Source organism: Mobula hypostoma, chromosome 4, assembly GCF_963921235.1.
Source record: "Mobula hypostoma chromosome 4, sMobHyp1.1, whole genome shotgun sequence".
Classification (NCBI taxonomy): domain Eukaryota; kingdom Metazoa; phylum Chordata; class Chondrichthyes; order Myliobatiformes; family Myliobatidae; genus Mobula; species Mobula hypostoma.
The window spans coordinates 109,685,483-109,973,840 of record NC_086100.1 but is presented as its reverse complement, the minus strand read 5'-3'; the positions used below and the strand labels follow the sequence as shown (position 1 = coordinate 109,973,840).

At 42.8% G+C, this 288,358-nt stretch overlaps 2 protein-coding genes across 2 annotated transcripts; both read right to left on the bottom strand.

Moving 5' to 3' along the window:
* Positions 1-84,264: 84,264 nt before the first annotated feature.
* Positions 84,265-239,849, bottom strand: egf (epidermal growth factor). Its single transcript, XM_063046350.1, has 24 exons — positions 239,341-239,849; positions 201,789-201,920; positions 195,087-195,286; positions 190,562-190,743; positions 177,007-177,237; positions 175,248-175,450; positions 157,823-157,921; positions 154,972-155,094; positions 149,018-149,140; positions 145,464-145,589; positions 144,202-144,338; positions 142,110-142,258; positions 137,131-137,235; positions 132,836-133,059; positions 132,560-132,727; positions 129,881-130,027; positions 127,055-127,225; positions 125,151-125,267; positions 119,534-119,656; positions 118,622-118,805; positions 113,725-113,889; positions 106,482-106,587; positions 89,353-89,446; positions 84,265-87,594 (listed from the first exon to the last, which is right to left on the bottom strand). The coding sequence occupies exons 1-24, from the start codon at positions 239,459-239,461 to the stop codon at positions 87,368-87,370; spliced, it is 3,657 nt and encodes a 1,218-aa protein (XP_062902420.1). The 5' UTR covers positions 239,462-239,849; the 3' UTR covers positions 84,265-87,367.
* A 31,689-nt stretch (positions 239,850-271,538) lies between these two features.
* LOC134345975 (leucine-rich repeat, immunoglobulin-like domain and transmembrane domain-containing protein 3) lies at positions 271,539-284,348 on the bottom strand. The gene is made up of 4 exons (XM_063047317.1): positions 284,233-284,348; positions 277,602-278,071; positions 273,400-273,705; positions 271,539-272,590 (listed from the first exon to the last, which is right to left on the bottom strand). Exons 1-4 carry the CDS (start codon positions 284,346-284,348, stop codon positions 271,539-271,541), a joined length of 1,944 nt encoding a protein of 647 aa, XP_062903387.1.
* Positions 284,349-288,358: the final 4,010 nt, after the last annotated feature.

Below are 288,358 nucleotides of genomic sequence, written 5' to 3'. Positions count from 1 at the left end.
GGCTTATCATCCAGTGATGAAGGCAGTGGATAGGAATTAAATAAAATAAGTAAGGAAGAGTTTAAGGAGTTGCTGAGTTTTGAATCTGCACCTGTTTCTGATATCAATCCGATTAGATTAACTGATTTGAAAAAAGCATTAGGAGCTATTGTGGGCACAAGCCCTTTAAGAGATGAAGCAGTCTTAGTGTTTTATAATGATAGGAAGCAATGTGTGAAAGCCTTATGGTTGAAAGCTTTGGAAGGAAGGTGGCAACACAAAAATATTACATTGAATGATGGTGTCTTTGGGGAGCAATCGCAGGAGTACCTCTAGATATATCCATGGACCAAGTTAAAAATAACTTAATCATGGGGAAAAGTTGTAGACACCAAATGCTTGGAAGGGTTCTGTGGTGGAGTAAGAACAGATTGCTTATTTGTATTGATTAAATTTGGTGGGAAAAAAGTTGCCAGATCAAGTTAAGTTGGGCTATATGCTATATGGTTCAAGTCTATATGCTGCCCCTGTTGAAGTGCCAGAACTTTGCTCATGTAGCAGCTGTGTGGTGGAGAATATGATCCTGATAATTGCAGGGAAGGCATTAGGAAGACAATGTCACAATTGTGGAGGGAAACATAGTTTTGCTCATGCAGGGTGCCTGTAAATAAGAAAGCTGTGGTGGTGCAGGCAACGTGGTCAGGTAGAGCTGGGCACAGCATATACAGAGGTCCTTCAGAAAGTTCAGAAGACAGTGTCAATGGGACCCATTAATATCCAGAAAACAGAGAGATTACAGTCAGTGTGTAAAATGCATGATTTTATAACAAAGGATTTTCATGTAAGATGTGGCAAATTGTACAGCACAAGCTAAAAGTGGGACAGAAAAAAAATAAAATTATATTAAAAGCTGTAGAAAATCACCTTGTGATCAAAGACTTAACTCCAGAAGTTATTTATTGTGCCTTACAAGGAGGGGTAGATCACCTTCAGACTTCAAAGAAGGATTATTAGTGTTTTCTATTTTTTTCTTTTTCTTGTTTTCTTTTCTCTCTTTTTCAAATCTTGCCATGGAATGTTAGAAGTTTGTTAGCTAATGGGCAGGGAATTTTAATGTTTGTAGTTCTATGTAGGGTTGAAGTGACACGATTGTGAAAGAGATGGCTGAAGAAGACTTCTGTGAAAATTTGGTGACCTGACCGCGAAGAAGAAGAAGACTCTCCAAGTCATTCTGTGAACTCCCACTCTGCGGACAAGTCCTGACGGCCCCACTCGCTTTTTAAAGACTGGCACCTAAAGTCCACAAGGAACAGTCTCCAACCTACTCTATGATCTCCTGTTCCGCTTTAATCCTTTGGACGTAATGCCACCATAATAATTCATATTTCTTTCATATCATATCAGTGATGGATATAATTTCATAGGTTGTACTAAAATGTTTATCCAACTGAATTGTACATAAGCTGAATTCCACTGTTTGTGCTTAAGAACCAAAATTCTAAAAACCTGAAATTAATTGATTAAATTATCAGTTATGTTTGGCCACACCACACAGGAGTTCAACTTCTTTATTTAAAACAGGAAATTGACTGCAACAATTTATCCGCAGTTGGTAGATGTTGGACTCTTGCTGTCATTTCCACAATCTGGTGCCGTTGCTTTTGATGGAGTTTCACAGTGGAGCCGGTCATGCAATAGCTGGATATGTGGTGCCACTGGCTGAAACTAAATTTCTAGGCAGACCAGCGTACCGGGCTATAAAGGAGAACTGGTATTTGGTGCGAATCATGTATCCTTCTGGGGAAAGAAATTCAAGTCTCGTTAAATTTTCAGGCATAGAGCTAATTCCTATAATATGAATAAACAGTCAATGTTTTGGGCTGAGACGCTTCTTCAGAAATGTTGACTCTTCACTTCCCTCTATAGATGCTGCTTGGCCTGTTTAGTGTGTCTTTCTCCAGGATTAAGGCCGTAAGACACAGGAGTAGAATTAGGCTATTCAGCCCATCGAACCTGCTCCACGATTTGATTAAATCTTTAAGCCTGAATGGGACAATTTAAAATTTATTATGCTGTGGATGTCTGCATATAATAATTATATTATATAATATACTGTACATGTCATTGAGGTGCATTCTGTTAAGTTGAAGTTTATAGCTAAGCAAGACGGAGTGTTGTGAATTGTTCATTAAATAATTCATTAGAGTTTTATGTAAAAATATGTGAATTACATATGTCATCACATTAACACATAAGTGTGCACCTTGCTTAAAGGAAACTCGAACTTAGACCTGCATCTCAGACTCCTGTGTCTTCCGTTGAATTAGTTTAATGTTTGGAAGGCATAAACACAATGAAGGTGAATCCGTGGAATTCATTGCCACAGGTGACTGGGGAGGCCATGTCATTGGTATATTTCAGTAGGTACATTTAATGCCAGAGAAACACTTACAATATACATCCTGAAATTCTTTTTCTTTGCAAACATCCACAAAAACAGAGGAGTGCCCCAAAGAATGAATGACAGTTAAATGTTAGAACTTCAAAGCCCCACCAGTGAAAAAGCATCGGCACCCCACCACCGAGCACTCCAGCATGCAGCAAAGCATTACTAAAGACACGGACCTGCAGTATCCCAAAGGCTATCATTCATCTGGTAATTCGACATACCACAGGCTCGCTCTCTCTCTCTCTCTCTCTAATAAGGGAAAAAGAGGTGTCCCCATTTCACAGCGAGAGGGGAGACATACCAAAGCAATTCACTGATTTATGTTGTTAAAAGTCTGTTACGTCGCTTTTTCCGAGCTCTGTGGCCAAGGAACTCGGGTGTCTGGGCACACAGCCAGCAGCCAGCTCACTGCTTTCGATTTTCCATCTCCCGCGACGCACCGGGGGCGGCACCAGCCTTGAGTCCGCCGGCCTCAAGTGCCAGGAACATCTGGCACCCTGAAGGGGCACTGCTCTTCCAGGCCGTGTCCTTGTCATATTGAAAAGCGGCCGGTCATGAGGCCCGGAGAGTGAGTCCCATTTCCGCAACGAACCAAAGTCAGTGTGTAACTCCGGGTTAGGGTCTTCAGAATCAAGTTTATTATCACCGGCGTGTGACGTGAAATTTGTTAACTTAGCAGCAGCAGTTCAATGCAGTACATAGAGAGAAAAAAATAATAAATAAACAAGTAAATCTATTACGTATATTGAATAGATTATTTTAAAATGTGCAAAAACAAAAATACTGCATATTAAAAAAAGTGAGGTAGTGTCCAAGGGTTCAATGTCCATTTAGGAATCGGATGCAGAGGGGAAGAAGCTGTTCCTGAATCGCTGAGTGTGTGCCTTCAGGCTTCTGTACCTCCTACCTGATGATAACAGTGAGAAAAGGACATGCCCTGGGTTCTGGAGGTCCTTTATAATGGACGCTGCCTTTCTGAGACACCGCTCCCTAAAGATGTCCTGGGTACTTTGTAGGCTAGTGCCCAGGATGGAGCTGACTAGGTTTACAACCTTCTGCAGCTTCTTTCGATCCTGTGCAGTAGCCCCTCCATACCAGACAGTGATGCAGCCTGTCAGAATGCTCTCCACGGTACAACTGTAGAAGTTTTTGAGTGTATTTGTTGACATGCCAAATCGCTTCAAACTCCTAATAAAGTATAGCCGCTGTCTTGTCTTCTTTATGACTATACCAATGTGCTGGGACCAGGTTAAATCCTCAGAGATCTTGACACCCAGGAACTTGAAGCTGCTCACTCTCTCCACTTCTGATCCCTCTGTGAGGATTGGTATGTGCTCCTTCGTCTTACCCTTCCTGACGTCCACAATCAGCTTTTTCGTCTTATTGATGTTGAGTGCCAGGTTGTTGCTGTGGCACCATTCCACTAGTTGGCATAACTCACTCCCGTACGCCCTCTCATCACCACCTGAGATTCTACCAACAATAGTTGTGTCATCAGCAAATTTGTAGATGGTATTTGCCCTAGGCCTAGCCACACAGTCATGTGTATACGGAGAGTAGAGCAGTGGGCTAAGTACACACCCCTGAGGTGCGCCAGTGTTGATCATCAGCGAAGAAACATAGAAACATAGAAAATAGGTGCAGGAATAGGCCATTCGGCCCTTCGAGCCTGCACCGCCATTCAGTATGATCATGGCTGATCATCCAACTCAGAACCCTGTACCAGCCTTCCCTCCATACCCCCTTATCCCTTTAGCCTCAAGGGCTGTATCTAACTCCCTCTTAAATATAACCAATGAACTGGCCTCAACTGTTTCTTGTGGCAGAGAATTCCACAGATTCACCACTCTCTGCATGAAGATGTTTTTCCTAATCTTAGTCCTAAAAGGCTTCCCCTTTATCCTCAAACTGTGACCCCTCATTCTGGACTTCCCCAACATCAGGAACAATCTTCCTGCATCTAGCCTGTCCAATCCCGTTACGATTTTATACGTTTCAATAAGATCCCCCCTCAATCTTCTAAATTCCAGCAAGTATAAGCCTAGTCGATCCAGTCTTTCATCATATGAAAGTCCTGCTGTTCCGGGAATCAATCTGGTGAACCTTCTTTGTACTCCCTCTATGGCAAGGATGTCTTTCCTCAGATTAGGGGACCAAAACCGCACACAATACTCCAGGTGTGGTCTCACCAAGGCCTTGTACAACTGCAATAGTACGTCCCTGCTCCTGTACTCGAATTCTCTCGCTATAAATGCCAGCATACCATTCGCCTTTTTCACCGCCTGCTGTACCTGCATGCCCACTTTCAATGACTGGTGTATAATGACATTCAGGTTTCGTTGCACCTCCCCTTTTCCTAATCGGCCACCATTCAGATAATAATCTGTTTTCCTATTTTTGCCACCAAAGTGGATAACTTCACATTTATCCACATTAAATTGCATCTGCCATGAATTTGCCCACTCACCCAACCTATCCAAGTCACCCTGCATCCTCTTAGCATCCTCCTCACTGCTAACACTGCCACCCAGCTTCGTGTCATCCGCAAACTTGGAGATGCTGCATTTAATTCCCTCATCCAAGTCATTAATATATATTGTAAACAACTGGGGTCCCAGCACTGAGCCTTGCGGTACCCCACTAGTCACTGCCTGCCATTCTGAAAAGGTCCCATTTATTCCCACTCTTTGCTTCCTGTCTGCTAACCAATTCTCCACCCACACCAATACCTTAGCCCCAATACCGTGTGCTTTAAGTTTGCACACTAATCTCCTGTGTGGGACCTTGTCAAAAGCCTTTTGAAAATCCAAATATACCACATCCACTGGTTCTCCCCTATCCACTCTACTAGTTACATCCTCAAAAAATTCTAAGAGATTCGTCAGACATGATTTTCCTTTCACAAATCCATGCTGACTTTGTCCGATGATTTCACCGCATTCCAAATGTGCTGTTATCACATCTTTGATAACTGACTCTAGCATTTTCCCCACCACCGATGTTAGGCTAACTGGTCTATAATTTCCATGTTTCTCTCTTCCTCCTTTTTTAAAAAGTGGGGTTACATTAGCCACCCTCCAATCCTCAGGAACTAGTCCAGAATCTAAGGAGTTTTGAAAAATTATCACTGATGCATACACTATTTCTTGGGCTACTTCCTTAAGCACTCTGGGATGCAGATCATCTGGCCCTGGGGATTTATCTGCCTTTAATCCCTTCAATTTACCTAACACCACTTCCCTACTAACATGTATTTCCCTCAGTTCTTCCATCTCACTGGACCCTCTGTCCCCTACTTTTTCCGGAAGATTATTTATGTCCTCCTTAGTGAAGACAGAACCAAAGTAGTTATTCAATTGGTCTGGAATGTCCTTGTTCCCCATAACCAATTCACCTGTTTCTGTCTGTAGGGGATCTACATTTGCCTTAACCAATCTTTTTCTTTTCACATATCCATAAAAGCGTTTACAGTCAGTTTTTATGTTCCCTGCCAGTTTCCTCTCATAATCTTTTTTTCCCTTTCCTAATTAAGCCCTTTGTCCTCCTCTGCTGGACTCTGAATTTCTCCCAGTCCTCAGGTGAGCCACTTTCTCTGGCTAATTTGTATGCTTCTTCTTTGGGATTGAAACTATCCCTAATTTCCCTTGTCAGCCACTGGGGCACTACCTTCCTTGATTTATTCTTTTGCCAAACTGGGATGAACAATTGTTGCAGTTCATCCATGCAATCTTTAAATGCTTGCCATTGCATATCCATCGTCAATCCTTTAAGTGTCATTTGCCAATCTATCTTAGCTAATTCACGTCTCATACCTTCAAAGTTACTCTTCTTTAAGTTCAGAACCTTTGTTTCTGAATTAACTATGTCACTCTCCATCTTAATGAAGAATTCCGCCATATTATGGTCACTCTTACCCAAGGTGTCTCTCATGACAAGATTGCTAATTAACCCTTCCTCATTGCTCAATACCCAGTCTAGAATGGCCTGCTCTCTAGTTGGTTCCTCGACATGTTGGTTCAGAAAACCATCCCGCATACATTCCAAGAAATCCTCTTCCTCAGCACCTTTACCAATTTGGTTCACCCAATCTATATATAGATTGAAGTCACCCATTATAACTGCTGTTCCTTTATGGAACGCATTTCTAATTTAATACCATCCCCAACCTCACTACTACTGTTAGGTGGCCTGTACACAACTCCCACCAGCGTTTTCTGCCCCTTAGTGTTATACAGCTCTACCCATATCGATTCCACATCCTCCCGGCTAATGTCCTTACTTTCTATTGCATTAATCTCCTCTCTAACCAGCAATGCTACCCCACCTCCTTTCCTTTCATGTCTATCCCTCCTGAATATTGAATATCCCTGAATGTTGAGCTCCCATCCTTGGTCACCCCGGAGCCATGTCTCTGTGATCCCAACTATATCATATTCATTAATAACAATCTGCACTTTTAATTCATCCACCTTGTTACGAATGTTCCTTGCATTGACACACAAAGCCTTCAGGCTTGCTTTTACAACACTCCTAGCCCTTAATACAATTATGTTGAAAAGTGGCCCTTTTTGATTTTTGCCCTGGATTTGCTGGCCTGCCACTTTTACTTTTCACCTTACTACTTTTTGCTTCCACCCTCACTTTACACCCCTCTGTCTCTCTGCACTTGTTCCCATCCCCCTGTTGTGAACTAACCTCCTCTCTCCTGGTCTCTTTAATTTGATTCCCAACCCCTAACCATTCTAGTTTAAAGTCACCTCAGTAGAGCTCGCTAATCTTCCCGCCAGGATATTGGTCCCCCTAGGATTCAGATGTAACCCGTCCTTTTTGTACAGGTCACACCTGCGCCAAAAGAGGTCCCAATGATCCAAAAGCTTGAATCTCTGCCCCCTGCTCCAATCCCTCAGCCACGCATTTATCCTCCACCTCATTGCATTCCTACTCTCACTGTCACGTGGCACAGGCAGTAATCCTGAGATTACTACCTTTGCGGTCCTTTTTCTCAACTCCCTTCCTAGCTCCCTATATTCTCCTTTCAGGACCTCATCTCTTTTCCTACCTATGTCATTGGTACCTATATGTACCATGACCTCTGGCTCCTCACCCTCCCACTTCAGGATATCTTGGACGCAATCAGAAATATCCCGGACCCTGGCACCAGGGAGGAAAACTACCATCCGGGTCTCTGGACTGCGTCTACAGAATTGCCTATCTGACCCCCTTACTATCGAGTCCCCTATTACAACTGCCCTCCTCTTCCTTTCCCTACCCTTCTGAGCTACAGGGCCAGAATCTGTGCCGGAGGCACGGCCACTGTCGCTTCCCCCGGGTAAGCTGTTCCCCCCCCCCCAGCAGTACTCAAACAGGAGTACCTATTGTCAAGGGGCACAGCTATCGGGGTACTCTCTATTACCTGACTCTTCCCCTTCCCCCTCCTAACCGTGACCCACTGGTCTGCCGCCCGTGGCCCCGGTGTGACCACCTGCCTGTAACTCCTCTCTATCAACTCCTCACTCTCCCTGACCAGACGAAGGTCATCGAGCTGCAGCTCCAGTTCCCTAACGCGGTCCCTTAGGAGCTGCATCTCGGCGCACCAGGCACAGATGTGGATGTCTGGGAGGTTTGGAGACTCCAGGGCCTCCCACATCCTGCACCGAGAACAACAAACTGCCCTCATACTCATACTGCCCCTCTCCTCAAATAACAACAAAAAATGAATACCAAACCTTCCTCGCCTTGCCTGTTTCCGCCTAAGCCTGTTGAGCCGAAGCCCTTAAGCCTTCACTCTGCTCCCGGCTCACTCCGCCACCTGCAAACTACGCTGCCCGCTGTATACAGCTGTGTTCCTTTTAAATCTTCCGCGCTTCACTGCCCGACGTCACACGCATGCGCAGCACCGCCTCTCTGAAGGCCGGTGGAAAAAAAAACCCGAAAAATTCAAAAATGGCTTCCTCTGCACTCCCGCTCCGATTCTCAGACTTCCTTCTCCGAATTAAACCCGAAGCATATGTTATCACCAATCTGCACAGATTGTGGTCTTCCAGATAGGAAGTTGAGGATCCGATTACAGAGGGAGGTACAGAGGCCCAGGTTCTGCAACTTCTCAATCAGGAGGAGCTGATACCCAATGATGAGCTATCGTTGATGAACAGTATCCTGACGTAGGTGTTTGTGTTGTCTGGGTGGTCTAAAGCCAAGTGAATAGCCATGGAGATTGCATCTGCCATTGACCTATTGTGATGATAGGCAAATTGCAATGGGTCCAGATCCTTGCTGAGGCAGGATTTCAGTCTAGTCATAACCAACCTCTCAAAGCATTTCATCACTGTCACTGTGAGTGCTACCCAGTGATTAAAAAAAGAGATATCAAAGATAAAAAAAGAGCTGTTTCCAAAGATGCAAGCAAAGAAGTCGTCATTAGTAGTATTTAAAGTGGAGGTTGATAAGTTCTTCATTAACAATTCCATCAATGATTGTTGGGGGAATGGGGATGAGGGGAAAAATAATCAACCATGATTGAATGATGATGCTGCAAATTCGATGGGCCAAATGGCCTAATTCTACTTCTATGTCTAAAGGAAGAATTGCCATTGCCGAAACCAACCTCCAAAAAATGAAACCCATTTTTACCAACAGAAACATTTCTATGACAACAAGGCTTAGGCTACTAAAATGTTACACCTGGTTAATCTTGCTGTATGCTTCCGAAACATGGACTATAACACCAAAACTCCAAAGAAACTTCGAAGCAACAGAAATGTGGTTTCTTAGAAGAATGCTGAAAATATCATCATATAGAGATAGGGTAACTAACGAGACAGTACTCCAACGTGCCCATATAAAAAGATCTTTAATGAGAACATTAAATGAGAGGAAACTTAAATTCCTGGGCCATGTCATCAGAAAGGGAGAAATAGAATGTCTTACATTACAAGGCCGTATGCCTGGGAAACGCGGAAGAGGAAGGAAAAGAAGAAAATATATGGACACTGTGAAAGAACTAACAGATCTAAGTGTGCGAGATATCATTGACACTGCGAGGGATCGTTCGATGTGGAGAGCCATGATCGCTCAAGCGTGTGACGCGCAAGGCACATGAAGAAGAAGAAGATGTCTAATGGTCTAATGGTAACAAAGCAAGGCAAACATGAAAATATTCAGGTGTCCAGATTAACATTTCAACCTGTTCACCTTTTATCAGAACTTGATTACTGAAAAGTCTGGCAAGGTGTCAGGAACATGATGTTGTAATAAATACTGACATTATATGTTCTAAATGACCCTCATCACCCTCTCTGCAACTGTAAGTTAATCTGTTTTCTCTTTTCCCCGTCCCAATGAAGGATCTTTAACATGACACACTAACTCGGTCCCCCTTTGCACAGATGCCGCCTGACCTCATATTGTCACAGATACAGCACAGAAATAGGCTGGAATCTGTGACGTGCATCAACTACCCATTCGAACTAGTCCTACATTAATTCCTTTTTGTTAATTATTCCCATATTCTCATCAGCTTCCCCAGGCTCTTCCACTCACCTCCACTCTAAGGGCTATTTATATTGGCCAATTAACCAACCAACCCACACATCCTCAACATTTTCTCCCTACGTGCCAGAGGCTAGTGTGTTACTTTATTCCAATGCGTCAGGTATACCCAGCTCCCGTCCAAGGTCTGGAAATGACAATATGTAAAACTTGACCTGATGTGTGAGTAAATAACACAATCTGGTGCCAATATGGTTAAGAGAAGTTACTTCTATTTGTCTGCATAAAATGAATACATAATTAATATAGTAATTGTCAACACTAAAACAGATGTTAGACCATATTCCTCATGCTGGAATTGGGTAGAACGTACGCAGCAGCAGTGTTCATCATGTTCTGCTGGCAAGGATTGCCTTTTTTCATCAGACTTATAAGGAGGCTTTAGGTTTCATTTTGCTATGGATCTTTCCTGAAAGTTAAGCTCTAAATGGCATTATTGCTGGATCCGAAAGCCTCAATTATGAAAAGTTGTGAATTTGCCATAAACTTAGTTTAGGCTTTCACCCTGAGATAAAACAATAATGTCAAATACCTTTATCCTCGCAGATTACAACTTCAAAACTTTCAATGAATTTGTTCACACTTGGCCTGAATATATGAATTTCCTGGCAGCTGCCTTCTGTCTATGAAAATATTTCTGTTCCTGGCATTTGCTAAGTAGCAGATGTATTTGCACAGCTTATGATATGATGGTATGGCTCTCTCAGTATTTTAAACTTAGCCGCTTTGTTTCAGCCTTTCTTCCCAACAATCCTCGGTTGATTTGACGTGATTGGAAACTTTTACATTGGAAGCAAAAACATTCCTTCTTTAGATCTTTAAAGCTGTTTATAATCATATAAATTTTACAGTTTTCCAATTTTCAGTGTAAATGTAGCCATCAAGTTTCTTGCAAAGAGGGGAGAAACATACCAAGGGGGATTAAGACTGAAAGGAGATTTTCAATCTGCTTTGTTATTTAATATGCCTAGTTGGTTAAGAAAATAAAATACAAATTGTGAACCTTCTCACTCTCATCTAATATTGGTTCCAATGAATATCAATTTGCAAAATAATAGTGGAGACCATAACTAAAATTAATTCCTTTCTCAGTTTGATATATTCATGAGCTAAAACAAATTAGAAGGAAGCTCGAGACCAAATAATTGTCAGAAGTGAGTGCCAGGGGTCTTCAGGCATCCGAGAGATATTTGGAAGTGATCCTTAGTGCAAAAATCCAAACAAGCAGATGGCAGCGCACGTCTAATACATATTATCTATGCTTGGTTGCATCTAAGACAAAGCAGAATTCCAAATTAAGCCTTCAGTTGTCTGTTGAGGTGAGGGTAAATAACAGATGACATGTGCTCCCAATTCTAAATATAGAAGAAAATGGTTAGTAATATTATCCTTCCACATATTAATTCAGATTTTCTTTGACAATCGGAAAAGTTTCTGTCTACCCTAATTAGGCGAAGGTAATAAAACAAAAGGCAAGTCAGAATGGAAAATGTGCATTGCACAGATTGCACTGCGAGATATCTGCAACCAAAGGGCACAATCAACAACCATTGACATTCACAACTAATGCATTTTGACTACGAGTTGGGATTATTTATTGAATGTTATTTCAGTCTATATTTATACTAAAGTAAATTCTACACTTGTATTATACTCATTAACTTTATATGTTGTATTATACGTTTTAAATGCTCACTAACAAATGCTTTCAAAGTGATGACTGTTAGAAAAATAAAACTTAGCATTGCATTTGGCTATTCTTCCGTGTTTCTCAATATGTCGAGTGGACATATTAGCACACTTATATTTGGAACAGTTCCTTAAGGTTGTCATGGATGGGGGAGGTACTGAGGATAAGCTCCCACTGCCTATTAAATGCTCCCAGTGTTGTGTGTCTCAAATAGCCTCTGACAACACACACAAAAAATGCATTCTCCCGGTTTCACCTATCACGTACCATCTTGTATTTCTTCCTCCCCTCCCCCCACATTCTTACTCTGACTTCTCATCTTTTTTTCCAGTCCCGATGAAGGGTCTCGGCCCGAAATGTTGACAGTTCACTCTTTTCCATAGGTGCTGCCTGGCCTGCTGAGCTCCTGCAGAATCTTATGTGTTACTTGGATTTCCAGCATCTGCAAATATTCTTGTGTTTCTGACAACCAAGCCTAGCTCCTGTCCTTCACATGTGGCTTAGCTCCGAAGCCAGTGGCATCATTTCTACAGAAAGTAGAAGGGGAAAAGATGGGTTACTGGCTTCTTGAAACTAGTAGCTTCAGACAAATGTGGCTTATCAGTCATGGTTGGCAGCTCATCCAAGAGAAGGAAAATTCTGATCTCAAGAAACTCCACTGCCTTGCAGCAATACCCACTCATGGGGAAGGTTTTGGGAGTAAACCCTGAGGAAAAATCCAGAGCTGGAGCCCCTAAGACAGTCCTACACTGAGTTCAATGCCGATTGGCAACTTTTGCAATGCCGCTGCTGCCAAATTGTTTCAGTCTCTGCCGTTCCTGCTGTATCGTTAACAGCTTTCTCTCCACGTCATACTGCCCTAGCTTGTATAGACAGCTAAGACACAACGTCCACAGTTGATCCCAATCAATGGAGGACCTACTGTACTGCTATTTATGGCAATGGATGGAGAATCAAGCCTCTTACATTGCAATGTTATAATAGAGAGAAATCTATAGACCATAAGACCATAAGACATAGGAGCAGAATTAGGCCAATTGGCCCATTGAGTCTGCACCGCTATTCTATCATGGCTGATCCTTTTACTTTCTCATTCTCAACCTCAGCTCCCGGCCCTCTCCTCATAACCTTTGTTGCCATGTCCAATCAAGAACTTATCAATTTCTGCCTTATAAACACCCAATGACCTGGCCTCCACAGCTGCATGTGGCGACAAATTCCACAAATTCGCCACCCTTTGGCTAAAGGAGTTTCTCCGCATCTCTGTTTTGAAAAGGCACCCCTCTATGCTGAGGCTGTGCATTCTTGTCCTAGACTCTCCCACCATGGGAAACATCCTTATCACATCTACTCTGTCTAGATCTTTCAACATTCAAAAGATTTCAATGAGATCCACCCTCATCCTTCTGAATTCCAGCGAGTACAGCCCCAGAGCCATCAAACGTTGCTCGTATGATAACCCTTTCATTCCTGGAATCATCCTTGTGAACCTCCTCTGGACCCTCTCCAATGCCAGCACATCTTTTCTAAGATGAGGGGCCCAAAACTGTGCACAATACTCATTGTGAGGCCTCATCAGTGCCTTATAAAGCCTCAGCATCACATCCTTGCTCTTGTATTCTAGACCTCTTGAAGTGAATGCTAACATGGCATTGGCCTTCCTCATCGCTGACTCAATCTGCAAGTTAACCTTTGGGCTGTTCTGCACAAGGACTCTCAAGTCCCTTTGTAGCTCAGATTTTTGGATTTTCTCTCCATTTAGACTATTTAGAAAATAGTCCACCCATTTATTTCTACTACCAAAGTGCATGACCATGCATTTTCCAACATTGTATTTCATTTGTCACTTTCTTGCCCATTCTCGTAATCTGTCTAGGTCTATCTGCATCCTACCTGTTTCCTCAATACTACCTGCCCCTCCACCAATCTTTATATCATCTGCAAACTTGGCAACAATGCCATCTATTCCATCATCTAAATCATTGATATACAGCATAAAAAGAAGCGGTCCCAACACCGACACCTGCGGAACACCACTAGTCACTGGCAGCCAACCAGAAAAGGATCCTTTTATTCCCACTCGCTGCCTCCTACCAATCAGCCAATGCTCTAACCATGTTAGTAACTTTCCTGTAATACCATGGGCGCTTAACTTGGTAAGCGGCCTCATGTTTGGCACCTTGTCAAAGGCCTTCTGAAAGTCCAAATGTACAACATCCATTGCATCCCCTTTATCTATCCTACTTGTATCTCCTCAAAGAATTCCAAGAGGTTCGTCAGGCAGGATTTTCCCTGAAGGAAACCGTGCTGGCTTTATACTATCTTGTCCTGTGTCACCAAGTACTCCATCACCTCATCCTTAACAACTGACTCTAATGTCTTCACAACCACTGAGGTCAGGCTAACTGGTCTATAATTTCACTTCTGTTGCCTCTCTCCCTTCTTAATGAGTGGAGTGACATTTGCAATTTTCCAGTCCTCTGGCACCATGCCAGAGCCCAATGATTTTTGAAAGATCATTTCTAATGCCACCACAATCTCTAACACTACCTCTTTCAGAACCCTAGAGTGCAGTTTATCTGTTCCGGGTGACTTATGTACCTTTAGGTCTTTCTGTTTTTTGAGCGCCTTCTCTCTTGTAAAAGTAACTGCACACACTACTACATCTGGCACATTGCTAGTGTCCTCCTCAGTGAAGACTTATGCAAAATACACATTTAGTTCATCAGCCATCTCCTTGTCCCCGTTATTATTTCTCCTGCCTCATTTTCTAGCGGTCCTACATCCACTCTCATTTCTCTTTTATTTTTAACATACTTGAAAAAAAACTTTTACTATCTACTTTGATATTATTTGCTAGCTTGCTTTCATATTTCATCTTTTCCCTTCTAATGATTTTTTTAGTTGCTGGCTGTAGGTTTTTAAAAACTTCCCAATCCTCTATCTTCCCACTAATTTTTGCTTTGTTGTATGCCCTTTCTTTTACTTTTACAATAGCTTTGACTTCCCTTGTCAGCCATGGTTGTACTATTTTACTATTCGATTATTTCTTCATGTTTGGAATACATATGTCCTGCACCTTCCTCAATTTTCCCAGAAATGCATGCCATTACTGCTCTGTTGACATCTCTACCAGCAGCTCCTTCCAATTTACTTTGGCCAACCCCTCTCTCATACAACTGTAACTTCCCTTACTCTACTCAAATACTGCTGCATCGGACTTTATGTTCTCCCTATCAAATTTCAAGTTGAACTCAATCATATCGTGATCACTTGCTCCTAAATGTTCTTTTACCTTAAGCTCCCTAATCGTCTTCGGTTCATTACATAACACCCAATCCAGTATAGCTGAACCCCTAGTAGGCTCAATAACAAATTGCTCTAACAAGCTATCTCTTAGGCATTCAACAAACTCACTCTCTTGACATCCATTTTCCCAATCGACCTTCATGTTAAAATCTCCCATGACTACCATAACATTGCCCTTTTGTCTCACCTTTTCTATTTCCTGTTGTAACCTGTGGTCCACCTCCCAGCCACCGTTGGGAGGTCTGTATATAACTGCCATCGATATCCTTTTACCCTTGCAGTTTCTTAACTCAGCCCACAAGGATTCAGCATCTTCCGATCCAATGTCACATCTTCCTACTGATTTGATGCCATTCTTTACCAGTAGAGCCACACTACCCCCTCTGCCTACCTTCCTATCCCTCCGATATAACTGATAACCTTAGACATTTCAGCTCCCAACTACAATCATCCTTCAGCCACGATTCAGTGATGGCTACGACATCATACCTGGCAATCTGTAATAGTACAACAAAATCATCCACCTTATTTCCTGTTCTACTTGCATTTAGATACAACACATTGAATGCTGTATTTGCTGTCCTTTCTGATTCTGCATCCGTAATGTTTTGATACTCAGCCTGTTGGCTGCAACGAAATCCCATCACCTGCCTGCCCTTCCTGACAGTCTGACTACACGATATCTTCACTTTTTTTTACCATCCTTCCTTTCCTGAGTCCCTTCACTCCGGTTCCCACTCCCTTGCCAAATTAGTTTAAACCCTCCACAACAGTTCTAACACACCTGCCCGTGAGACTATCGGTCCCCCTCGGGTTCAGGTGCAACCCATCACTTTTGAACAGAAGAGATCCCAATGATCCAAGAACCTGAAGCCCTGCCCCCTGCAACAGCTTCTCAGCCACGCATTTATCTGCCAAATCATCCTGTTTCTACCCTCACTGGTGTGTGGCACAGGCGGCAATCCATAAATTACTACCCTGGAGGTCCTGCTTCTCAGCTTTCTACCTACCTCTTTATTGAAAAGTCAAGTAAATTATGCAAACTGCTTTTGAATAGAATGACATAGAGTGTTCATGAAGATGCCGTTGCTCTCCAATTAACTTCTTGGAACAGTGAGGTGTTCTTGGTTGTAATTAGCCGTCAAGGTACAGGTTACAAGCATGTAAAGTAATTGTTTTTCATCATGATCTCAAACTGCTTGAAGATTACATGTGTTGTATTAAGCTAGGAGGATATAGAGTCCATAAAATAGTATCCAGAAACCTTTTTGGATGTGTTTGCTTTTTGTTGAGAGCTTCTGCTAGTCACTGCCTGAGCTTTGGCAATAGGGAGCTCAAAGACAATTCTTCTCTTTCTCAATAACTGATCCTAATGCACAAAATCAGACTTTTTTGATCAGAATTGTATTCACCTCCATTAACATCCCCTCCATTCTATGCTCTGAGCGTGTATGTATACTTGATTTTTGGGCTGTTGGTGATAATGTAATCTTCCTCCAGGCATACAGTTCTGATAAATGTGCATTCCACCAACTCTGTCCTCTACAGCCCTCCTCGTTCTTCGTAGCTCCACCACACATCCGTAAGCATCATTTGGCTGAAGTTTAAGGAAACAAACATATCAGTTAATGAAAAAAACAAGTTTATGAGAAGTTATCGTAAGGTGACATTTTGCTAGTGTGTTATCTGATTCACATAAGGTTAGTCTTCCAGAGAGTGAACCCAACTAAGGCACCTGGCCTGGATGGTGTCCCTGGCCTTGTCCAAAGATCTTGCACAAATCAGCTGGGTGTTTGCAGAGATTTATAACTTTTCACTGCTTTAACAAGACCATTACTGTCCCAGTACCCAAGAAAAGCAACGTAACATCCCTAAACAACTACTGCCCTGTGGCTCTGATATTCACCATAGTGAAGTGCTTCAAAAGGCTCATCATGGCACACATTAACTCCAACCTCCCAAAAATCTTGACCTACAGCAATCTGTCTACTGCTGAAACTGATGCCATCTCCCTGGCCCTACACTCATCTTTCGGGGATCTGGGCAGTAAAGGTACCAACATTAGACTATTGTTTATTAACTCCAGCTTCGCCTTCAATACTATAATTTCAAGTAAACTCATTACAAAACTCTGAGACTTAGGAGTCAATGAGTCCATCTGCAACTAGGTCCTCGACTTTCTGACCAATAGACGACAAGCTGTAAGAATAGGCTGGGACAGCTTTGCAATGGTCACTCTAAATACTGTGCTCCACAAGGCAGCATCCTCAGCCCTCTATTCTACTCCATGTACACTCATGAATGCGTGGCCAGATGTTGTTGTAACTTCATCTACAAGTTTGCAGGTGATTCCATTGTAGTGGACTTTATCTCAAGTAATGATGTTTAGTATAGGTAGGTGAGAGAGAGCTTAGTAACATGTTGTGATGACAACATTTCCCTCAATGTCTGCAAAACAATAGTGTTGGTCATTGACTTCAGGAGGGAGGGTAGGGCACATGCTTCTGTTTGCATCAATGGTGCTGAGGTTAAGGGAGTCAAAAGCCTCAGGTTCCCAAGAATGAACATCATCTATATCCTGTCCTGGTCAAACCACACAGACTCCACACCAAGACAGCTCTGTTCTCCAGGTGGCTAAAGAAATTTGGCATGTCCCCATCGACCCTTACCAATTATTATCAATGGACCATTGGAATTATCATGCCTGGATGAATCATGGCTTGATATGGCATCTGCCCTGCCCATGACCGCAAGAAACTGCAGAGAGTTGTGAACATAGCTCAGCACGTCACAAGAACCAGTGTCCCTTCTGTGGATTCTGTCTATACTTCTCATTACCTCAGCAAAATCAAAAACCCACCCACCCTCTCATTCCCACTTCTCACCTCCCCCATTGGGCAGAAGACATAAAAGCTTCAAAACACATACCACCAGGCTCAAGGACAGCTATTACCCTGCTGTTGTAAAGTATTGTATTCTTCTCTAGTACAATACAGCAAACTTTTAACCTCACAATCCACCTGATTATGATCTTCACCTTATTGTCTGCCTGCACTGCACTTCCTCTTTATTTTGTTATTGTTTTACCATGTTCCACCTCAATGCACTGTGTACTGATTTGATTGGTATGACTAGTAGGCAAGTCAAGCTTTTCATTGTATCTTGCTACGTGTGACACTATCTCTTGTTGACTATTGGCCATTGCCTGGCCTTTGTGTGAGAAGTCCTTCTCCAACAGATTCACTCTGAAAATCTGTGAACAGAATTGGGGTACAGTATCATGAAATCAAAATGTTAACAGTTACTCACCAACTGCACAGCCTCTGCCCTTTTGCCAACTGCAGTACGGGGTTGACAGCCTGTGTTATTGCAAGGTTGTGTAAGGGGTGCCAGGGAAGTAATGAACATTGACACCTAGCTGAGTGGTGCCACAGCAACAACCTCTCACTCAATGTCAAGAACAAGAAAAGGAGCTGATTATTTGCTTCAGGAGGAGGTAGCTGGAGGCCCATAAGCCATTGGAGAGGATCAGAGGTGTTGAGGATCAGCAACGTTAAGTACTTCCGTGTTATCATTTCAGAGGATCTGTCCTGGGCTCTGCACATAGTTACCATTACAATGAAAGCATGTAAGTGCCTCTACTTCCTTAGAAGTTCGCAAAGATTCGGCATGCCATATAAAACTTTGACAAACTTCTATAGACGTGTGGTGGACAGTATATTGACTGGTTGCATCATGGCCTGGTATAGAAACACCAATGTCCTTGAATGGAAGGTCCTATAAAATGTAATGGATATGGCCCAGTCCATCACGGATAAATTCCTCCCCACCATTGAGCATGTCTACAAGGAGTGCTTTTGTGTTAAAGAGGAATCCATCATCAAGGACCCTCACTACCCAGTTCATGCTTTCTGCTTGCTGCTGCCATCAAGAAGGTGGTACAGGAACCTCAGAGATCTCATCACCAGATTCTGGAACAGCTATTACCCCTCAGCCATCAGGCTCTTGAACCAGAGGGGATAACGTCACTCAACTTCACTTCCCAATCACTGAACTGTTTTCACAACCAATGGACTTACTTTCAAGGATTCTTCATTTCATGTTCTCGATTTTTATTGTCTATTTATTTATTCATTATTTGTTTTTGCACACTGGCTGTTGTCTGTACTTCTGGGTGTAGTTTTTCATTGTTTCTACTGCTTTTCTTGGATTTACTGTGAATGCCTGCAAGAAAACAAATCTCAGAGTTGTATATGGTGACATATATATACTTCGATAACAAAATTACTTTGAACTTTGTTTCTAGTGTACTTTAAAGATCCTCTAAATGGCTCATAGTCACCTCTTCTCCCACTCAATCATGAACAACCCTAAAGGTATCAACGCGTCCATTTACGTACCAGTGTCTGTGCTGATCATGGACACCCTGACATTGATGGTGGAGATAGGGCTGGGGTAGGATTAGGGTGGAATGGGGTAGGTTTAGGCTGCTGCTGATCGCTGGGTTTTCCATGTTGTCTATTGATTTCTGATGTTCAATTTGGCAATGCTGGTTGTAACTCATTATTGTGCAGGAATTGATGCTTCTGCCAATTCTGCTGACGCATCATTGATATTACCTTTGTTTCATTCTGACCTGCTTCTGCAGAAGTTTGGTTTTGTGTCGATATCGACGACCTGCCCATCTACATACTTCCAGAATGCATAATTGTAATTTTACTCATCACACACACAATGCTGGAGGAACTCAGCAGGCCAGGCAGCGTCTGTGGAAGAAGTACAGTCGACATTTCAGGCCAAAGTCCTTCGAAATGTCCTGCTGAAGTTCCTTCAGCTTTTTGTGTGTGTTGCTCGGATCTTCAGCATCTGCAGATAATCTTTTGTTCGTTAAAATTCTACTCATCCAAATATGGCAGATGACATGAGCCTCAGCAAAGTTGTGAGGGGCAGACATTTCACATGTAATATAGTGCCTGTTGAGCCTATACTGTAGAGTCTATTTCATGGTCAAGGATTTAATGTCATACTTACAGGATCAGCTCATTTCATTTCTGAGACAAAGTAATGTTGGTGAGCACATCTATGCAGAAATCAGCTTCCTCCGACAAGATTACAAAATCACTTCCTTGTAATTGGTCATAAATCTGCAATGCCATACGTCAATCATCTCCTCACTTCCAGTGAAGAAAGGTCATCTGAGGAACATCATGAGTATACATGTATCCATGTGTTAGGGTATGGTGGAAAGGAGGAGACCATGAAATCATAAGATATAGGCATAAGAATTAGTCCATTCAGCCCATCAAGTCTGCTCTGCTATTCCATCATGGCTGATTTATCATCCTCCTCAACCCCATCCTTCCGCCTTCTCCCTGTCACCTTTGACACCCTGACTAATCAAGAACCTATCAACCTCCACTTTAAATACACCCAATGACCTGGCCTCCAAAGCCATCTGTGGCAATGAATTCCACAAATTCCACCACCTCTAGCTAAAGAAATTCCTCCTCATCTCTATTCTAAAGAGACATCCTTCTATACTGAAACTGTGCCTTCTGCTCCTAGACTCCCCCACTACCCACACTACAGGAATCATCATCTCCATGTCCATTCTATCTAGATCTTTCAATATTGAATAGGTTTCAATGAGATCCCCTCTCATTCTTCTAAACTCTAGCAAGTACAGATCCTGAGCCATCAAATGTCATGCAAACATTAAACCTTTCATTTTGGGGATCATTCTCGAGAACTTCCTCTGGACTCTGTCCAATGCCAGCTCATCCCTTGGGGCCCTAAATTGCTCACAGTACTCCACATGTGGTCTGAGCAAAGTTTATAGTGCTTCGGCATTATATCTTTGATTTTATATACTAGTCCACTCAAAATGAATGCTAAAATTGTATTTGCCTTCTTCACCACTGACTCAACCTGCAAATTAATCTTTAGGGAATCCAGCATGAGAACTCTTAAGTCCCTTTGCATGTCTGATAACTGAATCTCCTCCCCATTTAGGAAATAGTCTGTGCCTTTATTTCTTCTACCAAAGTAATGACCATACATTTCCCTACACTATATTTTAGCTGCCACTTCTTTGCCCATTCCCCAATCTGTCTAAATCCTTCTGTAGACTCACAGAGTCCTCATCACTACCTATCTCTCCACCAACCTTCATATCATCCCATATCATCCACAAACTTAACCACAAAACCGTCAATTCTGTCATCCAAATCATTGATATCTAACGTGAAAAGAAGAGGTTCCAACACCGATCCCTGCAGAATACCGCTAATCACTGGCAGACAACCAGAATAGACTCCCATTATTCCCACTCTTTGCCTCCTGCCAGTCAGCCAATCTTCTATTTATTCCAGTATCTTTCCTGTAATACCATAGGCTCTTATCTTATTTAGCAGGCTCATGTGATGCATCTTGTCAAAGGTCCTTCTGACAATTGATGTGAACAACATCTACTGACTCTCCTTTGTCTGTTCTACCTTGTTAGTTCCTCAAAGAATTCCAACAGATTGGTCAGGCAAGAGTTCCCCTGAAGGAAACCATGCTGATTTCAGTTTATTTCATCATGTGCCTTCAAGTACCCCGAGGACCCAGTCTTCCTAGTGTGCATATCTCTTCGTGACTAAAGCCATTTGACAGATGAATCCAGATGCTCTTAACCTAACAAGTCAGACTTTGCTCTGGGAGGAATTTTATAAATTAAGGACTCAGAATCAGAATCAGGGTTAATATCCCTGGCACATATCGTGAAATTTGTTGTTTTGCAGCAGTACATTGCAATATATAACAACAACTATAAATTGCAATAAGAAATATATACCAAAAAAAAAGAAAATTAAATTATATAAAAAGGGCAAAGAAGAGAGGTAAAAATAATGAGGCAGTGTTCATGGGTTCATTGTCCATTCAGAAATCTGGTGGTAGAGGGGAAGAAGCTGTTCCTGAAATGTTGAATATGTCTTCAGGCTCCTGTACCTCCTCCCTGATGATAGCAATGAGAATGCCCTGGGCAATGGGGGTTTTTAATGCCATTTGATTCTGCAGAGGTTAGTGCTCATGATGGAGCTGGCTGACTTCACGACTTTCTGCAGCTTTTTCCGATCCTGTGCAATGGCCCCTCCATACTAGATGGTGATGAAACCACAGTACATTAGTAGAAATTTGCGAGTGTCTTTGGGGACATACCAATTCTCCTGAAACTCCTAATGAAATATAGGCACTATTGTGCCTTCCTTATAATTGCATCAACATGTTGAGAGCATGGAACTTGAAACTGCACACCTGTTCCACTTCGGATCCCTTGATGAGGATGGGTGTCTGCTTCCTCAACTTCTCCCTCCTGAAGTCCATAATCAATTCCTTGATCTTACTGACGTTGAGTGCCAGGTTGTTGCTGCAACTCCACTCGACCAGGTGATCTATCTCACTTCTGTACTCCTCCTCGTCACCATCTGAAATACTGCCAACAATAGTTGTGTCTTTGGCAATTTCAGAGAAGAGTCAGCATGGATTTGTGAAAGGAAAATCATGTCTGACGAATCTCTTAGAATTTTTTGAGGATGTAACTAGTAGAGTGGATAGGGGAGAACCAGTGGATGTGGTATATTTGGATTTTCAAAAGGCTTTTGACAAGGTCCCACACAGGAGATTAGTGTGCAAACTTAAAGCACACGGTATTGGGGCTAAGGTATTGGTGTGGGTGGAGAATTGGTTAGCAGACAGGAAGCAAAGAGTGGGAATAAATGGGACCTTTTCAGAATGGCAGGCAGTGACTAGTGGGGTACCGCAAGGCTCAGTGCTGGGACCCCAGTTGTTTACAATATATATTAATGACTTGGATGAGGGAATTAAATGCAGCATCTCCAAGTTTGCGGATGACACGAAGCTGGGTGGCAGTGTTAGCAGTGAGGAGGATGCTAAGAGGATGCAGGGTGACTTGGATAGGTTGGGTGAGTGGGCAAATTCATGGCAGATGCAATTTAATGTGGATAAATGTGAAGTTATCCACTTTGGTGGCAAAAATAGGAAAACAGGTTATTATCTGAATGGTGGCCGATTAGGAAAAGGGGAGGTGCAACGAGACCTGGGTGTCATTATACACCAGTCATTGAAAGTGGGCATGCAGGTACAGCAGGCGGTGAAAAAGGTGAATGGTATGCTGGCATTTATAGCGAGAGGATTCGAGTACAGGAGCAGGGAGGTACTACTGCAGTTGTACAAGGCCTTGGTGAGACCACACCTGGAGTATTGTGTGCAGTTTTGGTCCCCTAATCTGAGGAAAGACATCTTTGCCATAGAGGGAGTACAAAGAATGTTCACCAGATTGATTCCTGGGATGGCAGGACTTTCATATGAAGAAAGACTGGATGAACTGGGCTTGTACTCGTTGGAATTTAGAAGATTGCGGGGGGATCTGATTGAAACGTATAAGATCCTAAAGGGATTGGACAGGCTAGATGCAGGAAGATTGTTCCCGATGTTGGGGAAGTCCAGAACGAGGGGCCACAGTTTGAGGATAGAGGGGAAGCCTTTTAGGACCGAGATTAGGAAAAACTTCTTCACACAGAGAGTGGTGAATCTGTGGAATTCTCTGCCACAGGAAACTGTTGAGGCCAGTTCATTGGCTATACTTAAGAGGGAGTTAGATATGGCCCTTGTAGCTACGGGGGTCAGGGGGTATGGAGGGAAGGCTGGGGCGGGGTTCTGAGTTGGATGATCAGCCATGATCATCATAAATGGCGGTGCAGGCTCGAAGGGCCGAATGGCCTACTCCTGCACCTATTTTCTATGTTTCTATGTTTCTAAGATGTTTGAGCTCTGCCTAGCCACACAGTCATGGGTGTGGAGAGAGTAGAGCAGTAGGTAAGCATGCATCTTTGAGGTGTGTTGGCATCGCACCAACAGGGGAAATTACTACTAATCCGCACGGAGTGTGGTCTCCTGGTGCGGAGGTAAAGGACCTAGCTGCAGAAGGAGGTACAGAGGCACAGGTTTTGGAGCTTGTTAATTAGAACTGAAGGTATGATTATGTTGAATGCTGAGCTGTAGTTAATTGCTCTGTGGCACATAAACTAACATAGATCTCATCTCTGATATTGTGTTCATGTAGGTGTGATTTCCTACTGATGAATCCCTTATAATTTGTTTCCATGCCAGGCCATGATGCAACCAGTTAGGGTACTCTTCACCATCCATACCTAGACCTATCTGTGCATTTTTAGAAGTTTGTCAAGTTTTGGTCATATTCATTGTGATGACACTTAGGTTCTCATCCCAGGACAGACCCTTTGACATGTTGACACCAAGGAATCTAAACCTACTGGCACTGTCCATGATTGTGGACCTCTGGCTTTTTTCTTCTGGTCCCCTGATGAGTCCTTGACACGGTCCAGACCACCAACTCGAAACAGTCCCATGGCCGCTCCTCCGCATCCTGTGACCGCCTCTTTGTTGTTCTTACCTCCACTGCCTTGCTCTTTCGTTTCTGCCCATGTGCAGGTAGGAGGACAGACAAAGGTCAGAAGTCGAGGGATGGAATGGTGGGCAGCCTTAATTGTAATGTTACAGTGATCCGGTGTGTTGCGTCCTTTGGTGCTGCAGATAATTGGGGAAAGACTGAGTGAACTCCCCAGCAAGGATGCAAAAGGCATCAGGATAGTCCGTTTCTTGTAAATTTATCATGACGTTCGATGCTAGCTTGATATCTGCCTTTGTCAGTATGTATTCGGATATGGGTCCTGCCCCTCTGTTAAACAGTCAATAGAACATATGCGCAATATTTCTGCCTTCATTTGATGTGTGCTATGGTGCGCTCCATACAAGTGTGGTCAGCAGAAACTCATCTTGGGATGGCTGACGCACCAGCTCGCATTATAGTGATGCTCAGTGGGAGACATGAGATTGCACGGGGGTAGAAGAGGCTGCATAAGTAGTGACTAGCCCCAGGGCTGTGCTGTCTGTTGACACAGCTTCTGGTAAGATGTCACAACCAAAGGTGTTTTTTTCTTTGCTAAATGTCTTTTTCACAATTGCAAGTCAATGGTGCAGTCCAAGAATTTTGGGCACCGTAGGTCTACCGCATCAGTGAGCTGCTTGCTGGCGGAGGTGCTAGATTGGGTGCAGACTGCGTTGCTGCCTGCTATAAGAAGGCATCGAAGGCATTGGAGTTTTTGCACAAAGGCAGTGAACAGTGTAACCGTGGGTGATTGTCCTGGATGTTTCTCTTGCGATCACAAGATTCTGTTGGACGTTGATAATGTAAAATGCTGCAGGCCTGTTTCCCTTGTTTGGTGGTGTGACAGATGGCGGGGGAGCTGTGTGGCCTAGGTTGTAGCAAGGAATAGGCCTCAAGCTGTGGGTTTGCCTGCTGCTGCAATCCAGGAGAAGAGACACCGAAAGCATTGCAGTGTGGGGCTAACCTCTCCCATCGATGCTGCCCTCCAGTGTTCGATCAGTGGAATGACAGGCTGGATTGCATGCATATGTTTGCACACTTTGGGATATGTCACTCAGGGACTAGGACTACATAATTTTTTGCATGACTATGTGTGCTTGCTATTTTGAATGTGCTGTGTATGTTTCGCACCTTGGCTCCAAAGGAACACTGTCTTATTCAGCTGTATTCATGTATAGTTAAATGATAATTAAATGAGTTTGATTTGACTTGAGAATATTTGCAGATAGGGCACTCTATGCATGAAGAAGCCACGTGATTTTCTGGGTTTTCGATTACTAGTTGGAAGGTAGGCCTCAGGAAGCCAGCAATGCTGCCACATTCCAGTGTTCCAGTGCCTAGAATGCCATCTCATCCTCTTCGAAAATAAAGCTGCTTCAGTTTGTGGAGATTCCACACATTCTCTGGCATGAATGGAACCAGAAAGTTGCGGTGGGGGAGGTTGGAGATTGGTTGAAGGTAGAGAGATGTGGAATGGAGATCTGATGGGGGGAGGGTGTTAGAGGGGTAGAGTTGAAACCACTGGGGGTGGGTGAGGGTTTGGTTGAGAACCGATGGAGGGGAAGGGAGGGTGGGGTAGAGACCCAGTGGAGGGGAAGGGAGGGTGGGATTGAGGCCTGATAGAAGGGAAGGGAGGGTTGGAGTTAAGAGGGGAAGGTGGTTAAGAACCAATGAAGGGTGAGAGAGGGTGGGTATTGACCCAAAATATTGGCTGTCTATTTCACTCCTTGGATGGTACCTGCCTGGAGAGGCTCCTTGAGCATCTTGTTGATTGTTCTAACCAGCTCATTCTGGTTGAATTCAGTGATTGAGACAACTTAACAGGAATTAGCATGAAACATGATTTACACTCGATCAAATTAATTTTCATTTCTTTTTTCTCAAAAATCACAATGCAATGTAATTTCTAGACACGGAAAGTTATAATGAATGTAACTTAGCATCACAGAATATATGAATAAACTCTGGTTCCCATTTATGAAAATATGCAAAAATCTCTGCTAATCCAAAACCCAATATCCATTTACAAATACTGTATAATTAGAACATTAATTAAACCTTCTGTTATTCATGAAATAATTGTCAAGGCAACTCACAATCATTTTTTCCTGTGCTTTCGACTCAAACTTTACTCCCATGTGTAAAATGTGAAACATTTACCTCACAGTTCCCCAAAGTTTTCTTTATTTTGTCCCAAAGTGAGAGCAGAATATGTGAAGCAGAAGTTTGAATAAGTTAGCTCTGGACAGAGCCCAGGAATAAGGGCTTAGCTCACTCCCCAGGTAATTAAGCTTTCAACCTAAGCCTGAAATAGAAATGTGCTAAATTTGGCAAGCTAAATATGTTTGAGCGCATCTCTTGTATGATGAAGATGGACTCTTGCACTCATAATTTACTTTGATGTAGTTATTGCACCTTAATCTCTCCTGGCATCGTACTTCCTCCATAACTGGGGTAGCATGGTAGCGTAGTGGTTAGCGGATACTTCACAGTGACTTGGGTTCAATTCCCACCACTGTCCATAAGAAGTTTGTACGTTTTTCCCGCGATCACGTGATTTCCCTCCGAGTGCTCCAGTTTCCTCTCACAGTCCAAAGACATACCAGATGGTAGGTTAATTGTTCCTTGTAAATTGTCCTGTGATTAGGCTAGGATTAAATCAGGGCTTGCTGGGTGGTATGGCCTGAAGGACCGATGGGCCTATTCTGCACTGTATCTCAATAAATTAGTAAGTTCCACTAAGCTCTGCATTGCTTTAATGCTTTTTATGTGATGTACATACGTTTTGGAATGATCTGTATAGATAGCGTGCAAATCAAGGCTTTTAATCTCAATTATACACTCAGTTGCCACTTTATTAGGTACACCTGTACACTTGCTCATTAACTCAAATATCTAATCAGCCAATCATGTGGCAGCATCTCAGTGCAGACACGGTCAAGAAATTCAGCTGTTGTTCCGACCAAACATCAGAATGGGGATGAAATGTGGTCTAAGAGATTGTTGGTAATTAAGATGTTGAAGATGAAAGTTGATCCAGATAACTCTGGGCATCCGATGGAGAATCAAAAAAACGAAGAGCTCCATCTAACATGCGAATCCTTAGACGTGCAGGGTACAGCAGCGCTGGTCTTAAATCCATCTTATAGAATTCCGACATCACGGATCTGTAACGGACCCGTTGGTCCCAGATTGGTTTACTGAAATCTTCCACGAATCGGAACTTAAGATCCGAAAAATCAATGAAACCTTTAGATCGAGCGAATCGAAACAGTCTCTCCTTATCTTGAAAGTAATGAAAACGTAAGATAACATGCCTAGGTCTATCTGACCTAGACGAATATGATGGGATTCTGTGAACACGATCCAGTAGCGGTGGTTGGTCAGGAAATACAGTAGGGAATGCATCTTTTAAAAGTTGAGAGAAATATTTCATAGGGTTGTTAGCTTCCACGGCTTCCCTGACGCCAATCATTCGTAAATTCTGCCGTCGCATTCTAGATTCCAAGTCAGAGTTTTTAAAAGTCAAAAAGTCAAGTTTCTTCTTCATTACATTAATTGTTTCTTCGACTTTCCCCATCTTAAGCTCACTTTCATCTTCAACATCTTAATTGCCTTTTTTTAATTTTCTCCGTTGATCGGAGGCTGTGAATTGGTTGGTTTTAACTTTTCTGTGCCCCATTTGGGCAGAAAAGTTTACTTTCGATTTCTTAATATGGCTGCTAAACTTTCTTTTTAACTGCGTCATTTCTTTCTTTTCCCAGGGGATTCTGGGTGGTTACTTCCCTTTTGTCATCTTACGTATTTCCTGTGCGGCCTTAAATTTTGTAGTTTTTTTTAAATTTTATTCTGTTTTGCTTTTTATAATCATTTTATGTTAATAATCCTATTTTTTTTGTTGCTGTGTCTATTCATGAGTTTGAGGTTTATTGTGGTTTTTTTTAATATATACTTTCCGGCTTTTGTTCTGTTCTGTGTGTATTTTAATTGAGTTAACTTTTTTTTACTTATTTTTTACTGTTTTACAATTAGCTGATCCTTTTCATATTTATACCTTTTTTTTAGGGAGCGTATACCGGAAGTCATGGGGGTAGTTTTAGCGCTTGCTTCTTTCTGGCGGGTCTGCTTTAGATTTCGCCTTGGGGTCCTGGGGTGGGGGGCGGTGGGAGGGGCTTCACGTTTTAGTTTGTTTCTCTTTGGGCTATATACATTATTGAAGTATTGGTTACGTCCTTTTCCCCGGTATCTTTTGTATGTTCTGTTTCCTCTCCGGGTCTGTGGGTCGCGCCTATTGTCAATCCTCCTTGTTATGGGTTGACTTTAGGATTTATGGAGTCTATTATTAATTTTGTCTCCTGGAATACTAATGGTCTTAATCATCCTATTAAAAGGAAAAAAGTTTTTAAAGTGTTCCGGAGACTTAAAGCACAAATTTTATTTTTACAAGAGACCCATGTACGGAGGGGGGACAGACTACGTTTTTTCAAATTTTGGAAGGGACAACAATTTCATTCGAACTCCAATGCTAAGATTCGAGGCGTCTCTATCTTTATAGACTCCTCAGTTACTTTTATACAACAGGATATTATCTCTGATCCGAATGGTAGATTTTTATTGGTTAGTGGTTTATTATTTAATAAAAAAGTAGTTTTGGTTAATGTTTATGCTCCTAATATGGATTGTCCGGAATTTTATAAATCATTGTTTGATCAGTTTCCGAATTTGAACGAGTTTTCATTGATTTGGGGCGGAGATCTTAATACCTGTTTATCTCCAGCTTTGGACCGTTCGGCTCCTTTACGGACTTTACCTAATAAATCTGCAAATTTGATTAATTTTTTCCTTTCTGATTCTGGGTCGACGGACATTTGGCGTTTTCTGCATCCTCAGGAAAAAGATTTTTCCTTCTTTTCACATGTTCATCATTCCTATTCAAGAATTGATTATTTTTTCATTGATTCTCGTCTCATTTCTTCAGTGATTAAATGTGATTATGATTCTATAACCATTTCGGATCATGCTCCACTTAAGCTTTCTATTAAAATTATGGCCAATATACCAAACAATAGACAATGGCGTTTTAATTCGCTGTTGCTTCAGGACTCGGACTTTGTTAATTTTATGAATGAACAGATTGAGCTTTTTTTTACAATTAACCATACAGAAGATATTTCGGTTAACACTCTTTGGGACACTTTTAAAGCCTATATTCGGGGTCAGATTATTTCGTATTCCGTTGCTTTGAGGAAGAAACAGAAGCAGGAGGAGATGGTAATTGTGGACAAGATTAAAGAAATTGATAAGAAATATGTTATGGCTCCTTCTGAGGAGCTATACAAACAAAGAACTGAACTTCAAATGGAACACAGTTTACTACTCTCGTCCTCGATTGTAAACCAATTAAAGAAAACAAGAAGTGATTTTTATGTTCACAGTGATAAAATTGGCAAGCTGCTGGCTAATCAATTGAAATCTAATTATGTTAAATCTCAAATCAATCAGATTTATAACCAAAATGATCGATTGATATTGGATCATGTGGGGATTAATCAAACCTTTTGTGATTTTTATTCTTCTTTATACCAATCAGAGTCTCCTCGAGATTCTAAATATATGAATGATTTTTTAGATAAGTTAGACTTCCCTCTGATTTCACAGGATATGTCTTCTTTATTAGATACTTCCATTACAATGGATGAGATTAAGAATGTTATTTTTTCTATGAATCTGGGGAAAGCTCCTGGCCCTGATGGGTTTACCGTTGAATTTTATAAATGTTTTGCTTCTTTATTGATTCCTTGGCTCTATAAGGTTTTTGAGGCTTCTTTGAAACTTGGTAAACTTCCGGAATCTTTTAATAGAGCATCAATTTCTTTAATACTAAAGAAGGATAAAGACCCTGCTCAATGTGCATCTTATAGACCAATATCTTTATTAAATGTTGATTCTAAAGTTTTTTCTAAGTTATTAGCAAATAGACTAGAAAAAGTACTTCCTTCTATTATTTCGGAAGACCAAACGGGTTTTATTAAAGGTCGTTACTCTTTTTATAATATTCGTACATTGTTAAATATCGTTTATACTCCCTCACAAAATGTTCCTGAGTGTGTTATTTCTTTAGATGCCGAGAAAGCTTTTGATAGAGTAGAATGGCCTTATTTATTTAAGGTGCTTGAAATGTTTAATTTTAGCTTGAAATTTATATCCTGGATTAAACTGTTATATTACTCCCCTGTAGCCTCGGTTCGTACTAACTCCTTAAACTCACCTTTTTTTCCTCTCTTTCGTGGTACTCGACAAGGCTGTCCTCTTAGTCCCCTATTATTTGATATTGCATTAGAACCTCTTGCAATTGCTATTCGAGAATCTTTAAATATTACTGGGATAACTCGGGGATTAAAGTCCCATAAATTATCACTCTATGCTGATGATTTACTTTTATATATTTCTAATCCTGAGAGATCCATTCCTGCTGTTTTAGAGTTATTAGCACAATTTGGTCTTTTCTCAGGTTATAAATTAAATCTTAGTAAGAGTGAACTTTTTCCGATTAATAAACATCTTCCCTTATATTATAAATTTCCATTTAAATTGATTAATAATTACTTTTCATATCTTGGGATTAAAATTACTTGTAAACATAAAGATTTATTTAAGACTAACTTTTTACCATTAATAGACCATATTACTCAACTTTCATCTAAATGGTTTCCCTTATATTTAACTTTGATTGGTCGTATTAATGCAGTTAAGATGTTTTTTTTGCCAAAATTTTTATATGTGTTTCAGGTATTACCAATTTTCGTTCCTAAATCTTTTTTTGATAAAGTTGACTCTAAAATTTCTTCATTTATTTGGCAGAACAAGAACCCGAGACTGGGTAAAATACATTTACAGAAAGCTAAGAGAGATGGAGGTTTAGCATTACCTAACTTTAGATTTTATTATTGGGCTATTAATATTCGACATATGAAATTTTGGTTACTTGATCGGGACATACTATTTATTCCTAAATGGGTAGCATTGGAATTACAATCTGTTCAGGGTTATACACTTGGTTCTATTTTAGGTTCCTCTCTTCCTTTTGATTCGAAACGTCTTAAGCAGGTCTCTAACCCGATAGTTAAATATGCTTTGCGCATTTGGTTTCAATTCAGAAAATTTTTTGATCTTAATCAATTCGGGTTAGCGATTCCTATTTTAGGTAACATATTTTTTCCTCCCTCTTTCACGGATCGCGCTTTTCAAACTTGGAAGACTAAGGGTATTTTACGGTTTTTGGATTTATTTTTAGATGGTTCCCTTATGTCTTTTGAACAATTATCTAACAAATATAACTTATCAAGAATACATTTTTTTAGATATTTACAAGTTAGAAATTTCCTAAGTACTATACTTACTTCCTTTCCAATGCTTCCTCCTATATATATTTTAGATTCGATAATTAACCTTAATCCATGTCAGAAAGGTGCATCGGCTATGATTTATAATATTATTATGAAACTTAGGAAAGCTCCATTTGATAAGATTAGGGTAGATTGGGAACAGGAATTGGGGCTTACCATTTCTGTGGATGATTGGGGGCAGATTTTACAATTAGTTAATACTTCCTCTATTTGTGCTAAACATTCCCTAATTCAATTTAAAGTGGCTCATAGAGCACATATGTCCAAAGATAAGTTAGCGCGTTTTTACTCGCATATTAATCCTTTCTGTGATAGATGTTCGGGGCAGATAGCCTCTTTAACTCATATGTTTTGGTCTTGCCCTACTTTGGAAACTTTTTGGAGAGATATTTTCAATATTATTTCTAAGGTATTAAATATAGATATCTCTCCTCACCCTATTACTGCTATCTTTGGACTACCTAAAATTTCTAGTAATCTTTCCCCTTCAGCCCGTAGAATGATTGCATTTCTTACTTTAATGGCGAAAAGATGTATTTTACAACATTGGAAAGAGCTTAATGCTCCAACTACCTTTTTTTGGTTTTCTCAGACGATTTTATGTTTGAATCTGGAGAAAATTAGAAGTAACCTTTATGATTCTTCATTTAAATTTGAACAGATTTGGGGACCTTTTATTCGATATTTTCATTTAATGTAATATTTACCCTTCTTGTTTTCTCTTCACTGTTTTAATGGAGGTCGGGATTGAGGACGTGATTTTAAGTTTAACTCTGTTTGGTTTCAAGTTAGCCCATTGCTTTGCTTTGCTTTTAGTTAGTTGCACGGTGGGTTTTTTTTTTTGGGGTTTTTTTTTTCTTTTTTTCCATTGATATATATAAAATCTAGTATACTATTATGTTATCTTGGTTTCTTATGCTTAAATTACATTGTTTGTAGTATTTTCTTTTTGGTATTGTTATCTTTTGGAATTTTATTATACTTTAACATTGTATTAATGTTTATATGGCTTACCTTTTTTGTATACTTACTCAATAAAAAGATTTAAAAAGAAAGAAAGAGATTGTTGGTGCCAGATGGGGTGCTTTGAGTATCTGAAAAACTGCTGATTTCCTGGATTTTTCACACAAAACAGTCCCTAGAATATAGAAACATAGAAACATAGAAAATAGGTGCAGGAGTAGGCCATTCGGCCCTTCGAGCCTGCACCGCCATTTATTATGATCATGGCTGATCATCCAACTCAGAACCCAGCCTTCCCTCCATACCCCCTGACCCCTGTAGCCACAAGGGCCATATCTAACTTCCTTTTAAACATAGCTAATGAACTGGCCTCAACAGTTTGCTGTGGCAGAGAATTCCACAGATTCACCACTCTCTGTGTGAAGAAGTTTTTCCTAACCTCGGTCCTAAAAGGCTTCCCCTCTATCCTCAAATTGTGACCCCTCGTTCTAGACCTCCCCAACATCGGGAACAATCTTCCCGCATCTAGCCTGTCCAATCCCTTTAGGATCTTATACGTTTCAATCAGATCCCCCCTCAATCTTCTAAATTCCAACGAGTACAAGCCCAGTTCATCCAGTCTTTCTTCATATGAAAGACCTGCCATCCCAGGAATCAATCTGGTGAACCTTCTTTGTACTCCCTCTATGGCAAAGATGTCTTTCCTCAGATTAGGGGACCAAAACTGCACACAATACTCCAGGTGTGGTCTCACCAAGGCCTTGTACAACTGCAGTAGTACCTCCCTGCTCCTGTACTCGAATCCTCTCGCTATAAATGCCAGCATACCGTTCGCCTTTTTCACCGCCTGCTGTACCTGCATGCCCACTTTCAATGACTGGTGTATAATGACACCCAGGTCTCGTTGCACCTCCCCTTTTCCTAATCGGCCACCATTCAGATAATAATCTGTTTTCCTATTTTTGCCACCAAAGTGGATAACTTCACATTTATCCACATTAAATTGCATCTGCCATGAGTTTGCCCACTCACCCAACCTATCCAAGTCACCCTGCATCCTCTTAGCATCCTCCTCACTGCTAACACTGCCACCCAGCTTCGTGTCATCCGCAAACTTGGAGATGCTGCATTTAATTCCCTCATCCAAGTCATTAATATATATTGTAAACAACTGGGGTCCCAGCACTGAGCCTTGCGGTACCCCACTAGTCACCGCCTGCCATTCTGAAAAGGTCCCGTTTATTCCCACTCTTTGCTTCCTGTCTGCTAACCAATTCTCCACCCACACCAATACCTTACCCCCAATACCGTGTGCTTTAAGTTTGCACACTAATCTCCTATGTGGGACCTTGTCAAAAGCCTTTTGAAAATCCAAATATACCACATCCACTGGTTCTCCCCTATCCACTCTACTAGTTACATCCTCAAAAAATTCTATGAGATTCGTCAGACATGATTTTCCTTTCACAAATCCATGCTGACTTTGTCCGATCATTTCACCGCTTTCCAAATGTGCTGTTATCACATCCTTGATAACTGACTCCAGCAGTTTCCCCACCACCGACGTTAGGCTAACCGGCCTATAATTCCCCGGTTTCTCTCTCCCTCCTTTTTTAAAAAGTGGGGTTACATTAGCCACCCTCCAATCCTCAGGAACTAGTCCAGAATCTAACGAGTTTTGAAAAATTATCACTAATGCATCCACTATTTCTTGGGCCACTTCCTTAAGCACTCTGGGATGCAGACCATCTGGCCCTGGGGATTTATCTGCCTTCAATCCCTTCAATTTACCTAACACCACTTCCCTACTAACATGTATTTCGCTCAGTTCCTCCATCTCACTGGACCCTCTGTCCCTTACTATTTCTGGAAGATTATTTATGTCCTCCTTAGTGAAGACAGAACCAAAGTAATTATTCAATTGGTCTGCCATGTCCTTGCTCCCCATAATCAATTCACCTGTTTCTGTTTGCAGGGGACCTACATTTGTCTTTATCAGTCTTTTCCTTTTTACATATCTATAAAAGCTTTTACAGTCCGTTTTTATGTTCTCTGCCAGTTTTCTCTCATAATCTTTTTTCCCCTTCCTAATTAAGCCCTTTGTCCTCCTCTGCTGAACTTTGAATTTCTCCCAGTCCTCAGGTGAGCCACTTTCTCTGGCTAATTTGTATGCTACTTCTTTGGAATTGATACTATCCCTAATTTCTCTTGTCAGCTACGGGTGCACTACCTTCCTTGATTTATTCTTTTGCCAAACTGGGATGAACAATTGTTGTAGTTCATCCATGCAACCTTTAAATGCCTGCCATTGCATATCCACCGTCAAGCCTTGAAGTGTCATTTGCCAGTCTATCTTAGCTAATTCATGTCTCATACCTTCAAAGTTACCCCTCTTTAAGTTCAGAACCTTTGTTTCTGAATTAACTACGTCACTCTCCATGTTAATGAAGAATTCCACCATATACAGAAGATGGTGTGAAAAAAAACAAAAAGAAACATCCAGTGAGCAGCAGCTCTCTGAGCGACAATTCCTTGTTAATAAGAAAGATCGGAAGAGAATGGCCAGACTGTTTCAAGCTGATAGGAAGGCGACAGTAGCTCAAATAACCACACATTACAAGAATGTTGTTCAGAAGAGTATCTCTGAACTCACAACACGTTGAACCTTGAAGTGAATGGCCTACAACAGCAGAAGAACAAGAATCGAAAGGAGCTGCAGGTAGTTAGGCAGAAGGGGTGATGTAACTCTGTTGGTAAAAAATTAAATCAAATCATCAGAAAGAGGTGAAATAGCAGGTATTGAACCATTTTGGGTAGAGTTAAGGAATTGTAAGGGTTAAAAAACCCTAATGGGAGTTATATATAGACCCCCAAACAGTAGCAGGTATGTGGTCTACAAATTACAACAGGGAATACGAAATGCAAGCCAAAAGAGCAATATTAGTCATGGAGGACTTCAATGTGAAGGTAGACTGGGAAAATTAGGTTGGTGCTGGATCCCAAGAAGGGGAGTTTTTAGAGTGGCTTTTCAGAGCAGCTTGTGGTTGAGCCCACTAGGGGATCAGCTGTTCTGCAGTGGATGTTCTGCAATGAGGCCAAATTGATTAGAGAGCTTAAGGTAAAGGATCCCTTAGGGGAGGTGATCACAATATGATAGAATCCACCCTGCAATTTGAGGAGAAGCTAAAGTCAGATGTATCAAAATTACAGTGCAGTAAAGGGAATTACAGAGAGGAGTTGGCCAAAATTGATTGGAAAAGGACACTGGCAGGGATGACAGCACGGTAGCAATAGCTGGAATTTCTGGAAGATATCCAGAAGGCACAGGATATATACTGTACATCCCAAGGAGGAAGACGTATTCTAAAGGAAAGATGACACAACCATGGCTAATAAGAGAAGTCAAAGCCAACATAAAAGTTAAAGGGAAGGCATATAATAAAGCAAGATGTAGTAGGAAGTTAGAGGATTGGGAAGCTTTTAAAACCAACAGAACATAGCTAAGAAGTCATTGGATGGAATATGAAAGTAAGATAGTCAATGATATTAAGGAGGATACCAAAAGTCTCTTCAGATACATAAAGTGTAAAAGAGGTGAGAGTGGATATTGGACTGATGAAAAATGATGCTGGGAAGGGAGTAATAGGAAACAAGGAAATGGCGGATGAAGTGATTAAGTATTTTGCATCAATCTTCACTGTGGAAGACACTAGCAGTATGCTGGAAGTTTAAGGAAAAAGGGGGTAGAAGTATGTGAAGATGTCATAACTAGGGAGAAGGTTCATTGGGAAATTGAAAGGTCTGAAGTCACCTGGACCAGATGGTATACATCCCAGAATTCTGAAAGATGTGGCTGAAGAGATCATGCAGTCATTAGTAATGATCTTTCAAGAATTAATTGACTCTAGTATGGTTCCTAAGGAGTGGAAAATTGCATATGGCACTCCACTCTTCAAGTAGAGAGAGGCGGAGGCTATGGGACATTTAGTTTAACCTCAATGGTTGGGAAGATGATGAATTCGATTCTAAATAATGTGGTTTTGGGGTAATTAGTGGCAATTGATAAAATAGGCCAAAGTCAGCATTGTCTCCTTAGAGAAAAATCTTGCATGACGAATCTGTTGGAATTCTTTAAAGAAATAACAAGCAATACAGACAAAGGAGAATTGATAGATGTTGTGTACTTTGATTATCAGAAGGCTTTTGTCAAGGTGCCACACATGAGGCTGCTTAACAAATTAACAGCCCATGGTATTACAGGGAAGATACCAGCACAGATAGAGCCTTGACTGATTGGCAGGCAGCAAAGAGTGGGAATAAAGGGAGCCTTTTCTGGTGACTAGTGGTGTTCTGCAGGGGTTTGTGTTGGGACCGATTCTTTTTACATTATATTTCAGTGACTTGGATGATGGAATTGATGGCTTGGTTGCAAAGTTTGTGGATGATATGAAGATAGTCATAGTCATACTTTATTGATCCCGGGGGAAATTGGTTTTCGTTACAGTTGCACCATAAATAATAAAATAGTCATAGAACCATAAATAGTTAAATAGTAATATGTAAATTATGCCAGTAAGTTATGAAATAACTCCAGGACCACGCTATCGGCACAGGGTGTCTGACCCTCCAAGGGAGAAGTTGTAAAGTTTGATGGCCACAGGCAGGAATGACATCCTATGACGCTCTGTGCTGCATCTCGGTGGAATGAGTCTCTGGCTGAATGTACTCCTGTGCCCACCCAGTACATTATGTAATGGATGGAAGACATTGACCAAAATGGCATGCAACTTAGACAGCATCCTCTTTTTAGACACCACCGTGAGAGAGTCCAGTTCCATCTCCACAACATCACTGGCCTTACGAATAAGTTTGTTGATTCTGTTGGTGTCTGCTACCCTCAGCCTGCTGCCCCAGCACACAACAGCAAACATGATAGCACTGGCCACCACAGACTCATAGAACATCCTCAGCATCATCCGGCAGATGTTAAAGGACCTCAGTCTCCTCAGGAAGTAGAGACGGCTCTGACCCTTCTTGTAGACAGCCTCAGTGTTCTTTGACCAGTCCAGTTTATTGTCAATTCATATCCCCAGGTATTTGTAATCCTCCACCATGTCCACACTGACCCCCTGGATGGAAACAGGGGTCATCGGTACCTTAGCTCTCCTCGGGTCTACCACCAGCTCCTTAGTCTTTTTCACATTAAGCTGCAGATAATTCTGCTCACACCACGTGACAAAATTTCCTACAGTAGCCCTGTACTCAGCCTCATCTCCCTTGCTGATGCATCCAACTATGGCAGAGTCATAGGTGAAGGAGCAGATAGTTTTGAGGAAGTGAAGAGTTACAGAAGGACTTTGACAGATTAAGAGAATGGGCAAAGAAACGGCAGATGGAATACAGTGTCGGGAAGTGTATGGTCATGCACTTTGGTAGAAGAAATTAAAGGGTTGTTATTTTCTAAATTGGTGTGGCACATGGCCAAGTGGTTAGGGCATTGGGCTCACGATCTGAAGGTCGTGGGTTCAAGTCTCGGCCAAGGCAGCGTGTTGTGTCTTTGAGCAAGGCACTTAACCACACACTGCTCCAGTCCACCCAGCTGAAAATGGGTACCGGCAAATGCTGGGGGTTAACCTCGTGATACACTGGCATCCTATCCGGGGGGGGGGGGGGGGAGTCTTGTACTCTCAGTCGCTTCACGCCACAGAAACTGGCATAAGTACCGCAAGGCTCGGGACAGACTTTGACTTTGATTTTCTAAATTGAGAGAAAATACAAAATTCTGAGATGCAAAGGGACTTGGGAGTCCTTGTGTAGGATTTCTGAAAAGTTAATTTGCAGGTTAAGTCAGTGGTGAGGAAGGCAAATGCGATGTTAGCATTTGTTTCCTGAGGACTAGAACATAAGAACAAGGATGTAATGTTGGGGCTTTATAAAGCACTGGTGAGGCCTCACTTGGAATTTTGGAAACAGTTTGGGCCCCTTATCTAAGAAAAGAGTTGTTGACATTGGAGAGGGCTCAAAGGGGGTTCACAACAATGTTTCTGAAATTGAACGGCTTGTTATATGAAGAGCCTCTGATGGCTCTGTCCTGGTACTCACTGGAATTCAGGAGAATGAGGGGTAACCTCATTGAAACCTATTGAATGGTGAAATGCCTAGATAGAGTGGATGTGGAGAGGATGTTTCCTATGGTGGGAAAGTCAAAGACTAGAGGACACAGCCTCAAAATATAGGGCCTGTCCTTTGAGAATGGTGATGAGGAATAACTTCTTTAGACAGAGAGAGGTGAATCTATGGAATTCGTTGCCACAGGTGGCTGTGGAGGCCAAGTTATTGGGTATATTTAAGGAAGAGGTTGATAGATTCTTGAATAGTCAGGGCATGAAAGAATACTGGGAGAAGGCAGGAGGCTTTCCCCAGAGGAAAATTGGATCAGCCATGATGAAATGTTGGAGCAGACTTGATGGGCCAAATAGCCTAATTCTGCTCATATGTCTTACCGTCTTGTATACTCACTGATTACTTTATTAGATACAGGAGATACCTAATAAAGTGGCCACTGAATGAATGTGACAACAATCAACCAGTTACCAATTCTATGATATAGAGGTAAGCACCAATTTATATTCATATAGTTTTGTTCTTTCCTTCTTCATTCCAGAATCTTCCAGAAATAGTAGGGGACAGAGGGTCCAGTGAGATGGAGGAACTGAGCGAAATACATGTTAGTAGGGAAGTGGTGTTAGGTAAATTGAAGGGATTGAAGGCAGATAAATCCCCAGGGCCAGATGGTCTGCATCCTAGAGTGCCTAAGGAAGTAGCCCAAGAAATAGTGGATGCATTAGTGATAATTTTTCAAAACTCGTTTGATTCTGGACTAGTTCCTGAGGATTGGAGGGTGGCTAATGTAACCCCACGTTTTAAAAAAGCGGGGAGAGAGAAACCAGGGAATTATAGACCGGTTAGCCTAACGTCGGTGGTGGGGAAACTGCTGGAGTCAGTTATCAAAGATATGATAACAGCACATTTGGAAAGCGGTGAAATGATCGGACAAAGTCAGCATGGATTTGTGAAAGGAAAATCATGTCTGACGAATCTCATAGAATTTTTTGAGGATGTAACTAGTAGAGTAGATAGGGGAGAACCAGTGGATGTGGTATATTTGGATTTTCAAAAGGCTTTTGACAAGGTCCCACACAGGAGATTAGTGTGCAAACTTAAAGTACACGGTATTGGGGGTAAGGTATTGATGTGGGTGGAGAATTGGTTAGCAGACAGGAAGCAAAGAGTGGGAATAAACGGGACCTTTTCAGAATGGCAGGCAGTGACTAGTGGGGTACCGCAAGGCTCAGTGCTGGGACCCCAGTTGTTTACAATATATATTAATGACTTGGATGAGGGAATTAAATGCAGCATCTCCAAGTTTGCGGATGACACGAAGCTGGGTGGCAGTGTTAGCTGTGAGGAGAATGCTAAGAGGATGCAGCGTGACTTGGATAGGTTGGGTGAGTGGGCGAATTCATGGCAGATGCAATTTAATGTGGATAAATGTGAAGTTATCCACTTTGGTGGCAAAAATAGGAAAACAGATTATTATCTGAATGGTGGCCGATTAGGAAAAGGGGAGGTGCAACGAGACCTGGGTGTCATTATACACCAGTCATTGAAAGTGGGCATGCAGGTACAGCAGGCGGTGAAAAAGGCGAATGGTATGCTGGCATTTATAGCGAGAGGATTGGAGTACAGGAGCAGGGAGGTACTACTGCAGTTGTACAAGGCCTTGGTGAGACCACACCTGGAGTATTGTGTGCAGTTTTGGTCCCCCAATCTGAGGAAAGACATCCTTGCCATAGAGGGAGTACAAAGAAGGTTCACCAGATTGATTCCTGGGATGGCAGGACTTTCATATGAAGAAAGACTGGATGAACTGGGCTTGTACTCGTTGGAATTTAGAAGATTGAGGGGGGATCTGATTGAAACATATAAAATCCTAAAGGGATTGGACAGGCTAGATGCAGGAAGATTGTTCCCGATGTTGGGGAAGTCTAGAACAAGGGGCCACAGTTTGAGGATAAAGGGGAAGCCTTTTAGGACCGAGATTAGGAAAAACTTCTTCACACAGAGAGTGGTGAATCTGTGGAATTCTCTGCCACAGGAAACTGTTGAGGCCAGTTCATTGGCTATATTTAGGAGGGAGTTAGATATGGCCCTTGTGGCTACGGGGGTCAGGGGGTATGGAGGGAAGGCTGGGACGGGGTTCTGAGTTGGATGATCAGCCATGATCATAATAAATGGCGGTGCAGGCTCGAAGGGCCGAATGGCCTACTCATGCACCTATTTTCTATGTTTCTATGTTTCTATTCCTGTTCCTTTTCACTTTCCAAAGTCCACCTGTGAAATAAAAATGGAAAGCTGGAAACATACCCAGGTCAGCCAGAAGGAGAAACAAAGTGAACCTTTCAGGTTAAAAGATCCTTCTTTGAAACTGGGAATGAGAGAAAACAAGTTATTTTAAAGTTGTTTTCAGCATCGGTAAGTTTTCATGCAGATGTGAAGATTTGTTTTGCAATGACTACATTTGAAGAATAAATGTCCCGAAATTTGGAAATTCAAATCTGTTTTGTAAGTCTCCCATAAATGGGAGATAACTTAAGCTTCTTAACAGTTTTCCTTTCTTTGTCAAAATACTGGAGCAAGATCTCCTTTTAATACTTCCTGCTACAAATGAAAAAACAAAACCCCAGCTTAACCAAAAGGTTCAAATCCATGACAACAAGGAAAGCATTTGTAACTCTGATTTATTTTTGAGTTTGTGAACTGAAGTATCTTTAATACTTAATGCATTTGCATCAAGTTGCTGAATTGTCACCCTTCTTCAAGTAGAGCCCAAGGAAAGTCAGAATTTATTAATTTTTTCAACAATTTCCCAATAAGCATGGACCTTTGTCAGGTGTTCTCCCTTTAGACAAGGGGAGAGGTTGACGTTTTCTTGAAATTTTTCCCAAAACTACAAGGTTTATTTTTTCTTCCAAATATAATATTCACAGTATAAGCATTTTAAACCACCATATGAATCAGTAATCCCACTGCCTCCATAACTGCACAACCACAACACTCTCATAGGACCATGTCTTGATATTTATGCTTCTTTGTCTAATTAATGTTATTTATTTCACGTGAAGAACCTTTTACCAATGTGCTCTCTAGGCTCAAAAGTTATCTGCTGTTGCCTGCATTGAGAAGTCACAGGTTATTTCCTAGACATGTCTAAATAACCACTCACAGCAGGTGAGACTTTACACCAAGAATCAACATATATAAATAAGCAAGTTTGCATAAACTGAATATACCTGTGGGAAATGAATTGAAATAACTTATGTTACTAACAGAAACAATTTGCTTCTGAATTGCTTGGAACTCAATTATGATCTATACTCAAGGGATCTACAGTACATGTTCATCATGTTAACAATCTGTCATCAGGCCTTCAACTTTCTAGGCTCGTTCAAAAGCCATGCTTCACACAAACAGCAAAAAGAAAAACTCTAAATGTTTGCTAAGTGAACTTCCTAGACAATTTTTACTCGTTTATCTCTGCAACTTTACAGCTTTTCATTAGTCAATTGTGTGTATGAATAGTGTGATTTAATTAGTTATATTAACCTGTTCTTTGATGTATATGAATCCAAGAATGTTTTGCATGGTTTAGTATGCGGAGACATGGAGTGAATAATAACGAACAATAGACAAGAAAAAGAATAATAATTAGACATGACACTGCAGATTGTGACCTTAGGACAAGCAGGCTGTATTCAATCATAACTTAACTCATCCTGCTAAATCAATATTGCTATTTGATTGGAATTCTTATTGCAGACTAATCATTAGCAATACATGCACACCCAATACACTTCGGGGTTAACAGTTTAATGTGACTTAAATCATTTAAAATAACTCAATTAGCAGTCCCATAAAGCAATTTTACATTGATATCTTCAATGTTCTATAAATTACAGTTAGATTCACAGAAATTTTAAACACCGATGGAAGCCATCTGTGCCTTTGATCCTCCACCATTTGAGAAAGACTAATTCCACCTTCTAGTGTTTGCTCCTCAGCCCCGAAGACTGTAAACACCCAAGTACTGCAAAATGTGATAAAGGTTACTGTCTCTCCTATGATTTCAGACAGTGTGTTTCAGATCCTTGCCAATCTCTGAGTAGAAACAACTTTTCTTATCTTCCCTTTATTTCTTACAACAACTTCTTGAAGCTTATGCCCCCTTTTTCATTAATAAACTCTGCTAGGGGAAATAAGACCTTCCTATTTACTCTGCCTAAGCATTTCATCATTTGATGTAGCTCAGTTAAGTTTTTCGCAGCTTCCCCTGTTCAAAGAAACCCCACCCTATGCAGTCTTCCCTCATAGCTACCACTACATGAAAATCCTGTGGAGTCTTGGCAGGGTCAATTTCAAGGACTCAAAGTTCAAGATTCAAAGCACATTTATCATCAAAGAATGTATAAATTATACACCTTCAAATCTGTCTGTTTACAGGCAGCTTCAAAGCAAGAAACCCGAATAACCCAATAAAAAGTCCAAAAACCACTGCGCAGAGAGAGAGAGAGAGAGAGAGAGAGAGAGAGAGAAAACACATATCATGCAAACAATAGAAGCAAGCCAGCAGCATCCCGAGCCAGACTGAGTCCTAGGTCCGCTCCCATAGCAACCGGAGTGGGCCCAAACATCGGTCTCCAGTTCATCAAACCAGGGGGATAGAAATGCACAGCCACCAGATCAGTTCACAGCCTCGGCGCCGCAGAGAAAAGGGATAAACGTTCGTGAGTGAGTGAGTGAAATCAGCCCGACGCTCTCCTCCATTCCCAACATCCGGCTTCCAGAATATCTGTGCCGGTGTTTAAATTGTCCAAGCACTGAACTGTGCACTTTCTAGAATCCAGATCCCAGCATCCCGTTACATCTGGGCCACCCACCCGAAGCTGTTCTTGATCTCACCAAATCGGCTCGGCGGTTGGAGCAATCGAAACTCACATCGGGTTAAGTGGATGAGCATTGAAACTCTTCTGCATCGACTCCTCTCCATCTCTGACACAAACTCTCTCAGCAGCTCCACCTGGAACATGTTGTGCCTCGCAATGCCCCAGAATGGCTCATCCCCCAAACCAGCCTCGCCTGCACCTGCCTCCTCACTGTCTGCACGGATAGTTCACCACAATTTTCTTCAGAAAAGATGTTATAAGTGACTGTTTTTAGTCAAATCTCTTGCTTTATGACTTACCAGTAAGCTGTTGCATAACTTCAATAGTGACATCTTAAACCTCTCTTTGGAAAGAAAGTTTTCTCCTGTAGCAGAATAAAAAGTCTTCTTCTCCTTTCTCAGAAGGCTTCATTCTCAGAAACATCCTCATAAATTTGGTGTTGTATGAAGTTACTTCTCCGTTGTTATGTTCCATGTCTCAATTTTTCAAGAAAACCAAGTATATGTCTTCTTAGCCAATTTAGTTACCTGTCCCACTAAATTCAAGGATCTGTGAACCTACTCTTCGAGGCTCCTGTGATTTTCGGTACCCCATAGTATTCTTCTATTTATGTATTCCTTTGACTTGTTGCACCCCTCCAGATGGATTGCCTCTCACTCCTCCAGACTAAACTCAACCTGCCATCTTTTCATCCCTAGCCAGATTATCTAGGTCTGAATTTCCCTCCTCAGAGTCAAGGACATGGCCAATTTTTTATCGTCTGCTCTTTTGTTATCATGCTCTCTACATTCAAGTCTAAATCATTAATATGCAAAACAATATTTTAGGTGTAACTATGAACATTTTATTACTATGCATTATGCATCCTCACTAGGAATGGCCTTGCAATCATTTTTAAAAGATTATCATAGGAATTAGGAGTGGGAGTTGGCAACTCATCCGCTCAAGTCTTCTCGAACATGGAACAAGATTGTGATAGATCTAACTGTAACCCTGATTCAGCATTCCCAGCTATCCTCCGTAACCATTCCTACCCTCATATCTCCCTGCATTTGCCTTAAAAATATTCAAGTACTCTGCCTCCACTGCCCGTTCAGGAAGACATCTGAAGACTCACAATCTTCTGAGAGAAAGCTTCACACCTGCTTCTTTGCATGATCTCGAATTTCTAAACTGTGGCACCTGATTTTAGCTTCTACAACAAAAGGAACCCTTTTCTAGTGCCAAGACTGCTCAGGTCTTCCAGGTTTTAACTACATCCCTTCCCGCTCTTCTAAACTCCCACAGATAGAAATTCAGCCTTTCCATTATTAAGGACGAGGTTCTAGCATAGTTGGAAGCACATGACGAAAAAGGCTGAAGTTATCAAGGTTTGCTTTTAGCCTGATAGGGGAAATCTTTTTCTGACAAGCTTGTTGGAATTCTTTGAGGAAATTACAGACAGGATAGACAAAGAGGAGTCAGTGGATGTTGTTTATTTGGATTCTCAAAAGACCTTTGACAATGAGGTTGCTAAACAAGATAAGAGCCCATGGCCTTACTGGACAGACACTAGTATGGATAGGTGAATGGCTGACTGGGAGAAGGCAGATTGGGAGTTTAGATAGCCTTTCCTGGCTGGGTGCTGGTGACCGGTGGTGTTTCACACAGCTCGATATTTGACCTGCTATTTCTCACAATATATGTTAGTGGACCTTCTGGACAAGAGCAATACCCATGTCCCTCATCCATCATCCCTCAGTACAATCAGCAAGCTTTAAAGCCTGTCCCCTGTGTCTAGATCCTTGACTTTCTCGTCAGAAGACCACAGTTACTACAGATGGGAAATAACATCTCCTCCTTTGTCAATCAGTACCAGCACACTTCAAGGATGCATTCTCAGCCCACTGCTCTGCAATCATGACTGAGTGGCTGGGTGCAGCTCAAATGTCATCGGTAAGTTTGCTGATGACACAACCGTTGTTTGCAGAGCCTCAGATGGTGATGAGAAGGCATACAGGGGTGAGCCAGATTAGCTGGCTGAGTGGTGTCGCAACATCAACCTTGCACTCAGTGTCAGTGAGACCAAGGAAATGATTGTGGACTTTCAGCAAGGGGAAGTTGAGGGAACACACCCCGGTCTTCATTGAGGGAACAGCAGTGGAAAGGGTGAGCAGTTACACGTTCCTGAGTGGCAGCATCAAATCAAGACAAATCACGTTTAATTGTTATTCAAACCATACATAGATACAGCTGAAAGAGATAGCATTCCTCTCAGGCCATGGTGCAAACACATGCACCCCCATTTAAAATAAAGAGAAAGGGGGAAAATGAACATAGTCACATAAGAAAACTAATTTTTAGACAAAGTTCCTGAGCGACAAGTCCTGTAAGTTGATGGTTCGCAGCAGTCCAGCCTGTAATTGCACTGATCCACCACTGGAGGGAAACACCAACGAGAGAGGACACCCCCCCCCCCCGCCCACCCCCCCACATACGAGATGAGATGCCACGCTGCAAAGCAAGCCTGAGGACTGAGGCTTAGTCCTAGCTACAACCGAGGCAACACTGTTGCCTTGCCGCCTGTCTCACCACTAAACAAGGGAAGCAGGCCTGCAGCAATCAGTGTCCACCAGGGTCTTGTGATCGCAAAAGAAACATCCAAGACAGTCACACCAACTCGAAGGCGCCAATTCCAAGTGCCTCCAAGTAAAGGACAGCAGCATGGCCTCCACCTAGGTCAGCTGTTTTGAACCCAATTTGGCTTTTCCTGTGGCACGAAAGCCGGGCTCAAATCCCCACGGCCGATGCCCTAGCTCAAATCCCTCAGCCCAAAGGACTGATTCAAAATCTCCAGCCCTACGGCCTGTCTTGACCTCCCCAGCCCGATGGCTCAATATGACATTCTCGGCCCAACGGCCCAATTTGATCTCCCCGGCCTGACATGCTGACTCACCTTCTCTGAACCACCGGCAATGAGCAGCCCACTAATGTGATGAATCTACTGTACAGGTAGTTATTGGACAAAAGAATAGTCTTACTATGTAAAAAGAACACTTTTAACATGAAATAAAAACACCTTTGGTTGGCCCCCTGGAGGCCGCTGCGTGGATAGAGACCACCATCTTACTGCCATCTTTGAAGGTCTGTCCTGGGCCCAACACATTGACGCAATTATGAAGAGGCATGTCAGCGACAATATTTCATTAGGAGTTTGAGGAAATTTGGTATGTCACCAAATTTCTACAGATGTACTGTGGAGAGCATTCTAACTGGGCTGCCTTTCGACTGGAGGATAAGATGGCTCTCAGGTCTCCAAGAGCTGTGCTTTCCCACTCCATCAGTAAGGCAAAACAGGATTATTCTCAGAGAATGTACAGCTATTTTTTAAACACAAGACGCATGTGGTAGGCTATTCGTACCATAGTGATCCACCTTGTGCGTCAATGATAGTAATGCCTCTCTTCCTGATTGGCTGAATGGCTTTTACGCAAGGTTTGATGCATGGAACGATGTGCCAGAGAGGAAGGCCACCTGCACCCCCCCCCCCGAAGATCAGTCACTCTGGCCACAGCTGATGTGAGGAATGCCCTATCCAGGGTCAACCCGTGTGAAGTTGCGCGGTCTGAAAACATACCTGGTCAGGTGCTGAGGGAGTGTGCAGACCATTTAACTAAGGTTATAACAGACATCTTCAACATCTCTCTGGAATAGTCCACTGTCTCCGCAGGCTTGAAAGCAGCCACCATCATCCCGGTGTGCAAAGAGGGCAGTAGTAACCTGCCTTCATGTCCACTGTGCAGTGGCACTGACTTCTACAGTGATAACATGCTTTGAGCGGCTGGTTATGGATTGCATTTTCTTGCAAGACCAGATCTATTCCACTTTGCTTATCACTCAGATCAGTCCTCTGATGCCATAGCCTCTGCCCTCCACTCCATTTTGTCCCTCCTGGAAAATGATGCCTCCTACGCCAGGATGCTGTTTATTGACCAGTCTGGTGTTCCATATCATCATCCCTTAGGAACTGATGAGTGAACTGTCCTCATTGGCCTCGTTGGGTCTCAACGCCTCTCTCTAGTTGGATCTCAGACTTTCCTAGAACATAGAACATAGAAGAGTACAGCACCAGGAACAGGCTATTCAGCCCACAAATGTATGCCAAACCAACTAAAAGCAAATCAAAAACACCCAAACACTAATCCTTCATACTTACAACATGCCATATTCCTCCATCTTCCTCACGTCCATGTGCCTATCCAAATGACTCTTAAAAGTCTCTAATGTAGTTGCCTCTACCACCATACCAGGCAGCGCATTCCAGGAATCCAGGACTCTCTGAATGAAAAACTTACCCCTCACATCCGCTTTGAACCTACCCCCTTTCACCTTCAATGCATTCAACTCTGGGAAACAGATACTCTCTGTCCACTCTGTCTATGCCCTTCAATCTTATAAACCTCTATCAGATCTCTCCTCAGCCCCTGATGCTCCAGAGCAAGCAACCCATTTATCCAGCCTCTTGTGTTAGCACATGCCTTCTAAGCCAGACAGCATCCTGGTAAACCTCTTCTGCACCGTCCCCAAAGCATTGATATCCTTCCTATAATGGGGCACCAGAACTGTATGCAATATGCCAGATATGGCCTAACCAGAGTTTTATAAAGTTGCAACATAACCTCTTAAGTTTTGAACTTAATGCCTCGACTAATAAAAGCAAGCATTCCATAAGCCTTCTTAACCACCTTATCGACCCGCGTAGCCACTTTCAAGGAGCTGTGAACTTGGATCCCAAGATCTCTCTGCTCTGCAACACTGTTAAGGATCTTGCCTTTAAAAGTGTACTGTTTCCTTGCACTTGCCCTACCAAGGTGCAAGACCTCACATTTATCTGAGTTAGATGCTATCTGCCATTTCTCAGCCCTTATCTGCAACTGATCTATATCCTGCTGTATTCTTTCCAGTCTTTGACACTATCTACAACTCCACCAATCTTGGTATCATCTGCAAACTTACAAACCCAACCATCTACATTTTCATCAAGGTCATTTATATACATCACAAACAGCAGAGGTTCCAGCACAGATCCCTGCGGAACTCCACTAATTACAGACTTCCTGCTCAAATAAGTCCCTCTGTCTTCTATGCGTAAACCAGTTCTGAATCCAAGCAGCCAATTCACCGCGGATCTCATGTATCTTAATCTTCTGGATTAGCTTCCCATGAGAGACTTTGTCAAACACTTTACCAAGATCCATGTAGACACCATCCACTTCCCTACTTTCATCAATCTCCTTGTCAAAAAACTCAATCAAATGGCTAAGACACAAACTGCCCCGCACAAAGCCATGCTGGCTCTCCCTAATTAGGCCATGGGTTCCAAGTGCTTCTATATCTTATCCCTAAGAATTTTCTCCTGTAATTTCCCTACAACTGATGAGACATAGAACATAGAACATAGAATAGTACAGCACAGTACAGGCCCTTCAGCCCACAATGTTGTGCCGACCCTCAACCCTGCCTCCCATATAAGCCCCCACCTTAAATTCCTCCATATACCTGTCTAGTAGTCTCTTAAACTTCACTAGTGTATCTGCCTCCACCACTGACTCAGGCAGTGCATTCCACGCACCAACCACTCTCTGAGTAAAAAACCTTCCTCTAATATCCCCTTTGAACTTCCCACCCCTTACCTTAAAGCCACGTCCTCTTGTATTGAGTAGTGGTGCCCTGGGGAAGAGGCGCTGGCTATCCACTCTATCTATTCCTCCTATTATCTTTTACACCTCTATCATGTCTCCTCTCATCCTCCTTCTCTCCAAAGAGTAAAGTCCTAGCTCTCTTAATCTCTGATCATAATGCATACTCTCTAAACCAGGGAGCATCCTGGTAAATCTCCTCTGTACCCTTTCCAATGCTTCCACATCCTTCCTATAGTGAGGTGACCAGAACTGGACACAGTACTCCAAGTGTGGCCTAACCAGAGTTTTATAGAGCTGCATCATTACATCGCGACTATTAAACTCTATCCCTCGACTTATGAAAGTTAACACCCCATAAGCTTTCTTAACTACCCTATCCACCTGTGAGGCAACTTTCAGGGATCTGTGGACATGTACCCCGAGATCCCTCTGCTCCTCCACACTACCAAGTATCCTGCTATTTACTTTGTAGTCTGCCTTGGAGTTTGTCCTTCCAAAGTGTACCACCTCACACTTCTCTGGGTTGAACTCCATCTGCCACTTCTCAGCCCACCTCTGCATCCTATCAATGTCTCTCTGCAATCTTTGACAATCCTCTACACTATCTACAACACCACCAACCTTTGTGTTGTCTGCAAACTTGCCAACCCACCCTTTATACCCCCACATCCAGGTCGTTAATAAAAATCACGAAAAGTAGAGGTCCCAGAACAGATCCTTGTGGGATACCACTAGTCACAATCCTCCAATCTGAATGTACACCCTCCACCCCCTGCCTTCTGCAGGCAAGCCAATTCTGAATCCACCTGGCCAAACTTCCCTGGATCCCATGCCTTCTAACTTTCTGAATAAGCCTACTGTGTGGAACCTTGTCAAATGCCTTACTAAAATCCATATAGGTCACATCCACTGCACTACCCTCATCTATATGCCTGGTCACCTCCTCAAAGAACTCTATCAGGCTTGTTGGACACGATCCGCCCTTCACAAAGCCATGTTGACTGTCCCTGATCAGACCATGATTCTCTAAATGCCTATAGATCCTATCTCTAAGAATCTTTTCCAACAGCTTTCCCACCACAGACGTAAGGCTCACTGGTCTATAATTACCCGGACTATCCCTACTACCTTTTTTAAACAAGGGGACAACATTCGCCTCCCTCCAATCCTCCAGTACCATTCCCGTGGACAACGAAGACATAAAGATCCTAGCCAGAGGCTCATCTCTTCCCTCGCCTCGTGGAGCAGCCTGGGGAATATTTCGTCAGGCCCTGGGGACTTATCTGTCCTAATGTATTTTAACAACTCCAACACCTCCTCTCCCTTAATATCAACATGCTCCAGAACATCAACCTCCCTCATATTGTCCTCACCATCATCAAGTTCCCTCTCATTGGTGAATACCGAAGAGAAGTATTCATTGAGGAACTCGCTCACTTCCATAGCCTCCAGGCACATCTTCCCACCTTTATCTCTAATCGGTCCTACCTTCGCTTCTGTCATCCTTTTTTCTTCACATAATTGAAGAATGCCTTGGGGTTTTCCTTTACCCTACTCGCCAAGGCCTTCTCATACCCGCTTCTTGCTCTTCTCAGCCCCTTCTTAAGCTCCTTTCTTGCTTCCCTATATTCCTCAATAGACCCATCTGATTCTTGCTTCCTAAACCTCATGTATGCTGCCTTCTTCCACCTGACTAGATTTTCCACCCTTCACCCTACCATTCTTTATCTTCCTCACTGGGACAAATTTATCCCTAACATCCTGCAAGAGATCCCTAAACATCGACCACATGTCCATAGTACATTTCCCTGCAAAAACATCATCCCAATTCACACCCGCAAGTTCTAGCCTTATAGCCTCATAATTTGCCTTTCCCCAATTAAAAATTTTCCTGTCCTCTCTGATTCTATCCTTTTCCATGATAATGTTAAAGACCAGGGAGCGGTGGTCACTGTCCCCCAGATGCTCACCCATTGAGAGATCTGTGACCTGACCCGGTTCATTACCTAGTACTAGACCTAGTATGGCATTCCCCCTGGTCGGCCTGTCCACATACTGTGACAGGAGTCCGTCCTGGATACACTTAACAAACTCTGCCCCATCTAAACCCTTGGAACTGGTCAGGTGCCAATATATAGTCTATAGTTCCCAGGATTTTCCCTTGTTCCCTTCTGAAATAGAGGTACAAAATTAGCTACTTGCAAGTGCTCAGAGACCTCGCCTGTGGCTGGAGAGGGCACAGAGATACTGGGCAAGGGCCCAGCAATCTCATCTCTTGCCTCCTTCAATAAGCTGGGATAAATCCCACCAAGCTCTGTGGACATCCAACTTAATACTCACTCAGAGGTCCAAAACTTTCTCCTCCTTGACCTTTAAATGCCCTAACATATTTATACTCTCAGCCCTGATCTCCTGGTCTTCCATATCCTTTTTCTTGATAAATACTGAAGCAAAGTACTCATTAAGTACCTCACTCACATATTCCACATCCAAGCAAATGTTCCCCCCTTTATCCTTGAGTGGGCCCACCCTCTCCCTCTTTATGTAAATATAGAATGTGTTGGGATTCGCCTTAATCCTTCTTGCCAAGGACTTTCTATGGATCCTCCTAGCTCTCCTAATTCCCTTTCATTCTTTTCTGACTTCTTTGTACTCCTCACATGTTTCATTTGATCCTAACTTCGGAAGCTCTACAGACCTATCCCTTTCCTTCTTGAATAACAGTCATCACCTCTCTGGATATCCAAGGTACTCTTATCTTTCCATCCCTGTCCTTCCTTCTGAAAGAAACATACCTTTCCTGTACTCTGTGCAATTGATCATTAAACACCCTCCATATGTCTGATATGGATTTGCCACAGAAAAGGTGTTCCCAATTAACACTTCTTAGTTCTTGCCTAATGCCCTCATAATTTCCCTTCTCCAGTTTAAAGTACTCCCACAACCAACCCATGAACACCATCTCTCTCTTTTTGCACTAGTTATTTAATATTATTTTTAAAACAGTGTATATTTCTTATTGTAACTTATAGTTTTTCTTATGTACTGCTGCAGCAAAACAACAGATTTCATGATCTATGTCAGTGATATTAAACTTGATTCTGATGATCTGGATGATGGAATTGGTGTTTTTGTGGCCAAGCTTGCTGACGATGTGAAGATAGGTGGAGGGCAGGAAGTATTGAGGAAGCAGAAGGACTTAGAGAGATTAGGAGAACGAGCAAAGGATGGAATTCAGATGGAATGCAGAGAAGTGTATGGTCATGCACATAGTTAGCAGGAATAAAGGCGTAGACTATTTTATAAATGAGGAGTGAACATGCACAAATCAGAGGTGCAAAGGGACTTGGGAGTATTAGTTCAGGATTCCTCAAAGCTTAACTTGCATGTTGAGTTGGTAGTAAGGAAGGTAAATACAATGTTAGCATTAATTTCGCTAAGACTAGAATATATGAAAACAAAGATGCAATACTGATAATTTATAAAGCATTGGTCAGATCACTTTTGGGGTATTATGAGCAGTTTTGGGCCCCATATTCAAAGATTTAAAGATTCAAAGAACATTTATTATCAAAGTATGCATAAATTATACAACCTTGAGATTCGTCTGTTTACAGGCAGCTGCAAAGCCAGAAACCTGAAAGAACCCAAAAAATAAAAAATTAAGAGCAACCCCCATGTGCAGAGAAAGAGAAAGAAAACAAATCATGCAAACAATAGGAGCAAGCAACAACAGCAGCATTCCGAACCAAATTGAGTTCTTAGACCCAAATCGTTGAACAGCCCGGATTGGGCCGGAAGCCTCAGTATCCAGTTCATCATATTAGTGTGGCAAAAGGCTGCAAAGTTCACAGACACGAAGCACAGCAGCCAGGTGCCGCGGACAGAAGAGCCCCCAGACTATCTGTGCTGGCGTTTAAATTGTCCGAATGGCATATCGTACCTCACGTTAGGACCCGGGCTCTGCCATATCTAAGAAATTATGTGCTGGCATTGGAGAGGGTCCAGAGGAAGTTTACAAGATTGATCCCAGCAATGAAAGGGTTAACATATTAGGAGCACTTGATGGCTCTGGGCCTGTATTCACTGGAGTTTAGAGTAACGAGGCGGGCATCCCATTGAAACCTACCGAATATTGAAAAGCCTAAACAGAGTGAAGATGGACAGGATGTTTCTGATCGTGTGGGACCAGAGGGCACAGCCTCAGAATAGAAGGAGGTTCCACCTTTTACCAGAAGGTGGAGAATCTATGGAATTCTTTCCCTCAGGTGACTGTGGAGGCCTAGCCTTTGGGCATATTTAAAGCTGAGGTTGATAGGTTCTTGATTATTTATTTACTGATTGAGCTACAGTGCGGAATAAGCCCATCAGGCGCTTTGAGTTGCATTGCCTAGCAACCCCTGATTTGACCCTAACCTACTTACAGACAATTTACAATGACCAATTAACCTACTAAGTGGTACATGATTGGTCTGTAGGAGAAAACCGGAGGAAATGGAGAAAACCCATGGATTCCACAGGGAGGATGTATAGACTCCGTACAAATGATGTCAGAATTGAACTCTGAACTCTGATGTCCCGAGCTGTGATAGCATCGCACTAACTTTCATGAACTTCGGTTCTGAATTCTATTTGCTTACTTTTATTGTTTGCACAATTGTGTTTTTTCTCTGCACATTGGGTGTTCAACTGTCCTCTTTTGTTTTAATCGGTTTGATTGTATTTCTTTGTTTCGTATCGGCCTGTTAGAAGATGACTCTCAAGGTTGTATAAAGTATGCATACTTTGATAAATAATGTACTTTGAACTTTGAACTAACCACTACGGTACTGTAAGGGCATAAAATGTTATTAGATTAGATTAGATTAGATTATGAGGACACTCAGTCCTCGTTTATTGTCATTTAGAAATGCATGCATTAAGAAATGATACAATGTTCCTCCAGTATGATATCACAGAAACACAGGACAGACCAAGACTAAAACTGCCAAAAAACCCATAATCTGACAAAGGGTCTCGGCCTGAAACGTTGATTGTACCTCTTCCTAGAGATGCTGCCTGGCCTGCTGCGTTCACCAGCAACTTTGATGTGTGTTGCTTGAATTTCCAGCATCTGCAGAATTCCTGTTGTTTGCATTATAACATATAGTTACAACAGTGCAAAGCAATACCGTAATTTGATAAAGAACAGACCATGGGCATGGTAAAAAAGTCTCAAAGTCCTGATAGCCCATCATCTCACGCAGACGGTAGAAGGGAGAAACGCTCCCTGCCATGAACCTCCGGCGCTGCAAACTTGCCGATGCAGCACCCTGGAAGCACCCAATCACAGCCGACTCTGAGTCCATCCGAAAACTTCGAGCTTCCGACCAGCCCTCCGACACCGAGCACTGAGCACCATCTCTGCCGAGCGCTTCGACCCCGCCCCAGCTGCCGAGCAACAAGCAAAGCTGAGGACTCGGGGCCTTCTCCTCCGGAGATTCTGGATCACACAGTAGCAGCGGCAGCGAAGCAGGCATTTCAGAAGTTTCAACAGATGTTCCTCCGAGCTCTCACTTCTGTCTCCATCAAATCAGGATTGTGCACGGCACCCTACTTGACAGATAACAGATATTCATCACCGGAGTGGCTGCTGCGCGCTGCGAGGCGCAGCCATCTTCTCCTCTTCAGATGTTATGAGGAATACCATAGATTGAGATTCAGAGGAAAATAAATCAGCCATGGATGAATAGCAGAGCAGACTTGATTGACCAAATGGCTAACTCTGCTTCTATGTCTTATGGTCTCAGTATAATAGAAAGTCCTCAAGAGGACCACAATCTTATTGTGGAGTTTGCCTTAATGACCTGGAGAGATATGTTGGCTGGAGCCAGGGTCTTGTGCTTTGGCTCTTGGTAGGGTCACCCATGACAAACAGGTCAAAGGGTAGAGACCAGACTAAGAGTGGTCCACCAGTCCTCCAGGTTTAGAGGTTCAGCTCAGGGTTAACAACCCTGACTGGTTAAAAAAATTGTTATGGACACAACAATGAAAAATCCTTCTACGTCTGTGTATGACCGTATGGACAGACTGAGATGGAGGACCTTCATTGCTGCCTTAAGTGCCAGTGGTGTAAAGGACAGTAAGTAAGAAACAAATGGAAAATAAGGCTGATATGTTTTTTTGTGCCAAATCTGACTCCTCAAATATGATTAGTTCAGTCATGTTTATCTCTGTGTTTGTACATTTGCAGGATCAATAGCTAGAGTTCAATTTCTCTTAGGGAATGCAGTTTTAGAAATATCCCGTTCATTTTATGTTAAGAGCTTTTGACATTAATTTATTTCAATTAAATAACTGTTTTCACAATTTTATTTTTATTTTTCAATTTGCAAAGGGAAGTAGGAAGCAAATGAGCTGCTCTATTTATTTCAGCTACTTTTTAGAATAATTTGTTGGTAAATAAGGGATTGAAAACTTGTAATAAAACCAAGATTTAAAAAGAAATCAAGGTATCAGCAAGATAAACAGCATAATGGTCTCTAGCTCTTGAAGTGTGGAATGCAAGGGTGAGGAATTATTCTTCACTTACGTATGTCATAGTCAGATCCCATCTGGCGTACTGGGCACTCACTACTTGGAAGGACAAACAGATGTATAAGAAGCTAAATTCTAGCCAGGCAGAGTGAGCTGGTTGGTTAAATTCTCTGTCACTAGGATGGAGAGAGAAGAGTCACTGAAATGAATGCTCTGTTTAGGCAGAAAGGAGAGTTAGCTAATTGTGCCATTCGTCAATCCCACTCTGCTGTGATTGGGATTGATTTTATGTATATAATCTCAATGAAATTAGCTATTTACTGCAGATTTGGGGGAGAATGGCTCCTTTTATGGGAAAAAACTTACTTTTTCTCCCTGCTGTTCGAGCAGACTTTGCTATGTAAATTTACTTGCTGTATAATAGACTTCCAGCGGTTTGTTGAGTCTTACACCTCACCCATCTCTAACACATTAGTTGACATGGTGCTGTCAATAAGTATTCTTATTACTAAAAACCCATGACCTAAAGAGAAAATGGTGGATGATAAGAGTCAGGAGGCTCAGCAACTCATTGACAACCATGATAAATGTAGGTTTTTCAGAGCTGTAAAAGCCATCAACAGCTCAAACACTCAAGGCCCTCTGAGAACCAAGAATGGGAGTGCATTTATCAGGGACAAAGAGATGGTTAACATCTGCTAGAAGGAACTTCAATGAATTCCTCAACTGTGTCTCAGCTCTTGGCACGAGCACACTTGACTCCATCCATGGCAACCTATAGGACCATAAGATATAGGAGCAGAACTAAACCATTTGTCCAAGTTAGTCGGCTCCACCATTTTGTCATGGCTGATCTATTTTCCCTCTCAGCCCCAATCTCATGCCTTCTCCTCGTATCCCTTCATTCCCTGACTAATCATGAATCTATCATCCTCTGTTTAAATATACCCAATGACTTGGCCTTCACAGGCGCCTGTGGAAATGAGTTGCACAGATTCACCACTCTCTGACTAAGGATCTCATCTCTGTTCTAAAAGGACGCTCCTCTATTCTGTGGACCTAGCTTACAATCATTTCTGACTGACAAGAAGTCGAGAGTTCTGTACACAGGCCTAGAAATAAAAATGCCTTAGGATCAAATGCAGAAACCCTAAAACCTTGGCAGTGAAAATGTTCAGTCATGAATTCATGAATCCACAGCCTTATCATTTACATCCAGAAAGTGGAGGACATTCCAAACGTCCTCAATAATGTTATGATTATCACCATTATCAAAAAAGGTGGCAACTCCAAATGTGGTAATATTTGAAGTATTTTTGGGCTGTTCACCACAGAAAAAGTCAATGTCAGGTTCTTCATCAACTGCATAAATTCTATTTAATAAAGTTTCAGTGGGTACTCCCTGCACACGCCAACTCCAAGAGCCAGTGTCCCAAGTTGACATGCAAGCCATGATACAAACCAACAGGAGAACCACTCTCAGAGAAGGCTGTGTCAAACAAAGTCTGCCACATTTCCCCAATGCTTTTCTCAATCTTTCTTGCCAGAAATTTGCAACACATCTCCAACAATGCTCCCATGGGCATAGACCTACTCTTCAGAACTAATGAGAAGCTGTTGAACCTATGGCAATTATACTCCAAATGCAATACCTGTGTTCCTGGACACTCAGAGGCTGAACTCCAAGCCATGATTAATGCTTTCAATATCTACATTCAATATTTTCCATTTTGTACCTACCTCACTATATTGGCCTGTAATAATAAGAGTTGATGGCAATCCGGGAAATCATGGAAAACTTTCCATATTTCAGGAGCCATCTCTTGGCAAAGGTAGTGATTGATGATGAAATTCATCATCTTCTTCAAAGTGCCAATGCAGACTTTGAGGAAAATGGGATGTGAGATCAAGAACTAGGACATGGTCAATGAGTGACAGCGACCCCTGTTCTCTTGGACACGGATGGAGTCACAGAATCCTACAGCATGGAAACAGACAATTGGGCCACTTTGCTCATCTGTATTGATCCCATCTTCTGTCACTTTGTCCAAACCTTTAAATGCATGGGAAATTCAAGGCTTGTTCAGCCGCTTCTTAAATGCTGTCGGTGACTTTGCTTCCTCCACTCTCTCAAACCATGTAATCCAGGTATTCACCACTATGAGTGAAAAAGATGCTTCTCAGATTGACTCTAAAACTCTTAATCCTAAGAGCCCTAGTTTAATTTACCGCTGTCTCGTTTGTCTGTATTCATGAGTATTCGTATATGGTTGAATGACAATTAAACTTGAAATAAATTGAATTGAAAAATCTCCTCTGCTGAATGGAAAACAGACCCAGTGTCTCTAGTCTCTCTTGTTAACTGAAACACTGCACCCCAAGCAAAATTTCAATAAATCTCCATTTCACCCCCTCGATTGCCATTACAATCTTACGAATGTGTGGCGATCAGAACTGCATATGGTATTGCAGTTGAGTTCTGACCAATATCTTATAGTTAGACATAAACTCCCCGTTCTTGTGTCTAATACTCTGACTAATGAAGGCCAATATCTCCTATGTTTTCTTAACCATATTATCTACCTGTACTGCCACCTCCAAGGATTTTTGTTCCACAATACTCCCTAAATCCCTATCATTTTTGATGCATATCCTAACCTCATTAGTACCTTGAGAATGTATCTCCTCACACTTATCTGGATTATATTCCATATGCCATTTCCCAGCCCATTTTCACCAAAGCATCAATCTAGTGTTACCAAATCTACTCTCCACACTATCAATAACTGCACAAATTGGAGGGAAATGGGGAATTGCTGCGTTCTCTGTTTCACAGAGACATGGCTCATTCAGGACATGCTGGATATGTCAGAAAGACCTGAGGGGTTCTTCATACACAGGATGGATTGACTGCTGACGTGGAGAAGGTAAAAGATGTGAATTTGTGTTTCATGACAAACTCATTGCCGTCTTATCACACTCTTGTTTCTCCAGTCTGGAATATCTAATGATAAAGCGCTGACCATTTTACTTATCAAGAAACTTTTCTTCCATACTGTACCACCAAAGACCGTTGTTAAGCAGGTGCTCGATGAATTGAATGTTGTCATCAGCAAACAAGAAACAGCCTACCACAACACCTTTCAATTCATAACCGGGAAATCCAATCAGGCTTGTTTGAAGAAATCTCTGCTCAATTATCAACGTATAACCTGTAGCACCAGGGATCCCAATACACTCAAACGCCATTGTAATAGGATTAAGAATGCCTACCATTCCATGCCCCGACTTCATTTCAGGAAATCAGATCACTTGGCTGTCCTCCTCCTCCCTGCAAACAGGCAGAAGCTAAAGAGAAAAGATCCAGAGATATGGACAACAAAGAGGTGGACGCGGGAGATAGAGGAGAGGCTATGGGTTTGCTTCGAGTCAGTAGATAGGGCTATGTTCAAGGACTCATCAGAGGATCTGAATGAATACACCACAATTACCACTGATTTCATAAAAACAGCCGTAGACAAATGTGTCCTTACAATATCATTTAGAGTCTTCCCCAACCAGAAACCCTGGATAAACCATGAGATCTGTAATCTGCTGAGGGCCAGATTAGCGGCATTCAGGTATGGTGCCCAAGTAAATTACAAGATGTCCAGGTACAATCTCTGGAAAGCCATCTGAGGTGTGAAGTGTCAATTCTGGATGAAACTTCAATCACGGATAGATGGTTGACAGCTGTGGCACCTCCTACAAAGTGAAACCAGGAGACACAGATGACAGCAAGGCTTCACCTGATGAGCTCAATGCCTTTTATGCTCACTTATACTGGCCAAACCCGGAGGAACTTTCACAAACTCTCACAGACCCGATAACCCTGTAATTTCAGTCTCAGAGGCCAACGTGAGAGTACGTTTCAGGAGGATAAACCCACAGAAAGCATTTGGGGCAGACAAGGTATCTGGCTGAGTACTAAAGAGCACCTGTACTGATCAACTGGCTGGAGTGTTCACCAATATCTTTAAGCTCTCACTTCAGCAGTCTGAGGTACCCACCTGTTTCAATTATACCGATGCCTAAGAAGAAGGTGGTAACCTGTGTCAATGACTATTGTCCAGTAGCATTGACATCCACTGTGATGAAGTGTTTTGAGAGATTGGTGATGAAACACATCAACTCCTGCCTGAGAAGTGGTTTGGATCCTCTCCAGTTTTCCCACTGTCACAACAGCTCAACAGCAGATACCATTTCATTGTCTCTTCGTTCAACTTGGAACACCTGGACAGTGAAGATGCATACATCAGGATGTTCTTCATTGACTGCAGCTCAGCGTTCAATTCCATCATCCCTCAAAACTAATCAATAAACTTCATTCACTCTTTGCCCGACTGGATCCTTGAATTCCTCACTTGTAGACCCGGATTGGCAACATCTCCTTCACAATCTCCATCAACACAGGTGAGTCACAGGATTGTGTGCTTAGCCCCTGAACTACTTGTTTTATACTTAGGACTGTGAGGTTAAGCACAGATCCAATGTCGTATTTAAATTTGCTGATGACAGCACTGTCTTTGACCAAGTCAAAGGGGGTGATGAATCAGCATATAGCAGGGGGATTGGAAATCTGGCTGAGTGGTGCCACAACAACGACCTCTCACCCAATGTCAGCAAGACCAAGGAGATGATTATTGACTTCAGGAGGAAGAAACCGGAGGTCCATGAGCCAGTCCAAGACCTCGTGGGTTATCAGAGGTGGAGAGGGTCAGCAAATTTAAGTTCCCTGATGTTATCATTTCAGAGGATCTGTCCTGTGTCCAGCACATAAGTGACATTATGAAGAAAGCATTATAGTGCCTCTACTTCCTTAGGAGTTTGTGAAGATTCAGCATGGCATCTAAAACTTCGACAAACTTCGGTAGATGTGGGGTGGAGAGTAGATTGACTAGTCGCATCACAGCCTGATATGGAAACACCAATGCCCTTGAATGGAAAATCTTACAAAAAGTAATGGATATAGCTTTGTCCATGACAGGTAAAGCCCTCACCACCACTGAGCACATTTTCATGGAGCGCTGTTGCTGGAAAGCAACATTCATCACCAATGACCTCCACCATCCAGACCATGCTTGCTTCTCACTGCTGCCATCAGGAAGAAGGTACAGGAGCCTCAGGACTCACACCACCAAGTTCAGGTACATTTATTTAACTCAACTCAACTTCACTCGTCCCATCACCAAACTGTTCCCATAACCTATGGACTCACTTTCAAGAACTCATCATCTCATGTTCCCAATATTTATTTCTTATCTATTACTTCTTCCTATTATTTTTTCTTTTGTATTTGCACAGATTGTTGTCTTTTGCACATTGATGGTTTGTCCATCCTGTTGGGGGAAGTCTTTCATTGATTCTATTATGTTTCTTGTATTTACTCTGAATGCCCACCAGGAAACAAATCTCAATATTGTATCTGGTAACACATATGTACTTTGATAATAAATTGACTTTAAATTTTAAATCTTCATGTTATCTGCAAACTCTTTGATCATGCATATATATTACAAACAGAAACGGCAAGGGTACCAGTATCAATCACTGTCGAACACCACTGGTTACAGGCATCCAGTCACAAAAATAACTTTCTACTGCTGCCTTCTGTCTGCTCTTGACAAGCTATAGGCCTTAACCATTTGGACCAGTCTCCCATGTGGGATCATATCCAAAGCAATGTTGAAGTATTACATGCTCCAGGAACATTGTCAGCCTGCAGAAGGCATCTTCAGACACTGCCTTCACAAAACCCTCCGGCTTTACTGCTAAGACATATGAACTATTCCTCAAGACTAACATCCTTAGCTCCAAAGCCCTGGTTACCCTCAGTTGGCTACAATAGGCAGGCCACCTCTTTTGTGCGTCCGGCACCAGATTCCTAAACTAGACACTATTCCAACCTCTGTCAAAGGAAGTGCTTGCAAAACAGAGAGAGGGAGAATGCTCAGTTCCTCCTTGAGGAGATGTGATGTCCTCACTGATCACTAAGAATCTTTGTCCAAAGTGAAAAAGGAACGCATGTGATGGTTTTGAGAACTTCAAGACCATGCATTAAGAGCACATAGAAGCTCGGAAGGGGCGGAAATGGTGGAACAGCCTACACTCAACTTCTCAGACTCTTCCACTCCCTGTGTTGAAGAATCTGTGAGACCCACAGTTACTCATGGGTCACCCTAGAACCCTCAAAATTGGAGAGAAATTAAGTCATTGCCAATCCTAGTTCCTGACTACAGGACTAATAGTATATCAGAGATCAAAGGATCAGTTACATTAACTTATCTTTTATTTAAACAGGGCGTTTACAATGAGGCTTTTAGACAATCACGGGCACAGACAGTAAGTAGGATACAGGGTTGTCCTATCAGATGTCTGTGAGGCGATGGCTCTACTAGATGCCTGACAGCAAATGCACCATGTACAGTAGATGGGATTAGTTTAATTGGCACCATGGTTGGCGCACACATTGTGAGCTGAAGGCCACGTTGCTGTTCTGCAGTGTTCTTTGTTCCACACTTTATCAGGTAGCTCCTGCACATAATGAAGTGGCCACTGAGTGTATGTTTGTGTCCACTGGCTGCTGTAGCCCATCCAAGACCCGATCTGACGTGTTGTACAGTACTGTGTAAAAGTCTCAGGCAAGGTGCCACACATTAGGCTACTTAACAAGGTAAGAGCCCATGGAATTACGGGAAAGTTATATACATGGATAGAGCATTGGCTGATTGGCAGGAAACAGAGAGTGGGAATAAAGGGATCCTATTCTGGTTGGCTGCCAGTTACCAGTGGTTTTCCACTGTGTCAGGGGTCCGTGTTGGGGCCACTTCTTTTTACATTGTACATCAACGATTTGGATTATGGAATAGATGGCTTTGTGGCTAAGTTTGCTGACGATATGAAGATAGGTGGAGGGGCCGGTAGTGCTGAAGAAACGGACAGTCTGCAGAGAGACTTGGATAGATTGGAAGAATGAAGAGAGAAGTGGCAAATGAAGTACAATGTTGGAAAGTATATGGTTATGCACTTTGGCAGAAAAAATAAACAGGCAGACTATTATTTAAATAGGGAAAGAATTCAAAGTTCGGAGATGCAATGGGACTTGGGAGTCCTCGTTCCGGATAGCCTTAAAGTTAACCTCCAGGTTGAGTCAGTAGTGAAGAAGGCAAATGCAATGTTGGCATTCATTTCTAGAGGAATAGAGTATAGGAGCAGGGATGTGATGTTGAGGCTCTATAAGGCGCTGGTGAGACCTCACTTGGAGTACTGTGGGCAGTTTTAGTCTCCTTATTTAAGAAAGGATGTGCTGACGTTGGAGAGGGTACAGAGAAGATTCACTAAAATGATTCCGGGAATGAGAGGGTTAACATATGAGGAACGTTTGTTCGCTCTTGGACTGTATTCCTTGGAGTTTAAAAGAATGAGGGGAGACCTCATAGAAACATTTCGAATGTTGAAAGGCATGGACAGAGTGGATGTGGCAAAGTTGTTTCCCATGATGGGGGAGGCTAGTATGAGAGGGCATGACTTAAGGATTGAAGGGCGCCCATTCAGAACAGAAATGCGAAGAAATTTTTTCAGTCAGAGGATGGTGAATCTATGGAATTTGTTGCCACGGCAAGCAGTGGAGGCCAAGTCATTGGATGTATTTAAGGCAGAGATTGATAGGTATCTGAGTAGCCAGGGCATCAAAGGTTATGGTGAGAAGGCAGGGGAGTGGGACTAAATGGGAGAATGGATCAGCTCATGATAAAATGGCGGAGCAGACTCGATGGGCCAAATGGCCGACTTCTGCTCCTTTGTCTTATGGTCTTATGGTCTTATATCTTTCCCTGGGTGCCTTAGACCGTTGAACAGTACTGCAGTAATTTTATGTATTCCACTGTACTGCTGCCTTGAAAAAAGAACTAATTTCTTGACATATGTGAGTGATGATAAACCCTATTCTGATATGAGTCTCTATTGTGGACTGAGAGTAGGAAGGGGGCAGGGAGAGGGGAATCATGGTTGGGAAAAGGGGAAGGGAGAGGGGAGGGAACAGGAAGCAGCAGAAAAATTTTCTGTAGTGATCAATAAACCAATTTGCAATCATGTGACCTTGCCAGCTGTTTCAGGGCTAGGTTCGTCTGCACCCACATCCTCGCCTGCCCCAGCACTCATTCCCTGCCATCTGTCCCACACCTCTCTGTGACACTCCACCATCACCATTCCCAACATCAGACTTACAAACTCTCCCTCTGCTCCACTGACAAATACAGCACTGTGCAAAAGTCTTAGACACGCCAGCTATATATATTGTATGTGCCTAAGGGTTTTGCACGGTACTATTCATTCAGAGATGCTCTTCTGCACACCACTATTGTAATGCCTGGTTACTTGAGTTACTGTCGCCTTCCTGTCAGCTTGACCTGGTTTGGCCATTCTCCTCTGACCTCTCTCATTAACAAGGAATTTTTGGCCACAGAACTGCCGCTCACTGGAAGTTTTCTATTTTGTTTTTCACACTAGTCTCTGTAACCCCTAGAAACTGTTGTATGTGAAAATTCCAAGAGATCAACAATTTATGAGATATTTAAACCTCACCGCCTGTCACCAACAATCATTCCATGGTCAAAGTCACTTAGATCACATTTCTTCCCCATTCTGATGCTTGGTCTGAACAACAGCTGAACCTCTTGAACATAACTGCATGCTTTTATGGATGGAGTTGCTGCCACATGATTGGTTGATAAGATATTTGCATTAACAAACAGGTGTACAGGTGTACCTAATAAAGTGGCCACTGAAGGTATGTCCGAGAAACTTGCTGTGTTACAGTATTTTCTTCTTGAAATTGCTTAATTATTGACAATCTCCCCTTGAAATGCCAAGGGACAGGAAATGTTCAAGATAAGTAGTAACTATAGAGTAACATATAATACTTATCACTGATTAATTTTCCCTTTGTGGAACAGAATGTACATGAATATTTCACATTCTGTGATAACTTGCAACATATTTTTAATCTAGAAGATAAAACTGCGTAACTTGAATAGAACTTGCAGCAAGTGTTGTCAGGTAATTGTCAAGTTAAGTGTTGTTAGATAATTTCAGGGTGCCGTGCAGTCTTCGCTGAATTTCTGAGGAAGGTGAACTGCCTCAAAAAACTACTGGGGACAGGATGGTTTCACTTTCCAGGAGCGTGGTTAATACCTGGAACTTGCTGCACAGGAGGTCATCAAGAGATAAAGTACCCAAATAGGCCTTTCAATTTAAGGCCCATTCTAACCACCAACTCCCCATTTGCCCTAATCCTACATTAATTGCAGTCTTTTTCCTTACGTTCTCATCAATTTTCATCAGCATCTACCATTCACCAACACACTAGGAGCAATTCACAGTGACTAAATTGTGTCTTTGGGGAAGGTGAGGAAATGAAACACTTAGAGCACACCCACACGATCACAGGAATAACCTGCAAATTCCAGACACATGGCACTCAGGGTCAGGACTAAACCCAGGTCTCTGGTACTGGTTCTACCGGATGCTTCACAGCATCAACACAACACCTTTCTTGCTTGAGGAACTACAGTTACAAGCCACTTTATGAGGTAGTGTCTCTGTCAAAGTGCACAGCAGTGGTAGGCAAGTCTTCTACAGGAAGACCTACCAGTCTCAAATAAAGCAAACTGATGTTAAATCTGTCTTTAATAACGTTGGTTAAAGAGGACTTGCATTCCAGAACAATGGATTGACTCCCTGGTAGAGTCATAGAAAACTAAGCACAGAAATAGGCCATTCACCTCATCTAATCTGTGCTAAACTATTCTGTTGGTATTATATCCCATCAAGCTTCACCCAAACCATAGCCCTCCATATCCACACCCATGTGCAGTACCTACCAAAATTTATCTTAAATGTTGAAACCAAACCTGCCTTCAACACTTCTGCTGGCAGTTTATTCTGCAGTCCCACCACACTCTGAGTGGAGAAGTTCCTCCTCAGTTTTCCCTTAACTATGTCACCCCTCACCCTTAACCCATGACCTGTAGTTGTAATCTCACCCAACCTCAGTGGAAAAGGCCTGCTTGCATTTACTCTATCTACACTCTTTTATCAAATCTCCCCTCATTCTCTGATCCCCCAGGGAATATAATCCTAATCTATTCAACCTCTAAATTCAGTGTCAGAAAGACCAAGGAGCTGGTTATTGACTTCAGGAGTCATGACTGAGCACAACTACACTGAGCGTTGTCACAAGAAAGTAGCATCCATCATCAGGGACCCCCACCACCCAGGTCATGCTCTCTTCTCACAGCTGCCATCAGGAAGAAGGTACAGGAACCTCAAGACTCACATTACCAGGTTCAGGAACAGTTATTACCTCTCATCCATCAGGCTCTTAACTTAACTCTACTTCATTCGCCCCATAGCTGAAGTGATCCCACAACCTATCAACTCACCTTCAAGGACTCTTCATCTCATGTTCTTGATATTTATAACTTATTCATTTATTATTTTTCTCAGCTCAAACTGGTAAAACCTGAGGTCTCTCTGTGACTGCATGAGTTTCCTCCAGGTGCCCTGGTTACCTCCCACAGTCCAAAGACATAACGGTTGGTAGGTTAATTGGTCACTGTAATTTGTCCCATGATGGGACAAGGGTTAAATCGGGGGTTGCTGGCCAGCGCGACTCGAAGGGCCAGAAGGGCTTAATCTGCGCTGTATCTCAATCAATCAATAAACAAACAAACAAGCAAATAAACAAACACATAAATAAATAAATAAGATTTGTCTTTCCTACAATATTCTCGGAGTCAGACATTTAAGAAGGGAATTTCAACAAGTGGCTCACCAAATTAGATAAATTAAAGATAATTTGAAACCATCAATGTTTGCCCTGATACCGTTTCTCCATGACTGCAACGTCCTGGTGAAATCTTTCACCAAGCTCGTTACTGACAGCGCCAAGAATTGCAGGGAAGAAGTCTAAATGGGAATGTAGAAAATGAACCTTTAGTGACATATTGTACTTCAGTGTTTTGTATGCTTGTAGCACATTGTCAGCCAGCTGCATGTAGTTTGGAACTCTGTAATTGCCAAGAAAATTTTCAACAACATCCTTGAATGCCTTTCGTGTGATTTTCTCTGGTCCCACTAGAAGTTCTTTCAATTGTCTGTTATTGATGACCTGTTTGATTTGTGGACCAATAAAAATACCTTCCTTAATCTTGGCATCAGTCATTCTGACTTGAATTATGAATTGAAATAACAAATATTGGAGATTTCAAAAAAATGATGTGCTAGGGAAATTTCACAGTGATTTTCATGATCAGCACCCCAAATTCCATAAGGCACACCCAGAAGTACTCAGGAATAAAGCCTTTGCTGTCCAGTGTTATCAGTGGTCAGTAAGTTTGAGAAAATTTGTAAAGATTCGGCTGATTAGTATTAGAATAAATCAGTTCCATTGGTGTTTAAATTTGGTGAAGCAATGTCATTGCACAAGCCCTGAAGAAAAGGAAGAACAGGCCAGATTAGAAGTTTTCATGATCAAGTGTGTTTTAAAGCAGAAGATATCCCTCACTCAACACTGCAGATCATGATCACAATGTAACTTCTGTCAGCTGGTTACAACAGTGACAGCACTTCAAAAGCACATCAGTAACTCTGAAGCACACCGTGCATTCCGAATTGACTTGAAAGGTGCTATAGAAATGCACTCTACATTTGAAATACATTTTTTCAAGTACTCATAGCAAATTTAATTGGATGAGTGGCCTGCCTCCACTGAACTGAGTATTATTTAAACTGCTGAATGATTTCTCCAGGTCAGCGAGCATCACCCATTGATGGACTTCACAACGATCTCCGCATTGCCATCAGGTTTGCTGGATTTGCAAGCTGAATTCAAAGCCCAATAGCTACACCTAGTGACAGAAACCTCCTACAGGCAAAGAGCTGACACCAGCAATGTTCATTCAGTTTGGCCCTACCCCGTACTTAATTTTATTGCAGGTGAGAGGAGGTTAATCTGCAGTCACACCTGGTCAGAACCAAACATCAGATGTGACTTTGGGTGTTCATTGTGCATTGCTTTCATTTTAAAAAGCAGAACGACGATTTCGTTGTCAGCACTAAACATACCAATAAGAAATTTATTGGTCTAGCCTCTGTGATATTTATGAATGTGTTACCTTTGTCTGACCAAACAAAATAACATCTTCATTTGAACGTACTTACTTCAGAAATCATTTATTTCAGTTTTTCAGACCTAATGAATTTTGCTCTGGTGCCTTGACCTGATGTTGATTTTTCGATCGTTATTTGACTAGGCTTGATAACTATTAAATTCCCAGTAGGTCTGCAGCCCAGAGCACCCTGTAGTGTGAGAGTTATGACCACGGCAGTGGTTTATCTTTTATTATTTTCTTAATCTGATGGTGCAATAGCAAAGAAAGAGGTCAACTGTGTGATTGCTAACTTAACCTTCCTGCAGAACAGTAATTCAACCAAAATCAGAAACCCATCTGCACCGTAAACTGTACAATATTAGTTTAAAATGTTGTTTTAAACCACTCATTGATTTTCGTGAACAAATTGGAAAAAGTATTTAGAAATAAAACAATCGCAGCATTTTAGTGTAAAACTTTAACGGCGTTATTGTCATTCTTTTCAAAGTCTTTCACAGCATTTTATCTGTATTAGATACAGTGCCTTGAAAAAGTATTCAGCCCCCAACCCTTTGTTCACATAAATAAGTATTACAACCAGGATTTTCATCAATTTAACTGAGAATTTTTATTTGTGAGCCCAAAAATCAGGGAAAATTGTAAAGCATGAAAAACTACAAATTTGAAACCTGAAATGTCAGCAGTTCGAGAGTATTCATCTCCCTTTGCTCAGGTCTTGGTTGAACCACCACTCGCAGCTATTACAGCCAGTAATCTTTTTTGGATAATTCTCTATCAGCTTTGCACAACGTGATGGAGCAAGACTTGCAAAATTGCTCAAACTGTGCCAGGTTAGTTGGGGAGATGTGGACAGCAACCTTGAAATATTGCCAGAGATTTTCGATTGGGTTAAGGTCAGGACACTCAGGGACATCAAATTTCTTCATTTGAAGCATCTCTATAGTTTCTCTGGCAGTGTGCTTTCAATCATTATTCTACTGAAAGACAAAATTACTCCCCAGTTTATGCTTTCTGGCAGAGGTTAGCAGGTTTTTATCTGGGATCTCTCTGTGTTTAGGGGCATCCATTTTCCCATCAGTCCTGACCAGATTTCCAGTCCCTGCTGCTGAAAAGCATCCCCATTGCATGACATTACCTCCTTTATACTTTACAGTAGGGATGGTGACACCTGGCTGACGCACAGTATTAGATTTACACAACACATACTGCTTACTGTGGAAGCCATAAAGTTCCACTTTAGTCTCATCCAACTACAAGACCATCTTCCACATCTTTACAGTATCTTTAGAGTGACGCTTTGCAAAGTCTTTACAGGCAAGGATTTTTTTTAAGCCAGGGCTTCTTCTTTGCCACTCTTCCATAAATACCAATTTTGTGCAAAGCCTTAGAGATTGTGGAACCATGAACTTCATCTCCAGTTGCAGCCACTGACTTCTGCAGCTCACTCAGAGTGACAGGTGGTGTCACAGTCGCCTCCGTTACAAGTGCCATTCTTCTCTGGTGACTAAGTCTAGAGGGGATGGCAGCGTAGCAGTGGTTTCATACTTTTTCCACTTTTCACAATGGACTGTACTGAGCTCAGGTGTATATTCAGTGCCTTTGAGATGGTCTTGTACTCTTCCCCAGATTTGTGCTTCTCTACTATTATTTCCCTGACGTGTCTTGAATGTTTTCTTATTCTTGTGGGATAATGTCTTCCCAGACGGGGTGGGGAGGGGAGGGTCACTCTGTTCAGTGGGTGAGACTTGTGAACAGTCCTAGGTTCAGGGGCCTCCTCCATGGTGGTTGTTGGAGTGACTCTGGGACTGCAGTTAGTGGTTCTGGCAGCTCTGACCACATTTCTTCTCTAACAACTGACTCTGCTCTCCTCAACTGATCAATGTGTCATCTCCAGATGACATCGGACTCGATCTCCACCATGTAGGAGAGTGGTCCAGTTCTGTCCTTAATCTTTCTGAGTACCCACTTTTGATCAACTCTGTAGTCCCTCACCAGGACTGCTTGATGAGGAGTGAAACATCGAACCTCCTTGTTTGAGGTGTCTTCAATTTGTCTCCACTGTTTGTCCTGCACACTTGTTCTGAGATTGGGTTTAAGGAGGTCCAAGTTTGAGCTTAAGGGACGACCCAGGAACAGCATTGCCAGTGGGTTGTTGGTTGTGGAGTGTGTTGCATTGCGATATTCAAGGAGGAAATTGGTGAGCTTCTGATTCAGTGTCAGCATTGTGTGTTCTGCTGACATTGCTCACAGTGTGTTCTTTAGATCCTGGACAAACCTTTCATTTGTCATTGGGTGGTAAGGTGCAGATGAATATGTCTTATTCTGTTCATTTTCAGGAATGAATGAAACTGTTCCAAAACAAACTGTGGTCCATTGTCACTGACTAAGTGTTCTGGAACACCAGTCCTTGCAAAGAGGCTTCTCAACACAACAACAGTGTGCGAGGCTGCAGTGGAGGCTATTGGGAACACATCTAGTCACTTTGTAGCTGCATCTGCTACTACCAAGAAACTTGTGACCATGAATGGTCCAGCAACATCCACATGAATCCTCTGCCAGGGTAATACAGGCCATTTCCGGGGATGGAGAGGTGCTGATCTTGGCATTTTATGGACGTGTTGGCATCCCAAACAGTGCATGGCAAGCTGCTTGATCTGCTGATCTATCCCAGGCCGCCAGACAAAGCTTCAAGCCAATGCGTTCATTTTGACCACACCTAGATGACTGGTATGTAGTTCCTCCAACACTTTGACTCTTAGCTTGGATGGTACAACAACTCTCAATCCCCACATAAGGCAACCCCCATCCTGGCACTGGTAAAGATGGGGCAACTGTAATTTCTGCTGCACGTTCCAGCCATTTTGTGTGGTCATATAGGCCTGAAACAGTGTGGGGACTGCTCTGGTTTCCCTTTGCATCATCTCTGCCGTAGTAGGGAGACTTCCAATTTGTGCCCGGGAGAATACATCAAGAGGAGTGTCCTCTTGTAAATTTTTCAGATATCTCCTTTTCCAAGTTCAACTGGATAATCCATTCACATTTCCATGATTAGTTGTCCTCTTGAATTTGATCTTGTAATTGTGTTCTCCGGGAAACAGAGCCCAACTCTGCATTTCTGCTGCTCCTGTCAGTGGAACACCCTTCCGTGGATTGAAAATGGACACTAGTGGTCAATAATCAGTAAGAAGGGTAAACTCTCTCTCATACAAGTACTGGTTGAAATGTTTTACACCTCAAACCAAATTCAAGGCTCTCAGTCAATCTGTGTGTAATTTTTCTCTGTAGTGGTAAGGAAATGTGATGCAAAGACTATGGGAATTCACATCTATCTCTCATAACACATCACATGACTGCACCTATACCATAAGGTCAGGCATCACAGGCAAACTTCACTGGGTAGTGTGGATTATAATGTGTGAGTGCAGTGTTTGACATCACCATTTATTTTACCTTTTCGAAAGCCACCACACACTGCTTTGTCCATTGCTATTTCTTCCCGTACTCTAGTAATGAGTTCAAGGGGTGGAGCACAGAGGCCAGGTCTGGCAGGAACCTGTTATGTAAATCCTAATTGACAAATCCTAACAAGGACTGCAACAGTGATACGTCCTTAGGCTTTGCAGTATCCACCACTGCTTGATTTTGACCGCAGTAAATGATGCTTGGTTTAAAGAATTCACACTTATCGTGTCATGCTTTGAGCCCATAATCTTCTCATCTTTTTTTGCACTGTCTTGAAATCTTTAGAGATTTTCCTTGTCATCTTTACTGGTAATAATGATGTCATCCAGGTATCACTGAGTTCCTGGGCAGTCTTGCAGACCTGGTCCACATCTTTATGCCAGAGTGCAGGTGTAGATGCCCTTCCTCAACTAACCTGGCACAGCCTGGGTAATAAAGCCACTGTGTGAGTCTTAATGGTGAAACACGCTTTGCCCTCCTCTTCCATCTCCCTTTGTAGGTAGGCCTCAGCCGTCCACTTTGCTGAAGTGTTTCCCTCTGGAAAGGTTTGTAGAGATATCCTCCATCCTAGTCAGAGGGTATTGATCTACTTTCAGTACTAGGTTGATGGTGACCTTAAAATCACCACAGATCATGACAGACCCCATTCTTCTTGGCTATTGAGCTCTTCAATTTTTATTTACCAGAGACTGTACGATTGCCAGCAAGATAGTCAGTACTAGGAGTCAAAAACTACTCTTCCTTAAATGCCCGGCATCCTCTCTTCTGCTGTCTTAAAAGGGAAACGTGCCAGCGCCCAGAGACTGTTCCAGTTCTGTCGATTTTAAGTAGTGCTAGATTTTGTAATCACGTTAGAACATGTTACTAACTGTACAGACCTTAGGTAATTGTGGTTCTCAGCTGTGCAACAGACTGAAATGGGAGTATTTAAAGGTTTTGGTAGGAACTGCTTGCACGAGTCACCTTCCTGATGGCGTCCCTGGGACCACTGGCATTGCCCATGGGCTCCACTCCACCTTGGAAAGAATTCCTTCAGCCTCCATGTGATCCAGCTCACTGGATACTTTTTCACGATGGAATAAGGAACCGGATGGGCTTTGTAAAACTTGTGTGTGCTGTTTTCATTTAATACTATTTTACCCTTGATATGTTTGAGTTTTCAAATGCCATCCTTGAACACTGCTGTGGCATCATACAATATCTTTCTTAATTCACTTTCAGTTGACTCTGTTGCAGGGGATGTGGCATGCCAATGGTGGATGGATCTCCAATCAAGTTGTAGTTGTCTCAACTAATCATGACCCTCTCAAGGCTGACTTTCCTGTTTCTACCATCTAGAACTCTAATATAACTTGTTGGTTGTTGCATCTCACTGTTATGAATGTCATTCCCACAGGAGTCGTCTTTTCTCCAGTATAAGTTTTTAGCTGGATACCTGCAGGCTTCAGTTCAATATCTTCAAATGATGTTCAAAATCTTTTTGTGGAATGATTGAAACAGCTGAGTCGGCATCCAATTCCATTTTAATTAATTTGCCAACCACTTCTGGTGTAAGCCATATTGCTTGTCTATTGTAAGTTTTCACACTTCAAATCTCAAGGCTACCCATTCCTGTATAACTCTCATCATTAACAGATTTTTCATCAACAGCATGCAGGTTAGAGCTCTTCTTGAAACTGGAACTCGACATTTTTAATTTTATCTCTTCCCTGTGCAGTCCATTTATTTTTGTCTGCCCAAATGCTCTTTGTATGTGTCCTACCTTGTTGCATTTTCTGCAAATTTGGCCTTTAAATCGGTAGTGATGAGGTGTATGTGAGCCCCTGTCACAATGGAAACACAATTTGTTCAGCCAGGCAGGTTTCTGTTTAGATGTTGCAATTTTGTTCACACTCATTTCTGTTCTTGACTGCAACTCAGTTGTGTCTCTGTCTGCTGTTTCCATTGGTACAGCTATTTCAACTATTCTTTTAAATGTAATGTGCTTTAGTTAGGAACTTTCTTGTAAGATTCCACAAACTAAATGATCACTCAATGCATTATTAAGCCATCACTCAACTGCAAATGCAATTCAGGCACATAAGCTAAAATAGACTCCCCTTCCTATTGCTTATGAAACTTAAATCATTTTGCAATTAACAATGGTTTAGGTTCATAATATTCCTGCTTTACTTTCATGATATCAGCAAAGATCATTTCAACAGGGTAGGTTGCAGAATGAAACCACGAGACAACCAGTATGTTAAGTTTAACCTCCAGGCTGAGTCAGTGGTGAAGAAGGCAAATGCAGTGTTGGCATTTATTTCTAGAGGTATAGAATACAAGAGCAAGGGATGTGATGTTGAGGCTCTATAAGGCACTCGTGAGACCACACTTGGAGTATTGTGTGCAGTTTTGGGTTCCTTATTTTAGAAAGGATATACTGACATTGGAGAGGGTTCAGAGAAGATTCACGAGAATGATTCCAGGAATGAAAGGGTATACCATATGAGGAACTTCTGGCAGCTCTTGAGCTGTATTCCCTGGAGTTCAGGAGAATGAGAGGGGGATATCATAGAAACATTCTGAATGTTAAAAGGCCTGAACAGATTAGATAAAACAAAGTTGTTTCCCATGGTAGGGGAGTATAGGACAAGAGGGTATAACTTCAGGATTGAAGGATGTCCATTTAGGACAGAGATGCAGAGAAATTACTTTAGTCAGAGGGTGGTAAATCTGTGGAATTTGTTGCCATGAGTGGCTGTGGAGGCCAAGTCATTGGGTGCATTTAAGGCTGAGATAAACAGATTGTTGATTAGCCAGGTCATCAAGGGGTATGTGGAGAAGGCAGGGGAGTGGAGATGACTGGAAGAATTGGATTGAATGATGGAGCAGACTTGATGGGCCGAATGGCCTACTTCTGCTCCTATGTCTTATGGTCTTATGGTATGCTCTTCCACCCAACATACTCAGCAAAACTGGTACCCGTTTCTCATCAGCTATTCCATTTTCTATGAAATACTGCTCAATTCACTTAGTACACAATATCCAATTATCACTTGTGAATCTGAACACATCTATTTTTTTGATGTAGCCAACCACTTCTGCTTTTTTAAAACTTATTTATGATTATTATCACCCATGAATTTGTATGTTCCCTGCCTTTTTTTAAACTCTTTCTGTTTCTGACCCTTCCCCGAAGAAACACGTACTGCGCTGTTTTACTCACAGTTTCTCACTGCACTTTTTTAAAACTCAAATGTCTTGCTGCATTTTAACTTGAATGTCTCACTATACTTCAACAGGTCTGCAGCTGCCTCAGGTTAATTTTCAAAATGTACTCGTTGCCACTGTTATGTTTTGTAACTTCAAACATAAAACCAATTGAAAGGGAAACATGGATCCAGGAATGTGTGTCTTAGTTTCATTTTTACTTTAAGCAAGGCACATGCAAATACATGGTGGCGTGATTACATATGCCATGTAACCCACAATGCATTATGTAAAGAATAAAGAATGCTTAATGCTTGTTGTCCATTATCTTGCACTTTTGATATGCATCATTATTCCTTCTACATTCCATCTTTATCTTTGTCTTTCCTCCCTTTTACTTTTCCCTGTATTTTAAACTTCATACTTCTAACTTTTCCAAGTTCAGAGGGACCATCAGTAGCCCAAAGCTATAACTCTGTATATTTCAAGAGTTCATGAGCTGCGAAGTAATATTGCAGCTATATAAAACCCTGATTAGACCACACATGGAATATTGTGTTCAGTTCTGATCACCTCATTATAGGAAGGATGTGGAAGATTTAGAGAGATTTACTGGCAAGCTGGATTGGAGAGCATGTCTTAGGAGGATAGGATGAGCGAGCCTGGTCTTTTCTCTTTGGAGCGAAGGGAGGGTGAGAGGTGACTTGACAGATGATAAGAGGCATAGATCGAATGGACAACCAGCGACTTTTTCCCAGGGAGGAAATGGCTAGTACGAAGGGGCATGATTTTAATATACTGGAGGTAAGTATGGGGGTGGGGAATGTCAGAGTAAAACTTTTTACAGAGAATGGTGAGTGCCTGAAATGTGCTGCCAGAGGTGGTGGTAGAGTCAGGTACTTTAGGGACATCTAAGAGACGTTTAGATAAACACATAGATGACAGAAAATTGGAGGCTTATGTGAGAGGGAAGGGTTAGATTGACCTTGGAGTAGGTTAAGGATCTGCACAACATCATGGGCCGAAGGGTCTGGACTGTACTAAGATGTTCTATGTTCTATGTTCTCTAAATGTTGACTGACCAATTGGGTATTTTCGGCACTTTCTGTTTTTATTTCCCACATCTGCAGTATTTTGCCTCAGTTTTTACTAAATATTCCTTTTGAAATGCAGTGCTGTCTAAAATAGAACAGGGGCTTGTCACTTCAAAGTGCACTGATTCATTTGAAAGTCATTCTTAAGCCCAAGGTACAAAATTACCTGCCTTGAAGGATATCCCTTACAATTGTTTGCATTGACATTGACTACTGCACAAATATCTAAACAGAATAACAATTATTTTTAGTTTTGAATTTGAAATTCTAGGTCCCAGATCCACTGCAACAATGAAAGAAGGGAACAAAACAATTTTCTTAATTTATCCTTTCAATTTCTCAACTTGAAAGCCCCCTGAAATCCCACAGATGTTAAAATATTTACACAAGGATATCTACTTAGTGATCATTTATCAGCTGTTCAATATTATGGCTCCAAAAGAATGGGCTAATAGAGCTCTCCCTACCATATGTGGAATTATCTTTAGGACACAATTTCTTCCTTCTATTTTATCTAAATCTAGTTCATCTGCTAGAACGCGCTGAAAGGTTGGTGCCAAGGAGACCAGACCATGACCTCAAGGATCAAAACAAAGCCTTTGAGTGAACACTTAATAGCCTTTTTACTACATCATTTGTGAAGACTGAGGAGAGAGAAAAGAAAACCCTCACTTAAGGCCAACTGCTGCTATTTGAGTGATCAGTAATGATGTGAGCTCCTGCAGCAAGCCAAGCCGAGCAATGGTCAATTCTCTTTCGATAGATTAACCTTTATCCCTTACTTTAAGTCTGAACAGCTGAACCAAAGCCACAAAGAAGCCACACTTACAGGAAAGAGCCTGGTAATTTACTATTCCACAGACCATAAAGAAAACACATAATTTCAATTAAAGTCTCTGATGCTGAAGAGGGAATAACTCCCATTCAACTCTTGATATCTCACAGAAATACTCCCAAATTTTAATTTCAGTTTACACTCTTTTTCCTTCCACTAGAAGCTTTTTAAAATTATCTGACATCTTAAAGATGATCAGATTTGAAAAATATACTCTATGATAAAGCATAACTATTTTCATTAATAAAACAATAACTTGTGAAGTGATAGTCCAATTACCACTGCAATGTATATATTCAGGATTTCTGCACTAACATTTATAAGTTCAACAAAAAAGTCACCTTTTGTTCTATTTTGAAATTTCAAGTTGTCAGGTCATATTATAAAGGTTTTAAAGGAAAAACAAAATTAATGATGTTGCATATCTGTAGAATGTTGGCATGAGACAATTTACAGATGCCTTGGAATTAACGTTTGTAATTGCTTCCTTCACCTTTGCATTCACATCTGCTTCTTAGCCCTTTTTATCTCTAGTCTGCACGGAGATCAGGTCATGGGATTGCACCTTACATATTGTTATTAGGACATAAAATGGAATTACGTTTCTGGGGAGAGGCAAATCTGAGAAGGAGTCACCATCATTCCTCCTGGTTAATGGAGGTGATGAGTTCCAGGCAGGCAGGCAAGCCGTAGCTGGTGTTGCTCCCTACAATTTTCTTGGATTTGGTCTGTGGTGAATGTCATGTCTTGATGGATGGAAATGGCCTTGAATTAGGGAGGAACCCTTAGACCATGCAGAGGAAAAGATTAAGAGGACCTTGGCAATGACTTTTCCTGTGGCAAGGAGAAGAAAGACACATCTGTAATTAATCTAACTTATCTTTCTTGGAGATGGTCTCTTCAGCTTTTTTACAGGCTGGGAAATTCTAAGATTGTAGTGACCACAGGAATACATTTAAGTTCACTCTTGTCAAAGACAGAATTGAGGAGATCTTTGGAGTTCTCTTTCCAATGGGACTCCTTGCCCCTCTGAGCTTGATAAGCTTTTCTCTGCTCTTAGCTTTCAGTGGTGTGGCTCTTTTGGTGTCTGAGCTGTGGACGGTCTTGACAATGAGGAACAATCCATGTGATCATTGTGATTATTGGCATATTGAAGATAATCAGTTCTCTTTCCACCTACCATCTGCTCTAGATGTTTTTTATTGGACATTGACCTTCTGGGTCTTTTCGATTTACATGTTCGTCCTTAAGACATTATGGTATTACCATCTGTTAAGGATTAAATTAGTCCCTAGACATCCTGGTCATAATAAAATAAGCAGTGCTGGTGAGTTGTAGTCCTGAAGCCAAGAGTCCAAGGAGCTGATCACTGAGGATTTCTGAACGCTCTGAATACTGCATAGTGCTTGTTGCTTAGCAGTTGTCAGGTTGCCTGTGAAGCAGTGGCCAATCAGAAGCCCCTGTAGAGGATCACTGCATCCTTTAACTTTGATCTTTCTGTAACAGCATTTCTGCTGCCTTTGCTGAAGAGAATGACTGACAGTCTTGTTCCAGATGGTTGCTCCTAGCATTCATAAACAAAAGATGCTGATTTTTCAGTGATCCCAGAATCCAATAACAATGTAATGTTACAAGTGTCACAACGTTCGAATGTGGCCCAAGTGTGGAGCGAGAGACACAGACTTTAATGGAAACAGAGTTAGGGGATAAAGAAAACAATAAACGCTAGGCCAAACTGGACTGTTAACTAAAACTCTCAAATGGAAAACGGAGCCAACACTGCAGCTGAAAGTAACAACTAAATATAAAACAAATACCGCTAGTCTTCAGAGTCAGTTGACTCGACGGTCTGATTTCTCAGGCAAGGCCAAATGCAAGCAGGCAGTGAAACGTTGCTGTGCTTTGCTCAGGTCTTGACAAGCACTATGATGAAAAGAATGGAGTTAAGTACCATCAGATGAAATAATAAGAAGCTGACACACACACACAATCATGAGCGCAGTTGTTGTATCTGCACTGCCAAATCTGTGTTTGTGACAACAGGTGCCAATACCTGTCTCCAGAGTCTTGCCATTGCTTCTTGTTCTTACTTTTCTGATGAAATGGTGTTTGTTAAGATAAGATTGCATTGCAAGCACAGATCTCTTACAGGCACAAACTGCGGTGTCCAAGAACTGTTTTAAATTGCTGCTATGGAAATAGTGGGCTGTTGGATTCTTTAACTTTCCACACAAGCTGTTGCCCCAATTTCAGATTTTACTCTAATAAAAAAAGAAAATTCTGAAAATATTTAATACTTTAAATACTTTATACTTTATTGACGCCAAACAATTGGTGCTAGAACATACAATCATCACAGCGATATTTGATCCTGCGCTTCACACTCTCTGGATTACAAATATTAAACATTGAAGATATTAAAAATAGTTAAAATTAGTAAATATTAAAAATTTAAATTATAAATCATAAATAGAAAATAGAAAAATGGGAAGTAAGGTAGTGCAAAAAAAAAACCGAGAGGCAGGTCTGGATATTTGGAGGGTACGGCCCAGATCCAGTTCAGGATCCGTTCAGCAGTCTTATCACAGTTGGAAGCTGTTCCCAATTCTGGCCGTTCCAGTCTTCAAGCTCCTGAAACTTCCCCCGGAGGGAAGAGGGATGAAAAGTGTGTTGGCTGGGTGGGTCGTGTCCTTGATTATCCTGGCAGCGCTGCTCCGACAGCGTGCGGTGTAAAGTGAGTCCACGGAGGGGAGATTGATTTGTGTGATGTGTTGCGCTGTGTTCACAATCTTCTGCAGCTTCTTTCGGTCTTGGAGAGGACAACTTCCATGCCAGGTTGTGGTGCACCCTAGAAGAATGCTTTCTACGGTGCATCTATAAAAATTAGTGATGGTTTTAGGGGACAGGCCAAATTTCTTTAGTTTTCTCAGGAAGTAAAGGCGCTGGTGGGCATATATAGGTCATATATCTGTAAGAAGAGAAATAGAGTTAATGTTTCAAGTTAAAAACCCTTCATCAGAACTGGGAAGGAGACAACTCAACTCTGATAAATACTCTTCAACTGTCTCCTTCCCCGTTCTGACAAAGATTCTCTGACTTAAAACATTAAGTCTTTTACTCTTTCTCTAAATATTACCTGGCCTGTTGAGTGTACTCAGCAATTTATGTTTTTATTTTAGATTTCCAACATCTGCATGTTTTTAATTTTTAGCTTTTACTCCTGTTACTTGTTTTCACTGGTGAACTTGATGCTACAAAGTTCAGCTGTTACACCGGACCAAAAAAAATTGTTTGACCATGTTGCTTTCTCAGAATTTTTTTGTGATTTTGATAGATCACTTGAATCTGAACACAAATATAATTTCAGACTACTTGCTTCACATAGGAATTTGGAGAAACAAGAAATTAACTTTTATTGCATAACGTGTTTAATTGCATAATGTTGTTGTTGCTTTGCAATAGATCAACAAAGCTAAAAATGTTTTGTTGATGACTTTTATGTGTATTCAGTGTCTGAGGCTTCTTGCTTAAGTATCTAACAATAATCAGCCAGCACTGATGGATTCCAGTTGCCCTGATACTGTTTCTCCATGACCGCAATGTCCTGGTGAAACCTCTCATCATGCTTGTCACTGACAGTGCCATGATTTGCAGGGAAGAAGTCTAAAGGGAATGCAGAAAATGTATCTTTAGTGACATGGTGTACTTTGTAGTTTTGTATGCTTGAAGCTGCACATAGTTTGATGCTCTGCAGTTGCCAAGAAAATTTTCAGCAACATCCTTGAATGCCTTCCATGTGATTTTCTCCAGTCCCACTAGAAGCTTTTTGACTACCCTGTCATTGATGATCTGTTTGATTGTGGACCAACAAAATTGCTTTCCTTAATCTTGGCATCAGTTATTTTAACTTGAATTGTGAATTGAAATAATAAATATAGGTGATGTCAGAAAAATGGTGTGTGATAGGGAAATTTCATGGTGATTTTCATGGTCAGTAGCCCAAAATCTATAAGATAAACCCAAAAGTATTCAGGAAGCAAAATCTTTGTTATCCAGTGTTATTGGGGATAAACAAAAAGGAAATATGTATCACTGAGTTCAAAAAAAGTTTAAAGATTCAATTTATTATCAAAGTATTTACACAGAATACAATTCTGAGATTCATGTTCTCCAGACAGCCATGAAATACAGAAAAATTATGGAAGTCATTGAAAGAAAAGACATCAAGCCCCCCCCCCCCCGGAACAAAAAAGAAAGAGAAACAAAACTCACGCTCCAAATCCCAAAACCTCAACCTCTCCCTCAGCTAAAAAGGTAACATATCGCCCACCTGTTAGTCAGCAACAAGAGAGAAAACACAGGAAAACTGTAAGAGACCAACATAAAGTACAGTCCACACCAATAATCACATACGTCTCAGAAGTTCAAAAACATCCTCCGTCAGGATCGAACTCAGTCCTTCCATGGGGCCTTCATCTGCTGAGGCCTAACGCAGCCTCCCGTGGGGAGTGACCTCCAACCTGACGCAGCCTCCCGTGGGGAGTGACCTCCAGCCTGACGCAGCCTCCCGTAGGGAGTGACCTCCAGCCTGACGCAGCCTCCCGTGGGGAGTGACCTCTAGCCTGACGCAGCATCCCGTGGGGAGTGACCTCCAGCCTGACGCAGCCTCCCGTGGGGAATGACCTCCAGCCTGACGCAGCATCCCGTGGGGAGTGACCTCCAGCCTGACGCAGCCTCCCGTGGGAAGTGACCTGTGGCCTGACGTAGCCTCCCGTGGGGAGTGACCTCCAGCCTGACGCAGCATCCCGTGGGGAGTGACCTCCAGCCTGACGCAGCCTCCCGTGGGGAGTGACCTCCAGCCTGACGCAGCATCCCGTGGGGAGTGACCTCCAGCCTGACGCAGCCTCCCGTGGGAAGTGACCTGTGGCCTGACGTAGCCTCCTGTGGGGAGTGACCTTCAGCCTGACGCAGCCTCCCGTGGGGAGTGACCTCCAGCCTGACGCAGCATCCCGTGGGGAGTGACCTCCGGCCTGATGCAGCCTCCCGTGGGGAGTGACCTCCAGCCTGACGCAGCCTCCCGTGGGGAGTGACCTCCAGCCTGACGCAGCATCCCGTGGGGAGTGACCTCCAGCCTGACGCAGCCTCCCGTGGGGAGTGACCTCCAGCCTGACGCAGCATCCCGTGAGGAGTGACCTCCAGCCTGACGCAGCCTCCCGTGGGGAGTGACCTCCAGCCTGACGCAGCCTCCCGTGGGGAGTGATATCTAGCCTGACGCAGCCTCCCGTGGGAAGTGACCTCCAGCCTGACGCAGCCTCCCGTGGGGAGTGACCTCCAGCCTGACGTAGCCTCCCGTGGGTAGTGACCTCCAGCCTGACGCAGCCTCCCTTGGGGAGTGACCTCCAGCCTGACGTAGCCTCCCGTGGGAAGTGACCTGTGGCCTGATGCAGCCTCCCGTGGGGAGTGACCTCCAGCCTGACGCAGCCTCCCGTGGGGAGTGACCTCCAGCCTAACGCAGCCTCCCGTGGGGAGTGACCTCTGGCCTGATGCAGCCTCCCGTGGGAAGTGACCTCCAGCCTGACGCAGCCTCCCGTGGGGAGTGACCTCCAGCCTGACGCAGCCTCCCGTGGGGAGTGACCTCCAGCCTGACGCAGCATCCCGTGGGGAGTGACCTCCAGCCTGACGCAGCCTCCCGTGAGGAGTGACCTCCAGCCTGACGCAGCCTCCCGTGGTAAGTGACCTCCAGCCTAACGCAGCCTCCCGTGGGAAGTGACCTCCAGCCTGACGCAGCATCCCGTGGGGACTGACCTCCAGCCTGACGCAGCCTCCCATGGGAAGTGACCTCCAGCCTGACGTAGCCTCCCGTGAGGAGTGATCTCTAGCCTGACGCAGCCTCCCGTGGGAAGTGACCTGTGGCCTGACGCAGCCTCCCGTGGGGAGTGACCTCCAGCCTGACGCAGCATCCCGTGGGGAGTGACCTCCAGCCTGACGCAGCCTCCCGTGGGGAGTGACCTCCAGCCTAACGCAGCCTCCCGTGGGAAGTGACCTGTGGCCTGATGCAGCCTCCCGTGGGGAGTGACCTGTGGCCTGATGCAGCCTCCCGTGGGGAGTGACCTCCAGCCTGACGCAGCATCCCGTGGGAAGTGACCTCTGGCCTGACGCAGCCCCCCATGTGGAGTGAGCTTCGGCCCGATGCTGGGAATGCAGCAACTTAATTGCATAGTGCTGTAATAAGGTTCAACTTACCTTCTTTTCACATTCCTCAAAGAAAATACACGGAGTGAATGTCACCATTCCCCAGGGAATGCAGAATTATTCAGGAGATCCTGCTAATGACCGTTTTTGAGTAGTACAGGACTGTGATGGGTTTAGCTTTAGAGGATGCATTAAGTGGGATGATTGTGGTTGTGTTTGCTGGGGAGGTGAGGAAAAATGAAGAAGGACTGTAGGATTTCAGAAAACAAAGTGAGTTTGCATGTTATCTTATTATTTAAATGATATGGGTATGTCATTGGAGCTTCCACTTGGCATGTGTGAAGGGAACATACACTTGCTTTGTCTTTGCAGGTTTCAACAGGGTTCTCGTTCTTGAGAACTGTTCATAATTTGAACAGATTGCAAGTCAAAAAAGCAAATGTGAACTGAGTTCTCATATGGCAGAAATTGCGTGCGGCCTAATACAGATAGTAAGTTCATCCCAACGGGCTCCCAAATGCATATTTGTATGTATTGGTTGTAAATAAGTCTGGCATTCGTAAGCTGGGAAGGAGCTGTAGACATTATTTCTGTGCGGTTCTTGCTGGCTAACCCCAGCTGGGAGTATTTCTTCACCTACACTGAAATAAATTATTCTTTGTTATGTTACATGACTTCATAACTTCCAAGTGAAATAGTCAAATTGATCAGAAACTAATGATACTAATGATTCATATATCAATGAAACTAATGATTCATACTCAAGGTGTAATTGTTCAAGAAAGAAATATTCTATTGTTTATAAATGATCCTTTTGTGAGAAATGCATTTTAAAGAGATCGTCATTAAAAAACCACACCAGATATCACTAATTCTAGCTGGCAGGATTAGTAAGAGGATCTCCAATGAGTATTTTCAAGTTGTGAACTTGCAATCTATGTTATTTTATACTGAGTTTCTGCCAAAAGTATAACATTTTGCAAGAGCTAACTATTGTAATCAGTTGTGCAAAATGTCAGTCATATCAAGACAGACCTAACTTGTAGTACAGTTGTATCACCAGGGTGATAGAAGGCCTTGATCTATTCCTATCTAGTCTGAGTATTCTTTTTACTGGGAACAGAGATTGGAAACAGGACTCATGTACAGAATACCTCCTGGAAAACTGAAGCAAAGCTAAGAATTAACTTTTCAAATTATTTTAAAGTAAAAGTTTTGGTCCCTTTTAATTAATACAAAGAAAGCTTTCAAATGTAATGTTTTATTGGATTTTTAACATGGTAATAAATATAGTATTAAAAGAAGGAAAATAAGTTACAATCTGTACTTAGTGGATTAGTGACGTAACGTCTAAATGTGCCTTCACTGAGGAGTTTTACATCAAAGTTCTGTGCTCTGTGGTGTCACATCATCATACAACTGAGAAAAAGGCTCTTTGGCTGCCAAGTTCATGCCAGTATTATTTACTAATCCCAGTTTTCAGTACTTAACCTGCAACCTTCTATGCCATGGTGATTCATACTTGTTGCACAGATACACCAAATTAAATAAAAGCACGCATGCAGGAGATGGCTTTAACTGGTGTATTCACGTTGCAGTGAGACAGAGAGAGAGACAGACAGACAGAGAGAACAAGATGAATGCATAGACAACAGTCCATACATAGTGCTAAGGGGAGTCATTGCTCTAAAAGAAATATATCCATACATTACAAAATCTCTTTTAAATCTATCATTTATCTCTAACTTTAAATCTATGTCCTCTGGGGAAATATTCCTTACTGTCCACCATATCTATTTCCTTCATAATTTTGTATACCTCAGTCAAGACCTCATCCGGTCTAAACTCCTCCAGAGAAAAGAAACTTAACCTAATCAGTCTTTCCATACAATAGAAGCACACCAACTCAGACAACACTCTAGTGAACCACTTCTGCACCCTCTCCTGGGTGTCATCTTCCTCATGATGTGGCATCCAGAACATGCACTGTACTCCAATGGGTGCTTTGACTATCAAAAATCCAGGCAGCAATGGAAAATAAGTAAAACATCTATGTATGAAAAATAAACACCCACTGCATTTATGTTTTGTGCACTATCCTACTTCAATCTTTTCTTCTTTGGCAGCAATATCTTAAAACCAATTTTTTTTATATATAAAAGAGAGAGTGCTTGTTGAAATCAAATAAAAAACTATACTATAAAATGCCAGAAAAGTATTTCTTTTCCATTTAACTGTTTACTTGAACATAAATATACAAAGCACTAGGACAAGAAGACATGGTAGCTTATCATTAATTCAAGATATCTTTGCCAACTTTATTCTCATACATAAACTCTTTCAGATCAACTATACCTGCAGCTAGTCCAATTACACCTTATGATTAGAACTAAAGATCAGTTTTGTTAATTCATGGTAATGACAGAACAAGTTAATGCTTCTGGCATAAGTCCTAACATCTAATGGCTATTTTTATTGCCACACAATAATCTCTTTCAAGAACTAGACATTCCTGTAAAACTATTGTGTACATATGGTACTTCATGACACCATGAGGGCTGTATTTCCCTATGATACTGATCTACTAATAGAGGTGTGGCAAAACAAGACAGCTACCCTTTACATGCAACCACTTACATACCTGGGATCAGATAAACATTATTAATAAACTGTAATATACTTCATGTCAACCAGGGAACAATCTCTAATAGTCGAAAAAAGGAAAATGTGGAAGAGTGACAGGATCTGGCAGGGCAACTGGAATAATTGGACCTGGATGGAGATTTGGACTGAAGCCCTGGCCACAGTCAGGAATCTGTCTCATTTTATTCTCCACTCTCCAAAGTGATGCAGGCAATTTGTGTACTGGCTACCATCAGCTGTTTCACCATAGACCAAGTTTGAAGTCCAAACAATGGAAGGGCTCTTCAATGTATAATAAAGGATTAAACTTGTTTGACAGGTAGCATTACCTTTCAACAAGTGGTACTGAGAGAAAATAAGAGTATTCAGGTCAGGAAAGAACTTTGATGTCTAGCCATCTTATTCCTAAGCACACTCTCCTCCAAGATGTTTCATTTATAACTTTAAAAATGTGATTAATATTAAAAATTAACTGTTTTTGTGTCACACTGCAGCTCTGGACTTGAGCTTCTATCTTGTCTGTCTATCCTTGACTGCAGAGTGACAAAGATGGTGGTTAAATTCAGCAAGATAAACAACACAATATGAAAATGCTGCTTGCAGTGAAACCGGACCTGATGTGCTACACTGCTTGTGCTACATCTACAAACTGCATTTTTATAACCAAGCAATACAATCGTAACAAGTCATTGTTCAACTCATGAACTATGGAAACAGGCTGATCACATCTTTGAATTCGACCAAGAATTTTTCACTGAAACCAAAAATTAGTAATGTATTTTCACTAATAGCCGGAGAAATAGTTTGTCTTCACCAGTGGACACAAGGAATCTGTCTTTATGTAGTCAATCCAGTTACCACTCCCTTCAAATTACTGAAATGAAAATGCGAAGATCTCCACAATGGACAGTCGAGGTGAAAATTTACTTCCATATATCTAGCTATCATTTCACTCTATACACCATTTGAATAGCAATGGATGATATTTCTTTGAGGTAGCAGTATTTGCAAGTACCTTTTACAACCTGTAATTCTTCTCTCATCCTATTCTGACGGGGCTTTTGACCTGATACATGAAATCTGCTGTTTCTCTACAAATGCTGCCATCTGATTTCTGAATTTCGGATATTGAACCCATGAACACTAACTCACTACTTTTTAAAACATTTTTATTATTGCACTATTTATTTAATTTTACTATTTAATATATATATATTTATATACTTACTGCAATACACAGGTTTTTTCTCTATTATTATGTATTGCATTGTACTGCTGCGGCAAAGACAACAGATTACATGACATATGCCGGTGATATTAAAGTTGATTCTGATTCTGGTCCTGGTGAATGTGTCCACCAGTATTTGCGTATGTTTCCAGTCCCATTGTTCTTCAACACCGCGAACAATCTCCTTGTTCTGCCTATACTTTCACCCACTTTGTCCCAGGAACAATTGAATTACTAATCATGAACATTCACTAGGAGAACAGTGAGCATTATTGTCAACAGTACTGGCAATCTGCTGGAATAAATGCACTTAACCTTAAAAATTGCAAAACTGATGAGAAGACTAGTTTATGAACTGACCAGCAAATGAAGGAAATTATCTGTAGCAGGATGACTCCCAAAGGTGATATCCCAAGGATTTAATTTACATAAATGAATATAATCAGCAATCTTATTCATTGTCTTCATGAAGACTCTCCATCCTAATGGATTCTGCTTAAATGAGTGTCCTTGGTTCATGGTTCTGTGAAGTCATCCCGGTGGTTGCCGAGATAATAAGGCTGGCTTCTTGTGATAACGAGGATCCAGTAGAGGTGTGCATAGGATACGTTGCTGACTTTTTCATGTGATTGTATGGCAATTGTTGGTGAAGACATTGACCTTTCATCTTCTTTAAATGACAACCAGCTCCATCGTGACACACTGCAAGCATTCCACATTGTACTGGTAACACAATAGAAATAAGTATGTTTAGGGTCAAATTGAATGACGCATATCATTACAGTTCCTTTTTATTACTATTTCCAAATATTGTAAAAAATTTCCATCTCAAAAATAAAATATAGCTATCCTCATTGGTTTTAGTAGTTTGGATATAGGTTAAAGGCGAATAACAATAGTATTATTTAGAAGATCAAAATGAATGAAGGTTTCAGCTTTATTTTACACCATAAAACCATAAGATATAGGAGCAGAATTAGGCCATTTGACCTATTGAGTCTACTCCACCATTTCTTCATGGCTGATCCAATTTCCTTCTCAGCCGCAGTCTCCTGCCTTCTCCCTGTATCCCTTCATACCCTGACTAATCAAGGGGAGGGAATGTCGACTCAGACCATAAGAGGCCTGCATCGGGCATTTTCATGCCTTACAAGGTGCAGATTGGAAGTCTGTGTGGGGCGCCACTCCTCGCACAACTAATCAAGACTCTGCTTTAAATGTACATAACGACTTGTCCTCCACAGCCTCCTGTGGCAAAGAATTCCACAGATTCACCACTCTCTGACTAAAGAAATTCCTTCTAATCTCTGTTCTAATAGGACACCCGTCTATTATGAGGCTGTGTCCTCTGGTCTTAGACTCTCCCACCATAGGAAACATCCTCTCCACAGCCACTTTATCAAGGCCTTTCACTATTTGATAGGTTTCAAAGAGGTCTCCCCTTATTCTTCTGAATTCTGGTGAATACAGGCCCAGAGCCATCAAATGCTCTTCATATGACAAGCCATTCAATCCTGGAATCATTTTTATGAACCTCCTTTGAACGACTTCCAGTTTCAGCACATCCTTTCTAAGATAAAGGGCCAAAACTGCTCACAATACTCCAAGTGAGGCCTCACCAGTGCTTTGTGAAGTCTTTCCCTTTTGTTGGTTATTTGATAGATTGAAATATAGGACTTCAATCACATTTGATAAAATTCAATTATAACAGACTGACATTATATCTGGACTTGTTAATTGCATGCTTGAAGTGTACACAGTGGTGTGAATTTTTACAATTCTCTGTCTAGGTGGGCAATGTTTTTTTAAATTATCTGAAAATATCATTTACACTATAATTTCCTCCAGTTTTAGTAATGCTACATTTATTTCTTCATTGCAAAGAATCTCAAATGTGTTTGTAATACATTATGCAAAAAAATTATCACTTTTACAAATGGAAAAACAGATATAGATCTGTCAAGAGTATTTAAAGGGAAACAAAATCCATTATCTTGTAATTTAGTGTGAGTTATTATGTTATTTTCCTACATTGAATACCTACATTTCATTTTTACATCAATGTTAATTAAACTTTAATTACAAATTTAAAGATTAAAAGTCACACTGGACATCAAAGATTTTACTTACTGAATACTTTTGGGTGTATCTTATAGATTCTGGGCTGATTATCATGAAAATCACTGTGAAATTTCCCTATCATGCATCATTTTTAAAAAAAAATATGTTGCCCACAATGCAAGCTGAAAAGCTTCCTATCTTGTTAGGTCAAAACATGATGAGCTAAAAAATAGAAAGAGAATCAATCCCACCCTAGAAATCTCACATATAATTCCAACTTCAAAAACAATTTCTAAAGCAACACACCCAAAATGCTGGAGGAACTCAGCGGGTCAGACAGCATCTATGGAAAGGAATAAACAGTGATGTTTGGGCTGAGACCCTTCATCAGGACTGGAAAGCAAGGGGGAAAATGCCAACCTGATTCTGCAGCATGGTCCTGAGTTTCAACTCTGATAATGTGGACAATACTTGTGTCTCCAAGCTTCCAATTAGATTCCACTCCTGTGAAAGACTGGAACAGTAATGGAGTAGATGTTAGATCCAATAAGATATGGCAAATACAGCTCATGGAACTCCCTATCCAGCAGCACTCTGGGTGTACCTCCACTTCAGTTCATTGTACTAATTTCTCAAAAGGCAATTAGAGATGTGAAATAAATGCAGGCTCTGCCAGCAACATCCAGATCCCAAAGGTAATTGAAAACCACATTATTGGTGCTGAATGTTCATGCAGATGATGGTGGTTGGTTGCAATTACCTCTGCACATATGCATAAATGTCTGCAATTGATATCCAATGGTCTTGCATCTGCCAACAATCAATGTTGAACTTTTCTCTTTGCAAATTCCATCAAAATCCAAAAAAAAACTTAGACCAGGGACCTCAATGCAGGTAATGCAAGTGATGTTCAAAGTCACTGTACTTAGACATAACACATGTTTGCTCACCCAGCAATTAGGAAAGCTATCCAAAAACTGGAACAAAAGGCAAGTTAAATAGCATAAAATAGACCACAGGGACAGAGCTTTAAGGAATTATCTATTAGATGTTAGTTATTCTACACTCTATGTTAGTTAATGAACAAACAATTCTCTATATAGTTTGGAGCAAATGGACACCTGGGTGTGATTAGTGAAATAGTGCCACTGCGGTAGTGAAAGAAGAGAGCAAAGCTTTAGCAGTTTATAACTGAGCACAAAATTAAATTACAGGCTTGTAAATGATCCTGTAGTTCTCCTGGGTTTTTGATACAGTCTTTGGAAGGAACTGAATGGTTTCATTCTACCTTTAAATTTATTTTCTTTACCCATAGCCATAGTATGGAGAATCAAAATCAGGTTTGATTCTGGTTTGATATAGTTTAAAAAATGTACGTATTATCAGAGCAAAAATATTACCTTGAGATTAATTTTCTTGAAGGGATTTGCAGGAAAATAAAGTATAATAGAATTATAATAATCTGTACATAAATATAGACTGACAAACAACCAATGTGCAAAAGACATGTTGTGCAAATTAAAAATAGATAGATAAATAATACTGAGAACAAAAGTTGTAGGGTCCTTGAAAGTGAGTCTGTAGGTTGTAGAATCAGTTCAGAGTTGATGTGAGTGAAATTATCCACCCTAGAAATCTGATGGTGTAGGGTAATAACTCTTCGTAGATGTGAGGAGGGCTTTTCCTATGGTGAAATGGGCTGTATCCCCCACTTCTTGTAGGCTTTTCCATTCTTGGACACTGGTATTTCCATACCAGACTGTGATGCAAATGTCCAGGATACACTCTCCTGTGCATCTATAGAAGTTTGTCAAAGTTTTAGATAACTTGCCAAATCTGCGCAAACTTCTAAGAAAGAAGTGGTGCTGCCATGCTTTCTTTGAAAGAGCATTTACACACTGATCCCAGGACAGATTCTCCTCGTGTTCTATCTGGGTAACTTGGACTTGTTCATAAGAGGACTTTGCAGCAGTGGAACTGGCCAGACATTATGCTGATCTGCCACACGGTGCACCTTTAACGTGTCAGGAGGGAGGGAGAAAGGTAAGAAAGTGAAAGTGGGCAGTGAAGTAGCACAGCTAATGTGAAGTAGTTGGCACAATCGCTTCCTAGCGCCAGCTGTAAGACCGGGGTTCAATTCCTGCTGCTGCCTGTAAGGATGTGAGTTTCCTCGTGTGCTCCGGTTTGTACATGAGTTTCCTCATGTGCTCCAGTTTGTATGTGAGTTTCCTCGTGTGCTCCAGTTTGTACGTGGGTTTCCTCGTGTGCTCCGGTTTGTACGTGAGCTTCTTCGTGTGCTCCGGTTTGTACGTGAGTTTCCTCGTGTGCTCTGGTTTGTACGTGAGTTTCCTCAAGTTTTCCGGTTTGTACGTGGGTTTCTTCGTGTGCTCCAGTTTGTACGTGAGCTTCCTCATGTGCTCCAGTTTGTATGTGAGTTTCCTCGTGTGCTCAGGTTTGTACGTGAGTTTCCTCATGTGCTCCTGTTTGTTCGTGAGTTTCCTCGTGTGCTCCGGTTTGGTCGTGGGTTTCCTCGTGTGCTCCAGTTTTTACGTGAGTTTCCTCATGTGCTCCGGTTTGTACGTGGGTTTCCTCATGTGCTCCAGTTTTTACGTGAGTTTCCTCAAGTTTTCCAGTTTGTATGTGGGTTTCCTCGTGTGCTCCAGTTTGTACGTGAGTTTCCTCGTGTGCTCCGGTTTGTACTTGAGTTTCCTCGTGTGCTGCTGTTTGTACGTGAGTTTCCTCATGTGCTGCTGTTTGTACGTGAGTTTCCTCGTGTGCTCCAGTTTGTACGTGAGTTTCCTCATGTGCTCCGGTTTGTACATGAGTTTCCTCATGTGTTCCAGTTTGTACGTGGGTTTCCTCGTGTTCTCCGGTTTGTATGTCGGTTTCCTCGTGTGCTCCGGTTTATACGTGGGTTTCCTCGTGTGCTCAGGTTTGTACATGAGTTTCCTCGTTTGCTCCGGTTTGTACGTGAGTTTCCTCGTGTGCTCCGGTTTATACGTGGGTTTCCTCGTGTGCTCAGGTTTGTACATGAGTTTCCTCGTTTGCTCCGGTTTGTACGTGAGTTTCCTCGTGTGCTCTGGTTTGTACGTGAGTTTCCTCAAGTTTTCCGGTTTGTATGTGAGTTTCCTCGTGTGCTCCAGTTTGTACGTGAGCTTCTTCGTGTGCTCCAGTTTGTACGTGAGCTTCTTCGTGTGCTCCAGTTTGTACGTGAGTTTCCTCGTGTGCTCCAGTTTTTACGTGAGTTTCCTCAAGTTTTCCGGTTTGTACGTGGGTTTCCTCGTGTGCTCCAGTTTGTACTTGAGTTTCCTCGTGTGCTGCTGTTTGTACGTGAGTTTCCTCGTGTGCTGCTGTTTGTACGTGAGTTTCCTCGTGTGTTCCAGTTTGTACGTGGGTTTCCTCGTGTTCTCCGGTTTGTATGTCGGTTTCCTCGTGTGCTCCGGTTTATACGTGGGTTTCCTCGTGTGCTCAGGTTTGTACATGAGTTTCCTCGTTTGCTCCGGTTTGTACGTGAGTTTCCTCTGTGTTCCAGTTTCCTCCCACAGTCCAAAGAGCTACTGTTAGGGTTAGTGAGTTGAAGGCTTGCTACATTGGCATCAGAAATGTGGCGACACTTGCAGATTTGACACAAACAATGCAATTCTCTTTATGTTTTAATGCACAAGCAACAAGTAAATCAAGCTTATCTAATAGAGCTCCATCTCCTCGACACAACTACAACATCTGGTGCTGTCTGTGTGGAGTTTGCATGTTCGCTCTGTGACTGCAGGAGACTCCTAGGGGTGCTCCCGTCTCATCCCATTCCTAAAGGCATGCAGGTTGGTAAGTGAACTGTAAACTGCCCCAGTGTGTAGCTGAGTAGTACAACCTGACAGACGTTCCTGGAAAGACCAGGAGAAAGATGAATGTGAAATGGGTGACTCAATGGTCTGGAAGGCATATACAACTCCATAGCATCTGTTCTCCAGTCACAGAGGAATTCTGAGACACTCTTGTGTACAGAGTGTGATGGAAGATTATGTGAAAGGAAGCAAAAAAAAATGTGCAGAAAGGCCCAGCTGACTTACTTTCTACTACTGTACAGCTCCACACACAGTAAACGTCCTGGTGACAGTGCACTGCCAGAGTTTACCAGCTGTAAGAATCAAAATTGTCGGTGCTAGAAATCTGAAATAAAACAGAAAATACTGGCAAAACCCAGCAAGTCAGGCAGCCTCTTGTGAGTTGGAAAAAGAGCTTGTATGAGGATAAAGTTTGAGGTCACGGTTTGAGGATAAGGGGGAAGCCTTTTAGGACTGAGATTAGGAAAAACTTCTTCACACAGAGAATGGTGAATCTGTGGAATTCTCTGCAACAGGAAACAGTTAAGGCCAGTTCATTGGCTATATTTAAGAAGGAGTTAGATATGGCTCTTGTGGCTAAAAGGATCAGGGGCTATGGGGAGAAGGCTGGTACAGGGTTCTGAGTTGGATGATCAGCCATGATCATACTGAATGGCGGTGCAGGCTCGAAGGGCCAAATGGCCTACTCCTGCACCTATTTTCTATGTTTCTATGTATTTCAGGTTGAAGATGTCACCATACTTGCGATAGCTCATATTTTGTTTGTCTTTCCATACTTGCTACCTGAGGTGCTGCATTTTACTAGCAATTTCTGTTCTTGTCATTGGAGAAGACAGTCTTTCTGGTTTACTGTTCTTGTGTGGAAATTGCTAGCTACCTCTTGGTTATTTACTCCATGTGGCTGAGGTCAGAGGTAGGTGAAGTAGGAAATGCTCCAGTCTCTGTCATCAATGGCAGTAAAACATCAAAACTAATAGTTTTTTTATAAAGGATTTTTAGCTTTAATTTGGTTTCCTCCTGTGTTCTTGCCATAAAGACATCTAAGGCAACCAATAAATTGGAAAAGATGCATACAATGTACGAAATGCTATAACTGAATCACTGCAGGCAAGCTTTGGAGCTTGAGTCAATTTCAAGGCTAGAAACATAGAAGGCAGGAATGTCGGATGTACTCAGGATCATCTGGGATGCTGAGGATATCGTAGATGATAACGTTGGTGAGGCAGTCACACCTAGTGAGGCGGGCTGCAGATGTATGGGTGACCACTTGGAGAAGTAAGGGGAGTAGGCAGACAGTCCTCCTGTGGCCATAACCTTGCACAGCCTGTACCGTCAGCACCAGCAGCCAGCCGTGAGGCAAAGAAGGGAAGTGTGAAGTCCGGCAGCATGATAGTGAAAGGGATCTTGATGGTAAGCGGAGCGAACACACATTCTTTGTGGCTACTATCAAGACTCCTGGTGCAGTGCCAGGGGGAAGGATGTCTCACAGTGGGTAAAGAGCATTCTGAGAGGGGAGGTTGTCTTGGGTACAAATTGCACAAGCAGGAGCGGGGAGGAGGTCCTGGAAGGGGACTCTAGGAGCTAGGTAGATGATAAAATGGATCAATAGGCTCGTTTCCAGGGCAATGAGACCTGTATGAACAAGGTGATTTGCATATGAACTGGACGGGAATCAATATCCTCACTGAGCTCTTTGTGAGGGTTTAAACTGGAGTGGCAGAGGGCTGGGAACCACAATAGCAAGGCAACGGGTGATAGAGATGAGAAGTATGACAAGTAATACAAGCACTCTGGTTTGACACCCTAGTTGGGCGATTTTCCATTAATTTTCTGCTATTTATTTAAATCTTACATCCATCCCACAAGGTGAGGGGGTAAAAATCTTTCTGTTGTGACTCTGTTGCAATGTAGAGACATTTGAATTTAAAATTCTAATAGCTTGTAGAAAGAAGCTGTCCTGTAGCCGGCTGGTCCTGGCTTTAATGTTGTGCTGCCATTTGTCAGACAGAAGCAGCTGACACCAGTTTATGGTCATGGTGACTGGTGTCCCTGTTCTATAGATTTGCTGCGTATGCCCACAAGAAAATGAATCTCAGGGGTGTAAATGGTGACATATTTGTACTTCGATAATAAAATTTACTTTGAACTTTGAAAGGAAGGACACCAAGGGGTTTGCTGATAAACGCCATTGGGAATGATGGGCTGCAATGTGTTTATTATGGGTAAGAGGGATGAACTTTGGGCCTAGATAAGTACATGGAATTACAACATTATTACGTAGACCTGGTTGCACGAGGGACAGGACCAGCAGCTCAACATCCCTGGGCTCTGGATTTCACTGTTTTAAATTAGATTAGATTATGAGGACACTCAGTCCTCGTTTATTGTCATTTAGCAACGCATGCATTAAAAAATGATACAACGTTCCTCCAGAATGATATCACAAGAAAACACAGGACAAACCAAGATGAAAATGGACAAAACCACATAATTATAACATATAGTTACAACAGTGCAAAGCAAGACCATAATTTGATAAAGAGCAGACCTTGGGCACGGTTAAAAAAAAAGTCTCAAAGTTCTGATAGCCTCATCATCTCACACAGTCAGTAGAAGGGAGAAACTCTCCCTGCCATGAACCTCCAAGCGCCACAAACTTGCCAATGCTGCACCATTGGAAGCACCCGACCACAGCGGACTCTGAGTCCGTCCAAAAACTTCGAGCCTCCGACCAGCCCTCCGATCCAGTATCTCCGAGCACCATCCCCTGCCGAGCCCATCGACCACGCCCCAGCTGCTGAGCAACAAGCAAAGCCGAGGACTCGGGCCCGTCTACTGGGAGAAAGATGTGATGTGTGGGGGTGGGGAGGGTAAAAGAGTTGGAGGATTTACACTACTATGGAGGGGTACAGAAAAAACAGTGGGACACTAACTTCCTTAGTGTTGACTGGAACTTCCTTAACACAAAAGGCTTAGATGGGGCAGAATTTCTTCAGTGTATTCAAGAGGGGTTTAACGAAGTGGTATAGAAACATAGAAACATAGAAAATAGGTGCAGGAGTAGGCCATTCGTCCCTTCGAGCCTGCACCACCATTTATTATGATCATGGCTGATCATCCAACTCAGAACCCCGCCCCAGCCTTCCCTCCATACCCCCTGACCCCTGTAGCCACAAGGGCCATATCTAACTCCCTCTTAAATATAGCCAATGAACTGGCCTCAACAGTTTCCTGTGGCAGAGAATTCCACAGATTCACCACTCTCTGTGTGAAGAAGTATATGGAGAGACCAGCTAGAGGAGAGAACATACTCAATCAAGTTTTGGGTAATGAGCCACACTGAGTGATAGAGCTGACACTGATTTTGGGAGCAGTGACCACAATTCATGATGTTTTAAGATAGTTATAAGGAGGAAACTGGATCATGTGAGAAGATACTAAACTGGGAGAGAGTAAATTAGGGCAGGATCGTACAGAAGCTAAGAGGAGTGGAATGGGAGCAGCTGCTGTTGGGCTGACATGTGGGAATTGTTTAAGAACCAGATGACTAGAGTTCCAGATTGGCCTGTTCTGGGAAGGAGTAAGGACGAGGAACTTTGGATGCAAGAGGTCCTAAATTTAGTCAAGAAGCAAACATAAGGTTATGAAGTTGAAATCAGACTGGACTATTGTGAAATATAAAAACAGCAAGATAGTCCTCAAACTGGGATTACAGATAGCAAAAGGGACCTTGCTTATCAGGATCAAGGCTAATCCCAAGGCATTTTACATTTGTGTTAAGAAAAATAGAATAACTAAGGTGAGGGTAGGTCCGTAGAGGATACAGTGGAGAATTTGTGCTTGGAGTCAGTGCAAGTGGCAGAAGCATTAAATGAGTACCTTATGTCACTGTTTACCAAGGGGCAAGATTTGGAGGATTCTGAAAACAGAGTAGGGCATATTAATATGCGGGGACATTTCGGGACTAAGGAGGAAGCAGTGCTGTGTCTTCTGAAAAGCATTAAGGAGAGAATCCTCAGTATTCCAGAATATTGAATGAGGCCAATGAGCAGATTGCTGGGGCTTTGACATAGAAACATAGAAACATAGAAAGTAGGTGCAGGAGTAGGCCATTCGGCCCTTCGAGCCTGCACCGCCATTCAGTATGATCATCGCTGATCATCCAACTCAGAACTCTGGACCAGCCTTCCCCTCCATACCCCCTGATCCCTTTAGCCACAAGGGCCGTATCTAACCCCCTCTTAAATATAGCCAATGAACTGGCCTCAATTGTTTCCTGCGGCAGAGAATTCCACAGATTCACCACTCACTGTGTAAAGAAGTTTTTCCTAATTTCGGTCCTAAAAGGCTTCCCCTTTATCCTCAAATTGTGACCCCTCGTTCTGGAATTCCCCAACATCAGGAACAATCTTCCTGCATCTAGCCTGTCCAATCCCTTTAGGATTTTACACGTTTCAATAAGATCCCCCTCAATCTTCTAAATTCCAACGAGTATAAGCCTAGTCGATCCAGTCTTTCATCATATGAAAGTCCTGCCATCCCAGGAATCAATCTGGTGAACCTTCTTTGTACTCCCTCTATGGCAAGGATGTCTTTCCTCAGATTGAGGGACCAAAATTGCCCACAATACTCCAGGTGTGGTCTCACCAAGGCCTTGTACAACTGCAGTAGTACCTCCCTGCTCCTGTACTCGAATCCTCTTGCTATAAATGCCAGCATACCGTTCGCCTTTTTCACCGCCTGCTGTATCCTCACGAGCAGCAAGTGAGGTCCCAGAGTGATGTCGCCTGGATTAGAGGATATGGGCTGCAAGGAAAACCTGGACAAACTGACGTTGCTCTCCCTAGAACATCGGAGCCTGAAGGGAGACCTGATAGAGGATTTTGAAATTATGAGACACAGAGTTAAAGTAGACATTCAGAATCCTTTCTCCAGAGTAGAAATGTCAAAGGCCAGACGACATGCTTTTAAGATGGGGGACTGGAGTTTAAAGGCAACATGAGGTAATGTTTTTTACCCAGAGGGTGGCAGGAGCCTGAAGTGGGTAGTAGTGGAATCAGCAAACAACAGGAATTCTGCAGATGCTGGAAGTTCAAGCAACACACATAAAAGTTGCTGGTGAACGCAGCAGGCCAGGCAGCATCTCTAGGAAGAGGTGCAGTCAATGTTTCAGGCCGAGACCCTTCGTCAGGACTAACTGAAGGAAGAGCTAGTAAGAGATTTGAAAGTGGGAGGGGGAGGGGGAGATCCAAAATGATAGGAGAAGACAGGAGGGGGAGGGATGGAGCCAAGAGCTGGACAGGTGATTGGCAAAAGGGACATGGGAGGATCATAGGACAGGAGGTCCGGGAAGAAAGACGGTGGGGGGGGTACCCAGAGGATGGGCAAGGGGTATGTTCAGAGGGACAGAGGGAGAAAAAAGAGAGCGAGAGAAAGAATGTGTGTATAAAAATAAGTAACAGATGGGGTACGAGGGGGAGGTGGGGCAATAGCGGAAGTTAGAGAAGTCGATGTTCATGCCATCAGGTTGGAGGCTACCCAGACGGAATATAAGGTGTTGTTCCTCCAACCTGAGTGTGGCTTCATTTTTACAGTAGAGGAGGCCGTGGATAGACACGTCAGAATGGGAATGGGAGGTGGAATTAAAATGTGTGGCCACTGGGAGATCCTGCTTTCTCTGGTGGACAGAGCGTAGGTGTTCAGCAAAGCGGTCTCCCAGTCTGCGTCGGGTCTCGCCAATATATAAAAGGCTACATTGGGAGCACCGGACGCAGTATATCACCCCAGCCGACTCACAGGTGAAGTGTTGCCTCACCTGCAAGGACTGTTTGGGGCCCTGAATGGTGGTAAGGGAGGAAGTGTAAGGGCATGTGTAGCACTTGTTCCGCTTACACGGGTAAGTGCCAGGAAGGAGATCAGTGGGGAGGGATGGGGGGGACGAATGAACAAGGGAGTTGCGTAGGGAGCGATCCCTGCGGAATGCAGGGGGGGGGAGGGAAAGATGTGCTTAGTGGTGGGCTCCCGTTGGAGGTGGCGGAAGTTACGGAGAATAATATGTTGGACCCGGAGGCTGGTGGGGTGGTAGGTGAGGACGAGGAGAACCCTATTCCTAGTGGGGTGGCAGGAGGATAGAGTGAGAGCAGATGTAAGTGAAATGGGGGAGATGCGTTTAAGAGCAGAGTTGATAGTGGAGGAAGGACAGCCCCTTTCTTTAAAAAAGGAAGACATCTCCCTCGTCCTAGAATGAAAAGCCTCATCCTGAGAGCAGATGCGGCGGAGACGGAGGAATTGTGAGAAGGGGATGGCGTTTTTTCAAGAGACAAGGTGAGAAGAGGAATAGTCCAGATAGCTGTGAGAGTCAGTAGGCTTATAGTAGACATCAGTGGATAAGCTGTCTCCAGAGACAGAGACAGAAAGATCTAGAAAGGGGAGGGAGGTGTCGGAAATGGACCAGGTAAACTTGAGGGCAGGGTGAAAGTTGGAGGCAAAGTTAATAAAGTCAACGAGCTCTGCATGCGTGCAGGAAGCAGCGCCAATGCAGTCGTCGATGTAGCGAAGGAAAAGTGGGGGACAGATACCAGAATAGGCACGGAACATCGATTGTTCCACAAAGCCAACAAAAAGGCAGGCATAGCTAGGACCCATACGGGTGCCCATAGCTACACCTTTAGTTTAGAGGAAGTGGGAGGAGCCAAAGGAGAAATTATTAAGAGTAAGGACTAATTCCGCTAGACGGAGCAGAGTGGTGGTAGAGGGGAACTGATTAGGTCTGGAATCCAAAAAGAAGCGTAGAGCTTTGAGACCTTCCTGATGGGGGATGGAAGTATATAGGGACTGGACATCCATGGTGAAAATAAAGCGGTGGGGGCCAGGGAACTTAAAATCATCGAAAAGTTTAAGAGTGTGAGAAGTGTCATGAACATAGGTAGGAAGGGATTGAACAAGGGGGGATAAAACGGTGTCGAGGTATGCAGAAACGAGTTCGGTGGGGCAGGAGCAAGCTGAGACAATAGGTCGGCCAGGACAGGCAGGTTTGTGGATCTTGGGTAGGAGGTAGAAACGGGAAGTGCGAGGTGTGGGAACTATAAGGTTGGTAGCAGTGGATGGGAGATCCCCTGAGCGGATAAAGTCGGTGATGGTGTGGGAGACAATGGCCTGGTGCTCCTTATTGGGGTCACAATCGAGGGGTAAATAAGAGGAGGTATCCGCGAGTTGTCGCTGTGCCTCGGCAAGATAGAGGTCAGTACGTCAGACTACAACAGCACCCCCCTTATCGGCGGGTTTAATAATAAGGTTAGGATTAGTGCGGAGGGAGTGGAGAGCAGAGCGTTCTGAAGGAGTGAGGTTGGAATGGGGACAAGGTGCGGTGAGGTCGAGACGGTTGATGTCCCGTCGGCAGTTAGCGATAGAGAGATCCAGAGCAGGCAGAAGACCAGAGCGGGTTGTCCATGAAGAAGAGGAGGGTTGAAGACAGGAGAAGGGGTCATCGGTGGGGGTGGAAGAGTCCTTACTGAAGAAGTAGGCTCGGAGACGGAGATGGCGGAAGAAAAGTTCCGCATCATGGAGAATGCGGAACTCGCTGAGGTGTGGGCGAAGGGGGACAAAGGTGAGGCCCTTACTGAGAACAGAGCGTTCTGCCTCCGACAGTTGAAGGTCGGAGGGGATGGTAAAGACCCGGCACGGATGACAGCTGGGATCAGAGGGGGGAGGGGGGAGGCTGGGGGTGTCAATGGAGAGGGGATGGTTGGGGTGAGAGGAAGATGGAGCTTCTGAGGGCCCAGGAGCTGAGTAGTGGAATCAGGTGGGGTTGAAGAGGGTTTTAAATAGACACGTGAATAGGAAGTGAATGGAGGGATGTGGATAAATACATTGGAAGACATTTAGCATAAATTAGCATCAACACCGGCACCACATGATGGGCCGAATGACCTGCCCAGTGCTGCACAGTTCTATATTCTATACACACCTAACAGATAAGTGATGATGGGTTAGTGTGCTTCAGTGTGACAAAAATGAAAATAGGAGGTGTAGGGTGGCGGTGTGGAGAGACGTCTCTCCCAAAGGAGGTGTAAGGCATTCCTTGCCTCTGTTAACCTGCAGGCCGCCTGCTCAGACCCTTACCCCCAGTCAGGGTCACACAAAGCCATGCGAGCAGGTGGTGGATGGTCGTACGAGCGGCCGATGCACACCACAAGCCCTGGTTATGCCACCACTGACGCCAGGCAGACAACCTCTGAAGAATATTGCTAAAGGCTGGGGATACCCATCTTGTAAAACCACTGCCCAGAAAAAGACAATGGCAAACCACTTCTGCAGAAAAATTTGCCAAGAACAATCGTGGTCATGCTAAGACCATGATTAGCCATGTCATACGACACGGCACATAGCAAACAAACATGAAGGTGGATTGTAACTGGGATAGTGTTAAGGAAGCAAGTATGTTGTTTATTTAATAGATGATTAAAATATTTGATAAAAAGTTCCTCGCTAGATACTTAAACAATGGTTGCAAGGATTCTTCTACTAAACCGTATTGTTTTCACTGAGAAACGTGTTAATATCTGCATATTAAACACAGAGGTAACTGACTCTGTATGACAGTGAACAATGTAGAAACAAAATGCCAGATTGTTTTACATTTTGACTGATTTTTAGTTCTATTACGGGAAGTAATTTTGTGAGTGCAACAAACATTAAAACATGAAATGGGAGCATCACTGAGCAAGGAGTACATGGGCTTCTGACATTGTATCGCATTAGGAAGAAGATATGCAAAATCTGCTTAAATCAGAATAACTCTTCTTGTATGAAAATTATTATGTCTTTTTACAAAGGTAGCTTACTTGGTTAACTAAATTCAAATCTAATAACCTTACAATGAATGAATTTCTGTACTTTGATAAAACAATATTTTAAACAGCAATTCAGTGATCAGGGAACGGGTATGAGCTGTAGAAGTGTATTTTCAAAAAAGATCCCATTAAAGGACCCATTATACCACATTGTTAGTCACAGCATTTCAATTTTTGATAATGATACTGCAAAAAGTTGCTTACTTTCCTGGGTTCCACCAGAAGTTTGTTTTATATTTTGGAACTTACATTTACAAAGTTAGATTCGATGTACTGAAGGAGAGTAAGACTATGCTGAGGAACAACATTACTGTCACCCATGCCTGTAACCACTCGCACTGGGATATTTATAAGTGTAAACTCACAGGCATTTATCTAATCAGTCACTGACACAGGAGGTGTCATTTCAGTGAGGTTTGCGCTTGTTTGCTGATTATAGCAGAAACAAGGAAAGAAGTGGCTTTATGAATGTGTTGTAATAGTAGTGCCTTTTCAGTAAAGGTCATTATCATGCATCAGATTAATTACAATCAACTCACACTGCAGAGAAAGTGCTGAAGATTCAAAGCATGGCAGAAACAAAACCGAGTCAGCTCTGCTCTGTACTGCTCTGTGCCAGTCTGAAGCGAAGTCTGTGCTCATTATTTAACTCAAACTGAATGTAAAATCCATACTACAACCACTGCTACACAGAGCAGTCTTCAGAATGAGCTTATTAATTTTATCTCGTCACACTCTATCAGGTCTAGTATAACCTGCCCTCTGCTTGTTTCCAGTACGTACTGGGCCAAAAATGCTCCATGAACTGCTTTCAGAGCTTCCTTTGCAGAATTTTCTAATCGTTATATAGATTATAATTCTCCATGGTTACTGCCAGACTTTTCTGAGAAGCTGTCATTACTTTTTATTTTATACTCTGTCCTATGCTATAGTCAGGAAAGAGGGAGGCCTGCACACCATTCCCACAAGTGACTTACTGACTCGCAAACCTGCATTCTCTTTCCTGAACTTATTCATCCCCGTTTATTGCTTGAATTAATTCATAGAGGCACTTGTCTAACTTCTCCCAGCTTCGCAGACTTCTTAAATATCACATACTCTTCAAAATCAGAGCAAATCATGTCTCCGGTAGTTATATCTCTTTCATGTGAAAATCTGCAGATGCTGGAGATCAAAATCAGCACACACAGAATGGTGGAGGAACTCAGCCAGCAGGCAGCATCTATGGAAATGAATAAACAGTCGACGTTTCGGGCTGAGACTGGAAAGGAAGGGGAGAAATGAGAGTAAGAGGAAGGGGGGAGGGGAGGAAGGAGTACAAGGTGGCAGGTGATAGGTGAAACCAGGAGGGGGCCAGGGAGGGGTGAAGTAGAGCTGGGAAGTTAATTGGTGAAAAAGGTGCAGGACAGGAGAAGGGGAATCTGATAGGAGAGGACAGAAGACCATGGAAGAAAGGGAAGGGGGAGGAGCACCAGAGGGAGGTGCTGGGCAGGTAAGGAGATAGGAGAGGGAGGGAAACAGGAGTGGAGGAATGGTGAGGGTGGGGGGCAATTACAGAAACTTCAAGAAATTGATGCTCGTGCTAAATCTCTTTAATAGTTATCAGTTCAGAAATATGGAGGTGAAATCAACACTCGGGTCTTATTGCCCAAGTGCCCTGCAGAGTTGTGTGTGAATTGTCTAATTTATTAACATATTATGGTGAATCAGTCACTCTTTAACAGACTCTTCTTATCATTAACTTAAACTCCAGTAGGATACTAGATCCTCCTTGAGATACCTACTTGTGCAATGGAGGAGTTGAGAGGAAATCTGTCTAGTAAAAATGTTATGGTTTATAATATCACATCCTTATATATGTATAATAATAAAGAATATAAAATCAAATAAATGTGGTACAACAGAAAAGCTATAAGGTCAGTGATTTCAGAAGGGTCAAAAAAGGGTTAATACTGTGTATAACTAGATTTGTGTGTGTTAAAATGCAGAAAATTAACACTGCATTCCTAGCTAAGCAAGCTTGCACAATGACTCTTTGGTATGACCAGGAGCATGTCTTATCTTGTTTAAATTACCATCTGAAGCAAATGTAGGGTCAGTTTTCCACAATAAATGAGGAAGTAAAAATATACAACAATGTTTGTTTTGTTATTAACTGGTTGGTAGATCAAGATCCAAGTAAACAGGTCAAATTCTTTTGTGGTCTATACACACCCTTAGCAATTAGGCTGGGCATAAAGTTACTTGAACTGATTATGTAATGTCAGTGAAGAATACAGTCAATTGTGTAGTTGTATTAATCATCCATTTTACCAATTAAATACTATCCTGATTTAAAAATAATGGCACTATTGATACCAAGAGTGAGTAATCCCCTAAAGAGCAATAAAAAATATGATATTAAGACAAGGAGCCGCAAGATTTTTAAAAAAGATTAGCAGCTAGAGTTGGTAAATTAAGAAAGAACTGTTTAAGCATTTAACCACAAATATGGCAGATTGCAGTTCAGTGAGAAATAGTGAGGTGACTTTCAAGAGAGTACGAAAGGAAAATTAAGATATTCCATAAACATGAGAAAGTCTGCAGATGCTGGAAATCCAAAATGCTGGAGGAAATCAGCAGGTCAGACAGTATCTATGGAAATGAGTGAACAGTCAACGTTTCAGGCCGAGACCCCTCTTCAGGACTGAGAAGGAAGGGGGAAGATAACAGAATAAAAAGGTGGGGCGAGGGGAAGGCTATTCTATACTCTCCTTTCAATATGTACTAAGCTCTATGGGAGGCTGTACTTGCATTCCACTTGCATCCTGCCACCTTTCACTGATTATGACAGGGTTGGGGTAACAAGCTGAACCAGAGTCAGTTTATTATCACTGGCATGTGTCGTGGAGTTTATGAACTTAGCCGCAGCAGTTCAATGCAATACATAGTATAGAAGAAAGAAAAAAAAAACAATAATAAATAAATAAATCGATCAATCAATCAATTACAATACACATATATTGAATAGATTAAAAATTGTGCAAAAGAACCAGAAATAATATATATTTAAAAAGTGAGTAGTGTTCACAGGTTCAATGTCCATTTAGGAATCGGATGGCAGAGGGGAAGAACCTGTTCCTGAATTGCTGAGTGTGTGTCTTCAGGCTTCTGTACCTCCTACCAGTGAGAAAAGGGCATGCCCTGGGTGCTGGGGTCCTTAATAGTGGACGCTGCCTTTCTGAGACACCACTCCTTGAAGATGCCCTGGATATTTTGTAGGCTAGTACCCAAGATGGAGCAAACTAAATTTACAACCCTCTGCAGCATCTTTCAGTCCTGTGCGGTAGCCCCCCCGCCCCCCCCCCCCATACCAGACAGTGTTGCAGCCTGTCAGAATGCTCTCTACAGTACATCTATAGAAGTTGAAGCTGAGGTACCACTGAAAGCCAAAAAACAATAACATCGTAAGACAATGACTAATGTTGGAAGTATAGTTTTGACCACCACCATGACAGCTATGTTATTTAACTTCATTGATTTAAATGAATGTGAACTAAGAATCCAGTTCTAATAGAGGTAACTGAATTGTAAAGATCTGTCTGCCTCACCAATATCCTAAAGCAAAGGAAACCTTCCGTCTTAATCAGTGGATCTCTGCCCAAAAGTGATCTGACTCATTACTGCCATCAAACCATTTAATTTAGGAGTTATTAAGATTGTATTAGGATTGTAACTTCCACATCCTATGAATGTGATAAATATGCCTGTTTTTAAATAAAACTACTCATATTTTTCATGTCAAATGTATGAAGATATTCTTCCATTCTCACATGTAGGCTTACTACTTTTTGGCAAATCTCATCCAATTTTGAATTACTGCACAAATTGGATAACCAAATCTCCACCATCTGAAAATGTAAGAAATAACCTTTTGCTATATTATCATTGGAAGAGATATCTACGGTTATGCCAGTTTAGGCAGTATACGGTTAGACAGTTTTGTATATTTCCAATTGTTTTTTTCGACCAAGATTCAAGAGCTAAGTATATACAGGACTTAAATATTCTAAATTCTAGATCCTGAAGACTAACAAATTTCATATTTACTTAAGGCTTCATTTTGCTAAAGTTTGAGATTTCACTCCTTCAAAGCTTAATAGAAAAGAGTAATCTGTTGATGTTTCAGGCAGAGACCTTTTTTCCAGGACTGGAAAGGAAGGGGAGAAGTCAGAGTATGAACTTACTCGGACTTCTCCCCTTCTGTTACAGTCTCGATGAAGGTCTTGGTCTGAAACGTTGAATGTTTACTCTGTTCCATAGATGCTGCCTGGCCTGCTGAATTCCTCCAGCATTTGTGTGTGTTGCTTTGGATTTCCAGCATCTGCAGATTTTCTCATGTTTGGAAAGTTTAATAGAGTTGTCTATTCTGTTATATTCGCCCTGAATTGAGATTGAGATACAATCTATCCTGTAGGTTCGGTAATGTTGTTGACCTTCAGTTGGACTGCAGAAACATTACTGAATACTTTCAAGTTTGTGCAAATTATTTCAATAAAAATACAGAAATTGAATTCAAACTGCTGTTTAAACCTGTAAAATGTAATGCGGGCTCCATAGCAACTTAGGCAAAAATATTGTAAAAATAATGTCTGTTTTTCTTTGAACATGGTCCTGCCATCAACAAGTTCCCTTGCACTGAAGTTAGAGACAATGTTAATTTTAAATGTAAATACCTGGCCCAGAGAAGTTTCAGCATTACCCTTTCTTTACTTTTAAACATTGGAAATAGTTTTACAAATGATACCCTCTGGTGAAATTTGTGCATGCATTTTCATGCTTTATCATGCACCCATTTTAACCTTAATGAAATTACCTGCTGTTCATTGTTTGTTGAAGTTTCGGTTACATTGTCAATGCTACTGCAGCTTGTTTGACTCATTTCTTCCTGATAATGGCTCTTCTTGAAATGCTTCTGGAATCTAGGAAACAAAACCTGTTGTAATTAACCAAGCTCCATGTACAATTAACAGTGAGTGAAGGGTTTGAACTGTTAACTTGGAAAGTGAAGGAAAGATAAAAATGAGGGAGCATGATTGTGAAAATTTGAGTGCAGCTATTTAGGGATACATTCAGCAAGCAATTTTTCACACAAGTGGCAAGAGATAATACTTCCCAGCCTAAAGAGGCCAAGGATACTCTGTCAATCGAAATGTTCAAAATTGATTGCAATGTGTTATATCAAAGCATCTATTCACTAACCAGCCATATGAATTAAAGAAAACAACTGCTTGATGTTTTGTTAACTTCTGGCAGAAAGCATAAAGCAACTGATATATTACAGAATAGGTATCAGGAAATGTAGAGGAGACTTGACTGAAAAGCAGAGCAGTGGAGATGATTTAGGAGTTCGTGGCAACTTTGATAACTTTAATAATCAATTGCAAAATCTATAAACCGTAAGTGGCCACAAAGCAAGAAAGAACAGATATTAAACTCACAGGCAATAAGGCTACTGAAGACTAGGAGTTACCGGTTGAGGCTAGCTGGTATGTATGAGTGAACAGGATTGTGGATGAGAACTGGGTTTAAATAGGCTGCAGGTGCCGAGCTGGAAATGAGTGGCAGGTGACTCTTGTTAAGTGGGTGAGACTGGGTGGGTGATCCAGCGGAACTCTTCGATGTGCGATGGATCCAAGATGAAACTGGACGGCACCCAAGATCTCTCCTCCAGGCGGTACCCTTCTCAGATGACCAGATACTGCACAGCTCATCCACGACAAAGTGTATCCATCAATCCGCAGACTGTGTGCACTGGACCACCTTCCACCATCCTAGGTTCCAGAGGTGCGGGCTCAGGCAGGTTGAGTAGTCCATAGACAACAGGCTTGCGGCAGGACACCTGGAAGGTAGGTTTGATCCTGAGGGACAGCGGTAGCTGGAGAAGGGTAAGTGACTGGATTGATGCAATGGATAACCTTGAAGGGACCAATACTGGGGTGAGAGCTTGTGGTGTACAAGGACAGATCACGGTTGGATAGGTAGACACTGAGCCAGGCTGGAAGAATCTGGCTGGGCGCTACTGGTGGCAGTAGGCATCGTTGTCATGGCTGTTTGTGCCTTCTTCCTGCATTCTGGCAGTGGTGAACCAGGGGCCCAATGGATGGGACCTCCACCATTTGCACTACTGTGGGGAACAGTGGGGGTTGGTAGCCATGAAGCAGTTCGAAGGATGACATAACCACGGTAGAGGAGGTGTGCAGATTGTAGGACAGCTCAGCATAAACCAGACAATGCTTCCATGTGGAAGGGTCAGATGCAGCAAAACATCACAGAAATCTCTCCACTTGCTGATTGACTATTTCTGACCGGCCATTAGTCTGTGGATGATAGCTGGAAGTCAACCTCACTGAGGTGTAGAAGTGGGAGCAGGACTCAGCAGAACTGTGAGACAAATGTAGGCCACAACCCAACACAATATTCTGGGGGCAAGCCGTGGAGATGAACGACGTTGGAAAGCCAGGTTCGCCATCTCAACAGCTGATGGATGTTTGGGGAGAGCAATGGTGGAGAACCTTGGAGAACTGGTCCACACACTGTCATGATCACTGCAGCCCCATTGGAAGGAGGCAAACCCGTGATGAAATCCATGGCGATGTGGGACCATGGGTGTCAAGGAACTGGCAGGTCTACAGGAGCCCAAAGGGCTGTTGGCTGGAGGAACTGGACTGGGCGCGTTGAAGGCAGGCAGTGACAAACTGACGTACATCTGCAATCATGGTGGTCCACCAGAATTGGCGTCAAGAGTATGTCATGCACCTGGGTAGCTGGAGAGGGGTGAGGGGTGGGCACACTGGTGGGCCAAAGAGGCCACCACATATACATGCAGTTGTCAGGTGTGTCGGCCGGACCAGGCTTGTGCAGTTGGGCCTGGCACATCTGGTTCTCAATGTCCCAGATGATCAGGGTGAGTATCTGGGAGGATGGATCTCCAGCTGGGTCAAACTGTCGTGACAGGGCATCCACCTTGGTGTTCTTGGAGCTGTATTGGTAAGAGATGGTGAGGTTGAATTGCTCAATGAAGAGGGACCAGCAAGCCTGATGAGGGTTCAGTTGACAGGTCTGTTATATGGACATGAGGTTCAGGTGATCAGTCCAGATCAGAATGGACTTGGTGTTACCCATCAGCCAATGTCTCTGTTCTTCCAGGGCCCATTTGATGGCAGCTAGCTCCCTGTCTCCTACTCCATAACGGTGCACTGTAGAATTAAGCTTGTGCGGGAAGGCAGCACAAGGGTGTGTGTTCTCGTCCGGTCCTCACTGGGACATGTGCCCACGTCACAGTTGTCCATCTCTACCACAAAAGGTCTGGAGGGGTTCGGATGGTGGAGAATGAGAGCAGTGGTAAAGCATCTCTTGAGCTCCTCAAAAGCGTGGTCCACAGCAACAGACCAGGTTATCTGTGAGGGTGGTGATTTGGTGAGGGAGGTGAGCGGAGTGGTGATTTAGCTGCAGTTTATGATAAACCGGCAGTAGAAGTTGGAGAAGCCCAAGGAGCACTCTGTAGCTGTTTGAGGGAGCGCGGTCGGGGCCGCTCAACGATGGTGTGCACTTTCTCTGGGTCCATGTCCACGCCTTGGCGTGAAAGGACATAACCCAGTAAGGAAATAACTGGGGTGTGGAAATAGCATTTTTCTAACCTGCAGTACAGTTGGTTTTCCAGGAGATGCTGAAGGACTGATCAGACGTTTATAGATGTGGTCTTGGGGGTCCTTGGAGAAGATGAGGATGTTGTCGAGGTAGACAAAGACTCACCAGTGTAGCATGTCTCAGTGAAACACATTGATAATAACAAGGAAAATGGCTGGATTGTTGCAAAGTTTAAAAAACATCGCCAAGTATTTGTAGTGACCAGTGGATGTTATGAATGCCCTTTTCCACTCATCCCCCTGGCATCTACAGATCAGGCTGTGGGCACTTTGTAGATCCAGTTTGGTGATTTTGTTGAGTCCATGACAGTTAATTCAGGAATTAGAATTAGATTTAGAAAAATCTTTGCGTTGTGACTCTGTTGCAATGTATAGACATGTGAATTTAGATGTCTAACGGCTTGTAGGAAGAAGCTGTCCCGTTGCCTGGCTTTAACGCTGCGGTAGCGCTTGCCAAACAGAAACGGCTGAAACAGTTTATGGTTGGGGTGACTGATGTTCCCGATGATCTTCCGGGCCTTTTTTCTGCACCTGCTGCTGTACATTTCCTTAATGGAGGGAAGTTCACAACCACAGATGTGCTGGGCTGTCTGTACCACTCTCTGAAGTGCCCAGCGTTCGAGGTTGGTGCGGTTCCCGTACCAAGCAGTGATACAGCCAGTCAAGGTGCTTTCAATGGTGTCCCTGTAGAAGGTCTTGAGGATCTGGGGGCCCGTGCCAAACTTCTTCAGTTGCCTGAGGTGAAAGAGACGTCGATCAAGAAGAACCTTTCACTGGCTGGGGACTGGAACGTTGACTGAACCTGTGCTGTGGAGCTTCAGCAATGTAGTCATTTATGGCTCGGGTCTCGGGGGGGCAGAGGGAGAACAGATGACCTCCGGCCGTGTAGTCTCTGAGGTAGCAAGGTGCTGGCCACACCGTGGTATTCCTGTGGGAGTTTGGTGAGGTCAGGTGTTTCCTCTGTCTCCACAGCTCTACGGTGTGAAGCTCACTGATGTTGCAGGCAGTTACCCCTCAAGTGGTCCCTGCTGAACCGGGTGGCAAGGCAAAGGAAGGGCCATGAGTGGAGGGCCAGGGGTAACCCAAGATTAGAGGAGTGATGGGTGAGTCGATCAGGAAGAATTAGATAGACTCACGGTGCTCTCTGATGCTCACATGCAAGGCTGTGTGCGTGCTCTGAACATCCCAGCTCCCAAGGGACGTCTGTCAGTGGCTGTGATGCAGAAGGGGTGAAAGATAGGCTGGGAATTAAGTCCAAGATGCACACAAGGGGTCCTGTCCAAAAAGTTGCCTGCGGCGCCTGAATCCAGCAGGTTCCTCTCATGTACTTAGAGCCATCAGGGTCCGGAGGAAAACAGAGAGAGAGATACAAGCTATGATACTGGGATGAGGGGCCAGGGGAGCTTTTCAGATGGAAGGCTCTACCCGGTGGTGCCATTTCCTGGACGCATTTGATGCACGGGTGATTGACTGCTCTGCAGTGTGCAGACAAGTTGTTCCTCCATCGATGATCATGTTCTTGAGGAGTTAAAGCAGCTCTCTCTAACTGCATGGGTTCTAGACGTGTTGATGATTCTGGGAATGGAAATGGGGTCTGGCTGAGGATCTGGAGGGTCATTCCATAAGATACCTATTAATTCGGAGGGCCGGAGTGATGAGGCTTTTGAGGTTAGTGGCATCTCCCGGGTAGACAGCTCAATTTTGAGGCACTTTGGGAAACCGTTATGGTAATGGGCCGACAGCACTTTCACATCTCAGCTCCACTCAGCTGCGAGGGTCCTGAATTCCACGGTGAAATCTAGGACCAAGCGTGAGCCTTGACACAGGTGATGTATCCAATCCACGATCCCTCTTCCATTTCCCGGAGCATCTCATCAGAGAATTCCTCACATTTATTGCAAGCCATGGGTTTATTGTCCCAGTTAGCAGCTTGCCCAGGTCAGGGCTTGCCCAGTCAAGAGAGAGAGACGCTGAAGTGTGTAGAAAGCAGAGACAGCTACAGCTCAAAGTGTAAGATGCTCTGGGACAGGAAGTTACGGCATTGGGTTGGAGATCTGTCAAAGCGTACAGGGAACCGGTATCCAGGCCCCAGAGGGAAGAGGTCGACTGTTACGGGGTTGCTGTATCAAGACAGAGAGATGGAAGATAGTGGTGAGCAGATTGTCAAGGATTTCCTGCTGCTCCTGGATCGATTGCTCATGTCAATAGAAAACTTTCTTTAGGTGAGCTTATTCTGCTGGGCCAATCAATGGTTCACTCATCCTGTCAGGAAACGTACAGGGCACTTGACCCAAAAGCAGAGCAGCAGAAACGATTTAGCAGTGACCAGTAAATTTAATAAACAACTGCAAAATCAACAAGTCACGAGAGGCCACAGAACAAGAGAGAACAGATACTAATCTCACAGGCAACAAGATAGCGTGAACCCCTGGTTGGTTCCTTTACTGTGTGCCAATTAAAGCATGGAGCAAGGTTAAAAGAACGAGGACAAGAGCAGAAAATGAGTTGGCATTCAGAGCTGTCTGCCTGAGTGTGACCGGTCTCCCTCTCACTGCTGGTGTAGGAGTCCTGGGTCTCACACTGTAAGGTTCGATCGCGTCGGTGGCCCATGGCCGTGGGCTCGCTTTCGGGGATTCTGCAGTTTGACGTTTAAAGTTCTTAGCACTGAATACTCCACAGCTGTGGATTAACTTTTGTGGACTCTGCGGTTCATGTTTTTTTGTTTACTCTTTCTTACTATCTGCTTTGGCGCAGAACTGCCTCTGCATCAGCCTACCATCACTTTCAGGAACTCCAGATTAACATTCCATGTGCTACTTGCTCATGGTCTGTTGTCTGCGTGATTTGTTCTTTTTTCCTGCATTAGGTGTTTGATGGTCTTCGTTGTGTGGGTCTTTGCTTTAGATGGATTTTATGGTGTTTCTTGGCTTTGTGACTGCCTGTAGGAAGATGAATCTCAGGGTTGTATACTGTTTAAATACTTTAATAATGTACTTTGTAACTTTGAAACTGAAGAGTTGGAGCCAATGGTTGAGGCTGGCTGGTTCAATGAGGGAACAAGGATTGTGGATGAGAGCTGGGTTTAAATAGGCTGCAGGGGATGAGTGGCAGGTGACCCCTGTTAGGTGGGTGGAGACTGGGAGGAGCCTGCAAGTGCAGTCCTGACAGGAGCCCTTTAAGGCCAGCTCCCTACGGCCCAGGACTATCTGCTGGAATTCCTCAGTAGGCAATGATCCCAGGTGTAAGTGGACGGCACCCAAGATCTGTCCTCTGGGCCATAACCTTACGAGTTGACCAGGTACTCAATACCCCACCCCTAACGACATAAATCCATCAGCCAGCGGACAGTGTACACTGAACCACCTTCCACCATCCTAGGTTCCAGGTGTGTAGGCTCAGGTGGGTAGAGTGGTCTGTGGACAATGGGATTGAGGCCCATTGTCCATGGACCACATGGAAAGTAGGAGTGATCCTGAGGAATGATGGCGGCTGGAGACGGTCAGTGATTAGGTTGATGCGACAGGGACTAGAGAACCGTGACGACAGCTTGCAGGAGTCATTGCACAGGGGGGGCAGATCTCGAGTGGACAGCCAAACACAGTCCCAGGCCAGGTGGTTGTCCTAGTGGCAGTAGGCACGGTAGCAGCTAGGATAGACCTCCACGCTCTCCTCCAAGCATTCCGACACCAGTGAACCAGGGCCCTAGTTAACGGAACCTTAATCATTGGCTCTTCACGGGGCACAGTGGAGGTTGGTAGCCAAGAAGCATTTCAAATGAGGACATACCCATGAAAAAGGAGGTGTGGCAATTGTGGAAATAGATGGTGTATAACAGGAAAAGGAGCAGTCCCCAGACCAACACTTGAGAAACACCGCTAGTCACCTGCAGCCAACATGAAAAGGCTTCCTTTATTTCCATTGTTTGCCTTCTGCGAGTTAGCCATTCTCCTATCCAGCTAGTATCTTTCCTATAAGACCATGAGCTCTTATCGTGTTGAGCAGACTCATTGACAAAGGCCTTCTGAAGATCAAAACATCCACTGACTCTTCTTTGTCTATCCTTCCTGTTATTTCCTCAAAATGTTTCCCCTTGGGAAAATCATGCTGACTTCGGCCTAATTTATTGCGTGTCTCCAAGTACCCAACAACCTGATGGACTCTAACATCTTGCCAACCATTGAAGTCAGACTAACTGGACTATAATTTCCTTTCTTTTGCCACCCTCCATTCTTAAAGGGTTGAAGTGACATTATGCTCAACAAATTAGGACACACCTGTGGGGAGAGAGATTTTTCAGATCAGAAACCAAAGTTCTGCTAATCATGGATCAATATATACAGTAACTGCTTGATGTGTTGTGCTTTTCGATTTATATGCAAATTACTGTGGATATCACCCATTTATACTCACCCAATGCGGTACGAAACACAAGCTCCCACTGACAACAAGCAGATTAACACCATCATGCATGCGGCAATAACCACATTACGCCTCTTCTCTTCCTCAAATTGGTGCAGTTCCCACCATTGTAAGTCACTGTACTCACACCGCTCCCCCACATAACCTTTAGGACAGCTGTAAAAGCAGCAGAAAATGGGTGAGGAGAGAGGATGTGGAATACCTGTGCCTTCTGTCACACTGTTGTCAGACTATTGAAGAGAAATGACCCTTGACCTCACTGTCTACGTTGCCGTGGCCTTGGATTGTACTGTTGGCCTCCTCTGCACTCTCTCTGAAACTGTAACACTCTATTCTGCATTCTGTTATTGATTTTCCCTGATACCACCTCAATATACTGATGTGATGATCTAATCTGTGGTGGATGGCCTGTAAGCCAGCGTTTCTCCCTGTAACCCTGTGAGATAAAAATAAACTAGATTACCAATTTATGCAGGGAGCCAGGAGGCACGGCAGTTTCCACAGAACTGTTGCAAGTCGTTGGACTGCGGCATTACCTTCAGCCCCCCTCACACCCACTTACTCTCTTGTTGCCTGTCTGTGAGTGCTGCCCAGACTGGAACCAGCAGATGTCAGAGATTACTCCCCAATGAACAGTCACAGCGCTTCCATCAGAGGTGGCTGGGGCCAGAGGCAGGGTCAAGTTCGGGAAGGATGGCCGGAGGAAAGCAGCCTTACTGAGGTCCCGGTATCAGACCCACGTCCTCTGTTCAGCCCAGCTCATTACTATACCTATTCTGAAACCCATTTCTAGTTTAGAGCATAGAACAGGCCAGCATGGCACTTGCCCTTCGACCCACGATATTGTGCCAATCTTTCAACCTACTCCGGGTCAATCTAACCCTTCCCTCTCACATAGACCTCCATTTTTCTTTCATCTATGTGCCTCTCTTAAGAGTCTCTTTAATCTTCCTCATGTAGCTATCTCAATCAACACACCTGGGCGCATTTCTAACACATTTGTCACCTAAGCAGGTTCAATCAAGTCATCTTGCATTCTCTGCATGAAAAATGTTGCTGGCTCTCTGCACTCACACAAAAATGAAAACTTATCCTTAATTCAGCCCATTTCCTTCGGATAATGCATATAAGTGTGTAGTAGATTTACATATTTAAAATATAAGTGTATCCTTGCATCCTCATATCTGTTTTGAATAGGAACATGGCTGGTGAGTTTATCCACATGTAAATGTGTGCATATATCACATACGTGATACGTTAGATTTCTGTGGTTTCTCCCATCATCCAGAGCCATTAAACAATTTGAATTTAGGGGCTACTTAGTGCCACAGCTGCATTATGTCATCTGGTCTCGTCCTATCAGAGATATTCCCTTTGTTCTACCATTTATTATTCAGCTTCTCTGTTACCTAAAACTAACTTGTTTTCTCTCTTACTCAGTTCTGATGAAGAATTCCAGATCTGAAACATTGACTGCTTCCCTGCCCTCAGATATGTCTCACCTACTGACTGTTTTCAGCATTTTTAAAAACTCTTATTTCAGTTTGCAAGCAGTACTTTTAACTTGCACTAAAGACACTGCGGTGTCACAAGTATCTGTAGAGTTCACTAAAAGCTAACCTCTGCCAGACCTGCAGACTTCTGTATGGAAAGTTACAACGTGTCCATTCTCCCCTCTCAGGGAAAGTAGGAGATCCCATGACACCATTTCACAAAGAAGAAAGGGAGTTCACTCCAATGTTCAGACCCATTATCTCATATATAGGGTGTGAGTTCTATCTTCTTAGAACCAAAAATATTAAAACAGATAGGTGGTATTTCTGACTGTGAGATTGTTTTTCATATTATGCCACTACTATGTTTCAAATTTTATTTCATCATCTATAAAATGATAGAATTGAAGGTGAAAAGTGTCACAATAACTTAATTCTTTATTTGACCTAGAGGCAGTACTACATATACCATTTTTTCTACGTTCCATTCATTTTCCCTGAAGTCACAGCAGAAAAACAGAAAACATGACCCCTATCTATTCCCTTTCCTTTAATTTCTTTTCATGCCTTTGCACTTTCTCTGTTCTCTTTCCTTTTCATTTCTTAATTGGTGGTGCATAGATCAGTAGAGCTCAGGCATTGTGGTGCAAATGGCAGAATGGTTGGCACTTCCACTCATCCTGAGACACTTGTCTGCCGATGTCTACCCTGAACTTTGCAGTTCAATAAGTTAAATCTTGGAGCAGACATTTTTGATCCTTGTCCAAAGGTGGTGCGGTCTGGTGCCAAATATACTGATTGGAATTCAAAGGCGTCTCCAGGAGGGCATAGACTAGCTTACAAGAGAGTAGTGTTTTCCTGGTTGGTGCAGAATGGGAGAAGACAATCTGAGGCTAAAGATGTTTGAAACATATTGAGTATCTTTTTAAACTTTCCCTGTAAAGCTAGGGGAGAGAGGAATATGATTGATGACATTACCTTGTAGCCTGTGGCTCAACCTTAGCTGGTGACCGGTGTCCTTTCACTGTCTGAAATTTTTTTGCTGTTATTTCCTGCACAGAGTGGGTAGGTTAAATTCACCTGAACCACATCAGTTGGTTACTAATTCTCACTCCTGTTTAGCATTGGGACTTCTTTTTGCTACATTAACTATTGTCAAGTTGGTTGAAAGCCTTGGGCATTTTTCTGCATTGAAGCACTGATTGAGATGTGGTGATTTTGATGTCCCTCAACTAAAACAAATGTCATGTGGCAACACTGCCCTCTACAGCAAATTCCCTTTTTTAAAAAACGGTAAATTACTTTTAGTAAGCATCCACAGAAGTGAAGCATGAAGGTAAACTCTAGGTCCAAATCCAGCAAGTCCTCATTATTTTTTCCTTTCCATTCTTCCAAAAAAAACGCAGCTGAGTTTTAAAAAAGTATATTAAAGTGGTTGTTATATTGCAGCTTGAAGATGGTGTGGATTAATTCAGTCATCTGATATCACCTCTGCTTTTCATTCCCATGGAATCCAAAGCTAAATCCATATTGCCTGCCTTACAGTCTCTTTCAAGTTAGTATCACTCTCTTTTTCTCTCTCTCTCTCTCTCTTGCTCTCTCTCCCTCTCTCCCCACACATCTAAGGTGAGTGTTCTTCAGATATATTCTAACTGCCCTTATAAAGTGCAAGGAATATTCACCAAAGATTAATTTCATAATGTATTGGTACTGTAGGGAAATCATCTTTCAACACAAGTTGGTGGATCTTTTTTCACATAACTGAAAATTGCCTGAAATAAGTTACTTCGTAACAATCTCTAGTCCGTTGGCTGTGAATAACCTGATTTAAAAAAAACTAATATGAACTTAAAAGCCCTTTAATTGTCATTTCCTTTCTATTATTTTGATATGGCAAGATTTATGAAGCTTTCCAGCGAGTGGCTTTGCTTGCTAGAAACATAAACACAGTTTTGCCACAGTAATCATTTTCAATCTTGCAATCTGATCTATGCCCAGTTTTATGATGCTAGAGCTGATTTGGGTAAATTAGAACCTGGACCAGTCTGCAAGGATGTGGAAAACAGAAGCAAGAATTATTTTGTGCCTAAGTCACTAGACTGAAGACTTCCCCAATTATTATTTACTCTTTCAACCACTTATCATTGATTTCATGTGGTTAGTATATTTGCTGCTCGTTCTTTCTTACTTTAGCTTTGATTCCTATTCAAAATGCCTCATCATGAAAGTTCTACCTAACTCTGTGTCTTCAAACCTCTGCAACCTCTACTTTGTTTCTTGCAAAAATAAAAAAAATCTTTTTTGTTCAAGTTGTGTTTCTTATAACTTGTATGTGATTACTTCACATGTCTGATGTAATGCTGTGCTAATGAGAGGCTCTTCCTTCCAGTTCTCAGGTGTGAACGAGTTGGTTACGTTCTCCAAGGGCCATGGATATTGTTGATTCAAATCCATCGCAAGGGAGCTGAAGCAACACACACAAAATGCTGGAGGGACTCGGCAGGCCAAGCAGCATCTGTGGAGATGAATAAACAGTCGGTGTTTCAGGCCGAGTTCCTTCATCAGGACTGGAAAGGAAGGGGGAAGACGAAAGAATAAAAAGGTTGGGGTGTGGGGAAGGAGGCTACCGAGAAGGTAATTGGTGAAGCCAGGTGGGTGGGAAAGATAAAGAGCTGGAGAGGAGTGAATCTGATAGGGGAGGAGAGTGGACCGGGGGAAAGGAAAGAAGGAGGGGCACCGGGGGGGGGGAGTGATAGCCCAGTGAGAAGAGGTAAGGGGCCAGAGTGGAGAATAGAAGAGGGGTGGGGGAGGGAAAAAATTACTGGAAGGACAAATTGATGTGCAGGCGACATGGATGGAATATGAGGTGCTTCTCCAGCCTGAGGAAGAGCCTCATGTGCCTCATCTTGGCACGAGGAGGTCATGGACCAACACGTTGGAAAGGGATTGGGGATTGGAATTGAAATGTTTGGCCGCCAGAAGTCCTGCTTTTCGGGGAGAACTGAGTACACGATTGTGGAGCTGTCCTTCGTGGGTTTGATTAATACTGAGGACGTTTCACGTGTATGTAAACGGTCACAAGATGTAAATGAAGAGCAGCAACATTTTCCATGGAAGTACGTGCAATATTTGTCATTCAACAAATCATCTCACATCTTTGACAGGTTCTCCCTGTTTATATATTGACCAGGATTATGATAGCTCTCCAACTTCAAAACTACAAAAATATCACTCCAGAGTTATGGGAAACATAAATTCAAGAATTCCTTTCCCTTGCATTAAACTTGTAGGATATTTTAATTCCTTTGTACTTTCTACTTTCTGCCACTCAGTAGGCTATTTTACATTTTATGCTCAGGAACGTGAACAGTACACATATCACTGCTTTTATTTACTTGCATGAAATTGATGTTATCTCGGTGATAAGGAAGCAAATTCCTCCATTCAGACAGAAGTCTTCGTGTGAATATGGGCAGTTCACCATTTGATTCTCCAGTTTGTGTGTCGGTATCTCTGATATGATGCTCCTGGCAGTTGCTTCTGTCAAACTTTCAGTGGGTGCCGCAGAGCTGATTGTACCTGGAGGAATTGGAAATATTTCATACCTTAAACACTTTGATGTTACAGGCAGCAACACTGCTGGTAGAAAAGGTCATCTGTATTTCATTTCTTAAATATATTCTTCCTGGTAAAATAGGTGTGAGGTGAGGCTTATCCCTGACTGCCCTTGAGGAGGTGACAATGAGTGACATTCAGAATGTTTGCAGTCTATGTTCTGATGGTGATTTTGGGTGGGGCACAACGATTTGACTCAGAGATGTGGAAAGTATTGCAGGTGATGCATACCCGATAGGTGGCGCTGTGGAGCTTAAAGTCGTCAAGAGAAACCATGTGGAAAAGGCCCTTAGCCCTCCCTCCAGATCCATGCTGACCATCAACCATCTGTTTATACTTATCTGCCATTAATCCCATTTTTATTCTTCTAACGTTCCCAGTGCTCCAAGAGAACCACAACCTTGTCGTGGGGTTTGGAGGCTTGCAATGCTTTACAGTGCAGGTGACCTGGGTTCAATTCCCACCGCTACCCGTAAGGAGTTTGAACGTTCTCCCCGTGACCACGTGGGTTTCCTCCGGGTGCTCTGGTCTCCTCCCACAGACCGAATTGGTCACTGTAAATTGTCTGTGGTTAGGCAAGGATAAAATCGGAGGATTGCTGGGCAGCGAGGTTTGAAGAGCCGTGAGGGCCCATTCCGCGCTGCATCTCAATAAAATAAGAGAGTCATTCAGTGTAAAGCTTGTCTACTTACGCAAACAATGATATCCTGTGCCAATAAATCCTTTGTAACACGTACAGCTGTAATTTCCATTTGTATTCGTGCAGAAAGCATTTTCATCACAATTGTGCACCCCAGTTTTGCATTCATCAATATCTGAAAACCAACATTAGAATCATGTTGGAACGCACCATAAATCTGACGTATAATTATCACCTTCCTATCTCGTTTCATATATACACTTCATTTATATGCATACACATACATTTAATGTATCAGTAATTTATACTGATGACCAGTTTTAACAAGTTTGACAAAGACTGAAAAATAATCCAATTTACAGATTTTAGATAGGGAGATGAGGAGTAGGAACAGCAGGTCATTCGGCTCCTTTATTGTTACTCTCTCATTCAGTCAGATGTTGTTGATTGATCTTTTCTTCAATGCCTTTTTTCTGAACTACTGTGGCCCTGCATCCCCTGGTTCCCTTAGTATCCAAAAAACGATTTATGCCTTTCTAGTATATATTCAACAATCGAGCCATTGAGATCCTCTTAGGCAGGGAAATGTAAGATTCACGACCTTTTAGGGTGAAACCAATCTTTTTATCTCCGAAAGGTTGATCCCTAATTTTCAGAAACATTGTGTTTGCATCTACACTGCCATGCTGGTAAGGACTTTATATTTTCAACAATTATCACTCTTTCTTCAAAATACAAGCAGTTAGAGAGCCACTTGGCTTGAACTCTCCTCACAGGACAAGCCCATTATGACCAGGAATCAGGCTAGTCAACCAGTGTTCGTTTCTGTGCATGTTATTTTTTATTGACTCATACTAAAAGACACCTAGGCCTTTCTGAACCTCAACACCTTTCAAGCTCTCATCAATCAAAAAATACCCCAGCTTTCTATATTTTTCCACCAAAGTTGTTTCTTAAATCTTTCTGCACCCTATTTTGTCTGTTACATTCCTGTCCATTCACTGAACTTGTGTATATCACACTAAGCAACACACACACAGAATGCTGGAGGAACTCAGCAGGCCAGGCAGCATCCACGGGAAAAAAGCACAGTACAGGACTGCCGAAAGGTTTCGGCCTGAAACTTCGACAGTACTGTTTTTCCATAGATGTTGCCTGGCCTGCTGAGTTCCTCCAGCATTTTGCATGTGTTGCTTGGATTTCCAGCATTTGCAGATTCTCTCTTGTTTGGAAATCACACTAAAACCTTTCTCATCCTTCTCACTGTCAGTATGGTCACTCTGCTTTGTGTCATCAGCAAATTTTGATACACTTGATCTCCTCATCCTAATCTTTAATATAGACTGTTAACAACAGGGATGCCAGCAGTGAACCCCACAGCTACCCACTGGTCACATCTTCCCAACCCAAAATGACCCATTTATTCCTTCTGTTTTCTACCTACTAACCAATCCTTCATCCATTGCAATATATTATTCCTAATCTATGTTATTGCTCATTCTTTTTAAAACTATCTTTTGCTTGGTGCCTCACGGAAAGCTTTCTAAAAGTCCAAATGCACTGTCCCAGCTACATCACCCTTAATTATGTTCCTAACTACAAACTCAAAACAATTCCAGGAGATTTACCAAATCTGATTTCTCTTTCATAAATCCACATAGATTTTGTCTGATTGAAATGCCATTTTCTGTGTCCTATTATCACTTCTTTAATACTAAATTCTGGTATTTCCCCTGCAACTGATGTTATGCTCCTCTACATAGTAGGGTTATATTTGTCGCCTTCCATCTATAAGAACCATTCTAAAATCTCTGAAATGTCAGAAAATGGTCATTTGTATGTCTATTTTCTCCACTGCCACCACTTAAATTCTAGGATGGTTATCAACAGATTCTAGATATTTAATACTTTTCCATTCCACTAATTTCTTAAATACTAATTTTTACTAATACCAATTTATTTGAACTCATTTCATTGTTCTTCACATTTTAGAAGGTTTTGCTGTGCCATCTATTGGGAAAACAATTATAAAATATTTATTTAATATATTTCCTAGCTGCATACATATTTTTCTGCCTCGGTCTGTAAGGGATCCACATCAACATTAATTAATCTTTTTCTATGGAAGTTTCTATAGCTCAATTTTACTTTTCTTACTACAATACCCTCATATTCTAATTCTCCTACCTTTTGTGTGCCTTAGTCCTCTCTTGCTGAAATTCTGAAATATTCCAATCCCCTGGCTCACTGGCTTTTGAGGAGATGAAATGAACATTTCCCTTTGATCTAATGCTACTTTTAATTTCTTCCTATAACCAAGGCTCCACCACTTCACCGGCGGAGCACTTTTGCTTCGAAAGGTGGGGTTATGATGCACCCCAAAAAGTAGTTACAATTATATTATAAGATAAACAGAAGTATCTACCTTAAGTACAGTATACAAACAACAGGTACATTTTTACACATCCCCATTATTCTGCTCTGTATGGTGGGAAAGGTACCATAAAGGCAACCTGAACGTATCAGCTCAGTCTAGGGCACATTATGAGAATTTACTGGAGAAGGTGTGTGCACATTCAGTGCGATGACAGCAGAGTAACAAGGCTGTGTGCATGTGTGTGCGTGTGTGTGTATGCGTGTGATATTTATGAATTATAACTTAGGTAAAAATTCTTTAAGTATTCGCCAATGCTGGTTTTGGTCATATCTTTTAATAATGTTTCCCAGTGTACTATTGCCAATTCATGCAACATGCCTTCTTAGTTTGCTTCATTCAAGTTTAACACGTTAGATTTAGAATGATTTTTTATATCAAATCCCATCAGATTGTGATCAGCGTTCCCTAAAGGCCCCTTATTGACAAACTCCTTGATGAACCCTTTCTCATGACACAGTACCACATACAAAATATTCTGTTCTGGTGTTGGTTCCTGATCATACTGAACTACACACACATCTTTAATAAACCACATAACTTTATTTTCTACACTATTAATACTACTTTGGTGTGTGAATCTCTATATGTTTTGCAGTTTCCTTATAATTATTGCATTAATATGCAACTCTAATTCCATGATTTTTACAATTTCCTGCATTGCTGCTGCTGCTTCTGTGCTTTCATACAAATGCCTCCAATGTTTCCTACTTAATACTATTTCCCAACTTTGTCCAAACTAATCCCAGTTCTTAATCTTTCAAACTAAGCTCCACCCTCTTTACTTCCTTTCCCCCTTTCTTTAAAAGGCTACAAGAAAAAAAGTCACAAAACCACATGCTTTCCACCAGCAGAACATCATCTATGAGTAAATCTTTCACCATAACAGAAAAGCCCATCACTACAGTAACCAGGATGACATCTACAAACAGAACTGCCCCATGTTAATTCAGTCTGCTATGCATTCAATGCACCGTGCAAAGGTAGTTACGCATTCTTCAATATTTATAAGGAAATAACATTTTGCATCATGAAATAACTAACAGCTCCAATGAATCTTCAGACCCTGGGGACTGGTAGGTGAGTAATTTCCATTACGCAGCTTGTTTGTTTCAAATAATCTGGCCAGCTGCAGAATACAGTGGAGGCTTATCAGTAAGAGGCCATTAGGGAACACAAATCGCAATATGACAGGGTTTTACCCTGTCAGAATGATTTAAAAAATCATTCTGAATCCAGGAGCAGCAGGACAGCGTAGCGGTTAGCGTAATGCTATTACACTATAAGACCATAAGGAGCAGAATTAGGCCATTCAGCCCATCGAGTCTGCTCTGCCATTCTATCATGGCTGATTTATTATCCCTCTCAACCACATTCTCCTGCCTTTTCCCCCAAACCTTTAACACCCTGACTGATCAAGAACCTATCAACTTCCTCTTCAAGTGTGACTTGTGCTCCACAGTCATCTGTGGCAATGAATTCCATAGATTCACCACTCTCTGGCTAAAGGAATTCTTCCCCATCTCTGTTCTAAATTGACGTCATAGAGTCATTGAAAAGTACAACACAGGAACAAGCCTTTCAGCCCATCTGCTCTGTGCTGACCCATTTAAGCTGCCTAGTCCCATTGACCTGCACCCAGACCATAGACACCAAAACTCCTAATATCCAGGTACCCATCCAAACTTGTTTTAAACATTGAAGTCAAGCTCACATGCACACGTCCTCTATTCAGAGGCTGTGTTCTCTGGTCCTAGACTCCACTAGTCTAGCAAATATCCCCTCTATCTAGCCCTTTAAATGTCTGATAGGTTTCAATGAGATCCCCCCTCATTCTTCTAAACTCCAGCAAGTACAAGTCCAGAGCCATCAAATACTCCTCATATGATAACACCTTCATTCCTGGAATCATTCTTGTAAACCTCTCCTGGGCCCTTTCAAATGCGAACACATCTTTTCTTAGATAAACTTCATACAATATTAGAGGTGCAGTCTGACCAATGCCTTATAAAGCCTCAGCATTACATCCTTTTTCTTTTATTCTATTCATCTTGAAATTAATTCTAATATTGCATTTGCCTTCCTCACCACCACCTCAGCCTGTAAATTAACCTTTAGGGAATTCTTCACGATGATCCCCAAGTGCTTTTGCGTCTCTGATTTGTGAATTTTCTCCGTTTAGAAAATAAGATAATAAGAAATAGGAGCAGGAGTAGGCCATTTGGCCCATTGAGCCTGTTCCGCTATTCACTAAGATCATGGCTGATCTGGCCATGGACTCATCTCCACCTATCTGCCTATTCCCCATAACTCTTAATTCCTCTACTATGCAAAAATCTATCCAACCTTATCTTAAATATATAAACGTATTTACTGAGGTAGCCTCCACTGGTTCATTGGGCAGAGAATTCCACAGATTCAACACCCTCTGGGAAAAGCAGTTCCTCCTCATCTCCACCCTAAATCTACTCCCCCGAATCTTGAGGCTATGTCCCCAAAACCTTTGTCTACATCTTTATTCTTTCTATCAAAGTGCATGACCATACACTTCCCATCAGTATATTCCATCTGACACCTCTTTGCCCAGTCTCCCAATCTGTCAAAGACCGTATGCAGGCTCCCTGCTTTCCCCACACGACCTGCCCCTCCACCTGTCTTCGTGTTGTATGCAAACCTAGACAAAGCCATCAATTCCTTCATCCAAATCATTGACATATAACATGAAAAGATGTGGTCCCAACACCAGTCCCTGCAGAACACCACTAATCATTAACACCCATGAACTTGGAAATGCTCACTTTCTCCACTTCTGATCCCTCTATGAGGATTGGTTCATGTTCCCTAACCCTACACATTCTGAAGTCCACAATCAGCTCTTTGGTCTTACTGATGTTGAATACAAAGTTGTTGCTGTGATACCAACAGCTAGCTGGTATGTCTCACTTTGGTACGCCCCCTCGTCACCATGCAACGCACTATAATATTTTGGCAATATGACTAGAAACTGAAGATTGGAAGTGGTGGTGGACATGGAATAACATTTCCACAGATTAGGAAATTATTTGAAAAAATATGAACCGTGTAAAACCAATCTATAATCAATATGTCACAGAAGAACAAAATCAACAAGGTTGCATTCCATCCTATCTTCAAAAGAAATCACTTTCATGGAGAATTGAAAGCTCAAACACAAGGTAACTAATTAATTAATTAATAATTAGACTCAACTCATTACCATTGCAGATGTTGCCTTGCCCAGTAAATCCTTCCGAACACTGGCATCTCGCAATTCCTTCTGATACTATACACTGAGCATTGAGATCACATTCCAAGACTTCACAGTCATCTTGATCTTGAAAAAAGGAAATCAAGGCAACTTGGTAAATAAATGTGTTTGCGTTATCTTTGTTCTAAGGAAAGTGTAGAAAAAAACATACAAATTAGCACAATAGGACAGAAATAAGGAAGTGGAGGCTAGGTACCCTATTAGTATTTTCAGTACCAAATGGAATAGTCAAGCTTGGTCCAAATTACTCCCATTTCAGGCTGACACATTCTGTGGTTTATTAGGCTCAGGTACAGTGAGAAAGGCTAGACTTCATATATGGAAGTATATTTAGCGCTTTGTGAATGAGCGGAAGAGTACAGTCAAAGTAACTGTGAAAGTGAAAGAATTTGTACTTTTTGAGTGATTATTATTATTTCCATTTGTAAATACAATCTGAAACCTGGAGGAATATGTTAGGTGCTGTGTATCAGACACCGGCCGATTGCAAAGTGCTACACGCTACAAATAAAGTTCTGATCAACTTTATGTTAATGAACTCGAGCAAGGGAGGACTGTCCTTGGAGTACTTCCACAAGAACTTTGATCTTAATCTGATCAAAGAGAAAGTATATCACAACGAATCTTTATGTAACATTGAATTAATGACAACAGCAGTGTGGTATACATTCCTGAGCAGCGCAGTTTAGGAAGGATGCGATGCTTTCAAGAGAATGTGAACAATAATTCAGAGCATGAGTAGTTGACTGTGGTAAACCTGAGGTTGCTTTCCTTGGGGCAGAGCAGTTTGCTAGGGGATATGATAGATTAATTTAAAATCATAAAGGCTCTGGGCAGAGTAAGTAGAGAGAGCTGTTTCCAGTGACATGAAGAAAATTAGATGGAGGTCATTGGCAAAAGAACCAAAAGTGACATGACAAAAATATATTTGCAGAGCGGGTGATTAGGTCCAAAAATGCATTGCCAGGAGTAATGGAGGCAGAGTCGGTCAAAATGCTGGCTAAATACTTATATTATAATGCTATGGGGAAGTGCTGGAAAGTGAGTCTATCTGAATTAATCTTACATACATTTAGTGCAGACTGAGTCTGAATGTTTCCTTCTGATTTGATAAATGTCTTGAATGGCCTCTCTCATCTGCTTTTATCTGAGCAATGTTTATTGTTCAATAGACGACCAATTCTTGTTATGGAATTTAGTGTAGCTTTTTGATAATTCCATGGGACTATTTTTAACTTTTCAGTCTGGATTGTATTAATTGCTAAATAAGTTGTATAAACATCTGCATGAGTAAGAAAGCTATAATTGGTGAATCTGTTAATCACTCCCATTCTATCGAGTAAAATGCAATCATAGTTAGGAATAAAGATCCAATCATAGGTTGCTTGCATTAATATAGTCAAAGCTTTTAGTCTTAAGTATGAAAGCCTAAATGATTGCATTCTCACAAGTTGCAGTTTCGAAGTTTGCATTATTTTTTAGAAAATCCCTAACTGTGTCTGCTCCTGGTGGCACAATGCCCAATTAGTTTACCGTTGCTAACTCACAGCTCTAGGGACCTGGGTTTGATGCTGACCGGAGATGTTTTGGAGACTGTAATTGCAAGGGTTCTCTCACTTTATTCAGTTAAATAACTACCATCCATTAACAGTGTAGTTTAATGTGGTAAAATAATTAAACTGTAATTAATGGAGATATAAGTGCAAACAATTTGTTGGGCTAACGGAAGTTGGAGATGGGTAATGAAATTGATGGAGTTGCTCTGCTCGAAGCTAGTATGGAATGGAGTGGACAAGTAATTTATTTCTGTGTAGTAATAGGTAAAAGTAAATGTTTATCAGAGCGGCAATTACCTGATATCATTATCTCTGCCACAAGTGTGGGTCTTGGCTGGAGTTCAGGAGTAATCTTATCTTTATTGAAACGGGTAGTGGAAGAGTGGCCTTCAGACTGGGACAGATTCTCATCTTCTAACACAGGGGTTGAGAACAAGTTCACCTTGGCAGCAGATGTAATTCTGGGGTCTGTTGGCAAAAGTCCAAACTTTGCTTCATACTGTTCAATTTGCAAGTACAGTATTAAATTCTTCATCAGCTACACTTCAAATACTCTTTTCAAGGAAAACTTTGGATTCTTGCTCTGTTCTGATCAACCATACCTGTTTTGTTTTCATAAAACTTGAAAAGCTACTTCACCAAAATCATATTAGGCAAATCAAAGAATCTGTTTAAGAGCGTGGATAAAGAGATAAATACTAAAAAGGGTTTTAAAGATAGAGAATCTAAATGGCTTAGTGAGACGATGTTAAACAGAAATCTAGATAGTTGGGTTAAGTTGTTCTCCGATCTCGGAAATTTACTTGCAAACGTTTCACCTCCATACAAGGAGACATCGTCAGTGTGCTGTTTACTGTGGCGTGTCCTCTGAACTATATAATAAAGGCCAAGCATTCAGAGGGCACTCCACAATCACAGCGCACTGACGATGTCTCCTCGTATGGTGACAAAATGCTTGCAAGTAAATTGCCAAGATCAGAGAATAGCTCAACCTAACTATTAACCACCCGAGGTACATGTCTTCAGAATTATTTCCAATAGATCTAGACAACTGGGTGTACAAAGCTAAATTACTTAGTGAGACCAAATTAAAACATAGACCTAGACAATTTGGTGTACAAATCCCAGAGGTAGTAGTGATTAAACAAGAAGCCAGAAATCTAGGACTATAGGACTGCTAAAGGCTGTAGTGGTAGAGAAGTTAAAGCCATATTTTACTCAAACTCCTATTGTATATGTTAAACCCCTTGGTATAAATAGCTTCAAACACAGGCCATTTCTAATTTTATAAAAGATGCTGGTGAACACAGCAGGCTAGGCAGCATTCCTAGGAAGAGGTACAGTCGACATTTCGGGCCCGAAACGTCGACTGTACCTCTTCCTAGAGCTGCTGCCTGGCCTGCTGCGTTCACCAGCAACTTTTATGTGTGCTGCTTGAAATTCCAGCATCTGCAGATTTCCTCGTGTTTCCATTTCTAATTTTCTCTGGATTTCCCACTCGTTTTCCAACATTTTACCTTTCAGTTCGAAGTAACGTTTAACTTATCTTTTGCTTTCCAATATTTTCCCCTTGTCAGTGGAAGCAGTAACGTAAAATACTTAATGCCATATCTTTGAAAGTATTGCCAACCCCATTAGCCAGTGGCTCAGTACGTCTTTGTATATTTTCTTTCTCTTTCTTCGGATTATATGAAGGTGTCTCTCTGTTTACACCTTTGCTGCTGGGTTCCTTCAGATGGCTGAGACCTTTTTTAAACTTAAGATAATTCCAAATTGTCCAGATCTATCATGTTCAAACATTTTGATCTAGTGTTTGATCTTTTATTGTGCATATTTCATTAGAGAATTGCAAGAATGATGTAAAGGACATCTACTATTGAGTCAAATATAAAGGATCAAACAAGCTTATGGAATGAGACAAAATAATTGTACAAAGCAACGCGCACAAAATGCTGGAAGAACTCTGCAGATCAGGAAATGAATAAACAGTCAATGTTTCGGGCTGAGAGCCTTCATCAGGACTGAAAAGGAAGGGGGAGTTCAACAGAATAAAAAGGTGGCGGGAGGAGAAGGAGAATAGCTGGTGTGACCAAGAGGACTCAATTTGTTCACAACACTACCTGATCATACAATAAAGGTTTACATTTGGTCAGATATTGTAAGGTTTCGTTGTCTTCATCTTATATGTATTCGTCCATGAGACAACTTAGGGGCAGGGAAGTATCATAGGTGCAATATTGTTTCAAATCAGTGACATGTTGAGCTAGGCCTTAATAGACCTTGCGCTTCCTTCAGAAAATTATGAATCCTAAACAGATGTAGCTCTCAGTAGCAAATTTTCATTTTGACAAAGTGGATACTTTAAGACGGCTTTTGTAAGCACATTACAAATTTTCATGCGGTTTTGGTAATGTTCCTGAGAGTTATCCACCCAGTTCTACAATGTGGCTGCTGGGCAGGCTAGAATGACATAATGCCCATTTACACTGGAATTAAGTGTACGCTTGCTCATAGTTCCAAACTGCTCAGGACTGAGACTGACCTATTACCAGTTGTTTGCAGATTTCAATTTGAAATTCTTTTCACTGGCATTTGAAACAACTGGTGTTGCTTATAGTAACTCTCAAGAAAGGTTGTCAAATTAGACAAAGTTATCAAAGATTTGAAATGACAAAGTTCCCATTCCTTATGAAGGGTTTTGGCTCCAAACATCAACTGTTTATTCCTTTCCATAGATGCTGCCTGACCTGCTGAGTTCCTCCAGCATTGTACTTGTGTTACTGTGGATTTCCAGCATCTGCAGAATCTCTTGTGTTTATGAAATCTCCCATTCACCCACTCTGGAAAGTTTGTGTTGTATTAAGTAAGAAGTAGAGATGCAGCCCGAGAGGCTCGCGTTCAGTAGGTCAGACCGCATCTGTGACAAGAGAATGTGTTTATGCTCCAGGTCGAATGGAATGTTGAACTGTATCTCATTTCACAGGTTCTGCCTGACTGGTTGAGCATTTCAACTTCTATTTCAGATTTCCACCATCTGCCGTTTTCTTGATTCTCATTTGATAATGTTCTTAACATTTCATGCAGATAGGAAATTATTAGGACAATGAGGAAAACATTTCTTACGTATAGTTGTTGAAATGTTTGCAAGTTGACACGATTTTCCATCTGCTGCTTTCTGGAAACCATCATGGCATAAACATTGGGCAACTCCCAATCTATTCTCACAGACCTGGCTACATCCACCGTTCTTATACAGGCAAGGATCAGCACCTACAGTATTAGCACAAAAAACATGAATATACTTCAGAACTATCACTGCAGAACTTTCAGAAAAGAATAACTTATCATTATATTTGTTGAAGGAATTTCAGTAAAGCAGTTCTTTTGGTGATTTACCAATTGACCAGATATGATTAAAAGTCATTAGAAAAGACGCAGTGGAACTGAGAACATTTATGGACAACTGAATAGGCAGTTCATGGTGAGCAGTTCTCAGCAGACGTGAGGAGTTAGATTTGAAATCCACAAGTGGTCTGTCACATCTTACTTTGCCTCCATAAGCTGCTTAAAAATAATAACTGGGTTCCCAGTCAAATATATTGAATGGTACAAAATTCCTGCACTGATATTACAAACATGGATTGAATGTGGACTTTGAATAGAACCCTTCTTTTCCATTTAATGGTATTGTAGGACAATTACTCCAAATTAACTTCTCTTGAAGCTTTTACAAATATGATCTCACATTTCCGATTTTAATAATTCTTAGAGTATTATAAATACAAATTCACTTTAAAACTGTATTTTTCTTCTTTTTTGAACCTAGTATGATTTCCAATTTTTGAATTTTATTTTACCAATCTAATTTCAAAAGCTTAATACTGAATTCAAAACAAATCTGTGTTTCAGATATAAACTGCTCATCAATACAAACTGATTTACTATGCTTTCCATTTTCTTCCTTTTCAGATCTTGAATTTACAGAGCACTTAAGAAAGTAATTTCTCTTTCAGATATAAATGCCTTATTAATGCAATCTGATTTATGTAAGAGACACAGGCAGGCCCCAAGTGCCCTACGTGGCCTTGAAGTTCAAAGTTCTAAAGTACATATGCAGGATACAGCCCTGAGAGTCTTCTTCCCACAGACAGCTACAAAACAAAGAAATACCATGGAACTTATGGAAATAAAACATTAAACACCCAACATATCATGCAAATGGCAAAAAAAAAATACCCACAGAATATAAATCATCAGGAAGGAGGTACAGAAGCATTGGGATTAGGACTGCCGAAAGGGGAACAGCTTCTTCCTTCAAGCTGTGAGACTAATGAACATACTGCCACCACTGGGGTCTTGTCACTAGGACAGAGAGCTTTATACTGTTGACTGTACTGTTTATCTGCTCTGTGCATTACATGCATTTTGAATTATATTTTATTAATCTTCAGTATTTATGGTAATATTTTGGCTTATGTGCTGTGTATGATATATCTTTTGTGGGTGAAACATGGTCTGGAGGAACATTGTTTCATTTGTTTATATATGTGTACGGTCAGATGACAATAAAGTTGAACTTGAACATTTCACTCAGTCAGCAAACAATGAACCTGCTCAACAGAATGTTACACTTTCCTCTACAAGTCATAGTTTCTCACTAATGCTCGATCACCTCATCCAATTATCTTCAATACTGGGACAATAGAGTGGGAGGTTCATTTCAGCATGCAATCTTCCCTGTGATTCTTTCTTCTCATGAGAGTCTTTCCCTCAGAGGTGGCTGTGATAACTGCTCTGAGAGTAGGACAAGCAGGGGATAAAAATGGTGGGATTGTAGTCAACGTCACATAATGTGGTGGGATGGGGTTACGCAGTCATTGCCAGAACAGCATGACATGCCTAAATATCTCACAGTCATGTGGTCATCCAGAACGCAGTGTAGGGGAAGGTTGAGCCGGTTCTGCTAGGGCTGCTCCAGTTAGTCCAGGCTTCGTGGCTTCTTTCATTCTGAATGTTGTTGTTTGCTTTTATTGTCTGCATGATTTGTGGTTTTTTCCTCTCTCTGCGCAATGGGTGTTGGTCTTTTATAAATTGGGTTATTTTCGGTTTCTTGTTTTGTGGCTGCCTGTAATCAGACAAATCTCGAGGTTGTATAATTTATACATACTTTGATAAAAGAAATGTAATTTGGACATTGAACTATGAACTTTTAAGTGGAAAGATTCTGATAATGACCATCCACAATCAAGATTTAACTTGAATGTGTTTAATAACAGACATGAGATGAACAACCTTGCTCGGTCAGGCAACAGCAAGATCTTTATTAAAGACAAGTGCAAATTTATCTCTGCATAATTATCTATGTTAGCGGCCCTAATTTAAAATATACTGCAATGAACAGGCAAATAATATTAGAGTGGATTAAACGATATGGAAATAGGAATCTGCATATCTAATAAATTTCTACCCTATGGATGTCCCAAGTGTTTCAGAGCCAGTCAATGACTTCATTAAATAACCAATTAACATTAGTCTGTTAAACCAGATGGTCATCTTCCACAATTCTTACCTAACTCATTAGATAAAACTTTGATTTAAGATTCCATTTAGTATTGCGCTGTGTGAAGTCAGAGACAGTGTAAATTCTCACCTTGTTTCATGAAAGGCAGGTTAAGTTACAGTGAGAAGATAAATGATTATTATATATATTTTACTGTTATTGGAATTAAAAGGTTTAACTGGGATCTAGAGTACTCTATTTTTTAAAGAGTTTTTTTACTTAGTCCAACAAGCCTAGTTTACCTGGTCTGGCTATTGGATGAACAACAAAAAGAGACGAAGGTCGCCGCATGCCACCTTGCAGTCTCACTCTGTTCTGACTAGTCCACTTATCCATTCTCAGTACAGAAGGCTTACTCCAGTCTGTAAACCACACATGATCTTCAAATACTGCTACATCAAATGGGCGTCCTTCAGGGAGGAAAATAAATAAATAAATAATCCTTTTTTAACAACTGTTCACTACTTGTTGCAGACTAGAAAATAACACACAGCTTCGTTGTCAAAAAGAAGCCTTACCTACTTCATTCTGTGCAAGAATCTGCCGGTTGTATCCAAGTAGATCTGACATCTCAATAACAGAGCGTTTGGCATCACACCAGTACAGCTTGTCAGATATATAGTCTATGGTTATTCCACTGGGCCAAACAAGATTATCTCTGATAATAACCATTCGCTCATCACCTTCTAGGGTAGAACTTTCTATGCTAGGTTCATTTCCACAAGCTGTCCAGAATAGCTTCCTTTAATAAATAAAATAATGTACAATCAAATAATTTAAGGCTTACTTCATTTGTTTAGCATATATTAATTAAGGCCCTGATTAATTGAAACAAACGCATTTTCATTAATATATAACATATTTGTTGATCTGCAAATCAAACAGATCATCATTGAGAACTTTCAGTGGGACCAGAGAAAATCGCATGGAAGGCGTTCAAGGTGTTGTTGAAATCTTTCTTGGTAACTACAGAGTACCAAATTATGTGCAGCGGGTTGACAACATGCTTCAAGCATACAAAACCATGAAGTGCAGCATGTCACTAAAGATTCATTATCTGCATTCCCATTTAGACTTCTTCCCTATAAATCACCATTGGTGATGAGCATGGTGAAAGGTTGCACCAGGTCATTGCGGTCATGGAGAAACGGTGTCAGGATGACTGGAATTCATTGAGGCTGGCTGATTATTGTTGGACTTTAAAGCAAGAAGCCTCAGACTGAGTACAAATAAAAATCACCAACATGACATTTTTAGCTTAGTTGAACTATAGCAAAGCGTCAGCACCACTCCGCAATTTTAAAAAAGTTGATTTCTTGTTTCTCCAAATTCCTATGTGATACAAGTGGACTGAAATTATATTTGTGTTCAGCTTCATACAGTCTATCATAAACAAAAAAAAATTCTGAGGAAGCAGCACTTTTGAAAAAAAAATATTGTTGTCCAATGTTATTAACAGCTCAGCAAATTTTGTACATCAGAATTATTCTTTTTTTGTCATGTTTTGCATTATCAAGGTGCTAAGATTTTTAAAGGGTAAAGGGCTGCATCATCTAAGCTACTGCAAAAGAATGAAGTCTAAGTTATTTCATTCTGTACAGTAATGAAATCTATTGCAGTTAAAAAGCAGTAATGAATGGTCAGTGAGCTAACCCTCTGAGCTACAGAATCACTGTCAGCTAGAAATGGGCACACGGCTAATTTGTGTCATACTCAATTATGGAATTGAAGAGAATGTTTTTATAAAAAGATACAGGTTTTAAAACATTATTGAACTTATTAACTCTCTTATGAGCAGCCTGTTCACATAACCTGAAGAAACTTAGATAGAAAGGTAAAATCAAACAATTGATCTTGCCAGGCCTCTGTATAGCTTATGACTGACAATCAGTTCTATTCTTTGATGTTTCAAAATGGTTGCTTTGTGATAATAGTTACTTTTTAGCCTCCTCTCTACCAGGGATTCCCTCCTGGGGTCCACGGATCCCTTGCTTCACCGCATTAAGACCATAAGACAAAGGAGCAGAAGTCTGCCATTCAGCCCATCGAGTCTGCTTCGCCATTTTATCATGAGCTGATCCATTCTCCCATTTAGTCCCACTCCCCCGCCTTCTCACCATAATCTCTGATGCCCTGGCATTGGTCCATGGCATAGAAAAGGCTGGGAACCCCTGCTGTAGAACATAAATCCAAGAGTGCATTTGCCATCTCCTCTGCACAACCTCATCAGTGAGCTCGAAGGCAAGTCATGACTATGTGTCTATGGATACTTGCATTGAATTGTCCCAGGCCCCGCTTCTTCTCCTGAATGCTTTGGTGCCTAAATTGCATGGCAATAGGATGGATATAATCGGTAAGAGGTCATTATTGGGTTTATATTGTACCATTCTAGAGACGTTTACCAAAATATCAATTGCCCTTGTTTTCTAGAAATAGTTTGTTTCTCCTGTTTGGTTCTAAGTGATTTCCTGCACAGAATTGGCTAACATTGTTTATGTGTATTAGCTGGTTAACAATAAGCTTTACATCATAAGACATGGGAGCAGACATCTGCTCTGCTATTCCATCATGGCTGATTTATTTTCCCTCTTAGCCCCAGTCTCCTGATTTCTCCCTGTAACCTTTGATGTCCATACTAATGAAGAATCTATCAACCTCTGCTTTAAATATACGCAATGACTTGGCCTCCACAGACATCCACAGATTCACCATCATCTAGTTAATTCACCTCCTCATCTTTGGTCTAAAGGGACATCGTTCTATTCTGAGGCTGGTCCTAGATTCACACTATTGGAAACACCCTGCTCATGCCCACTCTACCTGTGCCTTTCAATAAGATCCTCCCTCATTTTTCTAAACTCCAGTGCGCACAGTTCCAGAGCCATCAAACACTCCCCATACAGTGACTCTTTTATTCCCAGGACCATTCTCATAAAATTCCTCTGGACCCTCTCCAATGCCAGCTCATCCTTTCTTAGATATGGATCTCAAAACTGCTCACAATAGTCCAAATGTGCTCTGACCAATGCCTTATAAAGACTGAGAATTACATCCTTGCTTTTCAATCCTCTCAAAATGAACGCTAACAATGTATTTGTCTTCCTTACTACCCACTCAACCTGCAGGTTATCCTTTAGGAAATCTTGCACTCCCAAAGTCCCTTTGCACTTCCGATTTCTGAATTCACTCCCTGTTTAGAAAATAGTCTGTACCTTGATATTATTCCCTATGCCACCATTTTCCCATTGTGTGTCTCAGTACAACATCTAATATTTAATTGCTTAATGAAACTATTGATATTAATGATACTAGTTGAATATCTCAATCAGATTTGCCACACAAGGTCCTTAGTATCATCAAGGATCCCACCCGTCTATCCAGCATCCTCTTTGACTTTCTACCATCAGGCAGGAGACTCCGAAGCATAAAAACAAGAACGGTCAGGGTGGGAAATCATTAGGCTTCTGAACTCCCTGCTGCATCACATTCGAAGTGTTCCAGTTAATTTGTCCTGTATCTGACAATATTTAATTTATGCACTTTATTTTGTTTATTTATGTTCAATTCATCTGTAGATTTTATCCTTACTTTCCTAAGTTATTGTGTGTTATGTGTACTATGGTGCTTTACACCCTGGTCTGTAGAATCATTGCCTTATAAACAAGGTCGCATTGTGTATTTCATGGACCAGCAAAGACCGGCTGGCTTAGCGAACAGAGTGGCGGACACCCCTGCTGAAATCCGGAGGAAAACACACAGAGGGGGATCACGAAGCCGAGGAAAGAGGACCGGGTCGAGACAACAGAGACTTTTGGAGAAGAGGAGTTCGGTGGGTAATACTGTTCCGGCTGACCGGAAGTGCACTGAGAGTGGTAAGCGTAAAGGAGTTGGGTGCTTACTGTTCTGGCTAACAACGGATGGTGCAATCCGGGGTATATTACGATCAAGGAACATGTTTGCAGACTGGATATTGAACTTTTTACTGTTGGACTTCAGCCACATTCCACCATGATACAACACTTGGCGGCACGGGAGGTCGTTCCTGCCTGTGGCCATCGAATGTGCAGCTCCTCCCGTGGAGGGTCAGACACCCTGAGCCAATAGACTCGTCCTGGACTTATTTTCCATCTGGCATAGTTTGCATTTTGATGTTTGACTGTTGGGGTTTTCTGTATTGCTAAATTTACGCTCTGTTCTTGGTTGGTGCGGCTGCAACGAAACCAAATTTCCCTCGGGATTAATAAAGTATATCTATCTATCTATCTATCTATTATTTGATGGTATACATGTGTGTAGTTAAATGACAATAAATCTGACTTGAATATTTCAACAAATCCAGTTATCTATGTATAACATCATTATTAAATAACCAGCAGGATAATTTTTTAATGTACCTACTCACAGACATGCACCGGTTCAATAGTTAGGTAGAGAATTGGAAAATACATGAACAATTGGATTTGTTATCTGTTCAGCTTTCTGGGATGTTCCAACCCTCAGCATCACCACAGACCTGACCCCCAAACCTACTTACTGAAAGGATGATCAGTAGGCAAATTCTCAGTATTTAAAAGGTCACCGCATTCTCCATGGGTGTGGAAATTTTTGGCAGGAGTTCAAGAACAGAAACATTCTCTTTCATTCTGCTGCCGTGATGTTTCAGTGTGTCCCTTTCAGCTTTGAGTCAATAGATTTTAATGAATGCAAGACAGGATACACTCAACAGTTCACGTTAGAAATACAAACCATGTACTACATTGTCTCCTCTGACCAGCCCACTCGCTGTTTTACTACTTTATAATTTAACGCTTACTTAACCAACGGATGGACAGCGATTCCTCTTGGCTTATTGACACCTTCACGGACAATCACCTCTATGTGCACACCGTTGAGCCCACACCTCGCAATGTGGGACAACCTGTAACAAAGGCAGGCAGCATTTAAGGCTGTTAATTTCAGTTATGCACTTTCCTATTGTTTAGTTTACAGTATTTGTTCTATCTTATTTACAGGGAGTTTGTACGTCCACCTGGATTTCCCCTGGGTGCTTCCATTTCTTCTCACATTCCAAAGACGCACGGCTTAGAGTTAGTGAGTTGGGGGCTTGTGACATTGGGGCGAAAGTGTGACAACACTTGCAGACTGCTCAGCACAATCCTCACTCATCTGATTACACACAAACAACACATTTTACTATGTTCCAATGTCTCAATGTACATGTGACAGATAAAGTTAATCTAATCTAACATAATTTGACACTGTAGGTTGCATAGAAACATAGAAAATAGGTGCAGGAGTAGGCCATTCAGCCCTTCGAGCCTGCACCGCCATTTATTATGATCATGGCTGATCATCCAACTCAGAACCCCGCCCCAGCCTTCCCTCCACACCCCCTGATCCCCGTAGCCACAAGGGCCATATCTAACTCCCTCTTTAATATAGCCAATGAACTGGCCTCAACTGTTTCCTGTGGCAGAGAATTCCACAGATTCACCACTCTCTGTGTGAAGAAGTTTTTCCTAATCTCGGTCCTAAAAGGCTTCCTCTTTATCCTCAAACTGTGGCCCCTTGTTCTGGATTTCCCCAACATCAGGAACAATCTTCCTGCATCGAGTCTGTCCAAACCCTTTAGGATTTTATACTTTTCAATTATATCCCCCCTCAATCTTCTAAATTCCAATGAGTACAAGCCCAGTTCATCCAGTCTTTCTTCATATGAAAGTCCTGCCATCCCAGGAATCAATCTGGTGAACCTTCTTTGTACTCCCTCTATGGCAAGGATGTCTTTCCTCAGATTAGGGGACCAAAACTGCACACAATACTCCAGGTGTGGTCTCACCAAGGCCTTGTACAACTGCAGTAGTACCTCCCTGCTCCTGTACTCGAATCCTCTCACTATAAATGCCAGCATACCATTCGCCTTTTTCACCGCCTGCTGTACCTGCATGCCCACTTTCAATGACTGGTGTATAATGACACCCAGGTCATTATATGTGATAGTAAACAAAGTAGTTATTGCTTCCAGCCTGTTAATTGTTTAAAGTTACTCATTATCTGTAAAAAGAAAATTATTCAGATGGAATAGGCTGTGAAGGGCAGTTCAATAAGAGCTTTTTGAGCTCTTGAGCAATGTGCACAGAATGCTGGGACGACTCATCAAGACGGTGGCATCTACTGAGGGGAATAAACGGTTAACATTTTGGGCAGAGACTCTTCATCAGAACTAGAAAGAAACCAGACAGAAGCCAGAATAAAAAGGTGGGGAGAGGGTAGAAGTACAAGCTGGGAGGTCTTAGGTGAGACCAGCTGAGGGGGAAGGTGGGTGGGTAGGTAGGGAAGGGGTGGGGATGAAGCAAGAAGCTAGGAGGGAACAGGTGGAAGAGGTAAAGTGCTGATAAAGAAGGAATCTAGTAGGAGATTGCAGTGGAGCATGGAAGAAAAGTTAAGAGTAGGGGAACCAGAGAGAGAACAATGATAGCACAATAAATAGAGAGTATTATTATGTATGTTCCAATATAAACTAATATAGTCTGCATATTGTACTACCACTGTTCACAGCTGGAATGAAGAAGGGTGGGTGATAACCCCACCTGTCAGATTACTTATTTCAAGTGACAGATTCTTATATTTGGAAATCATACTGAGCTCCCCCATTTGTATGCAACAATCCCCTACTCATTGTCATGTGACGGAGAAATCACCCTGCTTTTATTGACATAAAGCAGTAGTTCTGGCCATGGATTCCTTCCTGAAGTTTCCTTTAAAGTAGTCTCTATGCAGGGTTTTGCTGTCACTCTGTACAGATGGGTCTATTTTTGGAGTAAATCAGTTTGCAACTCGTTAGCTGACACAACATGATCCATAGACACTCTGCACACTGGGAATCTAGGTTTTCCTTTGCTTTAATGCCCTTGTGGTCATAAGGCTTGTGTTGGCCACTCGCTGAGCATTGTGGCTTAGTTAGTACCATTCATACTCACTATTACAAATTTATGGGTTCATACTCTACTCAGAGGCGTCAGCATACAATATCTCAGCTGACACTCAGGGTTTGTCTGTTGACTGGCATGGTGTGCAAAGCTCTGCTGGGGACGGTAGTGGGGGCAGATTCAATTGCAGCATTCAAAACAGAACTGTATAGTACCTGAAAGAAAAGAACTTTCAGGATTGGCGGGGTTTCGGATCTAAGTTAGCTAACAGTACCAAGATTGTTGGTGGTAGAGGATTCAGCAGGGTATAGATCACCTGCAGATATTGGCAGAGAAATGGCAGATGGAGTTTAGCCTGGCCAAAGGTGAAGTGCTGAACTTTGTGAGATCAAATGTAAAGAGACAGAACGCTGTTAATGGGAAGATCCTTAACAATGCTGGTGTGCTGAGGGATCTTGGGATCCAAATCCATGGTCATTGAAAGTAGCTAGACGGGTTGGTGGGGTGGTAAAGAAAGCATTCAGCATGCTAATCATTACTAGTCAAAGAACTGAGTTCAAGAGTTGGGAAGTTATGTTGCAGCTTCATAAAACCATAGTTCAGCTCCATTTGGAGTTTTACTTTCAGTCCTGGTCCCTGTATTATAGGAAAGATGTCAAATCTTTAGACAGGGTACAGAAGTTTACCAGGATGCTGCTCGGATTAGAGGGCATGTGTTAAAGGAGTGGTTGGTCAACCTTAGGCTGTTTTCTTTGGAGTGGTGCAGGCTGAGAGGAAATCTGACTGAGGTTTCTAAGATTATGAGAGGTATGGACAGATTAGACAGATAATATCTTTTCCCTGAGGTTGAAATGTCTAAAACCAGACAGCTTGCAATTAAGATGAGAGGGGATGAGTTTAAGGAAGATGAGATAGTGCAAGTTTATTTACACGGAGTGTGGTGTGTGGCTGGAATGTGTTGCCTGGTGCGGTGATGGAAACAAGTACAATGGGAGCATCCAGGAAGCTCTTAGAGAGGCAAACGAAGGCGAGGGAAATGGACTTTGTGTGGGCAGAAGGGACAAGTTTAGTTGGATATTTGATTAGTTGGGTATAATATTGTGGGACAACGGACCTATTCCTGTGTTGTACTGTTTAATACTCAATGTTCTCTGTAACGTTTTAAAGAAGAATTAGGGAAACAGATCCCTGATCCTGGTCAGCAGTGATCTCTTAATCAACAGCATTAAAACCATTTATAGAATTGTGCAGCACAGGCCCTTTAGCCCATCAGCCATCTCCTACCCCTTACAGTAATCCTATATTCCCATCAGCCTATCCCAGAGTCTACCATTCATCTGCCCTTGAACAATTTACTGTGGCCAATTAACCTCCTAACTTACAGGTGGCTGTGATGTGGGAGGATGATGAAGAGAAAGATCGATATGGAGAGAATGTGTCAACTTCACACATTTAGAACACCAAAGGTCAGGATTGAAACCGATCACTGGAACAGAGAGATAGCTGTTATCACTGCGCTACCCAGGGCTACTGTATACAATTCAAAACTACCTCATTTTGATGTGTGTATTGCAACCTGTAAAAGATGCTATAGAAATGCAGATTAAAAACAATATATTCCTTTGCTTTCTTCCAAGTACATAAATGTAATATATTACATTCACGATACAGAATTCATGTTTAATCAAAATTTTCACGCGTATCTTCTCCTTTGGGAATAGCCAAAGTAGAAGCAATGATATCACAGTTTCAGCTGCAGACTGTAATGAAAAAGGAATTTCCAATGTAATAGCAAGTAATAATATTTTAATCAGCACTTTCAGCAAATCTTTACCTCTTCCTGCTCCTGATGCTTGTCACAGGAATGCCTGCAAATACTTGCACTGGTTTATTTGGACCAGATCTAACATGGCAGGGTATGAGCAGCCCTGACTAGGAGGTTTCAGTGTTGAGCAGCTCAGGATAGGTCCAGTGTGTGACACACAGATGTGAGGACTGTTTAGCAGAGCAGATGTTAATGATGGCTTATCGGTGACTTTACCACAGCTACTGATTCTGAGATGGGAATTAGGCATGGCTTTAAGGAAGTAATGCATAAAACACAAATTGCAATAATTGCACTTATTTTCTTCAGCCAGGGCGACAACAAAAATAGGTTGAATTGGGAGAAGAAAATATTGTTGAGAGATTTTTGAGAGACCTGCATCTATCAATCACTTCTTGTCAGTCACAAAACACAAAGGTATGAAACCAGTGGTTTAATGTTTTGAAGTTACAAAACATAACATTGGCGACGGAGTATTTATAAAGCGAACAAGAGACGGCTGCCGACCTGTCAAAGTGCAGTGAGACACTTGCTTTAAAAATACCTTATCGCCAATGTTATCTTTTGTGACTTCAAAACATTAATTTAATTCCAAGGAAAGACGCGGAGTCTGGGAATGCAGGTCTGGCTTCATCTTTACTTTTAGCGAGGTGCATACGTATCATGTGGTAGTGAGATGATGTATGCAACTCACATATTTTCTACATATAACCCATAATGAATTATTCAAATGAGCAAATCAACCTATATATATATATTCAAGATTACTGAAATATTAAATACACAACAATGGTTTCTGAGAGCATAAAATGAACATTAATAATCCCTTTTCCTGACAAATCGCTGAGACCATCTTTTCCTTTGCCAGAATAAATGTATCCCTCTAGATACAACCAAATCCTATTTGCTGGTGCCTATATTTATTTCCTACTGGATTCTTTAAGAAGCACTAACAGATGTCCAGCCAAACACGTGATTTCACCAGATAGTTAAAATTAGGGTAAACCTTGAGAATTAGCTCTTTAACTACAGGTGTACCTTCTGTCAATCCAGTATAATTTGCGGTTAATCCAGTCCACAGCTAGTCCTTCAGGTGAATCCACATCCTTGCTAATGAATTTCTCACGCTCAGAACCATCCAGATTAACTACTTCGATCTGTTTCAGGCCCATGTGAGCGAAATAAATCTACAAACAGAAAACAAAACCACAGTGGCTTCATCAAACAGCTGTTACACAGAAATGTCCATTAAATATCGAAGAGCATTGTACCCAAATGAACTCACACAATAATCTTGTTGAACTGCCATCTGTTTACCATATGCAAAAACTGACATTCAGCCCTGTTATTTCAAGCTGTAGTGATGAGTTGGAGAATGGAAAGCTTTCTGTTTTGAGCATGGTGATAAGATTGGGCACTCTGGTGACAGGCACGCAGAATTACATGCATGGTAGTGATTTTTATACTTTGCTGTCAGAATCAGGTTTAATATCACTGGCATAAGCTGTGAAATTTGTTGTTATGTGGCAGCTGTACAATACAATAAATAATCATAAAAACTGAAGTTACAGTGAGTATATATATATTTAAAAATTTAAATTAAATAAGTAGCGCAAAAACAGAAACTGAAAAATAGTGAGGAGGTATTCATGGGCTGAATGGCTATTCAGATATTTGATGACAGAAGGGAAGAAGCTGTTCCTGAATCATTGAGTGAGTGCCTTCAGGCTCCTGTACCTCCTCCCTGATGTCAGCAATGAGAAGAGGGAACGTCCTGGGTGATGGGGGTCCTTAATGATGGATGTCATCTTTTTAAGGCATCACTCCTTAAAGATGTCCTGGATGCTGTGGATGCTAGTACCATGATGCAACTGATTGAGTTTACAACGTTCTGCAGTTTATTTCGATCCTGCGCAGTGCCTCCCCTCCTCCCCCCCCCACCATACTAGACAGTGCAGCCAGTTAGAATGCTCTCCACAGTGCATCTGTAGAAATTAGTGAGTGTCATTGGTGATGTACCAAATGGCCTCAAACTCCTAATGAAGTATAGCTGCTGTTGTACCTTCTTTGTAACTGCATCGATATGCTGGGACCAGGGTAGACCCTCAGAGATGTTGACACCCAGGAAATTGAAATTGCTCACCCTTTCCACTTCCTATCCCTCAGTGCAATGCACTTCAATCATTAGCTTAACTTACAAGAGTGACCCTTATATCAGTCTACAACATACAACTATATCTGTGAAGGGAAGCCGTGTGGGTTTTTGACACGTTGGTTCCTCCTGACCATCTCAATGTAATGATACCAGCTGACTGGGAAATCAATGACAGGTTGGTAACTGTTTTCAGAAGAGAGATGGTGATCACAGGGAATACAGCATGGGCAAGCAGCTGCTTCCTGACCTCTCACTTTAATGGATGAAAGATCATCAGTTCTGCGCCCATGATTTCTAATCTGAGCTGTCTGAATGCTCACACGTGTAACTTTCAAAATGCTTCTTGGTAACTAATCTAGTCCAATCCAAATGCAAATTTATTCTCAACTAATGTGCAGGCACACTTTTCCAGGACAGGATTGAGAACATTTTCCTTACTCTAGAGGAACTAAACTGAAGGCACTCCCCTACCCGAATCCCAGCAAATTGAACATAAACCATGTGCATTTTAAGATAAGGATAAAATATTGCCTTCTTGCCTTCTTCATTGAAAGAGGTTAATCATTAGAGTGTAGTGTCCTTGGTGAGTGATTGTATACATTACTGTTATCTGATTGTCTTATAATTATCCAGAATATGATTTAATAATTTTTATGATCAATATACCAGATTAGTTAATCACCATGGTCTGAAAGTCTCCTGATAATGTTAATGTAAGCAATTTTGAATGATGATTTAAACTATACTATAAAAAGTATATCTAATTAATTTTCATACATTTTAAATAGTCTAACCTTTCTGCAAAAAGCTCAGAACGTCTCAGTGTGCTGCAAGATTTTACCAACAGTAATTTCTGAACTTCTGCTTCAGAAGTATTAAACCAAAATGATATGTTGATTAAACCCCGGAAGAATTTGAAGACTTTAAAATCACTCACAAGGGATAAACCACGTGAAATTATAACATCCTATTTACCTTACTTTGAACTGGATCATAATCAAATGCTAAGACTCTTCCCATCTGTCCTTCCAGAACAATATGATAATCTGTTCCGTCAAAGTTTATGCGCCGTATATCGTGACTGTTTGCAAATAACAGGAATGGTCTGGGACCTGGTAAATAATAAATTAGATTATTTTCAAAAAAAAACTCAAAAGCCATGTTTTATGCCCAAGCCTTTATAGTGAGCTGGGGGAACCATACTGGGAAACTTAAAAGGTATTCAGCTACAAATTCACACCAAAAAGACATCTTAAAACTTTAAAGTTGAGGACAAGAAGGCATAAAAGGAAAAAAGGAAAGACAAGAAAAAAGTTTAAGCTCAGTGTTTGACAATCGGAGCAGAAGTGTAAATTTAATTAGACAATGAAGCCACCGCAGAAAAGATAGAAGGACTTTGTGAGATAGCAAAATATTCATTAAGATTTACCAAGGAACAGAGACCCAAAATAGAGAGTTTAATTTTTTCAGAGCCAAGGGGTTGAGGATAGATTTGTGGAGAAACTGATGATAACAATTTTGAAAGGGTGCAGGCAAGGAAGGGGAAGAGAAAAGGTGCATCTTGTAGTGGTAGTTGATAATGTTAATCCTAAATCATTCAGTTAACCACTCACATGTGGAAGGAGTTCACATACTGTACAAGCAGGGTTGTCAATAAAGTTCAGTTGAGTATGCATGCTGGTGTCCTGGTGTGCTCAACATTGAACACAACACATGTGTAAGTAGTATCAACTGTTTATAAACTTAAGCAACACACACAAAAAACTGGAGGAATTCAGCAGGCCAGGCAGCATCTATGGAAAAATGTACACTCCACGTCGACTGTGCTTTTTTCCATCGATGCTGCATGGTCTGCTGAGTTCCTCCAGCATTTTGTGTGTGTTGCTTGGATTTCCAGCATCTGCAGATTTTCTCTTTTAGTGTTAATGAACTTATGCTTGTTAGAAGTGAATTGGAAAAGAACATCGAGGAATCAGTTCATCATAACGGGAAGGGAGATTTTTGGTTAAAATGATGGATAACATGGCAAAAAACAGTGGGTGAATCTTGCAGATCTGACCATAGACAACAAATCCAGTACTGGAAAGCTATTCCATATATTTACACCATATGCACATATATATAGTTTCACGATGACACCGTGCTGCCATCTCTCTTGAGTCACAGCTCAGATATGTCACTCAGATTCAACGCATCATGATTTAATGACATTGTCAACATCGGGCATCACAACCAACCTGAAGCACGGCAGTGCAGTCCATCAAGCTGCAGACTGTAACCAGGTAGACATTCACATTTCCAAGACACTGGACCTTGCGGTACACAAATCTGGCTACAGCCACCATTATCTGGTGTGCTGCAACCTGAAAGAAAACGTCAAACCAGCGATGAACTCAGTGAACAACATTCATTGTTTAAGTGGTTTTTTGTCAAACATTACTCAGAAACTGTCATTCTGGCTTCATGTATTTGATACTCTTTGAAGCAAGTTTGGATCCAGTTTGCAATGCATCGACTTTCACATTTTGTATGAGGTCCTTCCACAAACTGTCCAACAAACAAAAAAAATCATAATTGCCATTACAGTTTGCTGCTAATATAAATCTGAAACTGATGGCACTTGCCTTTATATAAATACAAAAACTACAACGAATTCAGAAAAGTGTACTTTCATGATCAAATGTTGAAATCCACAAGGCACCTATGTTGTTCTGCTGTTGTTTCATACTACCTCACCTTTGAGCTCAGCTTTGACGTGCTTGGAATGGTATGAGGTTGCTCAGTGACCATAAACTAAACTCAACACAGATAGGCTAAGTGTTAGCTAATGAGTTTTGGTCATCTTTCAGCAAAGTGACAAGCTCAGTGACATGTATACTGATGATGATGAGAAGGATGGTTTAGGGTGGTTCTTGGCGTATTAATGAGGCAGACAGTTTTGTTTCAGATAGTGCTGAACTTCTTGAGAGTTATTGCAGCTGTACTCATCCAGGTAGATAAAATTGCTCCTAATTCTAGAGGGTGGGAAGACCTTGAAATGTCTGGAGATGAGCCATTCACTGCAGGATAACTAATTTGTGACCTGCACCTGTAGCCTTGGTATTTATCGCTGGTCCAATTGATCTTCTGGTCAACAGTGACATCCAGAATATTGGTGATGGGAAACTCGTGATAGTACTGTCATTGAATGTTGAAGATCGATTAGAAATCCTCTTGCTGGAGATGCCCATTGCCTAGCACCTCTGAGTAACAATTACCTGTCACTGTTCAGTCTATACGTGAAAGTCTTGACGTATACTGCTTCACCCATAGAGGAGTTGGGAATGGAGTTAAATATTGAATATTCATTAGTGCAGGGGTCCCCAAACTTTTTTTCACTGTGGACCGGTTTAATATTGACAATATTCTTGCGGACTGGCCAACCTGGGGTGGGGGGCGGGGGTTAGGTTGCCAACGGACAAGAGTAGCAGTCAAGTACGTTGAGTTTACCCTGGGAAAAACTACAATGACCATGAAGCCTTGCGCGGGCACCAGTGCGCATGCGTGACTCGCTCATGCATGTACGTGCCAATTTTTTTTCTGCAAACCGTTTTTGGCCATTCTGTTCGGCGGGGGGGGGGGCGCGGGTTTGTTAATCACAACCGAAATATCGGTGATAAGTGGCTAATACACTCAATTTCCTTTCTAAAAGGGTTTATCTAACGAATTTAATATTAAACACACAGCGCATATTTTCCTCGCATGAATATAGTGATGTCAATTATCAGAGGAGGACAGGAGAGCTTGAAGTAAGTGTTGAACGAATTTCCGGTAGAAGTGTTTGAGTCAGGTTCGATGTTATCATTTAAAGAAAAATTAAATAGGTATATGGACAGGAAAGGAATGGAGGGTTATGGGCTGAGTTCAGGTCGGAGGGACTAGGTGAGAGTGGCTTTCGGCACGGACTGGAAGGGCAGAGATGGCCTGTTTCCATGCTGTAATTGTTATATGGTTATATGTCACTTATAAGTCAATTGCATCATAACATTTTAAGTAACGTTTGGATATTAAACACAGCACATATTTTTCCCGTATGAACATATAAAATCATTGCAACACACCAATATCGCTGAATCAGTGGGAGCCCTGGGCTTGTTTCCCTGCAACAACATGGTTCCATCGAGGGGTGATGGGAGAGACAGCGATATTCGAAGGGGATTCCTTATGTCCAGTCTATTCTGCAGTTTAGCTTTCGTTGCATTCATTGCAGAGGTATGTTGGAAATGGAAGCAACGTTTTCAGTGCTTTCGTGGCTATCTCAGGATATTCAGCCTTGACTTTGATCCAGAGTGCTGGCAGAGATGTTATGTCAAACATACTTTTCAGCCCATCGTCATTTGCAAGCTCAAAGAGTTGATCTCCTTCCCGCGCTGACATGAATGACACGCGGGTAATGACCTCACGTGCGTAATGGCTCAACGGCGGGCATGATAGGGAATGAGGAAAGGTGCAGCTGACGCATTTCGCCAAATCATATCGTTTCCTCGCGGCCCGGTAGCACATGCTTTGCAGCCCAGTACCGGTCCGCAGCCCGGTGGTTGGGGACTGCTGCATTAGTGAACATCCCCACTACTGACTTTACAACAGAAGGTCATTAATGTAACAGCTAAAGATGTTTGGGCCCACAACACTGCCCCATACAATGAATTTCCCTGGGCATGAATGGTTGAATGACCAAGAATTTCTTTTGTTGCTGTTTATATTGCCCAAAAAAAAGGATCCAGTTTTCTCTCGGTTCATGGACCTTTTAAAGAAGCATTTGAAGTGTTTGCATCCATTTCTGGCTGCAGTCCCTCTGTTCAATGCATTGGACACTTGCTGTCACCATCAACTCAAACACAGGTGTCACTTCCCCATCTTACTTCCTGCAATATGATGACAGGGCTCCCTTTTACTGACAGAAATTTGACACAGAGGTCACAACCCACAACTTTGAGGTCTTTAAATAGACATCCATTAGTCTTGTGAGACCATGGATTTGTGCCTTGGAAGGTTTCCAGGGCGCAGGCCTGGGCAAGGTTGTATGGAAGACTGGCAGTTGCCCATGCTGCAAGTCTCCTCTCTCCACACCACCGATGTTGTCCAAGGGAAGTGCACTAGGGCCAATACAGCTTGGCACTGGTGTCGTCGCAGAGCAATGTGTGGTTAAGTGCCTTGCTCAAGGACACAACACGTAGCCTCAGCTGAGGCTCAAACTAGCGACCTTCAGATCACCAGACCGACACCTTTATCCCTCAAAGAAACAAGGAGTACCTACACTTGGTTTAAAATGCCCTTGAGGCTAGCAGATACTCATGCCATCAGGTTGGAGGCTACCCAGATGGTATATACAAGGTGTTACTGCTCCACCCGAAGGGTGCCCTTATTTTGGCACGAAAACCAGCCATGGAACAAGTAAAATTTGAATGCAAGTCCCTTGTCACATTCTTTACAGCTCCAAACCTGTCTGCAAATTCCATATTTTACATCTGTTTTCATTCCTGACATAGATTCTTTATACTATATTTATCAGATATAAACTTCTTCCCAGAGTTGAATGGTATTTAATGCTTCAGGGACAGTGTTCTATTTAATCAGACAGTAGTAAATAAATTCTGATTATTCAAAAGTAATTAATCTCAAAATTTTTCAATTGAACTTGCTTTTCACTTTTCTAATGTCTAATGCTTAACTGCATAAACATTTTTTTAAAAAACAAACACACATTGACAGGGTAATGACTTCAAAATAACCTTGATATCTCAACTGATACCTGAACATGTTTTCCCATCAGGTCGTAAAACAGATCCTGGTGGACAGACGCAGATTGGCCCCTGAGATGCCTGAATGCAGTCATGGCTGCATTCGGTGTAATTTTCCAAACATGGAGTAATATCTGGTAAACAAAGGAAAAAAAGAGCATCAGTTAGATTAATATGTTTCAACAATTATTCCAACATGCAATAAAATGACTTTTTTCATCCCTTATTATTGAGAGGTATTACATCTTGCTCCCATTGAATAAAAAGATTTAATATTCCTAAATATTACTCATGGATTATTAGTAATATTGTGATGAAAAGCTTTCATTTTCAAGCCAATCACTATCATTGTAAGGGCTGAGGTGGAAGTCCTGCCAAGCACTTAAAGGATGTGACAAGCACAGGGAGATAGTGTTGAAACAGAGGATGTGTTTTCCTATTTTAATTTTCTATTTTTCATTCAAGACTGAAATTAATAACTTTTGTCGAGGAAGTTGTATCGAGGGAAGAATCGACAGGGAAAGAGAATGGAAATACATATTGACTATCATCAATATCTAATGTACGATAGAGGGAATCTATGAAATCAAACAGTCCATAAAAGCTTTTCTATGTTTCAATGAAGCTCATTACTTTACTACTATTAAAATTATGATCAGCTTATAAAGATAATTTAGCTAAAGATATTTTGCTTTACTTTGAACACAGGTAAATATTTATTAAATCTAAATGTACTTTTTGAATATAAAATATGACGTAAGTGATATATGACCAGGCTCAACATGGTTATTCAAAGAAAATGGAAGAGATCATCGCTATTTTGGAAATGGTTCTGTTACAGCCAAAAATAGCAGTGTAAACATGGACTACAAATGCATTTTCAATTTTTCCTATAGCTAATTCACAAAATATACAGTAAAGTCATGCTGTGGTACGTGTATCAAAACTTGCTGGAACTAATGATGTATTCAGCAATTAATGAATTAAGGAACTCAGAGATCACACCTACATGTCCATTACCCAGGGAAAAAGACATACTATCCATCTTATCTATGCTTCTCATAATTTTAAATATTTCTACAAGGTCGCTCCTACATAAGGTCGCTCCTACATTTCAGGGAATGAAGATTTAGCCTGGCCAACTGCTCCCTGTAACTCAGGCCTTCTAGTGTTGGCAACATCCTTGTAAATTTGTTCTTCAATGATCTGAAATATTCATGACTACTTTCTAGATTTGCACTTATTTATCTTGAGAAATCCATATAAGCTAATGAACAATAAATAAATGGTTAAGATATGAAACTAATTACCCAAATGAGACTGATGTATTTGTGAAACAAATTAAATAGATGAGGAAGGAGAAATGAAAGGCAGTATTAAAGAGCTGCAGATTTGTGTGTGTAAAGCTCTGGTTAAGATTTCTGCTGCTATGCTGTGAGGAATTTCATTTAGTAGCCTGCTGTAAAGGCAGTGTGTCCTACAGGTAGAATGCTTTGGTTTCGGCTAAAGATAAGGGGCCATGTTGTTCATCTTAGGAATTTTGTGTCAACCAATCAGGATGGTGGGATCAGGAGAAGGTGCTAGAGAGAGCTAGGTGGAGAGAGATTTGTGACAGACAGTGGTGGTGTTCTTGGTCTCTTAGTGAGAGATGCGATAGAAAGAAAATTGGGAGAGATGCCCGTAGGATTCAATCTGACGGGAAGACACGATTGCAAGGAGTGCTTTGTGAGATGAAGGAGTCCAAGACGGGAAGCTCTACCAGTGATTGGTGATGACAATTCAGCGCCATGAGTAACAGTTATACCTGGCTTTTGGAAGCAATGAGCTCCAACAGTCATGTGCACATTTAGACTGGTCTAACTGTAATGGGCCCTTATATTTATTTTTCTTTCTTTTCTTTCACTTAATAACTGTTTGACTAAGTTGAAATTAGTAAACATACTTTCTCTATAGTTTAATGCCGGTGTATGATTTGTCATTTCTGGACTACCGATAATTGTATTTATACAGCATTTGCTCAAATCGAAGTTTCTTTATTCGGAATTTCCTGTTTGGTTGAACGCCAAATCATATTGACTCTAGACGTATATTGTTATAAAGGTGGTCTTCTCGTCGCTGAGTCACATGGTTGCTAGCAGAGTTAGCTATCGAGCCAAGTTTGCATACGAGCCCAGTGAGAGGGTTACATGTAGAATGTAAGAACCAATGTAGACACATCTTTTGACCTATATTTGACAAATTTCATATAATATCTGGATCATAGTTCAGCTAAGAGTTACTCTCCTCTATTGCCAAAGAAATAACATTATGATTTTAAAAGAACGTTCAAAAAATTATGTTAGTTTTCTCTGGTCCTTAAATTTACATATGAGATTTCACTACAGTAATAATTTTGATTCCTACTCTGAAAAGCTAATTCTTGAGTTAGTGAGAATATGCTGGGTCTTTAAATGTAGAGTTTCAGCCTCTTTTTAATCAGTGAGTTCTGATGAATTAATCAGAGAATCATGGACTCACGGAAAAATACAGCACCTTTGTAAGCTAATCCCATTGCCAACATTTGACTTGTATCCCTCTAAACCTTCAGTTTGTTATCATATGGACAAGTACATGTAGCAAAGGTATCATGGCAAGCAAATCCAGGGATGGTGTACTGTCCATATAAAATAATAGCCCTTGGTTGGGAACAGAGGATCAGAAATGGGACATCAGCTGGGTTCATTGGAAGGCCAGCAATGAAAAATGGACAAGGCCATACCACGCATGATCACATTGTGTAGTAAGCAGTCGGGTTAGTAATACTGTCTCCTCATGGAGAGACAGAGGGGCAATGTTTCATTTCTATGGGGGCTACAGAATTGTTATCAAAACCATTCCAACTCACAAGCTATTGAAGGGGGTAAGAGGTGCATATGGCATGAGGACTGCCTATCAGAAGCTTCAAAACTAAAACAAAGCTGGGGTAGTAAGTAAAGAGGTCAAGTAGTTATTTTTCAGGAAGCAGCTTGACTGGGTATGTTTCTTAACCTAGAGATTTTGGCAGCTTCCATTCTGCCAACTTTAAGCATATGTAGTATTTTTTGAAAATAAATTATTTCCAAAAAAAAAATTATTTTCAATAAGAACCAATAGGGCACCCTGCAATGTAAACCTGTAATATTGTTAGTTCTAAAAAATCCCCATATACAAGTTCAAAATTCAAAGTAAATTTCATTATTGAAGTATATATATGTCACTATATACAACCCAGAGATTCACTTTCCTGTGGGTATAGTCGGCAAATCTATAGAATAGTAACTATAACAGGATCAATGAAAGATCAACCAGAGTACAGAAGACAACAAACTGTGCAACGGCAAATATAAATAAATAGCGATAAATAACGAGAACATGAGATAATGAGATGAAGAGTCCTTAAAGTGAGATCATTGGTTGTGGGAGCATCTCACTGGATGGCAAGTGAGTGTGGTTATCCCCTTGTATTCAGGAGCCTGATGGTTGAGGGGTAATAACTGTATAAAAAGCATCCCCACGTTATCATTTATACTTTTTAAATAAGTAGTTAATTTTACACCACATTTTAAAATAAATACAAGATGATAACCAAACAGAGCAGTTTGGTAATGAATGTTCACTGAAGGGGGACAACTACTTCTACCATGAGCTAAGTCCATGGGAATATAGGTGACCCAGCTGAATTCCAGTGCCTTTATTCCCCGTTGTTAACTGACTTAATCTGGGAATGTCTGGCAAAGTTAGACTCTAAATTTGAACAGATTTGTTTTCATAGGTGTTGATAATATTTTATAACATTTAATTAATAAATGATTTCAACAACCACTGATATATCCAGCATAAGTCTCCTCATTTGCAGATCCCAGTCAGTTCAGATTGACAACACCATCCACAACTTCCATCAGTACAGCTGCACCATAAGGTTGTGTGCTTAGTCCCCTGTTCTATTCGCTTTATACTTCTGACTGTGTGGCTATACACAGCTCCAATGCTCATATTCAAGTTTGCCAACAACACCACTGTCATGGGCCAATCAAAGACGGTGACAGATCAGCCTATAGGAGGGGGATTGAAAATCTGGCTGAGTGGTGCCATAACAACAACCTTGTACTCAATATCAGCAAGACCAAAGAGCTGATTGTTGACTCAGGTGGAGGAAACCAGAGGTCCATGAGCTAGACTCAGAGGATCAGAGGTAGAGAAAGTCAACAACTTTAAATTCCTGGATGTTATTATTTCAGAGGACCTGTCCTGGGCCCAGCAGATAAGTAATATCAAAGAAAGCATGGCAGAGCCTTGACTTCCTTAGGAGTTTTTGGGAATTCAGCACGACATCTAAAACTTTGACAAACTTCCATACTCAACTTGGTCCAACTATAGAAGTGGTAGAGAGTAGATTGACTGGCTGCATCAGAGATATGGGAACTACAATGCCCTTGAAGAGAAAAATCCTACAAAAAGTAATAGATACAGCCCACTCCATCACAGGTAAACCCCTCCACACCATTGAGTACACCTACACAAAACATCGCAGGAAAGCAGCACCCATCGTCAGGGACCCACACTACCCAGGACGTGCTCTCTTCTCCCTGTTGCCATCAGGAAGATGGTATAGGAGCCTTAGGATTCACATCACTAGGTCCAGGAACAGTTATTACGCCTCAACCATCAGCCTCTTGAACCAAAGGGGATAACTTCACTTGCCCCATCATTGAAATGTTCCCACAACCGATGAACTCACTTTCAAGGACTCCTCATCTCATGTTCTTGATATTTATTGCTTATTTATTTATTATTATTAGTTCTTTCTTTTTGTATTTGCACAGTTGTCTTTTGCATTCTAGTGGAACACACTAGTTAGTGTGGTCTTTCATTGATTCTATTAGACCATAAAACCATAAGATACAGGAGCAGAATTAGGCCATTTGGTCCATTGAGTCTGGTCTGCCATTTCAACATGGCTGATCCAATTTTCCTCTCAGCTCTAATCTCCTGCCTTCTCCCCAAATCCCTTCATGCCCTGACTAATCAAGAATCTATCAACCTCTGCCTTAAATATTCAGAAAGACCTGGCCTCCACAGCTGCCTATGTCAACAAATTCCACAGATTTACCACTCTCTGGCGAAAGAAATTCCTCCTCATCTCCATTCTAAAAGGATGCCGCTGTATTCTGAGGCTGTGTCCTCTGGTCCTAGACATTCCCACCGTAATAAACATCCTCTGCACATCCACTCTATCAAGACCTATCACCATTTGATAGTTTCAATGAGGTAACCTCTCATTCTTCTGCATTCTGGTGAATACAGGCCCAAAGCCATCAAATGCTCTTCATGTGACAAGCCGTTCTATCCGGGAATCATTTTCGTGAACTTTCGTGATCCTCTCCAATTTCAGCACATCATTTCTAAGGGGCCCAAAACTGTCACAATACTCTAAGTGAGTCCTAACCAGTGCTTTATAAAGTGTCAACATTACATCCTTGGTTTTATATTCTAGACTTCTTGAAATGAATGCTAACATTGCATTTTCCTTCCTCACCACAGACTCACAGACTCAATCTGCAAGTTATCCTTTAGGGAATCCTGCACAAAGACTCGCAATTCCCTCTGCACCTCAGCTTTTAGTATTTTCTCTCCATCACTAGATTCTGATTATTGTTCTATTATGGATTTATTGAGTATGACTAAGAAAATGAATCTCACAACGGTTGTATATGGTGACATATCTACTTTGATAATAAATTTACTTTGAAATTTGAAGTAACTTCCTCAGTTCCAACAGTAGCTATCAGTGTTTTACAATGGAAATTCTAGATGGCATGATATTGCAATTTTTGGGTACAGAATGTGAACAAAGGAGGCTATCTGGATGTTGGTGGTCAGAGTATTGATGCAGTCTGTCCCTGGCTGATAATGGCTTGGGAAGGTATGTATTTTCACAAAATCTTACCCTGGCATGTTTTCATATCGGGCTGCAATACGAACCCTTTTGGACAGAAGCAAACATAAGAGCCTGGGACATTTTCACAGCCCAATGTGCAGCCATGGTTCCAAAAAGCACATTCATTGACATCTGGGGAGTAATGAATTATGTTAGAAATATTATTGTTTGTGATTGTAGCAACCAATTCTAACAAGTGAATTGTTGGCAACCTAGCACGGTATCTCAGTTAACACACATAAAAGTTTATAACACATAACACACATACCTCAACACTGTTTTATCCCCCCTTGTTCAATCCCTTCCTACCTATGTTCGTGACTCTTCTCACGCTCTGAAAATCTTCGATGATTTTAAGTTCCCTGGCCCCCACCGCTTCATTTTCACCATGGATGTCCAGTCCCTATATACCTCCATCCCCCATCAGGAAGGTCTCAAAGCCCTCCACTTCTCTTTGGATTCCAGACCTAATCAGTTCCCCTCTACCACCACTCTGCTCCATCTAGCGGAATTAGTCCTTACTCTTAATAATTCCTCCTTTGGCTCCTCCCACTTCCTCCAAACTAAAGGTGTAGCCATGGGCACCTGTAAGGGTCCTAGCTATGCCTTCCTTTTTGTTGGCTTTGTGGAACAATCTATGTTCCAAACCTATTCTGGTATCTGTCCCCCATTTTTCCTTTGCTACAACAACGACTGCATTGGCGCAACTTCCTGGACGAAATTTGAGCTCGTTGACTTCATTAACTTTGCCTCCAACTTTCACCCTGCCCTAATGTTTACCTGGTCCATTTCCGACACCTCCCTCCCCTTTCTAGATCTTTCTGTCTCTGTCTCTGGAGACAGCTTATCTACTGATGTCTACTATAAGCCTACTGACTCTCACAGCTATCTGGACTATTCCTCTTCTCACCCTGTCTCTTGCAAAAATGCCATTCCCTTCTCGCAATTCCTCCGTCTCCGCTGCACCTGCTCTCAGGATGAGGCTTTTCATTCCAGGACGAGGGAGATGTCCTCCTTTTTTAAAGAAAGGGGTTTCCCTTCCTCCACCATCAACTCAGCTCTTAAACGCATCTCCCCAATTTCACGCACATCTGCTCTCACTCCATCCTTCCGCCACCCCACTAGGAATAGGGTTCCCCTTGTCCTCATCTACCACCCCACCAGCCTCCGGGTCCAACATATAATTCTCCGTAACTTCTGCCACCTCCAACAGGATCCCACCACTAAGCACATCTTTCCCTCCCTCCCTCTCTCTGCTTTCCGCAGGGATCGCTCCCTATGCGACTCCCTTGTCCATTCGTCCCCCCTATCCCTTCCCACCGATCTCCCTCCTGGCACTTATCCTTGTAAGTGGAACAAGTGCTACACATGCCCTTACACTTCCTCCCTCACCACCATTCAGGGCCCCAAACAGTCCTTCCAGGTGAGGCGACACTTCACCTTTGAGTCGGCTGGGGTGATATACTGCGTCCAGTGCTCCCAATGTGGCTTTCTATATATTGGCGAGACCCGACGCAGGCTGGGAGATCGTTTCGCTGAACACCTACGTTCTGTCTGCCAGAGAAAGCAGGATCTCCCAGTGGTCACACATTTTAATTCCACATCCCATTCCCATTCTGACATGTCTATCCACGGCCTAATCTACTGTAAAGATGAAGCCACACTCAGGTTGGAGGAACAACACCTTATATTCCGTCTGGGTAGCCTCCAATCTGATGGCATGAACATTGACTTCTCAAACTTCTGCTAATACCCCACCTCCCCCTCGTACCCCATCTGTTATTTATTTATATACACACATTCTTTCTCTCTCTCTCCTTTTTCTCCCTCTCATTATACCCCTTGCCCATCCTCTGGGTCCCCCCTTCCCCTTTTCTTTCTCCCTAGGCATCCTGTTCCATGATCCTCTTATATCCCTTTTGCCAATCAACCGTCCAGCTCTGGGCTCCATCCCTCCCCCTCCTGTCTTCTCCTATCATTTCGGATCTTCCCCTTCCCCTCCCACTTTCAAATCTCTTACTAGCTCTTCCTTCAGTTAGCCCTGACGAAGGGTCTCAGCCCGAAACGTCGACTGTGCCTCTTCCTAGAGATGCTGCCTGGCCTGCTGCGTTCACCAACAACTTTTATGTGTGTTGTTTGAAATTCCAGCATCTGCAGATTTCCTCGTGTTTACGGTATCTCAGTTGTTACCCTTGTATGACCACACTCCAGTCACCCTGGTAATGATGTTCCAAAAGTCGAAGAATCGTATTCAATCCTTTGTTTGTAACTATCTCAGTTGTTACCCTTGTATGACCACACTCCAGTCACCCCAGTAATGTTCCAAAAGTTGAAGAACTGTATTCGATCCTTTGTTTGTAACTAGCAAAACATAGAATCTTGAAGTGATGCAATTAAGGCTAATTAACTGTAATTAAGCGAGACTAAGCAGAATTAAGTGGTCAACAGAGGATGTGACACCCGATGGTCCCCAGAGGTAAACTGCCCAGAAAAAAGCACGAATACGTAACTTACTCCCCTCGTTTTTAACAAGCCCCCACCCACATGACCATTTTCCATAATAAACATAAAATAAACATGCTACATTGAATAAAATGTAGACAGAAAACAGATGCATGGCTCCTGCAGTGATTATGAATTATTCCAGTGATAGAGAAATAAATGTTTTAAGGTGCTCCTGTTTTCTATCTAGAAAATATGAGCTTGTTACCGTATTATTATGATCCATGCAATGTAGCAGATGTAAACTATCAGTTAAGGCAGAAAATGTGGAGAAGTTTATAGTTTGGAAGTTGTGAGAAAGATTAAACCATGAATGGAGACAACGCAATGAGATTCTTTGCTCTGAGATTCGGCTTACCTTTGCACGATTTCCCACCAACACTGAGAACATAGCCAGCTTTACACTTGTAGCAATTTCCATTGAGGCTTTCCTTGCAAATACTTCCAGCTTCATTTTCTGCAGAATTTAGAGACATGAAAACTTTGAAGCTTGGTGTTTTTCCTTTGACAAAAGGGCAGATGACAAAAAGTGAGAACTGTCCCAGAGATGGGGAACCATTGAAATACTTGCCCAAGGGGCAGTAAGCCAGCCAATACTTCGGATTCAGACTTGGCCCTCTGTGCGTATAACCTGCATTTGCACAGAAGCTTCAGTCATGAACAGTGAGATAAAAACACTGAACAAAACACTAATTGAGAATGGAGGCCCAGAGATGGGACTAGCCAGCATAAAGGAGTCTGAACATGGAGACTGAGATTTGCTTTGACATGAGTTTAAGAGGGCCTACCTTACTATATCCACCCCACAGCGGGAGTCTGTACTAATCATTATCGTGGCAGCAAGTCCTGCTTCATATGGTGTTTACTTCCACTGCTGTGCTTGTTAATGCCCTCAGTATCTTAGTTGTCTATGGATTCTGACCTGACAGGATGTCTGTGCATCCGTCCATACCTGGTCAACCTGACACCCCAATACCCAATGTTCCTCTACACCAGTGGCAACAATACCCAAAGCTTCCAAATCCCTTTAGTTGAATTGATCTTCCTACCCACCCTCTCCACTCATCAGCGCAGAATCGCAACAGATTGTCCCTGTAACCCCACACTCCAGTCCATCCCTCACTTCCAAAATTCTTAGATCACTGGAGATTAGTCATGTGGAGCTAGGGAAAAAGGGTCTTCCTTCACATAAAGAGCATGAGAAGTGCTGTTGTATGCATCACCTTGAGCCTGATGTCCAGAAAACAGCTTGGATCATATAATGTAATCCCTGCTGGGCTTTCTTTTCCAAAATAATTGGCTTGTTGATTTTCAGAATATCTCACACCATTGCCAGCAACACTCCTTTGATATTAGGGCTTCCCCATCACTTTTCACTGGCATTGTCCCTTTCCAGAAAAAGTCAAGTACCCGGTAATAATTAGTTCACAATCTTGGACACGTTGCAACCAAGTCTCATCAATGGCATCTACATTAAATTTATTCATCTTTTTTTAAGGTCTTGAGTTAATTTACCTTATAATAACTGCTCTGTAAATTAATACACAACCCATTAATGTTTTACTTTTTGATATTATTTCCCATTGTGCCCTTAATATTTCAATGCACTTTCCATTCCTGAAGCAATCCACTTGCCTTTAACCTATTACACTTTGCTCCACAGCCGTGACCTTTCTTTTTAGACATAATTTATTCCTTAACCTTCTGACTGTTTGACAACTACACTTAACATCTTGGTGGTTCTCTTAGCCAGGACAGCCCATTTTTATGTCTGTTACAGTTGATATATGGTTCCTATATCAGTATATAACTGGCAAAAGGACATGTTGCTGATCTAGTATCCCAATCACAAAACAATCCGCAGATGCTGGGATCAAAGCAACACTCACAACATGCTAGATGAACTCAGCAGGTCGGGCAGCATCTGTGGAAAAGATCAGTCGACGTTTCGGGCCGGAACCCTTCGTCAGGACTGTAGAGAAAAGGGGCAGAGGCCCTATAAAGGAGGTGGGGGGAGGGTGGGAAGGAGAAGGCTGGTAGGTTCCAGGTGAAAAACCAGTACGGGGAAAGATAAAGGGGTAGGGGAGGGGAAGCAGGGAGGTGATAGGTGGGAAAGGTGAAGAAAGAATAGGGGAAAACACAATGGGTAGTAGAAGGAGGGGGAACCGTGAGGGAGGTGATAGGCAGCTGGGGGAGGGGACAGAGTGACATTGGGATAGGGGAAGGGAGGGGGAGGGAATTACCAGAAGTAGGAGAATTCTATGTTCATACCAAGGAGCGGGAGACTACCCAGACGGTATATGAGGTGTTGCTCCTCCAACCTGAGTTTAGCCTCTTCATGGCAGTAGAGGAGGCTATGTATGGACATATCTGAATGGGAGTGGGAAACTCTGGACAGAGTTCCCCTTGTCCTCACCTACCACCCCACCAGTCTCTGGATCCAGCACATTATCCTCCGCAACTTCCGCCACCTTCAACAGGACCCCACCACTAAGCACATCTTTCCCTCTCCACCCCTCTCCGCTTTCCGCAGGGATTGGTCCCTCTGCGACTCCCTGGTCCACACGTCCCTCCGCACGGATCTCCCACCTGGCACCTAAGCGTAAGTGCTACACCTGTCCCTACACCTCCTCTCTTGCCACCATTCAGGGCCCCAAACAGTCCTTCCAGGTGAGGCAACACTTCACTTGTGAGTCTGTTGGGGTCATCTATTGCACCCGGTGCTCCCGGTGTGGCCTCCTCCTCTACATCGGTGAAACCCGACGCAGATTGGGGGACTGCTTCATCGAGCACTTCCACTCCATCCACCACAACAGACAAGATCTCCCAGTAGCCACTCACTTCAACTCTTCTTCCCACTCCCATTCAGATATGTCCATACATGGCCTCCTCTACTGTCATGATGAGGCTAAACTCAGGTTGGAGGAGCAACACCTCATATACTGTCTAGGCAGTCTCCAGCCCCTTGGTATGAACATAGAATTCTCCAGCTTCCAGTAATTCCCTCCCCCTCCCTTTCCCCATCCCTATGTCACTCTGCCCCCTCCTCCCAGCTGCCTTTCACCTCCCTCATGGTTCCACCTCCTTCTACTACCCATTGTGTTTTCCCCTATTCCTTCTTCACCTTTCCTGCCTATCCCTTCCCTGTCTCCCCTCCCCCACCCCTTTATCTTTCTCCTTACTGGTTTTTCACCTGGAACCTACCAGCCTTCTCCTTCCCACCCTCCTCCCACCTTCTTTATAGGGCCTCTGCCCCTTCCCTCTTCAGTCCTGACGAAGGGTTCCGGCCCGAAATGTCGACTCATTATTTCCACGGATGCTGCCCGACCTGCTGAGTTCCTCCAGCGTGTTGTGAGTGATCTAGTATCCCTATGCCAAACTATTCAAGCATCACCATGCCATCTGAGAATTTAAATTCAAATAATTACGACAAACACTGTAATTTAAAAGTTTGCTAGTGTAATGGTTAAAAATGAAACTATAAGATTATTGTAGAAGTGTATCATATGTGCTATTGTCTTGCAGAGAACATAAGAAATAGGAGCAGGAGTAAACTATTCACCACCTTGAACTTTTACACAACTCAACAAGATTGTGGCAGATTTAAAAAATCACTTCCTGTCCTACTCACATATCCCAGGAATACTCCAATATTCAAAAAAATCTGAATGTCTGGATGTCTTCCACCTTCCACAGAAAAAGTGTCCAGAGATTCAACACATACAAATATCCTTTTTTTTGGCATGTTGGGGGTTTGATTTTTTTTTTAACAAGTTCCATGGTTTTCTTTGTTTTATGGCTGTCTGGAGAAGATGAATCTGTGGGTTGTATACTACATACATACTTGGATCATAAATGTACTCTGAACTTTGAACTATTTGAATAGAGATAGCCTGACTGGGGATAGGTAACATGGCTCTGTGTGTGGCAGGTCCTGTGTAACCAATCTTACAGTTGTCCAAACAGGTTACCAAGTAGATTGATGAACGGAAGGCAGTAGAGGCGTTGTTCTCATGGACTTTCGACAAGTTCCTGCGAGGGAGGCTGGCCCAGAATGCTGTCGCTTGACTTTCAGGAGAAAGTAGTCAGTGGCACGTATTTAACGTTGGCTTAGCAGGAGAAATCAGAGAGTGGTAGTAAATGGTTGTCTCTCTCATTGGAGTTGTGGTGCCAGTGGCGTGCTGCAGGGATCGGCTCCGGGTCCATTGTTGTTGATCATGCATATTAATAAATTAGATGATAATTTTGTAAACTGGATTAGCAAATTTGTCTCCAAGTTTGTGGGGGGGGGGAGGGACATAGTGGACAGTGAAGAAGACTATCAATGTTTGCAAAGTGCTGTGGATCAGCTGGGAAAATGGACTGAAAAATGGCAGGTGGAATTTAATGTAGACAATTGTGAGGTGTTGAACTTTAAAGGACAAACCAGGATAACAATTAGATGGTGAAAGGTAGAGTTCTGCGGTGTGCAGTAGAATAAAGAGATCTGGGAATACAGATCTATAAATCCCTGAAAGCTGTACCACAGAGTTATAAAAAGAAGTTCTGCCATATTGGCCTCCATAAATCTGGGCATTGAGTACAAGAGTTGGGATGTTATATTTACGTTGCGTTAGACACTGGTGAGACCAAATTTAGAGTATTGTATGCTATTTTGGTCACCTAAGTAGTGGAAAGATGTCAATAATCTTGGAAGAGTGCGGAGAAAATTTACCAAGGATGGTTCTAAGACTTGAAGAATTGAGTTACAGGGACAAGAATACTTATGGTATGTGTGCCCAAGATGGTACAGATAAAAATGTTGTTGGCATGCTGTGTCACCCTACGGTTCTTTAAACCCAACAATAATAAAAAGATACATATTGATTATTGTTACTGTCAGATGAAGCAGCCAAAGATCTTTTACAATTCGAGAGCAGTGAGATGATTTCACAGCAAAACATCTCACACCAGCCTGGCGCCAGTTAGACCATAAAGCCTTAAGACCATAAGACATAGGAGCTGAGTTAAGCCATTCAGCCCATCAAGTCTGCTCCATCATTCCATCATGGCTGATTTATTATCTCTCTCAATGGCATTTAATTTTATTTTGAGATTCAGCACGACGAACCGCACTGCCCAGAAAAGCACCTACTTAACCCAGGACTAATCACGGGCCATTTACAATGACCAATTAACCAACCAACCAGTATGTCTTTGGACTGTGGGAAGGAAATGGTGCACTCAGAGAAAACCCACGCAGTCACGGGGAGGATGTACAAACTCCTTACAGAGGACACCCCCATGGTCACGGGGAGGACGTACAAACTCCTTACAGAGGAAATCCACATGGTCACGGGGAGGACGTACAAACTCCTTACAGAGGGCACCCACGCGGTCACGGGGAGGACGTACAAACTCCTTACAGCGGAAACTCACGCAGTCACGGGGAGGACGTACAAACTCCTTACAGAGGGCACCCACGCGGTCACAGGGAGGACGTACAAATTCCTTACAGAGGACACCCCCATGCTCACGGGGAGGACGTACAAACTCCTTACAGAGGAAACCCACGCGGTCATGGGGAGGATGTACAAACTCCTTAGAGAGGACACCCACACGGTCACGGGGAGGACATAGAAACTCCTTACAGAGGACACCCCCATGGTCACGGGGAGGATGTACAAACTCCTTACAGAGGGCACCCACGCGGTCACAGGGAGGACATACAAACTCCTTACAGAGGGCACCCACGCGGTCACAGGGAGGACGTACAAACTCCTTACAGAGGACACCCACGCGGTCACGGGGAGGACGTACAAACTCCTTACAGAGGACAACCACGTGTTCACGAGCAGGACGCACAAACTCCTTACAGAGGACACCCACGCAGTCACAGGGGGGACATACAAAATCCTTACAGAGGACACCCACGCGGTCACGGGGAGGATGTACAAACTCCTTACAGAGGAAACTCACGCGGTCACGGGGAGGGCGTACAAACTCCTTACAGAGGACAACCCCATGGTCACAGGGAGGACGTACAAACTCCTTACAGAGGGCACCCACGCGGTCACAGGGAGGACGTACAAACTCCTTACAGAGGGCACCCACGCGGTCACGGGGAGGACGTACAAACTCCTTACAGAGGACACCCATGCGGTCACGGGGAGGACGTACAAACTCCTTACAGAGGACACCCATGCGGTCACGGGGAGGACGTACAAACTCCTTACAGAGGACACAAACGCGGTCACAGGGAGGACGTACAAACTCCTTACAGAAGACACCCCCATGGTCACGGGGAGGACGTACAAACTCCTTACAGAGGGCAGCCACGCGGTCACGGGGAGGATGTACAAACTCCTTACAGAGGACACTCACGTGGTCACGGGGAGGGCGTACAAACTCCTTACAGAGGACACCCCCATGGTCACGGGGAGGACGTACAAACTCCTTACAGAGGAAACCCACGCGGTCACGGGGAGGACGTACACACTCCTTACAGAGGACACTCACGCGGTCACGGGGAGGGCGTACAAACTCCTTACAGAGGACACCCCCATGGTCACGGGGAGGACGTACAAACTCCTTACAGAGGAAACCCATGCGGTCACGGGGAGGATGTACAAACTCCTTACAGAGGGCACCCACGCGGTCACAGGGAGGACGTACAAACTCCTTACAGAGGACACCCACGCAGTCACGGGGAGGGCGTACAAACTCCTTACAGAGGACACTCACGCGGTCACGGGGAGGGCGTACAAACTCCTTACAGAGGAAACCCATGCGGTCACGGGGAGGACGTACAAACTCCTTACAGAGGACACCCATGCGGTCACGGGGAAGACGTACACACTCCTTACAGAGGACACTCACGCGGTCACGGGGAGGGCGTACAAACTCCTTACAGAGGACACCCCCATGGTCACGGGGAGGATGTACAAACTCCTTACAGAGGAAACCCATGTGGTCACGGGGAGGATGTACAAACTCCTTACAGAGGGCACCCACGCGGTCACAGGGAGGACGTACAAACTCCTTACAGAGGACACCCACGCAGTCACGGGGAGGGCGTACAAACTCCTTACAGACGACACTCACGCGGTCACGGGGAGGGCGTACAAACTCCTTACAGAGGACACCCATGCGGTCACGGGGAGGACGTACAAAACTCCTTACAGAGGAAACCCACGCGGTCACGGGGAGGATGTACAAACTCCTTACAGAGGTCACCCACGCGGTCACGGGGAGGGCGTACAAACACCTTACAGAGGACACCCCCATGGTCACGGGGAGGACGTACAAACTCCTTACAGAGGAAACCCATGCGGTCACGGGGAGGATGTACAAACTCCTTACAGAGGGCACCCACGCGGTCACAGGGAGGACGTACAAACTCCTTACAGAGGACACCCACGCAGTCACGGGGAGGGCGTACAAACTCCTTACAGAGGACACTCACGCGGTCACGGGGAGGGCGTACAAACTCCTTACAGAGGAAACCCATGCGGTCACGGGGAGGACGTACAAACTCCTTACAGAGGACACCCATGCGGTCACGGGGAGGACGTACAAAACTCCTTACAGAGGAAACCCACGCGGTCACGGGGAGGATGTACAAACTCCTTACAGAGGTCACCCACGCGGTCACGGGGAGGACGTACAAACACCTTACAGAGGACACCCCCATGGTCACGGGGAGGATGTACGAACTCCTTACAGAGGACACCCACGCGGTCACGGGGAGGACATACAAACTCCTTACAGAGGAAACTCACGCGGTCATGGGGAGGACGTACAAACTCCTTACAGAGGACAACCACGCGGTCACGAGCAGGACGCACAAACTCCTTACAGAGGACACCCACGCAGTCACGGGGGGGACGTACAAACTCCTTACAGAGGACACCCACGTGGTCACGGGGAGGACGTACAAACTCCTTACAGAGGAAACTCACGCGGTCACGGGGAGGGCGTACAAACTCCTTACAGAGGACAACCCCATGGTCACGTGGAGGACGTACAAACTCCTTACAGAGGGCACCCATGCGGTCACAGGGAGGACGTACAAACTCCTTACAGAGGGCACCCACGCGGTCACGGGGAGGACGTACAAACTCCTTACAGAGGACACCCCCATGGTCACGGGGAACACGTACAAACTCCTTACAGAGGAAACTCACGCAGTCACGGGGAGGACGTACAAACTCCTTACAGAGGACACCCACGCGGTCACGGGGAGGACGTAGAAACTCCTTACAGAGGACACCCACGCGGTCACGGGGAGGACGTACAAACTCCTTACAGAGGGCACCCACGCGGTCACGGGGAGGACATACAAACTCCTTACAGAGGACACTCACGCGGTCACAGGGACGGCGTACAAACTCCTTACAGAGGACACCCCGATGGTCATGGGGAGGACGTACAAACTCCTTACAGAGGACACCCACGCGGTCACGGGGAGGACGTAGACACTCCTTACAGAGGACACCCACGCAGTCACTGGGAGGACGTACAAACTCCTTACAGAGGACAACCACGCGGTCACGAGCTTGACGCACAAACTCCTTACAGAGGACACCCACGCAGTCACGGGGGGGACGTACAAACTCCTTACAGAGGACACCCACGCGGTCACGGGGAGGACGTACAAGCTCCTTACAGAGGAAACTCACGCGGTGACGGGGAGGGCGTACAAACTCCTTACAGAGGACACCCCCATGGTCACGGGGAGGATGTACAAACTCCTTACAGAGGACACCCACGCGGTCATGAGCAGGACACACAAACTCCTTACAGAGGACACCCACGCGGTCACTGGGAGGACGTACAAACTCCTTACAGAGGACAACCACACGGTCACGAGCAGGATGCACAAACTCCTTACAGAGGACACCCACGCAGTCACGGGGAAGACGTACAAACTCCTTACAGAGGACACGCCCATGGTCACGGGGAGGAGGTACAAACTCCTTACAGAGGACACCCACGCGGTCACTGGGAGGACGTACAAACTCCTTACAGAGGACAACCACACGGTCACGAGCAGGATGCACAAACTCCTTACAGAGGACACCCACGCAGTCACGGGGAGGACGTACAAACTCCTTACAGAGGACACGCCCATGGTCACGGGGAGGACGTACAAACTCCTTACAGTGGGCACCCACGCGGTCACAGGGAGGACGTACAAACTCCTTACAGAGGACACACCCATGGTCACGGGGAGGACGTACAAACTCGTTACAGAGGGCACCCACGCGGTCACAGGGAGGACGTACAAACTCCTTACAGAGGACACGCCCATGGTCACTGGGAGGACGTACAAACTCCTTACAGAGGACAACCACACGGTCACGAGCAGGATGCACAAACTCCTTACAGAGGACACCCACGCAGTCACGGGGAGGACGTACAAACTCCTTACAGAGGACACCCCCATGGTCACGGGGAGGACGTACAAACTCCTTACAGAGGACACCCACGCGGTCACGGGGAGGACGTACAAAACTCCTTACAGAGGGCACCCACGCGGTCACGGGGAGGACGTACAAACTCCTTACAGAGGACACCCCTATGGTCACGGGGAGGATGTACAAACTCCTTACAGAGGACACCTACGCAGTCACTGTGAGGATGTACAAACTACTTACAGAGGACAACCACGCAGTCACGAGCAGGACGCACAAACTCCTTACAGAGGACACCCACGCAGTCACGGGGGGGACGTACAAACTCCTTACAGAGGACACCCACGCGGTCAAGGGGAGGACGTACAAACTCCTTACAGAGGAAACTCATGCGGTCACGGGGAGGGCGTACAAACTCCTTACAGAGGACACCCCCATGGTCACGGGGAGGACGTACAAAACTCCTTACAGAGGACAGCCACGTGGTCACGGGGAGGACGTACAAACTCCTTACAGAGGACACCCCCATGGTCACGGGGAGGACGTACAAACTCCTTACAGAGGAAACCCATGCGGTCACGGGGAGGACGTACAAACTCCTTACAGAGGGCACCCACGCGGTCACAGGGAGGACGTACAAACTCCTTACAGAGGAAACCCATGCGGTCACGGGGAGGACGTACAAACTCCTTACAGAGGGCACCCACGCGGTCACAGGGAGGACGTACAAAACTCCTTACAGAGGAAACCCACGCAGTCACGGGGAGGACGTAAAAACTCCTTACAGAGGAAACCCACGCGGTCACGGGGAGGACGTATAAACTCCTTACAGAGGAAACCCACGCGGTCACAGGGAGGACGTACACACTCCTTACAGAGGGCACCCACGCGGTCACGGGGAGGACGTACAAACTCCTTACAGAGGACACTCACGCGGTCACGGGGAGGGCGTACACACTCCTTACAGAGGACACCCCCATGGTCACGGGGAGGACGTACAAACTCCTTACAGAGGAAACCCATGCGGTCACGGGGAGGACGTACAAAACTCCTTAGAGAGGACACCTACGCAGTCACTGGGAGGATGTACAAACTACTTACAGAGGACAACCACGCAGTCACGAGCAGGACGCACAAACTCCTTACAGAGGACACCCACGCAGTCACGGGGGGGACGTACAAACTCCTTACAGAGGACACCCACGCGGTCACGGGGAGGACGTACAAACTCCTTACAGAGGACACCCCCATGGTCACGGGGAGGACGTACAAACTCCTTACAGAGGACACCCACGCGGTCACGGGGAGGACGTACAAAACTCCTTACAGAGGGCACCCACGCGGTCACGGGGAGGACGTACAAACTCCTTACAGAGGACACCCCTATGGTCACGGGGAGGATGTACAAACTCCTTACAGAGGACACCTACGCAGTCACTGTGAGGATGTACAAACTACTTACAGAGGACAACCACGCAGTCACGAGCAGGACGCACAAACTCCTTACAGAGGACACCCACGCAGTCACGGGGGGGACGTACAAACTCCTTACAGAGGACACCCACGCGGTCAAGGGGAGGACGTACAAACTCCTTACAGAGGAAACTCATGCGGTCACGGGGAGGGCGTACAAACTCCTTACAGAGGACACCCCCATGGTCACGGGGAGGACGTACAAAACTCCTTACAGAGGACAGCCACGTGGTCACGGGGAGGACGTACAAACTCCTTACAGAGGACACCCCCATGGTCACGGGGAGGACGTACAAACTCCTTACAGAGGAAACCCATGCGGTCACGGGGAGGACGTACAAACTCCTTACAGAGGGCACCCACGCGGTCACAGGGAGGACGTACAAACTCCTTACAGAGGAAACCCATGCGGTCACGGGGAGGACGTACAAACTCCTTACAGAGGGCACCCACGCGGTCACAGGGAGGACGTACAAAACTCCTTACAGAGGAAACCCACGCAGTCACGGGGAGGACGTAAAAACTCCTTACAGAGGAAACCCACGCGGTCACGGGGAGGACGTATAAACTCCTTACAGAGGAAACCCACGCGGTCACAGGGAGGACGTACACACTCCTTACAGAGGGCACCCACGCGGTCACGGGGAGGACGTACAAACTCCTTACAGAGGACACTCACGCGGTCACGGGGAGGGCGTACACACTCCTTACAGAGGACACCCCCATGGTCACGGGGAGGACGTACAAACTCCTTACAGAGGAAACCCATGCGGTCACGGGGAGGACGTACAAAACTCCTTAGAGAGGACACCTACGCAGTCACTGGGAGGATGTACAAACTACTTACAGAGGACAACCACGCAGTCACGAGCAGGACGCACAAACTCCTTACAGAGGACACCCACGCAGTCACGGGGGGGACGTACAAACTCCTTACAGAGGACACCCACGCGGTCACGGGGAGGACGTACAAACTCCTTACAGAGGAAACTCATGCGGTCACGGGGAGGGCGTACAAACTCCTTACAGAGGACACCCCCATGGTCACGGGGAGAACGTACAAAACTCCTTACAGAGGACACCCACGTGTCACGGGGAGGACGTACAAACTCCTTACAGAGGACACCCCCATGGTCACGGGGAGGACGTTCAAACTCCTTACAGAGGAAACCCATGCGGTCACGGGGAGGACGTACAAACTCCTTACAGAGGGCACCCACGCGGTCACAGGGAGGACGTACAAAACTCCTTACAGAGGAAACCCACGCAGTCACGGGGAGGATGTAAAAACTCCTTACAGAGGAAACCCACGCGGTCACGGGGAGGACGTATAAACTCCTTACAGAGGAAACCCACGCGGTCACAGGGAGGACGTACACACTCCTTACAGAGGGCACCCACGCGGTCACGGGGAGGACGTACAAACTCCTTACAGAGGAAACCCATGCGGTCACGAGGAGGACGTACAAACTCCTTACAGAGGGCACCCACGCGGTCACAGGGAGGACGTACAAAACTCCTTACAGAGGAAACCCACGCAGTCACGGGGAGGATGTAAAAACTCCTTACAGAGGAAACCCACGCGGTCACGGGGAGGACGTATAAACTCCTTACAGAGGAAACCCACGCGGTCACAGGGAGGACGTACACACTCCTTACAGAGGGCACCCACGCGGTCACGGGGAGGACGTACAAACTCCTTACAGAGGAAACCCATGCGGTCACGGGGAGGACGTACAAACTCCTTACAGAGGGCACCCACGCGGTCACAGGGAGGACGTACAAAACTCCTTACAGAGGACACCTACGCAGTCACTGGGAGGATGTACAAACTACTTACAGAGGACAACCACGCAGTCACGAGCAGGACGCACAAACTCCTTACAGAGGACACCCACGCAGTCACGGGGGGGACGTACAAACTCCTTACAGAGGACACCCACGCGGTCACGGGGAGGACGTACAAACTCCTTACAGAGGAAACTCATGCGGTCACGGGGAGGGCGTACAAACTCCTTACAGAGGACACCCCCATGGTCACGGGGAGGACGTACAAAACTCCTTACAGAGGACAGCCACGTGGTCACGGGGAGGACGTACAAACTCCTTACAGATGACACCCCCATGGTCACGGGGAGGACGTACAAACTCCTTACAGAGGAAACCCATGCGGTCACGGGGAGGACGTACAAACTCCTTACAGAGGGCACCCACGCGGTCACAGGGAGGACGTACAAACTCCTTACAGAGGAAACCCATGCGGTCACGGGGAGGACGTACAAACTCCTTACAGAGGGCACCCACGCGGTCACAGGGAGGACGTACAAAACTCCTTACAGAGGAAACCCACGCAGTCACGGGGTGGACGTAAAAACTCCTTACAGAGGAAACCCACGCGGTCACGGGGAGGACGTATAAACTCCTTACAGAGGAAACCCACGCGGTCACAGGGAGGACGTACACACTCCTTACAGAGGGCACCCACGCGGTCACGGGGAGGACGTACAAACTCCTTACAGAGGACACTCACGCGGTCACGGGGAGGGCGTACACACTCCTTACAGAGGACACCCCCATGGTCACGGGGAGGACGTACAAACTCCTTACAGAGGAAACCCATGCGGTCACGGGGAGGACGTACAAACTCCTTACAGAGGGCACCCACGCGGTCACAGGGAGGACGTACAAAACTCCTTAGAGAGGACACCTACGCAGTCACTGGGAGGATGTACAAACTACTTACAGAGGACAACCACGCAGTCACGAGCAGGACGCACAAACTCCTTACAGAGGACACCCACGCAGTCACGGGGGGGACGTACAAACTCCTTACAGAGGACACCCACGCGGTCACGGGGAGGACGTACAAACTCCTTACAGAGGAAACTCATGCGGTCACGGGGAGGGCGTACAAACTCCTTACAGAGGACACCCCCATGGTCACGGGGAGAACGTACAAAACTCCTTACAGAGGACACCCACGTGTCACGGGGAGGACGTACAAACTCCTTACAGAGGACACCCCCATGGTCACGGGGAGGACGTTCAAACTCCTTACAGAGGAAACCCATGCGGTCACGGGGAGGACGTACAAACTCCTTACAGAGGGCACCCACGCGGTCACAGGGAGGACGTACAAAACTCCTTACAGAGGAAACCCACGCAGTCACGGGGAGGATGTAAAAACTCCTTACAGAGGAAACCCACGCGGTCACGGGGAGGACGTATAAACTCCTTACAGAGGAAACCCACGCGGTCACAGGGAGGACGTACACACTCCTTACAGAGGGCACCCACGCGGTCACGGGGAGGACGTACAAACTCCTTACAGAGGAAACCCATGCGGTCACGGGGAGGACGTACAAACTCCTTACAGAGGGCACCCACGCGGTCACAGGGAGGACGTACAAAACTCCTTACAGAGGAAACCCACGCAGTCACGGGGAGGATGTAAAAACTCCTTACAGAGGAAACCCACGCGGTCACGGGGAGGACGTATAAACTCCTTACAGAGGAAACCCACGCGGTCACAGGGAGGACGTACACACTCCTTACAGAGGGCACCCACGCGGTCACGGGGAGGACGTACAAACTCCTTACAGAGGACACTCACGCGGTCACGGGGAGGGCGTACACACTCCTTACAGAGGACACCCCCAGGGTCACGGGGAGGACGTACAAACTCCTTACAGAGGACACCCACGCGGTCACAGGGAGGACGTACAAACTCCTTACAGAGGGCACCCACGCGGTCACGGGGAGGACGTACAAACTCCTTACAGAGGACACTCATGCGGTCACGGGGAGGGCGTACACACTCCTTACAGAGGAAACCCACGCGATCACGGGGAGGACGTAGAAACTCCTTACAGAGGGCACCCACGCGGTCATGGGGAGGATGTAGAAACTCCTTACAGAGGACACCAGAACTCCCGTGTCCTGAGCTGTAACAGTGTTGTGCTAACCACAGCACTACTGTGGCACCATCCTCCTGCCTTCTCCCCATAAGCTTTCACGTCCTGACCAACCAAGAACCTCTCAATCTCCATTTTAAATATACCCAACAACTTGGCCTGCACAGCTACTCTGTGGCAATGAATTCCACAGATTCAGTACCCGCTGGTGAAGGAAATTCCTCCTCATCTCTGTTCTAAATGGATGTTATTCTCTTTTGAGTAACTAGACTCATCCACTATGGGAAATATCCTCTCCACATTGACCCTATCTAGACCTTACAACATTTGATAGATTTCAATGAAATTCCCCCCTCCCCGCCAACATTCTTCTAAATTCCAGTGAGTACAGGCCCATAGCCTTCAAGCACTGCTCATACATTAATCCTGTCATTCCTGCGATGATTCTTCTTAACCGACTCTGATTCTTTCTTAGATAAGGGGCCCAAATCTGCCCACGGTACTCCAAATGCAGTCTGACCAATGCCTTATAAAGCCATAGCATTATATCCTTGCTTTTAATCTCTACTCCTCTTGAAATAAATAAAAACATTATATTTGCCTTTCTTACCACGGACCCAAGCTGCAAATGGATATTGGACCACTGGAAAACCGTGCTGGAGAGGTAGTAATTGGGAACAATGAAATGGTGGATGAACTGAATAAGTATTCTGCATCAGTCTTCACTGTGGAAGACTGGTGGAAGTTCCAGGTGCCAAGGGGCATGAAGTGTGTGAAGTTACCATAACTGGAGAGAAGGTTCTCGGGAAACTGAAATGTCTGAGGTACATAAGTCACCTGGATCAGATGGTGTACACCTTACAGTTCTGAAAGAGGTGGCTGAAGAGATCGTGGAGGCATTAGTAATGATCTTTCAAGAATCACTAGATTCTAGAATGGTTCCGAAGATTGGAAAATTGCAAGTGTCACTCCACTCTTCAAGAAGGGAAAGAGGCAGAAGAAAGGAAACTACAGGCCAGCTAGTTTAAACTCAGTTGGGAAAATTTTTGAGTTGTTTATTAAGGATGAAGTGTCAGGGTAATTGGAGGTACATGATAAAATAAGCCATAGCCAGCATGGATTCCTCAAAGGAAAATCCTGCCTGACAAATCTGTTGGAATTCTTTGAAGAAGTAGCAAGCAGGATAGATAGAGGAGAATCAGTTGATGTTGTGTATTTGGATTTTCAGAAGGCCTTTGACAAGGTGCCATACATGTGGCTGCTTAACAAGCTACGAGCCCATGGTATTACATGAAAGGTCCTAGCATGGATAAAGCAGTGGCTGATTGGCAGGAGGCAAAGACTGGGAATAAAGGGAGCCTTTTCTGACTGGTTGCCGGTGACTAGTGGTGTTCTACAGGGCTCTGTGTTGGGACCGATTCTTTTTACGTTATGTCAATGATTTGGATGATAGAATTGCAGGCTTTGTTGCAAAGTTGGTAGATGGTATGAAGGTAAGTAGAGGAGCAGGTTGTTTTGAGCAAATAGAGAGGCTGTAGAAAGACTTAGACAGATTAGGGGAATGGGCAAAGAAATGGCAGATGGAATACAGTGTTGGGAAGTGTATGGTCATGCACTTTGGTAGAAGAAATGAAAGGGTTGGTTATTTTCTAAATGGAGAGAAAATTCAAAAGCTGGCATGCAAAGGGACTTAGGAGTCTTTGCGGAGGATTCCCAAAAGATTACTTTGTAGGTTGAGACTCTGGTGAGGAAGGCAAATGCAATGTTAGCATTCATTTCAAGAGGACTAGAATATAAAGCCAAAGATGCAATAAACCATTAAAAGCACTAGTATTGTGGGGTATTGTGAGCAGGTTTGGCCCCTTATTGAGAAAGGATGTGCTGAAACTGGACAGGGTTCAAAGAAAGTTCATGAAAATGATTTCAGGATTGAATGGCATGTCATATGAATGTTTGATGGCTCTGAGCCTGTATTAACTAGAATTCAGAATAATGAGGAGTGGCCTCATTGAAATCTATTGAATGATGAAAGGCCTTGATGTAGTGGATGTTGAGATGATGTTTCCTATGGTGGGAGTGACTAAGACCAAAGGGCACAGTATCAGAATAGAGGGGCATCCTTTTAGAATAGAGATGAGAAAGAATTTCTTTAGCCAGAGAGTGGTGAACCTGTGGAACTTTCTGTCACAGACAGCTGTGGAGGCCATGTCATTATGTATATTTAAGGCAGAGATTGATAGATTCTTGATTAGTCTGGGTATGAAGGGTTACGGGGAGAAGGCAGGAGATTGGGGCTGAGAGGAAAATTGGATCAGCCATGGTGAAATGGTGGAGCAGACTCAATGGGCCAAATGGCCTAATTCTGCTCCTATATCTTTTGGTTTTAGAATAGCAATTTGAAATTTATGAATAGTATGCAGAACAGTATTGTATACAAGGTGTTAACATCTCTGAGAATCTTTTCTAGGACCAACATATTGATGCAATTACAAAGAAGGCACAACAGCAGCTATATTTCATTAGGAGTTTGAAGACTTAGTATGTCACCAAAAACACTTACAAATTTCTACAGATGTACCATGGAGAACATTCTGACTGGATGCATCACCATCTGGTATTGGGGGTGGGTGAGGTGGGGGCTACTGCACAGGATCGAAATAAGCTGCAGGAAGTTGTAAACTCAGTCAGCTCCATCGTGGTACTAGCTTCCACAGCATCCAGGACGTCTTCAAGGAGCGATGCCTCGAAAAGGCAACATCCATTTTTAAGGACCCCCATCACCCAGGACACCCCCTCTCCTCATTGCTACCATCGGGAAGGAGGTAAAGGAGTCTGAAGACACACACTCAATGATTCAGAAACAGCTTCTTCACCTGCCATCCGATTTCTGAATGGACATTGAAGCCACGGACACTACCTCACTCCTCTTTTCCCTCTTTTTGCACTACTTATTTAATTTAACATATATGTTAGCATGTTTTTACAGGTGGCAGTTCCCAACCTGATAACCGTGTGGCTGATTCACTTGCTGGCTGACAGAATGGGTGCACGACTTTGAGATCAGCTGGAGGCAGGAAAGACCGTGTAGGGCTGATGACAACCACGTCCTTCCCAGTGTACTTGTTTATTTGCCGGATAGTGCTGGTCTTCCAGTCAGAGTAGTAAACATGTTCAGCAAACAGAGACAGTCCGAATGGCCAGCAGCTGAGCAGAAAGGAGGAGAAACACCAAATCATTAGAATCTGTTGTATTTTGTTTTTTTTGCACGCCACACAATTCCTCCTCAAGAGACTGCACTTACTTCTCTCAAAAAGTATCTTAATCAAAGTGTGTTGTAGTAATTATCATATGAAGTGATTTTGACACTTCAAAAAGGAGGTGCACCACAACAGAGGTATTTGGTTGGTATCAGTGGTAGGGTATATTCTGGGCAAATGGGATTGAAGAAAACAGGGAAAGTGGGCTCCTTTGCAAGGAGATGTAGCATTCCTGAGTCATTAATGAAGAGGAGCAGTGGGGTTTTTCACTGTTTTCATGGCCAATCTTATCAAGAACCATTAGGGATGTACAGTAACTTCTGACCATGTAATCAATGCCCCAATTCCAAAATAATCAATTTTTAAAAATTCTGCAGTCAGTATCTCTAAATATCAGCAACACACACAAAATGCTGGGCAATCTCCACAGGCCAGGCAGCGTCTATGGAAGAAAGCATGATCGATGTTTCGGGCCGAGACCCTTCACCAGTACTTAATATCAGACTGTGTACACATCAATGTCAGTCAGATATTCAAACAATCAAATTGCCTTTTCCTCTTCCAGGACATAAATGCGGCAAAGATTCCTCAGAATGTGTGAGTCAGTCCATCACTTTAACATCAAAGAAATAAGCTACCACTGAAGCAGTACCACAAACAGGGACCAACCACACCCCCCACCTTCTCCATTTTCCATCCCCTTTTCCCTCTCTCACCTCATCTCACCAATCACCTTTACTTCATCCCTTTCCCCCCACCCACAGGTATCACCCATCACCTTGTGCTTTTCTCTTCCAGTCCTTCAGCAGGACTGGAGAAAAATCTGCTCCAGCTTTTTCTCCAGTCCTGCCGAAGGATCTCGACCTAAAACGTCAACTGTGCTTTTTTCCATATTTGCTGCCTGGCCTGATGAGTTCCTCCAGCATTGTGTGTGTGTGTAGCTCGGATTTCCAGCATCTGCAGATTTTCTCTTGTTTGTGGTTTAAATGTGCATAGCCTAAGTGTTGCTTGCCATTATAATACAAAAGGTAGAAAAGACAAGAGCTTCCATATTAACAGACACTAAACTATTTAAAATTGGTTACCGGACCACTAAAGCTGCAGGTTTAATGCGACAACTAATAATCTGCTGGAATAACTCAGCAGGTTGAGCAGCATCGAGGGAGGAAAGAAATTGTGGACACTTTGGTCAGCCAGTTTCGACATGGAGCATTGTCAATACCTTTCCTCACACACTGAGTTCCTCCAGCAGATTATTTATTGCTCCAGATTCCAGCGTCAGCACACTCCTGTGCCCTCAGTATGTCTTCACTCCTGCACTTGTATAGCAAACGTGAATACCTGGCCGATTACAAAGTGCATAGAATTTGTTTATCATCATGTTACCTGTGAGGAATCAGCATCAAAATGGAAGAGAAGGAAATGATGGTTGAAAAGAAACATTGCTGGTAAGGTAATTCAAGGGATGCAAAAATGACTAAACTTTCTTGTCACTAGACTTACTCTCCTGCTTGCTTGATGACCTGAACTGAGCCTCCAATGTAGTCACATGACCTAATGCTGCTTGACATGTCCCCAGCCTCACTTTGAAACCAGAAGAGCCGCTTGTCGATGAGATCCAGTGTTAAAATCTTCACTTTCGTTATTGGCTTGACAATGGAGATGGGTCTGGTGCCATTCAGATCGGCACGATGAATACTTGGAACAGAACCTTCTGACGCCCAAAACATATACCTTGAAAAAGATAAAGCAATCTGTGTTAGTTATCACAGTAATGAAAAGGAGCTTTCAAAAGGGTTTTCAAGTGTTGACTGATGGTTAATGTGGATTACAGCTAGTTAAGAGTTAGGGATCAGAAATGACCATTATGGATCTGTGAGTGTAGAAAAATTAGGAAGATAACAAGTAGAATGGGGTAATATTACACTATGCAATTGTGTAAAAATTGCCTATTAAGATGATTTTGAATCTGCCAAACATGTTGTTCCTTTTCGTGCCTTTTGGTGCATTGGGTGGCATTTTTGTTGTTTTTGGAACACTTGACTGACTGCTTTATACAAGGCTAAGTTGCTAGCTCGATGCTCAACCCAGCACAGATGCAAAGCGTGCCAGGAGCCGGCTGGATTTGAACTTGGGACCATTCACCTCAAAGTCCAGTGCTGATACTGTTCACCACCGGTCAGCATCTGCACAATATACAGGTGGAGTTAACAGAGCTCTACCAAGTAGCCAGGAATAATTATAATAAGGATAACAGAGAGTGATTGGCATTTATGCAAAGCTAGTTACAGTAGATGTAATATTTCTGTACAATTCCTTGCAAAAGGATTGTCTTGAGTAGTCGCTTGATTCAGCTCGAAAAGTACTACATTCAAGTACATTAACACAAAGGAAGAAGAATATATATATATATATCAGTAGGATGTTACATGCTCAAGGAGATCTGTTTTTTTTGTGAGAATGATGTAATGGTCTTTTGGAGGTCACCTGATGTGATTTTCCCGCTGATATGAGGTCACGTGATGACATGTGCCCTGTGACTATATAAGGGTCGACTTGGGTGATGCAGTTGGTTTTTGAGTTTGTAGATTTCCATGCAGAACGTGTTGTATCTCCGTTTCTGTTGCATGTTTGTTTTTGGTGACGCAGTTTCATCTTTAAAACGGTTGTGTGTTCTGTTGCAAAATACCTTATTATTTGGACTGGAAATGTGTGGCTGGATGTGCCAATTTACTCAATTCCAACAGTTGAAGGGAGAGTGAAGAATTTATCGAAGGATCGAGAGAAGTTGGCATTGTTTGGCAGTTTAATAAAGAATCGACCTTATTAAGTCTTCGTTGGAGGAGTACCTGCATCGAGATAACTCTTGCCAGAAACAGCAATGAGTTCATGCAAAAAAGTGCTCGCTCTCTCTAAAGGAATTTAAGGTCAGTTGATTTAAACTGTTTATTTTAGACATCGTGAATCCTGTGGACAGAACCAGCAGTAAAGGTGCGTCTGTGAAGAAATCCTTCTCCAGAGAAGTCTCTCCCAATTGAATGTGTAAAACTGTTGGACTTTTGAAGTTATTGCTTTAAGAACTATATCTGACTGTATTGCTTTAAGAACTGTTTTCACATTTAATGCTTTAAGAACCAGAGCCGAGTGGCAAGTTGGTGAATGGCTGCATATCTGTTACCTTCCGGTTAAAGTTTTCCTTTGTTTTTTTTTCCCCTTATCGTTTATACGTGTTTAATAAATCTTTGGTTGTTTTTATATAACCTGTCTCGACTGATATTCATTGTTGCTGTTTACATAACATAATTTGTGGGGGCTCGTCCGGGATATGTTCCGATTTTGAGTTTAAATGCTGGTAATTGTCATTTTGATTTGCAAAAGGGAACTACCCAATTTTTTTTTTTGGTTTGGTTGGTGTGTGTGTGTTGTATTCAGCAACAATGGATATTGACGATTTTTTGAAGGCGCCTGACTCGGGATTTTTAGAGACTGCGAGAAAACCTGTGGTATTGGAGATTGCTAGGAAGTTGGATATTAAAGGAATTATGAGAAATTCCACCAAGGCTTTCATACAAAGGAAAATTGCTGAACATTATATTAATTTGGAATGTTTTGATGAGGAGGTGTTCGATAAGTTTCCAATGAGTTATCTGGAAATGCAGTTGCATCTTGAACAGTTAAAGTTTGAAAGATTTAAAGTGGAAATGGCCAAAAGAGAAGTCCTTAAAAAAAGGGAATTTGAAGAAAGAGAAGCTGATAACCAGAGGAAATTCGAGCTAGAGATGCAGAAATTAAAGTTCGGGAGTCAGTCTTCTGGTTCTACGAAACAGTTTATTGCTAGTTGTGAGGTTATTTTGGCTCCTCCATTTAATGAAGCTGATGTGGACACATATTTCCAACATTTCGAAATAGTTGCTCTGAGTTTAAAGTGGCCGGGGGACCAATGGCCAGTGATTTTTCAAAGTGTAATTAAAGGCAAGGCACAACAAGTTTATACAGCTTTAAATGCTGAGCAAGCACTGGATTATGATATAGTTAAGCAGAATATATTAAAGGCATACGAGATGGTTCCGGAAGCGTATAGAGAACGGTTTAGAAATTTGAAGAAATCGGTGGAAAAAACTTATGTGGAATTTGCCTATGAGAAATCTGTGTGTTTTGAGAGATGGGTTTCCTCGAAAAATGTAATGGGGAGTATAATAAATTAAAAGAGCTGATTTTGCAGGAGGAATTTAAAAGAAGCATTCCTGTTGAAGTGAGAACATACTTAAATGAACGGGACACTGCTACATTGCAGGAGATTGCTAAATTGGCTGATGAGTATGTTTTAATTCACAAGAATAAATTTTCTCCAGGTAAAATTTTAAAAAGGAAAACTAGCTCAGAGAGTCAAGGTAAATCAGACATTAAATCTGAAGTTAGTGACAAAAGTCAGGATGAAGGGAGACATGTACAGGAAAGACATTTTGGTATTATTTGTAATTATTGTAAGAAACCTAGACATGTAGAAGCTAATTGCTTCTGATTGAAAAGGAAAGAGAAAGAAGTGGTCCCAGACGCTTGTGTGCAGCATATTGGAAAACCTGTGAAACTACAGGGTTTAAAAAATATTAATGAAGTTGTGTCAGAGCCTGACCAAGTTGAGAAGGGATATGAAGCTTTTATAACAGAAGGATTTGTATCCTTGAAAGAAGGATCCAATTCAGTACGAATAAGGATACTTAGAGATACTGGAGCTTCTCAATCACTAATATTAGACAGTGTGCTAAGGTTTAATGATGAGTCTGACATTGGTGAGGTAAATTATATAAGAGGAGTAGGGAGTGCCCTTATGTCAGTACATTTACATAGAGTAAATTTAAGGTCAGGTTTAGTTACAGGGGTTGTTAAAGTAGGACTACAATCCAATTTACCTGTGAATGATGTTTCTCTTTTGTTAGGGAATGATTTAGCAGGTGGACAAGTTTTTCCTGAAGTGCATTTGACAATAAATTCAAATTCTGAGGAACCACAGAGCAATTCTAACACAGATTCTTCCTGTGTTGTAACAAGATCTACGGCTAAAAAGACTGATATACAGGTTGAGGTTGTTACCCATGACAGTTAAAATCAAGATTCGAATTATGAGGATGTATCAGAAACTTTCTTACCTACCTTATTTGATGAGGATTCTGGTGGTAAGTCTGATCAGGAAGATTTGTCTTTATCTCGGAAGGAGATGATAGCAGAGCAGGGTAGAGATCCTGAGATAGTTAAATTAAAAGAACAAGCTCTTCCAGATAGTGAAATTGAAAAAGTATTCGTTGGATATTATTTTGAGAAGGGGGTATTAATGAGAAAGTGGAGATCACCTACAATTCCTGCTAGTGAGGAATGGGAAGTTAATCATCAGGTAGTAGTTCCTAAAATTTACCGAAATAAGATTTTGACTATGACTCATAGTATTCCTTTGGGTGGTCACTTAGTTGTAAAGAAAACTATGAACAAGGTTTCTAAACATTTTTATTGGCCTAGTTTAAGACAAGATGTGGCAACATTTTGTAGAACGTGTCATACATGTCAAATTGTTGGTAAGCCTAATCAGGTTACTCCAGTGGCCCCACTGCAACCAATTCCAATATTTGGTGAGCTGTTCTCAAAAATCATTGTAGACTGTGTTGGTCCTTTGCCAAAAACTAAAACTGGACATCAATATTTATTAACTATTATGTGCACAGCGTCTAGGTTTCCAGAGGCAGTACCTCTTAGGAACATAACAGCCAAAACTGTGACAAAGGCTCTTATAAAATTCTTCACTTATTTTGGGTTGCCCAAGGAAATACAATCAGATCAAGGTAGTAATTTTATGTCTGGGTTGTTTCAGCAGATAGTTTATAAACTGGGAGCAAAACAGATTATTTCCTCAGCCTATCATCCAGAATCACAAGGAGCCTTGGAGAGATTTCATTCTACACTGAAAACTATGATTAGGACATATTGTGTAGAAAATGAAAAGGACTGAGATGAAGGTATACATTTACTACTTTTTGCAGTAAGGGAGGCAGTACAGGAATCATTAGGTTTTAGTCCTTTTGAACTTGTGTTTGGACATAGAGTTCAAGGACCTTTGGCTTTGTTGAAGGAACAATGGATTAATAAAGAAGTACACACTAATTTGCTAGATTATGTTTTGAAATTTAAAGACAGATTGTACAAAGCTTGTAGCTTGGCCAAGGAAAATTTAAAGTTAGCTCAAGAGAAGATGAATACGTGGTATAATAAGGAAGCTAGGATGAGGTCATTTAAGCCTGGAGATAAGGTGTTGATTCTCTTCCCAGTGCAAACGAACCCATTGCAAGCAAAATTCCATGGTCCTTATGAGATTAAATCTAAGGTAAATGATGTGGATTATGTGGTAAAAACACCAGATCGGAGAAAGACAACATAGCTGTGTCATATAAATATGATAAAACTGTATTATGAGAGAGAAGTTGCTACTATGACTGTTGTGATCAATAATGAGTCTGATCTTGTTGAGAACTTAATAGAGGATTCATCCAAAACTCATTTAAAACCCAACATTATTTCAGCCAGGTTACCAAATTTGAAAATTCTGGAAAATATTGATGAAAAATTAGCTTATTTACAGCCAGAGTAGAGAGAACAGATGAAACAGTTAATTTTTAAATACAGAGATTTATTTCCAGGTGTCCCTAGAAGAACCACCGTAGCTACACATGATGTAGATGTGGGAGACGCAAAACCCATAAAACAACATCCGTATCAAATGAACGGAAAAATGTGAACTTACTGAACAGGAAATTAAGTATATGTTAGAGAATAATATTATTAAACATTCTAATTCGAATTGGAGTTCACCGTGTGTTATGGTGCCTAAACCAGACAATAGTATTAGGTTTTGTATGGATTATAGAAAGGTGAATGCTGTGACAACGACTGATGCATATCCAATCCCTAGGGTAGATGATTGTGTGGATAAAGTTGGACAGGCCAAATTCCTTTCAAAAATTGATTTGTCAAAAGGTTATTGGTGTGTTCCACTGACGGATAGAGGTCGAGAGATTTCAGCATTTGTAACCCCATCTGAGTTATATGAACATAATGTTCTTCCATTTGGGATGAAGAATGCACCAAGTACTTTTCAGAGGATGATTAATGGCGTGATTCAGGGATTAAAAGATACAGATGCCTATATTGATGATTTGGTTACAGGGAATAGTACGTGGAAAGCACATGTTACGGTGGTGGAGAAATTATTTGAGAGACTTTCAAAAGCTAACTTAACTATTAACTTAGCTAAAAGTGAATTTGGTCATGCAACAGTGACTTACCTTGGTTACGTTGTGGGTCAGGGAAATTTAGCACCTGTTCAAGCAAAAGTTCAGGCAATTTTAGAAGTACCCACTCCAACTGGTAGAAAAATTCTCAGAAGGTTCTTGGGTATGGTAGGATATTACAGAAAATTTTGTAAGGATTTTGAAAACATTGCTCTTCCATTAACTAATCTCTCTTGAAGAAAAATGAGAAGTTTGTTTGGATAGAGTCTTCTCAGGAGGCATTTGATAAATTGAAAGCTGTAATATGTAAGTCAACCTGTACTTAAATCTCCTGACTTTGAAAAACCATTTTTGTTAGCTGTAGATGCTAGTGATGAAGCTGCAGGAGCAGTGTTACTTCAAAAAGATGATGGTGATGAAGTAGATCGTCCGGTAGCTTATTTTTCTAAGAAATTTAATGCCCATCAAAGAAATTATTCAACAATAGAAAAAGAATTGTTATCTCTTGTTTTAGCTTTGCAACATTTTGAAGTATATGTTGGTTCTACGCATAAACCGCTCACAGTTTATACTGATCACAATCCATTCGTGTTTTTGAGTAAGATGAAAAAAAAAATAGAAGATTAATAAATTGGAGTTTAATGGTACAGGAGTACAATATTTTGATCACTCATATTAACGGTAAAGATAACGTCATTGCTGATTGTCTAGATGTTAAATGTACAATAAAAATTTGTTTTTTTTTGGAGTGATAGTTTACCATTAGTAACACTCCTACTGTACATTAGTTTGTAAAGGACTGAAAGATAAGATTGTATATATTATGTATTTTGTAAATTTTATACCTTTATATTTTTTTTGTATAAATTGTTAAAATTTTGTTCTTCAAGAGACCAAATTTTTTTTGGAGGGAGGTGTTACATGCTCAAGGAGATCTGTTTTGTTTGTGAGAATGATGTAATAGTCTTTTGGCGGTCACCTGATGTGATTTTCCTGCCGATGTGAGGTCACGTGATGACATGTGCCCCGTGACTATATAAGGGTCGACCCGGGTGATGCAGTTGGTTTTTGAGTTTGTAGATTTCCATGCAGAAGGTGTTGTATTTCCGCTTCTGTTGCATGTTTATTTTTGGTGACGCAGTTTCATTTTTAAAACGGTTGTGTGTTCTGTTGCAAAATACCTTATTATTTGGACTGGAAATTTGTGGCTGGATGTGCCAATTTACTCAATTCCAACAGTTGAAGGGAGAGTGAAGAATTTATCGAAGGATCGAGAGAAGTTGGCTTCGTTTGGCAGTTTAATAAAGAATCGACCTTATTGAGTCTTCGTTGGAGGAGTACCTGCATCGAGATAACTCTTGCCAGAAACAGTAATGAGTTCATGCAAAAAAGTGCTCGCTCTCTCTAAAGGAATTTAAGGTCAGTCGATTTAAACTGTTTATTTTAGGCATGGTAAATCCTGTGGACAGAACCAGCAGTAAAGGTGCGTCTGTGAAGAAATCCTTCTCCAGAGAAGCCTCTCTCAATTGAATGTGTAAAACTGTTGGACTTTTGAAGTTATTGCTTTAAGAACTATATCTGACTGTATTGCTTTAAGAACTGTTTTCGCATTTAACGCTTTAAGACCCAGAGCTGAGTGGCGAGTTGGTGAACGGCTGCATATCTGTTACCTTCCGGTTAAAGTTTTCCTTTGTTTTTTTTTCCCTTGTCGTTTATACGTGTTTAATAAATTTTGGTTGTTTTTATATAACCTGTCTCGATTGTTATTCATTGTTGCCGTTTACGTAATAAGGAATAGAAAGAAACCGCTAATTAAAATATCAAGTTTACTTTTTAAAATTATGTTTTGGTCCCCTAATCTGAGGAAAGACATCCTTGCCATAAAGGGAGTACAAAGAAGGTTCACCAGATTGATTCCTGGGATGGCAGGACTTTCATATGATGAAAGACTGGATGACCTAGGCTTATATTTGTTGGAATTTAGAAGATTGAGGAGGGATCTGATTGAAACGTATAAAATCCTAAAGGGAAACAACAGGAATTCTGCAGATGCTGGAAATTCAAGCAACATACATCAAAGTTGCTGGTGAACGCAGCAGGCCAGGCAGCATCTATAGGAAGAGGCGCAGTCGACGTTTCAGGCCGAGACCCTTCGTCAGGACTAACTGAAGGAAGAGTGAGTAAGGGATTTGAAAGCTGGAGGGGGAGGGGGAGATGCAAAATGATAGGAGAAGACAGGAGGGGGAGGGATGGAGCCGAGAGCTGGACAGGTGATAGGCAGAAGGGGATACGAGAGGATCATGGGACAGGAGGTCCGGGAAGAAAGACGGAGGGGGGGTGACCCAGAGGATGGGCAAGAGGTGTATTCAGAGGGACAGAGGGAGAAAAAGGAGAGTGAGAGAAAGAATGTGTGCATAAAAAAGAGTAACAGATGGGGTACGAGGGGGAGGTGGGGCCTAGCGGAAGTTAGAGAAGTCAATGTTCATGCCATCAGGTTGGAGGCTACCCATACGGAATATAAGGTGTTGTTCCACCAACCTGAGTGTGGCTTCATCTTTACAGTAGAGGAGGCCGTGGATAGACATGTCAGAATGGGAATGGGATGTGGAATTAAAATGTGTGGCCACTGGGAGATCCTGCTTTCTCTGGCGGACAGAGCGTAGATGTTCAGCAAAGCGGTCTCCCAGTCTGCGTCGGGTCTCACCAATATATAAAAGGCCACATCGGGAGCAGCGGACGCAGTATATCACCCCAGTCGACTCACAGGTGAAGTGATGCCTCACCTGGAAGGACTGTTTGGGGCCCTGAATGGTGGTAAGGGAGGAAGTGTAAGGGCATGTGTAGCACTTGTTCCGCTTACACGGATAAGTGCCAGGAGGGAGATCAGTGGGGAGGGATGGGGGGGACGAATGGACAAGGGAGTTGTGTAGGGAGCGATCCCTGCGGAATGCAGAGAGAGGGGGGGAGGGAAAGATATGCTTAGTGGTGGGATCCCGTTGGAGGTGGCGGAAGTTACGGAGAATAATATGTTGGACCCGGAGGCTGGTGGGGTGGTAGGTGAGGACCAGGGGAACCCTATTCCTAGTGGGGTGGTGGGAGGATGGAGTGAGAGCAGATGTACGTGAAATGGGGGAGATGCGTTTAAGAGCAGAGTTGATAGTGGAGGAAGGGAAGCCCCTTTCTTTAAAAAATGAAGACATCTCCCTCGTCCTAGAATGAAAAGCCTCATCCTGAGAGCAGATGTGGCGGAGACGGAGGAATTGTGAGAAGGGGATGGCGTTTTTGCAAGAGACAGGGTGAGAAGAGGAATAGTCCAGATAGCTGTGAGAGTCAGTAGGCTTATAGTAGACATCAGTGGATAAGCTGTCTCCAGAGACAGAGACAGAAAGATCTAGAAAGGGGAGGGAGGTGTCGGAAATGGACCAGGTAAACTTGAGGGCAGGGTGAAAGTTGGAGGCAAAGTTAATAAAGTCAACGAGTTCTGCATGCGTGCAGGAAGCAGCGCCAATGCAGTCGTCGATGTAGCGAAGGAAAAGTGGGGGACAGATACCAGAATAGGCACGGAACATAGATTGTTCCACAAACCCAACAAAAAGGCAGGCATAGCTAGGACCCATAGGGGTGCCCATAGCTACACCTTTAGTTTGGAGGAAATGGGAGGAGCAAAAGGAGAAATTATTAAGAGTAAGGACTAATTCTGCTAGACGGAGCAGAGTGGTGGTAGAGGGGAACTGATTAGGTCTGGAATCCAAAAAGAAGCGTAGAGCTTTGAGACCTTCCTGATGGGGGATGGAAGTATATAGGGACTGGACATCCAAGGTGAAAATAAAGCGGTGGTGATGTTGGGGAAGTCCAGAACGAGGGGTCACAGTTTGAGGATAAAGGGGAAGCCTTTTAGGACCGAGATTAGGAAAAATTTCTTCACACAGAGAGTGGTGAATCTGTGGAATTCTCTGCCACAGGAAACAGTTGAGGCCAGTTCATTGGCTATATTTAAGAGGGAGTTAGATATGGCCTTTGTGGCTAAAGGGATCGGGGGTATGGAGGGAAGGCTGGTGCAGGGTTCTGAGTTGGATGATCAGCCATGATCATACTGAATGGCGGTGCAGGCTCGAAGGGCCGAATGGCCTACTCCTGCACCTATTTTCTATGTTCCTATGTTTTACATTAAGTGGGTTAAAATTAGATCATATCCATACGCTAAGTAAATCCAGCCTTTGTCTATTCCAATATATTGTCTTTAGGTGGTGGGGTGGAGAGAAATGTGTGGTTTTCTGAGTTACTGTCGTCTTCCTGTCAGTTTGAACCAGTCTGGCCATTCTTTTCTGACCTCTCTCATCAAGATGTTTTGCTCCACAGAACTGCTGCTCACTGGTTGTTTTTGGTTTTTCACAGCGTTCTCTGTAAGCTCTGGAGAGTGTTCTGCATGAAAAACGCAGGGGATCGGCTGTTTCTGAGATACTCAAACACCCCATCTGGCATCAAAAATCATTTCATGGTCAGAGTCATTTAGATCATATTTCTTCACCATTCTGATGTTTGGTCTGAACGACAACTGAACCTCTGGACCATGTCTGCACACTTTTATACATTGAGTTGCTGACACATGATTGGCAGATTAGATATTTGCATTCAAGAGTGGGTGTACCTAATAAAGTGGCCACTGAATGTATGTGGATATTAATAAGTAAGAACATATCTGGCACATTAATGACGATATGAAATTAAGAGAAAACAGCATTCGAGCATTGCATTGCATTACTTAAAACATCTATAATAATAGTGTGGATGCCTTTTCTTTGCCAATGATACTACTTTCATCATATATATCTCAAGTAACAACTAAGTGTCAGTTATATCTTTGGTACGTTTATTTTTTGTGATGATTGTTATCCTGTCAGAACAAGTTCTAACAAATATCTGCATAAGTTTCTATGCCCTTCGTTTTTCTTGAAAAATATAGAATTTTGGGGGTAAATTATTCTCAAGAGCAATTATTTGTGCATCAAATATGCAGGAAAGTTGCCTTGTATTGACACGTCATTGGTCTAATCTGTACGTCCTCTCACATAACAAGGGTATATCAACCCTCAGCCTGGGACTTCACACATATGGAACTCCCTATCATATGGGCAATGAAGTTACCAAGTACTAAATATTAGAAGCATCCAAGTGTGACGGGATCCTGAATTACCCCTATGAACTGTGCTCATTTACCCCTATTAACTGTGCTTTTGAAAAGACAGAGAGAGAGAGCTATTTAACACCAACAACTTTTTTGTAAAAGAGAGAGAGAGAGACGAAGACTAACTTTTGGACTGTCACTTTAAGGCACTGGAAATAACTTTTGGATTTCTGCTGAGTTGGAGAGAGAGATGGCACCGAGCAGCTCGTAAGTTGCTATGGTGACTGAAGGCAGTGTTATTTAATGGACACTCAATGTTATGATACTTCTCAAGGACAGTTCGCCTGCTTGTGATTTTCTTACAGAGAGAGAGGAAGGAGGAGTTATTTGAGTGACAGTTGCTGCTCAGCATGGGAAGATAAAATAGGAGGTCAGATGATAGACCTCAGACACATGTTTGGACACTGAATGAGCATTGTTGTGCCCACAGGAAAAGTGGGTTTTGGAGGATCGATCGGGTGGATCGATCCCTCGCTCTTGCAGTGGAAAGAGAAAAGGGGTTGACTGGTGGGGAGTTGTCCATGTGTTCACCCTCAGCTGGGGGATAGCTCCACCACAGAAAGCCGGTCCCCTTTGTTAAAGTCACAGTCGGTGACTTTTAAGGGATTTCGAAGGACAATGAGGAGATCGACGTGTCAGCACACCTGAAGACTCAAATCTCTCCCTCTCTCTCTCTCCATCACTACTCAACTCAATACCACGAACTGAACTGAACTGAACTGAACTTTACTCATCATCGTAAGACTGTATCTTTTTACCCCTGGACTTAAAGAAGCTTGATTTTCATATATTTCCACACTTACTGATATACTTACTTATATATATAATCATTGCTAACTTGTTTGATTTATCTACATTTATATTACTGTATTGCGTAGTTAATAATAAATATTATTAGTTTATAGCAATACCTGAATCCAAAGTGTTTTCCATCTCTGCTGGTTCTTTATTCCCGTCACGGGGTACGTGACACAAGATAAATTAAAATGTTAGGATAATAAATAAAACTGGGAGTATTTTAAGAAAGTAGAAGGAGACCTTGCATTTAGAATATACCCTTCCCTATTTTAGGAAATTACTGTTGCTTCAGAACCAAATGGTTCTTTCAGAAGAAAACATTGCAAATGATTTATATACAGATAGATTGATAACTCACAATGGGATATAGAAACAATCTTTTCCTTTGTTAAATTATGCCAAGAGATCTTTAGTATCCATCTGAGACACCGGAATAGGCATTGTTAACCAGGAAGAGAGTGACAAAGTAGTTTAAAACTAGAGCAATAAAATAAAATTAGATTAATGTTGGATGTGTATAATGAAAAGACAAATGAAAAAGGTCTGCAATAAATTTCTGGTGTTTATAATAAATTGAGTTTATTCTGAAGCTGCACCTGTGCTGCAGAAAAGAGATATGTTCAGGATCAGAACAACTGAGAAACATTAACACCATAAGATCATAAGATACAGGAGCAGAATTAGGCCATTTGGCCCATTGAGTCTGCTGTGCCATTTGACCACGTCTGATCCATTTCCCTCTCAGCCCTAATCCCCTGCCTTCTCCCGGTATCCATTCACGCCCTGGCCAATCAAGAATCTAGCAACCTCTGTTGATAGCCTTAAATATATCCAAAGACTTGGCTTCCATAGCCGACTTTGGCAACAAATTCTACAGATTCACCACTGTCTGGCTAAAGAAATTCCTCCTCATCTCTGTTCTGAAAGGACGCCTCTCTATTCTGAGGCTGTGTCCTCTGTCCTAGGGTCCCCCACCATAGGAATCATCTTCTCCACATCCGTTCTATCAAGGTCATTCAACATTCAATAGGTCACCCCTCATTCTTCCGAATTCCAGTGAGTAAGGGCTCTAATTTGGTTGTGTCCGTTCTTCCCTGTAGTATCCTGGTAACCCCACAGATGATTTACTTTCTCTGTGCTGTTTTAAATTTCCATTCTTTGCAAATCAACTTCCAGGCATAACAATTAATGTAGCAAAGTGGGTCAGGTTTCCTCTGAATGCTCTTTTCATCATGTGCTACTTTGCAACTCTCTTGGAACTACTTTTTTGGCAAAGGATAACTTGGGCTTCTCCTGATCTTCTGCTATTCCTTTCTCAGGGCAAGCAATGTTAAGTAGCATTCTAGGTACATATTTCATGCATTTTTAAAAAATCTTTCAACCCCCCCCCCCCATTTTAGCTTCTGGTGATCATGCTGGTCACACTGCAGTACTGTGGGCTTCCAACTTGCCTGAATCAGCCAGAATTCATTTCCTCTAAGATATTTCTGGCCAACTCACAAAGAAGGCTTTTAAACAATAGTTCTGGTTTCAGGTCAAAAAGACTCAAACCTATAGAAAAGTCTTATTAATATGCTTCCTCACACAATCTCAATAAATCTAATACTTCTTTGCCCGAATCCCTTGCTGAGAGAGAGCTTAAAGTCCTTAATTTGGACCATGTTTTAAGGTTTTTATTGAATCATATTTTGACCAATTTATTTCAATCCCTACAACTGTCTCAGACTCTTATTTGATATCCATTCCAGATGCATATTTAGACTAGAGATCTTGAGTAGAAATATACAAGTCGAAGTCATACCCTTTCTCCGGATCCACTGTTATGACCGTGGGAAAAGTCAGATCTTTTAGCAGGATCTTGGAATTATCTCCATGTAAGTTTGACATTTCAATGGTCCCTTTCTCTTGACTGGTCCAAATGATGGTGTTGTGTAACCAATCCACAGCAAAGCCAAAAAGACCTTTCCCCACAGTCCGCACAGTCTGTGATGCAAATAATACAGATTTATGCTCTTCATTGTTTTCTTGCAAAACAGTAAAATGGTAACAGTGCATCTTTACTGAGTAGCCATCTGGTCATACAGTGAACTGGTTTAGAGAATTCACAGCAAATATCAATCCAAAGATTAAAACAAGATTTATCCAGTTAAATAATTCAATATTACTGATTGTCTTTCTACATGATGGACACTGCAGTGGAGTTTGTTAGAATATTGTCTGATTAATTGGTGCAGTTTTTGCACACAAGGAATTCCTTTTCCTGGATGGAAGGAACATGGTGATTGAGTGGGCAACCCAGCATCTCTTTAAACTAATGAAAATATTTACAGCCATTCTCAAAGGGGTTAAAAAAATCCTTCAATTTTTTGAATATTTTGATCCATTGAGGCGGAGGAGAAAAGGAACACCGATTTGAGAATGATCAGGTCTAAAGGAAACAGATGTAAAGGTGAAGAGACAAGGCAGATTGTCAGTGGACGGTCGAGGACCTAATCCATACGTCTGATGGCAAATAAAGTAAATGTGTAAATTTGGAAAGAAACGAGATATTACATTTGTACGGAAATCCCTTTCAGCAATTGACGAAGTATTTTTAAAGTGAGTGTGAAGTGGGTTGCCCATTTTGCCAGTCTATTCACAGACTGCAACAGTTAGTACCAGTGTGGTCTATAGTACCTACTGGATTCAGAATGAAAGGTGATGGGCATTACATTACAGGATTCTCTTTACTACCTTGTGTCCGATAGGTACTGTGACTGTTTGACAGGAAAAGGTTGTGTAGTGGTTTGTGTGCACACCAGCTTACCTATGTGAGACCTGCACATAATCTTACAAATGCATCGGTCCAGAAGTCCCTACCAAGAACTGTGAGAACAGCGGAGAGGATCATAAGTGTCTCCCTACTATTCATTGGGAACATTTATCGGAAGTGCTACAAACACAGGGCCCTTAGTATCATCAAAGATCCCACCCATCCATCCAGCACCCTCTTTGACTTTCTACCATCAGGCAGGAGACTCCAATGCATAAAAACAAGGATGGTAAAAATGAGAAACAGTTCCTTCCCTCAGGCCATTAGACTTCTCAACTCCCTGCCGCATCGTATCCGAAGTGTCACTGGTTAATCTGTTCCGTACCTTACTATATTTAAAATTAATACACTTTAGTTTGATATTTATGTGTGATTGAGCTGTAGATTTTATCCTTACCTTCATAAGTTATCGTGTGTTATGTGTGCTTTACACACAGATTCAGAGAAACGTTGTCTCATTTTTATGTACATGATATGATTATATACATGTATATAGTTAAATGACAATAAACTTGACTTGACTTAAGTGTATCTCATACGCAGCCACTCTTTAGTAGACATATATTCCACTTGGAACTGAGAGCCTCAGCAGACATGTTCCAACTATTAAACCATTAAATAAAAACAGAAAATTCTGAAAATGTTCCCCGGATCCACTGACTCTGAAATTTGTTGGTATATCCTGATGTTGGTCAGAGTCTGCAAAATGCTTGAGAACATAGAACATAGAAATTTACACCACATTATAGGCCGTTGGGCCCACAATGTTGTGCCGACCATATAACCTACTCTACGAACTGCCTAGAATTTTCCTACAACATAGTCCTCTATTTTTCTAAGCTCCATGTACTTAAAAGACCCTATAGTGTCCATCCCCACCACCATCGCTGGCAGTGCATTCCACGCACCCACCACTCTCTGTGTGAAAAACTACCTCTGACATCCCCCTTGTATCTACTTCCAAGCACCTTAAAACTGTGCCCCCACATGTTAGCCATTTCAGCCCTGGGAAAAGGCTTCTGGCTATCCACACAATCAATGCTTTCTCCTGGTCTATAACACTTCAAACACAAAATTGTGTGATTGGGTCAACAATTGTGCCTTGCTGGCAGCAAACAGCACTACTATCCTCTCCATTATGACTCTTTTTATCAATAGCCTGTGACTTTCCTTTTGGAGTTGAGCTTCTGAACTGCTGCTAGACCTGCCGTTTTTACAATGTGAGCTGAAGTCGCAAAGAACCGTCACAGGCTCTGAGAAAATGCAGAGAAAACTTATGCTGCTCTAAGATCTCGAGCACCACGTATTCTTCCCGGTGCTTTCTAAGTGGCACACGAGCTTAAAACAAGAACTTAACTAGTCCCCAAGCTGTGAGATTGTGTTAGCAATTCTTCAGCAATGCTCCTGCGCCAAATCTGAGACATTGGGTTAATTTTTCTGAGATGCAAAATGAAGTCAATTCAAGAAACAGTAATCCAACAAGAAATGGATGCAGAACCTGCTTGCCTGACACCCTTCCAAGTCTGCAGCCCCTGGGAAATTATTTCCAAGAAGCTCAATAAGAGGGAAGGTAGTCTGTCATGAAAAGGAGAACATTTAAGCTTCAAAATTACATCAAGCATTACTCTAGTCATTAATTCAATAACTTCCTATTTCTTCAATTTTCTATTCTATTGAGATTTTATGTAAAGTAGATTATTGGTAATAGGTATAATGACATCATTTTAAAATAAGATAAATGATTTTCTGCATTTTATAACATGCCAAATCAGACAAACATAATTTTGCCTGACAGCTCCAATAAAAATATTGCAAATCCACTTTGATATTTGTCATTTCCATTCTGATGAGTCTGTCATAGTCTTAACCTGATTAAAATGAACAGAAATAAAACCAGAATGCTCTACCTTCAGAGTTCTCGGCTCACCTCCAGTAGCAAGCGACCTGAGGAAGGAACTCAGCAGGGTGAGCAGTAAATCATAAGCACAAGAGATTCTGCAGATGCTGGAAATCCTGAGTAACACACACAAAATGCCAGACCAACTCAGCAGGTCAGGCAGCAGCAACAGAAAGGAATAAACAGTTGATCCTTCAGGCTGAGACCCTTTGTCAGGACTGGAAAGGAAGTGGGAAGAGAGCAGATTAAGGGATGGGGAGGGGAAGGAGAACAAGCTAAAAAAGAATCAGTGAAGACAGGTATGAGGGGGATGAATGAAAAGCTGGGTGATGATAGGTGGAGAAAGTAAGAGGCTGAATAAGAAGGAATCTGATAGGACAGAAGAATGGACCATGGTAGAAAGGGAAGGAAGGGGGCCACCACAGGGACGTGATGGGCAGATGAGGAAAAGAGTAGGGGTAAGAAGAGAGCCAGAGTGGAGAATGGAAGAAGAGAAAAAGGGGAGGGAGAAACATTACAATAAGTTAGAGAAATTGATGTTCATGCCACCAGGTTGGAGGCTACCCGGACAGAATATGAGGTGTTGTTCCTCCAACCTGAGAGTTACCTCATCATAGCAGCGTGTCATTATGTGTGTGCATAATAAAGAACATCATTTCCCAGTGTGCACTGGGGGCAGTTCACCAGGAACAGGAAGTGACGTCGGTGACCGGGTCACACATGTTCTTGGCGGGCTGGAGTGTCCCAGGTAAAATGTGTTCAAGCTGAAGCCAGTCTGATTGTTAACGAATGTGACAGCTTTACCCACACAAGCATAACAGGCAGTAGAGGGGCCATGGACTGACATGTCAGAATGGGAATGGGGATTGGAATTAAGATGGTTGGCTGCTGGGAAATCCTGTTTGTTGTAGGCGTCGCAAAGGTGATCGACAATGCGGTACCCCAATCTATGTTGGGCCTCACCAATATAGAGGAAGTCGCATCAGGAGCACCAGGTACAGTGAAGAACCCAAACAGATTTACATGTGAAGTGTTGCCTGTGAAGGACTGTTTGGGGCCCTGAAAGGAGGCAAGAGTGAGTGCAGGAAAAGAACTTCCTACGCTTCGGGTTGAAAGACCTACTTGAAACGCTGTTATAGAAAGCAGCATCCATCATTGGAGATCCCCCACCACTCAGGTCATGCTCCCTTCATGCTGCTTCCATCAGAAGGTAGAGGAGCCTCAGGACCTGCACCACCAGGTTCAAGAACAGTTAACTACCCCCAGCCATCAGGCTGTTGAATAAAAGGGGATAACTGCACTCTCTTGCCCCCATCATTGAAATGTTCCCACAACCAGTGATCTCACTTTAAGGACACTTTATCTCATTACCTCATGTTCTCTTTATTTATTGCTATTAATTTATATTTGCATTTGCAGTTTGTTGTCTTCTGCACTCGAGATGATCCTGTTATAATTACTATTCTATAGATTTGTCGAGTCTACCCACAAGAAGATGAATCTCAGGGTTGTGTATGCTGACACATATGTACTTTGATAATAAAATTTACTTTGATCTTTGAAGTTTGAAGCCTTGCATCAGTATCTACAGTCTCTCATGTTTCCATATGCACTCACCTTTCTGTTTGTGCCATTTATAAAGGCCTGTTGTAGAAGTCCACTCTCTGTATCTGCCCAGTAGATCTTTTCATTCCTATAGTGAAAATCCAGGAGAACTGATAGCCCGCAATTTGTCACAATCCTCTGGTGGTTCGTTCCCTCTCTGTCAATCCTATATATTGCATTACCGTGGCTGAAGATCAGGTAAGGTGAAGGAGCTTAAAAAAATTAAAAACATATAAACTTATAAATAGAGACACTGTGGTGTCTGAAAATGACTCATAAGATAAGCAGCAACACTTCCATTATTTGGGATTTCTTTACAATACTCTGAGGGGAGGATGTTTCCTAATCTTTTTCCATATCAACAGCAGTTACTGTTTGGAATTTGTGGATTCCACGCATCATTGCCCTGATAAAATGGATCAAACTAGACTTGCACCTGTATAATAGACACTTAAGGCAAAGGCATAATATGTCATAAAGCTAACTGATTGATTGAGCTGCCCATCAGTGCACAAGAGACCAATTATTATGATTAGCAACATACATTTAGCTGAGGAAAACCTGTAAGAGCATGTCTGCTGATGAGCTGAGGAGAAAGCTCAGATAATCTGCTCATATTACTATTTTTCTGATTCATTCTGGCCAGCTACTTAGGAAGGGTGGGACAGAAATGCCTTTGGAGACAGTAGCAGAGATGTTCCGCACGCTCCCCAAAGTCTTCAGACAACATCCACTGTTGGTTGTCCATTTCCTTTACTGGTACCTTCAGTGAACACTCTTGAGCGTGTCCTACACCACTGTCTATTATGCCAGCAAGGGCTGGAAAGGCATTGGAATAGGCTGACTGTGATATTAGGTAGCTACTTAACTACCTAACTACTTAAACAAAAAACAAAATCATCTGCTTTTTCTTTATTAATTGCAATCGTGAACAATAGCCAGATCAGAAATGCTGATCAAGTCAACTAGTTCCCAAAGAGAACTCTGATAGGCCAATCAGATGGTTCACTGCTGCTCAGCGATAGAACACAAAAAATCATATGTACAATTAAGAAACATTAAAAAATAGTAGAAATACTGGAGTCGTGATGATCATGATGAAGTCTGCTGGAGAGAGACATTTATACACATGTTGTCCTCCATAATTCAAAAAGATTGAAGGATAAGTTTGCAGGGTGGCAAATCGTGGCAGGAGCACTTGGAACTAAAAACTAATCCCTACCGGGAGAAAACAGCACCTGTCCTTTCCGCACTGTTCTCCAGCAGTTTAAGGACTAAGTCCCGCCGGAACATAACTCACAAGTGCTCTTGAAAGTCAGGTATTAACCCTACCTACCAACAACCAAGCATTGCCAACCTGGTCCCCTTCATGATAGCTTATGAAGAAGCGTGAGACTTCCCTCCCAGAGATGATAGGTGTTTGTGCACTCGACTCTTGAAGGCTTGGACCCCATCGTCGCAGATGTTTCTAACCACAGCATCTGGAAGGCTGTTCCAAATTCTGATAGCACAGTGAAGGAAGCTTCTATCCAGTGTGTAGGTTCTCGCATCAGGCACAGAAACAGCATGAGCAGGCGTAGATAAACTTGATCGTGTGGTGCGCCGTCTCTCATAAGGTGAAGGCAGCATGGCGCGAAGGTCTGCAGGGCTGTGGCTGGTGTGCATTTTGTATTGCACAGTAGCTGCAGCAACCTGTCGTCTGTGGTGTAAGCTACTGATGGCTAACTTCTCATGAGCTGTGGCTTCATCTCCACCTATAATCCTGAGAGCCTCTCTTTAACCTTCCTGAATCTTGTTCTTATTCCTTCAAAATTGAAATTGATTGAAATTGACAATTTTAACTTGCAACAATGCCGAGTATGGACATGATACAAAATGTAACCAAGTTTCAAACATTTTAACAGGATTCTCAGAAATTCATGGATTAGTACTTATTAGTAAATTAATAGTAAGCTCCCAGTGGTGTGTGACCAGCCAACGGAGGCTTCATAATGACTGTATTTAATAATGTACAGAGCTTTTTACTAGCTGTAACAGTTCCAGGCATACTTTGCTATTGCAAAATGCTGTCTCAGAAGACACCAACTTTGTCCATCTAAAATCTACTAAATAAAACCTGCCTCGGGAAATAAATGTGTGAAGAGCTATAATCCAAAGAGCTGCAATCTATGTTTGAACGATTCTCGACCTGAAATATAAACTGGATTTTCTTTCGACAGATGCTGCTCGACTGGCTCTGTTCTTCCTGCATTTCCATTTTTGTTACAGATTCTGGTGTTTGTTTTTGTTTATGATTCCAGGTTCAGTGATTGTCCAGTCACAGCTAATGATTGATCAAGAAGGTACTCATAGTCCATGAGCCAGGACCCCAAATTTGGGCCACCTGTTCCATCTGGAGGGAATAATTCTTAGTGATTTTTGGCAAGGTACACACCCCTAGTGCTAGAAAATATGTGATAGTATTGCAGTGGTGGTCGCTTGCATGGTAACCTCCATGCTATAAGAACCATGATCCCATGGTGCTCTGCCTATGATAAGATGAATTATGCCAGGTACCTGTCCCCTTACTTTGCTTAGATGATGAACCTCCGAGAGAAGAATCCTTCTGTGTATGAGGCCTTCAAGACAGGCCAATTCTCAGTGCAGCTGTCAAGTAACAACCCCTTCGGGCAGATCCCTGTGGACCAGGCTATTGAAGCCACAGTGAACAAAGACACACAGACTCCTGGAGGCACATCACGGTTCAGACTGAATGCTGGAGCTATCAAGCGTTACTACATAACAGCTGAGCACCGCAGTGCATTCCTGGGACAGTTAAGAGAGATGGTGCAAGGCAACAAATCAGAGCTTTGTCATGTGGAGCTACAGCAGCCAAGAATCCAGAAAGATGAGGAAGCAGCTTCAGCAGTGGTTAGCCTCATACATGAATGGGTCAACCCATTTGCAGAGCAGTGGGACCTCATTAGCATCTCTACGGCAAAGGCAGCCCCCAAGGACGTTGCTTCTGACCTGATGAAGGCATATGAGATTGGTGAGCAATGCTATGCAACCTTCAAGGATGAGAGACTAGAGGAAGACCCACCAGCAAAGAAATTCTATGACCCAATGAAAACCAACAAGCTGAAAACATTCAGTGATATGTGTAAGAAGAGAGAAGTGAAATCAAATGGGAGGGTGATCATCTTGAAAGCAGACAGGTCTTTGTTTGGACGCATCATAGTGATGGCACAAGGGCGCATTCTACGTACGGAGGATATCCTTTCTCATACCCTTGGACCATTGCCCTGTCCATTGACCTGTCCACACCAGAAGGATTGCTGAGAAAGACAAGTGATGCTACTTTAGCCACAACCTTGCAGAAAAATGTAGTAGTAGAAGTGCAACTCCCAGGAAACTCTGCTACAGTAGTTGATGGAATGAACTTGGTCCAACGAGTGAAAGGTGATCAAGTTACTTTTAGGGATGTTGCCACAACAATTCTGGGTATGGCTCTAAGGGAAGGCAGTCAGAGTAGCAGAACAGATGTTGTGTTCGACACATACAAGAGCTCTATCAAGAATAGTGAAAGATCTCTACAGGGGTGAAGACACTGGTCATAAGTTGCAAGGTATCACAGGCTCACAAGTGGTGAGGCAGTGGAGGAGCTTCCTGACCAAAGTCAGTAAGAAAAGGTGGAGTACAGAGCAAAGCTACAGGAGAAGATTCTGTATGCAAGTGTGAATGACAAATGTTACAGAATCACAACTCAAGACAGTGAGGAGGTGTCAGCTCTTCAGTGTCAACAAGAAGAAGCACATGGCCGCCTACTTCTCCATGCTGCCCATGCCACAAGAGGGATCTGCCCGATCTGTAGTGATCTGCTCAGAAGACACAAATGTCTTTATCATGTCTTTAGCATTTTGTGACAAGATTGAGGCCCCGTTGTTCCAGAAGTGTGGCACTAGAACCCGTACAAGGCTTGTAGACATCAGGAAGGTTGCTGTCACTGTTGGCATAGAGGTTTGTAGGGCTCTCATCGGGTTGCACGCATATACAGGATGTGACACTGTAAGCACTTTTGCAGGCAAAGGGAAGACAAGTGCCCTAAAACCTCTGACCAGCAATGGAGAAACGCAGGACATATTCTTAGAGTTGGGTCAGGAATGGGACCTCTCCCCAGAACTGATGGACAAACTGGACGCATTTACATGTCTCCTGTATGCCCCAAAAGCATCGGCCACCAAGGTCAATGAGCTCAGGTATCACCTTTTCCGTGCCAAAAAAGGTGAAACTGAAAGTTGTCAACTCCCACCATGCAAGGACTGCTTCACAAAACATGCACAGCAAGCCAGCTACCAGGCTGGTATATGGAGAAGATGTTTGGAGAAGGACCCACAAGTGCCAAGCCCTGTTGGCAGAGGATGGAAGATGGAGAGAGAAGAGGAAGCTGAACAGTTGGTGGTGCACTGGATGGAAGGCCAACCAGTACCTGATGCCTGGAGTACAGTGGATCCACTGGCCTGTAACTGTCCAAAAAAATGTTCACTCCCAAGATGTATGTGTGTTGCAAATGGCCTCGGGTGTACTGACATGTGTAGACTGGCAGACTGTGAGAACCAGGCATGCACCTCAGAGAGTGTGGAAAGTTCAGATGAAGATGTGGAAGACATGGAAGACTTGGAAAATTATTATGATTATTAATAGGTTATGAAAGTATGGAAAGCAGTCTTTGATTAAATATAAGCAACATACATCAAAGTTGCTGGTGAACGCAGCAGGCCAAGCAGCATCTATAGGAAGAGGCGCAGTCGACGTTTCAGGCCGAGACCCTTCGTCAGGACTAACTGAAGGAAGAGTGAGTTTGATTAAATATATTCATTTTACAACCAAATGGGGCCTAGGTTATGGCCGTGTGAAACCCCACATATTGTAATTCTAAATGCTATGACAAAAGCTTATGATTGTTTTGATTTGATACAACAATATAGAAAATATCATGACATTGATAAAACTCCAGAAATCTCTCCAAATGAGGCTTTTTACCTTTTGGGGTGTGGGGTAACATCTTCTGCTGTACTGACGTTAATATGGAATATATACAAAAAGTGATTACTTATTTGAAGTAATAAAGCTACCACTGGTGCAATGCTGTCACATATTTTCTAACTCTAGTGATGTATACCTTGCCAAAAATCACCATGAGCATTATTCCCCTCCGATGGTACCGACCAACCCTACTGGCTCACGGATTGTCAGTGGAGAGAAAATTACTTTCTTGGAAAAAATGTCTCAGCCTGTCACCCATGATCATTCCACCACATTAACTAAAGATGTAAAGGTACCAAAGAAATCTAATAAAAGGAATTATGTGGAATATTCCTGAAAAAGAAACACAAACGAAATTTGTAATGGCTCAATATATTTGTTGGCATATCAATGAAATTTGTAGTTTGGTTTCATTTAATTTTTCTTGCAATTAACCTTCATAATCCAGGACCCCAGAACTAGTTGTCAAGAGTTATTCAGATCCCTTTCTGTAATAGAACACAACCTTGTTTTACTAAGAAGTTCTCGGGTTTTCTTTCCTATTACCCAGACTTTAAGTGGATACCATTGTAAGACTGTGAGGATTAATAGCCACCTCCAGGGCAAAGTACCTGTCTGTTCATATGTCCTGGTATCTGCCACAGGTTTAGGGATTTTTGTTTGCATAGAGCAGACTGATGGTAGCATATTTAGAATACATAGACTTAATTTACGTAAATGGCATTAAAATGCTGAATGATCGGGTTCAGGTTTTTTCCTAAGAATTTAACACCTGGCCGTGATTTTTGCAACAGCTCTCCACCAGTTCAGCTTACAACCTTTAGTTGTATGTTGACTACAGTGGCATTTGAGATCAGATTGTTTTATTGTCCAGGATTAATTGACAGGTAATATACATCAAACTCTATATATCTCTGTTACAAAAAGATCCCCCTTTGGATTTTTACCACTTGGAGTACTCTGCTCAGTTCTGTTCACCTCACTACAGGAAGGACATGGAAGCCATAGAAAGGGTGCAGAGGAGATTTACAAGGATTTTGCCTGGATTGGGGAGCATGCCTTATGAGAATAGGTTGAGTGAACTTGGCCTTTTCTCCTTGGAGCAACGGAAAATGAGAGATGACGTGATTGAGACGTACAAGATGATGAGAGGCATTGATCGTGTGGAGAGTCAGAGGCTTTTTTCCAGGGCTGAAATGGCTAACACGAGGGGGGATAGTTTTAAGGTGCTTGGAAGTAGGTGCAGGGGGGATGTCAGAGGCAAGTTTTTCACACAGAGAGTGGAATGCACTGCCAGTGACGATGGTGGGGGTGGGGGTGGACACAATAGGCTCTTTAAGAGACTCTTAGATAGGTACATGGAGCTTAGAAAAATGGAGGGCTACGTGGTAGAGAAATTCAAGGCAGTTTCTAGAGTAGGTTACATGGTTGGCACAACATTGTGGACCGAAGGGCCTGTAATATGCTGTAGATTTCTATGTCTCTTCGTTGAAGTAATTCATGTCTCAGGTCAAAAGCATTGTGATCACTGGTGGTTAGAGAAATATCAAAGTTAGAATTTCATTGTACATCTGAGCATGAATATTGATCAGATGCCTCAGTATCACCAACATATAAAATCTCCACTTTTGTTGTTTTCCCCTTTACTTTAGTATTCATTTCGCTGTCATCAGTTGATCAGTGACTTACATTCTGGATGACAAGACCATTTATTGTCCTCTAATGCGTAACCAGCTAGGCAGGAGCAGGTGTATGAACCTGGCAAGTTTGTGCAGATCTGACCACAAGTTCCAAGCCCTCCATCAAAACATTCATCGATGTCTGAAAGATAGGGTTTACAACAGCCAGCGAGTTATTTGCTGCGATTCTGACCCACAATGCAGTGATTAGTTATGTTACACAAATAAACAGCAGAAAATTCTCGACTAGAGGAACAAGTCAGATTGTTTTGTCTGAACTGCTGAACAAAGTTTATCTGCAAATTGTATTTCGCAGTATTACTGTAAATGTGCAAAGTGCACTCGATATGACATAAGTCTGTTGTCTCCGTCATTATTCAGCATGACATCTTAAAAGATGCATTTTATTCAGAGGAATCTAAAATGAGAAATCATTTTGATTGGTAGATTTAAGACAAGACTCCTTTGCAATTGAACAAATAATCTTTTATGATGATAGTATTGTGTTTTTACATTGAGGTGGCTTAGTTGGGACAACTAATGAAAAGGGGAATAAAACAAAGACTTCAACATGTTTTGATTTTGGATCAGTGTTTTGCCGCCATACAATACCTTCAATATTTCCATTTCAATCATTTGAAATTCTCTTGTTTCCTGACCTGATATATGTCTGGAACGTCATCAGCCTTACTAACCTATCAGCACACACAAAATGCTGCAGGAACTCAGCAGGACAGGCAGCGCCTATGGAAAAGAGTACATTCGACGTTTCAGCCGAGACCCTTCCGCAGGACTGGAGGGGAAAGAAGAGATGAGGAATAGATTTAAAAAGTGGTTGGGGGTTGGGAGAAACACAAAGTGATAGGTAAAACCAGGAAGGGGGAGGGGTGAAGTGAAGAGCTGAGAAGTTGATCGGAAAGAGCTACAGGGCTGGAGTAGGGGGAATCAAATAGGAGAGGACAGAAGGCCATGGAAGAAAGAAAAGTGGGGAGGAGCACCAGAGGAGGTGATGGGAAGGCAAGAAGATAAGGTGACAGAGGGAAAAGGGGATGGGGAATGGTGAAAGGTGGGGGGAGTGACATTACCGGAAGTTTGAGAAGTCAATGTTCATGCCATCAGGTTGGAGGCTACCCAGACGGAATATAATGTGTTGTTCCTCCAACCTGAGTGTAGCTTCATCACGACAATAAAGGAGGCCGTGGATAGACATGTCAGAATGGGAATGGGAAGTGGAATTAAAATGGGTGGCCACTGGGAGATCCTGCTTGTTCTGGTAGCTGGAGCGTAGGTGCTCGGTGAAGCAATCTCCCAATCTACATCGGGTCTCACCGATATACAGGAAGCCACACCGGGAGCACCCTTATTAACCTATGCTGGCTTCTTTATTCCTCCAAACTTCAAACTTAATTCCTGGATTCACGTTCAAGATCCCCTATCTCCTCACACCTCTTTTTCTTTGTAATCTCCTCAGGTCCTAAAGCAATCTAAGAATCTACGTTCCTCCAATTCAAGTCCCATTCACTCCATCAATCCCTGTTGCTTCTTTGGTCCATACATTCAGTTGTCTCTAACCCTTTCTATCACATCACTGGATCTCCCTCAAGTTGCTCCTTCAAACTTACCTATCAGCTGCAATGGTGTCTCCATCGTTATAACAGTCAAATGCACTTCTATTAAACCTTTGGACACTAAATGATGGACATCACAAAAACAACACTCAAAAATAAATTGCAGGTGCTGTAAATCTGAAATAAAAGCAAAAAAGTGTTGGAAACACAGCAGGTCAGGTAGCATCTGTGGAGATAGGGACAGGGTTAATGTCACCCAACCAGAGGAGGGATGTTGAGGCTTTAGGCAGGGTGCAGAAGAGGTTTACCAGGATGCTGCCTGGTTTAGAAGGCATGTACTGTCATGAGAGGCTGGACAAACTTGGGTTGTTTTCTTTGAAGTGGCGGAGGCTGAGGAGAGATCTGATCGAGGTTTATAAGATTATGAGAGGAATAGATAGAGTAAACAGGGAGTATACTTCTCCCAGGGTAGAAATGTTTAATACCAGAGGGCATGCTTTGAAGGTGAGAGGGGGTAGGTTCAAGGGGGATGTGAGGGGTGAGTTTTTTTACTCAGAGAGTGATGGATGCCAAGGAAGTGCTGCCTGGTATGGTGGTAGAGGCGAATACATTAGAGACTTTTAAGAGATGTTTAGATAGGCACATGGATGTGAGGAAGATGCAAGGACATGACACTGTGTAGGCAGGAGGGGTTAGTTTTGGGTGTTGTTAATTAGCTTTTTAGCTGGTCTGGTACAACTTTGTGCACCAAAGGGCCTGCTCCTGTGTTGTACTGTTCTATGTTCTTTGTATTTTCTATGTTCAAATCTCAGATGCTATGTAAGACTGGAAAAGGAAGAAATTAAATTAGTTTTTAATACTAGAAAAGATAAGGAGGGATGAGTGAAAGAAAGGGATAAATGTGGTAGGGAAAAATAAATTAGTTGATGCAATAGCTTGAAGCAATTTATATTACTTTCTCTGTGTTATAAGATCATTATATATAGGAACAGCAATAGGCCACATGGCCCATCAAATCTGCTCTGCCATTTCATCATTGCTGATCCATTTCCCGCTCAGCCCCAATTGCTTGCCTAGTCTCTGTAACCCTTCATGACCTGACTAATCAAGAATCTATCAACTGCTGCCTTAAGTATACATAAGACCTGGCTTCCACAGCTGCCTATGGCAACGAATTCCACAGATTCACCACTCTCGCTAAAGAAATTCCTCCTCATATCCCTCCTAAAAGGATGCCCCTTTATTCTGAGGCTGTGTCCTCTGGTTCCAGACACTCCCACCATAAAAAACATCCTCTCCACATCCACTCTATCGAGACCTTTCACCATTCAATAGATTTCAATTAGGTCACCCCTCATTCTTCTGAATTCCAGTGATTACAAGCCCACAGCCACCAAACACTCCTCATATGACAAACCATTTAATCCTGGAATCATGTTTGTGTACCTCCTTTGAACCTTCTCCAATGGCAACACACCCTTTCTTAGATAAGGAGACCAAAACAACAGTCAACTGTTGAGGCCTCACCAGTGCTTTATAAAGCCTCAACACTACGTCCTTGGTTTTATATTCTAGTTCTCTTGAAATGAATGCTAACATTGCATTTGCCTTCCTCACTACCAACTCAAAACCTGCAAATTAGCCTTTAGGTAATCCTGCTCAAGGACTCACAAGTCCCTTTGCACCTCCGATTTTTGAATTTTCCTTCCATTCAGAAAATAGTTTAACCTTTCATTTCTTCTACCAAAGTGCATGACCATGGACATTCCAACACTGTATCTTATCTGCCACTTCATTGCCCGTTCTCCTAAGCTGTCTAAGTCCTTCTGTATCTTTTCTAATTCCTCTGAACTATCTGCCCCTCCACCTAACTTTGTATCACTAGCAAAATTTGCAACAAAGTCATGAATTCTGTCAACCAAGTCATTTCCATATAATGTAAAAAGAATGCGTTGCAAATAGAGCTGTTGGATGTGCTCAGCAGTACAGACAATAGTAGGGGGAGAGAATAATCCAGCCAAGATCACAGATGGATGATCGGCAGAAAAGCCGAGTTCTGATACAGGCAGAAAGAAAGTGAAACCGAAAGCAACTTTAAGTTGGAGAATTTGATATATTAAGTCCAGAGGTCCGCAATCAGTGTGGAAGGAAGATGAGGTGATTTTCCTCAAGCTTGCATTGTGCTTTAGTGTAGCAGTGTAGGTAGCACTGACAGATAGGCAGAGTTGGAGTGGGATAAGGATAAGTCGGAGTGGGAATAGCTAAACTTATCCTCTCCGTCTTCCTAAGATTCAGACCCTTCTCCAAGTTCAAACTACAGGTACCTGCATGGCCCAACATGTGTCTGTCTTTTTATAGGATATGTGGAGAAGATTTGTTTCAGTCCTGTGTGAACACACTGGCTTAACTCTTTCTTTCTAGTACTTCAGTGCCCGTCCTGCTGTTAGCAACATACCACACCATCACTCTTTAACTACAACATTAACCCATCAGAGATATTACACTGACACTCTTTAACTACAACATTAACCCATCAGAGTCACTCTTTAACTACAACATTAACCCGTCAGAGATATTACGCCGTCACTCTTTAACTACAACATTAACCCATCAGAGATATTACACCGACACTCTTTAACTACAACATTAACCCATCAGAGATATTACACCGTCACTCTTTAACTACAACATTAACCTATCAGAGATATTACACCGTCACTCTTTAACTACAACATTAACCCATCAGAGATATTACACTGACACTCTTTAACTACAACCTTAACCCATCAGATATATTACACTGACACTCTTTAACTACAACATTAACCCATCAGAGTCACTCTTTAACTACAACATTAACCCGTCAGAGATATTACACCATCACTCTTTAACTACAACATGAACCCATCAGAGATATTACACCGACACTCTTTAACTAAAACATTTAACTCATCAGAGATATTACACCGACACTCTTTAACTACAACATTAACCATTCAGAGATATTACACCGTCACTCTTTAACTACAACAGTAACCCATCAGAGATATTACACCGTCACTCTTTAACTACAACATTAACCCATCAGAGATATTACACCGTCACTCTTTAACTACAACATTAACCATTCAGAGATATTACACCATCACTCTTTAACTACAACAGTAACCCATCAGAGATATTACACTGACAGTCTTTAACTAAAACATTAACCCGTCAGAGATATTACACCGTCACTCTTTAACTACAACATTAACCATTCAGAGATATTACACCATCAATCTTTAACTACAACAGTAACCCATCAGAGATATTACACTGACACTCTTTAACTAAAACATTAACCCGTCAGAGATATTACACCGTCACTCTTTAACTACAACATTAACCATTCAGAGATATTACACCGTCACTCTTTAACTACAACATTAACTCATCAGAGATATTACACCGACACCCTTTAACTACAACATTAACCATTCAGAGATATTACACTGACACTCTTTAACTACAACATTAACCCATCAGAGATATTACACCGTCACTCTTTAACTACAACATTAACCCATCAGAGATATTACACCGTCACTCTTTAACTACAACATTATCCATTCAGAGATATTACACCATCACTCTTTAACTACAACATTAACCCATCAGAGATATTACACTGACACTCTTTAACTACAACATTAACCTATCAGAGATATTACACCGTCACTCTTTAACTACAACATTAACCCGTCAGAGATATTACACCGTCACTCTTTAACTACAACATTAACCCGTCAGAGATATTACACCGTCACTCTTTAACTACAACATTAACTCATCAGAGATATTACACCATCACTCTTTAACTACAACATTAACCCATTAACGATATTACACCGACACTCTTTAACTACATTAACCTATCAGCGATATTACACCGTCACTCTTTAACTACATTAACCTATCAGCGATATTACACTGACACTCTTTAACTACAACATTAACCCATCAGAGATATTACACTGACACTCTTTAACTACAGCATTAACTCATCAGAGATATTACACCATCACTCTTTAACTACAACATTAACCCATTAACGATATTACACCGACACTCTTTAACTACATTAACCTATCAGCGATATTACACCGTCACTCTTTAACTACATTAACCTATCAGCGATATTACACCGTCACTCTTTAACTACAACATTAACCCATCAGAGATATTACACTGACACTCTTTAACTACTACATTAACCCATCAGAGACATTACACCGTCACTCTTTAACTACAACATTAATTCATCAGAGATATTACACCATCACTCTTTAACTACAACAGTAACCCATCAGCGATATTACACTGACACTCTTTAACTACAACATGAACCCATCAGAGATATTACACCGTCACTCTTTAACTACAACATTAACCCATCAGAGATATTACACTGACACTCTTTAACTACAACATTAACCTATCAGAGATATTACACCGTCACTCTTTAACTAAAACATTAACCCATCAGAGATATTACACCGTCACTCTTTAACTACAACATTAACCCATCAGCGATATTACACCGTCACTCTTTAACTACAAAATTAACCCATCAGAGATACGCCATTTGTTCTAGCCATCCTTCTCCTACTTCTTGGTTATGAAAACTGACTTATTCTCTCTGTTCCAACCCCGACACAAGGTTGCAAGATCTTTCTTCACTCCTTTTCTTTTTACAGATGCTGCCTGACCTCTAAAGTTTGAAGTTCAACGTACAGTTATTATCAATGTATGTGTGTAGTTTTGATTCATTATACAATCTCCTGAGTGACTCCAGCATTTTCTGTTTTTATTTTATATAAACGAACGTAGCTGATCTTATACACTGGAGTAGCAAACTAACTACATAAGCTGTGAAATGATTAAAGACTAACCAAAGGAAATGTGAGGGTTTTTGAACAGAAGGCTATTTTCCACAAGAAAGGTGTTCCATTGCAAGTTTGTATTTGTAAAATACAACACATAATCCACACCTGTCCAAATGCAGTTGTAGCTATACGCACCGGTTTAGGACAACTGCAGTTCTATCACGAGATGTGTCTATGTGTAACTGTGCAATATATCTGCGGTACTGCCCTTGCTGAGGTGTTACAACATCAACTGGACAGTCAGACAAACTCCATTCACAAATGACATGGTAGTCCGGGTAGAGTATCCAAGCTCCCTGGGTTTTGTGCATACTCAATAGCATGACATAGTGAATAAGGAGTGAAAATGAAAATCAGAAAAATACAGGGCAATTACTGGCTGTTCTATTCACAGAAATAAACGTACACAGATATATACAGATAAATATATACACAGATAAATACAGATAAATATATACACAGATAAATCAGAACTTCGTTAAGTTTCCAACAAGTAAATACTACAGTGTGGCGATCCACTTTCTACACAAGCGAACCAGCTCACAAAATAGCCCGTGCGCAGGGAGAGACTTCTGTAATGCACCTCTGATGTCATTTCCACCTGGAGAGGGCTGGAAGGGAACTGCTTAAAAGCCAGTGCCGCGAAGTTTGAATAAACGAGTCTCGAGTGTGACTTACAGACTGCGTGTCGTTATTTCTAGCTCTGTGTGAAGCACATCGCTACATTGGTGACCCCGACTGTCCAAATGGGATTTGGACAAAAGATGATTGACTTTTTTTCATCTGTTCACGAAGTTTCGCTAAAGCTGCCAACTTTCTGGACACTGCGACCACGTGTGTGGTTTGATCAAGCAGAAGCCCAGTTCCAGATTCGGCAGATATCTTCGGATTCCACACGTTACCATTACGTGGTGAACTCCTTTGACCAGGAGACAAGCGCATGGGTTGGGGATTTCATACAGTCACCCCCCGAAGAAGGCAAATATGCAGCATTCAAAGCGCTGCTCATAGAGACCTTTGGCCTCTCACGGTGTGAGCGAGGTGCCCGCTTGCTGAACCTGGACGGTTTGGGAGACAGGCCACCATCAGTATTAATGAACGAGATGCTGGCCCTGGCTGAAGGACACAAGCCTTGTCTCATGTTTGAGCAGGCGTTCCTAGAACAACTGCCTGAGGACATCCATCTGCTGCTGGTCAACGCAGATTTCAGTGGCCCCCAGAAGGTGGCGGCCCGGGCAGACGTGCTGTGGAAAACTAAGAGGGAGAGTGGGGCATCCGTTTGACAGATTACCAAGCCACGCGCCCAACAGCAGGCCAGACCAGGCCCGGCAACGGAGCGCACACAACCCAGAGGCAGGAGTGAGGAGGCCAATGAACAGTGGTGTTTCTACCACCAGCGGTGGGGCACAGAAGCCCGCCATTGTCGCCCGCCCTGCAAGTTCCCGGAAAACGCCAGGGCCAGCCGCCGCTAATGGCTACGGCGGTTGGCCACCAGGGCAGCCTCCTGTACATCTGGGACAAATAGTCGGGATGCCGCTTCTTGGTCGACACTGGAGCGGAGATCAGCGTCTTACCCCCGACGGGGTATGACACCCACAACAGGGAGACGGGACCCACCCTGAGGGCTGCAAACGGCAGCACGATTTGGACCTACGGCACCCGCACAGTGCAGCTACAGTTCGGCGCCAGCCAGTTCACGTGGGACTTCACACTGGCCGCCGTGGCCCAACCACCCCTGGGGGCGGACTTCTTGCGAGCTCACAGCCTGCTGGTCAACTTGCAAAGGAAAAGACTGGTCCATGCCAAGACTTTGCAGATGTTCTCCCTGGGTGAAGCCAAGTTGCCAGCCCCACACCTGGACTCCATCATGCTGTCCGACAATGAATTCACCAGTATCCTGGTGGTCTATCCATCGGTTCTGGCAACGCAGTTCACAGCAGTCATGCCCAGACACGGAGTACAGCACCACATTCTAAACCAGGGGCCACCCCTCCACGCCGATGCACGAAGGCTTCCCCGGACAAGCTCCACCTGGCGAAGGAGGAGTTCAAGAGGATGGAGGAATTGGGGATTGTACGGCGGTCCGACAGCCCATGGGCCTCCCCCTTGCACATGGTGCCCAAAACAGCCGGGGGCTGGAGACCATGCGGTGACTACCGCAGGCTGAACGAGGCTACAAATCCAGACCACTACCCCATGCCGCACATACAGGACTTTGCAGCAGACCTGCACGGGGCAAGCATCTTTTCCAAAGTAGACCTCGTCCGGGGATACAATCAAATCCCTGTACATCTGGACGACATCCCCAAATCAGCACTTATCACCCCGTTCGGACTGTTCGAATTCCTCCGAATGCCATTCGGCCTGAAGAATACCGCACAGACATTCTAGCGGCTAATGGATGTGGTGGGACGCAACCTGGACTTTGCGTTCATCTATTTGGATGACATCCTCATAGCCAACAGTAGTCGTCAGGAGCATCTGTCCCACCTCCGCCAGCTCTACTCTTGCCTGAGTGATTTCGGCCTCACGATCAACCCGGCCGAATGTCAGTTCAGACTCGACACCATCGACTTCCTGAGCCACAGGATTACCAAAGACGGGGCAACACCTCTGCCCACCAAGGTAGACACGATCCGTCACTTCACCTGGCCCAACACAGTCAAAGGCCTGCAGGAGTTCCTTGGTATGGTGAATTTCTACCTCCACTTCATCCCCTCAGCAGCCGTATCATGCACCCTTTGTTCACCCTGATATCGGGTAAAGGCAAGGACATTACTTGGGACGAAGAGGCTGCGGCCGCTTTCATTAAAGCCAAGGAAGCCTTGGTAGATGCCGCGATGCTAGTGCACCCCAGAACAGACGTTCCAACCGCCCTCACGGTGGACGCATCCAACACACAGTAGGTGAGGTGCTGGAGCAACTCATCGAGGGGCACTGGCAAACCCTGGTGTTCTTCAGCAGACACCTACGGCCACCCGAACTCAAGTACAGTGCCTTCGACCGAGAGCTGTTGGCACTATATCTGGCAATCCGGCATTTCAGGTACTTCTTAGAAGGCAGGCCGTTCACCGTGTTCATGGACCACAAACCGTTGACCTTCGCATTCACGAAGGTGTCCGATCCCTGGTCGGCCCACCAGTAGCGACATCTGTCCTACATCTCCGAGTACACAACGGACATCCAGCATGTCTCGGGAAAGGACAACATCGTGGTGGACGGACTCTCCAGACCAGCTATTCAGGCCCTGTCCCAGGGGGTGGACTATGCAGCACTGGCGGAGACGCAGCAGGCGGACGACGAGATGTCCAGCTACAGGACCGCAGTCTCGGGTTTGCAGCTGCAAGACTTCCTCGTAGGCCCAGGTGAGAGGACCCTCCTGTGTGACGTGACTACCAGCCAAACTCGCCCCATCATCCTGGCAGCCTGGCGGCAGCGAGTTTTCAACTCCATACACAGCTTGGCGCACCCATCTATCAGGATAACTGTCCAGAACGTCTCCAGCAAGTTCGTGTGGCACGGACTTCGCAAACAGGTCAGCGAATGGGCCCAAACGTGCATGCAGTGCCAAACGGCCAAGGTGCATCGGCACACCAAGGCCCCGCCGCAGCAGTTCGAACCCATCCGCTGGAGGTTCGACCACATTCATGTGGATATCATGGGGCTCCTGCCAGTGTCGCGAGGAGCGCGGTACCTCCTAACTATGGTAGACCGGTTCACCAGATGGCCAGAGGCAGTCCCGCTCACCGACACCACCTCCGAATCCTGCGCCGGAGCACTGATCGCAACCTGGGTAGCCCGCTTCGGGATACCGGCCCACATTACCTCCGACAGAGGCGCCCAGTTCACCTCCAGCCTGTGGTCGGCTGTGGCCAGCCTGTTGGGAACACAATTACACCACACAACTGCCTACCACCCACAGTCGAACGGACTAGTGGAACGCTTCCACCATCACTTAAAGTCGGCTCTCATGGCCCGCCTGAAAGGGCCTAACTGGGTGGACGAGCTTCCCTGGGTCCTGCTCGGAATCCGCACGGCGCCCAAAGAGGATCTGCACACCTCGTTGGCTGAGCTGGTGTACGGCGCGCCCCTGGTCGTCCCAGGAGAGTCCATACCAGCCCCAAGGGGGCAAGAGGAAGAACCCGCAGCAGTCCTGGACAGACTACGTGAAAGGCTCGGCAATATGGCCCCCGTACCGACTTCACAGCACGGACAGATCCCAACCTGCGTACCCAAAGACTTGCAGAACTGTAAGTTTGTATTACGAAGGGGCGCACACCGGGCACCGCTACAGCGGCCGTGCGAGGGGCTGTTCAAGGTGATCAGTAACAATGGGTCCACGTACGTTCTGGACAGTGGGGGGAAAGAGGAGGTTTTCACGGTGGACCGACTCAAACCGGCCCATGTGGACTTGGCGCAACTGGTCGAGGTTCAGGCACCGCGGTGCAGAGACAGACCGCCCAGAGACTGATCCAGACTGTGGACACTGGGGGAGGTATCGCCAGTTCGGGGGGGGCGGGTTATGTGGCGACCCACTTTCTACACAAGCGAACCGGCTCACAAAATAGCCCGCGCACGGGGAGAGCCTTTTGTAATGCACCTCTGTCGTCATTTCCACCCGGAGAGGGCTGGAAGGGAACTGCTTAAAAGCCAGTGCCGCAAAGTTTGAATAAACAAGTCTCAAGTGCGACTTACAGACTGTGTGTCGTTATTTCTAGCTCTGTGTTTAGCACATCGCTGCAACAGGTAAACAGTATCTGTAAACTATTAGCATCTAGGTCAGTGTCTAATAAATTCAAAAATCTTATTGATATCTTTAGAATAACTTCTAGACAATATAATATCAACTTACAAGCAATGCTTCTGCTGGGGAAACAATAAGGTGGGTTTAGATAGAAACTTCTTTCACACCTAACATAAACCTCTGGCCTACTGCAACCAATTTGCTTTTCTATTTACGACTTCTGGCTGACATAATACAGATCTGAACCAGCTCATTTCAAAATAAAAGCTGAACGTGCTTAATCATACAGTGAAAACAAACTAATTGCCTGGAAGCAGAACACCTGCAGTAAAGGAGATTTGATGACAAATAAGGTATCTATTTCCAACATAATAAATATAAAATAATAAACACCAGAAAGTCTACAGATGCTGAAAATTGGAGCAACACGCACAGAATGCTGGGGGAACTCAGCAGGCGGAGTAACATCTATGGAAGTAAATGTTTCAAGCCAAGACCCTCCCTCAGGGCTGAGAAGGAAAGAGGAAGCTGCCAGAAATAAAAGGTGGGGGCAGTGGAAGGGGGATAGCTAGGAGGTGAGGGGTGCAGCCAGGAGAGTGGGAAAGCTGAAAGGCTGAAGAAGAAGGAGTCTGATAGGAGAGGAGAGTGGAGCATAGGAGAAAGGGGAGGACGAGGGAGAGGTAGGCAGGTGTAGAGAAGCTTTAAGGGGGAGCAGGCTAGAGTGGGAAAGTTAATGAGAGGGAAGGTGGAGGTGAAAAAATTTACTAGAAGTTGGAGAAATTGTTTATGTCATCAGGTTGGAGGCTCCCTAGACAGAATATGAGGACAAGGGGACAACTTTCATTTATTTATTTAGGGGTACAGCACAGAGTAGGCACTTCTGGCCCTTCAAGCTGACAACCCTGACTTAACCCGAGTCTAATCACGGTACAATTTACAGTGACCAATTCACCTACCCGCTATGCTTTAGGACTGTGGGCGGAAACCGGAGCACCCGGAGAAAACCCACGGATTCCACGGGAAGGATGTGCAGAGACTCTTTACAGAGAACACCAGCATTGAACTCTGAACTCCAACACCATCACCTGTAATAACACCACTCTAAACACTACACTACCGTGGCTTTGTTGAGTACCTCTGCTCCGTCGCAAAAAGCAGGATTTCCCAGTAGTTAGCCATTTTAATTCCAATCCCCATTCCCATTCCCACATGTCAGTCCATAGCCTCCTCTTGTGCGACGATGATGCCCCTCTCAGGGTGGAGGAGCAACACCTCATATTCCATTTGGGTAGCCTCCAATCCGATGGCACGAACATCGATTTCTCCAAATCTGGCATTTTTCCCTTCCCCCTTCCCTCTTCTTAAATTCCCCGCTCTATACCCCCTCTTCACCTGCCCATCACTCCTCTGTTGCTCCTCCTCCTTTCCTAGCAGATTCCTTCTCCAGCTCTTTACCTTTTCTACCTATCCCCTCCCAGCTTTTAACTTCACCCCCACCCACCAGGCTTCACCTAACATCTTCCAACTTGTACTCTTTCCCCTCCTCCCACCTTCTTATTCTGGCATCCTCCCTCTTCCTTTCCAGTCCAGCAAAAGGGTCTCGACCAGAAATGTCACCTATGGATTCATTTCTGTGGATGCTGCCCAACCTGCTGAGTTCCTCCAGCATTTTGTGTCTGTAGCTGTTGTATACTTGGATATCCAGAAGGCATTTGATAAGGTGCTGCATAGAAGACTTGTCAATAAGAGAAGAATACATGGAGTTTGGGATAATGTATTAATATGGATAAAGGATTGGTTAACTTATAGAGCGCAGTGAGCTGGGATAAATGGGGGTTTCTCTGGTTGGCAGTCAGTGATGAGTGGAGCTCTGTAGGGGTTAGTGCTGGACCCACAACTGTTTGTGATATCCATTAACAATTTGGAAGAGGGAACCGGGTGTAATGTATCTAAGCTTGCTGATGGCTCTAAATTGAGTGGAAAAGTAAATTGTGCAGAGGATACGGAGAGTCTGCAGAGAGATATACAAACATTTGTAGATAGGTTAAGTGAATGGGTAATGGTCTGGCAGATGGAGTACAATGTTGGTAGACATGAGGTCATCCACTAAATGCTAAAAGAGGGCAGCATGTTATTGTGCAGAGGGACTTGGGAGTGCTTGTGCATGGATCTCCAAAGGTTGTTTTGCAGATGCAGCAGGTTATCGAGAAGGCAAATGGAATTTTGGCCTTCATTGCTAGAGGGACCGAATTTAAGAGCAGGGAGGTTATGCAAAAACTGTACAGAGTACTGGTGAGGCCACACCTGAAGCACTACACACGGTTCTGGCCTGCTTACTAGAGGAAAGATATACTATCTTTGGAGGCAGTGCAGAGGAGGTGCACCAGGTTGATTCTGGTGATGAGGGGTTAACCTATGTGGAAAGACTGAGGCATCTGGGAATATACTTGACTGAAATGGAATGTTATAAAAATATATACAATTATGAAAATGATATGGAAGAAAGCTGTTTCCATTGGTAAGTGAGACTAAAACAAGGGGACATAGCCTCAAGATCTGGAGTAGTAGATTTAGGATGGAGAAGAAACTGCTTTTCCCAGAGAATGGCAAATCTGTTGAATAGTATGCCCTGGGAAACATTAGAGGCTACCTCATTTAATATATTGAAGAGCCAGTTAGACAGATTCTTGCGCAGCAGGAGAATTAAGGGTTATGGGGAAAAGACACACAGGTGGAGCTGAATCCAGGCCATATCTGCCATGACATTGAATAGCAGGGAAGGCTTGTTTTTTGTATTTCGTATTTCAATAATATTGGAGTAATCTTTTATATATGTTGGTTGATTAACCATTCTTATTGGTGTAATAATTCATTTTGGGTTATATGTTTAAATACATGAACTGCATACACCATTACACTATCATGTGATACGTCCACGCCTCACTTAAAATAAACCACAAAGTTAGACCCACTCCTGGACTCCCGTGTCTTCATTTGAATTAGTTTAATGTTTTGAAGTGACAAAACATAACATCTCGATGGGTCAGAGAGCTTACTGGAGATCCGATTTCTTATCTTCTTATATCACATTTAGCCATTCTTCTTAATTCAACACTGTTAAATGATTATTTATTATCAGGAAAGAAACAAGTACCAAGATATTTCAAGTAAATATCACATTAAAATGCTGTGAAGAAAATCACATTGAGTCACTTGGAAAGGTTCTGTGTTACATCTCTAAGTACTTATTAACACTGACTACAATAGCTATGAATCATCTTGCAATCACTATTCTTTCAATGGCTTATTGTAGTATTGACATAGCTAAAAGCTAAATTGATCAAAAGCACATTTTTTGTTTATTGCTCATTTGTTAAATATCACTTCAGAATAAGCTCCATGCATTCATATTATTTATCAACCTAAGCAACATCTTTGCATTTTGCATTCTGAAGGTCATCTGCTGAATTAAATCCAGGTTTATTGTATTTTTGAGAAATCAGCGAGACACGACATTTATTTGATCAATTTTATTCCCTCGGGACTCTGCTTCTCTTCTTAAAGGAAAGGAATGCCTGCAGGCCATTGAGGCATCCACAGATGCTATTGCAATTGTACTTCAGCATCTTGATTACCTGACCGGCAGACCACAATACGTGTGCTTGCAACACTGTGTGTCCAACAGAGTGATCAGCAGCACTGGGGCTCCACTGGGGACTGTCTTGTCTCCTTTTCTCTTCACCATTTACACCTCGGACTTCAACTACTGCACAGAGTCTTGTCATCTTCAGAAGTTTTCGGATGACTCTGCCATAGTTGGATGCATCAGCAAGGGAGATGAGGTTGAGTACAGGGCTACGGTAGGAAATTTTGTCACATGGTCTGAGCAGAATTATCTGCAGCTTAATGTGAAAAAGACTAAGGAGCTGGTGGTAGACCTGAGGACAGCTAAGATACTGGTGACCCCTGTTTCCATCCAGGGGGTCAGTGTGGACATGGTGGAGGATTACAAATACCTGGGGATACGAATCGACAATAAACTGGACTGGTCAAAGAACACTGAGGCTGTCTACAAGAAGGTTCAGAGCCGTCTCTATTTCCTGAGGAGACTGAGGTCCTTTAACATCTGCCGGACGATGCTGAGGATGTTCTACGAGTCTGTGGTGGCCAGTGCTATCATGTTTGCTGTTGTGTGCTGGAGCAGCAGGCTGAGGGTGGCAGACACCAACAGAATCAACAAACTCATTGGTAAGGCCAGTGATGTTGTGGTGATGGAACTGGACTCTCTCACGGTGGTGTCTGAAAAGAGGATGCTGTCTAAGTTGCATGCCATCTTGGTCAATGTCTCCCATCCACTACATAATGTACTGGGTGGGCACAGGAGTACATTCAGCCAGAGACTCATTCCTCTGAGATGCAGCACAGAGCGTCATAGGAAGTCATTCCTGCCTGTGGCCATCAAACTTTACAACTCCTCCCTTAGAGGGTCAGACACCCTGAGCCGATCAGCTGGTCCTGGAGTTATTTCATAATTTACTGGCATAATTTACATATTACTATTTAACTATTTATGGTTCTATTACTATTTATGGTGCAACTGTAACAAAAAACAATTTTCCCCGGGATCAATAAAGTATGACTATGACTATGACTACTATGACTATTTTAAAGCTCTGTTAGGTGTGGAAAGATATTGTCAAGCAGTCGAAGTCTAACTTCCATCAATGAAAGGATACACAGTACTGTCCCTCCTTTGCCCAATGCTACAAGTCTGATATGCTTTGAAACTGCTTTCATTGAGAACTGCTGGAAGCTGGACATGAGTCCAGCCTTGGAAGAAATACAAAGATATATATTTTGAGTAATAACCATATACAATTTAAAATGCTATGTTATTTTCTGCGCTGAGCTTTTCAATTAATTTTCTGAAGACAATGCATTGTTTAGGATGGTGGTGAATAACTGTAGCTAGGGTTGAGGCACTTAATGTTGCGGGGTTTGCATTTGTTGAGCTCGGCAATTAGCTTGCAGACGTTTCATGAACAGTCAGGGTGACATCCTCAGTGGGCCGTTGTTAGTGTTTCTCTCTGGGACTGCTCGCGTTAATGTAGCCCCCACCCCCATTCGCTTGCCTCGGTCCTGGTTGCCTAGGACACCACTTTAACTGGGACACTGCAGAGGTTCTGGCGCAGGCAAACTTGAAGCAGGCACGAGAGCCTTTAGAAGTGTGGTTCCCTTCCGATAACTCCCTAAACAAACATATTGAAATAGATGCCATCTACAAACACCTAAGAGCCAAAGAAACATGAGCTAATAGAATTCAAAGGTCAACTGAAGGGGTAGCAAGTGAATATGGCGGGAAGGGCAGAGAGGAACACCAACAACTACGCACTGAGAATGTGACATCGATTGGTGATGAAACGTCTACAAGCTAATGGCCAAGCTCGGCAAACATCACAACATCAAACAATGAGTTGTGTTTTTAGGAATATATTTAAGAACAGTACTGCTGTAAGGCTTATCCTAAAGTAATCAAAACTAAACTTTCTAAGCAGCTCGTCCAGAGGAACATACTTTACACAGTCATATTTTTGAAACCAATTTAAATATGATATATTTTTTGTCTTGTTGAATTGAGAGTAATATGCTTTGTGGCATGAAAAAGCAAAAGCATACACGTCTTTGCTTCTAAAATGACATGGTACATGAAGAAATAATTACAGAGCATGAAAGAAACATTCCCCTCAAGATTTATAGCTTGCAAACAGACTGACAGACACCTTTTATCAGACCACAACATTTTTAAAAACATGATATTCATTACAAGTAAGTTCAAATACTTGATACAAAAAGAAAAATAATGTGGACTTCCTTTACAATTTTGAAGATTATTGAATGCATTTTTCTGCTGCTTCTATCTTACATAAATATTTCTTAGTTGAAACAAAAAATAACCTAAAACATACATATTTCTAATCCATATTGTAGCTGTTTCTAGATTGCTTATTTAATGTAAGTAAGGAAAATTATTGGTTTTGTTACCTGTCCTTTGTCATCTACACCAAAATTTGTATAGTTTATGTTAATTAAATATAGAGACATAGAGAAACATAGAAAACCTACAGCACAATACAGGCCCTTCAGCCCACAATGCTGTGCAGAACATGTACTTACTTTAGAATTTCCTAGGGTTACCAATAGCCCTCTATTTTTCTAAGCTCCATGTACCTATCCAGGAGTCTCTTAAAAGGCCCTATTGTATCTCTCTCCAACACCATCGCTGGCAGCCCATTCCACACATTCACCACTCTCTGCATAAAAAACTCACCCCTGACATCTCCTCTGTACCTACTTCCAAGCACCTTAAAACTGTGGTCTGACCAGGGTCCTACATAGCTGTAACATTACCTCTTATGCTCTTAAACTCAATCCCACGGTTGTTGAAGGCCAATAAACCGTACGCCTTCATAACTACACAATCAACCTGTGCAGCAGCTTTGAGTGTTCTATGGACTCAGACCCCAAGACCCCTCTGATCCTCCACATTCCGAAGAGTCTTTCCATCAATAGTATATTCTGCCATCATATTTGACCTACCGAAATGAACCACTTCACACTTATCTGGTTGAACTCCATCTGCCACTTCTCAGCCCAGTTTTGCATCCTATCAATACCCCGCTGTAACCTCTGACAGCCCTCCACACTATCTACAACACCCCCAACCTTTGTGTCATCAGCAGATTTACTAACCCATCCCTCCACTTCCTCATCCAGGTCATTTATAAAAATCACAATTAAGTTTACTTTAACTTGTGTTTGTCCTCCGCTTGTAATCTACTCTCTTGCTGCAAAAAACAATCTAACTTTCATGGTATTTATACCCAGCGTACGCATGTCAATGGCAGTAAACTTGAACATGAGTTTTCTATACAGAGAGGCAGAATCATGACAATTAGGTTTTGCACTGAATATTCCCAATGCACAATGTTAAAAAACAAAATAAATTTCTATAAAAGTAGGGAGAAATTTGAAATGAAAGTATTATTTTGTCTGATATTATCTGTGACAATAATATATTCCTTCCAACTGTTGTATCTCTGAGGTAAAGTAAATAATTGTGCAAAAAAGAATTAATGTCAAAACCTTTCCCTCAGCATGCAGACTACAAAAATACTGCTTAAGGCACAACTGATTTTGATATAAATAGGAATCCAATGAAACTGTAGGTTTTCTATGTTTCTATGTTTCTATGAAAAGTAAAACATATACATAACAAAAGATGGAAAGTGCTAAAAAATGTGTGACCCGAAAGGCAGCTTTTTCTGGATCCATGTTTCACAGTCATGAACTTTTCCATCCCCTCGTCATGACTATGTTACCTACACATCCTCGACCTGACCGCTACTTATTCAGCTTGTATAGAGCAGAGAACATAGCATAGTACAGCACAGTACAGGCCCTTCAGCCCACACTGTCGTGCCGACCCTCAAACCCTGCCTCCCATATAGCCCCCCACCTTAAATTCCTCCACATACCTGTCTAGTAGTCTCTTAAATTTCACTAGTGTATCTGCCTCCACCACTAACTCAGGTAATGTATTCCACACACCAACCACTCTCTGAGTAAAAAACCTTCCTCTAATATCCCCCTTGAATTTCCCACCCCTTACGTTAAAGCCATGTCCCTTTGTATTGAGCAGTGGTGCCCTGGGGAAGAGGCGCTGGCTGTCCACTCCATCTATTCCTCTTAATCTCTTGTATACCTCTATCATGTCTCCTCTCATCCTCCTTCTCTCCAAAGAGCAAAGCCCTAGCTCCCTCAATCTCTGATCATAATTCATGAGCATCCTGGTAAATCTTCTCTGTACCCTTTCCAATGCTTCCACATCCTTCAAGAGGCCTAGGCGAGAATGGTAAGGACCAAGGTACTGGAGATTCTGAGACGAGACTCAAAGCACGATTTCAAGATTGAGACAAGAATAAGGTTCTTGACTAGATGCAAAACAAGAATCCTAAAATATAATCGCACTGAACATTCTTCTTCGACTACTGATTCTATATGGCGGTTGGCAGTCCAACTTAAAGGTGCATTACTGCCACCGACTGGACTAGAGTGTTTTGTAGAGAATTCGGGGGAAAAACCCTTACTACTTCTCTTTTCAAATGAAAGCTAAATTCCCCCAAACAGCCCTATAGATTGTAAGTAATGAAAGACAATACTGTGAATTTAATTAAAGTCACTCACATAACATAAGGGTTTTAAATGAAAATGATCAACCCCCCCACCCTAAAGGTTGTAATGAAGCCAACATTTGATTTATTTCAAGCTTGTATGCTTCAGACTGTAATATTATATGTTCAACTGTTTCATAATGAGGACAAACCCTACATAACCCAGAGTGATGTTTTCTAACAAGATATAAGGAATAATTAAGCATAGTATGGCCAACTCTGAGGAGCACTGAACTTGTGTTCAGGTGCTCTTTAAGTGTTAAAATCCTGGAACCAAAACATATCCACCAATTTGCAGAGTGGGGCTGAATCCTTAAAGGGTCCACGCCAGCTATCGATGCTCCGGGGAATCAGTGCATCTAAACGTGACCACTAATTAGTGGAGCGAGCCTGAATCTTTAAAGGGACTATGTCAGCTATTGACACTCTGAGGAATCAGTGCATCTAAACCCCGGAGGCTGGCCCACTTGGGGGCATACCGTAACATAGTTGTCATGTTTGAGATGGGAATAAATATCTATCCATCTCATTCCTATTGACAGTAACCACAACTGTCCTTCATTGTGCAAGGTGTGACTGAAATCATTGCTGTGTTTTCCTCTTGGCTTTGGTTTTACCAAAGCTCCTTGGTGCCACACTAATTGTAATGCTGCCCCAAAGTCAAGAACGGACACATTCAACCAACCTCTGGAATTTTGCTCTTTTGTCCATACTTGAAACAAAACTCTGCTGAGGCCTGGGGCTGAGTGGTCCTGCTGAGGCCTGGGGCTGAGTGGTCCTGCTGAGGCCTGGGGCTGAGTGGTCCTGCTGAGGCCTGGGGCTGAGTGGTCTGGCTGAGGCCTGGGGCTGAGTGGTCCTGCTGAGGCCTGGGGCTGAGTGGTCCTGCTGAGGCCTGGGGCTGAGTGGTCTGGCTGAGGCCTGGGGCTGAGTGGTCTGGCTGAGGCCTGGGGCTGAGTGGTCCTGCTGAGGCCTGGGGCTGAGTGGTCTGGCTGAGGCCTGGGGCTGAGTGGTCTGGCTGAGGCCTGGGGCTGAGTGGTCCTGCTGAGGCCTGGGACTGTGTGGTCCTGCTGAGGCCTGGGGCTGAGTGGTCCTGCTGAGGCCTGGGGCTGAGTCCTCCTGCTGAGGACTTCAGTAAACAGGTTATTGGGGAGTAATTGGTGCCGGTGGCCCTGTCAATGATACTTTCCACCACAGCTGATGAATGTGAGAGAATTAAACACATAGTAGTTATTATGAATTGATTTGTTTTTTTTTCTGTATTTGTAGATGATTTTTCATGTTGTTGGGGAATGCCGAAGTTGTAATGGTATTGGAACAGCTTAGAGAGGGATGACAGCATTTTTCTGGTCCCACTATCCTTTATTTATGCCTTTATTTCTCATACAGTACTTCTTAAGGGTGGCGGGGGGAGATACGTCTCTACCAAGGGAGGTGTAAGATGCTCCTTCTTTCCGCTGGCCTGCAAGTCACCCTTGGGTAAGGTGTAGCACCTGCTTATCCCCCCCCCCCCCACCACCCAATCAGGGTCACATGACGCCATGGGAGCAGTTGGTGCATGGTTGTCAAAGCAGCTGGTACTTATCACAAGTCCTCATTCTGTGACCACTGACGTCAGGCAGACAATCTCTGAAGAGTTTTGATAATGGCTGGGCTCACCCATCTAGTGAAGACACTGCCCAGAAGGCAAAGGCAAACCACTTCAGCAGAAAAATTGGCCAAGACAATCATGGTCATGAAAAGACTATGATCACCTCTATCATACAACGTGGCAGATAATGACCGACCAAATATGTCTCAAGTGTTTTGAGAGTACCTGCCCTGATCACTCACTCAGACAGTGCATTCCAGATTACAGATATTATGTTGCTAAAAGCTGTTCTTCCTCAGATAACCCCTAAACCATTTACACACTATTCTAAATACATCAACTTTGGGATTGAGTTCAAGAGCCATGAGGTAATGTTAAAGCTATACAAGTCCTTGGTCAGACCCCACTTGGAGTACTGTGTTCAGTTTTGGTCACTTCACTACAGAAAGGATGTGGATACTATGGAGAGAGTGCAGAGGAGATCTACAAGGATGTTGCCTGGATTGGAGAGTATTCCTTATGAGAATAGGTTGAGTGAACTTGACCTTTTCTCCTTGGAATGACGGAGGACGAGAGGTGACCTGATAGATGTGTATAAGATGATGAGGGGCATTGATCATGTGGATAGTCAGAGGCTTTTTTCGCAGGGCTGAAATGGCTAACACGAGGGGGCATAGCTTTAAGGTGCTTGGAAGTAGGTACAAGAAGGATGTCAGGGGCAAGTTTCTCACACAGAGAGTGGTGGGTGCATGGAATGCACTGCCAGTGATGGTGGTAGAGACGAACACAATAGGGTCTTTTAAGGGACTCTTGGATTAGTACATGAGCTTAGGAAACTAGACGGCTATACAGTTGAGAAATTCTAGGCAGTTTCTAGAGTAGGTTACATGATCAGCACAACATTGTGGGCCGAAGGGCCTGTAATGTGCTGTAGATTTCTATGTTCATACATATCTACATACATATTCTATGTATGTGATCTAATTTAGATACCCCTGTCATGGGAGGATATTCTCCTAATATCTACCCTCTCTATGTCCCTCAAATTTCTTATACCTGTATCAGGATTTCTCTCAATCTCCTTCACTCCAAAGAAAAACAAATACAGAGCACCTAGTCTCTCCTCATTAGTCAATTGCACTGTCATCCTCGTGGATCTCTTCAATCATGTTGTCTTACAGTAAGGCAATTTGTAGGCTGGGGTGTTGAGCTGGTTTGCCAGTCTTGCTCTTTTTTCAACCATGTCTCTGTGATAGCATCAATATCAAATTCTCAAGTGCTAAACCATGCTTCTGATTTCTGATTCATCTGCCTTACTGATCTGGCTCCCTGCATTAACTTTGCCTTGCGTTTATCCCACGTGCCATTTCAAAGTTTCCGTCTGCTGTATTGTTTAAGTTTTCCGTCGATGTTTGACTGCAATTGTCTGTCTACTCCCTGTCCCATTATTTTAATGCGAAAATTATTTTAAACCCTTCCCTACAAATCCTGCAAATCTTCTGGTTCAGAGGCAGCCTGTCCTGTTTGCACACGTCCCTCTTTCCTCAGAAACTGCCTCGGAGATCCTGATAAAGATTAGCTTTATTTCTCACACCTACATGGAAACATTGAAACATACAGAGAAATGTCTCCTTTGCGTCAACGACAAGCCCGGTCCAGGGGACGTGCCAAGGGCAGCCCACCGGTTTTGCTATGCTTCTGGCGCCAGTATAGCCTGGCCACAACTGAAACCCCTAATGTTACATCTTTGGGAATGTGGGAGGAAGCCAGAGCACCTGGAGGAAAGCCACATGATCACGGGGAGACCATACAAACTCCTAACAGAGAGCGGTGGGAATCGAAACTCAATCGATTTTATTGCTAGCACTGCAAAGCATTGCGTAAACTGCTACGCTACTGTGTCACCTATTGTATGACCATGTCATCCACTATGCGACCGTGTCGCCCACCAAATGAATTGGCGTTTCAAAGGAATTGGTGTTTCCAAACCAGACTGTGATACAGCCAGTCAATATACTCTCCATTATACATCTATAGCTGTTTGTCAACATTATAGACTTAATGCTGAATCTCTGCAGACTCCTGAGGAAGTAGAGGAACTGCTGCGCTTTCTTCGCAATTGCACTTACGAGCTGGGCCCAGCACAGATCCTCTAAAACCCAGGAATCAAAAGTTGCTAACCCTCTCCACCTCTAATTCTCTAATGAAGGCTGGCTGATAGACCTCTGGTTTCCCTCTCCTGAAGTCTACAATCAGTTCCTTGGTCGGAGTGAGGGGTTGTTGTTATGACACCCCTCGGCCAGATTTTCAATCTCCCTCCCGAATGCTGATTCGTGACCACCTTTGATTCGGCCCACAACGGTGGTGTCATCAGCAAACTTAAACATGACAAACATTTAATTGATGGAAATATCAAGAGGATGGGTAACGGGGAAAATTGGTGGGGATTGATATGTGAGATAGCACAAAGTCAATGGCTGAATAGCCTCTGCTATGTTCATGGAAACATGAAATGCTGAAAGCTCTCGAAACAGGGTGCACAGGCTTCTCAAGTTCATTAGGGCCACATAAAACAAGGGGATGTGCAGCAGGCAGTCTGTTTGTTTGATAAGTACTACATTCTCACAGCTGCAGACTTGACTGACTCTTCAACAACCTTTTGCAGAGTTTTGCATTGGGTCCTTACAAGAAAAATGTGGATAAAATCTTGATAGGATTGGTGTGAACTTCACTAACTCTGCTGTTCAGTTTAGCCGTAGTTAGACCTGACCAGTTACTGACTGCAGGGAGCAGGGCTGGAAAACACTTCACCACGTGTGCTGTTCCAGCAGCAAGCTGGGGAGGAGAAGATGCCTCAAAGAGCCTCCGAAAAAGCAGCTGGTGTCTTCTGGCCTACCTGCTGCTACTCGCAACATAGGGGATGGTGAGACAGGAAGCAGGGACCGCAGGCAGGGGCTTACTTTCCTGGACATTTCTAACATCTGTAGGAGACTCAAAATATCATGTGAGGTGTTGGCAGATTCTACTGACCTCCTTGCTGGCTGCAAGGACAAGGATAAGGTGACCATGCCTCCATTTCTGCACTTCGGGATCTTTCCAGGAGACAAAGGTTAGCATTGTTAGCACTTGGAAATCCACCATCCTGGTGGCAGATGTGTTGTGAAATGATCGGAAAGTCCTATGGCACGGAAACAGGCCTTTTGGTTTACTGGGTCCGCACTGACCTTCAAGCACAAATTCACAACTCCAACATGCTTTATTCTCCCAACATTCCCGTCACCTCACCCAAGTTCTACTGCACACTTAAACAAAAGTGGCAGCTTCCAGTGGCTATTGAAGCTCCTGATCGGCATGCTGGTGGAAACTGGGTCCACGTGGTCACAGGGAGACCGTGCAAACTCCACATGAACAACAGTTCAGCTCAGGGTTGAACCTGGAGAGTAGGAACCTGAAGAACGACTTGGTGAAGTAGAGCTGAAGGGAGAGGGTTGTGCTTCAGTGAGTAGGGGAATGTGGGACCATGCTTAACTTTCTGGATCTGATAAGATCTTTAGAGTGCTTATGAAGCTGAATCCAGGGGTGGAGATTCACACTGCTGGCTGCCATGGAGACTGTGCTGGCTGCAGGCCTCTTCCTCCCAGCAGGAATGAATCTGAACTCCGAGTGCCCTGACTTCCCTGGAATGACATCCAGGAAGGAAGGGATCAATCGGCAGGCATAGTGCATCCATTGCAACACACACACACAATGCTGGAGGAACTCGGCAGGTCAGATAGCATCCACAGAAATAACAACAGCTGATGTTTCGAGCCGAGTCCCTTCTTCAGAACGGGAAAGGAAGGGGGCAGATGACAGAATAAAAAGGTGGGGGGAGGGGAAGGAGGATAGGTAAAGAAGGTGATAGGCGAGGCCAAGTGGGTAGGAAAGGTAAAGGGCGGGAGAGGAAGGAATCTGATAGGAGAGGAGAGTGCACCACAGGAGAAAAGGTAGGAGGAGGGGACCCAGGGAAGATGAAAGGCAAGTGAGAAGAGTTAAGGGGCCAGAGTGGGAAACAGAAGAATAGGGGAGGGGGGGAATACAAAATTTTTACCAATATTCATTCCGTCAGGTTGGAGGCTACCCAGATGGAATACAAACTGTTGCTCCTCTGCCCTGAGGGTAGCCTCCTTGTGGCATATTGTTCCATCTGCCAAATGATGAACTTCCCATTGGCCAAGCATTTTCATTCCCATTCCCATTCCCGTTCCAACATTTCAGACCATGGCCTCCTCTTGTGCCACGATGAGGTCACCCTCAGGATTGAGAAGCAACACCTTACGTTCCATCTGGGTAGCCTCCAACCTGATGGCATGAATATCCATTTCTCCTATTGGTAAAAATACTTCTCCCTCCCCTTCCCCTCTTCTTCTATTCTCCATTCTTGCCCCTTAACTCTTCTCACCTGCCTATAACTCCCCCTGGGTCCCCTCCTCCTTCCCTTTCTCCTGTAGTCCACTCTCCTCTCCTGTCAGATTCCATCTTCTCCAGCCCTTTACCTTTCCCACCTGCCTGGCTTCACCTATCTATCACCTTCTAGCTATCCTTCTTCCCCACCCCCCACCTTTTTATTCTGGCAACTCCCGCCATTCCTTCCAGTCCTGAAGAAGGGTCTTGGCCGGGAATGTCAACTGTTTATTCATTTCCATAGATGCTGCCTGACCTGCTGAGTTCCTCCAGCATTTTGTGTGTGTTGCTTTGGATTTCCTGCATCTGCAGAATTTCTTATGTTTATGATGATGCACTCATTATTTTTTTAAACAACTCCTGAGAATTTTAGATGCAATGTCAGAAATGTGGCTTTATGCAGTGAAGCTGAATCTGAGTTGAATGTGTCAGCAGTATGCCCAGTAAGCCTAATTGTTGAGGTAACTTGGTAATGACACATAAATGTTGTGGTTAGGTTAAAAGAGCTGATATTTCCAAAAATTTCAGATTCGCCTGTGAGTCTATCTCTTCCTCCTAAACATCAAAAGCATCAGAGTGTTAAACTCAGTCCTGCAACTTGGAAGTGCAAACTACTGCATTCTCTGGTATGGACACCTTAGTAAGTTCAAAACCTGAAAAATGAGTCTTAAAGGTATAGATACATTTATTGTACTGTTGGAAACCACTTTTTTAACAATGCTTTTTATATATGTTTTGTACTTTTTGACAAACTTATGTATTTTTCACACTCACTGGCAGAAAGCAGTATAGCAGCTAAACTAACAGTTTATCTCCTTTCTGATTTTTCATTAGCTATGCATTAGCCAATACTCGACCTAAGGAGTTTCTCTTATCATATCCATAAAAGTGATGGGATTTTCAGAAGCACCATTGAGGCCTCTTGGCTTCATCTGTATTACTTTGTCTCCACACCTCCCAGCTCTTTATTTAATTTGCTTAGCATTTGCACGTTCATTCGTACTCTAAAATAAACTGAAATCTTGGAATTAAAAGCGCTCATCATTCCGGAATGCTGGAAGATCCCTAAGGATTAGAAAATTAACAGAGATCCAACTATACAAATCAGTGATATATGAAAATACTAAATACAAGTCAGTCTAATGCTCAAGCCTTCATGGGGTGGGAGATGGTTGACAGTAACCATCATTCTTAGCTGTGGCCCACTTTTTATTTAACCTAGCAACATTTTGTTCTAAAGAAATTGCTTCGAACATGAAATGAGCCAGACCAACAAAAGCCATCCACAGCAACTTGACAAACTCTTTTGAATGAAAGACTAAAAATCTTGGAGATGACCCAATAACATCTTTACAATGTCGCGGGAGATTTTGCATTCGAAATGAGCAAAAGCTTTGCATGAGTTCACAGTGTAGGTTCCCTGAATGGCACTGTAATTAATATTCTAACCATTCCAGAGCCGAAGAAACTTATTGAAAGGAAGGTGACATTTAACGGAGAGGACAGAATTGTAGTGTGGAGCATTCTCTGGTTGCCTTGTTTGTGCTTGGAAACACACTTGGTAAATGCAGCCTGGAATCAGCCCTCATTTACAAAGGCACAATAGAATAAAAAAGTCCCTGTAAGTGTTAGACAAAATGATGTCTGGGAAATACCAGCTAAATAACAAGTCATAGAAATGTCAAGCTAAAAGGGAGAGCAACATTATGTTAGTAAAATAAGAGCTGATTTCAGGGTGTCTCGCTGGTTTGCAACATTTATTACAGTGAAATCGAAACAGAAAAATAAATAATACCTCACAGCATATAACTCTACAACTCCTCTGGGTTGGCCTTTCTTATATTGGTAAATAGATGTGTTACAAATCTGAATAGAGTGTGAAGTATTGAAAGGGCCATTGACAGGTTTATGCAAATGAACACACTCCAAGGTCTGAAAGCTTCAAACTGCTCACAGCTTGTTGCTACTGGCAGGGAAGCAACTTTGTGGCTGGTGACCATCTTCTTCTCTGTCCTATGATGCCCTGCAAGCAGTTGTTTACATAGTCAGCATTCAATAATTTAAACTGCTAAATTGTTCAAGTGCAAAATCAATATAATTTTACTTTATTCTTTTGTAAAGGAGCAATTTAGAGTGCCGTTTAACAAGTATTCACAGTAAGGAAACTAAACACAGAATGAGAATTCTAACTTAAATGCATTCGCATGTGAAATCAGGTATGAAAAAATGCTGGGTGGATTCTACATTGAATCTCCAATAAACCAGAAGTCATTTTCGGAAGTATTTGGGAAATGCTCAAATCCACCCCCTTCTACTGCAGTTGTTCTGTTCAACTGAATGGGAAAAATCTCATTACTTCTCTGAGACTGAAAATTTAGATACTTTTCAAATGTAACTTCATAAAATGTGGAATGGAAAGTCAGGGTTTGTTTTTTAAAAAAGTGTCCGATGTCATTCAAAATAATATTTTAGTAATGACTTATTGATTTACTTATTGAGGAATGGCATAGAGAGGCCATTCTGAGCCTTTGAGTGTCACCGACCAGCAATCCCCCCGATTTAATCCTAGCCTAATCATGGGACAATTTACAATGACCAATCACCCCACTGTGGGAGGAAACTGGGTCACCCGGAGGAATTCCATGCGGTCACTGGGAGATCGTACAAACTCCTTACAGGCAGTGACGGGAATTGAACGTGGGCTGCAGGAACTGTAAAGCGTGCTACCCACTATGCTATTGTGTCGCCCTTACAGTCACTGCAGTCATCAAGCAAGGGTAGCGTGTGGGTTACAACTGTAAACAGAGAAATTGCTCCTTTTGCATTGCAGCAGCACTTAATGCAGAGCTGTGTGAGCCTAGCTCTATTTGTCTGAAACTTTGCTTGGGGCTCAAGTTGACAAGTTTGTTTGTGAGGCCATATCTCAAAATAACTACTTCTGTGGAACCCTTCGACACTGACCCTCCTGGGGCAATGCTGCTGTGGGCACTGGTGTTTCGGAGGGGGGAGTTTCATACAGGTAATATACGGAGTCATGCCAGTCATCATTTGAGTTGTTATAGCACCTATGATGCAAATATCTTTGTGGCCTTTCACTCAGCTGATGGAATAATCGGGCAGGTGCCAGCGTTTGGATCATGAGGCATGGAGCTAGTCTCTCTCATAAAGCGAAGTATGGATTATGACAGGATCGTGCTCCAAGCATCCTGTCAGGAGAAGGACCCGGTTGGTATTAGCCTTTCGTATTCTTTCCTTGTGACTTGTGGCAAGCTGGGCAGTTGCATATTTTCCCCTATCTCGGCAGTTACGTATTTTCCCATCTTGCGAAATCACCCAAGATCAGTTTGCCTGCTCTGGAATGCAGGCCAGAGTTTTTTTCATGTCATAGAGGTTCTTTCTGGCTTGAATGGAAGTCATTTAGAGTTGTGCTGCATGCACTGATGGACAAGGTGCTTCCATGTCAGAATGAACTAAGGCTCTTCACTAACTCTGAAGGAGAGATGCTGAAGTGATAGACGAGAGCATTTATGATGGCGAATGGCATTTCATGCAGGCCACATTCTTCTTCTGTTTTGCCCCTTTAGAAAATTATCTCCCCACTGTCTTTGCCTTTAATTTGGCCTTAAACTGTCTCTTGTGCCTAACTCAGAGAAGCAGCATTAAGGTGCTTCCTCATCTAAGAAAGCAGAAGAACGTTTATGTCTGAAACTGCTGGAGTTGTCCACAAGGGTCCTTACATTCCACATCCTGAATTCCATACTGAGGTGAAAATCCACAACCCAACTCAGGAAAACATAGACAACAATTACCTGATTGGGTTCTTCAGTGCTGTCAATGCTATCTAAGGCCCAAACACTCAAGGTCCCAACCAGCTGAGAGCCAAGAATGGTGAACTGCTCTAGGATGAACAGTCAACAGCTGCAGAAGGAACATTTCAACTACCAACCTCAACAAACCCTCCCCTCCATGTGACCACACAGGACTCCATCCCACATGGGCTATTTTGTCCAGCCCTGACAACCCTCCTGACCAACAAGAAGATTAAAAATAAAGCTATGTCCTAACTGAAACAAGATAAGGCCTTTTGGAGCAGAAGGTATCCCTGCTGAAGTTTTAAAACTTGACAACAAAGTGTTTCAGTCACAAATCCATAACCTCAAAAAACAGGAGACCTCACAAACGCTGTAATCATGACCATCTTCAAGACAGGAGAGAGGTCCAATTTGGTAACTAGAGTGAGGTCTCCCTTCTCTCTGTCATTCTGTTCATCTATTTCCTGTTAACTGCTGAAGAGCTGCTCCTAAACAGTAAATTCCACACCAAAGGGCACAGTAGACAACTGTTTTAACATTTATATTCAATTTTGAGAACTGGGTGTGGCTGACAAGATTAGCATTTATTCTCCATTTTCAGATTTTCATGCATCACACCTCCAAGAGAAATGCAGGGAACAGTACAACAACTTGCCCTTTATGGCCTCACTAACACTCTTTAGCCCGTCAATGAGGAGGAAGTGTTGAGCAGTGTCCTGAAGTCCAGCTTTCACAGCAATTTATCTTCTTCAGGTTGTCATGCAGTGATGTCAGATCCAATCTCAGTAGAGATTAGTGTCATAAATGCAAGCTCTGCCATTCACCTGCCATTTTGCATTCCTCTACCCACAAGACTGGAGAATTCTTCAAAACTAATAAGGGGTGTTCATTGTACAGCAATTACACATCAGGCACAAAGCTACCCAAACCTCTAGAGTCCAGTGGCAAAATGAAATAAGACATATTATTTAGGTAAAAAGTATGAGAGGATGGGCCTCAGAGTCGATATTTGTGCAAAACAAACATAAGACCGTAAGATATATGAGCAGAATTAGGCCATTCAGCCCATCGAGTCTGCTTCACCATTTCATCATGACTGATCCATTTTCCCTCTCAGCCCCAGTCTCCTGCCTCCCCCTGTATCCCATCATGCCCTGACCAATAAGACAATAAGACATTGGCCTGCCTCCCACTGCACCATAATAACAGCCAATAATAAATATTCACAATGAGGCTGTGGAACATGAAATTCATCCCAGAAATAGCTCTTAGCAAAGACAGGCATTGAAAATGAAAATGATTATCAGCTTCAATAAGTCAGTATAGCCTTTGGTTGATTAAGGAAAAAGGAATTTCTATATCATGATCTCAAACATGGCATAAAGCATATCTACTGGGCAGCAATAAGTCCTGTCCTCTCAGAAATGAATTGAATTGACTTAATTACTTACATCCATCATATACACGAGGAGTAAAAATCTTTACGTTACGTCTCCATCTAAATGTGCAATGTGCAATTTATAGCAATTTATAATAAATAGTATGTACAACAGGATAGGCAATATAACATAGAAATATAGTTGTGTCAGCATGAATTAATCACTCTGATGGCCTGGTGGAAGAAGCTGTCCCGGAGCCTATTGCTCCTGGCTTTTATGATGCAGTATGGTTTCCTGGATGGTAGCAGTTGGAATAGATTGTGGTTGGGGTGACTCAGGTCTCCATTGATCCTTCAGGCCCTTTCTACACACCTGTCTTTGTAAATGTCCTGAGTAGTGGGAAGTTCACAACTACAGATGCGCTGGGCTGTCCGCACCACTCTCTGCAGAGTCCTGTGACTGAGGAAAGTACAGTACCCATACCAGGCAGTGATGCAGCCAGTCAGGATGCTCACAGTTGTGTCCCTATGGAAAGTTCTTAGGATTTGGGGGTGGGTCATACCAAACTTCTTCAACCATCTGAGGTGAAAGAGACGCTGTTGTGCCTTTTTCACCACACAGCCGGTATGTAAAGACCATGTGAGGTCCTCGGTGATGTGTATGTTGAGGAACTTAAAGCTGTTCACCCTCTCAACCCCAGATCCATTGATGTCTAAAGGGGTTAGCCTGTCTCCATTCCTCCTGTAGTCCACAACAAGCTCCTTTATTTTTGCAACATTGAGGGAGAAGTTGTTTTCTTGACACCACTGTGTCAGGGTGATGACTTCTTCTCTATAGGCTGCCTCATTATTATTTGAGATCAGTGTAGTATCATCAGCAAATTTAATTAGCAGATTGGAGCAGTGGGCGGCGACAGTTATGAGTATACAGAGAGTAAAGGAAGGGGTTTAGCGCACAGCCCTAAGGGGCACCTGTGTTGAGGATCAGAGGAGCAGAGGTGAGTGGGCCCACTTTTACCACCTGCCGGCAATCTGACAGGAAGTTCAGGATCCAGCTGCACAAGGCGGGGTGAAAGCTGAGGTCTCTGAGCTTCTTGTCAAGGCTGGAAGGAATTCTGATGTTGAATGCTGAACTGCAGTCCAAGAACAACATTCTCGCATCAGCACTTTTCTTCTCCAGATGGACTACCTGCAGCAGGTATCTCAAGGCATTGAAAAAAATACCACCAATGCAGTCTCCAATGCATCATAAACGCAAGAGCTTCTGCAGCCGCTGGAAATCTAGAGCAGCACACAAGAAACGTATACAAAATGCTAGTGGAACGCAGCAGGCCAGACAGCATCCATAGGAAGAAGCACAGTTTCGCGTCGAGACCCTTCATCAGGACTAACTGAAAGAAGAGATAGTAAGAGATTTCAAAGCGGGAGGGGGAGGGGGAGATCCGAAAGGATAGGAGAAGACAGGAGTGGGAGGGATGGAGCTATGAGCTGGAAAGTTGATTGTCAAAAGGGATACGAGGCTGGAGAAGGGAGAGGATCATGGGACGGGAAGCCTAGGGAGAAAGAAAGGGGGAGGGGAGGGCCAGAGGAAGATGGAGAGATGGAGAGTTATAGTGAGAGGAACAGAGGGAGAAAAAAAAAAGAGAAAGAAAGGGGAAAAAAAATTAAAAATAATAAATAAATAAGGAATGGACTAAGAAGGGGAGGAGGTGCATTAACGGAAGTTAGAGAAGTCAATATTCATGCCATCAGGTTGGAGGCTACCCAGACGGAATATAAGGTGTTGTTCCTCCAACCTGAGTGTGGCTTCATCTTTACAGTAGAGGAGGCCGTGGATAGACATATCAGAATGGGAATGGGACGTGGAATTAAAATGTGTGGCCACTGGGAGATCCTGCTTTCTCTGGCGGACAGAGCGTAGGTGTTCAGCGAAACAGTCTCCCAGTCTGCGTTGGGTCTCACCAATATATAGAAGGCCACATCAGGAGCAGCGGACGCAGTATATCATCCCAGCCGACTCATAGGTTAAGTGTCGCCTCACCTGGAAGGACTGTCTGGGGCCCTGAATGGTGGTGAGGGAGGAAGTGTAAGGGCATGTGTAGCACTTGTTCTGCTTACAAGGATAAGTGCCAGGAGGGAGATCAGTGGGGAGGGATGGGGGGGACGAATGGACATGGGAGTCGCATGGGGAGCGATCCCTGCAGAAAGCAGAGGTGGGGGAGGGAAAGATGTGCTTGGTGGTGAGGTCCCGTTGGAGGTGGCGGAAGTTACGGAGAATAATATGTTGGACCCGGAGGCTGGTGGGGTGGTAGGTGAGGACAAGGGGAACCCTATCCCTAGTGGGGTGGCAGGAGGGTGGGGAGAGGGCAGCACCACCATTCACGGGCCCCAGACAGTCCCTCCAGGTGAGACGGCACTTCACCTGTGGAGTCGGCTCCAACCTGACGGCATGAACATTGACTTCTCTAACTTCCGTTAATGCCCCTCCTCCCATTCTTACCCCACTCCTTATTTATCTATCTATCTATCTATCTATCTATCTATTTATTTATTTATTTATGTATTAATTATTCTTTCCTTTTTTTTCTTTCTCTCTCTTTTCTTTCTCTGTCCCTCTCACAATTACTCCTTGCCTGCTCTTCATCTTCCTCTGGGCTCCCCTCCCCTTTTCTTTCTCCCTAGGCCTCTCATCCCATGATCCTCTCCCTTCTCCAGCCTTGTATCCTTTGGCCAATCAACTTTACAGCTCTTAGCTCCATCCCTCCCCCTCCTGTTTTCTCCTATCATTTCGGATCTCGCCCCCCCCCACTTTAAAATCTCTTACTATCACTTCTTTCAGTTAGTCCTGACGAAGGGTCTTGGCCCAAAACGTCGACTGTGCTTCTTCCTATAGATGTTGTCTGGCCTGCTGCGTTCACCAGCATTTTGTGTGTGTTGCTTGAATTTCCAGCATCTGCAGATTTCCTTGTGTTTGCAACACAGAAGAAAAGCTGGAGGAACTCAGCAGCTCAGGCAGCATCTATGAAGAGGGATAAACAGTCAATGTTTTGGGCTGAGACTCTTCATCAGGACCATTGAAGAGACCCAATGAAGGGTCTCAGCCCAAAAGATGAAGCTATGCACATGGAGCCTCTTTATGCCCATCATGATTTTAAGCCAACAAAATCTCCTTGCAGTATTTCACCATTTACCTACATGGTGGATGAAACCAACATTAAGGAATTAACCTGGCATGTTGGAGGAAACCAGAGTGCTCAGCCGAAGCCCGCACAGTCATGGGGAGAACATGTGAAGCCCACATAGACAGCACCATGACGCTACCTTGCAAGATGCAACAGTTCACTGGGATTCCCAGCCCATATTTCCTCAAAGTGGAGACAAGGCACTCAAAATGTTATTGTTTACTTCGTTCAAAGGAACTGTGCAAGTGGCTGAAGGAGCCAACTGTTTCACAGATGTCCCACCCAGCCAGCCACTTCATCAGACACCTTCTACCCCTTCCGTAGAAAAGTCAGCAGATCCAACATTGGCCTCATCACTCATCACCTCAGAAGCCACAAGACCAAAGTTCATACAACACACAGCAAGTGCTGGGGGAATTCAGCAGGCCAGACAGCATCAGCGAAAGTACAGACAGGTCATGCCTGCTGTCCAGGGACTGCTTAAGGAGAAGGAAATACAGAAAGCAGTATAGAAACAGTTACCACTATGTATGCCAGTCAGGTGATGAATTTCATATGTTTGTGAATTTCAAAAGGAATTCTTCTGCTTGCCTGCTAGATATTTAGCTGAGGAATTTCAGAAACCCTAGAAGAAAGCACAATTTATATCTATGTCTTTGTGTCCTTTACAAATTAAGTGCATAACTTTTTTCAATACATCTTGGTTTATGGTATATTGAGATATATATTTGCCTTCCACAAGTCAATATGAAGTAGCTATGAGGTGCATCGACGAAGATGTAACACTGGAAACTCAAGAGCTAGTCTGATAAAACTCAGATCATGAATAGGCGATGGCTTAAGGACATTAAATAAATTTTATGGGATTTGTTGCAGTGAAGAGGACAAAGTCTCATTTAAGAAGCATCACATGAGCAAAACAGACTTCACTTAGTACATGCATAATGAAACTTATGTGTTATTACAGGGCATGTCTTAGACAACATCAGCATTTTCACTAGAAGACAGCAAATGACTCCCTATTATATACCTTACAATCCCTAAAACCTGCACCTGGGCATATCTGATGAGGTTTGCTTCTCTAAATATTGGTTATTATCTGGAACAAGAACATCGTCGGGGAGCTTTTACACTACCAGATCCACCCAGGTCACAGCAATGGAGATCTGTTAGATCAGCCTGCAGGTAAGCTTTGAATGTGCTGTATGTCATAGATCATGAACACAAGAAATTCTGTAGATGCTGGACATCCAAAGCAACACACACAAAATGCTGGAGGAACTCAGCAGCCAGTCTGCTTCAGTGCAAGTGAATTAGCGGTCGACATTTCAAGCTGAGACCCTTCTTTAGGACTGAGAAAGAAAGGAGAAGATACCAGAATAAAAAGGTGGGAGGAGGGGAAGGAGGATAGCTAGAAGGGGATAGTTGAAACCAGGTGGGTGGGAAAAATAATGGGTTGAAGGAATCTGATAAGAGAGGAGAGTGGACCATTGGGAAAAAGGGAGGGGGAGGGGAGCTGCGGGAGGCGATAGGCAGGTAAGAAGAGGCAAGGGGCTAGAGTGGTAAATAGAAGAAGAGAATGGAAGGAATTTTTTTTAGCAGAAAGAGAAATTGGTATTCATGCCAACAGGTTGGAGGCTAACCAGACAGAATATAAGGTGTTGCTCCTCCACCCTAAGGGTGGCCTCATTATGTCGCAAGAGGAGGCCATGGACGGACATGTTGGAATGAGAATGGGAATTGGGAGTAAAATGCTTGGCAACTGGGAAGTTCCGCTTTTGGCAGATGGACCGGAGGTGCTCGATGAAGCAGTCCCCCAATTTACGATAGGTCTCACCAATGTTGAGGAGGCTGCACTGGGAGCACCAGACACAATAGATGATCCCAGCAGATTCACAGGTGAAGCGTAGCCTCACCTGGAAGGAGTGTTTGGCTCTCTAAATGCAGTTGAGAGAGGAGGTGAATGGGCAGGTGTAGCACTTTGGCCACATACAGGGATAAGTGCTGGGAGGGAAATTAGCAGTGGGGGGGATGAATGAACAAGGGAATCACAGAGGGAACGATTGCTGTGAAAAGTTGGGGGGTGGTGGTGGGTAAAGATATGTTTGGTGGTAGGGTCCCTTTGGAGATGGTAGGTATTGCATAGAATGATGTGTTGGATCTGGAGGCTCATGGGGTGATAGGTAAAGGCAGTAGGAAGATGGGGTGAGCGCGGATCTTTGGGAAATGGAGGAGATGCAGGTGAGAGCAGCATCACTTAGGCAAACCCCGTTCTTTGAAGGAGGAGGACATCCCTGATGGCCTGGAAGGGAAAGTCACATCCTGGGAACAGGTGTGGCATAGATGAAGGAACTGAGAAAAGGGAATAGCATTTTTGCAGGAGACAAAGTGGAAAGAGGTGTAGTCAAGATAATCCTGGGAACAGGTGTGGCATAGATGAAGGAACTGAGAAAAGGGAATAGCATTTTTACAGGAGACAAAGTGGAAAGAGGTGTAGTCAAGATAATCCTGGGAACCAGTAGGTTTGTAAAAGATGTTGGTCAAGAGTTTATCTCCAGAAACGGAGACAAAGAGATTGAGACACAGGAGGGAGGTGCTAGAGTTGGACCAAGTGAATTTAAGGGCAGGATGGGAGTTAGAGGCAAATTTGATGAAATTGATAAGCTCAGCATGGTTGCATGAAGCAGCATCAATGTAGCGGAGGAAGTGTTGAGGAGTATTACTGACGAAGGCTTGAACATGGACTGTTCTACATAGCCAATGAAAAGGAAAGCATAGTTGAGGCCCATGCAGGTGTCCATAGCTACCTCTCAAATCACAGATGTTACATTTGATACAGGAAACAGATTCATCAGCTTCTACTTGGAAAGGAGGTTCCCAACAGTAGAACATAGACAGCTGCTCAGTCACATGTAGCATTCAATATACCAGAACTTGTTACAATAGGCTTGCCAACTATCCTCAAACTTGTCTCATTGATTTCATTTTTGCCTCAGAGTTTGGGAAGTCGTGAGTTTGAATCCCATCCTAGTTGAAGAGGGCTTCAGAATAGAATTTCAGACTTAAGGTCTGAACAGCCAAAGTATACTTGTACCATCACTGGGAATTGTGCACAATAGGTCAGAATATGAAGAATTAAGTCTTTGCATGATATCGACGGGCAGAAGAAGATTACAAAGAGAAAGAAGAAATGCTGCAAATCTAGAATGAGCATTTTAGATGTTACCCAGTTAATAGGTGTCAAAGTTACTTGCTGCCCATTTCAAGTAATTAAACTGAAGAGTTCTTTTTAATATTTAACAATGACAATCCCAGTTTACACAAAAAACTGTGCAAATATCCCATTAACAGCAACAGTCACATAGGAACTTGCATAACCAAAATTTTCTGAAAATCTTTTAGAAAGCTTTTGAAATTTTAAAATTTCAATTCAACTTCAAGTACATTTAAAACACATGTTCAATATCAAAAATAAATTGTGCATAAATTTTGTATTAATAAAAACCTTACCTACACACTGGCTGTATTTTTATATTTAATATTTCTATAACTATTAAATATAAATAAACTTATCCTAATTGAAGATATAATAATTCAGAAAAAGTACAATATGGTAATCAAGATGTAAAATAATTACTTGTTATTTAACTTTTAAAATGTCCACAAGGAAAAATAAAAGTGGACTTACCAACACATGTGAAGTTATCATCAGCTAAACGGTAACCATCCAAACATTTCCAGTCGAGACAAAGACTGGGAGATGGCAACACAGCACAGAGTATGACTATTAGGAGAGATGATACTACCATAATCTCTGTCACTTTTGCCTAATTGCAGAGCTCACTGTTTCTTAAACATAATTTCAAGGCAGAATGATAAAGAGCTACTCTAGAAAAAAGACGAACATAGTCTGTTAGTCTCCCAATAACCTTTTGTCACTAGATTGTGGAGCTCTAGACTTTTGTAAAGTGCAGCTACTTCGGAATACCAGGGTCTATGGCTTTGCCGAAGAAAGTTTGAAATGCCTGACACCCTTGTGACAGATTTGGCAAGTTTAAAAAGAATCTAGATGAATAGCAATTCTGAAGATTCTCTCAAATATTAATGCCGTGGTTAAAGGCAATTCCAAATACAATCCTACAGTCCTGTCTCTCAATGCTCCTTTAGTGAAACATTTTCTTTGCTGAATGAAGTGTGCTTTCTCCTTGTTTGCATGCATTTATAAGTATTCCCCTCCTCCAGTAATCCTCAGAAGCATGAAAATTTTATTCACTCCTCCCCTTTCTCTTTTTTTAAACCTGATGACTGAAACTTCATTCAAATGTACATGTAGATGAGAAGTCAGCCAAAGAACAGAGAGCTGTAACTCATAGTTTTCTGTCTGTACAAGTCTATAGCATACGTGTTGAATGTGACTACTCATACTTCCAGCTGATTCATTCAGAAACTACAATAAATATCAGTTCTTCAAAAGGCCAACAGAGTCGACAGTGGTTCGTCAGTGACATGGAATTCAAAAAGCATCATGTTTAGGTTTATTGCTTTTTTTGCAAATTATCTGATCCCATTAAACTACACAAATTTCACCAATAGCCACTATTTCTAACAAACTGCTGTGTGAAGCAGCTTTTTACTAACCTTTCCTGATAGATAGAAAGCTGAAACAACTCCTGAGCTTGAGCCAAACCTCACCACCATAAATATCTTCTCTCTACAATCACCTATCTGCTATTGAATTTAACAAAAAAAGCAACCTACCATATTGGCACTGTTGCCAAGGAAACCGCATTGATTTCTAGTCTATTATGCTCCACTCCACTGGTAACTATTTAATTACAAAGGCAGAAGCGGTATGACCAGAATTCCACAGCAGCGGCATTTTTGAATACGGGCACGTTTAGCAGATAACACATATTCTTTTTGCATCTCAGAAAGGCTGATCATGTTTTTGAGGCACTACATAGCTGAGTGCCAGGAATTACTAACCACAAAACCGACGCCTAGGCATATCTGATGAGAAACACTATCAGGTCTCTGTGACCAGTCAAAATAGACTGGACTAGAATTTTGATAACACCATTACTTGAATTATTTCTAAAGGTATGTGAATAAGTCATAAAGTCGGCTCATAATGTTCTTGAAAATTCTGAGTCTCTGAGTTACATGGTCGTGAGGAATTGGTTGACATAGTGCTGGATTTTACAGTACTGTGTGATGGCAGACTGGTTTAACCCAGCATGGAATTCACTTGCAGCCACTTCCACATTACATAGTGCCAGCTCGGAAACTCAACCTGGTTATTCCATTGGGGATATGGAGCTGTGAAACACTGTTTTACAGTGCTGTTCAATACATTGGAGCGGGGCTTCCCAACGTTTGTTGTGCCATGGACCATTAAACAAGGGGTCTGTGAACCCCAGGTTGGGACCCCCTGCTACTAGAAGACGATGGGCCAAGTAGCAATCACTATTTAACAGTAATAAAAAGCAGTTCCTCCTAGCGTTGCACAGTCTTCAATTCCAGTTAAAGACCATTCATTTGGGAATGGGAATCTTCTTCAGACCGATACAGAACTCTTTGAAAGTTCTTTTCCCTGGTTCAAAAGTACTTCCAGTCACCACAGACACTCTTCTTGGGCGCTGCAAAGAGTTGTTATCCACCTTCAACAATGGAAAGCATTCATGGTGGCTGCATTGAAGCAATTCTTGAAAGGGAGTTCCATCCAGGCCAGACAAGACTTGGACCACAGGGGAAAAGGGCAGAAGCACATCTCTGAGGACCTTTTACCCCACAAAGTCTACAACTGCTGCTGCTGAACAGGTCCATAATAAAGGCCTTGACACCACAGGGGCGAGATAAGCTTCTGCTGTCTGGATGGGTCTCTTGCAGACAGCGCTGCAAACACTCCTGAATACTTCGTCATGGTCCGCTGCAATCTTGCATGGCCTTACCCTGTCCCTTGGTACCCTCTTGTTTTTAGTGCATGTATAGGATATCTTGAGATTCTCTTGAATGCAACTCACCAAGGACATGTCATGGTTCCTTTTAGTCCTCCTGTATCTCTAAGTTCTTTTTTGCTTCCTTTGTACTCCTCAAGGGCCCTGTCTGACTTCAGCTTCCTAAACTCTCTATATGCTTCCCTTTTTCTTTTTGACTGAAGTTACGTTTATCATTGTCCAAGTTCCTGAACTGTGCCATCATTTCCTACTTCCTCACAGGAACATGTTGGTCCCAAATTCTGATCAGCTGACTCCCCCATGTCAGATGTAGACTTGCCCAATAACAGCCATTCCCAATTTACTCTCCTGCTCTTGTCTTATATTGTTTTAGTTACACTTTCCCCAATTTTGCGCTTTCCACTTGCAGTCCAGTTGTATCCTTGTCCATAACTACCCTAAGCTTGCAGAATTATGATCACTGTTCCCAGAATGCTCCCCCCACTGCAACTCTAATCACCAGACCAGTTTCATTTCCTATTGATAATGCGATACTTTGTGTTCCCTTCCTGAACCAGGAGCTCCTTATCAGTAACTGCATTCCACTCAGTCACTGTGGAAGTATTATTGACTGTGAGAGGACTTTGTTGTTGGGTAGTACCCGGTATCCAGAAAGTTCACATTATTTTATTGTGCAAGAGTACAATTTGCTGGCTGTGTTCCAGGCTCAGCACAGTCCCAAGAGTTTGCCCATAGGAACTAGTCACTCCTTTTGAACCTTCTGGCATCTGTATTTGCCTCGTAGGGCATAACTATAATAAGGGCCTTGACATCACTGGAACTCAATTGGGAATGTTACGGAGACCTCAGCTGTCCACTTCAGTTCAGAAAATCTCCACAGCACACTTCCAGGAGGACTTCATACTTTGTCAAAGCCAATGGCAAACTGTGCAGCCAATAGGGAAACTAAATGGCAGCCTATGAGAGAGGACATGTACATAAACATATTTGAAAAGCAAAGGGGGTTAGGTGAGATTGCAAAGGTGAGGTTATAATCACTTCAACCGTGCTCACACTGAATTATGGGAGCGGAATGGAGGGATCAAGTGGTCTACTCCTTCTCTTACTTTTTATGAGCCTGAGGAGGAGGAGGACGAGCTGTAGAAGGATTAAGCACTAAATGCAGATTATGCTGGTCATGTGCTTTGCCGCAGAAGAGAGGCTACATGGGGCCATACCATCAAGAATCATCATTATCTGTAAGATTTACATGATCACTAAACACTTGATGAGCCTTCTCTACTGGAAGTCACACGACTGGCCAACATTTCTCATCCGATGATTAGTAGCAGACGGATGAGCTGTAGCAGGTGTTCGCTACAGAAAATCTGATTTTTCACCCGAGGAAGAACACGTGAGAAGGCAATATTGCAGAAAGACCAAAGAATCCATCTTGGAGAGCATGCCTCATGACAGGTTGTAATGGCTCAGTCAGTCTTGTGCCCACAGCACATTTTAAAATGACTGCTTTTGGATTGGAAGCAGCAGGTAGTCACAGCTGAAATGTCTTTAGCAGCTTTACTGAAAGGTTTACATCACAAAATCCAAGCAGGACAATCAGTAGAATACCAACATACATGTGCATCACTAATGGACCTTTGCCTCTTTAGGATACAGAACTGCTGTTAAGGGACCTTAATCTTATCTATTAACCGGCCAAGAATGCTTTTTACTGAAATAGAACTGTTTCACTTTCTGCAAATGTTGCCTGACCTGCTGAGTGCTTCCTGCATTTTCTGTTTTATTTCAGATTTCCCGTATCTGTAATTTTTGCTTGATTTTCAAATGGATTTCTAGTTGCCCGGGGATCCAGCAGAAACTGATACAAATGGGCCATACCATTCTGATTACTGGAGCAGGCACAGTGTAGAACTGAGAGCTGCAGTGGTCAACTAGGCCACAGTAAAATAAGAAATGATATTCCGGAAATATCTTATCTGAATATAGACCCTCAGGAAAAGGTATTGTTCACAGATCATTTGCACCGTGCTCTGGAGATAACTATTGTCATTGTGAATTATCACACTTTGGATCTCAGTGACATGGGAAGGTTCGAAGTAGAAACAGCACTAAGCTTCTTGTACTGCTTACACCTTTCAATAGGATTGTAGCCAATAATTTTGCCTCAATATCACGCCCTTGTACCAAAACCATTCATTCATTCTGTATCTACAAAGCTTACTTCCTCTGTTTTGAATCAACTTGGTAAATAGGCTTCTTAGGTAAAGATTTCCAAAGGTGGGCTTCCTTTGTGTGAAATTTCTTCCTGAATAGCTGACCGCATGTTTGTTTCTCGACACCCAAGTACAGTGAAAGATTAATTCCACACCTACCTGACAAGCCCCGCCCAAATAACATACCTTTCAATGAGATCACTAGATTCTAATTCCGAAAAAGTAATTATATGACGAATGCACCATCCCAGAAATTATAAACACCAGAAATTCTGCAGATGCTGGAAATCCAAAGCAACACACACAAAATGCTGGAGGAGCTCAGCAGGTCAGGCACTATCAATGGAAAAGAGTGAACAGTCGATGTCACGGGCCCAGATCCTTCTTCAGGACTGGAAAGGAAAGCAGAAGATGCCAGAATGAAAAGAAGGAGGCTAGCTGGAAGATGAAAGGTGGTCAGGTGGGTGGGAAAAGTAAAGGGCTGGAGAGTGGACCAGAGGAAACAGGGAAGGAAGATGATAACCAGGGTAAGTGATAGGCAAGTAAGAAAGAGTGGAGAATCAAAGAAGAAGGGAGGGGGAAGGGAACTTTTTTTACTGGAAGAAGATATTGATATTCATGCCACCAGGTTGGAGGCTACCCAGATGGAATATAAGGTGTTGCTCCTCCACCCTAAAGGTGGCCTTATCTTGGCACAACAGAAGGCCATCGACTGACATGTCCGAATGCAGAAATGAATCTGCTGAACCTTTTCTTTAATTCTCTCCATAAGTATATTATTGCTCCTTATGTAGCAAGACCAAACCTGTACACAATAATCCAGAAGCGTACTCACCATATAATAGAGAAAAGGCACCTCTAGGTGACCAGCATACTGATTGCCTTCCTAATTGCTGACTGTACTTGCAAGTTCATTTTCAGAGGTTCGTGTGTAAGGACATCCAAATTCCAAATTTGGACACAAATTTGTGAGCCTGATACTTTGCCAATACTGGCACTTTCCCTAAAATGTAAGCAGTGATGGACTGCATTCTCCTGAACTCTCCTGGGATCCAAAGAGTTCACCTTGTATCGAAAGGTGTTCAATTCTCCAAGTGTTCATTGACCATTAGAAGCCTGCGTGATTGCATGACTTTATTCCGGGGGTGTTTGCCTAGCCAGGCAACTTTATTATTCTTCTGCGTTTCTCTGAAGCTCCAGCTGCCTGTGGGATGACTCTGGTTTTCCATCTCCTTACCTTTGTCTGTCGGGCTGAGTCCAGGGAAACTTAGAAGAATTTTCAACAAGCACCAGACCCCTGTGTTTTTCAAACCTACAAACACACTCAGACAGAAACTCGACCACCCCAGGGATTCTTAAGGTTAAAGTCTGTCCCAAACCTTGTGGCCCATCAGGCCGGTGCTTATGCCGGTTTCTGTGGTGTGAAGTGACTGAGACTCCCCCCCCCACCCTGGATAGGACGCCAGTCTATCGCAAGGTTAACCCCCAGCATTTGCCGGTACCCATTTTCAGCTGGGTGGACTGCAGCAGTGTGTAGTTAAGTGCCTTGATCAAAGGCACAACACGCTGCCTTGGCCGAGACTCGAACCCACGACCTTCAGATCATGAGCCCAACGCCCTAACCACTTGGCCACGCACCACAACCCCAGGAATACTACACCCAAACATAAACAGCAATATTGTATATGCTATTCAATGCAATGAGAACTGCACAGATCTGTATATCAGCAAGACAAACAATCACTTCACAAACGGATGGCCCAACATAGGAGGGTCAAGACTGTATATCTACATCTAAAGGACAAGGGACTCTTCTTTGTTGATAACAATGTGCGTATTTTGGACAGAGAGGTGGTTTGAATGAGGGGTTAAAGAAGCTATCTTTGTCAAACTGGAAAACCCACCCCTGAACTGTGGGGATGGGGTACGACATCACCGATCAGCTACTTACATTGCAGTCCTAACGTCTTTACCCCAGTGTCTCCACAAAAGTTCACTCCTCCATACATGCAGATATAAGACTAATGACCCTCTCATTACCTCTACAACTCTTAACAACCCCAATGTGATTGCCATACCTTTAAACAACTCACAGAGTTTATAAACCGGAAAACTACCCACTGTGGATCAGAACTGAAGAAGCCTCTTTGGTGAGTGGTGAAACGCCTTCTAGGCAACACAGCAAGTCCAGTTGCCTTGATTTGCTACTGCTTGATATAACTGTTTCTTCGACTTTTAACTGCATTGGAATACTTCTGTATATCAGGGACATTGAGAAAACATAGCAGATTTGACAGAGGGCAAATCCGGAGGATGACACTAAAAGCTTTTCTTAACTGCTTTGCATAATCATTATGTAAAGTTTAATGTAGTCGAAGCAAGTCATAATGGCTTTATGGAGGATAACTCCTAATTGACATATTAGCTCGAGTTGTTCAGAGACATAGCAGGAGATCCTGTAGATGTAATACGTTAATTTTCAGAAGGTATTTCACAAGATGTCACATTAATACCTGCACATGAGCTAAGAGCTCTCAGTATTACGGCAAGTGTATTAACACGGACGGAAGCAACACACAGAAAGGTGGAGCATCTCAGTGGCCCAGGAAGCTTTACCTGGAGTTCCTCCAGCTTTTGATTCATTGCTCCAGGTTTCCGGTCTCTTGCTTCTTCTGTCTCCAACATGGTTGTGTAGTTATTGCAGGGAAGATGAAGCACTAACATCAGGGATTTTTCAGATTTTATAGATGTAACAAGGAATGCCCCAAGGATCAATTATTGGCCCTCAGTTACCTATGATTTATATAAATGAGCTGGAGGGAGCAGAGTTTAATCTCGTCAAGATTTCCAAGGTCACAAAAGTAGATGAAACTTACGTTACAATAAGGATATTAAAAATCTGGAACTAACTATTGATAGTTTGTGTTAGTTGGGAAAAGATTTGGTAAATGGAGTTTAATGAATGGAAGTATTAGGGAAGAGGAATTTAAATGCAGAATATTACTTAAAATAGTGAAATATTGCAGATGGGCAAATAATAGAGCTATCCAGTTGTTCTTGTGTACGAATTGCAGATATTAGGAGGCAGGCAGAGTAAGTGGTTAAGAAAAGTGGCATTGTGGCCTTGGTTGCAAGAGGCTTGAGGAAGGAAGGTAGTGTTCATATTGTACTGAGTACACATAAGACCGTGACTGAAGTACTGTGCACAGTTTCACTGCACAGTAATAATAAAGAATGTACTGGCATCGGAGGCTGTCAAAAAGAGATTCACCTAATTTGTACTATCACAAGCAGTTAAACAAATTGAAAGGAGTTAACCATTCAGGACAAAGACGAGAAAAAGAAGTCTTCACTCTGAGAGTAGGTAAAGTTTCAGAATTCTCTGCCCACAAGTTCCACGGAAGTTCGAAATATACTAAGTATATTCGAAAGAGGAAGCATTAGGATTTTAGACATTAAGGAAACAATTGGATTTGGGGTTACTGCAGGAGAGAGGTGTTGAGATAAAAGATCAGCAACTATCTTGGTGAACAGTGGAGAAGTTACAAGTGCTCAAATAGTCCTCTCCTATTTCTAGCCACAAGAGATTCTGCAGATACTGGAAATCCAAATTAACACACACAAAAGGCTGGAAGAACTTGTCAGAGAGGAATAAAGAGTCAATGTCTACTTCCTACCTTTCACTTCTCTCCTTTTCTGTTCCCTTTACTGGCTCCACTCTTACCCCTTGTCTCCTCACCTGCCTATCAGCTCAGTCTGGTTCCTTTACTCTTCCTCTTTCTCTCATTGTCCACTCTCCTCTCCTATCAGATTCCTTCCTCTTCAACCTTTTATCTTTTCCATCCATCACCTCCCAGCTTCTCACTTCAACCCCCCCAACTCACCGCACACCCCACCCACCTGTCTTCACCTATTCACTTATCACCTTCCATCTTGTACTCCTTTCCCTTCCCCCACACCTTCTTATTCTGGCTTCTTTCCCCTTCCTTTCCAGTCCTGACAAAGGGTCTCAACCTGAAACGACAACTCTTTATTTTTCTCTATAGATGCTGCCTGACCAGCTGAGTTCCTCCAGCGTTTTACGTGTGCCTCTCCTATGTCTTTCTTATTTGTACATTTTTATATTTTTAGTGCAGGTGACAAGCAAGTTCCAGACCACTCTACTTGTACCAAAGTTGCTGGTGAACGCAGCAGGCCAGGCAGCATCTCTAGGAAGAGGTACAGTCGACGTTTCAGGCCGAGACCCTTTGTCAGGACTAACTGAAGGAAGAGTTAGTAAGAGATTTGAAAGTGGGAGTGGAAGGGGGAGATCCAAAATGACAGGAGAAGACAGGAGGGGGAGAGATGGAGCCAAGAGCTGGACAGTTGATTGGCAAAGGGGATACGAGAGGATCATGGGACAGGAGGCCCAGGGAGAAAGACAAGGGGGTGGAACCCAGAGGATGGGTAAGGGGTATAGTCAGAGGGACAGAGGGAGAAAAAGGAGAGTGAGAGAAAGAATGTGTGTATATAAATAAATAACGGATGGGGTACGAGGGGGAGGTGGGGCATCAGCGGAAGTTAGAGAAGTCAGTGTTCATGCCATCAGGTTGGAGGCTACCCAGACGGAATATAAGGTGTTGTTCCTCCAACCTGAGTGTGGCTTCATCTTTACAGTAGAGGAGGCCGTGGATAGACGTGTTCACCAGCAACTTTGATGTGTGTTGCTTGAATTTCCAGCATCTGCAGAGTTCCTGTTGTTTGCACTCTACTTGTACGTTTATTTTGCTGACAGGATTCTTTCATCTGTGACTAAGAAGAACTCTCATTAATAAGGATTGTAAAACTTGTTCAGATGACATCCTGTAACTGGATTTAAGTTTTTATTCATTTTTCCTATTTTGTAAATTAATTGAAGTTATGCCATAGATTATCTTCTTCTGTTCATTTAAGTTTGCTTTCATTATTAAATTAGTAATTATCCGATAATTTGCATAAAATAAAATGACAAATGAACACAATCAATGAACAGATAAGCATATCCAAATTAAGAGAGAAGCATGATTATTTTCTTGTATTTGAAGAGCTATCCATGTTAAATAGATCTTCCCTTTAAACAATTATGGGATTTTAAATTACTATAAATAAATCTGATGTACCTATCCAGTCTTAGCAAGACCAACACTAAAACTGATAAGAGGACTTTGTCTTGAAACTCTTTTGAAATACCACCTCTATTGTTTTCATATTTCTCTTTCCAGAGGTCACAATTGCGTTGCAGAAGCAGAATTTCCTTGACTGGTACCACCACCTTCCAGCAAAGAGTCCTGCCAACGCTATAGATCTCATCTAAATTGTCAGTTGATCAAGAGGCACCAGTGTTGGTGCACATATCAACCCAGATGGTCCTGTGGGATCAGAAGGCTTCCAGAACACACTGCACTGCAGTTCAGTGCCTGGAGCACAATTAGGATTATCGGCCTCGCAGTCTCTCAAAACTGTTAACATTCTTCTAAAGAGGTAAAAACATTAATTAGAATTGGATGTTTAATGTATTATTTAATTCAATTCAAGTTTAGGTGTCATTCAACCATACATGACTACCCATGAATGCAGCAAATGAGACAGCATTACTCTGGGGCCAAGGTACAAAACACAATACCAACAGTCACACACAGCACAAAGCACATATAGCACATATGAAATAGCAAACACATGTAATATATCAGTAAAATACAGCCACACAAAATAAATAGTGTAGACCCTGAGTCCATGAATGCTGCAGAAATCTGCAGTCAATCACAATACAGCTTGTCTTGTGCAAAATGACCACTGGTGAGGGGAGGGGAACGAGTAGCACCAACCTCAACCTGGATGCCACGCCACAGCACCCTCTGGTGGAGCACACTGGCTCCGATGCCTCACTCCTGGTGCCTGTAAGCAGGCAACACTGCGGCTTGAGGCCCCGAGTCCTTGAATGCTGCAGAAATTTGCAGTCGAGCATAATACAGCTTGTCTTCTGCTGAGCATATACTGAGGTTGGGGGCAGCACCAACTCCAGCTGGATACCACACCCCACTGGCCCCCAGTGGAGCACATCGGCTTCATCGCCTCTCTCCTGGAGGTTGTAAACAGGTGACTCCACAGCTTAAGGCCCAGTCCTTGCTACAACAAAGGCCATGCAGTTGCCCGCCGTTCACCAATATGTCAGTGAATGGGAGTTGCTGCGTTCCACATTAACAATGTCCAAAAGGGTCTTGCAATTAAGACAGTCACTCACTATTTGATTGCATGCCTCCTTCATGCACCCACTCCTCTGATGCCTCTCAAACGCAGGCAGCAGCACGATCTGCACCAAGTCCAGCTCCTCCACTTTCTCCACCAATGAGCAACTTGTTAATGGGATAGACCTGCAGTACTTTAAGTTCTTAATGTCCAGCAGGGTCTTGCGATCAAACAATACGCTTAAAAAGGACAATAACACCCTTTGTTGATGCTGTAGAAGTCACTGCGATTGAATGCGCCACCATGTTACCAAAATAACTTTCTCTGTTTTTGATTTTATTTGTGCTAGAGAACCATCACTATTCTTAGTCTATGATGTCATGCATTGAATGCAAGCTCCCTATCGGTGCAGAACTGTGAAGAAAACATACTAACCCTGTTACTGCAGGTAACAGTTTCTTTCTGGCTGAACTCCAGAATAAGGAATCAAGAGAAGAAAAAAAAATCAAGCATTTTAGGGTATTAGATATCTTTAAATTCAGTTTAACTAATTTAAATTTAAATTTAACTAATGGCAATAAAAGTGGTATGTTACCACCCTTCTCTGGCTAATCTCTTTGGTTGGATGCAGACATTGCTGACATTGTTGACCAGATGAGTAAAGGTGTGTGTTTGGTTTTAACAGAACATGCCAGATGTAATAGTCAGCCAGTAGCAGCTCTTTTTCAAGTTTCAAAAACTTCTTTACTCATGCTTCTCTTACTCAGAGAGAAACTATGCACCAGCGTGATCCAAATAACTGGTGAAACTGCTGGTCACAGTATGGACCACAAACATTAAACATGTGGTCATTGTTGTCTCACTTTAATCAAATTATCTGTCTAATCTCTTTTTGAAGAACAGGATACACTATTTGAAATTATATTGAGGAATTTTGCTTACAGTCTGAAGAATTTTCACTTAGATTTCAAGGAAGATCAAACAGTCAAGTACTAAATAATTTTTAAAAGATAATATCATGTTCATGTTGTTGGGACTGCAAAGTGCCAGTACCCGTTCATATAAATTCTACAATTATGAATCATGTCACTAGTAGAGCAAAACATAATGTATTGAAATCTCTTCCTCTATCTCACTATATCCTTTTTTTTCTCAGCCCTTATGGGTGGTGTGTGTGTCTATTTTCCCCTCAATCTTGGGCCCTCTACCAGAGGCCTGGGAGCTCGAGGCTTCATTGCACTCTTCTGGACTGAGATCTCAGATGTTGTTCCCTGAACTTGTTGGAGCTACTCTCCCAGTCCAGGTGTCACCGCTCCACGTGCTCCTATCACCACTGGGATTACTCTGGTTTTAACCTTCCACAGCCTTTCTATCTGTTCTTTCAAGCCCTGGTATTTCTCCAGCTTCTCATATTCTTTCTTCCTGATGTTACAATCACTTGGGATTGCCACATCTACTATTGTTTTTTCTGTTCCTTGTCCAGTATTACAATGTCTGGTTGGTTGGTTAGTACCTGCTCATCAGCCTGTGTTTGGAAGTCCTATAGGATCTTAACTCTGTCATTCTCCATTACCTTCTCGGGTGTTTCCCATTTGGACTTGGGAGAGTCCAATCCATACTCAGTGCAGATGCTCCTGTACACAACTCCTGCATCTTGGTTGTGCTGTTCAGTGTATACTGTCCCTGTCTGCATCTTAGGCCCTGCTACAATGTGCTGGATGGTCTCGGCAGATTCCTTACACAGTCTGCGTCTTGGGTCTTGTCTGGTGTGATAGACCCCTGCTTCTATTGCTCATGCTCACTGCCCGTTCTTGTGCAGCCGTGGGCAGTGCCTCTGTGCTATGCCTCAGCCCTGCCATTTCCAGCCTTATGTCAGCCACCTCTGCTATCTGGCGATGGTACATCCCGTGCAATGGCTTGTCCTGCCATGACCTCTGGTCCTCTGGCTCTGGTTCACCCACTTCCATTTCCATATCCCTGCCTGCTATCTGAGGTATTCTCCGCAGGTTATCCTTAGGGGCCATCTTCCTGACACGCTCATGGATGTTTTGCATTTCTTCCAGGACTGTGGCCTTGACACTTCCAAGACCCCGTCCTCCTTTATTCCAGTGGGTGTATAGTCGCTCGACATTGGACTCTGGGTGGAATCCTCCATGTATTGATAGTAGTTGCCGGGTCTTGATATCAGTGGCTTCAGATTCGTTCCTTGGCCAGCACATTATTGCAGCTGGGTATCTGATGACTGGCAGGGTGAATGTGTTGATGGCTCTGATCTTGTTCTTCCCATTCAGCTGGCTGTTGAGGACTTGTCTCACTCTTTGGAGGTACTTGGATTTTGCAACCTTCTTTGTGTCTTCATTGTGGCTTCCATGCATGATGTGTTTTTGTGTGTGTGTGTATATATATATACTGATTCTGTACTGTAAAATATATATACTTTCTGTAGACATGAGTTGTCCCAAGAATAATTTGATGCTATATATTTTTCACCTCATATTTTCACTGTGTCACTTGGTCGTTAGTAACATGCCTCCATGACTTCTCAGTGCTGAGTGATTTGAAACTGCTGTCAAAGGGCCTGAGGCTGCTCGCTCAAAGCACCCTTCTAGCATCTCCCTTCACGCTACCCCTGTTTTCCTCTTCACTCTCACCCAGACAATCATGGATCTTCTTCGGTGCCTCCTCTAGGCTACCAACTACTGATCCAGCCTCTCATTTCCTAAAAGATGGAGCATAGAACAGTTCAGCACAGGAGCCGACTTTTCAGCCCACAATGTCATGCTGAATTAAACTAGTAATTAAAAGTTTAAAAAATTGTGCTCCACTCATCTTTTTTTGAACCTCTCAGCTTAAATTCATGTCCTCTGGTATTAGAAATTTCACCCCTTGACAAATGATACTCTTTCTGTGCTTCTCTTAATCTTACAAACTTCTATCAGGTCCCCCCTCAGCCTTTGCTTCTCCAGAGAAAACAACCCAACTTGCCCAACCTCTCCTTAGACTACACAGACTCTAATCTAGGCAGCATTCTGGTAAACCTCTTCTGCACCATCTGTAAATCTTCACATGCTTCCTATAACATGGTGCCTGCCCAGAATTGAATGCATCTTTCTGTTACGAGACGCACACAGCCACGCCAGCTTCCAGAATTTAGATGCTCTAACTCTCCAGAGTATGGATAGCTGGCTCGGCCCCTTTAAGGGTTCAGGTGGTCCTGCTAATTGGCAATCATGCTTTGGGCCCCAATAATTGAGTATGTAAAGAGTACCTGAACTGAGGAACTCAACTATAAGCTCTACTGGTGATGGTGTCTAGCGTTGTTTTGTGCTCAGTTCTCAGTCCACTTTTATTCTGTGTCTTTGGATACTCCAGCATTTGGGTCCAAACCACTGTTGTCAAGGACTCTTGGCAGAGTCTTTCATCTGCAGTGGCCAGCCACAGCGAGAGGGTTTCCGGACAGAGCCTGGAGATACACAACCTCCAGGTAACCATGTGTCAGCTTTTGCAAGAAGTTGCTTGGGAGAGCCAGTCAGTTACTCAGAGGAGTCAGTACATCGTCCAACCCTGGAGAGATTCACCGGTGACTCGGGTTCTTGCCACAGCTTCCTCATCCAATGAACATTAGTGATTGAACTCCAGCCATCCCGGTTCCCTTCAGAGCATGGAAAGGTGGCCTTCAATATCTCTCTTCAGACTGGAAGAGCCCTGGCCTGGACCACCGCACATCGGGATCGGAGGTTTGCTCAGATTTGGAGGAGTTCGGGGCCGCCATGAGGAAGGTGTTCAGCCGAGCCTCAGACCCTCTGATGAAGATGCAGATGGTCAGTGGCCGACTACATTATCAAGTTTTGAACCTTGGCCCAAGAGAGTGGCTGGAACAGGGAGGCCTTGGTCACTCTATACTGTCACAGACTCCGAGATGAACTGAAGGATACCCTCATGTTGGGAGAGCCAGCAAAGAACTTGGAGGTTCTGGTCAACGAGTCCATGCGTCCCGATAGTCACCTGGCAGAGTGAAAGTGGGACTACTTCAGGTGGTCGAAGAGAGCCAGTCCAAGCCCGGTCCCGACACTTGGTAGTTGCACTCCCCAACCTCCGTCTGTGAGCAGCCCAACTCCTGCTCAAGATCCTGTCAAGCCCATGCAGGTTGACCGCACTAGACTCTCCACCGGTGAGGTCCCAGCATCAGAGTCTAGGTTGCTGCTTTTACCGCGGGGAAGCAGGTCACCTGTGGGCCGTATGTCCCAGGCTGCAACCGTCGGGAGAACTGCTAAGCTTGTCCAGTGTTGGAAGGACTGTGACAGCAACAGCCACTACTCCCAATCCCACTGACTCTTGGTTTTGTGCTGAAGGCAGAGTTCACCTGGATTAACAACTTGAGGCAGGCGAAGATTTGTGTGACTCAAGGGCAGCGGGTAATCTTCTGGATTCAGGAACCACCCATCATTTTGACATACCACTGTGAGAGTTGATCAGTCCATGTGCATAACAGTTCTGAACAGCCACCCACTAGCTCCAGTCAAATCCAGCAACAGACTGTGGTCTTGCCAATGAGAGTAGTGTGGTAAAACATATATATATATATATATATATATATATATATAAGGGGTTACCTGTTTGGACATGCCTGGACGTGCCCCTCTGCTGACTGCTCCTGTGGCTCCTCCCGCAGACCCCTGAATAAAGGCGATTGTGTCACTACTCCTCCCACAGTCCAGGACAGACATGGACGTGGATCCATTTTACTGTTAATAAAAGCCTTTCAGTATTTACTCTACTTCCAGTCTTTTGGAGTAATTGATAGTGCATCAAGTAGGGAACCCTCGAGTACCATTGGCTGTCCCAGCATAACACATCTGTGGACTGCAGGGAGAGGAGAATCATTGTTTGGTCCAGCCATTCTATGAGGGTTTGTTAGCAGTGTGGTGTTCCAATGCCCAGACTCTCCTAAGACCAATGAACCATAAGGGGGTGATCTCCAGTGCGAGATAACCTGAGTTCTTCTGGAGACCTAGTCCAGCCCTTAAGGACAGACATACCGATCCCAGGCAACCAATGGGACCATGCATGTCCTGACCCTGTCTAGTCGGGGACACATGGGAACTAGAGAGTGGGAATCTCCTGTTCAAGAGAAGACCCAAGAGATACCCAAGCAGTCTGGAAAACTTGAAGTTAAGCCTAAGGAATCGAGCCGCTAGGGAAAATCTCCTATGAATGATTCTTGTGAACCTGGGGAGGGGACACTGAGGTCTGTTGAATAATCCTTGCCAACCAAGAAGCCTCGGGAGTTGTCCTCGAAGGAAGGTCCAGAGGAGCTTGCAAACCCAAACTGGTCAAAATCCCTTCCATTTATAAGGGCTTGGAAGAGGCCTTCAGCAAAGGAAAGGCCTCAACTCTTCCACTGCACTGACCCTATGACTGTGCCATAGACCAGCTGCCTGGTACCTGTCCCCACAAGGTCAATTGTACGCACTGTCAGGCCCAGAGGGAAGTGCAATGGAGGAGCATAGTATATAAAGGAAGCTCTTGTCACGGGCCTCATTCAGCCCTCCACCTCATCAGCTGGTGCAGGCTTCTTCTTCGTTTAAAAGAAAGGTGGGAGCTTGGGACCATGCATTGAGTACAAGGGATTAAACCGCATAACGGCCAAGAATCATTACTCCCTTCCACTGAAGAGTACGGCCTTTGCGATGCTCCAAAGAGCAAGAGTATTCACCTGCAGAGTGCTTACAATCTAGTGCATATGAAGGAGGATGGTAAGGGGAAAACCACATTCAGAACACCGACGGGGCACTATGAGTACCTGGTTATGCCCTTCGGTCTTGCGAACGCTCCAGCAGTCTTTCAGGTCTTTATGAACTATGTGCTCTGGGGTACTCTCCATAAGTACACATTCGTCCACTTGGATGACATCCTAAACTTATCGATGTCCATGGAGGAGCATGTCACTCACGTCAAAGATGTTTTAAAGAGGCTTCTGGACCATGGACTTTATGTTAAGCTGGAGAAGTCAGAGTTCCATGCAACAAACCATTTCATTTTTGGGTTTCATCATCTCCAATGGCAATCTCAATATGGACCCTAACAAGACCCAGGCAGTCAGAGACGGGCCACCACTAGCCACTTATTCTTTGGGTTTGCTAACTTTTACTGGAAGTTCATCAGGAACTTCAGCTCGATGCCAGCTAATGGCCCACTGATGGCCCTAATTAAGAAATCCATGGGCCCTTTTGTCTGGACTACTGAGATGGAGGCTGATTTTGTAGAGCTTAAACAGCGGTTCACATCGGCTCCCATCTTGGTTTCTCCTAACCCTGACCTTCGCTTCATCTTGGAGGTGGACATCTCAGACATCAGACCAGGTGCCGTGTTGTCTCAACAGTCACCTTCGGATGGTAAACTACACCCGTATGTATTCTTCTCCAGGTGGCTATCCATGGCAGAGAGAAACTGTGACGTTGGGAATTGGAAGCTCCTTGCGTTTGTTAGCTTTGGAGGAATGACGTCACTGGCTAGAGGGAGCCAAGAACCCTTTTGTCATCTGGATTGACCACGAGAACCTGGCTTATATTCAGGAGGCCAAACCAGGCAGACCAGGTGGTCTTCATTCTTTGTTCTTTAACCACTTTCATCGTGACCTATCGACCGGAGTCTGAGAACTAGAAGCCAGATGCCCTGTCCTGTCAGTTTGATGAACCAAAATGAGAGGAGCAGCCTACCAGCACCTTGCCCCAGGCCAGGATGGTAGCACCAATTCATTGGGGAATTGGCACTCTTGTTCACATGGCCCATGTGCTAGGGGAGACTCCTAGAAACGGCCCTCTGGACAGGCTGTTCATCCCAAGTTTCGTCCGGTCCCAGGTATTCCAATAGGGACATTCATCCAGAATGACCACTCGCCCAGGGATTGCTAGGGTCCTCGAGTTTATCAAGAGGAGGCATTGGTGGCCCGGAAAGACAAATACAGTTCGACAGTAAGTTCAGGCATGTGAGGTGTGCACCCAGAACAAGGAGGACTGCACCCAAACTCAAGGGTTCCTCCACCCCCTACCTGGTCCAGAAAGACCATGGCACAGGTCTCCATGGACTTTGTCACAGGTCTTCCGCTATCCAAAGGGAAGATGGTCATCATGGTAGTTGTCGATTGTTTTTCGAAAGCCTGGAAGTTCATTCCCTTGGAGAAGTTACCATCTGCAGCAGAGATGGACAAAATTGTCCTGGACTAGGTTTTCAGGATCCATGGATTCCAGGTGGATATTGTCTTGGATCGTGGTGCACAACATACATCACATTTCTGGGTGTTCTGTAAACTGATAGGGGCAACAGCTCCCGCAGTCTAACGGCCACACAGAGCAGACCAACCAAGATTTATAACGTACCCTAAGGTGCCTGGCCTCAGATGGACCTGACGTGTGGTCCACGTGTTTGTGTGGTGTAACCATTTGATGTGGACAGAGGTCACCCACAACGCCTTACAGCTTTTGACGCATGGGATGCCACCATGCCAGTTTTGTTATCATCCACCTATCCTCAGAACGGAAGGCCAATGTTGGGGTCCCTGAGGCCAAAGATCTCATCCAAAGCTACAAGCAGACATGGATTAGAGCAGGAGGAATTTTGCTGGCTTCTTCTTAAGCAGAGACCAAAGCAAACTAAAGGAGAAAACAGGGAGCCACTTTACAGATTGTACAACAGGTCTGGCTGTCCACTGGTGATTTGCCTCTCTGGGTGGAGTCTAGAAATTTGGCGCCTAAGTTCATTGGACCCTTGGAAAGTAAACCTAGAGGCTTACTCCTTGCAGCTCCCCAAAACCTTAAAGATCGTTACCACCTTCCACATTTCTAAATTAAAACCTGTCTGCACCAGCCCTTAGCTCCACCACCACCCAGATGATTGAGGGGAACAGGTCTTCATTGTGAGAAGACTTCTGGATTCATGCACTAATTGGGGTGTTCGGCAATACCTCGTGGACTGGGAAGGATTCAGAGGTGCTCAGTGCCTAGAAGAGATACCTTAGATCCAGATCTCATCCACAACCACCATCACCACCTCTCCAAATAGCCAGGGCCGTCAGGAGTTGGCCATAGGAGATGGGGTCCTATTACAAGTTTCCTGTAATTAGATGCTCTAGCTCTACGGAGTATGGATAGCTGGCACTGCCCCTTTAAGGGTCCAGGACGGTCCCGCTAATTGGCAGTCATGTTTTGGGCACCAAGAATTGAGTATCTAAATAGCACCTGAACTGAAGTTTGGCACTCAATCATAAACCCTACTAGTGATATCGTCTAGCATTGTTTTGTGCTCAGTTCTTGATTCAATTTGATACTGTGTCTCGATCTTTGCTTCAGATACTCCAGCAATTGGGTCCAAATCATCCTCGTCAAGGGCTATCGTCACAATTCTCTAGATGTGGCCTAAACACTTTTACAAAGCTGAACACGTGTAACTTCCCGACTCACGAATTTAATGCCTCAACTGTTACATGCTCAAAGAGATCTGTTTTTTTTTGTGAGAATGATGTAATGGTCTTTTGGAGGTCACCTGATGTGATTTTCCTGCCAATGTGAGGTCACGTGATGACATGTGCACCGTGACTATATAAGGGAAGATCCCAGATGACGCAGTTGGTTTTTAGTTTGTAGATTTTCAGTTAGAATGTGCTGTGTCTCCGTTTTTGTCGAGTGTTTGTTTTCTGTGACGCAGTTTCATTTTTAAAACGGAGTGTTGCATTCTATTGTAAGATGTAATATTATTGGACTGGAAATTGTTAGCTAGATGTGCTGATTTACTCAATTCCAACAGTAGAAGGGAGAGTGAAGAATTTATCGAAGTACAAGACCGAAGGATCGAGAGGAGTCAGCATCGTTTAGCAGTTTAACAAAGGATCAACCTTTGGAGGAGTAGCGACCTGCATCGAGGATAACTCTTGCCAAAAAGAGCAAAGAGTTCATGCAAAGGTTTGCTCTCTCTAGAATTTAAAGTCAGTTAATTTAAACTGTTTATTTACCGCCACGTGAATTCCGTGGACAGAACCAGCAGGAAAGTCGCGTCTGTGAAGAAATCCTTCTCCAGAGAAGTCTCTCCCAATTGAACATATAAATCTGTTGGACTTACGAATTTACCATTTTACGAACTATATCTGACTTTATCGCTTTAAGAACTGTTTTCGCATTTAATGCTTTAAGAACCATTGCCGAGTGTCAATTTGTTGAACGGCTGCATATCGGTTAACTTCCGGTTAAAGTTTTCGTTTGTTTTTTTTTTCCTTTTCGTTTATCCGTGTTTAATAAATGTTTGGTTGTTTTTATATAACCTGTCTCGATTGATATTCATTGTTGCCCGTTACATAACACAACTAACAAAAGCAAGCATGCATATTGTATTCTTCACTCCTGCCTCATCCCCAGTGAAAGTGATATTTTTATCCAGAAGCTGGAAATGAAACCTCAACCTTTTTTAAAAGTTCACTGGTGGTGGTAACTTAGCCTTACCCTTCAGTGTGAAGGAAAACTCAGAGCAGGACATAATAACAAAAAGACACAAGAACGTTAAAAACTTGAGGAGGAAGGGAACATTTGGCCCTTCAAGCCTGTACCACCATTTATCAAGATTGGATCGGGTCTATCTCACCACTGTTTTGCAGCAAGAACTCCACACATCATGATTTCTTTTATGCCCTGAAATCTGTTGAAAGACTGAGTCTCCACATACTTCCCTGGGTGGAGGATTACAAAGACTCATTATTCTCTGACTGGAGAAATTTCTCCATATTTCAGCGAGTTGTTTACCCTTGAGACTGTGCCCCCAGTTCTAAATTTCTCAGCCGTGGGAAACAACGTTCCGCATCCAACCTGCTGAACTCTGTAAGAACACTGAGAGATTGTCTCTCATTCTTCTAAACCAGAGGCTCCCAATCTGGGGTCCACGGACCCCTTGCGTAATGGTATTGGCCATTGGTATATAGAAGGTTACGATCCCCTGTTCTTTTTTTGTAATTTATTTTTTCTTGAAGTTCATCATCAAACAAACATTTCCATAAGCTGTATTTCAGACACTGTACTTATATATCATATATTCATATTTGTCATAAATCTCCCAATAATATTTATCTGAGGTATACACCTATAGAAAAGAGAGGAAAGAAAGGACAAGCAAAAGGAGAAAACTATGTACAAGTAGGGAGTGATCTGTTTTTTCACAACAGATTCATTGATTTGTGAGAATAAAATCAGGCCTATGAGGTATTATGTAGTTAAACCACCTGTCCCAGTATGAATCAAATTGTTTTTAAATATAGGTGGATAATTGCATTCTGATAATTCTGACAAATCTTTTGGCATAATGATGCCCAAATATTTGAAAGACTCTGTTTCCCATGCCCAGGGATATCTACTTTCAATTTCTCTTGGTGGGCTATAGTTATACGAAAGTAATTGGGTTTTATCTATGTTGATCTTGTATCCTGATAATTGGCCATATTGTTCAAAGGATTGCATCAATTTAGGTAAAGAGCATGTTGGTTGCCCTAGATAGATCAAAATGTCACCTGCGTAACAGGCCAATTTATGCTCTGTCTATTTAATAGTAATTCCCCTGATATCTTCATTTTGTCTGATGTATTGAGCTAATGGTTCCAGATATGATGCAAAGAGTAGCGGTGTCCATGCACAACCCTGTCTCCTGCCCCTTTCTAGGGTAAAAATATTTGATAAATATCCATTGATTTTAATCCTGGCAGTGGGATTGTCATATAGTGCCTGTATAGTTTTAATAACTGTGTCATGTAAACCAAATCTGTGTAAAACTCTGTAAAGAAAATTCCAATTAACCAAATCAAATGTCTTTTCAGTGTCTACACTTATCACTACTGCTTCAATTTCATTTTTTTTATATGATCCATAATGTGAAGTGTCCGTATATTGTCTTGTGTTTGGCGTTGTTGTATAAAACCTGTCTGATCGTTATGTATCAGTGTGGGTAGAAACTCTTCTAATCGTTTGGCCATGATGGAGGTAAATAATCTATAGTCTACATTAAGAACAGATATTGGTCCAAAGACCCACATTCCTTTTTACCCTTGCCTTCTTTTGGTATGGCTGAGATTATCGCCTCCTTCCAGCTGGGTGGCATTTACACTTTTTTTAGAGCCCAGTTCAGTGTGGGGAGTAAAAAAGGAATTAACTCACTTATAATTTCTTTATACAGCTCTGCCGTATATCCATCTGATCCTGGTGACTTGCTTAATTTAAGCCTACTAATTGAAGTTTTTATTTCAGCTTCAGTTATGTCAGCAGTCATCGTTCTATTTTGTTCTTTGCTTAAAGTGGGTGACTCCAGAGAATTCAGGGAGGTGTCAATTTGGGTTATGCTTCCCCTTGGAACTTTGGAATATAGAGTTTTGTAAAATACTTCAAAAGCTTCTTGAATTTCACCTAGCTTATTTTTTATCACTTTTGTTCTTGGATCTCTAATTCTATCAATTATATTTTCTACTATCTTTTTTTTTCAGTTTCCATGACAGTATTTTCATAGATTTAGATCCACTTTCATAGTGTCTCTGTTTCAGAAACATTAGATTTTTCCTGATTTCTTGCATAACCAAACTATTAAATGGGGGGGGGGGCGCAGAATAATGAGTGTAATCCCTTCTGTCGGGGAAAAGATCTCTCCATATATCAATTAGACCAACATCCTCAAAAAGTGTGTTAACTTTCTTATGTAAGGACTTTGTTTCATAGGTTTTTCTATTGGAAGAGTCTAACTTTGGTTGTAATTGTAAATTTAAGTCTCCCCCACATATCAAGAGTCCTTCTGTTTCCGTTACCATAATATCAGTAATTTTCTGGAAAAACTAATATCACTTCCTGGGGATGTGTATATATTCAATAGAGTAACTGAATTTCCATCTATATTCCCCCTTACTAGAACATACTTGCCCTCCTTATCTCCCATTTCGAATACTTATTCAAAATTTAGCTAGCTTGAGATAAGAATAGCAACTCCTCTCCTATGTCCTGATTTATATGAGGAGAAAAACAAATTAGTGAAACCCATTCTCTTTTGTTTTCCATGCTCATTGTCACTTGAGTTTCCTGTAAATGTACTACATGGGCTTGTTCTTTCTTCATTTTTTAATAGTATTTTACTGCATTTGATTGGATTTAACAACCCAACGACATAAAAAGAAATGAATTTTACTTTGTCTTTAGCCATGTGTATTTATCTGTCAATATATCATTGAAATTAGCAGAATAAAAAAAATTAGCAGAATAAAACTTAATCGATCTACTCCCTGAACAAATAAGAATCAAGAAACGCGAATGAGAAAAAAGGTAATGAAGGTGTGATTCCAAGGCTGAGCTCTCTAATAGACGACCCTGAGTTGAGCTAGAGGAAATGTTTGGATCGCCTCTCCTACCTGTGAGTTGAGGGCCCCCACTGCATCTATTTTTGCTTCTAGGGATCCCCTGTTCTAAACATGCCACACGGAGAGAAAGTCTACTCAATTTCTCTCCATTTGACAAATCCATCATCCTACTTTAATATCAATAGTAGTCCATTTTTCAAGTGATCGTCAGATCACTTTTCACATCACTAGGCTGCTCTGCCTACTTTAACCTTTAACATCATGATCTGCATCCTCCTACAGTAAAGACCACAAACTGCATAAACAACAAATGCCTGGGTACGGTCATTTACATGCTTACCTGAAAAGTACACCAGGCTGATCTTGAGAATTCAAAATGCAGCCGAAGTACCTACTGATCATCATCTATAGGATAAAGATTTCATGAAAGGAACTGGCAAGTGACAATTATTTATCTGAGTTTTTACTTGGACATCAAATGCTAAATGAGCATTTAATTCTTCCATGTACTCCGATTCCCTAACCCCCTTTATCATTATCCCTCGCCTTGCTGCCTGATTGTTTCAAATCCCAGAAATGCCTCTGCAGGTGATTATAATTCTGGAAGAACTCTTAGTGCTAGCAAAGCACTGGTGGCTCTTAGAACTAGTGTCCAATGGCATTGCGAGCTCCTCCTCCACAAAGGCAGTATTCTAACAATATGGATCAATACCGGCAAGGAAATGGCATTTCAGAAGTTACAGAAGCAGTCACAACTTCATGTTTTGAGGTACCTATCTCCAAGGTGATTGGAGGGATGTCAGAAGTAAGTTCTTTACACAGAGTGGTGGATGCTTTAAACACCCTGTCAGGGGTCATGGTAGAGGCAAATATATCAGAAGAATTTAAGAAGCTCTTAGATAGGCACCTGGATGATAGAAAAATAGAGGATTATGTAGGGGTGGGGTAGATTGATCTTAGAGCAGTTTAGAAGGACAGCACATTTAGAAGTGGGGAGTTCTGGGATAAATCATGTGTTCAAAAATGCCCCTACATCATTGATCCATGCCAATGCAAAGGCATACTACCTGCTTTAAACATTCTTCCTGAATTTGGCTCTGTCCCTTCAGGTTGCCAGTTGCCTTCAGAATGCTGGAGTTCATTATTGGAAAGCTAACTTTCTTAAAATTATTCTTGCTTGAATTTGGATGCAGTTGAAGCTGAACTCAAGCCACCCATTTCCACACCAGTCCTGTTATTATCCACTGGTCACAGGAGGAGGAGCCCAGGGTCTTCAGGCATCCACAGCTGTTGGTCAGTGTTGTTTAATTGGAATCCAAAACCAGTCCTCACCTGGTCTCAGGGCTGTCTGTTTAGGTGCAAGGATAATTCCTGAAGACCAAGACCTCTGCTATCCTATTCCTGGTTCCAAGACTCAAACACACTGCATACTCCATCAATCTATCTGGTAGGCCAAAACATAGCTAGGAAATAGTTAAAATTCTGTGGGAGGCTATCAGCACTAACCTTCCATGGATGCCAACAGGTTTGGTACTCCAGCATGTGAAGATTAAACACAGAAGCTGCAAATTTGCCAGTACATTTCAACCAGCAGATCAGTCAGTACTCCCCATGTGTCCCAGCAGTGGTGCAAAATCTTGCCGAGATCTCAGTGCTTCAAGAGTTGGAATCTTCTCATGAATAGAGTGCCAAGTTAGATCTGATGCAGGATCCAGTAGTTAATTTGTTTCTGTGGAGATGTTACAATGGAAAGAAAAGCTCAGCTTGTCTATATTAACAGTGAAGATGGTCAGTTCCCTTTGAGTCACTGCCAGCTGCCAGCCAGGGGAATCCCATTAACCCCAATTCCATCTTATTTCCCTGTCACATGTCCAGGAACGCCCCTTTGTGATGAAGCCCATGCGGCAAGTCTAAGCTACAATCATTTTTGCTTTGCTTTAAAACAACAATATATTTTATTTATATAACATGAAGAAATCTGCAGATGCTGGAATTTCAAGCAACACACATAAAAGTTGCTGATGAACGCAGCAGGCCAGGCAGCATCTCTAGGAAGAGATACAGTCGATGTTTCAGGCCGAGACCCTTCATCAGGACTAACTGAAAGAAGAGCTAGTAAGAGATTTGAAAGTGGGAGGGGGAGGAGGAGATCTGAAATGATAGGAGAAAACAGGAGGGGGAGGGATGGAGCCAAGAGCTGGACAGTTGATTGGCAAAAGGAATATGAGAGGATCATGGGACAGGAGGCCTAGGGAGAAAGAAAGGGGGAGGGCGGAAGCCCAGAGGATGGGCAAGGGGTATAGTGAGAGGGACAGAGGGAGAAAAAGGAGGGAGAGAAAAAGAATGTGTGTAAATAAATAAATAAATAACCGATGGGGTACGAGGGGGATCCTGTCCCATGATCCTCTCGTATCCCCTTTTGCCAATCACCTGTCCAGCTCTCGGCTCTATCCCTCCCCCTCCTGTCTTCTCCTATCATTTTGGATCTCCCCCTCCCCCTCCCACTTTCAAATCTCTTAATAGCTCTTCCTTCAGTTAGTCCTGACGAAGGGTCTCGGCCTGAAACGTTGACCGTACCTCTTCCTAAAGATGCTGTCTGGCCTGCTGCGTTCACCAGCAACTTTTATGTGTGTTGCTTTTATTTATATATCAGCTTTAAGATTGCAAATGGCATCAAGAGGGATACAGAACAAAATCTGACAACTGCTGGAGAGATCAAACCAGGTGAGAGAGTAGTTTTAAAGAAAAAAGGTGGTAGAGGGACAAAGTGAGTAGGGACAGAACAAAAGATCATGAAGTCCTTGTATAAGTTGCTTTAACCACAAAAGATGGATCAATCAGACTTGGGGATAATCAAAACTGGAAGTGTGCAGGTAACTCAGCTGGCCGTGGGACAGGAGGAAATTCCAGTGTCAGGAGTCGTCAAGGCCACAGAGAGATTTGAACATAGAGAGATAATTCAGATGAAAACAGACATGGGTGGAAATATTCAGTAGCTTGGCCAGCATCTCTGAGAATGAAAGCAGAATTCAAAATTGTTAAACAATTTAATATAAAGGCCGGAGGAGAAGATGGCAGTGCGACGCAGCTCGCATCAGCCACTCCGGTGGTGATGTCTGTTATTTGTCAAGTAGGGGGCCGTGCACAATCCTGATTTGATGGAGACAGACGTGAGAGCACGGAGGAACATCTGGTGAAACTTCTGAAATGCCTGCTTCGTTGCTGCTGCTACTGTGTGGTCCAGAATCTCTGAAGGAGAAGGCCCCGAGTCCTCGGCTTTGCTTGTTTCGGCGGTCAGGGCGGGGTCGAAGCGCTCGGCAGAGGATGGTGCTCGGAGAGGCTGTGTCGGAGGGGCTGGTCGGAGGCTCGAAGTTTTCGGACGGACTCAGAGTCCGCTGCGGTCGGGTGCTTCCAATGGTGCTGCATCGGCAAGTTTGTGGCGCTTGGAGGTTCATGGCAGGGAGAGTTCCTCCCTTCTACCGTCTGCGTGAGATGATGAGTCTATCGGGACTTTGAGACTCTTTTTACCATGCCCATGGTCTGCTCTTCATCAAATTATGGTATTGCTTTGCACTGTTGTAACTATATGTTATAGTTATGTGGTTTTGTCAGTTTTAGTCTTGGTTTGTCCTGTGTTTTCTTGTGATATCATTCTGGAGGAACATTGTATCATATTTTAATGCATGCATTTCTAAATGACAATAAATGAGGACTGAGTGTCCTCAAAATCTAATCTAATCTAAAGCATACTGTTTATATTTCAAATTCCCAGCAATCCCAATGTTTTATTTTCTGAATCACAATCTTATTTTATCCACTTTCACTTCAAGTGAGCATTAAATTGATTTCTCAAAGAGTCACTCACCTTCTGCGAGGTTTTTCTCTCTTCAGTGCAAAATAATGGAATAATTCATTGTTCCTTATTATTTTCACTCATACCAGCATTTACCCGCAAGTCTCTTCAGAATTGCTATGCTGCTGACCTGCATGCACTTAAAGAGCAGCTCCTGCTCACGTCACATTGTTAACCGTTACCTTCTCCTTCTGGTAATGCTGTCCTTGCTCCTACCTCCATCTCATGTTGTCGCTGTATTACCTTTCCCCTTTTCTCTCTTATTTTTTAATGCCTCTTTTCTTTACCTTTATTACATTTCCCTTTTATCTCTGCCAGAGGTGCTCAAACTGAGGCACCAAACACACTCGCAAATTTCTACAGATGTACCATAGAGTGCATTCGAACTGGCTGCATCACCGTCTGGTATGAGGAAGGGGGTGGGGGGTTACTGCACAGGATCGAAGTAAGCTGCAAAGAGTCGTAAACTTAGCCAGCTCCATCGTGGGCACTAGCCTCTGTAGTATCCAGGACATCTTCAAGGAGTGATGCCTCAAAAAGGCAGCATCCATCATTAAGAGCCCCATCACCCAGGACATGCCCTCTTCTTATTGCTACCATCAGGGAGGAGGTACAGAAGCCTGATTCAACAGATTTCATGACATATGGCAGTGATATTAAACCTGATTCTGATTCTAACAGTAACAGATGTCATTGTGGCAGGAAGGGCCGAGCTTAGGAAGGCTTAGAAAGGCCGAGAAGATTATTATGTGACACCAGGAAATGAATATTTGCCCTGGGGCTATTGATAGAAAAAAAATGAATGTAATCTACCTGTTTACTGAGAAAAAATAATTCTATTTGGAATTAAAATCTTCTCAGGATCAGAAGTATTTGGAAAATCTGGCAAGTAACATATGCTTAGGATACTTCTGCATGTTTTTTTTGTACAGGGGAATTGTTACATATTTTATGATAAAGTATATTCAGGGATCCTAATTATTTTAGAGAATTTATTGCAAAGAAATCTGATAAGAAAATGTGAGAAAATAAAAATGTGAGGTACATATGAAGTGCAATGAGACTAATAGCATAAAAATCATAGCAAGGATGCAGAGACGTAATCATGAAGAAGAAAATTCACAAACTAATTACTGCCTAATTTAGCAAGGTGAAGGACAGAGGGAACTCAGAGATCCAGGAAGAGCATCAGTGAAGCCCTTCAGAGAGAAATTCAATAACAACTCATCCTGAATTCTCCTGTCTGCTTCCATAACAGTCTGTTTGGGATAAATCCTCTGTCCACCACAAATATCACTCAGAGGGTAATAGCAGACAATGTTCCCTCTACACTAGTGAGAATTCCAAGTGGTCAAACATTTTAATTCCCATTCTAACGTGTCAATCCATGGCCTCCTCTTGTGCCAAGATGAGGCCACCCTCATGGTGGAAGAGCAATACTTTATATTCCGTCTGGGTATCCTCCAACCTGTTTGCATGAACATCGATTTCTCCTTCCAGTGAACCTTCTCACTTGCCTATTACTTCTTCCTGGGTCCCCTCCTCCATCCCTTCTCCCATAGTCCACTCTCCTCTCCTATTAGATTCCTTCTTCTCCAGCCCTTGACTTTTCCCACCCACCTGGCTTCACCTATCACTTTGCAGCTAGCCTCCTTCCCCTCCCCTACCTTCTTATTCCGGCATCTTTCCTCTTCCATGCATGACAGATGCATTTTAATGTGGATAAATGTGAGGTTATCCACTTTGGTGGTAAGAACAGGAGGGCAGATTATTATCTAAATGGAGTCAAGTTAGGAAAAGGGGAAGTACAAAGAGATCTAGGTGTTCTTGTACATCAGTTACTAAAAGCAAGCATGCAAGTACAGCAGGCAGTGAAGAACGCTAATGGCTTGCTGGCCTTCATAACAAGGGGAATGGAGTATAAGAGCAAAGAGGTCCTTCTGCAGCTGTACAGGGCCCTGGTGAGACCACACCTGGAGTACTGTGTGCAGTTTTGGTCTGAGGAAGGACATTCTTGCTATTAAGGGAGTGCAGCGTAGGTTCACGAGGTTAATTCCTGGGATGGCGGGACTGTCATATGTTGAAAGATTGGAGCGAATGGGCTTGCATACTCTGGAATTTAGAAGGATGAGAAGGGATCTGATTAAAACATATAAGATTATTAAGGGATTGGACATGCTGGAGGCAGGAAGCATGTTCCCACTGATGGGTGAGTCCAGAACCAGAGGCCACAGTTTAAGAATAAGGGGTAGACCATTTAGACCATAAGACCATAAGACCATAAGACAAAGGAGCAGAAGTAGGCCATTCGGCCCATCGAGTCTGCTCTGCCATTTTATCATGAGCTGATCCATTTTATCCTATTTAGTCCCACTGCCCCACCTTCTCACCATAACCTTTGATGCCCTGGCTACTCAGATACTTATCAATCTCTGCCTTAAATACATCCAATGACTTGGCCTCCACTGCTGCCCGTGGCAACAAATTCCATAGATTCACCACCCTCTGACTAAAAAAATTTTTTCGCATTTCTGTTCTGAAAGGGCGCCCTTCAATCCTGAAGTCATGCCCTCTCATACTAGACTCCCCCATCATGGGAAACAACTTTGCCACATCCACTCTGTCCATGCCTTTTAACATTCGAAATGTTTCTATGAAGTCTCCCCTCATTCTTCTAAACTCCAAGGAATACAGTCCAAGAGCGGACAAACGTTCCTCATATGTTAACCCTCTCATTCCCGGAATCATTCTAGTGAATCTTCTCTGAACTCTCTCCAACGTCAGCACATCCTTTCTTAAATAAGGAGACCAAAACTGCCCACAGTACTCCAAGTGAGGTCTCACCAGCGCCTTATAGAGCCTCAACATCACATCCCTGCTCCTATACTCTATTCCTCTAGAAATGAATGCCAACATTGCATTCGCCTTCTTCACTACCGACTCAACCTGGATGTTAAATTTAAGGGAATCCTGTACGAGGACTCCCAAGTCCCGTTGCATCTCAGAACTTTGAATTCTTTCCCCATTTAAATAATAGTCTGCCCGCTTATTTTTCCTGCCAAAGTGCATAACCATACACTTTCCAACATTGTATTTCATTTGCCACTTCTCTGCTCATTCTTCCAATCTATCCAAGTCTCTCTGCAGACTCTCCGTTTCCTCAGCACTACCGGCCCCTCCACCTATCTTTGTATCATCAGCAAACTTAGCCACAAAGCCATCTATTCCATAATCCAAATTGTTGATGTACAATGTAAAAAGAAGTGGCCCCAACACTGATCCCTGTGGAACACCACTGGTAACCGGCAGCCAACGAGAATAGGATCCCTTTATTCCCACTCTCTGTTTCTTGCCAATCAGCCAACGCTCTATCCACGTATGTAACTTTCCTGTAATTCTATGGGCTCTTATCTTGTTAAGCAGCCTCATGTGTGGCACCTTGTCAAAGGCCTTCTGAAAATCCAAATATACAACATCCACTGCATCTCCCTTGTCTAGCCTACTGGTAATTTCCTCAAAAAATTGTAATAGGTTTGTCAGGCAGGATTTTCCTTTAAGGAATCCATGCTGAGTTCTGCCTATCTTGTCATATGCCTCCAGGTACTCTGTAACCTCATCCTTGACAATCGACTCCAACAACTTCCCAACCACCGACGTCAAGTTAACAGGTCTATAATTTCCTTTTTGCTTCCTTGCCCCCTTCTTAAATAGTGGAGTGACATTTGCAATCTTCCAGTCTTCCGGAACCATGCCAAAATCTATCGACTTTTGAAAGATCATCGTTAATGCCTCTGCAATCTCCACAGCTACTTCCTTCAGAACACGAGGGTGCATTCCATCTGGTCCGGGAGATTTATCTACCTTTAGACTATTCAGCTTCCTGAGTACTTTCTCTGTCGTAATTGTGACTGCGCACACTTCTCTTCCCTGCCACTCTTGAGTGTCCGGTATCCTGCTGTCTTCCTCAGTGAAGACTGATGCAAAATACTTGTTCAGTTCCTCTGCCATCTCCTCATCTCCCATTACAATTTCTCCAGTATCATTTTCTATCGGTCCTATATCTACTCTCACCTGTCTTTTACTCTTTATATACTTGAAAAAGCTTTTAGTATCCTCTTTGATATTATTTGCTAGTTTCCTTTCATAGTTAATCTTTTCTCTCTTAATGACCTTCTTGGTTTCCTTTTGTAAGGTTTTAAAAATTTCCCAATCCTCTGTCTTCCCACTAATTTAGAATGGAGTTGAGGAAAAACTTTTTCACCCAGACAGTGGTGGATATGTGAAATGCTCTGCCCCAGAAGGCAGTGGAGGCCAAGTCTCTGGATGTTTTCAAGAAAGAGATGGATAGCGCTCTTAAAGATAGCGGAATCAAAGGTTATGGGGATAAGGCAGGAACTGGATACTGATTGTGGATGATCAGCCATGATCACAGTGAATGGGGGTGCTGGCTTGAAGGGCCAAATGGCCTACTCCTGCACCTATTGTCTATTGTCTGTTGTCCATCTCAGTCCTGATGAAGGATCTCAGCCCAAAACGTCGACTGTTTACTCTTTCCCACAGACGCTGCCTGACCTGCTGAGTTCCTCCAGCATTTTGGGTGTGTTGCTTTGGATTTCCAGCATCTGCAGACTTCCTTGTGTTTGAATATTAGGAGAATTAGGAGAAATTTCCTCATTTCCATCTGCTTTTAAATCTCCTACCCTGTATCCAGAAAGCAAATACACCAGGGCCAGAAATGCACGTAAGAGTTGAGATTTGACCATGCCAGCTCAGTTCATTCTGAAATCTCCAATTGTTAGACTGGCCTCCATTGAAAACAATTAGCTGACAGAATGATAAAGGATTATTGGGCAATGGCCAGGAGCTACATAAACAACTGGCCAGCATCATATTCTAGGCAATATACCAAAGAGATGTACCTACAGCTACTTAGGAAATATCAGTTATATTTACGTTACAAGTTTCCAACTCTGCCTTTTCTTTCTGGGTTGGAAGCTTAGGTCACTGGCGCTTATCCTGCAGAGGAGTGATCTGATCTTGTTTAAAAAACAAAAACTCCAACATCCAAACTGGAAGAGCATTTTCAAATTCCAACACATCCAATTTGGATGACGATCACAACAGACATAAGCAAGTTTATTACAATTTTATTATAAAGCTTTGCATTCAATGTGAAACCCTTCATGTATTTTGAAAAACTAGGATGTTATAGAAATAAGTGCTGAGCCAATAAACCAAATCTTACATAAACTTTAAGGATCTTTTTCTCACAGTACGCTGATGCTTCACATGTCAGCACAGGTACTCAGACCTAGAACTGTCACTTTTGAAGGTGAGCTCTGAGTCAATGCTGGATCTTGAGCATAGCAATAGTCTTTGCGATTCAGTATCACGATGAGTCCACAGTTTATGCCCTCTCATTTTTGGCTCTGGTTTGAGGGATAGTGTTTCAAACTGTATGTAAGAATCTTTAATTAGCTCATGTTCTGCTGGTTCTTTCTTTTTGCAGTGACTTTTCATGATGACCGAGCACAAAGCAAAAATTATTCCCACTCCAGAAACACACGCCACACTAATACCGATAATGATCAGCAAGGATTGATGGCTGTCTATGCTGATTTCTCCTTCCGTTGAGAAAATGGCACATTGTTCTCTCTTAGGCTGGATTCCCTTTGGGCAGACACAAACGGTATATTTTGTATTGGGTGTCAAACCACCTATAGAGATCTTGCTTTTGTTAGGATCCACATGGATTTTCTGCACATCTTTATCACCATACTTTGAGTAGAGTACATTTAATGGTGTACCACTTTCGTAATCGTTAGCTTTCCAGGTGACCAGGACTTTCTGATCCGTCTCACTGATAACACGGAGATTTTTAATCATAAAATTCCGGTTTAATGCTGCTGTTGTATTCATGGATACACTTTCTTTCTTGTTTTCATTGACTTGCTGAGTTTCTTTTTTTGAATTTCCCTCTACTTGCACCTCATTAAGCTTCTTTTCATCCGCCATCGCCTTAGCTTTGTCAACGGGAGTGGCCTTTTTCTTAGCTCCTGTTGTGGTGGGCATGGGTGATAACGTTTCTGTTGACAAGCTTCCCATTTGTTCTTCCACATTCACTTGAACTGAATTATTTTTCTCTGCCGTCGGTTTGTTTATAAAACTCCTCCTTAGTGGGCGAGCTGTGGTGACGGTTCCTACAACTGTGAGGGTGATGGATGCTTCTGAAGTTCCTGCCAAATTTTTCGCTCTACATCTGTATTCACCAGCATCCTTAAAGGAAATTCCCATTAAACTTATTATCGACCATCGGATCCCATCTGCCGGTGATTCTTGAATGACTAAAGGAAAAAATGTTTTAAATATAATGAGCAAATTAATTAATACACTGTAATATTACCCAGTACAATAGATTTTAATTGGAAATTTTTCTTCTGCCAATCTTGGTATTTCAGTCATAATTAAATTCAAATGGATCAAAGCGGAAAATAATTCATTAATAAACCAACATTTAGATTTTCCTGCACCAGAATCATATGCTTTCATCTAATTAATTTCCAACTTAAAAACAACTCTAAGCCAATGGTGATAAATCCAAATAATAAAATAAATCAAGGGAGTCTGGTCAAAAATGTTATTTCCTTAACTGGATAAAAGATTAGAAAGGAGCAAGGAGTGAGCAACATATTATTACTGTGATATTAAATGATTCTCAAAACTTGACCGTTTTGAGAATCACTTAATACCACAGTAAAGATAACTTCAGCCTTGCGGATCAAATCTAGCCTTCTTTCCACTTTTATCCATCCATGGAGCAGTCTCTTCACAAGAATGGTCGTCTGACTAAATGTACCCCAATCCTGTACACTAAACTTAGCTGTGGAGATGTGAATCAGTAATGAGGGCACATTACAGGCATTTTATTCCAGTCTCATTCACCAGATCTGTCTTTGAAATCTCTCTGCATCTACCTCACAACACACCATTCTTCCTAGCTTTATAAGCTTTGGAACTTCCTCTCAAAACTTGCCTTTCTATTGCTTTCTCTTCTTAAGCACTCTTCCCCTTATGTGGATTGATGTCACATTGCTGTGGAGTACTTTGGAATTGTTACCAAGTGTTCGACACAACAACAAGCGGTAAGTATTACCTGTATTATTAACTGGTAAGCCATCTTCCCTAAACCAGATGAGTAATGGGGTGGGATATCCCGTTGAGTCACACCGGAGTAAAACGTTGCTTCCAAGTGGTGACGTAATTTTGGTTGCTGAAGTCATGACTGATGGTTTGACACACTGGTGAAGCTCAACGCGTTGGAATAGGACACCAGCAATATCATCCGGCCCGCTGCAGGTCACCAGAGGATCCATGAGGATGACTGGCGTTTCTTCCGACTTAGAGAGTTCAATTAACTTCGATATTCTACAATCACAGAACCATGGATTATCTTGGAAACCTGAAAAAAAAGATATCTTAGGCTATTATATTAAAGAAATGATTATGCAAATTTTCTCAAATGTACCAAAGGACTTCATTCAAACCAAATCCTGCAAGTTCACACATAAAAATCCTTCAGTAGGGTTGCTTAATCTTTGGCATTACAGATTTATTATTTCCCTTTCCAGAAATTCCATTCTACTCGTTAACCCTTTATTTTCTGTTGCCAAGGCATTACTTACACTTCTGAACGAACTTCAAAAAATTGGGACTGCATTTTGAACATACAGGTGTCCCCCGCTTTTTGAACGTTCGCTTTACAAAACCTCACTGTTACGAAAGACCTACATTAGTTCCCTGTTTTCGCTAACAGAAGGTGTTTTCACTGTTACGAAAAATCAGTGTGCGCCCCGAGCAGCCACTCTCCCCCGGATTTGGAACTGCATTCTCACCGGCATTGCTTAAACACATGCCTGTGAGCAGCTGTTAGCAAGATGAGTTCTAAGGTATCAGAAAAGCCTAAAAGAGCTCGTAAGGGTGTTACACTTAGCATAAAACTAGACAATTAAGCATTTCGATCATGGTGAACGAAGAAAGGACTAAGTGAGTTTGGCTTGTGGAAGCTGACGAAGATGATGTTGAAGAGGTTTTGGCATCCCATGACCAAGAACTGATAGATGAAGAGCTGATGCAATTGGAAGAGGAAAGGATAACAATCTAAACCTCAGTGTCCCACCACCCTAAATCCCGGGCCGCGGACAGATTGCCGATTGCGTCGCCTCTGATCTGTGCCAACATTTACGTGCCAAGTGGCACCTAATTAATTAGCTTGTTTATTTCGGCTTTTTTCTTAAAGATGTGCTGTGTGCCTCCTGGCTACCGCTGTACCCCTGCATGCTTCGCGGATTGGTATCGGTTTGCTGCCCAGAGGGTGGGGACCACTGCACCACCCCAACCTCCGACTCAGCCTAACACACCATCATCAGTGTGCTCAGCACTGTCCCAATTCCGGTAAGTGATACTACACTGTACATATATTATTTCTACCTTATATAGGCTGTGTATTTTTATGTGTTATTTGGTATGATTTGACAGCTTTATAGCTTAAAGGTTACTGAAGAGAGTGTTTCTGCCGAGGGCGCTTGTGTGAGATTTTCTGCCGACGGCGCTTGCGTGAGATTTTTGCTACGGAGAACTGTGCAGCAATTGTTGTGGAGAAGTATTTCTAATTTATATAGGCTGTGTATTTATCATATCATTCCTGCTTTTACTATATGTTACTGTTATTTTAGGTTTTATGTGTTATTTGGCATGATTTGGTAGGTTATTTTTGGGTCTGGGAATGCTCACAAATTTTTCCCATATAAATAAATAGTTATTGCTTCTTCGCTTTACGACATTCCGGCTTACAAACTGTTTCATAGGAACGCTCTACCTGCGGATGGTGGGGGAAAACTGTATAAGATTGAAGAAAACTAATATTTACTTTTATTACTTTCAAAGTTTTGCAAAAGTCAGTTTGTCACGGCTTGGTGTTTTTGTGGCTGGAAAATAGTTGAAACTACATGACCACTATATTTTTTTATAAACAAATAAATCATGGTATTAATCATGTCTGTGAGTGTTCTAACTGAGTAACTTTTCACCAAACGTCCCTTGCTGCTATAGATTTCATTGGTCTAGTCAGGGGGACATGACTGTTCAAGTTCTCAGGGTCTGCTGCAGAAAGAGTTAAGTCTGGGATCTGATGCTCAGTGTATAGATAACAAACTTCAAGGTCTGTAGCAGCCAAGATAGAGAACTGGGATCCTAGAAGTGGGAATAGATAGGGGATACAGCCCAAGGAGATAAAAGTCAGATATTCAGGAAAATTATGCAATTTTTTTTAGCACTGCTTCAGTTTCTATTATTACTTTTTATGGTTTTACCATAAAACCAGGGCGAACCAAAAGGGTCAGACCAGTTATGCTCACAGATCTCCATTTTGCAGATGACATAGTCCTGCTCTCTGACCAGATGGAGGAAGCACAGCAGCTACTGACACAAGTGGAAATTGAGTGCAATAAAGCTGGACTTCACCTAGACGCTAAAAAGACAGAGTACATGGCATTTAACTGTGACGAAGGTACTCTCAAGACAGTAGAGAATGATACCATTAAGAAAGTCTTTGACTGCAAGTACCTCGGATCAAGAATGGTGAGTTCGGAGAAGGACATAAAGATACGGAAGGCACTGACACGGAGGGCTATAAAGGACATGAAGGAAATCTGGAAGTCGAACCTGACCAGAGGGCTTAAAAAGAGGATTTTCATAGCAGTCATAGAGTCCATTCTCACGTATGGATGTAAGACGTGGACACTCACCAAGACTATGTGAAAGTCTCCAGATGGTTGCTATACACGAATACTCCGGATGGCTCTTGACGTGAGTTGGCATCAGCACATGATGAATGTCGAGCTCTATAATGACCTGCCAATGCTCACCACTAGAATAGAGGCGAGAAGACTGCAACTAGCGGGGCACTGTCTACGCCACCCCGAGCTACCTGCCAGCCTGGTCATCATATGGGAGCCCAAGCACGGGAGGATGAACCCTGGGCGCCCTCCCAAGACTATGGTCAACATGCTCCTAGAAGACAGCGGCGCGGCTAATGTAGATGAACTGAACACACTGATGAGGGAGAGGGAGAAGTGGAGAGTCCGTCATCGTGCCCGACGCCGGCCCCCTAGGCCTGAGTCGACGTGGTAGTAGTAGTACCTTCAGTTACTGCGTTTAATAAATCTCAAAAGCTTTGTACAGGGCTTCCAATAAAGTCATTCAGAAATTAAATGCTTTATTTATTCCACAGCAGTTACTCAACAACTGGGCACTAAATGGAATTTAATTGGTTTATTATGTAGGTATTTCAAGTAAAACCGAATACAATGGAGATGAAAACTGCCGTTTCAGGGCATTTCAATGCAAGTGGTGGAGGCTGCAAATTAGATAAGGACTCACACAGCTCTGCTCTTTGAACTGAATATAATAGATAAGGAGTTAAATTTCTGCATGTGGTCAAGGAGGATGCAGGATGGGGTCAGAGCCTCCCAATAATTTGAATGCCCACATTCCCAGTCCTTCACTGGTTTTGAGAGGCTTTTGTAGTTGGGGAAACCAGATGGTACATGAAGGAGTATCAGAACAGCAGCAATAAAATCTGTTGCTAATTACTTGTCTTATCTTTTTATGGAACAATGAAATATGGTAGTCAAGGAAAGCCACTTAGCCTCTAATAATTCATCCAACCAAAGGAACCCTCAATTGTTCCAACATTAGATTGGTTTGATTCAACGCTCCATTCAAGATTTTTTCCTTCATGATTTGTCCGGAAATCCATTCCAATTACTGATCACACTCTCCATGAAGAAAATCTTCATAACTTTAGAAATGACAAGTCATAAAATGCAGAACAGAACACCATTCACTGCTAAGAGGACATTTCATAATGGAATAAAGCTAACAACTTTGCTCACATTTCCCAATAAGTATAACAATATGGTGTCAGAGCAGAGCGAAACATTCAAAACTTAATCAATGAGCTGGGGTTTTGGATGAGATTATTTTTAAATAGGTCCCAGGTGAGTTTTAATATTTATGGAAGTCCAAGACATTGACTACGTTCAATAACAGTAGCAATGAGTTTGGGGACAGAAAGCATTGGCAGTCAAAGCCATTCACTTCTGCTGAGAGTGGCACTGAACATCAGACAGACATCCCTGGTAGAAAGCTAAGGGCTGGATGGGAACTGTATCCAGACACTTTCACTGGGATATGACCACTAAATTCTACAGTGGATCCAATAAGCAGCAGATAGGGAGATGCACCAACATTTGACCCCCTTAATGGATATCAGGCTGCAGTAATCAGTAATCATACCTAGAATAACTCTCCGGAGTGGAACTTTGTCGAACACTTGGCGTGTTGGAAAAGCTGGCCAGAGATCCAGCAGGTCAGAAGGCAGGGTGGTCAGATTGTTGCTGGAAATGTCAATGTTAGTTATATTTTTGAGATATTGAGCTGCTTTTGCAGGAATACTTGACAGCCTGTTGTTGTGCAGGTCAAGGGTTCGAAGGTTTGGCATTTCTTGTAGCGAATCCCAGGGAAAAGTCGACAATACATTTCCATCGAGGCGCAATTCATGGAGTTCTTTTAAATTATAAAAGCTACGAGGATCTATGGTGTTAATGGCATTATATGTTAACCAAAGATATCTTAAATCCACAAGGTAATAAAATGCTTCACGTGGAAGTTGGCGGACAGCAGTCTTCTCCACTCGAAGTTTAACAGTGTCCACTGGCACATTGACGGGGATTTCAGACATATCTGGGTCGTTGCATAATGCGGACCTGTAAAAACAAAGTTATTTGCTTTACTTCTCTTTATCTGGATATCGTTCATGTTGTTTCACTTTAAAAACCTCATAAGCTATTAAAAGGAAAGATTTTAATGTGATGCTGATGTATTTGTCAGCTTCTGCTGTTTTTAACCACAGAATTTTGCCTTCTATTTAATAACAAAGACTTACTGCCTATCTTTTGCCTCCATTTTCTTTAATAATATTGTACTATTACCTTGTATCTTTAAAATATTTTGTTTTTCTATTGTATAACCCTTTAATAGTATTAGTTCATGTAATGTTGAAACTTTATAAAGCACTGATGAGGCCTCACTTGGAGTATTGTGAGCAGGTTTGGGCCCTTTATCTTAGAAAGGATGTGCTGGAACTGGAGAAGGTTCAAAGGAGGTTCACGAAAATGATTCCAGGATAGAATGGCTTGTCGCATGAAGAGTGTTTGATGGCTCTGGGCCTGTATTCACCAGATTTCAGATGAATGAGGGGTGACCTCATTGAAACCTATCAAATGGTGAAAGGACTCGACAGAGTGGATGTGGAGAGGATGTTTCCTATGTTGGGAGAGTCTAAGACCAAAGGACACAGGATCAGAATAGAGGGGTGTCCTTTTAGAACAGAGATGGGGAGGAAGTTCTTTAGCCAGAGATTGGTGAGTCGGTGGAATTCCTTGCCACAGGCAGCTGTGGAAGCCAGGTCTTTATGTATATTTAAGGCAAAGGTTGATAGATTCTTGATTGGACAAGGCATGAAGTGATACGGGGAGAAGGCAGGAGACTGGGGCTGAAAAATTGGATCAGTCATGGTGAAATGGTGGAGCAGACTTGATGGGCCAAATAGCCTAATTCTGCTCCTATATCTTATGCTCTTAAGTACTTCTTTAAGAGAATAAAGCTTTCTTCAGAAATTAAGAAAACTACTTCAAGTGCTATTTACAATAACGTAAACTTCTTCTTCATTCTATTTCTCCCTTTCTGATGACATGGCCCAGGAAATTGTTTCCTCTCATTTAATATTCTCATTAAAGATCTTTTTGCATAGGCATGTTGGAGTACTGTCTCATTAGTTACCCTATCTCTATATGATATTTTCAGCATTCTTCTAAGAAACCACATTTCTGTTGCTTCTAAGTTTCTTTGGAGTTCTGGTGTTATAGTCCATGTTTCGGAAGCATACAGCAAGATTGACCAGATGTAACATTTTAGTAGCCTAAGCCTTGTTGTCATAGAAATGTGTCTGTTGGTAAAAATGGGTTTCATTTCAGTTAGTCCTGATGAAGGGTCTCGGCCTGAAACGTCGACTGTACCTCTTCCTATAGATGCTGCCTGACCTGCTGCGTTCCACCAACATTTTGTGTGTGTTGCTTCATTTTTTGGAAGTTGGTTTTGGCAATGGCAATTCTTCTTTTTATTTCTACTTTATTTCTAGCATTTTGTGATATAAAGCTACCAAGGTAATTAAAGCTGGTCTTTTGTTCAATCACTTGGTTACCGATGTACAATTGGCAGTTGGGAGTATCCTGCTGTTTTGATATTACATTTGGTTTTTTTGCAGTTGATGGTTAGACCAAAATCTGCACTTGTTTGTACTACTTTGTCTAGAGGAATTTGTAGGTCTTCTGCAGCACTTGCTATTAGGGTGGTATCGTCTGCATACCTTATATTGTTGATGTTAACACCTCCAATTTTTATCCCATCTAGGTCTTCTATTTCCCTGAGAATCATTTCACTATAGATATTAAATAATTCCAGTGAGGCAACGTATCCCTGTCTAACTCCTCTTTGAATTTTAGTCCAACTGCTTATATTATCATCAATTTTTATCGCCGCCATTTGGTTCCAATATAAATTTTGAAGCAGTTGTTGGTCTCTTCCATCAATGTTTAGTTTAGCGAGAATTTGAAATAACTTCTCATGTTGCATTTCGTTGAATGCTTTGGTGAAATCAATAAAACATAAAAAGACATCATTTTGATATTCAATTGCCCTTTCTGAAAGCATTTGTAGTATGAATATTGCGTTCCTAGTTCCTCTATCCTCAATAAACCCATATTGCAGTTTAGAAGTTTCTAATCTTAACTTGTTTTTAATTCAACTCAGAACAATTATCAATAAAATTGTTATTATGTGACTCCTAAAACTGATTGTTGTATAATTTTTACAGTCAGTAGTTCCAGGAATTTTTGGCAGAGTTATAAATACTGATTTCAAAAGGTTGTCAGGCAATACACCAGACTTATATATGCCATTAAACAGTTCAAAAAGAGTATCTATGCCCAGATCTTCTAGGGCTTGTATCATTTCCACTGAAATTTCATCAGGTCCAGTGGCTTTATCATGTTTCATGCTTTTCATTGCTTTAGTTTTTTTTCTTTGGTAATAGGTGGGCCAGAATTAGGATGTTTAATATCTTGGGGTTCCCCTCTATTATCTTCAAAAAGCTGCTTATATACTGAATCCACCTCTCACATACTTTATCTGGATCTGTTAGTATGGATCTGTCTGCTGATCTATTAACTATTTTTTCTACTAACGTGTAAAACAAAATACAAAAATTGTGGCAGGTGAGATTTCTGCACGATTTGGAATCAATTTTATGCTTTAGTTTACAGCATAGACATTTGTTTTACGATTATAAAAATGAGGGTACTCAAATAAATGCACAAACTTCTACCCTTGAACTCTCTGGTCACCCTCCCAACACATAACCCACATTGCCACCAAACATCGCCACCAAACATCAGCACACTGGGATACATTTCAATTGACCTTGTCATCCAAATCATTGACTTGCATTATGAACAGCTGAGGCCTCAGCACCAATCTACTTGGCAGGCCACTGATCAGAGTTTCACACTGTGAAAATAATACATTTATTCCTATTCCTTATTTTCTGTCCATTGAACAGACTTCGACCCATACATTATGTCACCCCTGTACCAACTGGGTTTAATAATCTCTTGCACATCACGTATTGAAGACATTCTGAAAGCCCAGAGTACCCATCGAGCGATTTCCCCCTTCATCTATTGTGTGAGTTGCAACCTCAAAAGAAAGAAACATTAAATATGATTTACTTTTTATTCATCCAAATTGACTCTGCCTAATCCTATTATTTTCCAACTAGCTGTAGCCATTTTCTTAATAACTGATTGCAACAGTTTCCCCAATACTGCTAGTGGGCTGGCTGATGTTTTCACAAATTTCTTTCTCCCTTCTTTCTGAAATAGTAGCTTTTAGCTGCACATTTGACTCTCTTAAGAGCTCTCGTAGAATATACAGGATTTCAGCAGATGACAACTATGCATAGGCTGTCTCCATAGTCATTTCCTTGTTTGGACATCATTTCCTAGGAATTAATGATCTTTCAGTCTCATTAATTTCTTCAATACCAGTTTTATTTATTTATTTGTTTATTAACTGGTTTATTTATCTATTTATCATTTATAGGTTTATCTAATTTGTTTGTTTGCTTATTCTAATTTCCCCAAGCTCTAATTTCCAGGAGTTTGTTCTGTATCTTCTTCCGTGAAGACTTAAAATATTTGTTTAATTTCTCTTGCCTTACTCTGTGAGAGAGCATCATTAACTTTTATTTTTACTTTCCTTTTTTTCTATCTTTAATACCTCTATTTTTCTTTTGAAGCCCCTGACCTGGAGTTACACGCTGACTACAGTTCTTTGCGGGAATGGGACCCGCTCTCAGGGTTCCATAACTGGCCGTTGTTCAACACTCCAAACGCTCGGCCTAAGAGCCCAACTCCAATACAAAGGCCTAGAATCTCAGGGCTCTGGAGACGGTTGGAACAAGGGTCAGTGTCATGACAGGAGACCTGTGTGTCGTCGGGATATCTGCTGTGTGCCTGGAGACCCGGGATCTTCGCGGTCTTCAGGCACAGAGCTCGAAAAAAGTGACGTAACAGGCTTTTAACATCATAAATTAGCGAGTTGTTTGTTATGTCTCCCCGTTTGCAGGAAAAATGGAGACACCTCTTTCTCCCTTATTAGGGAGAGAGAGAACCTGTGATATGTTCAATACCGGGTGAAACGTGAAGTTTTTGGGGTAACTGCAAGTCTGTGTCTTTGCTATTGCTTTGCTCACGCTTGAGTGCTTGGTGGCGGGTGCCAATGCTTTTTTTTGCCGGTGGGGGGAGGGGAGATTGTTGTTTGCTGCCACTTACGCACAGAAGCTGGGGGGACTTTGGGGTTCTAACATTCAACTGTCGTTCATTCTTTGGGGCACTCCTCTGTTTTTGTGGATGATTGTGAAGAAAAAGCATTTTAGGATGTATATTGTATACATTTCCCTGACATTAAATTGTACCTTTGAACCTTTTTATGTTCAGCAGAATCTCTCACAATTATTTTGTTTTTTTTCCATTAGGTGTTTTACTATACCCAACTTTGCACCTTATGCTTTTATATCTTATTTCCTTCGGATATAAAACACAGAATAAAGTAAATGCATTTGTAATTAATCATCATTTTTATTGTTTCACAATTTTATGGTATCAGTAGCAAGCTATGAGCAGAGTTAGAACTTAGAAGAGTACAGAACAGGAACAGAACAGGTTGTGCGGAACCAGCCAAAAACATAAATCAAAAACACCCAATATTCGTACACGGAATAATGGGACATAAACAAAGTGCATTATAAATCATATTAATCTACCGTATACTATAGAGAGGAGACCATTCACCCGCATTATCCACACCAGTCAGAAAAGTGACGTTTTATGTAAATCCCATAGCCAGTTTTCAATCTGGAATGTTGGTATATTTGTTCAGCTACATTTTGATAATTGTGGAAGTTTCTGCCTCAACCGCCTTTCAGGAGGCAAATTATGGAAGAAGTCACAATATATTGGGTGAAAAGAAAATCCTTAACTTCCCTTTGATGAAGTGCAAGCCTTCAAATTATTGACCCGCCAAGAGAAGCACAAAATTACTTTTATATCGAAACTGAAATCAGAAAGTACTCAGACAGATCCTCTGGCAAGAAAAACAGAGTTAAAATTTCTCGTCTAAGCTCATATCAGGAAACAATACCACTCGTTTATGTCATCATTTACATTACGTGGCCTGATCTGTCGAGCATTTCCAGCATTGTGCGGATTTATTTCGTCACTCTGCACGGGCTGGATTTCTTACAGCTGTGTACAACTCAATGCACTTCCATCACAGTCCTCGTTATTGAAAAGAAAACATTATCCTGACCAATCTCACTGTAGAACTAAAATTCTCCAGCCTTAGCAATCTTGTTGCAAGTTCTTTCTGTTCCTTACAACTTTCCTGTAGTACGATAAGTAGAACAGGGTGCAACATTATTCCAGCTCAGGGCGTGGAGTTCGAAGTTCAATCCCAGCATCCTCCGAAGGAGTTTGTCCGTCCTCCCTGTGGATTGCATGGGATTTCCCCAGGTGCTCCAGCTTCCTCGCACAGATGAAAGATATTAATTGGTCGTTGTAAATTGTATCATGTTTGGATTAGAGTTAAATTGGGGTTTTCAGGGGTAGCTGGACAGCATGGCTTAAAGTGCCTGAAGGGCCTATTCTGTGCACTCCAAAGAAATAAATAAATGGACTATACACAATTTACTGACTGCGGCCTAACTAATGTTTCAATCAACTTTACAATGACACACCCACTTCACCCTCCCCACCACCCCCCGCCATTCTTGTTTTCTATATCCATATGTACATAATTGCATTGGCTAGTATGGCCAACACTTTCACTATAACAGGGAAGCTTTTTAACAAAACGCCTTCACAGTATTAAGCTCAGCCTGAGACACTCGTATTACTCATTTTTGTGACCAAAACCTAAAGCATGCTTTCAATAGACCTTAGATTCAGGAACATACATTGGGCTTATTGGAATTTTGTTATCAATAACCAACGTTCACAATCAAGCACCTGTTAGAAAATATGCACTGGCACTTCGCTAGTGATGAAAGATTAAGTGTAATTTAATGCAATTGTACAGCATTAAGAAAATGTCTTCCATCTAAATCACTGGATTTTTCAAAAATGGCGTTTAACAACTATTACAGGATGGTTTAAAAACACTGAAATCAAAATGTATTGTTCTGCTTTGCATTTCACAGCTCATCATCTAGATATGGGACAATATATTTCTATCTGTCTAATTGACTTACCTAATCCCAGTGCCATCACTTCTACCGTGGAAAAGGCAGGTACATTGGGAAGGGCAGAAGGAAGATAATTCTTCACAAATAGTAGCCAACAATAAAAAGACAGAAATCAAATACATAATTCAAAGTCACCAAAACTAGGTACAAAATAAAGCTTTTAGTCCTTATTTCGATGCATCTTCTGTTTCAATATGTGATGGGTTCAGACCGGTAGCAGAGGATTACAAGGGATTAGCTGAGATTTGTAGGTCATGTAACCTTCAGGTATCCCCGGGAAGAGCTCAGTTTTCAGCTCAGCATATTTAGAAGGATATTGTTGCATTGGCCAAGACGAAATAATCTGTACTTGGAGCTGTTTACAATTATGTTATCTTAGATATATTTCTGTTACACAAATTGCAGCTAATTAGATTTAAATATCATTCTTAAAAGATATTAATTGGCTGTCAAACAATCATAGTTTAGTTGAAATTAGTATATTGTGGAAAAAAAGAATTAAATCACGAGAGCTTACGCACAATACAGAATTGCTAAAATGAATGTAACATTTTTATATGTAAAAGAAGCTGAATTAAGATAATACAAATCGTTTAGAATAAATAAGTGACTGTAACGGTGAAGAAATACTGAGAAAGATTATGATGTTGAGATACATCCCAGGATGCATTGGGACACATCATCACTGATGTAACGCAAGATCACATGGTGTTTCGGGTCTTTCAACATAAGACACTCTCGCTCAGGCGGCCCAGCCAGGGTTGATCAGGCCCAGCTTGTGTCCCAGCAGCGTTGGTCCACGGGTCACACCTCTTGATCCACAACCTCCTGGAGGCTCGCTCAGCAGCCTCTGTAATGGTCCTGATGGCCCTTCTCTTTGCAGCTCCTGTAATGCCAAGGAGAGAGTAGCAGTCAGCAAAACCTCCACACCCCACCTCTACAGGCTCACTTCATGCCCTCCACCCCTGTACTTGGCACTGCTCTACTGCTTTTGGCTTCCTTACATTCAAACGCCTACCACTTAAGTCAATGCCACTGACGTGATATTTTGAATCACCCTTTTCTTACAAAGCCTTCTTAATTATGGCATGTTACACATGTATTGATGTATCAGAACAGGGAAGATCATTTGGTCCACTGTTTCCATTCCATCCCACACAGAGCAATCCCATCAGTTCCATGTCCCTTCTCTCGACTTCCCTCTACCCCTGTAACTTATCATGTATAAATGCCTTTGATCCTTCCTTCCCCTAGCTGGAGCAGGGCAATTTACAGTAGCCCATTAGCATACCAGCCAGCACACCTTTCCATTTAGGGAAGAAACTGCGGAAGAAATCTTTGTGTTCACAGAGATAATTCACAAACGCAGTACTTAAGGGCAGGATTGAACATGCGTCCCTGCAGCTGTAAGGAGCAGCAGTAACAAAGGAACCCTATGCAAAGATTTCATTGTACTTCTAATCAAGATTAAATCAAATGAAGTGCATAATTAATTTCAAAATAAATAAAAAACATCTATCATTTAGCCAGAAAGCCAAAGAATACAGATACTTACAGCAATCTCCAATGCATGCATCTCTCATATGTTATCAACGGTGACTGCAAAATGGCATCAAAATCAGTAAAGAATTAGATAAATAAATTCTATTGCTCTTTTCCAGTGCTCCACCCTGTCCTCCTGCAGATGTTGAATTCTGATTCGTGCAATACCAAGCATGTCAAAATGTTCCAGAATTTTCCATGTAGTGAGAGCTCTTCATTTGAGTATTAAATCCACATTGCAATTCCTCCATTTGTGAATCACACCATGATCTCACACAGATTGCTCCCCTCCTCAGCCTTGTAGAAGTGACATGCATTGTATTGACCCAAATGTAACTGAGTTGGATTGAGCAGAAATTGAAAATGGATCTCTGATTTGTGTGACAAATAAACTTAGTGCATTTCCCTTACCATGCTGAGAAATGAAAAGATGTTCTTCAGATTTCACAAAAAAAATCAGTTTTCCTTAGAAAACTTTCAAATTCCTGGGTGTCAAGATCTCTGACAACCTAACCTGGTCCCAATATATCAATGCAGTTATAAAGGATGCATGATAGCAACTATACTTTATTAGGAGTTTGAAGAGATTTCTTATGTCAACAAATACACTCAAAAACTTCTATAGTTGTACCGTGGAGAGCATTCTGACAGGCTGCATCACTGTCTGGTATGGGGTGGGAGGGCTACTGCATAGGACTGAAAGAAGCTGCAAAAGGTTGGAAATCTAGTCCGCTCCATCTTGGGTACTAGCCTACAAAGTACCCAGGACATCTTCAGGGAGCGGTGTCTCAGAAAGGCAGCATCCATTATCAAGAACCTCCAGCACCCAGGGCATGCCCTTTTTTCACTGTTACCATCAGGTAGGAGGTACAGAAGCCTGAAGGCACACACTCAGCGATTCAGGAACAGCTTCTTCCTCTCTGCCATCTGATTCCTAAATAGACATTGAACCCTTGAACACTACCTCACATTTTTAATATATGTGTTTTTGCATGATTTTTAGTCTATTCAATACGCGCACATATACTGTAAATGATCCACTTATTATTTTTTTCTTCTATATTATGTATCGCATTGAACTGCTGCTGCTAAGTTAACAAATTTCACGACACGTGCTGGTGATAATAAACCTGATTCTGATTCTGAGAACTAACCAAGGTTATGCTTAGGCCTGTGATCTTGGACACAAGTGTGAACTCTGCAGAATGAAGGTCTGAAAAGTGTGCAACAAACTTTAAGGCTGACATTTTGCTTGAAACTATGCAATAAATAGTAAAATTCATATTCTTACAAAGGCTAGTTGAGATCAAGTCGGTACACAGCTGATCGGTTAATGCACTTCATCCAATCCAGTCAGTTGAGAGACTGAGTTGTAGAGGGAGAGTAATCAGGCCAGGAATTCATTTATTGGATTGTAGAATGACAGGCGATCCTTTGGAAGTGTGTAAATTCATAACAAGTGCAGATACAATGAATGAACAGTCTTTTTTAAAAAAACAGGTCTGGGGAAATCAAGAACTTGGAACTTAGAAGAATGACAAGTGATGTTATAGAGGTGTATAAATTATAAGGGGCATAAATCTGGTGAAAGCACACAGTCTTTTTCTATGTTATGGAATCTGGAACTAAATGACATAAGTTTAGAGTGAGAGAGGAGAGATTTAATAGAAATCTGAGTTTCATCCAGTAGGTGGTCTGTATAATGAAATGAGTTGGCAGAAGAGTTTGAAACAGGTACATTAACATTTTAAAGGTACATGGGCAGGAGATGTTATGGACAAATAGTTAGATGAGAATCTTGGTTAACGTGGACTGTTTGGGGTGGTGGAGCTGTTTCCAAGGTGTGTGACCATGCTGGATTTCACCTTTTCCAACATCAGTTGCTGCCAAACAGATCTGGCTGTTACTTAATCAACTTGAGCACTTCTTGGCATTTATTTCTTTCCTCCACACCAACCCCCCAAAAACAGACTTTCCTCATGATTTAAAAAATAGATAGAGGAAGAAATGGTGCAAAAGATGACCTTTACATTTATGATCATTACATTCAGTAGTGCAAACTTTAAAGAAAAAACACAAACATAGCACTTTGCCCCTCATTTGGCTCCTTGAGGTGATAGCCCTTTCATTGTTCAAGGGCCTTTCACCCCTCCATGTAGAAGGAGAGTACACTGTGGCCTTTCCCTACAGCACCATAGCGTTGTCTGCACCGAGCTTCAGTGCATCCCTCGTCATGAACTCCTGCAACCTGGACCACACCCATTCTTCAGCATCCCTTTACTGGTATCTCCCTGATTTAGGTGGACCAAATGCCATTCTTCATTGAACTGAGGAACTTTCATCAGTACTTGAAGATTCAGTGCGCTTCCCCAGAACGCCCCAGCGATCAGAGATCAGTTACACAGCTACCAGGGACAAACTGGGTAAATCCACACTCTGCAAAGGTAGTGTACCTTGAGACAATTCACCATTTTTCTTCTCAAAATTCAGTCAAACCATTAGAGATGCAAATTAATATTGGAATTGGGGATCTAGGAAATTCAACCAATAGTCCTTCAATGTAACCAGTAATAGCTAAGGAATGAATTGC

Excerpts from the sequence above, each read along its gene's own strand:
- LOC134345975 (XM_063047317.1), bottom strand. The coding sequence starts at position 284,348 with ATGTATTTGATTTCTGTCTTTTTATTGTTGGCTACTATTTGTGAAGAA. Across the intron at positions 278,072-284,232 it reads AGTGATGGCACTGGGATTAG|GTCCGCATTATGCAACGACC; the intron begins GTAAGTCAATTA and ends TTGTTTTTACAG. Across the intron at positions 273,706-277,601 it reads ACTCCGGAGAGTTATTCTAG|GTTTCCAAGATAATCCATGG; the intron begins GTATGATTACTG and ends CTTTTTTTTCAG.
- egf (XM_063046350.1), bottom strand. The coding sequence starts at position 239,461 with ATGGTAGTATCATCTCTCCTAATAGTCATACTCTGTGCTGTGTTGCCA. Across the intron at positions 175,451-177,006 it reads GTCATCAAGCAAGCAGGAGA|CTGCTGGCCATTCGGACTGT; the intron begins GTAAGTCTAGTG and ends CTTTCTGCTCAG. Across the intron at positions 118,806-119,533 it reads CACAGGATATCATTGTTTGC|GTACAATCAGCTCTGCGGCA; the intron begins GTAAGTAGACAA and ends CAATTCCTCCAG.